The 239,513-nt window shown below is 48.0% G+C and overlaps 6 protein-coding genes across 7 annotated transcripts; 3 read left to right on the top strand and 3 right to left on the bottom strand.

Moving 5' to 3' along the window:
- Positions 1 to 7,188: 7,188 nt before the first annotated feature.
- On the bottom strand, positions 7,189 to 11,865 carry NPPC (natriuretic peptide C). The gene is made up of 3 exons (XM_085069271.1): positions 11,506 to 11,865; positions 9,798 to 10,104; positions 7,189 to 8,410 (listed from the first exon to the last, which is right to left on the bottom strand). The coding sequence occupies exons 1-2, from the start codon at positions 11,596 to 11,598 to the stop codon at positions 9,811 to 9,813; spliced, it is 387 nt and encodes a 128-aa protein (XP_084925397.1). The 5' UTR covers positions 11,599 to 11,865; the 3' UTR covers positions 7,189 to 8,410; positions 9,798 to 9,810.
- A 10,312-nt stretch (positions 11,866 to 22,177) lies between these two features.
- Positions 22,178 to 203,009, top strand: DIS3L2 (DIS3 like 3'-5' exoribonuclease 2). The gene is made up of 22 exons (XM_085069257.1): positions 22,178 to 22,447; positions 24,804 to 25,566; positions 40,716 to 40,874; positions 41,167 to 41,309; positions 46,531 to 46,584; positions 50,698 to 50,799; positions 79,255 to 79,489; positions 91,779 to 91,885; positions 93,086 to 93,333; positions 99,939 to 100,112; positions 115,593 to 115,672; positions 131,045 to 131,157; positions 137,601 to 137,708; positions 141,899 to 142,132; positions 166,921 to 167,000; positions 192,514 to 192,697; positions 193,878 to 193,964; positions 198,213 to 198,360; positions 198,469 to 198,599; positions 198,834 to 198,938; positions 199,638 to 199,739; positions 202,471 to 203,009. The coding sequence occupies exons 2-22, from the start codon at positions 24,870 to 24,872 to the stop codon at positions 202,567 to 202,569; spliced, it is 3,390 nt and encodes a 1,129-aa protein (XP_084925383.1). The 5' UTR covers positions 22,178 to 22,447; positions 24,804 to 24,869; the 3' UTR covers positions 202,570 to 203,009.
- Positions 202,875 to 207,552, top strand: LOC146433206 (intestinal-type alkaline phosphatase-like). Its single transcript, XM_085068780.1, has 12 exons — positions 202,875 to 202,915; positions 203,140 to 203,228; positions 204,468 to 204,584; positions 204,748 to 204,863; positions 204,939 to 205,113; positions 205,214 to 205,386; positions 205,459 to 205,593; positions 205,673 to 205,742; positions 205,857 to 205,989; positions 206,104 to 206,297; positions 206,439 to 206,555; positions 206,779 to 207,552. Exons 1-12 carry the CDS (start codon positions 202,875 to 202,877, stop codon positions 207,063 to 207,065), a joined length of 1,647 nt encoding a protein of 548 aa, XP_084924906.1. The 3' UTR covers positions 207,066 to 207,552.
- A 139-nt stretch (positions 207,553 to 207,691) lies between these two features.
- LOC146433205 (intestinal-type alkaline phosphatase-like) lies at positions 207,692 to 210,926 on the top strand. 2 transcript variants are annotated; one of them, XM_085069261.1, is made up of 11 exons: positions 207,692 to 207,843; positions 208,380 to 208,496; positions 208,612 to 208,727; positions 208,949 to 209,123; positions 209,266 to 209,438; positions 209,528 to 209,662; positions 209,749 to 209,821; positions 209,905 to 210,039; positions 210,148 to 210,339; positions 210,454 to 210,564; positions 210,651 to 210,926. In XM_085069261.1, exons 1-11 carry the CDS (start codon positions 207,780 to 207,782, stop codon positions 210,911 to 210,913), a joined length of 1,554 nt encoding a protein of 517 aa, XP_084925387.1. In that variant the 5' UTR covers positions 207,692 to 207,779; the 3' UTR covers positions 210,914 to 210,926. The 2 variants fall into 2 exon arrangements, with proteins under 2 accessions (XP_084925387.1, XP_084925388.1); XM_085069262.1 differs by having other exon boundaries at positions 210,656 to 210,745.
- Positions 210,927 to 211,314: 388 nt separating this feature from the next.
- ECEL1 (endothelin converting enzyme like 1) lies at positions 211,315 to 222,027 on the bottom strand. The gene is made up of 18 exons (XM_085069256.1): positions 221,488 to 222,027; positions 219,122 to 220,011; positions 217,306 to 217,374; positions 217,041 to 217,151; positions 216,377 to 216,469; positions 216,050 to 216,174; positions 215,420 to 215,642; positions 215,180 to 215,278; positions 215,010 to 215,084; positions 214,449 to 214,552; positions 214,188 to 214,246; positions 213,984 to 214,035; positions 213,802 to 213,869; positions 213,568 to 213,692; positions 213,244 to 213,309; positions 212,949 to 213,044; positions 212,345 to 212,421; positions 211,315 to 212,096 (listed from the first exon to the last, which is right to left on the bottom strand). Exons 2-18 carry the CDS (start codon positions 219,863 to 219,865, stop codon positions 211,997 to 211,999), a joined length of 2,286 nt encoding a protein of 761 aa, XP_084925382.1. The 5' UTR covers positions 219,866 to 220,011; positions 221,488 to 222,027; the 3' UTR covers positions 211,315 to 211,996.
- A 3,905-nt stretch (positions 222,028 to 225,932) lies between these two features.
- On the bottom strand, positions 225,933 to 236,174 carry SLC12A9 (solute carrier family 12 member 9). The gene is made up of 13 exons (XM_085069254.1): positions 235,915 to 236,174; positions 233,687 to 233,821; positions 233,377 to 233,514; positions 232,850 to 233,149; positions 232,540 to 232,647; positions 232,316 to 232,427; positions 232,063 to 232,220; positions 231,716 to 231,798; positions 231,259 to 231,383; positions 229,717 to 229,909; positions 229,378 to 229,552; positions 228,565 to 228,711; positions 225,933 to 228,116 (listed from the first exon to the last, which is right to left on the bottom strand). Exons 1-13 carry the CDS (start codon positions 236,093 to 236,095, stop codon positions 227,281 to 227,283), a joined length of 2,691 nt encoding a protein of 896 aa, XP_084925380.1. The 5' UTR covers positions 236,096 to 236,174; the 3' UTR covers positions 225,933 to 227,280.
- Positions 236,175 to 239,513: the final 3,339 nt, after the last annotated feature.

The following is a 239,513-nucleotide window of genomic DNA, read 5'->3' as shown; positions in this document are numbered from 1 at the left end:
GTGAGTGTAAATCCCTCTCCTTTTCTTCTGCAGTGCAAGCACACCAGCTTCTAATCTGGGGAGGAAGATCTAAATACCCTCCCTCCAGCTTCCTTTGGGTTAAGTCCCAGAAACTTCTGATTCTGGTCAGGCTTCTGATTCTTTACCAGCTCTTTCTCCCCCTAGAAATGCAACAAGGATGTTAAGTGAATAAGCCTAGAGCACGAAGCTTTCACCAGTAACTCAAGGGAACTATTTCCTAAGCAGTGGCAGTATTAACTCCTGTTTCAGCTTTTTCCAGTATTTAGCCGACAGCTTCTCAGGAGGTGACGGTGGACCTTGTGTCCCCAAGTCTGTGTGATGGAGGTGGAGTGGGTCTGTTTCTGGCTTGCTGTGTGGACAGCTATAGCATACTGGTCATGCAGTTCCTCACTGGATTTGACTAGTGAGGAGAGGCTCTGGGGTCCTCTCTCCTTTCCTTTTTTAATCAGTCCTGAAAGAGGTAGGAGGAATACAAATGCCTTTGAGAATCGATTTTGCTCCTTGTCAAGCTGCAGTCTGCTGGGGAAATAGATGTGAGTTTGGCACCCTTGGTGTTTATCCCCTGCCAGTTACAGGAGTCACATTAGTTTGCTGAAGCTTCTTTCGTGTGTTGGAAGTTTTTGAGTTGGTTCTTACGTTCTTGCTGTTCTCAAAAGCCTGGCTGGGGGTGAGGATCTTATTTATGCTTTGGTATGCATTGCCTTTGATCAGCAAAGAAGCAAGGGAGGAAATAGCACTTTGAATAAAGAGCTGTCCCATGTCTGATGGCAACAGAGGACGGAGAGGGGGTATTAGAGGAGATGGAGCTGTTTGTGTGTTTGGCTTCCCTGGTGTGCCAGTGAAGGGCTTGGTGCCGCAAAAGGAGGGGGACGTCTGCAATGAGCCTGGGCTGAGATGAGTCATTAACAAATGACATACACAGAGTACCTGGGGGAGGCAAACAGCTCTGCAGCAGCTGGTTAATGAATCTGGCTTGAAGGAAAGAGTTAGAAGCTATTCCAGGAATGAAGCAGAAGGCAGAGTTGTTAACAGGCAAGGATGCAGGAGGTGCTGTGCTGTTTGAGAAGGACAGCATATAAAGATTGCATTGACTTCTTGTGACTGCAGGAAGGGCAGCAACTCAGAGCAGAACTGTGTGAATTAGGGGTGGTGGGGGCTGAATTTTGGGCAGTTTCAAGTGGGGAATGCCCAGGGATTTGAACTGCTGTGGGGACGAGAGGGAGGTGGAAGCAGAGGCAGGTTTGATGCAAACTCCCATGGATTGCCTGTGCCTGCTGGAGGCAGCTAACACAGCTTGTCTGAGCACTGCTGGACGCTGCTCCCTGGTGCAGGGCGAGCATCCTGCCCTGCTTTGGTTTATGGCAGCGATGGGATGCTCCAGCTGCAGCTCGCTCCAAGATTGCAGCAGGACAGACTTTGAGCTATTGAACTTCTGTTTGCCTTTTCCACCCAGAGGGAGAGAAAGTGGATGGAGCTGCCTTCCCTCTGCTCTTCTGGGCTTTATTGTCTAGCTTTGTGTTCTGCAGTTCCACTTGTACTAGTGCTTGTTTAATATGGGATTGAGCACTGAGCTGGAAAATGGAAGAGAGGATCTCAGCTGATTGCAGTGCTGGTAGGCTGCCCTAGCCCTAAAGCTGTGCCTCATGCTAACAAATGTCCCTGGCACTCCTGCCGTGACTTGGTTGATACCAACTAACATCAGGCAATTCTGGAACATGCTAAAGCAGTGCTGATGTCAGTCGTTTACAGAAAAAAAAAAAAAAGTTTAGGATTGAAACCTCTTTTACTTCCCTCCTCACCTTCTTAGCTAAGTTGAATGCTAACTTACTCTTGTGTTGAAAGCAGGAGGGAAAATGAGTGATGCTGACAGACCCTTCTGTGTTCAGATCTGAGACCTGTCCTGCAATCAGTCTTGTGCAGACCTAGGAAATCCCACGGGTGCTTGTGGAGCTGCTCTCAGGCTTGCAGGTCTCTCTCTGTGGATCATGTACAGGAGTAGGACCTGCAGAGCTGCTCTCCAGAATGAAGCTGGGAAAAGTGAAGACAGTGGTGGAAAGAAATGGCCATTTTCCCACTAGCCCTGCAAAGGGAATTTTGCTGAACATCTTTCAGTTCCTGAAAGAATGGAAAAGGATGTGCCCTTATCTTTGATAGCTGTATTAGAACATAACAGATCATGTGGGTAAACCAGACTTTTCCTAGACTTTCAGTCCTGTACAGGTTTGTACAAGTGCAGCTAAGCTGGAAACCACACAAAGCCCATCCCTGCACAGTAAAATAGCCCAAGTTCCTGCATTTGTAGGGCTGTTGGTGCTGGTGTTTGTTCTGTGTCTGAACCTGCTGCAAACTGCAATGCAGGAAAGCAACATTGCTCTTTGTTATTCTAGATAATGGGCAAATGGAGAAATCTGAGAGCCTGCCCCAGAAATTCATAGACCCAGCTAGTCAGATCTTGGACACCTGGTCACAAACAGTTTCCTGTTGTTTTTTTTCCACCCCACTAAGTCCTCTATAGCACCTGACCTAATGCAAGGGAACCAAAACCTGAGTCTGCATAGCATATTTTTGTGCAATCTGAGAGAGAGTAACCCAGGTAAAAAAGGTAAATTAAAGTTTAGAGAGATCTCAGTTCCTTCTTGTAACCTCAACCTTGTATTCTTAATATGGAATTTTAGCCTGACAGTCTGATTGAATTTCTCAGCAGAGTTTTTAGAAATATGTCATTGTTTCACTCTTCTCCGTGACGAAGGTCCATGTCTCTCAGGGACTGTTGACATTTTGCTGATATTTCATCAATTTTGGCCCTACCACAGAGCTCCCAGAGGTAAGTGATTGTACTCTCTAGAAAGAGAGTGTTTTTACCCCCTAGCCTGGGCTGACCCTGCCCCTCAGTGTCCCCGTGGTGCTACTCCTCTCTCTGATTAGTCAGCCAGGCAAAGGAATGGGGAGAGCAGCACTTTGCTCCCTGTCTCTGAATCCACAGGCACGGATGCTTCTTTTTCTTGCAGTGTGCACATCTCATCACATGCCACACTGCAAATTACCTGAGTGTTGTAGCTGTGACCACAGTTTTCTCTTGTTGATAAGAAAAGATTTCCCTGCTCTAGTGAATATACATACGTACACACTGGAAATTCCAGGCAGTAATGGGATGCCAGAAGGTCATTTAATGGTCCTGAAATATGTGTTTCCCCACAGAACACAAAAGAAATTGTGCCAGTAGTCCTTGCTTGCTGTAATTCTAGTAGAAGGTGGGACATGCTTCCACATCTCTAGATCTCCAAAGAGCCTGTGGAGTATCTGTATCATTAGGATGTTTTTAAATGCCCTAATCACACATGATACCTGTGTTTCCAGAAAAGCTGATTGTAGTAGGTAAGCGAAGCCTCTCTCCATTCAGGGATCAGCCTCTTTGTGAGTATTTGGAGCTTGTCTGGCCATAGGCTGTATTTTCATGGGTATGAGGTTTGAAAGTAGTGCTCTCTCACCCTCCGGACTCTTCCCAAAGATGCTGTTTATCTCACCAGCCCTCATGTTTCACTCACTGTCTCGTGATTAGCACAGTCCTAAGGCTGCTCTGTGCTGATGCAGTAAGTAACGTCTTGGTGTTTCATTGTCACCTTTGCAGCTGTTAGAGAGCACCAGTTTCTTCAGGATCACCTGCCAGCTGTGATGCTGTACCTTTTACATCATGATTCTGAGATGACACCTCTCCTTGCTGGCAGACAAGCCAGGTGGGTAGGCATTGCTCCTCTGAGCTGTTCTGCATCTCAGGAGGCACAGGCTGTAAGCCTGGTTTAGTGTAAAGGAAGTCAAGGGCAAGGACAGTGTTGTAAATAAGGGCAAAGCACAGAACTGTGTCCTCTTCCAGCTCTGCTGCAGCTGCAGAGAGCAACCTTGAGCAGATCAGTTCCTCTGCAGCTGCACTTCCCAGCACAGCCTTGCTCCTGCCTGCTCATTGTGTCAGGGGTTTGGTCTCCTGGCTGGGCAGAGGTTGGTTGCTGATGGGAGTTGAAGAAGATGTGTGTGCGCAGTAGGGGGGAAATCTTAAACCTTTTAAGCTTTTTGAGAAGTCGTCTTCCTTTTAAGTAGCATACCTTTATTTCCCTCTGATGCAGATAAGGTGGCCCATTGTGGGAATATCAGCCTGGAATATTATGGGTAATATACCAGGTTAATTATGGAGGGGGCAGGAAAAATAGCCTGTGCAGTTTTCAGCAATATCAAAGGGATCCTACGTAATGATTTTCCTATTAGCTCTTTTCCCAGCCTTCCAGAGTCACTGCAGAAGTGTCATTTACAAAGGCAGTTTGCAACTCATTACCGTGGATTTTCACTGTAGTTCTGCTCCAGAGAGCGTGGGCTTTTGCTGCATGCCCCAACCTAATGAATTGCCTGATTCAGTTAGTGCTGCCATCCCTCCTGACAAGGTTAGTTGCTGACTGACAGGAAGGGGCCCAAATTCAATTCCCTTCTTGTTTTTGACTCACACTTGTGTCAAGTGCAGGCTTCCTCTGGAAGTTGCCCTGTAATCCCTTCCCTTTGTTTTTCTGCATTCTGAGGGAAGCAGCCCATGCTTGGAGAAGTCCTGGGGCAAGTGGCAGGGGCATGTGTGCTGTTGCCCCTGGCAGTCCCTGCTCCATGCCTCAAGTCCCTTTCCAGACGGAAAATTTCTTTGCTCTCCTGCTCTGGGAGTCTGGATTTCTATTATTCTTCATTGTTTTGGGATTTGCTGTCACCTGAGCTGGGCTTTGTAACCCTTCAGCAATAAATACCTGGGAAAAGTTGCATGAATGGTACCAGGGAAAAACATGCAATATGGGCTGGGGGAACAGAACTGATTTCCCACATGTTAAAAGGCAACTGTGTCCCTGTTGAGATCTCCAAGGTCTGCTCCAGCCTGTTTGGGCTTTGCCAGGTACTTGTACTACAGTGCTGGAGGAAGCTCTTTGTCCTTTTTCACTAGAGAGCTGTGTGCTTTTTCACACTGGGGACCCATGGCTCAACCCCTGCTAGGAATTGCTCCTGGAAAGGAAAAATCAATGCTGTTCCTATGTCATGTCACAAGTGTTCCCATTTGGAAGCTGAATTGGCTGCTGCTCATTCACTCATGTGTGCAGGAAACATATAGGTCCCATGAGTGCTAGTTTGACCTGAGTATGAACAGGGAAGCCTGGGACTCCTGCCCCCATCATGTCCAGGTGTGTGTACATCTCTGCTAAAGACCACTCTCTGAGCCTGTGGTTGAGATATCAGATGCCACTTCCTGAGGCTGCACCTTGCATCTAGAACAACTCTTGTTGTTACACTGTCTGGGCTGGGATGTGGCTGGCCATGGATCCTTTCATGGGATGTTGTGAGGATCTGACCTAGCTGGCCCACAGAGGAGGCGGTGATGCGAGATGAATTTGTTTTTGCATGTGATGCGTCCTTGCTTCTTAATTAGATTCCTGTGGCCCCTCTTTCTTGCAGTCCTTGTATTCTACTGAGCTTTCATCTGCCGGGGGACCCAGTTGTGGCCATTTCATATGATTGCTGTGCTCTAATGAGCCACTTCTGATTCCCATCCTGGCTTGCCCAGTGAACCAGGAAAGTGCTCATCAGTGCTCTGAGAACTGCCACTCTGCTGCCAGTGCCACTCTCTGCCCATCAGACCCACTGGTCTGGCTGTGTCACAGAGGGGCTGAGGTTGAGTGGATCTGAGCTTTCCCAAGTGCTCTTTCACCCCCAAGTGTTGCCTTCTGTCTTGCACATCAGCTCACACCCCCACATGGGCACAATGTTCCCATCCTGCTGTTGGGAATCCACATGCTGAGGGACAGGGTGGCTTATCCCTGGTCAGACCAGAAGCAGCAAAGCGAGGAGCCAAGCTGTTATCCTTGCCTCTGCACTGGGAGCTCTCTTCTTCTGCCAAGCTAATGTCTTTTTGCCATACAGCTATGACCTTTTCCTTTGGCCTGCCCTTTTCCAGGAAGCCCAGTGGATGGAAGGAGCCTGTGCTGTGGACTGTGCTTTTTCTCTTGGACTATGCTGCAGAGGAGAGGAGGGAATCCAGACTGCACATGACCCCAGGCTGTGAGCTCTGATCTACCCAGCCTTATCTCAGGTTCTGCCTCACTTAGGTAGTCAAATTATGTAGATTGAATTCCTGAGACTGAGTCCCTGCTGCTGTGTTGAGGACAACCTCTCTGTCACCAGACAGGTGGTTTTATTTCTTTTCTGGCTTGCAGCAAAAAGCTAAAACTGGAAGAGGAATTGTTCCCACCTTGGTCCCAGCCTGACACTCTGTCATAATTACTACTCTGGCTTCATTCTCAAGGACCAGGACCCTGAATGGGACCTGCAGCACCACCTTCTTTCACCTCTGTTCAGACCTGTTCAGACCCAGAGAGAGCAAGCAATTCCTTATCGTCCCTTAGGTTTGCTGGGTGACAGTGGACAGTCCCCTTTAATGTGCATCTCTTTAGTAGCTCCTGATATAGCCCCTCCTTCCCCCTAAGGATGTGTGGAGCCACTAAGGTGACTTTCACAGGTGTATTTGCCTTACAGAGCCCAGACAGTGGGTTGCTTTTCCCTATGGGAGCTTCTGCCCGCCTGTCATGCCTCTCTCCCTGCCAGGGTCTTGATTTTGTTCCCCATAGGCAACATCTTACGTGGTCCATCAGCTGCTGCTCCCCGTCCAGCTGGACTCTGTGGGCATCATGAGGTGGGTACCTGTCTCTGATGGAGGCCATACTCATGCCAGGTCAGAAATGTCACCCACGTGCTCCTAACCTGATGGTTGAGCTGTCAGTTGTCTGGATGAATCTTCTTGTTCTGTAAACCCAGAGTTCTCTCAGAGCTGGGGTGAGTCTGGCTGGAGGTTTCTATGGTTTCTTGGTGGTTGCTAAGGAAAAGGATTGCTTTGCCTCTGGGTCTTGGTGACTTTCTTTTTGCCCTGTCCTAGGCACCGGAGCCCAACAGAACATAATGCTCGTTGTTTCCCAGCCCACTACAATGGCCAGGGCATAATTTGTGACTCCTGTCACGGCTGGGCTGGGCGCCTGCCACTCTTCCTTTTCTAAGGCCTCTTTGAAGAATGAGACCAAAGAGCCTTCAAGCAGGAGTTTGGGTGTTTACTGCACTCCCTGCCCCCTCACTTGCTGTTTCCTTTAGAGCTCCGAGTCGTTTTAACGATTTATTTCATGCACTTTACATAGCAAGAAGCTGTAGCAACAGCTGTGTCCATGAATCCTTACCAGGCAGCTCTCGGTATATTTTGGTCTGTCTATGTATTGTCCCCGGCTCAGTTAAATAAATCTCTGCTGGAGAAAAGGACTTTACAGCTTAGTGGCAAAGGGCTGGTGAATGGGAATATCAACAAGACACTGAGTGGGCTGCTGGCTCCCAGAATAGCAGTGCCTCCAGCATAAAGCTCTGCTCCCACCAGCGCAGCCGGGGGCCAGATCCAGCGCGGGCTCTTTGTTGCTGTCAGCAGGGACGGCGTCTCCATCCTGTGCCTGCTGGTAGAACTGTAGTTATGGGCTGAAATTTGGACTGGAAGTGGTTAAAGCATGTCTAGGCCAGATGCTGCCCTTGTCACACTGCTGTCGATCCAGGGCTCGGCTGTTAATCGTGGTGGGCTCATTTTCACTGGTGCCATTTGGGATCTGGGCATGGATGTGCTGCCCGAGGCTTTGTGCTCTCGCAGGGAGCTCAGCTGGGGTCTGCAGAGTCTTGCAGTGCCTGGCAGGATTCGGTCCATCAGAGCATCACAGGATTGGGCACAAGTTTACTTTTGCATATGGGATCAAAGCTTAAAATATCAGCTGGCCTTTCTCTCACTCCTGACTTTTCTAAAACATCTGAACAATTTCTTCTTTAGCTCTGTTAAAGTCAATCAATCCAACATTTAAATTGTACGTGAATTTGATAAATAAAGACAGGTTACAAAATGCCACACGGAATGATTTTTTTTTTTAAAGTTTTTCAACTACTTAGGACAAAAATGTTACAATGCTTGACTTTTCATTTAGTTACATAAATAATTTTTTTATAAATATCTCTTTATAAACAATATATAAATAGCTTTACAACATAAATACATTTATGCATGACATGAATTTACAAACAGCAATGTTATACAGCTGGCTTCATCAGTCTCTTGGAAAAGCACTGTCCCTTGTCTCAGTGAGTGTTTGTATATATAATATATATAAGATAGAGAGCACTTGTTAAAAAAATAACAAAACCAAAACAGTTGGTGCCATGACTCCTCGTACCAAAAAGAAAAACACAGCCACATATTTTGTCCATTCCAGGGGGGGTCTCTGCTCTTCTAGGTGTTGCCTAGGGTCTGGCCGTGCCTGGCCGCGCATGGTAGGAGAAAGTGGACTATGGATTCAAAGCCCTGTGAGGAACAAGAACAAAGTGCCTGTTAGTACTTGCCACACAGCACCCTTTACCCATCCCCAACCAAAACCCCTACCACAGTAACCCTGGCCTGGGGCTGGGGGATGCTGAACTCAGCAGAAACCCTCCCTGAGCTTTTTCATTTGTGCTAAAGCAAGGAAGAAGTACACCCTTTGATTTCTGGCTGTTTGGTATTTAGGGGAGAGGCTGAGGGAAGCTGGTGCTCCTCCTGCCCATGTCTATTGGAGTTTTTTCTTGTCCTGATGGGTTTAGTGAGAGGGAATGGGTGTGAGCTCCCTACGTGGGGTGCGTGTGCTCCTTGGAGCCCTGAGCTGGCAATACTGGGGAGCCGCTACACGAGGGAGCAGAGAAACAGCACCCCTCTCTCCAGGACAGGCTGTGGGCCAGCACTAGCATCCTGTGGGCACATTTGGGCCGTGTTATTCCCATCACTCTGCAGTGCAGCAGGATGCTGGATCCAGACCCTTCTGTGCCCAGTTATGTTACTGCAGGGCCAGGCCCCTGTGAGTGGGGCTGTGCTGTGCCATGGGAAGAAGACCGAGTGGCCTGCGCTGCAGTGTGAGTTCACCTCTGTGTGTCCTGCTAGCAGGACCAGGCCAGAATGGTGCCTCACTGCCCCCAGCACCCTCAGGGAGACCTGGCAGGGGAGGCACTGCCATGTTGTTCCCAAGCCCATCACTTTGGGGAATTGACACTCCTTTGCCCATTGGTTCCTAAGCAGTGGCTGCGGAGCACCGTGGGAAGAACTTCTCCCAGCTTCCCATAACTTGCTTGGATGCAAGGCTGCAGTTAGGAAGGTGCTACTCTTGGCTGTCACCACACCTAGAAGACACCTGGGGAACTTGGGTACTGTTTTTCCCTGAACAAAAAGCACTAGAGCGTGGCTGAGACAGGTGCCTCACTAACCCTCCCACTGCAGGTATGCAGGGGGTACCCTGCCCTCCTAACACCTATCCATAAGTAACCTATGTGTGTCAAGCACAGAGGGCAACTGGGAACCTGTGGCTGCACCAGAGCTCCTCCTGCATCCTCTCCGGAGCCTAGGCATCTAGCTCAAATTAGGGGGAATCCTAAGTTTGAGCTGCTGCGGGAGCAGCTGGGGTCTCATCCTTCTGCAGGGCAAGGCAGCAGGAGAGCCGTTGGGTTTCGGATGGGAATGCAATTAGGGCCAACTATGGGGTTCTCCTCTTTGCCCGCCAGCAACGCCGGGGGTTGCCAAGCTCCACGGGACGAACACCTGCAGTCCCGCCCGCTGGCATCTCGCGTTCGCAGGGCAGGGCATCCTCCGCATCCGCCGCGGTGCCGGAGCGCAGCCCCCTGCCCCATGCCGGCCCCGGCCCGGCCCGGCCGGGCAGCGCACTCACCGCCAGGGGTCGCTCAGCATCCGAGGCCGCTCATGGTGCCGATGCGATCCAGCTTGAGCCCGAAGCAGCCCTTGCCCAGGCCCTTCTTGTGGAGGCCCTTGTGGCGGCGGCCCGGCGGGTCCTGCAGCAGCCTCGCCCAGCCCGCCCGCGGCCGCGCCTCGGCCCGCGCCTCCCGCGCCTCCCGCGGGCCCGAGCCGCCGCCGCCGCCGCTCCGCTCCTTCTCCCGCTCCTTCTCTCGCTCCGCCGCCTCGGGCGGACTCGCTGCCGCCGCCGCCGCCGCCGCCGCCGCTGCCGCCCCGCGAGAGGCCTGTGGGGAGGAGAGGGTCAGAGCGCCGCTGTCCCCAGCAATCCCCATCAGTGTTGGGGACACCCGTACGGGCCGCGCAGCGGGGTCGGTGTATCCCCTCTGCCATGCAAACTCGGGATTGGGTCGGTGCCCGGCAGTGCAGTCCATCGCCCCGCGGCTGTGCCCAGGGCATCTTCTCCCCTCTCTAAATCTATGCTCCCTTCCCTGGGATCAGAGCATCCCAGTGACCCACACCATTTTCCTGCCCTGGTCACTGCATAGCCCCCACAGCCCCTCCAAAGGGCTGATGATTCTGCACCCCTCAGCTGTGCTGCTGTCACTATCCTGTCGTCCCATCCCGTCCCGTCCTCACCCCCCGCCCATAATCTGAAAGGGCCTGAAAGCTGGAAGGTTCTTTCCTTTCTGACCCCTTTGGTCACTGCACCCCAGTTTACAGACCCCTTCAGATTATATGGAGTGATCCTGCCGCACAGCTCCCCCTGCACCCCTGCCTTGCAGAGTGTCCCCAGCAGTGGTGGGGAGATCAGGGTTCCCTTTCCCTGCCGCCCCCTCCCCTAGTTAATGCTCTCTGTGTCCTTCCAATCCTCCGTTTCTGACCCTCAATTAGGGGGGCAAACCTCCTTCCCTACTGTCCCCCCCATCTCCCAGGCCTCCTATCTCTCTCCCTGCTCGGAGCTGCTGCCCACCAAGCCCTGGAAATGTTCATCCTCATTCATCTTCCCTACACCCCCCTGTATCACCTCTTTTTCTGCAGCCTGCACCCCAGTTCCTTACAGGGACACCACCACTCCCATCCCACTGCTGTCCTGGGACACCCCTCAGACCGTGCCCCCATCTCTCCGTCCAGACCTCGGGGCAGTGCCACCCAGTGTCGGTGGCCTCGGGGACATCCCCCCTGCTCAGCGTCTCGAGACAACCAGGTCCCTGGGACACTCTCATTTGGGGCACCCCTTCCCCGCGGGACGCCCCGGCTGCCCTGCCTGGCCTGTTCGCTCAGGACTGCCCGGAGGGCTCTGGTCTCGCACCCCGTCCCACCGTGCACCTGCTGCCCGCCCCGCTCCGCCTCTGCTTCCCCTTCCCCCGTGCCCGGCACAGAGGGGTCCCCAGGGTGACTCCGGGGAGCAGACTGCCACCCTTCCCTGCCCCGATCCCGCGGGGTGCGGGGCACACAGTGTCCCACTCCAGCCTCTGTTTTGGGGCTGATGTCCCCGGACACGCAAGTTCGGGACAGCCTAGAGAAGCAGGGAGTCCCCCTTGCAGTCAAACAGCCCATGGGGAGAGAAGGATCCCTCTTTGCACTGATTCTGGCACCCCACAGTCACCCCACGTCTCCCTCTGTGCCGTTAGGACTCTGAGCGGGACCGGGAGAAGAGGAAGAGCCGCAGAAAGCTCCAGCCGTACCTTCTGTGGGAGCTGAGACGCCGGCTTCGCCTCCAGCCTGACGGAGAGCAGCGCGAGTAAAAGTCCACCAGCCAGCAAGGGTGAGATCTGCATCCTGCGGGGCCGAGCGGGAGGGGGGTCGGGGGGGCAGCGGGGAGCCGCGGGCAGCCCCGGGGAGAGGACGGGACCGACGGGAGTCAAAGTTCAGAGCGGAGCCCCGAGGTCCCTCCTGCCGCCTGCGAAGTGCCGAGCTAAGTGAACTTGGGCTGCTTTCTGCTTCATTCATTTTATAACCCAACCTGCTCGGTGATGTCATCTAAACACCCAGGTCCAACCCGGTCTCAACGCCACAATAGCAGGAATTTAAAGGGGGGTAGTGGTGTCCCCTCTCCCCTGGCAGGAACAAATGACACAAGGCAGCCAGCTCTGGGAGCCGGGGAGCCGAAAGGGAAAGCGGGGGGCATTTGGCTTGATGCCCCTGCCCACCCCCAAACGCCCCCGGGCCCCCCTGCAAGCTGTCTGCCCCCCCCTTGCCGGCTGCCCCACGGCCCCTCCTCTCCCCCCACTGCCCTGCTGACCTCCCGCGGAAGAACACGGGCCAGGCGGGGAAAGGGGGGGTGGTCCCGGTGCGGGATTAACCCCAAAAGACAGGAACGGGTGCAAAAAGCACCTTTTCTTTTCACATCCAGGATTAAATCAGAAACTGTGTCTCCCAGGTCCCTGCCTGGCAGGAGCAGGGCCACTGCCCTCCATGGAGGGACGCTGGGGACACAGAGGGATGGGGGGGCAGTGATGCTTCTTGAGGACACCTAAGTGGATCTCTCAGCTTGGGACCCACCTCAGGAGGGTGGCCTGCTCCTTCTGCTTTTGTGAGGATGTGGATGGTGCCCCTGGCCCTGGCGATGAGGCTTTTCAAGCACCCTGGGGATGTCCTCTGTAAGGCACAGTCAGTGTCACAGGGTGCTTTCTGGGGACAGGACTGGTTGACCCACCACTGGGCTGTGCAGCCTGGCCTCCTCTGACCTGCTCCCAGAGCTGGAGGGTGCAGGAGAAAGATGTGATCCCGGGATTAACTCCAGTGGATTGCAGGGGCTCTGAGGACATGATGGGGGCTCCCTCCTGCCCTAAGCCTTCCTCTTCAGTGGCTGGGAGGGCAGGATTTGTGCCTCTGCTGATGCTGGGGCTGGCACGGGGCAGCTCTGGAGCTCTGCTGGCTTTTTGCTGATGGAACTGAGCACCATTCCAGGCACTCTGGGGGAATGCTCTTACTGGCATCAGGCCCGAGGAAAGACACCCCTCTCTTTGCAGAGGGGTGGATTGCATTAGGCCAGATTTGCACCCCAAATCCCTTCCCTGAGACCAGGGAAACAATCTCTGCTCTTCCCCTTGTCCCTGGGGTCCATTCCAGTCTGGTCCTCTTCTCCTGCTCTGTATCCTGGTCTTTCTGGGTTCTGCTGCTTCACAAATCTCTAGGAAGCTGCTCCTGCTGGGGGACTGTGGCTCTTTTGGGGTCTGTAGTATCCCTGCTCAGGAGCAGGGAGATGTTTCCTCCTCCACAGCCCGGGCTACTGGGCACGGGACACTTCAAAGGAGATTGGCTTTTCAGCTCCATGTGAACAGGAGCTGGAAGGAGAAGGTCTCGGTGTTTTTTCCATTGTGCCTGCCAGGTGGAGACAACTTGGACTTTTTTTGAGTGTGAAGCTGTGCTTGGGCATTTATCTGTGTGCAGGCAGAGCAAAGTGGTGGAATCGGGATTAGAGCCGACCCCAGGTGCCAGAGAGCTGTGGGTGCAGGCAAGGAGCAGAGAGAGGCTCCTTCTCTTGGGGTTCAGTCCTTGTCCTGCATGAAGTGTAGCTGGAATGTGACATTCAGCCTCACCAGGATGGAAGGAAAGGGGGCTCTGCACCACTCCCCCCATCATCAAGGTTTCTGCAGGGGAAAGGGGAGCAGAAGGCAGTTAAGCCCTGAGCCTCCCCAGCCTGGGGATGTCAGGGTGTCTAAGGCCACTAGCAGCTCAGCAGCCCCCACAGAATCCTGCCATCACCATCCTGGTTGTGCTGGCTCCTGCCCTGATGCTGTGGGCAGCCTGCCCTGAGGCTTCTCCTGGGGGACCCAGGATGGGGAAGGAGACGAGGCAGATGGCTGGGGGGAATTGTCACAGTGTGGGCAGGAAGGGCCACCTTTCTTGCCTCAGGGCTCCCCCCCATGCTGCAGGACGTGGGGTCAGTACCGGAGCTGCTCCAGCAGCCCCTCACCCCGGAGTATTAGAGCATCACCACAAATGCCACAACGTGGTCAGGTCTCAGCCAGCGCCTGCCCGCAGGAGGCTCGTCCCTGCCCTCAGCTCTCACTAGCGTGGTTTTCATTAGTGTGTTTTCTTTGTCACACTGTGCAGAGCCTCGGGTTTGAGTGGGGGAAAGGGGGGGCTGTGCTTTATAAATCCAATTAGTCTTGTTATTCAAATTACTCTGCCGAAGTCAGAGCCGGGCGCACACAAAGCCTTAACTCAAACCAGATCGGATCCTTTGGGGTGGCAAAAGCTCAGAGTGGGGAGCAGAGGTGTGCAGAAAGGGGCTTAGAGTGTGAAACCCTTTTGCTTGGTGGGGTGGGGGCCTGAAAGCTTTTAACCCTTAAAGGGATGGGCCTTCATTAGTCCATAGCCCTATGGGGTGATCACCCAGGATGAGAACTGGCAGACTCAGAGCATGTGTGGAAAATGAGAAGTGGAGAGAGAGGGCTGGGGTCTTCCCCAGGTGCTGGAGAGCAAAGAGGATCCTGCACAGCTGCACAAAGAGAGATGGAGACCTGTGGGGTGGGCTGGAGGGGGTGACACCCCTTCTCATTGCAGCCAGGGGCCCAAAGAGAGCCAGGGGGAGAGAGGGGCTCCAGGGCTGGTCTGCCCTTGAGGAATACCAGCATTGAACTGGGTTTATGGGAAATGGGCTACTGTGGGGATAAAAATGGGGAGATGGTGCTGAATCTTGGCGAAGTGGGGTGAGCCCTGAGTATGGGGACTTTCAGTGTGTAGGGAGTGGTGAAGGGAGTGGAGAGTGTGTATGAGTGAGAGGGGCAGACATGTCCCCTGCCTGAGGATGGAGAGGGATTCATCAAAGTGTGACCAGTGCCAGCATGATTTGGAGAGTGGGAGGAGATGGGTCATGGGGATATGTGGGACAGCACAAGGAAGGGGTGAGGCTGGATCTAGCTGGGCAGCACTGGGGCCCTGGCTCTCTTGGCTAAAGTTAGGAGCCAGGTTCCAGGCACCTTCCAGAGGATGATGTTGAGAAGGTTCACAGGATAGAAATGTGGACTTGAGTCTGAAGTAAGCTGCTACTATAGCAGTGAACAGCCAGTGATCCATTCCCTTTTTCTTCAACTCACTTATCCTTAGGGAGCATGTTTCTTATTGATTTGGGGAAATCACTGCCCAGATTCATGTCTCCTCTGCAGCCTTGGGCCAGGGAGCATTTCCTGAGCACGAGATGGATACCACTCCATGAGGGTGAGGATTTTCAGCTGATGCCATGTGAAAGCTGGTCATCCCACTGCAAAAAGAGACATCAGAAGGCTGAGTGCATGTGATGGTGATGCCAGAGTGGCTGACGTTTTCCCATAACCAGTGGCCAACTCAAGGAGTTGTTGGTTAAGAACCATCCCAAGTGGTGGAATGGAAGAGGTACAAGGATGGAGCACCTAAATGAGCAGGTTAAAGGGGCTACTTGCCCTCCAGTGCAGCCACCAACTACCCGTCCCCAGGAACATGATGTGTGCTGTGCTCACCAAGAGAATGTCACCAAGGGTTTGATGTACCACAACAGGAGTTTTTACAGGTTTGGTTTTTTGTTGTTTTTTTTTTTTTTTTACAGGTTTTAAAGTACCTCTCTGGGGGTCTGACGGTAGCCAACTCAGTGAGAAGCAGTTTGGAGAGAGATTTCAATTTTGGTTATTGGGATGGATGAGCAGCCTCTGGTGCATGCAGTGGCGAGGGACCATCTGGTCCCACCTCTTTGGCAGCAGCAGGTGATGTGCCTCCTGAGGATGTTTTGAAGAAAGCTTTTTTGGGGAATAACTCTGTAGCCTCTGGGGCAGGAGCACTGTCTGGCAGCTCAGACTGGCCACTGCTAGCCCCCAGCCCTGGCAGACACCAGGCTGTCATGGGGATGAGGTAGATCCACACACTGGGGTGTGATGCTCCTGGGGTGCTCTCTGAAACACTGATAGAGATTTCGGCCTGTTTGAACATCCCTGGTGTTTATTTTGGATGCTGCTGCTGAATGAGGCATTACAGGAAACACTACATGATTTTACACTTTCCCCTGTCTCCTTTGGGTCTGGAGGAGGGCTCTGATTTAGGATACAGGCATGGCCAATATCCCCTCTTCCCAAACTGGGACTGTGATGGGGAGATGCCTCATAGAGCTGCCCTGTTGGGGAAGGGATGGATGTGGCTGTACATGTTGCAAGGGCACAGAGACATAAAAAGGGCCTTTCCATCCCCTCCCCAAACCTCCCAGGTTGGGGGCAAAGTTGAGGAGGACAAGTTCCAGGCAGAGACTCACAGGTCTTTGCTAGTGAAGCGCTGATATCCTGACAGGCACACTGTGTTTTTCCCCTAGGACTTTGCCTTTTGGGATTTGCCACTTCCTCTGGGCTTCCTAGGATGCTCCAGTCTCCTCCTGACATTCTGGGTGTTTTCCCCAGGGCTACAATGGGATATCTGTGCTCCGGAGCTGAGATGCCTCACTGCTCTGGTGGGAGCAGGAACACAATGTCTCAGGGTTTTGTTGAATGTCAATAAAATGAAGCAATTCTAACTCATGGGTGAGTCCACACCATGAGCCTCCCTCTGCATCAGTCCTCAGAGGATATTAATTGCATTGCCTCCAGCTCCCAGCAGCCTCAGCTCTGCAGCTGATGTAGGAGCAGGTTGTTGGGATTTTCCAAACTAAATGCCACAATTGTGTTTGTCCTCCTTTTTCAGAGATGCCTGTCTGGCAGTGTTTCTACCCACAGCCTGGGGGTCCCAACATCAGCCCAGGCTTGTTGGCTTTGGCACTGAGCTTCCCTTTGGGAATATCCTTTTGGGAACAGGAACTGCCCAAAGGGGTGATGGCCCAGAAAGGCCAAAGAGTGAGTTATTGACACCACGTTTGTTCCTGCAGGGAGCCATGCCTTGTGCAGATCCTGAGAAGGGATCCAACAGGACAGACCCCCAGCCTGTATCCAGGGGATCTCCAGGATGGTGGTGGAGCTGGATGCCACCACTGCCTTGGGAGGATGGATGTCTGTGCCCTCCTGTGCTACGTGCCATGTGCACACCCAGGCCTGGAGAGCAGGTCCTCACTAGCCCCACAGCTCTGGCAGCAGCGCACGTCCCGGCTTGGCAGGAGCCTCTTCCACCTGGTTTGGCTGTGTAAACCCCTGTCATCCTCGAAAAAGCCGTCAGCAGCAGCTCCCTTGAAGCCCCTCTGCCAGACACAAGCACCCTCCAGCTTCTCTGAACTGGCTTCCCAGGAACCCACTGCAGGTGGTGGGAAATCCCTTTTGGCATCAGTCCTTCAGGGCAAAATTTTTGTACTTCCTGAGTGTCTCCCTGAAGTATCCTGGATGTGGGAAACCCCAGGGGAGTGCTGGGATGCAGAGAGCCAAATACATGCTGGTCTTGGCAATGCTGGTAGTCAAGCCTTTGACTTCCTAACAGGAAGTGATACCACTGTGACCCCACTGAAGCCAAATTTGGGCTTTTTACCTCTCTTTCTTTTTGGGAGGGAGTCTGGCTATCTCCCACAGGAGAACTTGTGCAGATGACAGGTTGAGAAGCACAGTATGACCCTCCCTGGGACAAGGGGGCTGGCATGAGAAGAGGAAGATTTCAGCACCACGAATGGTGGGGCAGCCTTGTGGAGCAGATAAGGGTCTGACTGGGTTTTGGCCATGCCCAGGAACAGCTGAGGTGGCTGCTCCTGCAGCTGGAGAGTGCTGCCGGCTGCAGGGGGTCACGGTGGCCCCGCTGCCACCCCACAGCAGCCGCTGTGGACGTGCAGGGCTCCACAGCCCTAACCTTTAGCAACCAGACAGAATAACAATGCTGGCCTGCTGGGGCATAATGGCCGGTGTTTGCTTGAGATACAAAGGCACTGAGCTTTCACATGAGGTAATACTGATAAGTTACGCTCTCATTCACTGCCCCGCCTGCCAGACACAGCGGGGCCAGCAGCAGCCCCTGCCTGCCTTCACTGAGCTGCCGGGACGTGCCCACCGACCCCTCAGCCCATGGTCCCCACTGGGGCATTGGCCCCCCTTGCCATGCTGTTCCCACTTGTCACCCAGCTCCAAAGTGGTCCCCACGGGGGCTCTTCCAATCTCATCCTGCATATTTATGGAGTGGGAGATGCAGGGGTGGTGATGGGGGCTTGTGGGGTGAGTCCCTACCTCTGGGACTGCATAGCAGTGTGGTTCCTTAGTCCCTGCCTATCTGGAAAGCACCTCTTCCACCTCCCTGGGAGCATCAGAAGGGGTCTGAACTCACTGCACATCCCTTGGCCCATGTGCCCTGACTCCCTCTGTCCCCTGGCCCTGCTGCCCACAAGCTCAGTAGGTGCAGGGCAGCTCCTTGCCCAAGTTTCCTGATGTGACCTGTGGAGCTTTGGTGTCAGCCATAGCCACTTCGAGCACCTTTGGGAGGCTCAGTCCTACCACTGGCAGGGCCAGAGGGTGCAGGAAAATGGAAGGATATATTATAAAAGAGATTTGGCCATTATAACCAGGCAGAGCTACTGAGGAAGAGACTTGAAGGTATCCAAAAGACAAATCCAGGTGACCTGAATTAAATCAGTTGCTAGGGGCTAACCCTGCTCCTACCCTGGCCCCTCACTTCTTTCCTCCACTGCCTCCTTCACCTGCTTCTTGTCTGCCTGTCCCTCTTTGCTGGGGTCTAGTTGTCTCTTCCTTTACTGGACAAACACAGCCAAAACTGACCTTGTCCCTTGCCTGGGGTGAGTTGCAAATGTTCCTCTAGGCGATGGAAGAGATGGGAACCCATCAGTCCTGATCTTGGGTGGTATGTTTCCCAACCAGAGGTATGGAGGGCTCAGGAGAAGACTGGAGAAGCTGAAGGACGGGTGGGGCAAGACCACATGTGTTGTGACACAGCAGATGGTATCTTCTGTGGAGGGAGATGGTTTTTAGCTTATTTATGATAATAAATCTGTCTTGCTCCTCTTTATCCCCCCCGAGCATGGCTTGTGTCCTCCGGCCAAATGCCCAGATGACTCGCAGTGTCTGAGAAATGTTAAAGGGAGACAGACTCTGGCCAATTCTGGGTGCTGCTGCTGCAATTGAGACATTTCCAAGGGTGCTCAGAGGCTCCAGAGCAAACTCGCAGCCCTGCTTAGCCTTTAAGCACATCCTTGTGTCATGTGGATCTATCCTGCAGACAACAGCAGGGAGGCAGAGGGAGAGCACCCCCCTGCCCTCCATCCCCTGCCACAGCCTGCAACCCGAAATATTGTCAATGAGAGGTGACATTTGGGTTGGCAGGGACGGCATTTCCATGTGCAGCGTCAGTTCAGCCCGGGTGGGCTGCGGGAAGCGGATGGAGGTGTCAGAGGATATGTACTGCTTCCATCCAGGGTTCCCCTTGTTGAGTCATCCCGGGGCGGCTCCAGCCCCTTGGCCAGTCACTCCTGATGAGCACTGATGTAAACGAGCACCGGGCGGGCCCTCACTGCTCGCTGAAACCACAGGCAGAGGAGCCAAAGCCTTCGTAAGCGGGGAGCTCCCGGCCAAGGAGCCATGTGGTGCCCTCACCTCAGCCGAGGTGCCACAACACGTTCCAGCCTCCAAGTCGGGAAGCAGCTACCAGTTACTGCCCGGGGGAAGATGGTGAGATAATCCTGTGCTGTGGGAAAGCAAGCCGGGGCACCGGGCTGGGCTTGCTGCTACAGGACCCCAGGAAATGAGAGTGCAGGGGAAAAATCTGCTCAGGGACCTTTCCCTTGTAGAAAGGCCACGAGTTGCCATGGAGGGTCATGGAAGCAGCAGTGAGGCAATGGCTTCTTTCTGTTCAGCAGCCACGAGGATGGTGTGGATGGAAGATGGAGCCAAAGGTGAGACTGAAACAGTCCAGCCTTTCCTGGAGGGATTGCATTTGGTGAGATGCTGCATGAGGCACCAGCTTGCTGTGATATTTGCTCAAGACCCCTTCCAAACAGTGTGAAGGATGGACATGCAGCTGGTCCCAGCCACTCAGGATCTGCTGTGTGCCCACGGGACACTGAGAGGGAGACACAGATTTGCTGTGACTCACGTTTGTCTGGACCAGTGATGGGGTAGAGCGAAAGAAGGCAAAAACACTGGCCCTGTCCCATGGAGCAGACCAGATTTCCAGATCCCTGGCTGCTACCAGGAGAGCAGGGATAAGAGATCTGGAAATTGTGGCCCCTTGTGCAGCAGGGCCCCAGCTGAAGGCAGGAGGTGAGGGTGATGGAGGCATCCAGCCGTGCAGCCGTATCCTTCTCACCACGCCTGATATCACTGCAAACCACAGGCCCCCATGCAGTGTTAACAAACACCGAATCCTCCCCGCTTCCTCCCCCGTCTGTGGAAGGACCAGCCACTGCAGCTGGTGGCACCACCTGGTGCAGGAGGCAGCCTGGCCAAGCTCCCAGCTCAGCTTCATCCCCACTAGAGTGAAGAAGAGCAGAGATACAGCGTGACTCAGTGACACACAGACGACCTGGCTGGCACAGGGAAGGGGGATAGTGGGGATAGAGACTCCTGGATCCCTCTGCCACATCTCTGCTCTCCTCCATGCAGCAAGGGCAGCCTGAATGGATGGCGTGGGTCAGCCCTGCACAGGCTGCAGATGTGCCACCATCCTGCCTTCACAGAGCAGGTGACAACCACCTTGCTTTATCAGCAGCCAGGAGAGCAGGGAGAAGCTGGGGAGCATATATCCTCCCTCTGACAGGGTGATCCCATGTGGCCATGCTACCCCCTGGGGTCAGTTCCAGCAGAAACAGTGTCCCCCCTCTGTCTTTGGGTCCCAGGGGAGCAGCTGCTGTGTGACTGGTGGCTCTGCTCACACAGCGGAGGGCTGCTCGCTTCCCCTTGGCCAGTGTGGGGCAACTCACTGCCTCCCAGCCATGCCAGTGCAGAGCCAAGCTCTTGCTCTCCTCCTTGAGGTGGCCAGAGCTGCCAGGGTGGGGCAGCTGATGAGCTGGCAGCAGTGCCAGCAGATCGTGGGCAGAGGCAGCTGGCTCTGCATGGTTCGTGCAAAGGAGACACTGCCTTTGCTGGTGGCATCCTGGCACTGGGGCAGATGTGACTGTCCTTGTGCAGGCAGGTCTGTGCTTGCTGCCCTTGGTCCACAGCAAAAGCCTGGTACTTTCACAGGGCAGCTCCCTCGACCCACCCAAGGGCTGGAGCTGGAGTGGTCTGGGCTTGCCACGGCTTCGTGGGAATGGCTGTGGGGCCAGGATGTGTTTAGGAGCCACAGGTGGTGCTGCACCCTGAGGAAATGTGGCCTGGTGGCCTTTAGAAGTGACTGGTACCAGGCAATGTGGACACTCACCTGCAGGAAGCAGGATGAGGGATAAGAACCATGAGGCCAGTGTCTTCCCCATCCTAAGTGAAGGGGAAGCATGGATGGCCTGCTCAGATGTTCCTGCCAAAATGAAGACTGAACAGAGCCTTTCCCCATCAGAACCCTGACTGGAGACACCAGCTCAGGTTCCTATGGACCCTTCCTCCATCCGCCAAGGGTAATCTCCAGGAAAATGGCTCAAACGGGATTGGCTGGTGGTGTCATGAGGCTGGTTTATTGCTCTCCAGATTTTCTTCTGGTTGAAATTCTTTGTCAAACCTGGCCTGAGTTTGCAGGTAACACCATGGTGACCAAACCACATACTCTCAGCCAGCCACAGCCTGGGTCTGACTCTGCTATAAAGACTCATGAGAGGTCTGTGGTCACAGAAAGGGAATAAAAGTCCCAGTTTTTGACTCTGGTCTCATACTTTAGTGTCACCCTCTGATCCATAGACTCTGACTTACCCTGGAAGAGGTCAGGCCACTGCTGCTCAGCACCAAGGGCTGGTCACTCCTTGGGTGCTGTTGTGTGGGTAGGCAGGAGGATCAGCAGGTTTGCCTGCTTCCCAACTTCCAGGGCCAGGGGAGCAGGAAGAGCTCAGGGAACAGGATCCCAAAGAGCCCAGGGAACAGGATCCCAAAGAGCCCAGGGAACAGGATCCCAAAGAGCTCAGGGAACAGGATCCCAAAGAGCTCAGGGAACAGGATCCCAAAGAGCTCAGGGAACAGGATCCTGCTCTTCTCTGCGGTGCAGGTGAGGCCACGTTAGGTGTTGAAGGAGGTTTCTCCCTGAGGCTTTTGGAGATACAAGTGCCTGCAAAGCTGTGAGTTTCCTCGTGGACAACACCAGTCTCAGATTTTTACAATATTAGATCAGCTAATTTGTGTTTTTTTCACTGATCGGGCTGCAAATTTTGGCTGAAGCAGGAGAGTTGGCCTTGAGCTGGAGCAACCCATCCCAGGAGGCTCTGCTGGCTCAACAAAGCCCAGGGATCACGGTGGCTGCAAACCTGGCAGGCTGGGGACAGTCGGGGCAGGGTGACAGCACCTCCTGCCTCCCACGTCCCGGCGGCGCTCCCCTCAGCCCGCGGTGGGCTCCCATGCTCACACGCTGTGCGCGGCTCAGGGGAGCCCAAGGCTGCCTGGAGGCTCCACTTCTCCCGGGAGACCCCGGGGACCTCTCTGCAGGGCAGGGAGTGGCGCTGGGACACCCGAGCCCCTCCTGAGACGCCTCGGCCTGGCCTGTGGCGGCGGGTGCGGAGTGAGCGCTTCGCGCTTGGCCCTTGTGGCCCCCGCCGCGGCCCGTAGGCGCCGCTGCCCCGGAAGCGGACGGGGCGCTGGGACATTCAAACGGAGCGGAGCGGCCGCGGCGCCGGTGAGCGGGGCGGGGGTCGGGAGCGGGGCCGCGACAGGGACCGGGACCGGGCAGGGGAGGGGGAACGGCGGAGCCCGGCCCGGCGGCGCTCAGCCCCGGCCAGCCCCCTGGCAGTGCGGCCGCGACCGGGCCCCGCGGCTGGCTGTCCCGTCCAGCCGCTCCGGGCCCGGCAGGAGCGGCGCTGGCGGCTCGGGCCGCGCTCCCGAGGGTCGGGGGTGCCCGGCGGGGCAGGCGGCGGGCGAGGGGCAGCGCCTGGTGCCGAGGGTGCGGGGGTTCTGTGCTGCTGGAGCTGCAGCGTTGGCTGGGCAATTGACACCCCGGGGGGCTTGTGGTAAGGCCGGTGGTGCTGCTCAGAGCCAGCCGGGTGGCGATAACAGGGGCGGTTCTCATCCTGGGCCCAGCTCAGCGAGTGCCCTTCCCCTGTGCGTCTGTCCTGGCGTTTCACTCGTTCTCAGCACCGTGCCCAGGCAGGGTGGATACACCTGTATCTACCTCTGCCTTCCCTCTGGTCTGCTGCGAATGTTTCAATTCCTGGTTGCCCGCAGAAGACTAATAATGAAACTGGGATCTTTTAAGCCACTATTCTTTTTCAGTGCTGTAGTTGTTGACTGCTAACGTGCAGTGGTTAAAGCTGTAGAAATTATACTGAAGGCAAGCTGTGAATGTTTGTTCTTTACTGGTAAATAAAGATGACAAATTCCTGTCTCCCGGAACCAAACCATTGTTTGGAGAGTAGTCTCGCTGGCTTTTATAAATGTTATCTGCTTCTGTTGAATCGGCAACAGGAGAAGGTGACGTTAAAAGAAAGCTCATGTAGACCTACCCGTGTGAGGATTTTGTAACAGCTCGGTAGCAGGTCAGTCTATTAGAAGAGTTTAGCTATTGGCCAGCACCAATGGAAAATCTTAGGAACAAGAATCACAAACCACACAAAGAATTTTTCCTATTTGTTCAGGGATTTTTAATTTTTGCTTTGCATTGTGAAGCCTGCTCACATCCGTGCTCAATTACTAAAGTAAATCCCAGTGCAACGCGCATTGTTTCTCCAAAAGGGCTGGAGCAGGCATGCTTAAGAGAAACTGCCTCTGCAGCCCTTGGTCCCTGCTGGATAATGCCCTTTACCCCGACAGTGTGTACGTGGAGGAGGCTGCCTGGGTGCTTATCCTCTGTGCCACAGCAGCGAAAGGGAGAAGAGAGCTGAGTAAGGGCAAAGAAAAATTCCAAGCATGGTGGGAGTAGGGAAGCAAATATAAATTTCACTTTTGCTGACCTCTGTAATCTGTCCTGCTATCATCTAGGCATAAGCCTAGAAAAGGGAAGGGAGAGGTTTAATGGACAGTATATTTTTCTGAAACTTAGAGTACAGTACTCCACCATTCAAGCATAGAAGAGATGACAGTGAGTCCTAAAATTCTTGCTGTACCATCTGGGGTGAAATTTAGCTGTTCAGCTTCAAACTTGTCCTGAAGTAAAAAAGAGGCATTTTTATGAAAACACGCAGAAGCCAGCAGTTGCACTTGGCTCCATTATCAAGAAATTCTTATGTTCTTCTTTGATGTCACATACAGCAAAAATCATTGCTATGTCCTGTTTATACCTATAATTTACCTCATAGTAGCTGAGCACAATTTAGTAGATTGTCTTGCTCCAAAAACTTAAAAGCTAAAGCACCTGAAAAAGGATTGAAAGATGCTTCATCTGCGTAAGTTTCACACTCATGCAGCAAGGTGGACGTGTGATACCATCTACAGATGGTGCTGGATGGAGCTGCAGCCAGTGTGTCTCAGTGAGAATTAGGAGCTCCTCCAAGGTAGTTATTTTATTTCCATCACACTGGGATGGAGTTTGTGGCTAGGAAGACAAAAAGTCTTGGTGTTTGAAGCAACTGTCCTGTACAATGGAGAAGTGTCAGTCACTGTGGGAGGGAGGTGACAGGCAGTGTTTGCTTTTGTCAGCAACAGTGAATCAGTTCCATAAGGATGCAATTATTTTTGAAGACTTCAGGTTGGACATGACAAGATTTTGCTTCTGATAACCACTAAACTGATGCTTCTGGTACAGTCTGTCAGTTGCTGCTTTAATTTTCCTTTCTTATTCAAAGGCAAGAAACAGCAGATTAAAGGAATCCTGTATGTTTGGGGTGGGACAAAATCCCTGGTTTATGTGGCATATGGGCAGGTACACCTTATGGGCTGTGGTCACTCCTAGCTCACAGACAGGTATTTGATACAGGGCAAACGTTGAGTACATTGTGAAACCCTTTCCCCCACTGGAGTGATTTACCAACCCAGAATTCCTGTACCTTTTACATTTTTGTGTCTTTTCGTGTAACCAATTATTTGATGCTTTGTTTCAGGAAAATAAACCTTTTTTCCCCTGTGTCTGTTTATAACTCTCTGAAGTCTGGGCCTTTTACTGCACTATGGATCAGCTGGGGCATGTGAGAAGTCCAGCTTCTGCCCAAGGTGCCAAGGAGGGACTGAGCAAGGCGGCTGCCCCCCAGAAGAACGCGTACGCCAGGCTCTTGCAAAAGCACCACAGCGGCCGCTTCCAATCTTACCTGAATCACATTGCACAGAAGATGCAGCTGGAAGAAGGCTTCTCCAATGACCCCAGCTTGGATCTGGACCTGCCTGTGAGGAGAGGCCTGGGGAAGGATAATCCAGCCAGGAATGGCATGAACATGCACAGCTATTCACCAGTCAGAACATCTCACCTGGAACAGCCCCTTCCCGGATTTGAGAACGATAAACCCCATATGGCTCAGAACAGATGTCCTCTTAAAAAAACTGCCATTGTTAGTCCAGAGGGAGACTTGGAGGTGGAGGAAGACTATTATGTGTATCAGCGTGGAGCTGCGTCTGACTTGTTAAATATGAGTGATGCCCGTGGTGGGAGAGCATCAAACAGCCTCAGACACTGCGTGGCTCTGCAGAAGTCTTCTGGTTCTGATGAGAGGGAAGAGGAGGACACGTGGAGGAAGAAACATAAGAAACGAGGCAGATGTCCTGCCAGCACTGATACAGCAGCTGGACACTTCTTGACTGAACAGTTTGGTGAGGATGTGCTGGCAATGAATGCCAGAAAAAACAGTCACTTGTCTCCAGGTCAAGTCCAAGGTGAGTTCACTCTAATGAACTGTTTGGTCCATTTGCTACAATTACTGTGGAATTGAATGTGATGTGTTAGTCATGAGTGAATTAACATGAGCCAGTTCTACTCTGTCCAAGTTAGTCAGCACTTGGTTACCTGTGGGTGGCTTTGTCCTGGTTTACAAGTAAGCCATGTGGCATGTGCAAATGCCTTTATGTGGAGCCAACTCGGTGTTGGCAGGACCTAATTCCCTGGCCTGAACTCTGTGACTGTGGCTGTGCTGCTTCCAGGATCAGCTTGGGGCTAGAAGAGCCCAATTTCTGTGGTGTAGAGTCCAAATTAATAAGACCACTGGATCTGAGCTGACTCAGGGCAGAGTCATGCTTTTCTTTGCATTACTTCTTTGAATCTGGAGTGCTGGTTTGCCTTTGGTCCAGGTAAACCCAATACTCAGGGGCTAAGATGCCTCTATAATAGCCAATTCCTGATAGTGAGTGTTGACTCCAGGAAATTTTGCTGTTAGTAACAAAGAGACCACATTTTACAGTGCTAAAGTGAATGTGCCTCTTAAATGTGATGTTCAAGGCAGAAAGCCTACTCAGGGACATAAATAAATTTTTTTACTAAAAAAAGTCCAAACCACAGCATGAACAAGGAACTAAAGCTAGACAGTATAAATTTAATTTCTCAGTGTAATGGGTTAAAAGTTTCTCTGAATTTATGCTGAAATACTAAGACAGCCTGATCTTATGAGCTGCTACTGAAGGAAGTCATGAATGTCACCATGTTAAATTCTCCGTAACAAGTAGGAAAGAGGTTGATTTCTCAGCTAGGTGAGATCAGCCTGAGGCCTATCACAACTCTTGAATTGAAAATCAACTGTTTAGCTAAATCAGTCTTAAAAATTAAGCCCTAAGACTCAAGAAGGGCAAGTAATATGCCTTTTTCCAGGTTTGCGCTATTTTTGAGGTTGTGGCAATACATAATATGCTAAAGTTGGTAAACTTCCATGCGTTCTTGCGAGGCTGATCATAGACAGAGATTGAATGCAGATTATGCTAAAATTGGTTGATGAGCTTGATTTTTAGGAGGGTTTTTTAAAATATGTTTCATTGTTACACTATTTGTTGTGCTAGCCTGTTATAGTAGACTTCGCTGCCTTCAGCATTTGAAGTGTAGGAAGAGCAGATGACAGAGATGAAGAATCTCAAAGACATACAGTTTATATCCAGAAAAATTTTAGGTGCCTACATGGATAAAAAAATCGCCTGGCTTTCAAAAGCAAGCACCTGCAGTGGCCTCCTGCTCTGGTTAGAAGTGGGGTTGCACAATCCCTTTGAAAACTGGTTGTTTGTTTAGTGTAAAGAGCTAAAGCAGAAAATGTTGACGCTTGTCTTTGACTTCCCAGGTGGAAAACACGCTGTGGGAAAGATTATTGGAAAGTTACTTGCTCAGTGGTGATACCTTTCTTCTTCCCCCTGCATGCCTCCCCAGCCACCCTCCTGTGTAGCTGAGACTGGTTACCCTCCAGAATGCTTGCAGGGAGCTGAAAACAGTTTCTTGAGGAGGAAAGAAATAGTAAAAAAATAAATATGTCACTTGTATCAGAGAAATGTCTTTTCTGCTGTTCAGTTTGAGTATATTTTAGGACTCTTGTTTAAGTGAAATAAAGATTTTGCAGTATACAAGTGCTTAGGTATAAGAACTCACACATCACAGTATCAGATTAATATTTTCTCACTTCAAAGCTTGTATTTCTCTCTTGATGCTGATATAAGTCATATTATTTTGCATAGGCAGGTGACTGGTTTGATCAGTTTAAATCAAGGCTTGTGAAGCTGTGATGGCAAGAATTGCTTCTGTCATAGCAGCGAGGCATATCATCTTTTCAGGAGTGACATTTCCTCACAAATTACTCTCTTCAGACTGTTGTAGGCTTTCCAAAAGGCTCTTTGAGCTAATCTCAAAGCCAAGCATCTCTCTTTGTACCATTTCATTTCATTGTCCTCTTCTTAACAGCTCTTCAGCTCAGGCTTAGCCATGATTGGGTTTGCAACGACCCTAAAACTAAAACTGAAGGCAAATACAGAGATCTGTCAAAACCCTCTGAGTGGCCTGGGGCAGGCTGTAGGCATTGAGGGACTGGTCCCTGTTAATGTCCTTTCAATGGCAGAGGGATTCCTGTGACCTTAGAGGAAAGCATAGTGGTTTATGGAACCTGAAGCAGATGTCTTTGAGCCCTGGAGCTCAGTTCTGCTGATTTGTTCCTGTCTGGAGTTCCATATAGTAACTGTTTTTCCTAAGTTTTGGAGGCTTTGCAGTTGAGAGAGCTGAGTGTAACCAGGACTCCATTCTCCCTTGTGTGAAACATGGCATAGTCATGAGACTGCAGGTTAGATTCACTCTATGGCATCAGCACTCTTTATTTGGGGAGATGAAGCTGCAGATAAAGGAATTCCACAGACAGAGGAATTCCACAGATTGTTGCTCCCTTCTGTGCAGTTTAACCTGTGCAAGGTGAATTGCCATAAAACCTCCTGTCCTGAAGTTTCTTCTCAAGCAAAACCCAGTAAACCAGAAAATAATCCTAAAATGTCACTTTAAATTATGATGCTTAACATTTTTAATCTAATACAATTTTCCTTCGTATTTTCACTTAAATCTCCAATGCTCTAGTTCTTTGGGTGCTAAAATTTGGTTAAACTTCCTTAATAGAAAATTACCAAATCCCTTGGGTTGTTTTCTGGTTTTCATCAAAGACTCTAAGGGTTTTCCCATTTCAATCCAGAGTTAGTAATCAAAACCTGTTTTCAGACTGACTGAAGTTTCTGTCACAAAAGGGCTTAAAACCTCCTTTTCCTTGAGGACAGAATAGCAGACTCTTTCTGCAGCATCTGTCTGTCACATGCTAGGAGTTGAGATTTGCATGGCTGCTATGTGGAACTTCAATATCTGTGATGCTTTACTTTGTCAGTAAGTAGTTTAGACCAAGCAACGTGTTTAATTAGGAACAGCAAGATTTTAGTTGCATTTTGAGTACATGCACTTGCCAGCCTGTTTTTAGGGAGAATTGCTGTTTGATAGCATATTCCCAAGTCTGCTGGAAAGCCTAGAAATCAGACATCTGCAGAAAAGGATTGTCCTCCAAATTTGGAATACCATCTCCCAGCCACACGTGATTTCAGAGGATCTTGGGAGCTTAAGTACCTGGGAATGAGGTGGTTTTGTTGAAACTTGGGTGGAGCAGGATGCTGGTCAAGGCTGATTGTTCTGAAATAGGTTCAGATTTTGCAGGGCTGGATATACTGTCTCAGTCTGTATCTGCAGACAGCTTCCTTGGGAAGAACACTGCCAGCTTCTCTAGGTACCCTCCTGAGGCTCCTCTCACTAAAAACTTCACAGGTTTATGATTTGATGGAGGTATCTTGCCCGTCTGTCAGGGTCAGTGTGCCCCCTGAGTAGAAGCAGACAATTCCTGGGCAACAACATGCTTCATCTGAAACAGCAGAAGATTTCCACAACCCTTTCTGATTTATCATCTGTCTGACACTTGGCATTTATTTGCCCAGCCTGTGGTACTTAACCAACTTGGGCAGCTTCCATGGGGGAGTGTCGCTGGCAAGCAGGCTGGTGTTTAGCATCAGAGCTTTCAAAACAATTGTTGCTGTTGGATGGTGGTGGTGTGCTTGTGGCTGCAATCCTGACATTTTAAAGGTTCAGGATAGGTAAAGGAAATATCCTGGAATGGCTTTCCCGCGTGTTTGACAGGCACAGCTGCTCAAGAAATATCTGCCTTAATAAGATGGCAAAATCTCAGGTATTTTGTCTTCCCATGGTACACTGCAGTGTAATTGTGTGTTTGCCTTTGTTTCTCTGGGGGAACTTTGGAGGAAGAACCACAGATTCTGCTTTTCCTTTTTTATAATGCTAATTTGGGATAATGATACTTTTTTAGTCGAGTCTTCTAATTCTTGTGTGGTGAAATTCAGTTCTGAAGAATGCTGTTATCTCCCTATCTGGCACCAGTAAATATGAGCCAGCAATCTACTAAAGGCCACAGAATCAGCTCAATAAATGGAGAATGTTGGTTGCTGTGGAAATCTTTAAAATGTAGCTAATCTTGCCAGGTTCAATGTAACGTTCCTTAGATGACGTTAATCATAGTAATAAGATATGAGAGAGAAGGGAAAACTGGATTTACTGTATAGCCCCATCTGAGAAACACATGAAAAATAGAATACTCCTTTCTCTAATGGTTTAGCAACGTCATCACAAACATAAATTTCTCTTGCTTTTGAGAGAAAAAAATGTTGCATTCCTGAATCTTGTGCAACTAATGTTTTTGGCAAACATCAGCTATAGTATGTGAGTTAATATCTGATGTATCCTCTCTTGGGGAGATGAGATCTTGCCCTTGCAGGGACTGTGTTTGTTATATGTGATCTAATAACTGTCTTCCGTGCCCTTTACCAGAGCCCTGAGCACACCATGGTGGAGCAGAAGCCCTTGCATTTGACAGCAAAGCTCTCACCTCTTTGAATGAAATAGCTTCCTTCACCTATTAGCTCTCATGTCAACATGTTCCTTGGGGAAATACTTGTTGCTGTTAACCTGCTATTTTTAAAACTATTTTTTTATTCTACTCACTAGCCCCCATTATGTAGTTCAGGTAACTGCCTGTCAGTGTGGTGTTGGTCTTAGGAAAATAATAGGCTCACAGAGGAATTGAATTGATTTTTAACTAATTTTAAATATTTTCTTTCATGTGATTTGTCATCAGTTTATTTAACAGAGGTCCTGTTGAGCTCCTTCAGCGTCAGTTTCTTACGAGATTAGGGGTTTGATGCCAAAGGTGCGAGTATGGATGTTAGTGTGTGAACTTAATGAAATCACAGCGCATGTGCAATGGTTTAAAACCTGTGTAGTCAAACTAATTAAACGCAGAAGTAAATTTAGAGTTGTTACCGACAGGTGTGTCTGGCTCTTGCAGTGTCATGTCCTGACCCTGTGCTTTTTAATACTTCTGTCAATCATCACGAAGAAAATATAAAATAGGATTGAAAAGGGTTTTTTTGATGACTTAGGAGTATTGAATAATGGGGATAGTTACTGGCAGCCATCTGGATCACTTGGTGGACTGGGAAGCAGGCAAAACAAAATCCATTTATCAGATTGCCAGCATAGAGCCATGATAGCAGTGTGAGGAACCCAGTGTGGGAAGCAACAGCTTGGAAAAAAGTTTTGAGCTCTTCATGGATTAATCAGCTGAACATTCCCCTCCTGTGAAATGTGGCCAAAAGGGTAATGTATGAGCATGGGAGTTGGAAGATGGAATATGGACTGTGTGTGTCTTTGGCACGGCAGCAGCAGCTTCTGGAGTGTTGTCTCCTGTGGTGATGCCCTCAGTTAGAGGTGGATGGTGATGAATTGATGAATACTCAGAGGACGGCCACAGGGAAGATTAAAACACTGGGATCGTGAGTGAGTGATTTGAGGAACTCTGCTTTACTTATCACAGAGATGCTTGGGGGAGGGGAGTTCTCAGTAAATTGCCTACATGGGGAACAGATGTTCAGTAATAGGCTACTCAGTTGAGCAGATTATGATATAATGCATTTGAGGCTAAACAAATGCAGGCTTGAAATACAGCACAATTTAGCAGTGCGGGTGAATGACCATTGGAACAGTTTTACCAAGGCTTTTGGTATGTGGGCTGTCACCTGCATGTTTAGAAGCCCTGATAACAATTTCCACCCCTGAAAAATACTGTCATTCAAACAGGAATTAATTTATAAAAGCCTTCTGTCCTCTGCTGACCATGGGATCAGTCAGCCCACACATCCCAGTCAGGTCTGGCCTGTTCAGGTAATGTCTGAGTGTCTCACCATGGATATCCAGGTAGGTAGGATAGATACTTTGCAGCTGAATTTGGTGGCTGTTGTTGTTCCTCTCTAGGCTGTGGCTGCTGTGGCCTTTCTCTGCTGCCTTCCTCTACATCTCTGCTTCTGCCTCTCCTATCCCAAGTGCTGCTGCCCATCTTTTGCCCTCTCACCGCAACCTCCTGCTAACCAGCTCCATAAAATTCTGTGGGCTGCATGTCCTGAACTCCCTCTTGTGGGGAAAGCCAAGGTACAAGAACTGAGACTTGGCTTGGGCAGGGTGGAAAACAAAATGTTGTGATGTATTGCATAAAATAATGTCTTCTGTGACAAAAATAAAGATTTCCAGGGTGCTGAAGGAAAATGTCAACACTAGCAGCTGCAGCCCACAGATGTATGGGGCAGGTCCTGCCTTGGAGAATATTCCAGGCTCTCTGCAGATAAAAGCCAGCGGCCAGAATGTGGTTTTTTTCAGTTTGTATGTTTTTAGGAATTTTTCCCCCACAGTACATGGGATTGTGATTTATCTACCTACTGCACTGAATGGACAGCATGGGGAATGGTTCATCAGCAGATGAACAGATCCAGCAGCACCTTGGGTTACCTCAGGGTATGTAGGAATCTGAAGGCAGTTCTTTGATTTCTTCAGCTGTTAATGTCTTCTAGTATGTTAGCACCTCCTGTCAGGTATTTTGCTTTTCAAAGCTTCTTGGCTTCTTCTGATCTTTGAGCAGCTTGCTTCTCTCGAACTACTGAAACCCAGAAAAATCAAAGACAGAACTTCCACAATATTGTGTTTTTAAAGTGTTTTTCTTAAGTCTTGAAGAAGCCTTTTCACAGCATAGTTGCTGGATAAAACAAAGAGCAAAAGGTATTGTGGAAGACGTTTTGGGAAGATGGAAGGATGAGGGGGAGTGGAAGAAGCCCTGACCCACATCCCGAGGCAGGAGTGGAAGCCTGGAGGAGTGCAGTCATCAGGCGGAGTAGGTAGTGAGGAGGTCACGAGCAGGGTGGAGCAGGTTCACAGAGAGTCCTGAAAACCAAAAGAGATGTACCCCCTCCCTGACAACACCACTGTGCTGCTGCACACAGCTGGAGCACAGTAACTATTTTGATAAACTTTTAGTCTATTGCTACTAAATGAGTTTCGTCACCAGCCCTTCGTTCAGAGCCCGGAATGGTATCTTTGGCTCTTGTACTCCTGTAGTATTCCTACAACACAAACCCTGCTGAGGAATTGAATAAAACTGCAATTACTGTCTGAGTTACTGAAGTCAAAACCCTGCAAGCATGAGGATGCTTGGAAGTGTTTTGGAAGTGGAAGCATGGTGTCGTGAGCACATGATCTTGGCGGTCAGGAGCAGTTTCCACAGCATTGTTTTCCTCAGCAGAAAGAATCCATTGTGCATTTTTCTTCATTTCAGTTTTTCAAAGCCTGGGCCCTTTCCAAAAGCCAAAGTCAGCAAGAACATTTTCATTTCCCCATGTTCCATATTGAAATGTGGGGACATGCAGCACAAGAGTTTTTAATGAGTATGTGCAGCTTAAAGCAAAAGAGCAGTGGCAACATGTGCCTTCCACCATGTGCGTGCTTCCCACCTCATTTTCATGAGTCTGGAAATAAGCATCTGTCTCTACTTCTGACTTTTCTTAGTATGCATGGACATGCCACTCTTTTGCTACCTCCATTCCTAAGCAGGAATGTTTCTTCCATAATGTTTAATTCTAAGAATACTGGATGTCTGAATATTTTATGACCAGCTGCAGAGGCACAGACACCTCCAAAGGCAGCTAATGGCCTTAAGAACTTCCTCACAAACTGAGGCAGCCTGTGTTTTCCCACCCAGAGTCACTGGCTGGGGGGTAGGCTGCCTGCCTGCAGCCAACTTGTTCCCCATGTGGCAAGGATTTCCTTTGTGCTTTTTTTGTTGCATGTTCAACTTTTCTGTGCAGATTTTGGCAGACTCTCTGCCAAAATTGTTTGGAGAACCACCTTCTCCAAAGAAATGAGAAGAGCAGGGTGAGAGAGCTCTCTGGATATTTTCCCAGATGTCTACAGCGATGGCTCATAGTGTCCTGGTGCACAAACACAACCATGCCCACAGGCAACCCACTGGCTGGTGCAGGCAGAGCTGTGTTATGTTGTAAAGATTTGCTGGTAACCAGTTGGGCTTTTCCAGTCCTTTTAATCACCGCTGAACTCATATTTTAGAGCTGTGTGGACAGGCCTTCACTTAGTGTAGTGTCTTCTCTTTTTACTTTGATTTGTCTTCGGTGGAAAGTTACCTTTAGATTTATGCTGTGGCTGGACACTGGTGGCCCATCGTAATGGGTCAGTTAGTGAGGCTGGGGGCCTGGGAGCCACTTCTGACAGCTGGATTTCAAGACAGCATCCACTCAGTTCAGGATATTTGCATAGAATTTGCATTTTGGCTGAGCCCATGCATGTAAATGTAGATTTGCATTGTTTCTCTTCTTTGAATGACTGTTTAATTAACTCTAAACTTAACTGTGCAATCTGCCATCTGCCTAAATCCCTACAGTGCTGTTATATCACCATTCTTTTCTAGTTCCACCAAGGTATTCCCTTTCCCGGAAGTTTGCCCTACTTTTCAATCATTAGAATAATTTCAAATCATTCACTTCCTTGGCTGCTTTTGAGAAGGACTCACAGCAACATTGTGGGAACTCTCTTAGATTTGTGGTCTAGCTTGGACTGAGTGGAAGAATGTGCTGCAGAACCTCCAGTTTAAGATTCTTTGAATTTACATTTCATGAGAGAAGAAGGATCTTCTTTTATTTGCCTGTGATAAGGAGAATGCACTCTTTGGCTTTCTCTTAGACTCTAGATTGAGCATCTGAAATATTGCCTACCAGGTTTATCTCCTGTAGGTTTCTGTTGCAATGAAACATCACTGAACTGATAACATATCTCCAAGTCTTGCCTTTCCACTCCTACATCTCTAATGAATTCCTTCCCATGACATCCTCATTTCTCTCTATTTCTTTGTCTTTAATCTTGAGCCATCTACTTTATTTAACGTCTTGGCTTCAAGATACTGTAAAATGCATGGAGGTGGTTCTGTTCCAAGGCTGTCCAAGAACTCTGAACTCTTTTACTTCATGTTGAGAGCAATGTGGAAGCGTGGCTCTTCCTAACATAGGATGGAGCAGAGCTGTGCTTGCAGGGAGTGTGGTGGATGGGGTTTGGTACTGTATGTGTGTTATTGGGGACCTAGCACAGAGTTTTGATTGAGACAACTTCCAAGGAGTGTCTTTTTAAGTCCCGCTACAGAGCTCCTTGCCTGAGCAACTATACCAACAGCTGTCTTTGTGTTTTTCCTTTTAAAACTAAATAGAACAAAAAAGGATTTGGCTGTTACCATTAGTGGGACATTTAATCTCTTAAATCCGCAAAATATTTTGCAAAACATAAATAGCTTGTTACTTCTGGCTTGTCTGTGGCCAGTGTTTTTGTTGACATAACTCACATTTGAGATCACTTCAATGGTGTTTGTTGGTTTTGCCTGTTGTTTTTGCCTGTGTGTGGTAATTTGATCCCGGATATTGTAGTAGTCATTTAAGGGTTTGGAGATTTTTGCCTTAGTCACTTCTATAATATGGCATCTATTGGATGTCACTGGTGCATTAGAAATTCAAAACAATCTAACAAACACATTTTGGCTTTTAAAATTTGAGAGGGAATTATTCTAGAGGCTTCTTTGAGCAGCAGAAAATATCAAACAGCTTTGAAATTGCCTGTTTAAGCATAGGAAAGGGGCAGACACAGGGATCCTAGCAAAACCACCCTGATGTTAATGCAGTTTGTACTGGCAAAGCATCTTCTTCTGGGAGAGTTTATTTGACTTTGGAGAATGAAAGGGGCAGTTGCCTGGTACAACAGTGCCAACAGTAGGTCTCTGCGTGTCCAGAGCTCCCAGGCAGGACCTGCGTCCCCCCAGCTCATCAAAGCTGTGCAGAGAAAGATTCACAAAAGCACCTGAGATGAGTTGTTCAGGGGTTGTGTAGGATTGGGGATTTTTTATGGCCCAGATGTCTTTCCAAAACAAGGCAGAGTTTGTGTTGGCTGAACTTTAGTATTGAGACTATTAATACACCCTGTTACACATCAGCATCCATAGTGCCTCATAAAGTTGCAGATAGAACTTCCTGGCAGGTCTTGGAGAGTATTCATTTGCTAAAAGACCAAATTTGATGGTTTCTAAAATTTGCTTTGTCAACTCTGCCAGGAGTCAAGGGCCAACTTGAATTTACAGATTTGTGAGCTGATGCCTTGGGCTGCCACGTGGTTGGACACTAATTCATTAAGTCTCTAGTAAGGATGAGCAGGAACATGCTTTATTTAACTTTCTTGCTGTGTTTAACTTAGTCTGACTTAAGTGGGAGTGTGGGACTAACCACAGGCTGGCATCAGGGTAACTCTTATTGCCTTTGGTAGATTAATTCCTGCTTTTGGAGATAGTGCAGTGTTTGGTGACCCTTCTTTTGGTAGCTGCCATGACTTCAAGCTCATGGGTGTATCCTTATCATGCCTTACTAAGTGCACAGCTGAGTTGTCTTGAAGAATTACTTGGATGTCTTGAAGGAAATTGGTTTAAGTCATTGAAATGAGTCAGCAATGAAATGGAACATTGTAGAAATATGGACAAATATTTGGGAGCTGTATGTCAGGAGTGTCTCATTAACTGATAACAAACTGTTCTATTGCATGTTATCAGTTCTGGGGATATGCTTCTGTTTCATCTCATGCTTAAGCTAACTGGAAAACTGGGGTATTCCAAAGATTCCTTGCCATATCTAGACCATGATCTAATGCTGGGAAGCAATGGAAAATCCTCTTAGCAATAGCAGTTAGTGGAGGTGCTGCTGTCAGTCATGGACTGATAAAAATAAATAGTAGATGGAAATATTTTGTTTTGGAAAAGTTTGTAACAATATTGTTCTGTCCAATGCTTTCAACATAAATTCCTTTTTTAAAATGTGAAAGGAACCATTACATGCTGAGATAGTGTCTGGGGGGTCAGAGTCCTAAACCTGCAGAGATGTTTCCAGCACAGTTAGGATGCTCTCACAGTCCTGCCTATCCCAGGGAGCTGCCTAAGTATTGTAGGTATCTGTGTGGATAATGTAGATGGTAACAAAGCTGGAAGTTTAGAGGTAAAAATGTCTGGTGAAAATGTAGATGCCCTTTGGTAGGAAAGGGGAAAACTATACCAAGATCTCCTTATCTTGAAATTCACTTGGATCTCTTAAGTAAAAGTAGTTCTTGCTGGATCCTGGCTGGGAGTTGTCATGGATGTGCTGATGAAGATTCAGTGATACTTTCCTTCTCTGCTGGTAGTAATCAAAGAGATTGTCAGGTGTTAGAGGGCAGTTAGAATGTTTTATTTTTGGTAAATAAAATTGAGGGTCTTAGCTCTTTCTTATGTAAAGCAATATGCAAATTTTAATATAAAATTAAAGACTTTCTGGCCCTGCTAAGTTTATGTTTAGTTGAGCATTTTAGTTGATTTAGTTGACCATCTAGTTGATCAACTGACGAATAGATGTAAATTTAATTAAATGCTGTACTTTTCAAAAGCTAAACTCTAGAGTGATTTTGTATAAATTATGTCAAAATAAGCTGATTTAAAACCTCTAACCTGCTCTCTTACTGTAAGCCAGATCAATTATTTTGGGAAGCTGCCTGCATGCTTTTTTTTCCACAAATAAGAAAAGATTAATAGGTACTTAGGTTTAAAGACCAAAATGTGCCATTGTGTGGTGTCATTGTTGTGATGGAGATGAAATGAGGTGGTTTGGATTTTAGATTGAGCTCCAGCACTGTCCTTCTGGCAGAGCTCAACCAGCCCCCATGTCCTTTCAGCTCCTTTTCCTGGTGCCCATGGTGAGAATAAAAGTGAGTCACGGATTGTAAAATGCTCTGAAAGCCCACGAATGCACCCACTTTTCTTTCATGCCTCTCTTGCTCTGGAGGTGGGAGTTGTCTCTTTCTGCTTGCCACAAGTGCTTCCTCTTGGCTAGTTTCAAGGGTTTTCCTGCTCTGTGTGTGGAATTGCTGGTCCTGTTTAGGTGTCCCTCTGTCACCTTTGTAGGGAGCCTCCATGCCTCATACACATGTTGGGATTTTTTCAACCTAAATCTCCCTCCAGAGGACTTCAGGTACTGAACAGTCAACCACCTTTCCTCAAATTGTTAGTCCTTTGTTATTTCCTATTGAAAATGGCAGAATATCTAGAAATCCCAGGCAAGTGTTGGCTGCATCCACAGGGACCAGCTCTACATCATCTGTGCAGCCAGATAAACACCCAAACGTGTTGCATTTGCTGTGTGTTGTGAGTATTTTCGTGTTGTGCACTAGAATTGCTCGGTGTTTAGGCCTGAGTGGTTCTGCACAGCAGATGTGTTTGGTGCTCTGTGGTTGATTCAAGTCTCATTGGATGAGGATGGATCAGCCAACCTCAGCTCTCAGTCCCTGCTCTTCAGTCTTCCTTCCACTGAAATTTTACATTTTTTATTGTATTCATTTGCTTATTAATTTATTTAGTATTTTAATGCCTGGAATGTGTTACTACTTTGTGTGACATCCTACCTGAGAGATTTTGTTCTACCTTACAAATCATACAACTGTAACACAAAAGAAAATGTAAGACTGATACACCTGGTGTTGGAATAGGGTTTAACCAAGTTTGTGGTAGGTATTTCAGAAAGATATCATATGCTGTCTATAAAGTAGTCAAGTTACAGTTTGCTTTGTGGGATGATGTCTGTTTATGCATCAGAATATTAATGCTGGGCAGCAGGGACAGCAGGAAAGCCGATCATGAGAGGTGTTTCTAAGTTCCAATTTTAATGGACAGGTGCGTTGCAGAAGCAAATACTGACTCTAGTTGAAACAGATGGTGACCTGTAGTGAGGTCTCTTTCTTTTAGAAGAAGAAATACAAGAAATTACAGTCATGAAGAATTTGATGTGTTCCAGTTGAATGCTAATTGTGACAGTTGCCTGTGGCTTTGGAACAGGGGTGGCTTTGTTTAGCTGTAAATGTCATGGCCAACAGGGTCAAATACTACCCGAAGTGGCTGTGTGCAAACTGCCTTGCAGGCCGGCTATGTTGAAGCAGAGTTTGTTGTTCTGAGTGTATTTTGTCTTTGAGCTTGGTTTTGAGTTCGAATCTGAGCAAATGAAAAATCCCACCACAGCAAGCCCAAGGCTTAAGTGCTGAAAATGTGCAAATGCCTCTCTGCATGTCTACCTTTTATCACACAAAGACACTTCTCCACCCTTTGCTGTTGCTGTACATTATTTTTGGCTGTATGGGCCCCAAATTTTCTGAACAAATGGCCAAGCCAAGTGCCGGGACAGCTCTTTTCTGCAGTGCCCAACTCTAGCGCTCAGCTCGCTGCACAACTCATGACGTATTTTTTTGCTTCCCCCCCTCTGCATTTTAGTTTTCTGCTCTCATTTTTTTTCAGCTCCTTTCTAATTACATGTTAAGATTTAGCCTCCTTTTTATCCCAGATTCTTTAATTCATAGTAGTATTTTCTGTGACTTGCTGTCATAGAAACGAGGGCTTTAGAGTACCTTACGAGCTCATGTAATCCATTTCACTACCTCAAGGAAAAAACTACTCTTCTTAGACCAACTCTGGCAGACATCTGTCTCACCTATTTTTAAGAACCTCCAAAGAAGCAGATTGCATGACCTCTCTGGGTGATCAGCCTAAAATCCTGCCTGTCAGATTCCTTCACCAAAACGCCTCTGAAAACATATCCAAAGCAAATTTTGTTTCCAGTTCTCTACACTGTACTTTTGGTGTCTGTTTTTGTACTTAATTTGACCCTTAGGACATCTGTAAATCAGTTCATTAAGGCAGTTGCAAATCAGTTAATTTTAGTTCCATCTCAGTATGTGGTCCATACAGGTTGTGTTGCCTCAGTTGCTTCGGCTGAAACCTAAATTTGCCACTGTGCTCTCGCCATGTTACAGCTGCAACCTCCTCACACAGTCTCCGCCCTGGAAGCACCCTCGGAGTGTGAAAAGCTTGATTGTGTAGAAAGAGGCCCATCTATGTTGTGTTATTGTGACTGAAAACAGAGGCGTCCTCTTTGTTTCAGCTTCCCCTTTGGAGATGCTGCTGTGGTGTGTAATCTCTTCCTGGACTGAGCTGGCACCTTGAGTCGTCCCTCTGCCTGCCTTTTCAGGTGTCTTCCCTCCTGAATTAGGAGGATCCTTCCCTCCTGCTGATTTACCTGTTATATATATGAAAGTTGCTTTTTCTCTGGGATTAGGCAAACTAGCAGTTTTCTCTTGTTGCACCGTATTTTTAAAGATCTCTTCTTAAGTGCAGCTTTTTAAACATTTTTTTCTCGCCGCTGTGAAGCAATCTGCAATTTTGTTTAAGAAGGATACCATAGGTAAAAAATTTGCCTTGTAACTTGGATAGCACCGTAGCAAGTAAGTTGGCGTTGCACATTTTCTGACTTGCAGGTACAAGCTTGGACCCAGGGAGCGTAGCCAGGAGGGGCTGGAAGGCAAAGCTGTGATGACATGTTCAGTATCCAGGTGGAGGGCCAAGAGGGCAGCTGCGCGGCGCTGGGTTGCATTCCAATGTGCTGATCCGTGGAACAGCGTTGGCATACGCTTTGGAAGCTGCTGCTTGCTCTCCTGGCTGTAGGGAAGGGGCTGAGGTGATGGCAGGGAAGTAAGGGGTGAGTTTCTGCAGAATATTTTTATGTGATTGTGGCCTGTTCTGAGCAGGCTGGACATTTGGAGCCTTGGCACTTCTTTCTGGTGTCCCTGTGTACTGTGCTGCCTCTGGTAGCTCCGAAATTAACAACTCCAGTGTGGGTTGTTAAGAATTTTTTTTTGCCTCCTTGATTCCTGAACTGGTTAATTAAGTTGTAGGGAAGTTATATTTTCTCACTACTTGGGGGCTTAATGGGGTGGAGACTTTGGAAACAGTTTAACAATTTCACATTTTATATGCTCTAATGAATTTCCCAGGATTTTGGAAGGGTTGTATCCAACCTTAGCATCGTAATTTCCAGCGTTTTATTTATGCTAAAATAAGTTAGTGGTGTATTATGAGGCCCAAAGAGCCAACAGATTACAAATGAACTAATGAAGACATTGTTTCTCTTGGATAAAGGCTGTGACTCACGGTTGTAACTTGTACTGAAGAACTAGAGACCGTGAGCTTCACCAGGACCACAAGCTGGCACTGGGGTTCCTCTTCCCTTCCCTGTTATTTCAAACTTGTATTTGATTTCAGGTGCAGAAAAAAGAGGGTTTGCAAGGACCAGAAACAACTCTGAATGTGCAAGAACTCCCCAGAACTTCGACAGGAAGAGGCAACTCTCTGAATCGCAGACAGAAACAATGAACAATTCAGACAGCAGAATAAATCCTAGACAACTGGGAACTCCCAGAGGTATTAAAGCAGTGTGTGTACACGCTTCAGGAATAAGCTGCCTTGAAGCCTGTGCTTTAAAAGATGGCTGGGATGAATGCTATTGACTTTAAAATGGGCTGTAAAAGACTGTTGCTTATTTGTAAAATATGATTATTCCAGGCTTTTCGGTGTTCTAAATTTGGGTGCCAGTATTTCTAGGCAAACTGTTCTCAGAAGTTCAACTTTGAATATAAAACCTGTGTACAGATTCTGTTAAGTTACACGGGCATGTTTGGTGGGTAAAGTAACACATATGAGTTTTTGTTTGCAGGAGGATCCTATGCTGCTGTCCCAACATCAGGTGACAGAAAGAATCTAAATAAACCCACTCGAGGGAGGAAGAAGAGTATATTTGAAGCCTACATGTCAAAGGAAGATGTTTCAGCAGGACTGAAAAGGGGAGAGCTAATTCAGGTGCCTGAAATATACAATGTCCATGCTCTTGTGATAAGTCTGTGGAAATCACAGGCAGTTGTTGGAAATCAGCAGCAGCTGATGACAAGGAATTGATGTAACACTTGTACATGCCAGGGGAAGATATTTTCCCTTTCTCAGGATGTTCTACAAGTGGGATGGAATATTCTGCATTCCTCTGAAGTAGTTTTTTGTTTCGTTGCATGTTCTGTAAAATTCCTTGCATGCACTAGTGATAAATCGCAGATTTCTGGTTGAATAGTCTGCTGGCCATGATGGGCATTATTGGGGAGACACTTCCTTTTACAAGTGATGCTCAAAACAAAGCAGTTGCTGGCAGCTTCTGTCTGCGTCAGTGTAAGTAAAAACAAATGCCCTTAGGAAGATACCTCCTACTGAAATTTCTCACAAAAATGTTCGTGCTTCTTTTTGGAGCAGCAAAACTGCAGCCTCATTAGGCAGCAGTTCTTTTCTAAAGAATGTGGGGGTGGACCTGCCATTTGTGTGGATAAAGGAGATTTGCATGAAGGCTGGCAGGGCTGAGATGGAGAAGGGAGTGTCCTTGCACCACATTCATAGTAGTCCTCAACGTGGTGTGATGTTCTTCTGGCATCCCAGTGAGATCAGACTGACTGGAGAAAAAGAGACAGGTGGAAGTCAGTTAGGGTATGACATCCATGCTGAGGCATCGTTTGCCCAAACACACACTGGTCCATTTTCATTGAATTAGTGTTGTAGTGCTGGTGAGGTTGTGATACTTGCTCTCATCAATACTTTGGAGTTGCAAATGACATCACCTCAATTTTTGTCTGATTTTTTGGTTATAATTCTTGTCTAATAATATAAGGGTGTAATTTCTGGAGGTGTGATGAAGATCTCACATAAAAGACTGCCTGATTCCATCCTGAAGACCAATCTCATACACCCTTAGCTTTGAGAAAAATCATATCCCTGCTGATGATCAGCGTCATCCACTGGGCTACTCAGACCTTAGTATGCATTTTTAAAGACCATCACAGACCTCTGCAATGGGAAGCAAATGGTGAGGGAGGAAATGAGAGCCTTAAGCTGTGACTTCCCTCATGGCAGCACTGGCATATGGCATCAACTAAAGTTCCTGCCTTACCTTCGGGAGTGTTTTTGGCACCATTTTTGGTAACACAGCCTGATTGCGTTAAGTGCACTGTGTGTAGACTGCCGATGAGGTCAAGTGCAGCTGCAGATGAGGCACATCAGGCTATGACTACTACCTGAGAATCCCACTGAAATGCTGAGTCCCCACAGACCTGTGATTGCATGATCCCTGGCAAAAGAATCCCTAATTCTTGTAAATGTGTAGTGTCTACTCCAGGACATGTGCTGCGTAACTGGAAGAGTCATGTGTGCTTTCTTAGGAGGTATCTGTTTTACTTTCATCCAGTTCCACATCTCAGGGAAACAACTGAGACTGTAGAAGCTGGATTTACTCATTCAGAGCTGAGTGATAGATCATGGGCATCCCAGCTCTGTGTTTCTCAACTTCAGTTCATTCATCCTTATGATTTCATCAAGACCATTCATCACTGCAGCCTCAACCAGAATATGTGAGATCCTGAAAGCAACTTTAGTGAATGGATAAATATTCTGTGTTCTTCTCTATGATGGCAAGAGACAAAATGAACAAATACCTGTTGCGTTAATCCCCAAAAGCAGGGCATTGTTCTGGCATAGTAACTTGCAAAAAGGTTCCATAAGAGCCTATGGAAGGGGGGAATAAACCTACTGATCTGAATCTGATGGTCCTGAAGAAACTGGAGTGCTGCCAGGCAAAAGCATGACGCTCTGAACATGGGCTGTCCCCTAGAGCATCCTGGAAGCACTGGATCTACTTATATTTGGATGAGAATTTGAGAGCTCTGTTAGAGAGAAGAGAGCCTACCATGACACTCAGATTTTTGCTGGACTGTGGCAATGCAGCTGTGCAACAAAGTGTTCCTGAAAGCCCAACCCATGGAAACTGCTGGCAGACCTGGAGATTGCTCAGATGACACACAAGTGCCATGACGATTAAGCAGCCCTAGATCAGGAAGAGTGAAACGTTATCTTTATGGGTGCTGACGTCTGTCAGTAATATTGGTCTTAATGGCTTCTGGTACTGTATCTGACAAAACTCCTGCTTTGATAAGTAGCACGAGAAGTGTGCCCTGCGGATTCCTGGATTCATTTAGTCATGCGACGTGTGTGGAAATGTCCTTCCGCAAGAAAAGGGATCTGAGCTCAGGCGCTTACGAGTGTGTAGAATTCCCACCTCCGTGCCCTTAAAGTTGCAGGGAGCAAACACCACGTGTATGGGGTTGATTGGAATCACACCGGATGGCCTGAAGGCAAACAAGATTGAATAACTCCTGCATCGTTCTGTGAGTGCACAATGATGGTTATACACAACAGATGAAATTGGGCTGTGTATTAAAGAACATTGACCCGAAGGACTCTAATCATCCTCTGAAGCATCAGCCAGAAACTCATGTCTGCTCCACGCCTTCAGCATCTCCCAGACCCTCCCTGCAGGGCTGCTGGGGTCAGGCGGAGAGAACAGAGATCCATGCAAAGACTGCTTTGCTGTTCAGAGGGTGTTTTTCCTTGGAAAGCTGTTCTTTTGTAGATGTCAACGCTGGGGTTTCCTTGGTTTTTGTGGATTGTTTTTTCAAAGAAAGCCTTGGTAGCAATCAGATACTTGGGAACCCTGACCATTTTTTGGTGTTTCATACATACAAATAAATCTAGGCGTATGTGTTACAATAGCTGTTATAAACAGCTACTTGGTTTCGGATGCTTGAAGTTTAATCTGAGTACTGCCTGTCCTGGTTCTAGCAGAGTGGCTTGAGAAATTGTGACCCTTTTGTGTCTCACTGGGAAAGTTCAATAAGGTTAGAAACTTTATTGGCAAGAACCTGTGAAGCTGTCTTGAATCATCAGAAAGTGTTTTAGAAACCTTACTGCAGACCTTGTTCTTCCCTTTCATAACAAAGGCCCTAATGACAGAAAACCACTGATAAATATAGCAGCTATTATTTGCAAGCTATTGTAAAATAATACAACATTGGTGTGACATCATGAGACTCTGCAGCCAGATCCTCACCCCCTAATACACATATGAGAACAGTTGTTCATTGCAGATGGGGAGAGTGACTGGTTCCAGATATGATATCACAGCGTGAAATGTACAACATTGTAAATAGGATTTTCATGGGCACAAATAATAGGACCCATCTGCTTTCTAAGATAAGTTTTGTGAGTTTCTTGCTTAAAGGAAAGAGCTGAAGTATTTTAATACTACTTGACGTAAGAATTCTAATGCTGATCATAATTAGGTAGTGCATATAAAATGCAGATAAGCAGGCTGCACAATAAATGTGGTAACACCGTGCTCCTTTGTGCGTTTGCTGGAGCTGGGCATCCGTGGGCATGTTGCTGCCCTGGCAACTTCTGAGCCATGGACAGAAACCCTGATTTTTCATGTGGATGATGTGACTGATTGACAGCTGTCCCAAACTATTCTAGGGAATTGTTCAGAGGAACATAGGATATCCTCTCGTCTGCTTAGTGCTGGTGGGTAGATGCATGTATGGGAATTGTTTGACTCATTGTCAAACAAAGCAATAATCCCTTTCCATTTTTCCTTTTTCTTTGTAGCAGCTTCCTTTACTAACAGTTTCTGATGACTGATCCTGGGAAATAAGTGGAGGAGGAGGATCATTGAGAGTTTTCCGTCAGTGGCTACCAGTGCTAATAGAGACTGATGACAGCAAGTCAGCTCTCACTTTGCTTAAGCATAAAATACCCCAGGGTTGCTCCCAGTGGGTCATCTTTGTTTCTGTGCTGTTGTCCTGGGTTGTGCCTGCCATGGGGGCAAGTGTCCTTATTAGTACTAGTTATAGGAGACATAAAATGAGATAGTGCAGCAAAGTACCCAAATAGTATCTAAAGAGTATAGAGAACATGCTGCTGGTATTCTGTGTTTCTTGGTAAACATCAGATAAGTGCAATGGAAAACCTTAGTAAATCTGCAAAGCCTTCTTCAAGGCAGCAAAACTTTCACATGTAATCAGCTCTATTTTCCTATTGTCTGAGTGTTTCCCAGAATACATAAAAAAATTATTTGCCGCAGTAAATTTTTAAAGAAGCAATTCCTGTGAGATGCTTCTATGATTGCTTAACACAGAAGTGCAAACAGATGGAATCTTTTCATATAATAAATTGGCTAACGTTACTTGAAATACACAAGTGGAGAAATTTCTAAAGTTTCAGCCCAGAGCAGAAGCTTGTTAGAAGGCAGATACCTAAGCTGTATTCTCATAAGATTCAAATGCTGTCACTCTTAATTGCAGTCACCTGACTCCCAATTCTGAGGATCCTCTTGGGATGTGAATGGCACTGTTGTGTAGCCTATAAGGCTTTGGTTGGCTCTGCCTGTCTCTTGGATGGACCTGAGTGCAAGCAGCAAAACTGGTTGGTTTATTTTGGAGGGGTGATATGAATTTGTTGCAGGTGACTTGGCCCTTCAGTTGGCAGATAACAAAGCAGAAATAGATAGACCATGGAATTTTCAAATGTGTTTAAGATAGTTTGCCTTTAAGTGTGTTTAAACAGAATTTAATCCTGTAGACTTTAAATGTTTATTTTTGGAAAATCCTTTTGATTCTTTTTTGGAAAAGTACTTTATTATCACAGAGTTACTGCTGCTGTCTGTTTGCAGGAACAGCTTAAGCAGCCAGAGCCCCATAAGAATGATACCTGCTGCCATGCAAGCTCAGCTTTTCCTCTTTCCTTGCATCCTCCAAAATAAGCAAAACTAACATTCTCCTTTTCCAAGACAGAGCAAGCCAAATTGTTTCCATTATCCATTTGTTAATGAAGTTAGTGGATGCTCAGCAGAAAATGTGTGAAGGGAACAGGAGGGCTTGGATCCTCAGTTCACCCAGTAGCAGCAACAACTAATGATTCAACATCTCTTCGATGACAGACTGCAGTAGATCAGCTTAAGCCTATCATGAAACTGCCTTTTGGCTTGAAATTGCCTGGATGCTAAGTTGTCAAGACTTGAAATGTATAATGGAAATTTAGATGTATCTCTCATGTTTCACAGTAGATATATTACCCACAGCTCTCTAATTTAACTGGTGTTATATAAAATTAATAAGATTCAGGCATAATCTTTCTCCTTCTATTCTTTTTTTTTAAGGGACCCTTGAGAATAAATCCTAAGAAGTACCATGAAGCCTTCATTCCATCTCCAGTAAGTGTAATTTTATAATGCTTTGAAGTTTGTAAGTAAAGGTGCATTAAGATGGGAGTTATGCTGTGCACAGAGGTCACTCAGAGGTGAATGAGTTGGAATAAATGAACACAATCTGGATTTTCATTTATATCAAATATTCCCAAACAAATCCTGCTTTCTCATACCTCAAAGAAACTCTTTGCTTGTGCTGAAGTTGGGGATACTGCAGGGTCCCACAGAGGCCAGCTGAAGTCAGGTTTGAGGACCACCAGATAGCGTAATCAGAAACCCTCGGTTTATGGCTGCAGAGGTTTTATAGATTTTCCACTGATTTAAGTTAATCTTCCCTAAACAAATATGCTCTCCATTTTCGATCTGCTGCATGAGCTAATTTGAAAAGTCATTCCAGAAATAATATGCGTGATTCCTTTTCATGTGCCCGCTTTGGCGCGGACTGTATCTTGGTTGGCTTGGGATGTGCTTCTGTCACATGGGACTGGCTTGCACCTCTTCTGTCTTCTTTCCTTATTTTGACAGAAAAGAAGGACTCTTGCAATTTCAGGGCCTTCCAGTTGGGAAGGTGACATCACAGCTGGCACAGCCAAAGCTTTTTATCTGGAACGGACTTGGTCAAAGTGTTGCTGTTAATGAGAGAGTTTTATATTGAAATGTTTTGCTGGTGTGAGGATGAGAAGGCAGAGCCTGCCCTGAGACAGTGAAACATTGATTATGTTGTTGTCCCTGCTACTGACAGCGCTATTGTTTTGGGGCTTGGACTGAAAGCCTTGAAATTCATGGTGTTTTTCAGATTATGTTGTTGATTTGGGGCAATGTTTTGAAGCTTTGTTAGAGAAGGTTGGCATTACAGGGGTGGGGAAGGTTTGGAGCTACACAAAATATACTAACATTAATTAGAGGAAGATGTACTGAGCAGCTCTCTGGTACGTCAGTAGGATGTTGTGTAAGTAAAAGGAACTTTGATCCTTCCTTTGCCAGGTGTCCTTGTAGGTGTGGTAAGTGTAAGCTGTTAAATATACTTGATTTATAAAATGCAAGGTTAAAAGAGAAATTCAGCTACTCTCATATTTGGATGTGAAGCTTTACCCCTGATCGCCCTTCTGGTGTCCAGCTGTTGCCTTGTGCCTGTTCTGTGTGCAGGAATGAATGCATTAAGGAGGGCTAGCAGAGGTGGTTATCTCAGCTATCTTTCTACTTTTCTGCCCTTTATGGAGCTGAATACCAGAACCAGGAGAATCAACACCTGGATGAAGATGACTCTGGCTGGTGTTGGCACAGTCCTTTAAGACAGATGCTTGGGGAAGCTAATCCTTTGTATAACATTATTTGCCATAATAGAGGGGTTTGCAGCCTTGGTGTTCTGCAGCACTTCCCATCATTGCCAGATGCTGCAAGAACCGCAGCTGTGACAAATCACCACTTCTCTCCTGCTGTTGACGAGACCACTGTACCCCTTTCTCTTCAGCTATGACTTGGCCATGACTTCATGGAGTTCAATGCAACAGCTGTTCACCTTACACTAGAAGTCCCCATGTGTTTCTTGCTGCGCATGTGCTCTGTCTGCTCTTCTCATTGTTGCATGAAGAGTTGAGGGGAAGGCCCAGGGCTTTTCTCTTGAAAACTACCCAGAGAACAGACCCCAGGAATTAAAATCTCTGCCGCACATCTCATGTGTTCCCTGTGCAGGGTGGTGTGGTTTGAAGTGTCAGTGTGAAGGATGGTCCTGCTGAGCATGGGTGACAAAGTGACTGGGGCTGTGCTGTGCTTGTGGGAGACACTTCCAGAGCAGATGGGAGTACTGCAGATCTCTTTTCAGAGAGGAGTAGGGAGCACTGCTGGAGATATTCACAGAGAAAGCCCCATGTGTCTGGAGGGTGCTGCAGAAGTCTTGAAGCCATTGTTGCCAATGGAGTAGATACACCCCAGGGACAGCTGAGATTTTGCAAGTGATTGTGTTCTGTTGTCATTCAGTGCCGTTTTAATTGCATTAGTAATCTGAAGTGTCAGCTGTGCAGAGGAAGAAGTGGGATGCACAAATTTTCTTGGAAGTGAGTAAGTTCACCCAACAATTGTAAGCCTGTAACTCAGGATACAGAGATGTTTCTTTTTGGAGGGAAAACCAAAACTGATGGCAATTTTCTGATTACAGCTTTGTTGCAGATGTTGAAATTAACTGCTGTAAAATAGGTGTCCATGCACATATATAAGTGTATGTGTGTATATATGTATATTGTTTGGAATGAGAGTGTGTGGCTGCAATTAAAGACAGAATTCTTGCAGAGTGGAGAGATGCAGCATTAACTAGCTGATGTGACACATCAGGCACCTTTACAGGAAGTTGAAGAAAAGGTCTGCTTTGTATTTCCATGGACACAGGAGAGAAGGAAAAAAGGTGTAGAGCAAATTATTGTGAATGCCAGGCTGTGTCCTGCAGCACAGAGCAGCTACAGGTACAGACAAAAAAACCCCCAAACTCAAACCAGGAATTTGCCTTAAAAAGTGACTTTGAACTTTTCATTTTTATGTATGTGACAGATTTAGGTAAAAAGTTAGAGCTGAAAGGGAAGGGTGGGGAGAAATAAGGAATAAGACCATGTGTAAAAAATCTGGCTTTTTGAAAAGAACGGTTTCCAATTTGAATTATGTTGGTCCAAGAGGCTTTGCAATTTTTCTGCATTTTGTCATGGGAGGCAGCTTTCACACAGCTGTTGAGCTGCTGCTGCTGCTGCTGCTTTTCTTTCTAAGAGTAATTTGGTCTCTTGGAGGGCAGCCTTAGTTTCACATCATGGCAGGGTTCTTCCTTTCATTGTTTTGGTATCTAAGCAGAGTAGGATACTTATGTGATATTAGGGCTTCAGGTTTTCAGGTTATAAAAGAAGTTTTGCTTGGACACTGAGCATGCTGGTAGTTGTGATTTGATTTACTCACGCATGAGACTCAGGAGTGTCTGAGAAACAGCTGAAGTTGTAATTAAGACTTTAAGTCTTGTGAGGCTGTTTTTTCTTTGAAAGACAATGAAGTACTAATCTGAAGAAACTCAACCTCATTTTTTGTACCTCACAACTATGCGAACTAGAAAAACTATTTTAACTGCTCACAGTGATACTAAATGCTCACATTGTTTGACATGTTCATTGTACTGTAAACAGACACAGAATTTTTTGTATACCGAATTATGGGAAAACAAATGAAAGTAGCAAGACCACAGTTAATAATTATCAAAAAAGAAAATAAGGACAAAACTGGCAATCTTTTAAAAACTAAAAACCTTGTGTTGGCATCTTCAGGAAAATTTCTTCACCCCATGAAGGAAATCTCCCAAACTAAATCTAGAATAACTGAATTCCAAACATGTCTGGGGCGGGTAATCATAGTGTGTGCGTGTGTGCAATTAGTAGAGGCTCTTGTGCAAGGATGCTAACCCAGAGAATTCAGAGAAGGTGTCCTGACATGTCTGTTACAGTAAAAGATCTCCTGGCTTGCACTTGGCACCTGTAGTCATCATTATTTGGGATATCTTCTAACATCAGTTGTGCCAAATGCAGAATATATGGTGTTAACTCATTTGAAAAGCAAGAGAGTGCATCCCTAGCCACAATCCAGACTGCCTTCACAGAGTGACCTGTTGGTCTGAGAGCTGCATGTCTCTGCTTTCCGACCTCACCAGGAGAGCAGCAGGAGCTCTGCATGGAGCACTTTGCAGAGAATGTCTTGTAAACAGTTCTGAACACTTCTTTGTTCTGAACAGTGGCTTTGAATGTTTGAGGTGGGAAATTAATGTGTCAAGAGCTGTGATGGCAGAAAACTCTGCACCTATTCCCAAGAGTAACTGTAGAGGAACTGAGACAACACATCTTGAGGGCTTGGCTCTGTCTTGAGTAAATAGTGTGGAACTACTGTACTGGCACATCCATACAAAGGTACTCATTTGCTGAAAGATACTGTGTGTTAAAGGGCATGTGGTGAATCCATTTCATTCCTGTGCACAACTGCAGGATGTTTGCCTCACCAGGGTGTGTGTCCTTTTGATGGCAGTGTTTTAAACCTCATAACAAGCATGATTTAATATGTTTTGGTCTGGTCTGGCACTTACTTTTCTTCCTCTTTGACTAGGATGGGACTCGCGATATCTTTATTGATGGAGTGGTTGCTCGCAACAGAGCCCTGAACGGTGACATCGTGGTGGTGAAACTGCTTCCCAGGGATCAGTGGAAGGTCAGTTCAGTATATCTTTGCTGTGATTTGAGAGAAAGAGCTTATTACAATTTTCATCACTAAACTTGTAGGGCCTGAGACAGACAACAGAGAGTTGCCTACAAATCAGATTAGCTAAATTGCAGTTTATGCTGCTGTTGATTAAAACACTTTATCCATTACAATGTTTAGAAGAAGTGATACCTGAGGCGTTGAAATCTCATTCTTTGCATGGAATGGCCGTCATTATCACTCTAGGGGAAAGTCTGATGACAAGGCTGGTTCCAAGCACAGTTGTCAGAGGTGACTTTTGGTATCTGTTATTTAGCTGTCTGCATTCTGTGGTGTTGGATAGCTCTGTGTAGGTGTTAGCAATTGCTCATGTATTTGACAAGTGTTGTTCACAAAGCTTTTGTTATGATTAACTCTCTCTAATTTTTGGGTCCTCAGTCCATGAAAAGCTTATCTTGTCACAGCTCCAGATTTTGTAGTAATACCCTTCTTTACATGAATGAAGCATGTGTGAAATGACTGGAGCAATACAAATGTGGGACAATTGCTTTCATTTTCATGTCTGAGAATTTCACTAAGATCACTGTCTGGGTTTTTTTGGTTCTTTCACTGGTGAAACTTGTTTCCCTGATCAGGCTTTGTCCTTCCAAATATCTGGACAATTTTATCTTGTTTGTAGGTTTGTCTTTTAATGCCACTATGCAAGGGCAGTTCTTGCTCCTTTTGTCTAGTTGCTGGGAGATGGAAGCTACAGTCAGCGATTTTACAATGGTTTTTCACATGTAAGCATGCCAGAACCACCACAAATTGTTTTTCAAACACAGTTTTTGAATTCTTCTTGAGAGTTTAAAAACTGCTGTATATCTTTTGGAAAATAGTAATAGTATGGATGTTTCCAGCAGGGTGGGGACTGGTCTGAACTGCTTTCGCCTGGTGCTTTTTGCTCAGTCTAGCTACCTTCTCTACCTGTCTTTGTTTGAAGTTACATGTTTTTAGACTTGAAAATGCGAGGTCTTCATTCTGGTCATTTGCTGAACCTTTTACCTATTCTGTTTAAATCTAATAACAATTGAAATGATGGTTTGAAACATGTTAGAACTTCTCTTCCTTTTAAGTATGCATAAAATGAGTAAATGACTGGAGTATTTATTGTCACAAGTAAGTACAAAACTACCTAATACAAAAGGCAACCATAAGTGAGATCTAAGATATTACAGGTATATCCATTTACAAATAAATAAAATAAAAGAAAGAGGTCTGCTGCTATCTCAGTAACTTCTGAGAACCAGTTTTGAGGGTCAAGGCAAAATTCTTCGATAGCTATTCAATACTCCAAGTCGGAGTTCACTGAAACTGTGTTGATAACTGTGTGTTTTGATCACCAAATCCATGTATGTGGGTTATCCTTTGCATTAAACCATTCCATATGGATGGAAAAATGGAATAGTTTGGATGTGTAGATCCGTTACCAGGACCTGCCAGCACAAGGGCTTCTTTGTAGGCTTGATAGAGGTTGGCTGAGCTGGAAGCTTTGTCTGCAGTTTTCCATTTGTGTCTGTCTCTAAACAAAGATAGTGCCTCTCTCTCTCTCTCTCTCTCTCTTCTATCCTCACACCTTCATATGTTCAGCAGTAATGATCTTTTATGAATACAAGAGGAAGGATTCAGAATGTTATGCCTGTCCTGGGAAAATGCTGGAATAAATAGAACTGTTAGAGAAGTGGTATCTGACTGCAAGGAAGCCATTCAAAAGATTTGAGTGTTTTGTAATATGATTATGATTCTTCTGTGGTGAATTTAAGCTTGCCAAATGAAGTAGCTGGAACATGCCAGTCGTGTTTTTCAGCCACACAGGTGCTGCCCTGTGTAGTCTCATTTTTTGTTTCTTGCCATCAGCAACTCAATCAGCGATGACATCCCTTTTCCCCTGCTCCCCAAATCTCTTGCTATGTGCTCATGTTTGTATTAGTTCTTTGGGAAAGTTGCCACTAAGTTGCACTGAAAGATACTGCCTTCTGCCAAGTAATTCATACTGATTAATGATAAACTGTCGCAACCTATTTTAGGTTTTTCCATTTGTTTAGTCTCATGCTGCTGCAAAGCTGCTACTTAAGTGTATTAGGGGTTTTCTCCTTCCCATTGGGCCTTTGGAACAAGCTGAAGAGCTTCAGTTATTTCTCTGAACAATATAAATCAGATATATGGTATAACTGATGCTCTCAGAGGAGGCTTTACAGGCTCTGTACACATTGGTTTGTTAGGATTGAGATGTGTGATTGTTAGGATTGAGATGTGCTGATTATTTTCATGGTTCTCTATTCCCAGCATATTACCCTGTGCTCCACTGAGAGCTGACCTGGGCTTTTTGCTGTTGAACCAGTTTCTTGCACAAGATAAGGCTGTTGTTCCAGCACCCTGGATGGCCTCTGGATGCTCTGGGGGAAGATCTTCCCATTGCTAGTGCAGGTGGTTCCTGTCATGGACCTTGTCCTGCAGTCACAGTGTATTGCTGGGTACTGTAGTGGCAGGACTTGACTTACCTGGATCCTCAGTTCAGTTTATGTGTGTAAATGGGAGGAAAAGGGAAAACCTGTGACTGGTAGCAAATTGCAGATTTTGGATAGAGAAGCCTGTTTGTTTGCTTGAGTTGCTGAGAAAATTAGGAGCTGTCCTGTCCCTGGTGAGTCGGTCATTGAAGGTGAAGTGCCTGTGGGGGAAAAAACCACCAGCTGGAGATCAGTTTCTTCAGAGATACAGTGTGTTCCACTGAGCTGTAATGGTGATACCCTACGCACAGGTATAAATGCCACAGTGAAATGTAAGGGGATGGTGCAATACTCTGGATGTGTGGTTATACTTTATGTAATACCTTCTTGAGAGAGACAGCAATATTTTCTCTCTCCAGCCTTCTACTTCTTGGCTCAGTGGTGGGAAATTTATCAGGCTTGAATTTCTCAACATTGTGTCCTTCCCAGCATGTGCATCAATTGCTTGGATGAGCTACTGTGGTCCTCCCTGTGCTTATTCTGTCTGGTCTTAAAAGCTCTGTTTGTTCATGCATCCACTGGGAGAGCTGTGGGCTGTTCAGCGATGATCAGTTTGTCAGTTCATCATTTTCTGTTACTATTAGTTCTGATCAAGAGCCAGCAATTTTAGTGTGGCACCACAGACTTGAAGGAGAGAACTTTTGTCCCTGAAATTTGTTATCTTGCTCTCCTGAAGAAGGTGGCCATCGGCTTCCTGCCAGGCTTGAGTGGTGTACGTTATGGTGACCGCATTTGGAGGCTGTGTTTCAGAAGTTCCTCTCCTGTCCTCTTGTGTTACATCTTGGGAATATTGAGGTGCTATGGTAACTTTCAAATATTTAGCTTTTGCAAAGTAAGGTATTTGACTTAGGCTGTTTTTCCAGGTACTTAACCTACTCTTAGCGAATGAAGTCAGAGTATCGTTGCAGTTTGCAAGACTGTCTCCTGACTTCAAGCTGTAGGGCTTCCCTGAGTCTGTGCCTTTATCCTCTGGAAGAACACCATGATAAAAGATAGCCAGTGACAGGATTTACCTCAGTGCTTGTCAATTACTCTGATAAAGAAGAAAAATGGTGCTTTATTTCTTGATTGATTTTTCACTGCTTTAACTTCCACCCATGGGCTCTTATTATATTTTATGGAGTTGTGCTTACATCAATTTCAGAATCTTCAATTATACAGTGGCATAATTACTGGAAGTCAAAGAAAATGTTGGTATTATGATTACTGCAATATTTCATAGGCTCATCAAGGAGGGAAGCAGTGTGTCAGTATAGAGGATAAACTTAACCTATCTTTCCTCACAGCCTCTCTTTGCTCTTTTACCGCCTGCTTAGTTGCCAGACAGAATTTGTTTAATTTCAGGTATCTGTTTTGGTTTTTCTTGCAAGATGTAATTTCTTTGGTGGAAGGAAATAGCATAATAAGTCATTTGATATCACTTGGGGCTTGGATTCCTGGCCCAATCCCTGGTGCTTTTAGAGTAGTAGTTTATAACGTGGAATGTTTTTCATGACAACCGTCTCATGTATTGCACGCTACAGCTGAAATTTTAGTCTAAGTCTGAAAATAGTACCCAGACAAGGACTTGGTGCTGCCCAAAACTTGCAAAAAAGAATTTTGGGGTCTAACTCCCCATTGCTTGCTACAATATGCCAGTGAGATCTCCAGTTTTGCATAAATATACTCTATATGTAGATAAAATAATGCCAGAATAACCTGCCAGTTTCTCAGAAATTAGTATGAATCAATGCCTCTGTTGTTGTTGTTGTTTTATGAAAAATTTCCTTATCAACTAAAAGTGCTTCTTGGCACAATTTCCAGTTCTTTTGATCTTGACAGAAGGTCTCTAAGGCCGAGGATATAGAGCTGTTCATTATGTACAGTGTGTGTTGCTGGATAGTAAGATAATGGGTCCAACATTTTAGTCACAAAGTGCCCGATAGTGATTGAAATAATAATTCTTCATAGCTCATGAAAGCACATGTTCTGTTCAACACTGAGCTGTCAGATGCAATACAGTGCAGCAGGAGATCTTCGAGCTGTCTCCTCTGAGCCGTACATCACACATAGATATTTAAACACTTTCTGTACTGAAGACATAAAGTACAATTCACTTTTCCCAGCTGTGACTGTTGTTGGCATAATTACAAACAAATGTGAAGAAGGAACAATTTGATTTAAGCAGTCATCACAAATATCACCACGTAAAGTTTGAACACAGCTACATATCCTGGCAAGTCACTGCCTCCAACTGTTGGTGAAAACCTATGAAGCATTAGTTATCCAGAGGGGATGCTAGCTTTGGATTTGCCCTGCTGAATAATAATTCATTTCAACCAAATTCTTTTGAGAGTCAATTTCTTCTCAAAATCTCACAGCTAATGTAAGGATAACAGTAACTCAGGAGGAGATGGGGTTCTTAGAGGGTTATCACAGCAATACTGTTTGAGTCTAACAATAGAGAATGTTGTTTGGAAACATTACATTCATAATAATAAGAAAAAAGTTCTGGAGAAGTCATTATTGAAATAGTAAGTGTTCTGGCCCACTAAAAACATTCAAGTGTAATTCATGATATTCAGGAGTAAAGTGGGAAGCCTAAGAAGCCAGCTAGGAAGATGTCCAGAAAAGCAGAGCTCTAGCAAATCTGAAAGGTTGATGGATGCTGTAAGGAGGAAGGGTAGTTGTTTTGGTTTTTTAATTTGTTTTGCTGTAGGTTTACAGAGATGGCTGTTAGTTGATGGTCACACACAAGTGCGTGCATAGCCCTCCCCATCTTGGCAAATCCCCAAACCACGAATTGGTGGAATCTGGAAAAGCTTAGTTACATCCTAACTTTCTAATTGTGCCATTCTTTGGATGGCCACATGTTGTTCCATGTTGAGTCAGTGCTGGGTCTGATGGGCCTTCAGTGTGAGCTGGCATGGTTCTTCCCAGGCTTTGCTTAGCTCTAAACTGACTGGGTAGGGAGTAGCAATGCAATAGATTGATAGCAAAAAAAGCTGAGAGAATAGGAAGTGCTGCTCACCAAGACATATGTGGCATTGAATTTGCTTTCTCGCAGATGTCATTATCACATTTTGTTAATCAAATATCACTCAAAGTGAATCAACCAACATCTTAACACAGTCAGTTTTAATAGCAAGCACTGGCATGCTTTTTATGGTGTATAATGATATAATTACTCTAATGATCTGGATTCTGTGAGATTGCCATGACCCAGTGCTGCATTCAGCCCTTGCCCCCCCCTCCAGCGTGTGGAAAACAAGGAGGCAGAAATACCAGCTTTTTGGATGTTGCAAGCAGCCTTGCCTTCCTGAGAAGGGCCTTTCCTGCCTCTGTCTCTCTGATTGTAAAGCCAAAAACAGGATCCCAAATAATAAAATCACAAGAAAGGTACAGTGCAGAGTTTTTGAACAGTCTAATATTCTTTTTATTCTTCCTCCTTCTGTGCTGGGTAAGAGTGATATTAAAAGGCAAATTGTTTGGTTAGGTAGGAAGACAAACTTCTTTTTATTGACTGTCTGCATCCTGTCCTACCAGTGCAGACAGAGTCACATTGCAGCTGTGGTTTGGCTGCACAAGCACAGAATAAGATAAAAATGGTACTCTTAGGTGAACAATTAAACATTAAATAATCATTCATTACATTTGCTCAGTTGTTACATCCCCAGTGTAATAATAGCAGATGGCGATGAGTTCAGGCTGTGTGAGATACTGCTGAATTTCAGTGTGTGTTGCTCAAAGAGCTTCATCTTGCATGGAGGGAAGTGCTCTTGGGGCATCTGATCTTACTTTAGAAAAGGAGTCAAGCCAACATTTAATACCTGATGTCTGTTCCTGCTCACTACTTTTTTTCTTGGTCACATAAATATAATCTGGTACAGCAAATTGTTTCCTTTAACAACTAACTTTTCTTCAAGTGATTGTTTTAAACTCTGTTCTTCCAAGTCTTCTGTAAATATGCACACATCACAGTAGATTATTCTTAATCCAATCTCTTATATAACCACTATCATTTTGGACTTTTCTTAGTTCTTGGTTCCTGTGGAATTAGTATTTCTTAGAACTGTTTGGTTTTTGCCAGTTTGGAGACTTATTTGGTGATATCACATGAGTATTTGGAGCCTGCACCTTGTAAGAGTCAGGATACCTGTTGTTGTGATGGGATTGGTTTTTGGAATGTCATGCACATTAAACTCACTTAACTTTTTATAAACGCTTTCTTGAGAGACTGTCCAGATTTTCTGTAGTCTGGGTTTCTTTCAGATCTGCATAATTAGGAATAAGTTTAAATCAAGTGTGCTGATACTAAAAGTCCCATCTGGCCTAAACTTGGTACAGTGAATGTCATGCTCTGGTTTTCTTTAAGGAGACTTATGTTCCTAATTTAGCTTGGTAGCTGGTGAAATGAAGAGCTACTATGACATTAAAAACCTGATGATTTTTAGGTCCTGAGGTGAGGTGGTTTTGGATTGTATCCCTAATTCTGAAGAATAGGAAAAGTGCTACATATCTATTTGCATGTTTGCTCTTGTTATTGGCTGTCAGAGAAAAAGCAGTTGGCTACAGTATTTACATGTGGTCAAAGCTACTCAGGTTGGCTCATTAACTCTTTTCCCTTGTTTCCTTAACTCATGTTTGTTTTTCTTAAGGCCATAAATCAGAAGGACAAGGAATCTAAAATAGAGGTGATTTATGTAAGTGAAAAATTGCAGCAGCTGGAGGAGTGACAGGGATTTTTCTACAACAGGTTCTTTGGGGTAGGATGTGGGACCTCATTTATAACCACGTGGTTCTTGGAGATAAGAAGGATATTTGTCAGCAGGGATGGGAAGCATTAAATTTGTTGTTAGTAATTTGTAACCATCTAAGATAAAGGTGCCTGCAGTCTAATAGGTAGGTTTTGAGTCAGTTTGCTGCTGCTTCAGAGAGCTGGAATGGTTGTGCCTCCTGCCAAACACCGTTCCTGTGGCTTCCTCCAGATGAGGTGCAGCCATGTGGAGAAGATCTACTGGCTTCCTGCTCTCTCCTGTCCTGGTTTTGTGATGTTACTGGCTATGAGGGGAATCTCTCCTCACATTTCTGAAGGTTATGTCCTAACTGCTGTGCACATCACAACAGCTGGGAATGAGTCTGGTCTTGGTGCACTGTGGTGCACTGCAAGCTGGTCAATGACTGATGTGCATCAATAGCAGTTTTCTTAACACTGCTAACGTAGGAAGTCTTTCTTGCTTGCTATTTGATATTATCCTTCAGTATACAAATCGATGTCCCAGAACCTCTAACTGTGACAGTGTCTATTTCTGCAGCATTTTGAAGAATTGCAACTGATACTTTCAATCAAGTTTCTTATCTAAGAGGTGCCACTCAAAATACTGAAAGATAAAGTAAAATTCCTCCTGATAATCTTTTCCCACTGATTCCTCACAGCTTCAGGAACTGTGGGCATGACATTATGTGCTCACTGATAAGACAGCTGGTGTGGGTTTTTGAAGGTCCCAAGTTCTACCTGCACTTTCCAGTTTTTATCCCAGCCTTAACTGCTTGGAGGCACTCTAAAACATATTGGTAATGATCTAAGAAAATACTGCAGGACAGAGCTGATCTGCTAACTCTGCTGAAACAGGCAGAATTTCCTTACTTTCTCCCTATTTTTATTTCTTTCTCACTGTTGGTTTATTTTTATTTTCTGTGTTCTGTCATATCAGGCAATATCTGCATCATGAAAGTAGGTCTGTCTGTGTTGCTTATGAGTTTTTGAGGTTTCCAGTAAGCTATTGATTCATCCATCTTTCGCTGTGTCACCTCCTGGGGTTGAAGCATTTCTTTGTTTTTAGCTTTGTCTAAATTGTTTTGAAACAGAGAGCAGTGCCAAAACACATACTTTTAATTGAGCAGCTTTGGAAGTGTGAAAATGAAGACTTGGCATGATCTAATTAGTGCTTGTGTATTTTGGTCGCAAAAAGTGACTGGTGAAGAATTCCCCAGACACGTTCTCTGTTCTGTCTGAAAAAAAATCCTGCAAAAAGTTGTATATCCTGCTTAGTTCTTGTTGGTGCTTGGAAGTCCTGACTGTAATGCTTTGCTAATTAGCTGCCAGAACGTCCTTCTCAGTCTCCTTGCTTTTGGCTTGTTTGTTGGAATGAGCACTGGCTACTTTTATTGGCAAGCTCTATAGAAACTGGCATCTCTCTTCTTGTGTTCTCTTTATGTCCTTCATGGCGTAATGTTTGCCAGGTTGGTGCTGCCTGGGGAAGGTCCAAAGGGCCTGTGTGAAGTGGAAGGAATATCTCAGCTGCTTCTCTTTCTTCCTGACCTAATGACTGTTCAGGGTGTGGGGAGTTCTGGTAAAAGTCTCAAGGACAGTCGCTAGGCAACTCACCTCTGTGCCCTCCTTGAATTTTTTTCCAGTCAAGTACATTTCCTCCAGGTTTTATCACCCTTTTTGATGTCAGATTGCCTAGGTTGTTTTTTTTCTTCTGTGTAGATCAGGTTTGCAGCTGTAGGCTCTTGCAGTAACTACAACTGCTGTGACGGTCTAGCTTAGGTTTAGACTTGTGGTTCTTCTCCCTTTGGTGTAAGGATGGGAGCTTATCCCTTGACAAGCATCCTCTCTAAAGGCTCTGTGAACAACAAATCTGAGCATAGCCCAGCTGTGTCTGACAATCCTGTGGGACCAATGCCCTGCACATCCCGACTGCCTTGGGAGCAGCTCACTGCCCATTTGAACAGTTTCTTTCTTGCCCTGACCTTTAGGCTTGTGCCCTCGGCAGAGCAGTTTGGCAACTGCAGAGCTTTGCAATGCCTTGCCCTTCAGCCTTTGTCTTGCAGCTGTCCCTTAAATGTACAACTGGATTGCTGGTGATAGAGATGCAGCTTTCTTGCAGTATCTCCATATTAGGGCAGCATTCAGAGGGAGTATCCTGGTGATCCCTTGTGGTGACTGTGCCCAGTTGTGTCACCCACTTGGGAGCAGAGTTGCTGCCTCCCGTGCTACAGAGCTGCACAGCATCACCACCAGAGGAGAATAAATGGCTCGTCTGGCTCTAGTTTATTTATCCAGCTGAGCAGGGTGCTGGTGCCATGAGTGGGTGCTGTGTTGGCAAGACATCTGGTGCCTGAGCTCCTCTTCAGGTCTGTGTTGTACCATATAGACATACCCAAGGTTAATGGATAGTCATTAGTTCAATCTGGTGTAATTTCATAGCTGTGCTTCATGCATAGTCTGAGCAGTGTTTTGACAGCAGGGCATTACTTTACCTACTCTTCCTGGTTTCCCCTCCCCATATTCCTGAAGCTTTCTTTTAAATGGTTTATTCCTTTTCTTCTCTGCACAGTTGTTGAACTGTGGATGTAATATGTTTATCAGCTGAGATTCGTGTCTTGGAGACTTGATTTACCTTTTTATCTAATGCTTTATCACTAATGCATGGTAACGTTTCCTGGCAGGATGTGCATTGTTAAAATTCGTTTGTAAGAACACAAAAAAAATGCATAAAAGCGGATGGCTCCCCTTCTGTAAGGTTCAGAAGTTTTAAAGCAGCAAAGGAAAATGCTCTTTGTGGTACCTGACATCAGTCCCACCATCCTACTTTCCCATGGGGTGACTCCTATCAGTGCTGAGATATAACGGAGCCCAAAGACTAGGTGTGGTGGCAGCTGTGGCTGTCAAGTAGAGGAAAAGCTGGGAGGGGAAGGCTGGCCTTGTCAGGGCAGTGTCTCCAGCTACACAGTAATTTCCTATGAGCTGACTGAGACCTTGGGCAGACTTTTTTGCTAACAAAACCACTGCCACATGTCAGAATTGATTTTTTATTTTTCCCGCCATTGTCTTTTTGCCACTGAAAGAGTCAGCATTATCCAGTGGTCACTTATCCAGCTCTCTGCCCTCTGGACCAGCAAAGCCACTCAAGCAAGTTAATAGCATTGTGTTTTTGGGGATGAGTGGCACATCACTGCAGGAGCCAGCTTCAGTGACATGGGAATGGTCCTGGGGCCTGAGGCTTGTCTTTGAGCAATTAGTTGCTATGATCACAAATAAACGGATAGACTGTGCTTCAGAGCTCCAGTTCCCAAGCACTGATTTCTGTTAAGTGCTTTGTGAAAGAAAGGAAAAAATAATCAAAAAATAATCTGCAGTTAAAGTAATCTCCTCTAACAATGTCTAATGCGTTCTGAGGACCAGTGCTTGAGGGAAGGGCGTTGTACAAAATGACAGACAGCAAAATATACATAGCTCTTTGTGCAGGGTTTTGAGGTATTAGGAAATAGAGCTCCCAACACTGGCACATCACCCTCTGATTAAACACTGTGGTTTTACCAGCTCAGGATTGATTACTTTAGAAAGCCCTAAGTATTTGTCAAATACTCTTCCTTCGGATACTTGACATCCGGATCTTTTTGTCTTCATCGACTTGCCTCAACACCTCTGCTGCTCAGCAGTCTGGGTGTGCTCCCTCCTACCCCTCCTCCTGGCCCCAATGCCATGCCCTGCACTGTGCCTCAGCCTTAAATTCTTGCATAAAATAGCTGGTTGCACAGGTTGATCCATGTCACTTGGGTGAGGTGGGGGACCAGGATGAGAGAAAATATTTGTCTCTAATAAGCAGCTCTGTGCCCTTGAGTCTATGGTTCCTCTGTCCTGGCTAGCAAGACACCTCAGGAAAGGCTCTTTGTTTAAGGTCTGATCACCATTTCTAGTGTAAAGTGTTTTTCCAGCTGAATCCATAGCTGGATGTACTGTACATTATAGGATTATGTTGCTAAAAAACAAATGATGAAAAACATCAACATTATATTTTAAATTTGCCTCTGGTGTTTCTTTATTAGTTGCTGCCACCTTTTAAAATTTTTCAGGTCTGTTTTTCAGGGTTAGTCAGAAGAGCATTGGAATAAATATCTTCCTGCCTGTGTTGTATCCCCTCAGCTCTGAAATGTAAAGTAAAGTGGGCTTAGCAAAACCACTGCTCTTCCCCAGGATATGCCAGGGCAAGTTGCTTTATTTCTTTACCAGGAATAGATAACCTTTTCTTCACAATAAAAATATGCCTTCCCAAGCATTAAATATTTTTGATCCATGGTTGTGAAAAAAATTCTACCGCAAAATTTTCAGATTTTTCCAGACTTTTCCAGTTGGAAGTGGATACCTTTAGGATCTAGTAAATCATTCAAATGCACGTGACAGTGTTGATATGATAGATGAGTGTGTTGGGCCAGTGATGGGGAAACTTCATCCTAAGCAGTTTGTTGGCATATCAGATGGGAATGAGCCACTCCCTGTGGAGGTGAAGAGTACACTGGTATTTGTGTGGCAATTTTTGACTGTTCCAAAGAAACAAGAGTGGTTTAAATTCCTAAACAATGCATAATTACATGAACTGTAGTTGCTTTGTAAGGTTTTGAGCTAATATACTGTGCTAACTTACACTACTCAAAGTTCAGTATTTTACCATTGAAGAAAACAAAGACCACTTTTTTCATTGGGAGGGCTGTGGTATGTTTTTTTCACAGTACCTCAGCTGCAATTTCCGTATGTTTTACATGGCTTGCTGCGAATATACAGGTGAGAACAGTGTCTATAGTGAGACTAATTTGTGTATAAATTTACCTTGACTGCTAAATTCAAAGCACTATAACAGCTTTCTGTTTTTCTTTTAGGTCAGGTCTCAGTTCTTGTAGTGCTCATTGTTGAATACTCTTGGGAGTTTTGAAGCTGTTAAATGTCTGAGTTGCATCTTTCAATTACAAATTCATAGCTTTCTTCAGTGACATTTGAAGTGTAATTTGGTGGGAGCAGCTCATAAAGTCATGATGAGAGGATAAAATAAGAGGCATACAATTGAATGGTGTGAGAAGTGAAACTGGTTTTCCTCCAGTTTTTGGAGTACTGGCTTCATTTTTAACAAGCCTAGACTAAAGGTTTGATAAATTAGGGGTGTATGGACTGTGTTAGGCAAATAAAGTAATATTCTGTTAAGAAATTATGAAAACCATTCACGTTGTAGAGCTTAGGTAGAACATTTTAATTGTACTCCTAGGACTCTGCAAAGTATAGTGAAATAACTTCTGGGAGGTTTTCAGGCAACTTTACAATGTGGTCAAATTAGAAGGAAAATTACTAGTTAAGAACTGAGAACTTAGTTTTATTTTGGTGGAGTGCTGTTAATATTTTACAAGGAAGCAGGTTTGATCATGCACTTGGTGTGAAGTTTGTGTTGCCCATAGCCTTTGTTCTGCAGAAGCCTCTCTGGGAGGGTTTCAGGGTTTGAATGCTTCGGGGAAGGATGCCTTAGGTGGAGGTGCCTGGCAGTGTCTGCACACGGCTGGCAGCACAGGTGGTTGCTGTGGGGTGGCATCCGGTCCCTCCCTGGAGCTGGAAGACTTGGTGTGAACTTGTTGGTTATCGATAACCTTTTGTATGTTTAACGAGACAAATCCTTCCGTTCAATTGTTTCGCTGTGAACAAACGCTTATCACCGGATGATTTTGTGTACCTCGTGTCCCTTTTGATTTGTTTTGGATCAGGAACTGTAAAAGCTGGTGTGTGGAAGGGGGTGTTGCAGGGATGAAGTAAGTATCCCCCAGCATATTAGAGTTGCTTAAGCACAAGAAATGCAGTTGCTCCCAGTGCCTTATGTGCAACCTCCTGGTGTCATTTGACTTCACCCAGTGCTGTGTAATTGCAGTAGAGGTTATAAAGTACTTTATTCCGCAGTCTGTGGGCGAGGATGGGTAAACTGAGGTGGAAGAGGGTGTGCATATTTCAGCCCTTCACATCGCTGATCTTCATTCCTCTGTGATCTCCTTCATGTACTTTGTGTCTGCACATTCTCCATCCCTCATTGTCAGGACCCACTGTAGCCAAACTGTGGAGGTGGAAGTGGTAACTTGTGTCCCAAATGGAGCAGTGGGATTTCAATTTGGATCCTCAGCAGCCTGAGAACAAACTGCTGTGTGAAGGTTTCTTTTCCTCATAATGGTGTTATACAGGTGTAGCAGTGTACATGGTAAACCAGCAAATTAGCTTCAAGGATCAACAGGTATTTCAAAACATGGCAGGGAATTTAAGAAGGTTTTAAGCAACAAGGAAGTGGAGGATTTAATGTTTTACTTGAGAAGGCATTAACTTGCTTTTCACCTTTCCTTAACTCTTGAGACAATGTGGATGCTTTGGGTACTAATAGCCTTAGTAAGACATGGTACCTTGTCATGGATGGGTAAAATGGGAGTAGGTAGCATGAAGTTTGCCATGTTAAAGCCAACAAATAAACTGCTTTTGCTGGTCAGAAAGCAAATGAAAGGGGTTTCCTAAAGCTGTGGACTGCCTGGGTAGGATCTGAGATTTTGCCCATCTTCCTTTTCTGTTTTATCAGCTAAGATGAATGGTGAGTCAGTGTAAGCTGTATGGTGTGTTTCATTATTAGAGACCTGTCAGAAGAGTTGGTTGATAATCTGGAGCATTTGGATTCAATGTGATAAAACTAATCATAACAAAGTACTTCAGTGCCTAACTTGAAGCTGTGAAGAAAATCCTGTTATCTTAAAAGTATGTGTATATGAAAGGGCTAATTTTTTCTTTCTAAGCAAGATAAACATAAACTCATTGGTGAGTTGCAGAGCAGCAGTACTGTTTCCAGAGGCTGCTTTCCAAACTTCCCTGAGATGAAGTGAAACTGAGATTTAGTGCTGTCACTTGTGGAGTTTCAAGAATATACTTCTCAAGACCTTTAAAGTTACATGGGAGAAATTGTTATGGAATCAGCTTATTTAATTTATATCTAAATAGTTATAATGAACATAAATTTACTTTCTTCATTTTTTGGAACAGCCTGCCTTTTTGCTGGGTGCTTTTTCCTTTTGTCAAGTTGCTTAAACAATTTATCATTAGCACATTTACTGTATTACAGTTTAACTTTGTAAATATTATTGAAATAACTTCTTCTAGGTAAGGAAAATTGTTAAATGTCATCCCATACTTACTTTTACCCAGAGGGAAAGACTGAACAAGTAAAGATTGCTTTGAGTTCAGTTGCTCTGTATGAAGCAGCTTTGAATTTCCTGGGTTTGTTTAATGAATATATTAAAAGCCCAGTGTAGCTGCCTGTCTCAGATCCAATAATTGTACACAATGTACTGCAAGGGAGAGATAGTCTTTCCCTTTCTGGTTGAAAGGACTAGCAATCTGTCATTGTTGGTAATGAGTGTTTGCAGGTAGCACAGTCCAGATTTAGCATTTGAGCTGGCTTCCTTGTAAAGATTTGATTTCCTTGTTCTGTAATTTCCAGTTCTCAAGTGAGAGTTCTTGTTGGATGACTAACACATTTCGGCGGTGGTTAAGGCACTTTTGAAAACCCAATGTTTTTCATATATTACATATTTTATTAATGACATAAGCAGGTGTCAAGGCTAGTTCACAGTCACATGTTTTTGAGCCGTGCTTCTGAATTTTGCGATTCTCAGATTTATTTTGTAAGAGTGTTGAATGGGGTTAACACTTGGTGCTGTTCTTCTTCCCCACGTGGCCCATTAGCACCTTCGCTTCGTAGCTCTTTAATGTAACCAAGTGCATATTTTTTCTTGTATTTCTGCATTTTGTGTTTCAGTCTTTGCTGCATGTTTGAGAGATTTGGAAGTGTGCTCAGAATATTGAGAGGAATGTATTGCTAAAGGTGAATCCTGATGCTTTCTGTTTGAGGTATAACTCCTCTGGGCATGACACAAGCTCATCCCTGCTTTTGCATAGCCGGTGAGATGCAGTTTGCTGCAGTGTGCAGCCATCTGTTTCTTACTGGCACACAGAAGGTGTCCTGAGGCAGAGGGGAGAACTCAGGGCAAGCTGTAGGGCAGAGTTTGTCAGTGGGTCTGTATGGCTGTTTTGTGACTGAGCTGCTCATGTTTAGTGGTGGGCTTCGTCAGACTAAACCAAGACACATAATTGACAAAACTGAATATAAATCCTGTATTACTAATATCTGGCAATGGCCAGGCTGTTAAGACTTGGAAGCATGATTCAAAGATTTGCCAAGTTAGCCTGTGATGATCACTAGGAGAACAGTTTGCCTAGGAGAAGTGAGTTATAAAGTAATTCAAGACTTTCTAAAAAAAACCTCTTGCGCAATCAGAGTTTAATGACCAAGGTGGTGGCTTTATGCTGCCATCATCAGTGTTTAAATCCCCAGTATTTTTTATTTGCACCTGTTTTTACTGATCTCATAATTGGCCATTGTTACAGAATGCATGTGGAATTTGGTTGAGAGAGCAACTTTTCTTTTCTTTTTGGATGGAATGCAAACTACCTATTGCAATAAAGTTTCTGTACTTGTGATTATGGCCACTGTCAGTATTTCCATTATAAATTTCTGGATTGTTTTGAAAAGGAGCTTAAAACTTAAGTTGTAAAAATTTGTTCTTGGCAGAGAACTTGTGTACAACATCTTAGCTCAAGTAAGACTTTTTAATGAATTTTGAGAGAGGGAAGGAAAACCTGAACTGCTCTCTAAGTTGAGGTTACACAGGTGAAGTATACACTGAAATCTCTTGTTAACAAAACTCAGCTTGTAAGGAAGTAGCACAACAGAAACCCCCAGTGTTAGTGCCTTGTCCTGCATTACATTTTAAATTGAGATAGAACAATTGAGTGTACCTTTTGATTCATTATGTGGAAAAGCTTTTGATAAAACAGCATTCATTGCCGGGCAGGAAAAACAGACCAGAGGGTATCTGGTATCAAGAAGCAGGGAACTCTGTAGTCTCCAGCCCTTCCCACCATGGGGAAAGGCTTTTTTATGGTAATGGTAAATCTATTTCTGAAGCAAAGCAGTAAAAATATGCCACTCCTATTTACTCCATTTTTCAGTGCTGCAGGAGATGCTCTGAGACCATGTTTAATCAATGTATATTTTCACTGGATTAAATAAACCTGAATATTGACGTCACGAAAATAAGCTGAGAAGCCTCGTGGTGAATGCTGATGCATTTTACTCTTCTGATAAACACTGCTTCAAAATTTAATGAAGCGTGCCATGTTGCTAAAGGTAAATGCAAACAAACTGAGCTACAGACTCTTTGCTTGAGGTGCTGCTGTTTAATGAGATTCATCACCAAGTAATGGGAGCAGATCCTGGTGACGCAAATGCCAGCAGTCATTCCCTGCCCCATTTCAGGAGGAAATCTGGTGATAGTGATTGTTTTCACTAGAAGAAGAAAAAACACTGCAGCAATATAAGTCCTCAGCAAAATGTCGAGCATCACTCACCTTTACTATGCCTTGGGAGCCTAGTTTGCTTTAACTTCTGTTAGGATGGGTTCCCTTCAAATGCAATCTCTGTGTAACCTTGTGCTCATCTATTCCCCCATTAATGTGCTTTGTCTTTAATAGAAGTTTCCTAAAAGTTCCGTTGAGCATCCACAATGTTGTGTATGGTTTGGTGCAGCACTCAGCATGGTGTGTCCCTGGTTCCCACTGGGACAGCTGAGCACAACTGAAAAACAAATAACCCTGGGAAGGGTGCATTTTGTCAGATAGGGGTGTGTGGAACCTGTGCCTTCAGTGGGCATTTTTGTGCCTTCCAGCAGGAATAGATAGACTTACCAATTCCCTGGAGACAGACCAATGACCATGCTCTTGTGCTTTTCCTTCTAGAATGCCTTCTGTTGTGGCAGGTTTTGTGCTCATTTTTAAAAAGAGATCAGTTCTTTGGTACTGTTGCTGTTGAGTATCAATGAAGCTGCATAATAAAAAGTCACAGCAGAAGGGTTCTGGAGAACACCTTGAACTAGTTTTGCTGCTGGAGGCAAGTTGAGTGAAGAAGTTTTTATGAGAACTGTAAGGGTTTTTGTTATTACAATAGACAATTACCTTAACCTTTTAGAATTAGATAATTTTGTTCTAAGCTAATTGGAACTTTGGTTTTAAATGTTTTGTCCAATGTATGAACTAATTTTGGAAAGGCATGGATAACCAAATTGTCAAAAATTCTTATTAGCATGTGCCTGAAACTTAGAAAGAGATAGCTGTGCTAGTTAAAACTGTGGAATCATTCATGATATTGCTTCTGTTTTGCTGTTCTAATGATATTTCCTGGTGTGATACAACTGAATGATGTCTCAGGTCATCTTTAAATAGGAATTCAATAATTGCTCTATTTAGTGTTGAGCCTGTTATTTTTGTGTGTAGAAATAAGAATTTTTTTTAACAACAGGATAAGTGATGTTTTGTTTCTGGAGCTGTGTGACATTTGTTTCTATTCTGTCTTGATTTCAAGCAGCAGCTGTAAATAAACTAATGCTAGTGTTTGATTATGTGAGTTTCTGCTGTGAAATCTACAGTTCTGAAACCCTGAACATGGTTTGTTGTTAAGCCCTTGGTCCCTGGGTGGGAAGAAGAGGGAAAGCTTCCCACTGTTCATAGAAAACTAACTGATGTGTTATTGTCTCTGATAAGACCTCAAGAGTTAAGTAATGCTTTGAAGTATTTGGAAACATTAATCCTCACATATGCATGTAAACCAAGTATCATCCCCATTTTCTGAGTGGAGAAATACCCCCCTCACTTTCTCCTGGGACGCCTGCCTCCCACAACTGCCTTAATCTGTTTTTCTTTGGTGTGCTCTTCTTTAATACCTATTGAGCAAAGCAACCTAAAATACTTAATAAATAATATATGAAAATTGTTCAAGTATTTGTGTTTGTTGCCTTACCACATGTGCATGCTTTGGTATTTTCAGCCTTCTTTTAACACCTGGACTTTGCTTTGCCAGCTGTGTGAAATTCAGGTGTAATATCTTCAGGACAGAGTGTGCAGGTCTGCCTAGCACAGTGCCAAGTGCTGCAAACTGGGCAACTCGGTTTGCATGACTTTCCAAAAGTCATGGGCAACTGAGAGCAGATTATTTTCCTTAAGCAGAATTACTTTCCTTATGCACTTTGTTAGGAACTTGTTGAAAGTCTAAGATTGATATGGTAGCCTGGGATTTCCTGGCTGTAATAGTGATTTAATACAAAGTCAGTTCCACCTGCACTTTCTAGCTAGGCATTCAGGGACTCCTTGACCAAGTGAATGGATTTGTAGCAGCTTTAGGTCACAGGTGAGCGTTCCCAGTTTGATAACCCAGCCTGTGTATTTGCAGGAACTTTTGAGCAAAATTGTGCTGCTGTCATCTCCCTCTTCTCTTCTACAGTCACTTGGTGCTGTGTGTTGCAGTGAGATTCTGTCCAGGGGTCAGAATTTGCTGATACCAAGTCAAGTGAAGGAGTGTATTTGCCTCACAGCTTGTCTTCTCTTCAGAAAAGGCTTTAAGGGACGCAGAAAGGTCTCAATAGTTGAGGAAGCTGTTCTCTTTTACTCCCCAATGAATCATCTGTTTTTCTTTTCCTCCGCTTACCGTGCTTGCCGGGATTATCTCCTCCAGTTCCTTTCCTCTCTGGGTGGTCCTCTTCAGCCTGGCTACCCCTGTTCTGCCACAGCTTCCCCTGAGCACAAATCCTTTCCAGCCTGTCCTGAGGTGATGGGGAAGATACTGAATTCTTGGTGGTCTTGGGGTGCACAACTGGAAGTGGTAGCAGTGCTGTGTGGCAAAACACAGGTAACTCAGTAGTTATGTCTCAATCCCTTTCCCTGAGGATGGAGCTGCTCATAGTTAGAACCATTCTGTCAGATGGTACCTGCTGGCTCCTGCATGGAAAAGGTAGTGTTAAAGTGGATTTCCAGTCTTCTGTTGCTAAAAGTTTCCTGGAATGTGTCTCCATCACCTGTTATCAAATTCCCTTACATTCACACCAAACCATGACTATTTGCAAAGGAAGCACTGGGTGGTTTTGTGCAGGTGACTTTAACAGTATTGTGCTGGCATTGGGGGAAGCTGTTATTCTTGGTTGGAGCCATATTTTAATGTAACTGAAATCTGATTTAGAAATTAATGTAGATGTCAGTTTCCCTGGTGTGACATGGTAAAGACCATAGCTGCAGGAACTAATTTTGCTGAGCTGTTTTTGTGGGGTTGACAGGCATAGTGGGATGCACTCAGCCCAGAGCAGCTGCATTTTGCTTTCCATATCCTCAAAGGAGCAGGGGAACACAAAACAAATGCAAGAATGTTCCTGCAGAAAATAAAAAGAAATAAAGATGGGATAGTCCAGCAGTTGACTGAATGCAGCCATGAAGATGGATGACTGGAAAGGCCAAGGAGTGAAGAACTATTTGAAGCACTCCTGGAGTGGGAGTCTCAGTGACACTTCAGCAATGACTTATTTAGGTTCCTGATGCTCTTATCCCACTGTGTGAATAAATAAGCAGACCAGGGCTGATGGATGACACCAGTCAAAGGAAGTTCCCACTGGGGCATACATAGTCTGAAAACTTCCATAAATTGTTCTGTAATATGACAGTTTCCAATTATGGGTTTTCATAATAAGGAGCTTACTGGCAACCAGTAATGCAAGTTAACTGTGGAAATTTCTATTGCTTTTCTTGGCCCCTGTGCACTTCCTGGACAGTGTGTGTTTTGTCCCACGTGTCCCATTCTGGTTTTTGAAAGTGTGTCACAAAATGTGTGGGGCTGAGACCCTGGGAGCTGGCACTTGGAACCCAATCAAAAGGAACAAAAATTGCAAGTGAGGGGCTTAAGGTATGAGCCCCAACATGTCGATGTTGATTTGTTTGTTTCCTGCCTTGATGAGTTAAAGTGTTGATAACCAGTGAGAGATTTTTTTAGACACATGGGAAATAATTTTTATACAGTTCTGAAGAAAGCTTCAAACCCTTGGGAGGTATAGGTATGCAAATATCTTGGATAGCCCTTCCAGTACTTTTTGATTAGTTTGCATTGTCAGCCCACTTTCTTCTTACGGGCACGTGCGGGTGCAGGCTTGTTTGGTTTGTGAAATGTTGAATAATCTTCAAAGAGTATCATTGTTTCCAGGAAATATGTTTTTCATACATGCTTGTATTGTTTAAAAAAAAAAATAAAAAGAAAGACAGTAATGGATAATACTTTGGTTTGTGCAAGCCAACAGTGTGGATTTGCTTGGCATTGCAGCTTTCAAATGATACACACTCAGCAAAGTAGATTCTTTTCTGATTACATGCAGGCACTGTGTAATTATTACATCTTTTAAAATATGTATTGATTCATGGTATTGTCTTGAAGTTGCAAATGATCCAAAAGCCTGTCTGCTTCTTTAGATCAGATGCAAACTGGGTATCTTTTTGCAGTAGTTTGCTGAAAATGCAGGGATTTCGGAAAAATCATACATTTGAAGATGTAACCTTATGTTGCTCTCTTCTTCTAAGCCACCCCTCTTGACTGATTTATTCTAGGGACTGTGCATCATAGGTTTTGTCCTGGCACCCATTCCTGTAGTGTTGCAGTGCCTGTGCACATTACCAGAAAAAGATGGCTGGGAGACAGTTTAAAAAAAAAAAAAAAAAAGTTAAACCAAAAAGAAAAGAAAAGAACACACACAAAAGAAAAGAAAACCAGTTCCAGTTAGTAGAAAGGGTTTTGCTGCCGGTGTGGATGGGGCATAATTTGATTTAAATGACTTTTGAAAAACAGTTCTCAAAATTGTTCCATGCATTTTCTTCCTGGCTACTGTTGAAAATATGGAGCCGAATATTTTCTGTGATGTTTCAAACCAATATGTTCTGGCAACCTCAGAGCTGGGCCCTGTGCATTACACTCTTGTTTCCAGTTCGCTGTGGCCTGGAGTGCAACACAGAGCTCATGAGATGCACCAAAGTGGGAGGTCTTGCGAGGAGCAGGCAATACAAAGACCCAAGGTACAGGGAACATTTCGCTGGGGTCCAGCAGGGAGGCTGCCAATTTTAAGGGCCTCTTTTATGAAAAGAATTTGCTGGTAGGAGATGGAGAAGCTGTGTGTGCCTCTTTGAATTTTGTGAATTTGCAGGGCAAGGTTGATTCCTGGGTGTTGTTAAAGGCTGGGTGCTGAGCTGAATCTTTTGCACTTCCCTGGGGTCGGACTTTTCTCACTTGAGATGTTTGCTGTATAGATGGTGGGCTATGGCTAAGGATTCATCAGTGCTTTAGGTGTGACATCTAGTTGTATAGAATAGCATGTGGGTTGGGAAGCTGGGAGATGAGGTGTTTGCTGTATCACTTCTGCTCCAGGGACTTCTGTACCTTTTGGAATGTGTGTGGGAAGGTCAGTGCAATAACAGTAAGTATTCTGAAAACAGAGGCTCATTTCTCAGCACTAAATCAAATCCCGGGGGTGGCAGCAGGAGTGGAAAGTGTGGAACAAGTTTGTTGGTCTGCCTATAGAATACACAGCTCTTTGGGAGGGACTCCCAACAGCACTCTGGGTTGGCTTGCCTGCAGAGGAGATGGTACAGTGCTCCCTGCTAGGGAATCAAGGACATTGTCCTTCCCAACATCTCTGACACCGTTACCCTCAGCAGTGGTTGATCCACGACACATGGGGACCCTGTGCTCTGCAGGGACAGCTACTTATGACAACCTTTTGCTGCTTCTCAGCAGTTGTTAGAGAGTACAGAAGGCAGGAGAGTACAGATGGAGCTGTTTATCCTGTTGGAAGAACCAGATGAAAAGGACCTGAGGAAACATGGTCCTGATCCTAGGACTGTGTATCCTACAGGCAGCAGAGCAAGAGCCAGACTTGGGAAAGAGGAGTGGCAGGAAGGGGGTGAAGGCAGAAGTAGACTTGAGGGGAGACAGGGGCAGAGGTAACTGTCTCCTGGTCCGTGATAATGAGGTGTAGATAAACATGTTTGGAAGCAGACAGTAGGTGTGGGATGAGGGCCAGGGCAACGGGAATGGGGAGCTTTCAGAGGCAAATGACAGGTCAGAGACCAGATAGGGAGTGGAAATACACGGTGAGGAGACAGTTCTTGTTTTTGCTTTGGGATTTAGAAAGGTCAGTCTTGAGGATTTTCCCTGTTGATGCCTTTCCACTTGTTTTTCTGGTTATTTGTGCAAGATAGGAGGAGAAGAACTTCAGATGGACTTGGAGGGAGCACACTAACCTGGATTGCTCAGGTACAGCCTGAAGCACAGAGAGATGAGTGAACAGCTCAGGAATGAGGTTTATTGATAGAAGCAGAATGAAGTAGTGAGTTGAGGTGGCTGTTTGGAGATACAGGGTGTTTTTTTCCACAGTTAATTCTGTTTCTTGTGCAGCTGCCTGCCAAGCCTGGTTGTAGGGTTGTCTGCTCAAGTTGGACTAAATGTGGATGCTCCGTCTGATTATTTTAATTAACTCTGCAGTAAAAACTCACTTTGCAGATTAGTCTGAGCAGAGCAGTTGCAGGATTCTGGGGAGGGCAAGCAAGATGGCTTTGGGGATTTGACAGGTTTGATGGCTATAATGCAGATCTGCCTCTACATTTTGTTTTCAAAACACAGGCCTTAGATTTCATTTGTTTCTCTCCCACTTCTCACCCACTGCAGTGGGTGCAAGTCAGAGCAGATGCTGAAAAGTCACTGTTTCCAAGAAGCCTTTGTGTACTCAGATCATTTACCCTTTGAATCCACAAGCAGGATGGTATTGTAGTGGCTGCTGCATCAAAACTCTGTGTGACATCTGGGAACAACAGAGTCCATTGGGGAGGAGCAAGTAGTCTTTTCCTAATCAGGAGGGAGAGATTTTAATATGGATGTTTGTATGATTATTGCAGTCAATGTGATGTCTGAAATGTAAACCATAATGTGCTGTTAATCTAAAATAGCTATCCTGGGGGCTGTTAGCAAGTGTTTCCAGTGATTTAGAATTAAAAGATTGTAAAAGAAAAAAAAATCCAACCACAAACCACAACAAAACCCCTCAGTCTAACATTATTGTTATTTCAAAAGTACTGCCATAACTGCTCCTACTGAGACTAGTCACCTTTACTGAGTTGTTGTCTTGCCAGAGCTGTTTGGCATGTGTGGGATTATGAAAAAAAGGAAGGGTGCTTGGGACAGGTGCTTCTTTTCCTGTAAGTTCCATCCTTTCTTTATCCAAGAAGCAGCTAGAGTGAGCCAGCCTTTCATTACTCTTTTCAGAAAAGCAAAGCTCTTCCTCACAATATTTATGGTAGCTTGGCTCTAGTATGTATGTATGAGCTGTGACAGCATCCTCCATTAGCCAGGCTCTGTTCTTACTCCTTCGTGAGGGAACATTAGGAACCAGCTTTTAAGTGAAGCCTGTTTAATATGGCAAAAGCTGGGAGATGGGTAGATGCAGGTGTTCACAGCACTGGTATGAAATGTGGTGTTTGTATTAGTGTTGTGGTAGCAACGGTCCTTTTAACGAGGGGATGGTAATTTGGTCCAAAGCCCCTGTTTTCAGCTGCCCTCCTTTTGAAATAACTGCTTGCAACCTGTTTATGAGACTTGTTGCTTAACTAAGGCTCAACTGCAGAGAGGACCAACAGCTTTGACCTAAACTTTGTCTCCCTACACAGTACTGAGCATAAGGGCTTGTGTTTGGCTAAAGCAAAACTTACGTATGGCTAAAGCAGAACTTGTGTTTGATCAAAGTATTTTTCAGAAGAAAGGCATCTTACCTTGGTTTGCAAACCAGAAGGTAGGCTTGAGCTAACACTTGTTTCCCTTCTAGCTGCTCCCAAATTCAGTCCTCCCTGTTTAATGTGAGTTCTTCGTGTGCTGTGAACCTTCTTCAGCTCCCACTCGCTTGTGAATCAACTGCACCTTTCTGTACAAGCACAAGGAGCCTCTTTGTGGATCATCTGTCTGCCCCAGTGAAGAGAGTTATCACTAGTGGCTTGTCACTTCTAAAAATCTTTTGGGCAGGATACACATTCTGAGTTTGAGTACTCATGAGGAGACACTTTACTGGGTTGTGACTGACTTCTGTAGAAAAGGTGTTGAGCTTTATAATTTCTATTCTTCCTCAGTATCCTTATAGAAATACTCTTTTTAATACCAGCATTTTGAGTGAGATGAATAATTTAATTTTTATTGAATATGTGTCCAAAACAGCTGTAGTGAAAATGATTCTGCTTTCTTATCTGCCAGATGCTTTCAGTGAAGGAGGTATCTTTGCACAAGGTTTCATTGAAAGCAGTGACCTTATGTGGAAAGTTTTTGGCAGTTTTTAGCCATGCAAGGTGCATTTATCCAGCTGTGTCTAGTCCAGCAGTCATCCATGTTTCTTCTTCAGATCTGTGAGGATTCATGGATTGCTTGTAAGGATCAGAGAAGAATAAGAAAAAAAAGCAAACCTATTAGTGTCAAGCTTAAACACTTTGGGGGCTTAGTGCATTTATTGGAAAAAGCCTGGGGGTTAATAGCTCAAAGATCATTGAAAATCACTAGTCAAGTTCAGCAGTTTGAGATTACAGGCACTGAGGAGGCAGCAACAAAAACTCTATACCTGATCTGAGACTAAACAGGCTTGGGCTTTGTCATTGTGTGGAGATTTAGGTGGAGAATCTGTGCAAAGCTTGGATCTAACAGGACAGATATGAGATTGGTTCTGGCAGAGAAAGCCGTTTCTTCTGTAGCACAGGAGGTAACCCCTGTGCTTTCAGATGCACAGATTCCCAGTTCAGTTTTCGTTGGAATAAATTCCTCCTGAGTATGGACAATGGGTCATTCAAAGGCTACTTCAAGACTGGGCTGGATGCTCTGCTCTCCAGATTGTACAGGTCCATGCCAGGATGTTCTTGCCCACTTGCTATTTTTTATTATATTTATGGTTGAAATGGGATTTTCATTCAAAGATCTTATGTTCTGTCACCTATGACTTCACAAACTAAACCAGTCAATGTGGGGCAGAAACTTGATGCTTGTTCAGTGTTAGATGTCTGTTACAAGCTGGAAGAAAACTTACCTGAACACTGTCTTCAGGATCAGACATTCAAAAGAACAACTGACTTTCATAAAAATACTTACTAAAACTTAAAAAAAAAATTATTAAAGAGCATATAAAAATAACAGCTGTAAGGTTGACATTTTACTTCCCAGATCAGGAAGTTAAGATCCTTTAAGGGGCTTTAATGATGCATCCTGGAATGTTTTCATGTCAGTGGGGTTGCATATTTCATGCATATGCAGCAAGGGGGAATCCCATTTTTGTAGGTCCATGCAGGGTCAGCTGCATTGGCAGGGAATGGGACTCTGTACTGCACACATGGCTACGTGATAGACTGAGCCAATTGTGTATTTGCTTTGCTCTGTGTCTGTGATCAGAACTGATCCATTCTAGCTGTGTCCATTATGCCATGGATAAGATACAATAATGTAAGGAGAAACAGGAGAGTGCAATATCATCAGATTCTTGAGCCTGAGCTGGTACTTGTAAAAAACGCTTAATATGTCATGGCTGGATTTTCTGCTACTCATAGACAGAAGGATCCTGCTCTTTGGATTCTGTGTAATGAGCTCATGTTGGTCAGCACCTCTGATCATCTTAAATGGAGTAATTGTATCCACTGAGCGCCCAATTTTGTAGTCTTATGCAGCTTTCTAGTTTGTGATGTAGAGCTTCCCTAAATTTTTGGTGTGGTATGAGAAATTTTGGGTGAAATTCCCTTCTCTGTTATGTATGAGATCAGCCTAAATGATCTGTCTTGGCCTTAAAAAGAAAACAAATCCTATCACCCAAGCTTGCCAGCATCTGGACATTTTGCTGATTTACTCTGTGTGGAGGTCATGATTTTGTGGACTCTGGAAAACTTTACTTTAAAATCCTTTTGCAAATCCATAGGGAAATGTGTTACTAGGGATTTAGGTAGTCACAGCTGGAGTATCATGCTGCTGGTGGCAGCAGTGTGTGTCCTCTAGCTTGGGGGAAGCACAGCAATTTTAGCACAGAGCATTTAAAATGAAATCTGTATCTGCTGCCTTCTTTAATACCACATAAACTCTTCAAGCATAACCTTTCCACTGCTGCATCTTTAGAGAAGCGTTTCCTGTCGTAAGATACATTTGATATTTGCTGCTTTCCGTATAGGAAACATACTAATTTAGGACCTGAAACGCATCTCACACTCTCCAAAGAACGACTGAGAGAGAAAAAAATGCAGGCAAAACTTGAAGTGGTTGAAGAAAATGAACTCCTGCTGCAGTTGCACACTTGCACACATCTGGTGCAATTGAAATTTTAGAGCTGAATACATCCACATCTGACCATGGTAGGGTCCAAACATTACTGTTGACACTGGTTTTCTTTTTGGATAGGTACACTGGCAGAGTCACTAGCGTGTGGAGCCTTGTCAGCTCTCTAATCTAATAGACTGTTCTTGCCCAGACCATTGTGTGTCAGTATTTTATGTACCAAATGTAGCCAGGTTTAATAATCAACCATTTTCCCACCTGCTGCCAAACTTTTTCCCTTTTTTGTCACAATTTAATGTTTGAGTCAAAATCTGCTATGGTAACAAATTATATTCATGTTAAAAAATGAAAATAAAGACGGAAAGAAGAGTCACAAAAGGTAACAAGAGTTCAAAGCAATGCCATTTGAGTTTTTTATTTTTAAAGACTTGAATTCAGCCCCATTTTAAAATTGATTTTATTTTTATTATGTATTGTGAAAGCATTACAAAGAAATGGATACAGCTTGAAAGCATGACTGTAGCTCTGTGTATGTAAAGCTGTGAAAGTATTCCCTGTACAGGTCTGATTTGATCTATTTGCTTTTTAGTTACTAAAGAATAATTTGTGGAGCTTTTTGACTTACATTTTCTCATTTGAAACAGTTGCCTACAGGTAGCACCTGTTGGGGTTATTTATATTTATTTCTAGCAACTACATAGATCGTATAAAGTATGTTACCAAAAAGTTGTTTTTCTTGTTTTATTGCATTTTTTAAAGGGCCCTTCAATTGCCTTGCTGGTGGCATGAGTTGCTGCTTCATGTACTGGGTTATGATGCTGAGGACTGGGGACCTTGGAGGAGCATCTCTGGGGACTTACCTGCCTGGCAAACACCAGCACCAGCTGGAGGGGAGCTCAGTCACCGGGAGGGCATTGGAGTGGAGTCACCCAGTATCTTTGTGATTTTAATGTTTAGTAGGTTATTTCTTATTCTGTACTGATTTTCATCTCACTCTGAAGTACCATAGCTTGAGTGAAACATTAACGTTTTTGAAAAGTGAATCTAGGTTCACTGGATCTAGGTTCTCCAGCTTTGTAGGTGTTTGCAGCTCACTGTTGGTTGCATGAAGGATGCTGGTAAAGGCTTGTGTGTCCAAGGTATCAACCACTTTGGTCGTTATATCCTCAGCTGGAGCAGTTTCTGCCCCTGTCACATGCAGTGAGGGATGACACCCCAGGCCTGGTGTCTGCTTCACTAGGACTTGGGCTCTTCTTCAGTAATTCGATTTGAGGATTTGTATAAGTAATGGCAATAATTGATTACCCTTAACAAAAAAACACAGCCTAAAATAAATGTAAAGCTTGGTGCCTTACCAAGCTGCCACAGTCCAGTTGTTCCACTGGTCACAGGGCACCATGTTCTCTAATCTGTGCTTTTTCAGTCTGTTCCTAGATGTGTGGAGGAGCTTTGGCATGATCCCAGCATTCACTAGAACTGCTTAAATTTTGGGATGTCCCAGCATGATTAGTGTGTCTTGGTGAACAATGGTCTAAGCAACTCATTAAATTGCAGTGTATCCTCCTCCCTGCCAGTGTTTACTCCTAACTTCTGCAGAGCTGATTAGAGGCTTGGCAGGAACTGTATGGTTATGCTCTAGATACACTTTGGATACATTATTGTCACAGTTGAGCTATTGCAAAAGCTATGCTGTTCCAGTCTTTATCCTACTGAGGTACCTCTTTTGATTGTGCAATATCTGTGGCTAATTACATGGCAATTGCAGTGTGCCACCAGCCACCCACAATTCATTGTCAGCTCCTTGGGGATGCAAATGAAAAAGGAAAGATAATGTTTTCTTTCTTCAGTCCAGTGATTTAGCTTGCCTCTGTTTTTTTAATCCTCTGCTCCTTCAGGTAATAAAGCCAGATGGTAGTGACAAAGAAACAGAAGTCACACATGAATCAGATGTCCCTGAGGATATGTCGGGGACTTGCATTCCACAAGAGGCAGCGAAAGGCGACGCTCAAAGTCCGGATGTCATTATAGAAGCTCAATTTGATGATAATGATGCAGAGCATGGAGAAGACCACTTGCACGATATGTTAACTGATGACATTAAGAAACTTTCCCTGGATACCAGTGAAAAGGGTGAGTAGATCAGATTGCTGATTCAGACCTTTATTTGAGCAAACTATTGAAGTGTTACTTGGTTGCCTTGCTTTGCTGTGAGATATAAAATACAGGCATAAAAGCTTAATGCCTTATCACTTCTATCCCTTTCTGCTAAACTCTGTTCATGGTTTTGAATGGATATTAATGGCTGGGGTTTATATAGTTTTGATTGGTGCAAAGTAAAGCTGCGAAACAGAAGTCACACCTTTAGATTTGCAATTCTCAGGGCTGTCTGGGGACTGCTGGTTGCTGTTTAATTCAAGATGCTGCTTTAGCGGTTTCCCTCCTTGAAGCTTGGCTAGCCAATCTGTGTGTCTCAGTTTGGGGATAAGAATATATTTCCTTGGGGGCAGTTAGGTTTGTTGCTGTTTTCAAACAGTTGAGTTATGAGCAACTTAAAGATTTGGTCCGTTTAAAAAGAAAATTGCACTAAAACCTAAAGCCAATTATGCGATCTGTTTTGAAGGCAAACCTATTTTATTCTGAATCTGAATTCCTTCCAAGCCATCAAGTGTTGCTTAGGGCAAAATAAAATAGGTTCCCCTGTCCCAAAACTAATGCTTATGCAGCTCTTTGCATGTCCTTTCTAGCACTAAATCCCTTCCTGAAGAGCTGTGTGTTGAAAGGATTCTGACAATTGGCACATTGAACATGTGCCTTCAGCTGCTCATGAAAGGTTTGCTGGGACAGATTCTGGTGTGTTCCTGTGGCTTGCCCCAGTTGTCCAAAAAAGATGGCAGTAACTCAGGACCTAAGTGGTTGTTGGACTCTGACAAATCTTGGTGGGGGTTGTAAAGCTGTCCTATTTAATACCTCGTGTTTTCCTGAGATGCTGCTTTTGAAGATGCATGGACTCCTGCCTGTACTGTTGGTAGACTTCCATTTTTCACACCCATTTGTTAATGAAACAGGAAATAATATTTGAATGGAAGTGTTGCAGTATTTATGACAAATCATTGGTTTCACCTCATGAATGGAGCTGCCACCTTACCAGTTTGTGATGCTATTTCCTTCTGGGTAACTCCACTGTTGAGTTCCTGCCAAGGCACGTGAACCAACTCATATCTTGTTCCGTTCCTTTCCAGGATACAGCTTGATTTGGGAGTTACTCATCTTGTCTGTGGAGGTTTTACACAGGTGGTTTTCTAACCCCACCTGTTTTGCAGTCTATTGCAGCTGCCCACCACTGGTCTACTTTGACTCAGCGATTCTCCTGAGTCATGTGTTGTGTCTGTTGCGTCTTTGTTGTGTCTGATAGCAATGTCAAATTAAACGTTGGAGAAATGCATTCTAGTTTGATACCAGCATCTAAAATAAATACAGGCTTGAGCCAGTATTTTACTTTAGTTGTGTGACTGTGCTTTAGTTTAAAGAGTTAATGAGAGGTTTGGTTTTTTTTTTTGGTGCATCATAGTTCCTTCAGATGCTCTGGAGTGACCTATGTTGGAGGTTATCAAGTCATCTCTCAAAATCTGTGCCATCTTTGTAGGTTTTGCCATTTGATTCTGTCTTTGGAGAATATTTGTAGGACAAATGTGAGATCAGCTTATTGTCTGCACAGTTGCAATCTGACTTTTCCACTGCAGTTGCCTATGCCAACTGTTTTCTTTTGTCTTCAAGGCCTTTCAATGTTCATCCTTAATAAGCCTTATGGCTGGTGTGGATGTGCCAGTTAGATTTCTGCTGAGTTTCTATTTTGCTATCACCTCTTTTAATGCTTGCTTCAGCTTCTTTGGCCGTATAACCCATATGGAGTTTTCCCTACTTTCTTCTTTCTCTGCTTTTTAATGCCCTCCCTTTTTTATACATATAAAGTTTACGATGCTGCTTTTTCTGAAGGTGTTTTTGAGTAGTTGATGATTGCTTTGGCTTGTTTCCTGTCCTTCATACAATTTCTCATATCATCACTTATCCAGATTTTAAGTCTCGCCTGGAAAACAGCTATAGTTATTCTAGCATCACTGATAACTGTAGTGAAAAAAAAGAAAAAATCCTGCCAAATTCAGCCTTTGCAGGTGTGGCTCAAAGTGCTTTTTTAAAAGCACCAAACATACACTTTTTCAAGGCAGAACTTAATCTCAGACGGTAAAATCCTTGGGACTTCTAAGGCTATCCACTGGAACATGGTGCCAGCATCAGAGGCAGAGAGCCTTGGAGGGTTGGGCTGTGGTGAGTGGAGGTGCCTTTTCCTGAGTAACGTGGGCCTCTCCTGGGAGAGCTGCTTGGCTGGTGCTGTCAGTTGAACTTTCTGCATATGAGCCTTTTCTTTCATGTTGCATCCCTTCTGCTGGAGTCAGCTACCGCAGCAAAACAGAGAGGTGGATGGAAGTTGGGATTCACAGGGGGGGATTTCTTCCTGACCCACCAAACCCAGTGTTTTACTTGCATTTCCTGAGAGCACTGCTTTGCAGGGTTTATCATGGAGCCCCATTGCATGGCCTTATGCACAGAAGGGAGCAGGAGAAATTTTCTGTCGCCAGCACAAGTCTTAAATGAACACTTGTGATGGGCTTTCTTCCTTTTTTGGAAGGGTTTTTTGAAGGTTTCAAGCTGGCCAAAGATGCTATCAAAGATATTCTATTAATGAAATAAAATCAAGAAACAGTCTATCATGTTCCCACATGGACTTTATGTATGTATGTATCTGCATACATATATGTGTGTGCATGTGTATATTTATAAAATGATCCATATATATGTAAGACCTACCCAAAATTCAAACTAAACAAAAAACCCATGATATTTCTGGAGGTGAAAAATATCCATAACTGCTGTAATTGAATCAAAAGTAAATTTCACTTATTCCGGGGAAAAAAAAGAGAGCCAGGCTGAGACGGTGCTCAAATCTTTGTGCATGAATAGAAGCCCAGCAGTTTGCTGCTCTCAATTGCAAGATGCCTTTTGTCCTTTCTGATGTAGGAGTAGGATTGTGCAATATCTCTTCTGGCTCATTTGTTCTGCTGCTCATGGTCAGAACGAACCATGAAGAATAAAAGTAGATGTGTCATTCGAATAAGAGCACTCTGAGAGTGCAGACTGTTTTGATGCCTTTTCTACCTTGGCCTGCGTCCCATCCTTTCTCATGGCTCTGTTCTTCAGAGCACAGTCACCCTCTCGATCTCTAGTTACATGCTGGGGCAAAGAATTTTGGGGTTGGCCCTTGTTGTCAGAAGTTCTGAAGCATGAAACATTGTGTACGCTGATTATGGCCCAGATTTGAGGGACTGAATTTCCCTGAAGTCATTGTACCTTGGATTTCCTGTGCCTCTGTGGGGTTTAGGGCAAACTGGTAGAAATTGTTATTATGCACAAGTCTGCAACCTCAGACTCATATGCTGGATCTGTCTTCACTAAGTGCTGCTGCTATGAGAGCTGTGCTTCCTGCCTTTCTCTTCCTGACTTCCCAGAAGGGATGGGATAAGCAAGAGGGAAGTCCATGGAAATGAAGAGACCATTGCAATCAGCCTAATTCTCAGCCCATGTACTTTCTTGTGCTCATAGAAGTGCATCAGTCTTGCTGTGTTCGAGGATATCTAAATAGAGGTTCATAGCTGGTGTCACTCTGCCAGAAGTTGTCCTGGTCAAATGAGTTTACTCTGCTTTTCTGGACTCTTCTTGCAAAGAAGTGGAGTTAAAGATTATCTTCGAAAAGTCTTCTGTTTAGGAAGTGACAGCCATTTTACTCTCCAACACCTGGTTCTACACGAAGAGCAATATTGTCCTGTTCTGAAGTTAAATTGTCTGAATGTTAAGCTTTGGTAATTGATCTTGCAAAGTTGAAAATGTATTTTCCTCTTGCATTTTCAGCTGTATTTGTAAATATCTACATGCTGAACAAACTTCCTGGTTTTTATCCTTAAAAAGACAGTAAGAATGAGCACCCTGAAGAAAGTTTCTAAGCTCTCTTAGTAGTGTCCTTCACACCCTGTCTGGGATTTCTGTGCCCTGTTGAAATGCAGGCAGAGAACCAGGCAATAGCATCCTGACAGTAGTCTGACTACCAGCATGTACAAAGAAAAAAATAATTACCTGTAGTGCTTGGTACTGACATGCAAGTTCTCTGTGTTGTACCCTGAGACCTCAACTTCCTCTGTGTCACTACTGTGCACAGAACTTATTCACCAGTCAACATGACCTTTGCTAGGTCTGTAATTCTTTTCTTTAATCCTCCTTCGCACTGACTACTGCAACAGAGGTCACGTAACTTTTATCTTATCACTTAGCACTGACCTAGAATTCATTATTTCTGTGACTTTTCACTGCAGTAGGAAGATTTTATTTATACTCCATTTCAATATGTAATAAAATGTATCTCTCTGTATCTCTCAACCTGGGAAGAGTGGAAAATGTTCTGTTCAAAATGGTTTATGGTGCTGTATCCTACATAGACTTGTGTGTCACATGAGTTTCCTACAAATGTGAGCTGTCTCATGTTAAATATTGGAATCAGATTACTCTGACAAAGAAACATCAGCAGTTGAACAGTAGCAGCTATTTGAACTCATGAGAATGGCAGCTGTTCTCATAAAAGTGCCTCGGCCCTTCTTAGGAAAATGATATTCAAATAAAAGTTTGTAAAACTGTGTCACTATGCCAAAAGCTATCCTTGTCAAACTCGTTTGCTCGGCTTTTTTCAACTCTTCTCATGGGAGATCTTAATACACCAGATACACAGAATATCCTGCTTCCCACGGGGGTGGAAGTCATCAAGGTGGTGGACTGGCTGCCCTGGCAGCAATCAGAGAGTTGTGTTTGTTCAGGATTTCCACTTACACCTACACTGCTGCAAATCAGAGCTTGGATGTGCGAATGTCCGAAGCTTGCTCACTGCCTTGCCGTAATGAAGTTTGAACAGAAATAGCTCATTTACAGACAGAGTAGACTCATGTGAACTGAGTGAATGGATAATAGGTAGCTTAAACAGAATTTGGAAGCTGCTGAAGAACTTGCTTGTGTCTCCCTGTCTGTTCAGCATTCACCAGTTGGACAGTGGTCAATCTCTTTCAAGTCAAATGTGACTGTCAGTCTCTAGTAGTCCTGATAGGGTCAGAAATGATAACCTAAAATTGCTTGGTGTCCACACTGCTGCTGACTGGAGGCTGTATTTTGAGTATTTCTGGATTGCTTGGCTTAACTGAAATAGTGGTATTTGTAAATTCACTGTATAGTTGTGTAATAATGGTATCAAGCCTTGCTTTTCTCAATATGATACTCTAGAGTCAGTGCTTAGAAGGGTTTTTGGGTCTTTTCAACAAAACAGAAAAATGTGTTTATAATGCAGAATTTAGTCTCTGTTTTGCACTTCTGCACCTTCTCATGCCACTTCCATGTCCCCTCTTGTGCTTTTGTGTCCTGTCTCTTCTTTTAAGCTTGACAGGGTGCCTACTTGCCTTTTGTGCCTTCCTCAGGCAACTGGAGTCCTGCAGTTATCAGTGTCTTGCATTGGCCCAGGCTGTGTTCAGAGAGTTACTGCTATTCCTCTCCTTGGCCAGGTCTGGTAGGGAAGAGATGAGGGTGAAAAAAACCTGGACTACATGCTGACCTTCTGCTTAGGCTCACCCTTCTTTCAGTTTAGCTGTCATAAAGTCTGGCAAATTTGGAGTCCACCAACGTCACTGGCCGCTGGAAGGAACAAGTGTTCTTCTCCCTCTTCTTCAGAGGCTCCTGTTCACTCTGAGTGCTTTTAAGGAGCTTCACTGTTCTTTCCTAGCCTGCAGCTTTCTGGAGATGGATCGTCTCCACTGCATAGTTCTTAGCATTTCTAGGCCACAGCAGAGCGAAAGCTCACCAGGAAATCTTCTCAGTTACATGGCTTTTAATAGAAATCCTTGAGGTGGAACTGTCAAAAATCGGATCAGTTTCACTCTGCTGAAGCCTGGAAAGCCAGCAGAGAAGCTGGAGCTGTTTCAGCTGCTTGAGACAGCTCTGTATTAGTTTATCCTTAGTTCATGTTTGTGGGTCTCTGGATCTAGCTCTTCTGGTTGTTGCTAAAACTTTTCTTAAATGAGAGCATAGATTTCTAGCAGAATAAACAGTATAGCAACTGAAGGAAAGTGTTCTACTGGTATTGAACAAATTGGGCTTTATGGTTCCATTGATTAAATGCTACAGGCTGAAAAACCTCCAGTTATTCTTTTGTTGTACAGCTGAAGCCTGCAATGGAAGTTAATGTTGGGAAAGTTCCTTACACTGTTCTTCCCTAGTAAGTTATCTTGACCCCCAAATGACTTCTTAAGTACTGGAAAAAAATAAATTACTTAGGCAATTAGGTAACAGGAATTAGATTAAGTTCAGCATATTACCATATGTTCCTGAGTTCACCTGTGTTTCTCCTTCAAGTTGCAAGTTTAGGTCAAGTAAATGAGAGGGCATGATACTGAGAGTGAATGGTGGGTGTGGAGATAAACAGAGTATGGTCATTGTTAGCAGCAAGATTTCCAGGATGAAGCAGATTAGGATTCATTCAGCTGACATATTTTCCATGGAATGGTAATATTGGACACACAGACTTTAGGAACAAATGCACATGCAGGAAGGAAGAGTATTAAGTAAATAGGCAAAATATTCAATGGAATTGTTTTCGTAACATTTTAATTTTGCTTGCCATTAATATAATAAAACTGTATTTCTGTAGACTGTAGCACTACCTGATTTTTTTTAGGTTTAATTCTGTTGCCATAAGGCTTCCAACCTCTGTGCTGACTGACAGCTTCTCAAGGGCATGAGAGTACCAGGAGGTCTGAGTAGCCATGCTATGGTTGAATTAATGTTGTGTGGCTACTGAGACAGCTACGAAATGATCTGTTGGGTTAGGTGGCAGCTTCCCAAAATTGTGTTGATCTTTGCTGTGGATCTGACTTGGAGGATTCTAAGGAAAAGTGACACTCTTGTCTCATCATTCTGCCATCTCCTCCATCCCTCCTTGTGGAGGTTGCTAAATATAAGTAAATAATTACATGCTTGGCTGCCTTGCGTGTCTGAGGGAGCCAGCTGTACTCACCTCTTCACATTGCCTTTGCTCTGCCGCTGCAGATGCTTGTCTGTGCTCTACACATCTGTTATTAAGCCTTTCCTCTCCCTCTCTGAGGGTCTCTTCCTGCCTGTGCATCTTCAAAAATCTTGATACTAATCATCTGAATCTCCCAGTTCTCTCTTCAGCATGCTGTTGGGCAGGCAGGTGTGTGTGCTCAGGTGTTAAGACATGAACAGCTGTGGCAGGGTGAGTTTGCTTAAATGAGAATTCAAAAATAAACATCTCTAAGGAGGTTAGTCCTGTTCATTAGACACACAGCTCTGCAATGAGACAACTCAGGAGTGCTGCATGGTTTGGAGCTGCTTTGTTTCTTACCTGCAGAGCCCTTTTCCATTGCCCACGGGAACTGTTAGGCTGATTTTGGACTGGCTGCATGTGTTAAATTCCAAGGCTGTTGGCTTAACAGTCTTGTTGCAGTGAAATACCTCTATTTCCTCCATCAGAGGTGGAGAGCTCTGTGTGTGGAGATATAAATACAAAGTACTGCTTTTTCCATGATCTTTTCCTAGGTGACCCTATTGTATATGCTGTTTAAAATAGATTCCAGTTTTGGATAGTACTTGATACCAAGGGAAACGGCACTTTCCTTCCTCCCTATCTTTCAGTAGGTTTGTGTTCTGAACAAAAAAGGTGTTCTGTGCCAAAAAAACATCAGTTGCAGAATATGAAGAGTCCTTGTACTTTCTTCTAAACAGCAACGTTTCCTTCGTGTTATCCCTAAAAATTAAGATTGTAGCAGAATGGTGTGACCCAGAGCAAATCTGGGCATGCATGTATCACTTTCGGGTTGAAGGGAGTTTCATTTCCTAATGTCTATTGTGTGCTGATATAGACAGAATTCCAAAAACACGTCCTTTGTGAGTTTGACACAAAGTCCTGGATATATTTATAGTGAATTGGTCTGTTTTACACCACTTATGTATTTGGTACTAAAACATACTGAAAACTGCTCCCTGAAGCAGATATCAGAGAACCTAAGTGGTGTTGTTTCATCAGTAAGTGGTTGGCTTTGCCACTGAAAGGTTTACAGCTGTGCTGGTATCTGAGCACTGAGCTGAAGAACAGTATTTTCTGATGAGATTCTTAAATACTCCTATGTAGAGTAGCCCAGCTTCTTAAATACATTTTTTCCTAGCTGAAGTAGCAAACATTGAACTATTTTCTTAAAAAACTTGGCTTTTTCCATCCAGGGAGGGAGATTTTTTTTTCAATAAGTTGTGTTTGAGATCTGAAACTGTGATATATTTTCATTTGCAAGTGGATATTGCATCTTTAATTGTATTCTTTTTGGACAGAATTGCAAATTTCCACAGTGACCAATGCAAACCTAGTGAAAATAATTTTGGATCTGTCATAAGTAATCAGAATTCTAGTCTGATGATTTTTGGTCCACTTTGGCCGCCTTTTAATGTGATGGTAATTTAATTGTAAAAGGAAATTTGGGGGGCTTTAAAAAAAGTAATGTTTGACCTAGGAATGCCTGTCAGGCAAATGTGTGTATTGAAGCTGGCTGAACTGATCTCTTACAGGAGGCAAATTCCAAGTGTCCTGGATCTACTTCATTGGTAATAACATAACTAATTTGAGTTGCTTTTTGTGTCTAGTGCCTAATTTTTTTTTAAGTAAGGCTAATGCAGTTTTGGTTTGTCAGATAATCGCTGAAAGGAAAACACTGAGATTATAATGCAGTTTCACTGGATCCTGGTTGCTGAAGTGTGTTTTCACTGTAAGATAAGCTTATGAAGTACTGCCCAAGCTAACATAGTAAATCTTTCTCAGAAAACATGTCTTTGCCTAGGGTGGAAATATTGAATGGTCATTGGATAACCACTGCAGTAAAGGGGTCAGAATAATTCATTTTTAGTTTGGCATAATGCAAGGAGTTTCTTCCCACCTTCCCTGCACAAAATCCTGCTCCTCTCACAAGTTAACTCTCCTTTAGGATTGCCTCCATGCCTCTGCCCTGTTGTGGGAGCTGTTTGTATCTCCCAGCTCAGATCTTTTAGACCACCAGTCTCTAGCGATGCCGTGTTACCTCCCCTCTCTGCTCAGCTTTACAGGAGGGGAGGAGGATGTGTACTGAAGGAGAGGAACTCCCAGAGGTGTATTCAGGGAACTGGGGTATCAAACCCTCGTGGCAGGTTATTGCTGGTGTGACTCAGGTTTCTGTGCAGTAAGTTGACAATTAAGCCAGGTGGACGTTGGATCTGGGTAGTTGTCCCTTCTGAGCCGAAGGTTTTGTCACAGGGATTCCTCATGGCTGGTGCTCTGCTGCTGTAGACCCCAGAGCATTAGATATAGCCCTGGTACCAACTGAATTTTGACTTCAAAAGGAGCAGCTACAAGCTATATGGAAATCCACATCTCTTAGCTCCAGGAATACGGAGGTCCTCATATCTGCCTGGTCCTTTGTTTCAGCAGCATTCCCCCTTAGTAAATGTGTGTGATGGCATTTAAGATACTTAGGTTGGTTAAAAAAGATGAGTAAGAAGTAGTAAATGGCTGGGGTTAGCTTCCTTTTTTCTTTCTGTTGATGGAATAGTCGTAAATCCCAGACTCTGCCTGCTGGAATCTCTCATCATCTCAGGATTTTTTGGGAGGGATGCTGCAATTGGAGAGACCACTGAAGAAGATACTTTCCAGCCAGCCAAAGGCCCCTGGTTGATGTTGGCCATGAAGGGAAAGGCAAGTTGTACCATGTGCTACAATGGGAATTCAGGTGCTTTCTGATGTCTGCACTGGGTGCACATGGGGCTCATCTTCAGCAGGATGGGGGGCAGTGCCCCAGCCCTGAATGTCCTTCATCCCAGGCAAAGGAAGGCCTGGCCACCCATTTGCTGTTCTCCTTGTGACAGCTGCATCCCCGTGCTCCTGTGCTTTTGCATGTGTGTATGTGTCACATCCGCAGGACTTCGCTGCTGGTTTCTTATTGACGGAGAAAACTGCTTCAGTGAAAATTTCCAAGGGACTTTTTAGAGCAATAGGAGTTGGAAGGATAAGTGGAAAGAAGGCAGTGCTAACAAGGACATGTTCCTCACACAACTCCGGGTGCTTTTTTCATTCTTGCCTGCTGGACCTTGAGTCACTGCTGCTGTTCTGCTGTACCAGGAGAGCAGCAAATGCAGCTCTGGCTTTTTTCCCGAACATGCTTAGATCTGGTTTCCCTTCCCACCAGTATGTGCTGTTCCTTGGGGAGAGTTCAGTCCTGTAAAGCCCTGGGCCTGTGGCAGGTGTGCCTAGAAGCATGGCCTTTGGAAGGCTCCCAACTTCCCCTTGTCCTCTGCCCCATCCAGTGTTTCTTTGTTCCAGATCATCCTGTTCTTTGCCCAGGCTGTCTTTATGATTGACACATCATAAACTGTTAACTGATCACTTGAAAATTTATAAGAAAATAAAATGGCTCCTTGCTTTTATTTTTTTGCTAAATGATTGCCTGGTATGACCTTTAGCTGGCAGAAACCTTAGAGGAGGTAAGCACATGAGGTAACCTTGATATCCCCACTTTTTACACTGCTCACAATTATCCAAGCAATTTTTTCCCCAATTTGTTTGTCACCGTGAAACTCTGGGTGGTTTTATCCTTTAGTAATACTGGTTTTGGCAAGTCTGAGTTCATTTCAGTAGAAGTAAATCAGAAATGGTTTTGCTGCTTCTATTATTGGTGCTTTTCTTAGGAAAGTAGAATTTTATTTAAACCGCCGAATACCTGTTCATTCTCCTCTCAGCATTGCTAGCAGGTCAGTGAAGATAAAATAAAAGTAAAATCACTTAGAAAAAGTTCACTGGGGAGAGGAAGAGTGACTCAGAAGGCAAAGCTGAGGATAATTAGCAGCATATGAGAACCACAGTTTGTCATCAGAGCAAAGCCATCATTGTCAAGCGACTGCTGGGGTAACATTGCCTGAAGGCAGTGCAGGCCCTCCATGGGGTCACAGCCAGCTGTGAACGTGCCCTGGTGGTGGTGGGGCACAGCCAAACCCTCGGGGAAGCTGCTGCCCCACCGTCCCCCCAGCTTCCTGAGCGCCAGTCCTGACACCCGGCACTGCTCCCCTGCAGCTGCCCCTCCATCCGTCATGTCACCAGCAGCTTCATCCAGGGGCTCTGTGGGACACATGGGTGTCATCTGGGGACCAGGGTCTGCGTGTCACAGTGCTCCTGGAGGCTTTCTCACATGGGTGAGTGCTGCTGACCTCCTGGAGCACAAACCTCAGCAAAACGTTGCTTTATCTCATGTCTTCTAAGGGAAACAGTGACAGCTACGTCCCTTGAAACTTGCAGTCAGTGCCAGGGTCTCTCCTTAGGAAAGCAAGACTTCTTTTGAACACTCTAGACCTGATTTTAGCACATGTGCTCGAGATGGATGTGATTGCCATACAAATGGAAAAAGTCAGCTGTCTCCCATGAGCCCTCCAGACAAGTGCACTTGGATGCTTCCATCCCAAAAATTCTGGCAGAGCAGTAACCACAGCCTCTCAGCAGAGATGCAGCTCAAGAACAGCCCAGACCCAGTCTTCTCCATGGCAAAGATCACTTTGGATGTTTGTAAACATTAAATGCCAGCCATCTGTAGCAGAAACTCCCAAACACTCATACTTGAATACTTGAAAATTTCAAACTAGAAATCAGTTGACACCAGATTTTAATATGATCAGTATCTGGTCCAGAGACCTCAAGGGAAGGGAGCTCTTGATCATATGTGGTGATTACTTCTATAAGGCCTTTTGTAAGCCTGGTTCACAGCTGAAGAGGGTCAGCTGAGTATATATGGCTTCAGTTTAAAAGATAAACATACATTTTATAACCCTGCATAATGTTTTTAAAGGAAATTAAATAGTAAATGAATGTATGTACTTAAAAGACTGCGTATGTAATGTTAATTACTTCAACTAAGAAATGCCACAAAAATTAGCTCTTAGTATTTAATAAATAGAATGTGTTTTCTACCACTTTGCCTATGATGGTTGGTATAGTCCTGCTTACAAAGTTGGGGCTTATTTCGATTTTTGTTGTTTTTCAGCACATCTGCATGGTAAGTGAACATCTATCTGCTGTCTGTTGTAGTCTAGAGAAATAATAATTATTTCATGTTTGGCAATTCTAACACCTGATAGTTCTTTTTCCTTTCCAATAAGTCTGCTATGTGCACATTGTATTGTACTTCAGAGCAAAGGTCCCCAGGATGAATTTGTCCTGGAAATGTGCTACAGTAACTGTCCTGTGTGTTTGATGCAGGGAAGGCTGCTGGGGTTACTGGTGTGCACAGAACAAAGCAAGACAATGGACCCAAGGTCAATGATCCCAGACTCCTCCTGGATGAGTTTCTTCAAAGGACAGCCAAGGTAACTCCATGAAGAGTGACAAGTGAGCACATGTGTGCTCCCAAAGGCTGAAGGAGACCTGCCCTGGCCTCCCTGTAGCCTCCATCTGTTGATCTTTGAGTCTCATTCTCCATTTCAAAGAGAGTAATTGTCCGATCTGATAAAAATCAAGTGACTTGTTATTTTTACCAATTATCCTAGGTTAAATTCTCTTTGTTTGTCATGCAAAATTACTTAGCAAGATTCAGGAAAAAGATTGGATACTAATATGAGTGTCAGGATATCCAAAGTTGTCAGAATTAATTCTTACAGACTTTGGAAAGGCTGCTAGTACTGTTGATTCAAGATTTGAGTCAATCTCTGAATGTTAAAGAGACCAGAAAAGGGCTGCTGGGTCAGACTGGGTCAGGTCTCTTCCACATCTTGTGCTTTCACTTGCAGTCTCTGATTCTGGTCGCTGTTGTTGGCTGAGCTGCTCACTGGTCTCATCCAGTGTGGCAGTTCCAGCTCTCAGAATCGTGCAGAGGTGCAGCAGCTCCTGAAACCTTCTGGAAGGACTCTTCTGTATAAGCTTAGAAAATCAGCTATAATGTTTCTGTTATCCAGTGATTTATTATGCTCTACAAAAATATAGCCTGGATGAACACCTCTCTGGAACAATTATTTAGTGATATTGTAATTTATTATTCTTTTCAAAGCCATCTTGTATAAAGGTAAAATAACCCCTAACTTCAGAAAGCACAGAGGGAAGGAGAGAACTGCCAAATTCCCAACAGCACATCCTTTCCTGTGGTTAGCATTGGATCCGCCAGTGGCACCGTTTTTGGACTGGCTTATTCTGTGCTGACTGCTGGAATCACAGGCCGAGAATACAAATGAAAGATTTTACAGGAGTTGCTTGTGTTTTGTGGCTAATTCCCTGCATTTGGAAGCATCTGCTTCTTGTCTGGTTTTGTTCTGTAATCAAGAAAATTGCTGTAGAGAGCTAGCACTTGGAAAGCACTTAGCTCTTCTATAGCCATGAGCAAGATGGCAAGGAAAACACATTGTAAGTAGGTACTCAGTTAAAAAAATGCACACACATATACACACACAGGGAAAATAAGATACAGACCTTGTGACTTTTCCAGATACTCTGCTAAGCCTTTGTGTATCCTTATTCTGCTAAAGACAGTAAGTTTCTCTGAAGGTATTAACTGTAGAAATTTTTGCCTCTCCCAGGTGGTCTATATTTTGGAAAAGAAGCATTCTCGAGCAGCTACAGGTTTCATCAAACTTCTGGCTGACAGAAACAGTGAACTCTTCAAGAGGTGTGCCATGTTCTCACCTGTGGACCACAGAGTGCCCAGAGTCTATGTGCCCTTGGCTGATTGCCCTCCAGACTTTGTGACCAAGCCTGAGACCTATTCACAGATGCTCTTCATCTGTCGCATCGTGGACTGGAAAGAAGACAGCAACTTTGCATCAGGGTATGTGGCTGCCATCGGAAGTTGAGAGGACTGAGATTTCTAGTTGGAATTCTTGTTTTCCCTTGATTCGTTACAAACAGTAGAGACAGAAATCTGTTAACAAGCTGCTTGTCTTGTGTCCCTCTGGTGGGTGAATTATGTTGACATGAAGGACAGTTCATCGCTAGTTAATCTCAGGAATGTTAGTTTCTTCGGGTGTTTGTTTCAGTGTGCTGGTGCATCACAGCATTGATGAGTGCATGGTCTAGGGGGAACACACGTGCTCAGCCTGACCAGCACAAGCACCATGGGGTGCTGGCAGCTTTCCTGTCTTTCCTCCCTGTGTGGAAGAGCAGTACACAGTGTGCAGACATTTAGCTTCTGCCAGGGGGAAATTGGTGGCTGTGAGGCTCATCTGTAGTTTTTACACCTTTACTGGTAAGAACTAGAAAGAAGTCATAGATCGTTGTGGTTTTAAAGTTGCATTGGTTCAAGGAAGGATACTAGAAATCAAGAGAAGATTCATTCCGTCCTGAAGCATGTGAGAAGGGTGTTGCACTCTGTGTGTTTCATCAGGCACTGTAAAGTCATCACTGTCCAGAGTTCAAATTGCTGGCACTGCTGTGAAGAAGGAGATTTTAAGCCAGCGCTACACAAGTGACCTATTCTGGGCTGGATCCAGATTGCAAGTTCATTTTGCCTCTCCAAGAGGAAGACAGCAGTTTTCAACATTTTCACTCTTTTCTTTGGAACAGCTGCAGTGTGCCAAGCTCCCACCTGGAGTGGCTGCACTGTTTCTTTTGAATGGGTCTCAGTAAGAAATGGTAGATGTTTGTAAATCTATTCAGTTGTCTTGGGAATACTTAGTAATCCTGGTTTAGTTGGTAATCCAGAGTGGGTAACTCTGGCCTGTGGCAATACTGTGGTAAGATTTTACAGGTGATGGGGATCTGGATGTAATCTGGAGCATGTGCAGTAGTGGGAGTTGTTCATAAATCCCAGCTTTTCTCTTCCCCTTGCAGAGCACTTCTACTAGGGTAGCACAACTGATGTACAGTATGAGCACTGCAGGTTTGGGAATCCTCAGCTCAAACTGCTGGTAAAGCTTAAAACTTAGAGAAAACCTTTTTAAGAGTAAGTGTGTTGACACAGATCTATCAGCCCTAGAACTAAAAGTAAACTAAGCTGAAGTCCCCATTTCACAGAGTTTATCAGTTGTAGCTGTTTTGTGTGCCCAGTAATAGCAAGTTTCATGTGTACTCCTTGAGAGCCATGTGAGCTGTGAAGTCACTCAGTGTTTCCTAGATAAATGGCAGTGCATGAACTGCAGTGGCCTCCCTTTGAGCCCCACTTAACTAGGGTCTGGCTGTGCTGTGAACTTCACTGTGAATAAATTTCTTACTGGCAGAGATTTTCTTTGTCTTGTTTGACTCCAGCTGAGAAGAGACTGGAGGGTGATTGTACTGCTTGGCTTCTTGTCATGAACAACCCCCCTTTACTGCAGAAACAGGGGAAATTAAGAGGATGGGCTAATATCTTTTGAATTGGCTAATGTGTGTGTCTTTAATCTGTACTTCTGACAATATTGGATAGTCTCATCTGTCTGGTTTGATCGTTTCCAAGTTGTAAAGGGTGTTGTCAGGAAAGAAAATGTCCATGATTGTCTTCATACATAGTCGTTTCCTCTGGGAGTTGGTTGCACTTCAGTAAGTGCCTTGTGGAGATGGGAGCATAAAACCTTGGTGACCCTTTTTTTTTTTTAGCCATAAATAATGCTTGTTTAAACTCTGAAAGACAAGGAAACCTCTTGAAGGTCCCAAAAATTTCTGTTTACTTTTGAGCTCATTTATAAGTTTGTTTATAAGCCATGTTGCCTTGTTTATAACTAGCTGTGTTGCTGGTCATGGCCCCCCTGAAGGAGAGAAGAGCAGGTGATCTGCAGCTTGGTTTTCTGAACTTTTTTATGCACCCATTAGTTCTGCCCACAAAGTTCGTGATATGCCTTTGGCAGCACCACCATGGTTTTGAAGGTGTCTGGACAACAAGCTTGTTGGTCATCACCCTGCACTGTCTGCTGGAAGTGTGACAAGGGAAACTCCCTCCAGAGTTGGCAGTCATGTCCCCTGGATGCCTTGGGTGTTTCTAGGGTACTCACCGTTCCACAGCTGAACTCTCTCAGGCTGGTCATGCACCTTCCTCAGCTTTCCGTTTCCCTTGGGAAGTTCACTGCCAGGTTTCAAAGCACAGTTAATGGCACAGACTGGTCTTCACAGTGACCATGAGTGGCTGGAGCAATGGGATGCCCCCGCCAAGAGCTTGGTGGTGGCACTGGCCACCCACGGTGGTCACCTGCACAGGGGTAACCTGAGAGTTCCCGGAGGTCCCCTTGGGGCGGGGGGTGCGTTTCTGTATCGTGATTGCCACCTGGTGGTCACCAGCATGACACTGTCCCCTCCGAAGGCCACCCTGTCACCTCGATTATACTGGGAAGGAATGAGGAGGAACTCACGGCTCCATGTTGTGCTGGCTGTGCCCTGAGTTGAGCTACTGTGCTCCCTCCTGCCTGTGAAGTGATTTTGCCTTGGCAGGGAAATGACATATAACTGTACCTGCTTCAGGTAGCAGGTAAAGCAATTAGCTCCAGAGCATTCTCTTTTTCCAGATAAGTATTACAAGTGCTGCATGTGCTGTTATTTTCTGGGGACCTTTTTCAGTGTTGGAGTTCAGAGTTGTTTGGAGTATTAGTCCAGATGTCTCTGCATTTTTGGAGATCGTTAGGGTGGAATTTTTTTGTCCCCACATGTGATGATGGATGAGACTATTGAAAAAAACCAACTAATAGAAAAGCACAGAATCACTGACTCCCTCTGTGTCACATGGGGCTTGTGGCCATTCTAGCTCAGGGTCTTAGATATTGGTCTGTCAAGGTGACAAGATTTGTTCCAGCTTTTGTAATAAAATGAAATGTTGCAGGGTGTTATTTCACTTGCTGTTGTTTCCAAAGCCATCCGAATGGCTTGAATTCTTTTCATGTCTGGCATTTTCTTCTGGTTTTTGTTTTTTTTTTTTAATTCAAAAACCTATTTTGTGTGATGGGAAATAACCAGATACTTTGGGTAGTTCATTGTAAGGCTCAAGGGAAGGTCAGATCCCCTCAAAAGAGCAGTGTAGCTCTGTTGGAAAAACACCTTCTTGCAGATGGGAGTGTCCCTCAATAAAGCTTTGTTCCCTTGGTGCAATTAATCATTGTGTGGGATGGCCCTGTGGTGTTGGGAGCACCATGCTGCTCCTGTGCAGCTGAAGGGAGGCAGCTCTATGGTGTGGAGCAGGACTGTGCTCTTGGGCACTGGGGTTCCATGACACAGCTCTGTCCCATGATCTCAGCCCTGCAGCCCTCTCACCATCTCCACTGACACCTTTGGCCTTCACCAAGCCTGTGCAGCTCTGCCTGCGAGCTCTGGGCCCTGGCAGTGGGACCACCCAGGAGGGGTTTCTTTGCTGTCACCTCTTCTGTACGAGCTTTCTAAGGAATGGTGGCTTATGTGTGGCATCTTCTCCTGCTGCTGAAAGACACTGTCCGTGTGGGATGACTGTGGATGAATCTGCTCCAGGAGAAACCGAGCAAGGGTGTTAAGTTCCAAATGGAAGTTACTGACTCTCATTTGGGACCAGCCTGGCTTTGCAAAGGAAACAAGCCTTATGTAATCCTGCTTTGTCTTTTTGGAGAGTTCTTATCGTGTAAGCTTTGAATACACTGGCCAGTTTCAGCTCAGTGGGGTTGAAGTGAAGAGGAGAGAGCTCAAATGTTCCTAGAAGTGGGTGGCTGAATGGATGTGATTAGTGTCAACCATGAGAGGGAGAATGACAGCACGAGGTCAGCTTTGCCCCAGATGCACGTATATCCATGGCAGGTCAGGCTCTGGTGAGTGGGCACCTTATAGCACTTCAGTGATCTTGCCGCTGTAGCTGATTTGGAGAAATACCCTGTTCTGCCCCAACCATAGCATGTTCCAGTCAGTGCGTGCTACCACCACATCAGTCTGACATCAGTCCAAGGGTATTCAAAGAATTCAAGGTAATGCTCTCCTATCAACGTCACAGAAAAGAAATGTTTACGTCTGTAACCATTGTAACTTTTTCTTGCCTTTGACATTTAAAAAAAAAAAGATACACGCAAGCCCAGGGTGTCACAGGCACCATGACTCCCTGGGAGTGAACGTCTGAGTGCTGCTGGGCCCTGTGCCCCTGGTTGTTTATAAGCCTCTTGAACTATTCTTGCTACCCTTGGTGGCCGCGGAGCCCCAGGAGTGATTTTGCAGCCTGGCTGTTACTCCGGGGCCATTGGTGATCCTATATGCATTACCTTTGATCACATGCTGTCCTGTCAGATTTTGCTCTGATGCAAGTCATCATGCCTGCATGACTGTAACATGGCCCCAATTAAAGTCAGTTACACACTTTTTATTTCAAGGTACTTGGGAAATGTTCCCTGGAACACTGTAAATCAAATGTTAATTACTATTAAAAAATATTAGTCCTATATCAAACCTCTGGGTAAACCCCTTATGGTTTGTAATCTAATTTCAGTAAACGGATCAAGAGGAACATGGGTTTCAAGACGGAGCTGGAAAGCACTCTGGCATTCAGAGGTGCTTTCCATGGCTTGTCCTGCAGACGTCCAGCTGCCCTCCCAGTGCACTTCCCAGATCTGCCCTGCCAAGAGAAGGGGCACTTCAGACTCAAGCTCTTGACATTTCTGCTGTGTAGGGCAATGTATCCTCTCTTTTCCTGTTTTGTTTTTTCCATCCTTGGTGGTGCTGGTGGGCCTGCAGACCCACAGGCTCATACTTGCACAGTCCCAGCTCCACAGCAGACGTTGGAAATGAAGTGGTGATTTCTCTGGTTTATTGTTACTGCTGAGAGAGAGGGAGATAAAACTGATGCCTCATTTATTTACATTAAAATAAGGATTAGACTGGGACCCAGCTGCAGGAACACAGAACTCAGCCACGATGCCAAATGCGCACGTATTTCTGCCATACAGTTTGTACATAAAATTGAAACAATAGAGGGAAATATCTTTTATCCTTGTTTTCATTTTTATTTTAAAGCTAGACGATGTGAACTCTACAATTTACCACACCACGAAGCAAGCAATCCTTTCCAGCATATTACACAATGTGACAGGTTTATTACCCAGCCCTTCCCGTTGTGAAGAAAGAGCTTTGCTCCCATAAAGAAGATGGGCTCGCTTGCACTGCGAGTTTGGGGTTTGTTCTGTGGGTTTATGGCACATTTGAAGCCTTGAGACCATCTTGCTTGTCCAAATAACAAGTGCACTGTTTTGGCCCCAATTTAGGAAAGTAATTAGTGTCTGTTCTCACTCATTGGAATTAAAGCAGAAGGATCAATATAATGATTGTGTATTTTATGCAGTGGAAAAACACTTATTAGAGTGGCTGTTTTTGTGCTGTGTTATTACCCCTCTCTTTTGTGTCATATTTTGATGGATTTGCCTTAATTTCGGTTGTAATTTTCTTGGGTCAGGAGCATTATCTCTATTGACTGTAATGTGCATTGGCCTAATGGCAGTATATTAAAAAAAAATAATTTAACTCTGTGTCCTGTAGAGCAATCTAGAGGTGAGAAAGGGGACAAGGGGAGCCACCATGTGACATGGGTTCCCACAGGATATTTGTAACCAGCTGGAGGGGGGAAAAGTGTCTCACTCCTTTGGAGTCCTGGTTTGCACAGTGTCCAGGGCTGAGCCTTTTTTGACACCAGAGCTGTTGGACAGATCCATGCTGGGGTTTGCACTGATGGAAACTTTCTCCAAGCATAATAGAGCAGCAACCTCATCCACACATGCACAGAATACTTCGTCAAGCACTGTCCACATGGAAGGGACAATTTCCTCTGTCTGTGACTTGTTTCTAGATCATTGGTCCCTCTCCAGTCACCTCCTGGTTCAGAGGCTTCTCCTTAGCCAGGAGAGGAGGAACAAACTACTGGGAATGCTGAGCTCCTGGAAGGAGCCTGGAAAATGGTTGGAAAGATGATCTGTGGGCATGTCTGTGTATGTGACTCCTGTAAGGGAGGCCATGAGGGTTCTTCACACCTTGTCTTCACAGGGCATTGGTTTGCCCTGGGAGAGATGTGTATCCTTTGGGATGGTGTTCTGAGCTCCCTGGAAGCTGTCTTCTGTGGAGCTCTCTGCTCTTTGGTGCAAATCTGTTCTTCATTTTGGGCAGTAGAGGTAAGTCAATTTTTTCACTGGTGAGAAGAGGAAGGAGGGTCTCAAGGGACTCAGCCATGTGTAAAGCTAGAGCTGCCTGTCTTTATTCCTCTTGGATGTATTTTTCTCTAAAATTGTAAACTTTCTTACTTTTGCAAAAACCTAATAATTTGTCTCCTTCAAACGAGATACACGAAACAGCCCAGGTTACTGCCTGATGAGCATTTTGCATCTCCAGCAGACACAAGTCATGTTATGCTCTGAATTCCTGCTAAGTCCTCTGCCAAAACTCAGGGAGAAGTGAATGGGTTCAGCAGCCTCTCTGCAAGGACAGTAACAACATGACAGTAGTAATTATACACTTTTAAAAAGCATCCCTTTGTTTCTGCAGGCAATTGTGCAAAAGTCTTGGGCAGGCTGGGGAGATCGAGCCAGAATCAGAAGGGATCCTGACAGAGTACGGCGTGGATTTCTCTGACTTTTCCCCTGAAGTCCTGGAATGTCTTCCCCAGAACTTGCCCTGGGTTATTTCACCAGAAGAGCTGTCCAAAAGAAGAGATTTAAGGTAATAACAAAAAGCATGGTCTGACACTCCTTGGCTTGTTGCAGGGTTGTGCTGTTTTGTTTTGCTTTCATTACGTTTTGTGAAGGCACTGACTTTATTACATGTACCATGTTATACCTTCCCTGTGCTGGAAAGTATAGAAAGAAACTACTTTTGAAAGTATTGACAAACCCAGAAGATCAGTTACTTGGAGAAGTATTTTGTGAGGCAAAGAGGCTTTTTCTCAAAAGAACTATTGAAAATTTGATGTTGGGCACCTAATCTGAAATCTTTATGTTTTTGTCTGGAATCTGTTATGCATTTTTGAGGTAGTTTTATAGCAGAGCTTTTCTGAATGCCTGGCTGATCAATGATCTGGGACATTGTTACTCTGAGACTTAAGGCAGAAATTGTCCACTTACCTCACAGTAGCCAGCCCTGCAAAGTAGTGATGCTCTCAACAGCTTTTGGGAAGTCCAGAGCCTGTTGGGTGATCATTGCTGGACTACCCAAAACAAGTGGATTTTATCTACTTCTAAATGTCATATTTTAGAGACATCCTTACTAGAGAAGATTTAAAGACCAGGGAAAACTGATTTGTTTAGAACCTCACTTTGCAATAAGGGATAATGCAGGAAAACAAAACAATAGATACATTATTAAGAAGATATTGTGTGTTCCCCTCCAATCCTTGCTTATGCAGGAGCAGCATCCTGTCTCAGATGTCAGATTCATTGCTGTCTTGTGTAATGCTGAGGTGAAGTAGCCCTTTGGGGCTGATTCCTCTAGACACTGCACTGGTACCAGCACCTCTATATATGCAGTAAGCTCCTCTTCTTCTTCATTTATCTGTGTTGCTGGCATGGACATTAGCAATTCAAGCAGATAAGCTGATAAGCTGCAGCGATTTTTATCTGTACCTGTGCTCCAGGTGTTACTTTGGACCTAATCCTGCTCGGGAGCCTGCAGCCTCCTTACTGTTTCAGCTCTCTGGGTTTCCACTGCCATACAGTGGAGTAATTCAGCAGAGAATCACACTCCTGACTGACTACTGCTAACGCTCAGATACCAGATCCAGACTGCAGGCTTCAGGTAGCATAAAAAAAAAAAAAGTAGATACTGAATGCTGCCGCTCAGAAGTCACTGGAAAGTGCTTATTTTTATATTCTTGACTACAGTTCAGTAGCATTCTCTGTTTCTTCTGACCAAGTTCTTTTAAGCAAATAACGGGCTTGACTTGTCTCCAGACAGTCAGTTTTGGAAACAAATTCCAAGTGCATTTCTTGCTTTTATTGCTGAATTATTACACTGGGACTTATCAAGGTGATAACAGTTTTGCAGTTAAGCCATTTAAATCCCTCTCTGCCCCTTCCTGACCACAGTGCACACTACAAAGTAGATTTCCTTTTGATCCTCTCAAATATAAACATTTAGCAGTCAAAATTTTTAAGACAATTATTTGAGCTTAATTTACTAATCCTTTTAATGTCAACTGCCACACTGCTGACTAACTAGCCTGTGGTCTAAGCACATATGGAGATTACATGAGACTTCTAGTTATGGAAAATAAAATACAGGTGAGTCTTTCTTGTTGTTTCCTCATAGGAGGAGGTTTGTCTACAGAGAAAAAAAAAAGAGTTTTATTAGTAAATGCAGTGTGAATTGTAGGTAGGTGGAGCAGGCAGTTGGAGACCTGGCTGCCCTATCTGATGGGTGAGACCAGAAGACCTTGAGAGATTGTTTTTGACAAGTCCCGAGGTAGCTTGGCCTTAACTTGGTGTTAGATATCAGATTTCATGTTGTCAGCAACAAGTGTGCTGTGGTCTGCAGTGTCCTACAAAGAGCCAGTGCCCAGAGCCCAGGATGGCATCCAGAGGAACACACCTGAACCTGGGTGTCTGCTCTGGTTGCACAGAGGAGTTGTGCCTTGTTTTCCAGGGGATCTCTGCTTCTATGAGTGCCCATCTTTGCTGAACGTTGTGCATGGTGATCTGTCAGGCTTCCCAGATTACTGTACAGTAGTCTGAGGGTATGATATAAAATAAATTGCAGTGAAACAAAGACTCATCTTTTCTCCTAAAACAGCCATGTTAACATTTATAAATAGCTCATCCTAATTCAGTTTACACATTGCTTGCTTGACTAGAGTAAACACATTAGAGTTTAGCGTAAAGTACTTTCACCTCTGGTAAATCCTCTGCAGTTCTGCAACACAGGGCTGTAAATTTTAAATGTCATGCATAAAAGTTGTGGGATTTGGAGCTGAAACCCAAGAAAAGTCTTGTATATTCATGTGTTTCCTCTTCCTGAGATAACTTTTTCTTGATTCCTTTCATCTTGGGAAATGACCTTTTCCTCCTCAAAAAGCGATTTGTGTGTTTTGCTGACCAGTGTCCTGAGTGTGGTCTGGGAGTCAGAGTGTGGAGCGTGGAGAGAGGGTCTCTGCACCAGAGGTGTTTGTGAGTGTGGTTATGGATCACAGTGAGACAATGTGTTTCAGCAAGCTGCTGAGGCTGGGCAAGAAAGATATTTTATCCATGCCATCTTGTAAATACGTTCCTTGATCTTCCTGCAAGTCTTTCAGTTTTACAGGAAGCCTGTTCTTGCCATGCATATTCTGTTTGGATAGCAACTGTGATCTCACCTACACCGCCTGTGTAGAATTGCTTCCAAGAGATCTTTTTTTCCCCTCATTTCTCCAGTAATAGCTCACAAAGAAAGGTTTACATAATATTTCAATATTACTTATGGCAGAAAAGATCCAAACCTCGTGGATGGCTTTGAAATGATTTAGCTGGCTTAACACTCTGCTCTGCCACTTTTGCACTGTTTTGCCATGGACATCTGTTTTTCACCTGCATGAGTTTATTTGTAAAATTAGACAACTATTTCACAGGCATTCCCAGCTTATTTGTTTCTTAAGAGCACCCAAAACTTTTAATGAAAAGCACTAAGCAAGTATTAGGTGTTGGCATTGCATCCTGCAGTTGCATTTTACAGAGAGCGTGGAGATTCCTGAAGTATCAGAATGTGTGGTTGAGGAAACTTCTCTTCCAGAGACTTCAAATGCGATAATACAGACAGGACTGGAGCTCTCATTTTATTATTCAGGTTGACTGGAATTGGTATTTGTTTCATTAGAAGTTTGAAAAGTGTTTGGTTTCTGCTTTTAGGGAAACATTGGAGGATTAATGTCATAGAGACAAATGTTGATGGGTGCAAAGTTTCAACCATTTTCCGGTCTTTTCCAGTGTTACAACATGTAATTTTCATTTCCTTGTTTGCTTTGGGACAAAATGTAGCCCCTGAACCAAAGAGGGGTGAGGGCAAAGAAGGAAATACAAATTTCAGAGGTGAGTGCAGGAGCTGGGGGCAGGGGGAAGAAGAGGCCATTTGAAGAGGTGTAGCCAGGAATCTAAGAAACCCAAAAGCTATTTCTAAGACTCATTCCAAATGTTTCTAATTTCATTCATATCTTTTTGTTTCCTTTACTGCTTAACTGGGACAAGAAACTAAAGCCAGGAAAGTCCAATCATAGTGGGAAACAAAAACCTAAATATTGGAGAGAGAAAAAAGGCCGTTCTTTGCAAAGCAGTTCTGCCTTTTGCTTGTCTCCCATTGTTGGTGTTACTGTGGAAAATATATAACATCATTTTTTTGGAAAGTGTTAGAACCTGTTCAAGTAGAGATGGTTTATATAGTCTAACATGGAAGAACTAGAGGATATCTATTTCTTTACCATTTGCCTAATAATAAGTGAGCCTGTTGACCTCTGCTGGACTATTACAAATGTGAAACTTGGCACTCAAAATTGCTTGCTCTAAATTTTCCAGTTGCTTTCTCTTTTTCCATTTGATGTCATCCTGCCAACTAGTGATTTTATTATTATAAACAGGACATTGTATTCACTTTTAAGAAGAAATATGAAGCTGAAGGTAAAATTACAAACTGCAGTTTCTCAGCTGGCAAAATACAAAACAATGAGCTAAAAATACTGAGCAGAGAAAGGGTGCTGTGGCAGGGAACTCTGAAATATCTACAAGATGGATGTGTTCTGAGGAGCAGAAACTGACTGACTTCAGCTGAGCAAGGCTAAAGTCCTGAGAATCATCAAATGGTTCAGCTTGGAAGGCACCTCTAGAGATCATCTACTCCAACCCCATTGTTCAAAAGAGGGTTAGCTAGAGCAGGCTGCTCAGGTCCTAGCCCATTTGGGGTTTGGATAGCTCCAAAGATGAAGATTCCACAACCCTTCAGAGGAACATGTTCTGGGGTTCAGAAAAACGTGTGGTTTTTGCTTTCACATAGATTCTCCTGTGTTTTTTGCCCATTGTTTCTTGTCCTGTTGGATACCAGTGGAAATTGTCAGGCTGTCTTCTTTACTCCCTGCATCAGGTGTATTTTCACATTGAAAAGATCCCTCTGCCTGAGCCTTCTCTTCTCAGAGCTGAACAGTCACAGCTCTCTCAGCCTCTCCTTGTAGGTTGGATGATCCAATTCCTTACCCACCATCAAGGCCCTTCAGCAAACTTGCACCAGTGTGCTGATATCTTCCTGGTACTGGGGAGTGCAGAACTGGGCACAGCACTCCAGTTGGGGTCTCACCAGTGCCAAGCAGAGGGGAAGGATTGAAGGAATGCATCCTTTGGGCTTCTGGCAACACTGTTCCTAATGCAGCCCAGGAGGCTCTTGGCTGCCTTTGCTACAGTGACATATCGTTGGTTCATGTTTAACTTGTGCATCAGGACATCCTTTTCTGCCAAGCTGCTTTCCAGCTGGTTCTTCCCCAGTCTGTACTGGTGCACGGGGTTATTCCTCCCCGTGTGCAGGACTCTGTTTTTCTCTTTGAGCTTCATGAGATTCCTTTCAGACTGCTTCCCTGCCGAGGTCCCTCTGAATGGCAGTGTGGCCAGCTGTTCTACTCACAAGGCTAAAAGGGCAGCAGACCGGGGGACAGCCAGGATCCGCTGCACTGGCAGGAGATAATTCGTGCTCACTTGCTTCCCTTGCAGGGCAGAGTTACTGAACTTTGTTTGCCCTTGCAAGCAAATGAATGCAGTGGAGCTTTCAGTTAAAATTTGCATCTTGGTATTTCAGCATGTGACCTCAATTGCAACTGATCCAAGTTGTTGAAGGCCAAATTTGTAATTTTGGCTGCTACTTCAGAACTGTGGCATCCTTCCTTTGGCTGATAAGAGAACAAGAGCAGAGCTGCTCTGCTGTGTCCCTCTGCCCACTGGTGAGGGAAGCTCTGCAGCACCACTGGTACCTGTACTGCAGCTCTACTTTCTATTTATTTCTTTCTTGAGGAGTGTTACAGCTGGTAACAGGGATTAGCAGAGTGTATAGTAAGGGTTTGACAGCATGGTTTTTGCTGTAGATGCCCAAGGAGATTATTGGCTGATAAAATTAGAAGTGTTGGTAAAAATGGCAGCCTTGAGCTGTGCAAATAGTGTTGGAGGAAAGCAGTCAGTCTCTGAAACAGATGTCTTTCCAAGGCAGGTGGACAACTTTAGTTAGAAATGAGTGCAGGGCAGATAAAACATTGTTAAACAGCTTGTTTCCTGGAGATTTTCCACTACAAAAAGCTAGTGCTAAGTAGAGCAAGTCTTACTCAGCTATAATAGGATATGTAAAAATGCTCTGGTTTCTGATGGAAACTGAGAAATGACTTGTTTAGCAAATGTATAAGCAACATTGCTACAGAACTGACTGTTATCTTGGGGTGGAGTGGAGACACGAAGAGGGCTAGATTATGATCTCTGCCCTCTCACTGAGCTGCTCTGTGACTGATTAAATGTTCTCCATAGAGAGATACGTGGGATTAGATGCATAGGTGGCATACAAAGGATTACTCAGTGGTGTCTAAGCATATCAGATCCAGTCCCTCTATAACAGATTGTTTCCAGAACTTGGTGGTGGTTACTGTACCTGCTCTGGGTACTTCTGCTGTCCAGGCAGTCTCAGCAACTGTACCCTTCTTGGACTGATAAGGAGAGCTCACTTTAGCTCCATTCTCTGCTGTTAGCTGAGTAAGTAAAACTCTTGAGTAAATATGCTCAAGGTGCTGTTGCCGGTGATGTGATTCAGCTCCTCGCTTCTGGTTGGAGTCTTTTGGTCCTCCTCTCTGTTTTCATAACATTTTCTACTACAGTATAACTATAGCAGTTGTGGTGACCCTGTTTTGTACAAAATGATGTGTGGTCTGTGCTCTCAGGTGCTGTTACCAGTATCTGGTGTATATAGACAAAGGGCAACTTCACCTGTGTTTTTCCTTATAGGAATCTGCACGTGGTCATTGGAAGTACAGCTTCAAGCAGAATTGGTGGTGTGTGGTTGGATAGGATTATTGCTTTCTGATCTTGTGGGCCATCACACCTAACCTTGCTTTGCTAGAAATCTCTTTAGCTGTGGAAAACAGTAATAACTTTTGCACCTAGGTTGTTACACAGTCTTGTTCCTGCCTGGATACCTATTTTATGGAGAAAAATGGAGAGAATGACAGAGGGAGATGAGGATAAAATCTTAAATAAGTGTGACAGTGCCTCTCTTTTTAGATTCCACTGGATCACCAGGTGGGGTTTTGATGAGCAGAGGAAAGTGCCATATCCTCTTGTGTTTATATATGTTAAATGGTGCAGTTCAGGTGTGCCAAGTGATGCGTCTTCCCTTGATATCACAGTGCTTTGCTGCTGCCCTGCTCTCACTACAGGTCAGATAGCACAGGGTGGACAAGAGATGAAGTGTCCAAGTCCTGGTGTCAACCCAGGTATCTGTCTCTGGTGCTGCAGGTGAAGAAACCTGGAACTACTCCAGCAGGTGAGGTGTTGTATCCCTGCTGTGGTATTTCAGAGCTGGTCACTAAGACAGGCTGGTTCTTACATGGAAAAGTGTTTTCCTTGTGGTTCCACTCTGATGGATTGATCTGAAACATACTTTGGCCTGTCCATCTGTCCCACTTTCGGGTGATTGGATCTTTGTTACCAGGTTATTCTCAGATCACTCCATGAAAAACCCAACAACCCATAAATCATAATATACATGGCCCAAATGCAAGTGTATGAGGCAGAGCTGTCCTGGAGATATCACAGCATGGATTAGAAGTGGGACAGTCTGGAAAAGGCTAGCAAAAATATTCTGGGAGATAAAGGACTGATTTACAAGGAAGGATTAACTGTTCAATGGGTATCTGCCAACACTGAAGCTAGAAGTTTGTGAAAGATATAGTAGTTGATAGTTAAAAATATGTGGACCAAAATGAAAAAATGAGAATCATTTACGATGGTGGGACAATAGAAAAGGGTGTTATGAGGACAAGTAAGGTAAAACAAAGAGGAAACCTTTCCTGTGCAGCCCAAAATAGACTGCAGTGTAGACTGCTAAAGAAAGGGCTGGAAACTCCATCGCTAAAGATGCTTAACACCATACTGGAGAAAGTCCTTGCAAAAGCATTGTCATGAGCAGCCCAGCTCTCACCTATGGGGGCTGGATGACCTAATGTCTCTTCCATTTCTAGCCCTGTGCATCTATGATTAAAGTAGTTTATATAATGCAAGTGCATTTTCAATTACACTCTGCCTTCTTGCGTGGGATAGTGGTGCTGCAGAGAACTCATCATATTTGTGGCACAATTACAGCATGACTTGTAGGAAATACTGCTGGTACTTGGCCTCCCAGAGACTCTGATCTTGTTCATAAATATATGTTGGCTTTTCAAGCCATATAGGTATGTTATAAGACTGCAGTGCTCTTTTCTTCTGTCTTCCCCTTGCTTGGAGGCCATAAATATGGAGGAAGTAATAGAAAGATAAATAGAAGGAATAATTGATTCTGGTTCGGCAATCCAGTGAGCAGGCGCTGGTGAAAATGTAAAAGTTTATTGTTGTAGATGTGTAATACACCAGGAGTCATTGTCAGCTGCTCTCTTGGACCAAGGTCTGTTTTCTGAACCAGAACAGGACATTAGCTAGAGCATAAACACAGAGAAATTAAAAAGAACAGTGCTGGTTTGAATTTGGGCTTTCAATGCATTTTGTGCTCTGCTGGATTTTTGTGGGGCTTATAACACTTAATGTTTGGAGGGATTCGTTTTCACTTCCAATTATTTTATAATTTTGGTTCATTTTGAAATTTATGCACCATGCCAAAAGAGTTTGTGATGTGTTGAGTATCTTTGTCAGTGTGTTACAGGGCATTCAGAGTGCCATCAGAGATTTGTCAGGGTACTTCTCTTGCAGGCATATTTTTAAAATATATTCCTTTTAAGAGGCTGTCTTGGAAGCAGCCACTCTTGGGTTTAAACTAAAATCTGCCAGTATCAAGTGTGACAAATGTGGTAGACACTACAAGTAATAAATGTCTCGAGAAGTGGGATGTTGAAGTCTCTAAAATGCTTAGGTACTGATTGGTCTCTGAAATTTATCTTGGAGAAAGGGTACTTCATCCCCATTTGAATGATGAATATTGGTGGAATTGGTCCCATGCTTGTTGGCACTTTGTAACAAACCTGCACTGACACCATGGTCGAGCTGGGCTTACTTGTGATTGAAGAACGAGATTGATTTTTGTGGTTGCCATAACAATTGGATTGTTGTGTGAAAAAATGTTAGTGGCATTCACTGGAGTGAGTTGACAGCTCTAGGATGCCTGTTCCCAAATTAAAACAACTGTTTCCAGCTCTGAGAAATGGTGTCTGTTTAGCTTTTGCAAGATGGAGCTCAGCAGGGTCTTAGAAATGACCTGAAGAGCTTAAAGATTCTAAAAGTGCCTTTGCTATGCTTAATTTTAAAATGCCAGCTGTGAGGTGGAGTTAATAAGGGTAAACCAGGAGGCTGAGCTTCCACTCCCACCAGGCTATTGTATGTATTCACAAAGTGGAGAGAACAGGACAATCTAAGGAGTCCCTAGAAGAATGTAAATGCACTGCAAGTGTCTAGACATGCAGTCACTTGTACTGGAAATGTCTTAGCACTGACATACTCAAGTTTAAAGAAGGCTTGCGCTGCCGAAACTTTAATAAACAAAACGATGGTCATTGCTGTCTCACCTCCAGCTGAAGCAGTCTGGGCTTTGGAAATGAGCTGATGCTTCTGCAAAAGATTCAGCTTGGTGCTTCAGGAGCCTTTGGATGACTGGAGGGACTATGGGCCATGACAGCTGAGCCTAGGGCAAGGCTGGATGTCAGTGTGTAGCCACTGAGCTGCTTGAGTCTTGAATGCGGTAATTCACAGGCAGCAGCTTTCAGCCACCTTTTCCAGGTGGCTTCTGGTGTGTTCTTTGTTCCCTTTTGTAGTTGTTTTGGATGTGTTGATCTCTGTGAATGTCCAGTGAACACCTTAGGTCTGAAAGTTGCCTGTGGGAGGGAAGTCAGAATGGGAGGTAAATAAGGTAATTAAGTTCAGGTACCTTGATTCTATCAGCTTCCTGAGAGAGGGAATTGGAGAGGGAGGTGCTGATCTCTTCTCCCTGGTGACAAGACATGTGGGAATGGTTGAAAGCTGCACCAGGGGAAGTTTAGACTGGATATTAGGAAGCATTTTTTTAGTAGATGGTAGAGGTCAAACACTGTAACAGGTCTTCTAGAGAGAGGTAGTCAATGCCCCAACACTGTCAGTGTTTAAGAGGCATCTGGACAATGCCCTTAAGTACAGCATTCTTTAATTTGGTCAGCCCTAAATTGGTAAGGAAGTTGGACCAGATGATTGCTGTTGGTCCCGTCCAACTGAAATAGTTCTATTTTTTTCTGTTTCATCCCCTTCCCTTCCATTTCCTATTTCATCCCCTGTGTCTGGGTTTTCTGTTAGAAGACTTTCAGTCTTTCCCTGCTCAGACGCTTCCTTAGGTGTTCTGATTTTCTTGCAGAGAATCTCTGTCTTTTTCTCTCATGAGACTTGGCAGTGTAAATTCTGCCCACAGCCTCATTCCTGAGCAGTCTGAGTTCAAACAAATGCAAAAGCTGGGGCTTCAGCCCAAGTGACTTGAGACAGTGGTGGCTGCAGCCAGGACCAGGAGGAGTGGTGATCTGCATCACACAGGAGCATGGACATGGTTTGGCTGCCAGCTGACACGTGCTTGTGGTGCCTGGGGTGAAATTCCTCCATCCTCTGTTATGCCTGGTTCCTGAACAGCTGGGTCATACTTGCTTCTTTTGGACTCTGCTTCCCATGAAAGGTTGCATCAGCTGGTAAGGACAATGTTTTGCTTCATGAAGGGTTTTCTGATCCTCTCATGGGTACATGCAGTTCTCTGGACTGGTATTTCATGGCTGTTGGCATTTATTAGTGGTGAAAATCTGGGCTCCATGTCTCCACTGGTGAGTTGACTCATCTGTGTGCTGCTGCTTGGGAAGATCATTGAGTTACACAAGAGGATCTGTGGGGTGCTGCTTTGTCTACTGTGTACAAACTGGCACTTTTCTCCAAGCTGCAAGAAGTTTGCACTGGCAGCACCCAAGCTTTGCCCAGCAACTGGTCATGCCAGAAACCTTGCCTCTAATACAGCCTGAGCCTATGGCTTACCACTGCAGTGCTTCATCCTGATCCAGGTAGCCTCCCCCTGGAGCAAAGAGTGAGTCCTGACCACTGGCATTTGTAATCTCCTAGTATCGTAGGTTCTCATATTTTATGATTAAACTAACTGATATGTTTAATTCTGAAGAGTTTAACTGGCAAAAATGAATATATTGTACCAATCTTTGAGGCACCAAGTGTACAGTGTTTTCTCTGCTGATTATTGTGAATACCTTAGCATAGATGTATACATAGATGTATGTATTTGCACAAAGTAAAACAAACAGTTGTTGCAGTCCTGTGATCTGTGAGCATTTTAATTGCCATGACGGTAATTCCAGCTCACCAACAAACTACTGATCTTACCTCTACTGCTGCACTAGCCATTTATTTTAGGTCCTGTTAAATGTAAAAAGACTAACTGCTCTGCAGACATGCTTGTCTGCTTTAATTAGTCTTCCTGAAGCTGTGCAAAGAGCAACTGCACTTAATTAGCTTTCTTTAAATTAGGATTGATATACCAGCCTGTATAGGTTGACACTGTCGTTACTGTCTAATAAACTAAGTGCTCTGTTCTGTAATTTTTTTCCCCCAGGTGGTTGATTTGCAAGATGCAGACAGAGCCAGCTTTAGCAGTGCCCTTGTCACTGCCTCTGGGCTAAAGGTGGCTTGGCCAGTGCTGATGGAGGCTGGCAGGGTCTGGGCAGTCTGGGTGGCTCCTGCTTTCCTGACTCTTGCTCGCAGGTCCACCATGGTCAGTGTGAGTTGCTCTCCTGATCCTCCCAAAGTCTTGGAGGCATTGCCTTGCCTTGGTGCTTGAAACCTCTGAAATAAGGAGAAAGGGGGAAAGAGTTTGTTCTTCTATTGGCAGAAACTCCATGCCAGAACAGTTTTACCTCTGCAAACCTGCATTAAACATCTGCTTGGCATGAAGAGGGTCCTGTAAAAAGTGGAAATTTCTACACTGAAATGGTTTTTTCTTTGACCAGTGCTGGGCAGTTATTAAAGGCACATATTTATCTCCAGTCCCTTCCAGCATGAAGACCAGAAAATCTCTTGTGTCTCTATGTCTTAAACCATTTTCTTTTTACCAAATTGTGTGTATGTTGTAACAAGTGGACTTAGATCATCTCATTACTTTTACAAAGTATGTATTGACAATTTGACATGAATAAACCAGGTTTTCATTAAAAAAAATATGTGATGACAGTGAGAGATGCTTCCTTTGAGGCCTCAAAAGATGGGAGAGAGGGGAATGATCTAGCTCCTTAACCTCCAAGGTCACCTTGGTGGCCCTTCTGACGCTGGAGACACTGCCAGTTTGTATATACCTGTAGTCAATGCAAACGTGTGTGCATATAGCTGTGGATTTTAAATAACATCTTTGTCAGCAGGTGCATGAAACATTCTGTCCCTTGTGGTTTAATCAAACAACTTGCTGCAGGCTGGATGTTGTTACTGGTTACAGTCAGAAATGTGGTCTGATCTCTTTGAGATCCCTTGTGCCACAGCCTTTGGGGTATTGCACAGCCAGACAGGATGGTTAGGGCAGGAATTTGAATGGCTCCTTCCTCTTCACAGGGCAGGCTTGCCACATAGCTGAGAGCAATGTTGTTTCTTCACCCAGATGGTTTTTGTCAGTTGCCTCCAGGGTGTGTGCCTGGAGGTGTGTGCAGGGGTGGCTGGTGTAGGTGCCAAGGGAGGGGACAATTTGCAGAGCAGTGGGCAGGCTGTGCTGCCCACACCCAACCTTTGCTCCCCTTGCTTCCACTGCATTGCCTGAATCTACAGGATGAGAGATGGCTCTCTGTGGCATCCTGGAGATAAAAGTGATACCACTAGGCCTGGAAGAAGAGCAGGAGGAGATAGCTGAGAGCATGAGGCTGTGCCCTAGAGGAGCAGGTGTGCAGGGTGCTGCCCTTGGGCTCAGAGCACCATGGATCCCACATGCCAGCCTTGGCTCCTATGGCCACCTGAAACTTATGCAGTAATAAAACCCGAAAACCAGAAATATATTTAGTCACACTTAATAATGTTGTTACTGGTGAGCTGAATTCACTCAGAAAATTTCATCTAGGTGTAGGCCTGTGTGCCAGGATTATCTCACTGCTAAGAATTTGGAGCTCTGCTTTCAGGTTGGCTTTTCTTGTCCCATTGACTACCTGGCCATTGGCTCTGCAACACTTCTGCAGCATCCTTTTGCCAAGGAGTATCATTCCTTGTTTTCTTTGCTTAGTGACTTTCTTACCTCACCTTGCAGTCTGTGCCCAGAATAAACTGCCTGTGACAAGCTAAAAGTCCAAGTCCCTTGAATAGTTCTACAGGAGAAACAGATCTGAGCCTGGTGGTTAAACATATCCAAGCTGGTGAGAAATGCTAAATCAGAATTTGGGCCCCACTTCAGCTTTGCATCTGTGAGTTTATGGCTCTCAGATGGCTGTGAGCTGTGTCTGTGCCAGCCACTCCTGTGCTGAGAGACTGCTCAGAGCCACCCAGCACATCCTCAAGGGCAGCAGGCTGAGCACAAAGGGAGGCTGTGGCTGCCCCAGCAGCCTCACAGGTTTGGACTCTCTGAACTGGGACCACCACTGGCCTCTGCAGTAGACTTGACTGGCCAAATACATCTCAGCAAAGCAGCCCATTAGTTGCCACCATTGTATAAATGTGGCAAAATGTTTGGCACCCCTGTATTTCTGCTCACCCCTGTATTTCTGTTTAGGGCAGGCTGCAAATAATGCACTTTGTTGAAACCAATCTGCTAATTTTTTAAGTCCCTGGAGCTAAAATTCACAATGGGTGGCCTGCTTGTGGTAGCAGGCCCTGAACATCTGGGACAAGCTCTGTACTTCCCTAACACAGGAGTCCTCATTCTCTTTGAAGAGGCTCTTAACCTTTTTTCTTGCTCACTTGCTAGATAAAGCAAGCCATTCGTGTCCCTTCAGTTGAGTCTTTTAAATGAAGTAACTTAAAGATTTCCTGGATGTGGCTGGGGGGGACAGTTTATACCCTGTGCATTAGTGGAACCTGGCATAAGTACATGCAGGCTGGCACACGTGCATGTCTCCATCCTGTTTGTTACATAGGAGTGTCTATCTGCATATGCACAGCTCCCTAAAGAGAAGGAGGTGCCTTGGAGTGGTGGTATCCTGAAATTCCATCCTTAGGTAGAATGTTACGGAATCTGTATTTATGGAATTAGGGTTGTTTGCAAACTTTTAAAAATTGGTTGATTTCTAGTGGTGGCACCAACAGATCAAAGTCCTGGTTGAAAGATTTTATATCTTTGTGTCACAGTCTCTTAATTTGTTTAGATGCATGCAAAGGATCAGAAACTAATGTGCATCTGGGGATTAAGGCAGCTTTGCTATCCAATCTGAAAGCCAGCATATTCTGAAAGATTTTCAAACTCTCAGAAGGCAGTGAAGTGCTTTACTGATTTTTACGTCTTTGAAAATCTCTGTTTAGTGTGCCTAGTGGAATTACATAAATATGTGTTGCCAGCTGTCTGACAGCAGCAGATACCACCCAGAGCATTTCAGTATGGAAGTGGTAGGTCTGCAAAGTTGGGGACATTGCTCTCACTGAGAGAGTACCATACAAAAAGACACTTGCTCCTTTAAAAATTTGCTGTAATTTTTCCCCTCCCACCTCTCTTACCCCAGGAGTAATACCATTGTTTATGCTGTAAGAAAAATAGTGTGTGTTTGCATTACATGTCTCTAGAAGAGAGTTGCTATCATGATATGAGTATTTCTGTGGCAAAGAGAAAAGAAGAAAAGCAGTGGTCTGATCTCTTCCATGGCAGTCTCAGCCTATACCATTGTGCTAGGGGATCTTTTAACTAGGGAGGGGCTGAACTTACTCTGAAAGTTAAGATAAAAGCAAAATAAAATAGCAAACCCATTACTTTACTGACTTCACTGCTCTTTAGCTTTGGTCCCACATTTCTCAGTGCTTGGGTGAACTTTGCTGTAGCCCAGAGGTCTGGGAAAGAAGTTGCTATAGGACAGCCTAGGATGAAGGGAGGCCCTGAAGCAGTTTAGGGAGTTTTATTTGTTGGTGCTTCAGGTTTTGTGTCTCACTGGTGCCAGGCTCTGCTCTATTAAACATGATGGTTCCTGAGTCAGATGCTTTATTTGTCCCATCTTTGTGGCCCTGGACCATATCTGTGGTCCAGCTTGGTGTGTTCCCTGTGTTCCTGCCACCCACTGCTACAGGACATACATATGTGAGCCTTCCAGGGCAGGGCTGGGTATTCCAGGTGCCACCTGGTGCAGCACATGCAAAAGGATGTTCAGCTTCTCCTGAGCACCAAGTTGATTTGTAAGATCTAAAGAGCTGCTTTGGAGCTCGCCCTTTCTATAATTTGCATGGTTTTTCTTACTGAATCTGCTTTTCCCTTTGGTGCATAATGGGCAGTGTAGGTTTTATAAAGTCCTGCAGCTCCTGGGTGTCATTGCTGGGACCAAAACTCTCACTCAGTTTTGTTACATGCAGCTTGGTTTGTATGTGTTTCAGTGTCTCTGCTCGATGCTAGCTGTGCTCATGGAGTGTCAGATGGTGTGACATCTACTCTTTGGCATGGTCATGAGGGTTATTTGTGTTCCATTTAGCTTTGCAATTAGGAACAATCTATTTTTACTCTAGCTTCAAGGCATTGGGACTTTTTCCTGCTTGTTTCTTTGGAGTGAACTTGATGGGCTAACTTGTTTAGTTTTTGTGGAGGAATATGTGTAATGAAATGAAAGCTACTAAGAGCAAGCAGTTAAACCAAAAAGAAAAATGAAAACATACCCAAGGAGATTCACTTGTCTAAACCATTTTTTAAAAAATAGATCAGGTTTAGAATTCAGGTTAGATTGGAAGATGTTTCAACAGAGTCTTCTGAAAACATGGTTGTTGTTGTCTGGATGTCTCTGATGGGCTCTGTGTTTTGATACCTTCTCCATGACTGGGAGATAAATTTTCCTTTTCTTCTTTTTTCTTTGGATAGGAAAGAATGCATTTTCACCATCGACCCATCAACTGCCAGAGATCTTGATGATGCTTTGTCCTGTAAACAACTCCCTGACGGTATGAAATATATTTTACAAAATACTTTTAGTGTTTGTATTCAGCTGTTGACACACTTGTATCTATAATTTGTCCTGAAGTATTCTTTGCCAAATATAAGTCGGGTAATAAACTAGTTCTTCTCGTGTTTTAATTGCTTGTTTTTAGAAATCTTAGAGCAGACGTCTTCAAGCTGCACTCAGTCTTGGTGTTAGAAAATGCAGAGCCACAGTGTTTTGCATAATCAGAGCTGTAATTTGATTTGAGCAGATCTCAGCTGTCTCCTGTCATTATGGGAGTTACAGCTGAATAGCTAATACACCACTCCTGCAGGCTAGAGTCAAGTGGAACTTTGACCTTGTGTACGCAGTCCATGGGTAAAGGAATCCAGTTTTTTGAAGGTCACTGTCTGAATTGTTTTTTGGTGTTTATGGGATGCTGGGAATTGTCAGATGAGCACAGTGTGCCTTATAAGTTGTGTTTTTCTTCTCATTGCCTTTTGAGCTTTCTCTTCTGCCTTATTTGTACTTTTACTATGCCGTAAGCCAACAGAACAGAAAGTAAAGCTCCAGAAGCCAAGTCTTGATGATTATGACCAAAGGAACTTCTCTCTTGTAAGCTTACTTTGCCATCCAAGCTCTGCTCATTTCATTTGATAAGATCCAGTAACAGGCTTGGTTAGAAATATTGCGTGACTAGATTAGCCTATCCACTCGTAATAATGAAGATAAAGTGATTTTTTTTTTTTTTTTGGTGTGGGTTTAGTTTTTCTTGCTCTTGCTTATCATCGCAATATGATGACATCCAAGATGTAATTTCCATGTTTTGGAGTTGATTTCATCCTGCACAATATGGCCAATGAATTGTAATTTTATTTAGACCCAAGTACAGAGTACTACAACAGTGCTGAAAAATGGATAAAAAATGCAGAGGTGAAAGAAAATTGGAGGCCAATAAAATTAATTGTACTTTTCAATAGCAGTTTTGAGGCAAGATTGAGGAAAAATTGCTATTCTGTTTCACAGAACATTGAAACAGTCTTCTTGAGAGATCCTAAACTGAGCTCTCTTCTCCCTCTTTACACTTTGTCATCTGAATTACTGTAGGTTTATGACAGTGTTGTGATCCCACTGGTCCTCAGATCTAAAGTGTTCAAGTTCTGGCTTCTGAGCATTTGCTGCTCACATCCACGTGGGTTTTAGATGCTGCAGGAATCGTTCACTGAGCTGGTTTGTGGTGCAAACCTCTGCATTGTTCTCTTATCCATCAGCCATTTGGAGAAAGTGTTCAAGGAAAATATCAGTGTGAACAAGAATTCTTCACTGCCAGAAAGCCTGCAAAGCCATTGCAGGGCTGTCACTCATGCTTGGGGCTTGTGGCTGTATGTGGTGACGAGGATGTGGCCACCCTTGAAGTCTGCCTTGTCTTTCCAACTCCAGCAGAGGAGAAAAGAGGCAGACAAGTGAATGCACCCACCAGTAGCTGTCTCATCCCAAAAGCCTTTGGTGACCCCTGTGGATCGTTTTCCATGAGCCATTATTTGGGAGCCTGCTTGCAGCAGCCCTTTGTGTGCCAGATCTGCCTTTTGGCTGGAGCTGTGCAGCCTCCCACAGGCTCATTTCACCCTGTTTTCCCCACAATGAGAAGATGCTCTGAGCTGGAGCCTTTTTAAAAAGTGATCTTATCTGTGCCTGTCCTGGCACAGATAAGGTCACTTTATTTCAGTCGTTAGTTTGCATCCTGATGGGGAATTCAGAGATAGTTCCATCAACCTGTATCTGGATGGCACTGGGCACTGTCTAGCTGGGGACATGCTTCTCTTCAGCTTCTGGCATAGGGGACTTCACCCCTCAGACCTGCAGCTGGCAGAGGACAGCCAACACCCATCTTGTATCACAAGTTTCTGGGACATTTTCTTGCATGCAAATTGACTCTCTGTGGACTTGTTACTTTTTGGCCCAATATGAGCTGCCCACCCTGCTTCATGATTTTCAGTTTGTGGTCCACTGTGGCACTATGTAGGGTACTGTTAGGAGCCCATGAAATGTGGCTGGTGAAAGCAGGGGTATAAATCCATCATCATATGTAAAGTTTTCTAAGATATCTGTACTTTGACTTAATTTTTTTTTCAGGAATTTGCAAAATTAGACAGGTCCAAAATGGAGTCCTTTGGGGTCACTTCTTTGTGTTCATTTGCTTGCAAAGCTATGGCTGTTCCCAGCACTTTGGTGTTTAGGAGAGCCCCTATGGGAACCTCAATCTTGTGCTTAATAGGGCCTTTTGACATGTTTTGGAGGTACCCTGTGAACTTTTGGCTCTAAAAGTTGCTATGATAGCTGCAATTATTATGACAAAGAGTTGTTTTAGAAGTTAAGAGCGTGTCCAGGTCTGGCAAGGCTGAATCTCTCATGAGGGCAAAGTTGTGTTAAGAGTTAACACAGCTTTTATTCCAAGTGTAAGTGTGGTTACAAGAAATTGTTATTTTTTCCATCTCTTTTGCCCATATGTAAAACACTTAAAAAAACTCCACCAAAAAATCCCAACATGAGCAAACCACATATCTTGGCATCCTCATGATGTCAGGAGATCTCCAAAAATCAACAGAGAATGCAGAACCCAATTCAGAATTCTCTGATGGTGTATAGCACACTGTATTTCTACAAAAGTCTGCACTCATTGCCCACACTTCTATCAGACAGCTAAATCAGGGCATTTCAGAAGATTTTGGAGAATGAAATTGTCTTTGTCTTCAAGCAGTCATTGCTAATTTATTGAGGATTGTGACAGTTCCCTTGCCTTGAAGGATGTTAGGCAACAAGCAGAGAAATAAGGAGCTGTCTTTGCACCTCTGTGGAGTTTCAAGCGTTCTCAGTGTGATCCTTATCAGATCTGGTCAATGGATGCAGGACTCACCCGTGCTACATCCTCAGTAAAAGATGGAAAGGAATTTTTTTTCCGAAGTAGTTCACAAATCTATCATGAAGAACTACCCAGTAGCAGTGTCACTAGCAGAGGAAGCATGGGATGGCTGTGGGAAGAGCTGTATTTTTAATGGAGCTCGCAGTAGGCTATTGCAGCAGTTGGAAACTTTTCCAGGGATATATGTCTTAAGTGGGCCAGTCTGGTTTTGAGAGGATTTTATATTGGAGTCTGTTTCTGATTAACAGCCGTGCTCCTCGTTATTGTTTAATGATAGCAGTAGGGAGGTGAGCTTGCTGTTCACATTTGTGAGTGTATATTTTAAAAGAGATCAGCTCCAATAAAGAAGGAAAATAGGGTTATTTATGTAACAGCTGCAGAAATATGAACAAACTGTACTCCATTTAGATGATTCAGCATAACCTTGGAGTAAAAGATGGCTCTGGCCTGCACCTAGTTTCTACAGCCTTTGTAGAGCTGTTTCAGGGTTGCTTGAGGTTTTAAACAAGTTCATTTCAGTCAATGCTCTTTTGTGATCCTTTCTGCACGTCTTCTAGCAAATTACTGGAGCCAGGAAGGCACAGCAGAACTGTTCTCAGGTTGTATGGATGTCGCAGAAAGTAGCTGTACCATTTTCAAGCCTGAATGTTTTCACCCAGAGTGCAGAGATTTAAAGATTTATTCTGATCTCAGCATGGCAAGTGACCTGCATGTCCCAGTGATACCAGGCAAGTTTCTCACACATGCCAAACCTCTTCTGGGAATTACCTGCCAGTGCAGGTAATTGTATTTCTGGTAATGTACACTGCTGATGCAGTCACATATGAAGGCTGCTTACTGGTAGGAACAGATAGGGAATTTGGCACATTTCAAGGCAGACAATTCCTTCTAGTGAAAGGTCAGGCCATGATGGAAAAAGATGCAGGAGAAGTAATGGGGATGTGTTTCTGATGGGTTCTCTTTTGATGCCAATCTCAAAGCAGTGGTTTGGGCCACACTGACAGAGCTTCTGTACATCTTTTTGTGTGTTTATTAATAACTAACATGGTTCTCACTTGTGTTTTTCTTTCATTCCTGTATTCCTACAGTTTGTTACAAATTAATTCAAGTTCAAGTAATTTACATATTTTTCTGGGAGGAGCTGTTGTACTGCAGAATAGAAATATGTTCTACAGACTGTTTGTCCTGGTTTCCATGTCCTTAGTGACACTGGTTGTCTACATTCTGGAGTGGGGCCATAAATAGATACAATCATTGACTCTCCCCAGTGTTTGCCCAATGACCTAAACAAATGAGGCTTCTGCAGTGTGCAGCCCCCTGTTTTTTCCATTTCCCTTAAATCCATTCAACCTGTTGGTGAATTTTAATCAAATGTACCTAAGGGAAATGGGATAAAAACTTCAAACACATTGTGTTTCTATAAGTGTCATGAAAATGGGATATAAGCAAAGAAGAGAGCTTTTCTTAGTGACCCAAATCTGAGGAGAGTGCAGCATGTATGACCTTTGTGGTTGGCACTAAGTTCTTTGCGGGCTGCAGTTTTTGGAAACAGATCTGCAGAGTTAGACTTAGATCTCTCTTCATGGAGCCTATTTCACACATTTTGGTAAAGCCAACTAACGTTTTGCCAAATGTTAATAAAATTCTCCCTTATCCATTGCAGGCCTCCAGGCTCTGGGGCTGCTTTTCTTAGACCTGGACAGCTTAGTAGACATCCTCTGGGGTGTGAACTTTATAATCTTGTGCTTGAAAAACCCCTGTAGAGCCCTGGTAGCCCCAGGATGTTCTCTGCCATCTCAGGTGACCATCTGGTCGTCTTCTTCTTTGACCCTCATTCTTTCCTGATGTAGGTTGCAAACACTTGGGATGTTTTAATTTCACAAAATTCTGTTCACATATATTTTTCTTTTAAAGATGTAAATATTCTGTCTTCTATTCAATTTTGTCCCCCATGCCACTTAAGGACTGCAGGGTGAAATTTGCTCTAACAAAATGTAGTACAGGACCCCTCAGCTAATCCCTCTGGTCCCTGCAGGACAGTATCAGGAGAGTTTGTAATTGGAGTCTTGCTGTGCAGAGTTGCTTAAGATAAACATGGAAGAACGAACTAGAGTTAAATCAAAAGTTTCATCAAAACATTTATGAAATTACTATGCTTCCTTCTTTGCAAGCTCTTTAAGATGAACAGACACTGGACCTGGAGAGGAAATGATAGAAACACATTGACATATGAGTCAAATGTCAAATGATCAGAAACTGCAATTTGCTTAGATTAACTGCAGGAATCAAATATGGGAAAAGGTAAAGAAGGAGTGGGATTGTGTGTAACATTTCGTCAATTTTCACTTTAGTATCAGACATAATTAGCTAGTCTCTCCTGTTACCTGCTGGTTAATCTGGGGATGTTTTTTTGTGTCACTGGGAGAGTGAAAAAGACATATTGCAGTGATTAAAAAGAGGTACATATTCTTTCTTCCTATTGAGGGCTTGTGGTTGCAGATTCTTTGAAATATGCAAAATGCTCTCAGATCTCTGCCAAATCCTGATCCCTGCTGTGCCCCACAGTGGGCTCCTGTGTAATACTGGGAACTGCAGTGTGTACAGTATATTTTGCCTCTTCCTTTAAGGTAATGTGGGGTTGTGTGCGGAAACACACATCACTTCCAATTTCCAAGTGCAGGGTTGAATGGAATCAGAGGGCTGGATTGAGTCAGCTTTTCTCCACCAAATATCTGTCTTGAAATTGGTGGGGGCAAGTTGATGACGTGGGGCTCCCCTCAGTTCCAGTGGGAATAGGGCAGGTTGCTCCAAACTGCTGGTGGCTGAAAGGGAAATAGACTGAGCCAAATCCCCAGACAAGTGCATTAGAATGGTTGATAAGGTACTGAGGTGATTAAAGAAGTTTGGATTTGATTAGAGCATTAATTTCTAGAACATAATTTGTTAAAATATTTTTTGCATATATTTGAAAGCTGCTTGTGAGAAGCTTGATTAGAAGCTTGGTTAAGCAAAATTGGGCAGGATTTGTGATTTTTAATCCATATTTATTGTGCTGAATTTTTGTGTCAGATACAAATATTTTATAAATATTTCATCCTTATCCCGAAAGCTTTTTTTTTTTTATTTAATGGTATGCAAAGAAAGCCATGTGGCATAGAAACATGGGATTAAAACAAAATAAAAGGTATATTGTGTGTGAAGGACTAAGGTAGCTAAGACTGTGGCTGCAGAACATGCAAACAGATGTGCGAATACCACTAGAATTACTCATAAAAGTGAGTTTACTTTTCTGCAGGGAGGAGAGATGCTCTGGGCAAAGTCGCCTTCCGGATCGTTTCAGTTCATAAATTCAGGACCTGGGACAATTCCCCAAAGATTTAGAGGCGCGGGATTTTGTGTCCTGGCGGATCTCACTAATATTTGTGCATGCAAACTTATAAAAAGTTAAAAATTCAGAGAGCATCTGATTGTGTATTGAAGAAAAAAGAAAAAGAAAATGTCTGTAAGTGGCTGGATAATGGAAAGAAGATCCAGAAATTCTTTTACAAACAGATCTAAAAGCATTTGCCTAGGATTTCTGTTCATAAAAAAGGACCTTGGGGACCAGGAGAGTCTTTGGTGAAGAGCCACAAATGACAGAAGATGACCAGACAGACCTAGAGAGAAGAGCACTTTCCAGTGAATGTAGCAAATCAGAGTCAGAGGATATGTGAGGAAGATCAACTTTAAAAGGGTATAAATAGCTGGGAATACATTCCTACATGGTTAACTTCAGTTGTATGTTCTGTTACATGTAGGCAGCAAAAGAGTTACTGCTGTATATAGTCTTTGTGATCAACTTCACAAAATGACAGGATCCCTCAAAATCACTGCATTATTGTTTTAACTTGTTATTTATTGCAATGCAGGGTTTCAGAGCCCAGATGAACAGGAAAAACATCTTACACTGTAATTCACTGCAGTATTTCTTGATAGTTGACTGTTATGCTAGCTGCGCAGAAAGAGTAAAACCAGGTGCAGATGGGAATGTTTTGGAAATCTTTCCAAAAATAAACAAAAGAGTTGGATGGCCAGAAGTAAAATCTCAGCAGCTTCCTTCTGTTCCCAAAGAAGTTGAAATGTCAAGGCTGTTCTGTGGAAGTGCATTGTATGTGTTTGGCCTAGCCCTACCTCCCAAGGTCTCTCTGAATGCTGGGGAATGCTCACTCAGCCTTGGGTTACTGTGGACAGCAGAGATATCACAAAAGGGACTGACATAGCAGTAGGCAGAGGCTGGTCCCTCCCCACTCTAAACCTTCATTTCAGGAACAGGATGACATCCTACACCCAAAAATACTGTAATTCATTATGAAAACTGCTGGGTGTCACTTCCCATCTCTTTAAATTTGAAGACTGCTGATTTCCTGATAGAGCCTCTTGAATCAGTCTTGGAGTACAAACAATTGATGACATAAATACCAGAAATTGTCCTTTTACCTTCATCATGTTGGCTGCAAACCTCACTGCTGAGAGGCTGCTGAGAGAGCTCAGGACAGTCTGTCTTGGTAACTCTTCCCCACCAGCAGGGAGGACTTTCTGAGCCAGGAATCCACATCACAGCAGCACAGCCATTGCCTCTGTGTCCTGCTTGACATCTTGTCTTGGTGAAGGGTGGAAGATACATCAACAAACTGTTGAACTGGAGTCTGCATGGCGAAGACTCATGTTGGGTCTAAGTTCTAAGTAGTCATCTAGATATTCTCCCAGACGTGACCATATAATAAGTAATGGCATTCAGTGGATAAATCAGATGTGTTCAACAACTCTTAAGTTGCACATTACACTGAGTCTTGCAAAGAAATCGATACAGTTTACAATACCTCCATGTAAAACTCACTGTTTTGGCACTTCACAAGGTGAAGGCACAGGGGAAACCAGCTCTGCTGTGTACCTCTGCAGTGTAAGCAGGTACCCAGCAGAGGAATGGGGACAAAACCTGCATGGGCAGGTGGGAGACACAGGCATTGTTGCATAAGGAACCATTGTGTCTGGTCACAATCTTCCAATGGACAACTTCGATATATCAAAGAAACTTCATGTTCCCTTTATTTTCCATCATTATACTGTCTGTCCCCAAGCGTTCTGTGGTCTGGCCTGATTTTTACTATTAAAATACTTGTGCCCCACTTTTATCTGTATTTTTCTGCTTGTATCTTGCCCAGCAGTGTGAAAAAATCCTTATTCAGTGTGTTTCTGCTGTTGCATATCATTGCCTGTGTCCTTCAGTCTGCAATTAAATGTTTTATCTTGTACATGCTGTGTGAATTCTGTCCTGAGTATTTAGTGTTTTTCCCTCAGGAGAGTATCTTCCTTTTGTAAGTATCCAACTTAATGGTGCAGTGGTATCACTTGCACAGAAGAGCTCTTTCATTCTTCTCTAGAGTGACTGCATCAGGTTTTAAGGTAGCTTTCAGGACAGATGTAGGTAGTAGGTGCCTTCTGGGTGGCAGCATCTTCTGTCACAAGGTGTTGGAGAGTTGACAGGTGTTTGCTCAGGACAGGAAACTCATTCTGTTTCTCTTCCTCAGTGATGTGATATGATCTGTGAGGTCTGGAGACCTGATTCATGTCTCCATCGTTGTCTCCAGCTCATGGGAGTTTGGAAGTTGGGAGAACACCAACAGCACAAAGATCTACTCTGTGTTCTCACAGGAGGACTGACCTTCCTGCTCTCCTGAGAGCCTGAGAATGCCTTGTGCTGAGCAAGAGCCACCTCTGAGCATCCGCTTCAGATGTGGGGGTTCACCTTTCCTGCAGGGACTTGTGCTAATTTGTGTGTAAAACTCAGGGTTCTATAATGCAGAGCTCATGAAGTGCTGTCTTATGAAGGTGTCCTGGCTTTGTTTTGAGGTATAAAAGTGGTTTTTAAATTCTATTAAGTGGTTTTAGGACATTGCTGAATTTATTAGCTGCTGGAGACAAAAATTTTATGCAATTTACATGAAAGACCTGCTTCCAGAATTTAATTTAGTAATAGATATAGTCTCCTCATAATTCTGAAACTATTTTAAGAATTGCTGATGGCTCATGGAAAGCTCTAGAAAATATTTCTGGTTTTCATCTTCACTTGTCCTTCACTGCAATTAATGAACAGCTGAGTTTTGTTTTGGACCTCACCTAGAGCCAATCCCAAACTGGTTTGTAAAATTGTAGTTGACTCTGTAACACTCAGTTGATGCAAAAGACAAAATGGCCAAAGGTCAGGGTAGCTGACCAGAGTAAAACAGTGCTTTAAAAGTCATGTTATTCTGGATTTTAAACACATTGATGTCCAACACTGACCTTTTAACTTAAAGAAGAAAACAAGAAAGTAACAAAAACCCTATTCTCCTTTATTTTTCTGTAAAAGTCTGAATATTTCCTAATTCTCTTAGAACCGCTAAAAGCATCACTTCGCAATGTCACCATTCCTGTCCGTGGTTTCTCAGATACTTCTGGAAGATGAGGAAGTGCCAAGGCTTCCAGTGTGGCAAGAGTTAACATGTAATGATGTTTTTATTTTTATTTTTCTCCCTTCTCCTGTGATCTCATGCTGTTGCTCAGTTTGGAGTAACTGGGGCCAATCTTGGTTCTGCTAATGTTGAGGATTTGGTCCAGCTCCTGAGATGAGCAGTTAAATGAGAAAGGTCATAGCTTTTATTATCTTTACATCAGCCCAGCTCCTCAAGGAAAGCATGAAGGTTGAAGGTTTTAATTGTGATTTAAGGAGGAAAGCAAAAGCCCAGACCCAGCCAGCACTTTTGCAGTCTGATGCTGATGCACTGCAGGTGCCCACACCCTCTCTTTGCCACATGAATGTTGAGGGCTTGACTGTGGCCACCTCTCCAGGTGCTACAGGTCCCCAGAAAGGTGACTAAGCATAGTTCAAAGAAGAGTTGAAATTTCTTGAAACCTTGGCCAGCCTGTTTCTGATGGTCTCAAAGTCTCTCTGTGGAAGTGTGGGACATTTTTCGTGCAAATCAGTGGCAGGGAGGCTTGGTAGTACATAGCATTTTTTGGGTTGTTACCCTTTAGAGGTGCTTGCTGTTTGCTCAGACAGTTTTTCCTTTTTGAAGTTGTTGCGAGATTTACTAAATGGATGGAAATGTTTGGGTGGAAAAGTTGCTGCTCTGTGCCCTGGGGACTTGTCCTGCTCTTGAGATACATGTTCTGATCCTTTTGCCAGAGTCTTCTTCTTGTGAAGTTATGTCAAGGAAGAGACCTTTAGAGAAGGAAAAAGCTATTGCTTGCTTAAGAAAAAGGGTGCGATTAGTTGCATTTCAGTTGGCTAAAGGGCCATCATGTGATAGTTTAAAAATTTGGTTTCTTGGTAAACAAGTTAATGGATTTATGCTCAGTTGCACTGAATCTTCAAAAAGCAAAATGGCCCTAGGGCACACAAGTAAAATTAAGGCATTTTCCTTGTTATTTTAAAATAAGTAAAGCACACTGTCTGATTTTTCGAACAGCAGCTTGGCTTTCTGTGGTGGAAAAGTAACCTCAGCTGACAATTAAAGCCACCCATCTTTGCCTTTAGGCTCCAGAGCAGACAAATAACTTGCTCTTTCCGTGGTTCCACTTTTATTTTTTATTAAATGCTTCTCCTCTGGTGCACTCTTTGCTTTCCCACTTGCTCTTTTCTCCTAATCAGTCATTCTCTTTTCTCTCTCTCTTCTCTCTCTATTCCAAGATGGTAATTTCTGTAACCCTTGAGCTGTAGATGTACATACACATGCCAAAAAGAGGCAGAAATACTTGGGTCAGGTCCTTCATTTAAAGATGTGTGTTAAAGGTCTGTGATGGTACCTGGTTGCAGCAGCTCCCCCAGGTCTTTGTGCCAATTTCTGCTTCAGTGCAACTTACATTAGTTTTATGTCCACCCCTTTATGATCTGCAGACCCCCTGGCTGCCCTTTCTGTAGCAACAAAACGTGCATGTGGGTTAAAGGCTTCATTTCTCTCACTTTATGCAAGTTTTTCATACTTTTGCAAGGTGCTAAATATTGTTTAGCAGGTAAGAGCAGCAGCATGATACCCCCAAGGCAGTGGAATGGGAAAGCTGTAATTACTTGCTGCAAGAGTTTGGTCTAACCAGGGAACAGCCTGGGACTACCTTGCACTTCTGGCAGCACATGGGTAATTGGCTGTTTTCTGGACAGAGCAAACACTTTGCAATCTGCTTTTGACTCTTCTGTATCTCACTGAAGGGTGAAGACAGTGTGGGAAACGGGTTAATACAAAAACCTTATTAACACATTTGCTCGTGTTTGACTTCCCTCCTGAGAATGATGATTCTTGAAGGTGAGGTGGAAATATAGGGGAGTGTGTCTGCATGGTGGAGAATTACCTTCTGATGTTTTACCATGTCTTACCTCGAAGAGCTGCATTTTGCCCCGAACTTCACATATGCTGGGGTATGAAGTGAACTTTCTTGGTCTGTGTCTCTAGATTCGTGCTATTACTGAGTAGGGTTGCTGAAGACAGGGAAGAGGGATTTGTCTTCAGTGTGTTCTCTCACATAGTGTTCAAATGCATTCAACTCTGCTTTCTAATTCCAGGGCAAATGCTTGATGTGACCTCCTGGGTTGTCAGTTCTTATGAAGCATTTACAGTGTGAAAATGCCTTTTCCTTGTCTTCCAGCTCCTTCTTACCAATCCTTTTTTGTTTATAATTTTTTCAATAAAGAACTTCTCTGAGCCGTTTTGTCATAGAAAATGAGATCATCAGTGAAAAAATAGGGAAAAAAAAAGGAACAGCTCGTTCTTTGTTCTTCTGCAAGGTGCCAACGCTCTCCTTTGATTTTAGCATCATGTCAACACAAGGTTTTGGCATGGGTTCAAACAAGCCAGGTCCTCAGCTCGAGGAGCCAAACCTTCTCCAAAACAACTATGTGCCCATCGTGCTGGGGGAGACCTGCCTCTCATGGTTCTGTCACTTGGTGAGCTCTGAGAGGGGATCCAGAAAGCTGACGAGAAACAGGTCTGTTTGTTCTGCCATTCTCGCTGCCACATGATGGGAAATAAAAAGGGAAATTGTCCTCTCTGCATGTGGCATCACAACTGTGTTGTTTGCAGTAAGGTGGCAACAAATCCTGTCCCACTGGCCCAGAGCATTGGCCCAAGGAGAGCTTGGATGGCTGAGTGCCCAGCCCTTTCCCTATTTCTACTTGCAGAGCTCAGGAGAGCTCCTCATTGCAAAGGGCCTCATTACTGGGTTTTGCAATGCAGTGGTGTATTTTCAGACAATGCTCCTGTCTCCCATTCATCTCTGTCACCACATCCCTGTAGTTGCAGTGAGGAGCTAATAGGGTTCAGCTGGTTAATAAAACACGCCTTGCTCGATTCTAAACTGCAGTCCCTGTTGCTAAAACATCCCCCAAGAGCAGCTTTGCAGCAGTAGAGTTTGAATGGCGTGACAGTTTTGCACCCACTTTCAGATGAAATGATTTTAAATGAAAGAGTCCCAGAGATCCTGAGTGAAAGAAGCCATCCAAGTGCCTTCAGCATTTTTCATTGCAATAGATGCTCCCTGCAGTTCTTGCTCCTGCTCAGTAGCATCATATGAAGTGTCTGATCTAATCTCCTGAACATTTTAATGTAAATTCCTCTTTAAAAACCCTAACCTTAAGCTGGTAGTGTATCCCTCGCTTAAGGGGTTGTTGTGTAGCTTTAACTTCCCTGTAAGAGAATTGGGAATGAAACAAATCTGTAGTTTGTAGAGTGCTTGTTTCTGTAAGAAATTTCGGGTGTAAAAAGTCTATCACAATGGAGGGCTACATGGCAAGGTCTGAAGCCTCTCTTTGCTGGAAAAGATTTTTTCATCAAAATGGAGGTCAAGTAGACCATGTGTAGTAGCCTATGGTGTATGGTCTGTGTGATGTCCACCTTTTACCCCTGTCCTCTGATCTCTTTGAGAAGACTTTTTCACTCTGTGACTGCTGGTCAAATTCTCTTTTCCTTTCAGGCCACTTATTATTTTTTTTCCTCGGGAAATAACGTGAGACTTACAATGTGAAGTGTTCCTTTTGTGACTTTGTCATAAAAATTAATGAGACTAGAAAAACAGTTTGTGGACCTGGAAGAGAATTCTAGTGAATAGTATTTCTCTATCTTGAATGCTCTTTCACTTTAATTAGCAAATAAACCAGAAGAGAGCAGCAGGCAGGTATTTCTGTGCAGGCTTAGGCTGGCATTTTGTCTAGCGCATTCAAAAGCAATGATTTGAGAGAAATCAGATTGGTTGATCACTGTGCTGTATCTTCAAGTTCTCTTGGTCTGAATATTTTGGGGGTGAGGGAGATAGGGTGATTCATACATGAGCAAGACAAATCCAAGAGCTGCCAGTTTGCATTATGTCAATGTATGTAAGAAAATATTTAGATAGAATTTCCATTAAAAGTTCAAAAGCAAGGGGCTCACGCTGACCCCGGCTTTTAGAAGCTCTGGTGGGAAACCTGAATGAAATTTAACTCTGCTCAGCGTGTTTTCGTTGGCTGACTCCATGTTTTATTATCTCATGCAATGAGATCTTTCTTGGTTTGTCGATTTTCTATCGAGGACAAAAAGTTCATGTATGTAACAGTGCACATATTGAATTAAAGTGCGATTAAAGGCATGATGTAATGACCCCCCTCTCCTTTTCCTTTAGTCAATATTTGCCTGAAGGGTCAATACATTACAATATTGACTTCAAAGTATTCAGTATTTTTTTACCTTCTGAGTGTGTTGGCTTCGAGTGTGTGTAATATTAAACCTGTTGGTTGAACTGTTGGTCTAAGACTTACTGTCTAAGTAGTTTCAGGCTTGGATGCCTAATCCATGTAGAGCAGCTTTCAAGGCATGTGATAATATCACAACACAGCTGTAGGCAGCTTTCTGAGGTGAACCATTTAATCTGCAGCCTTTGCTCCCAGCTTCCTGACGAGTGGTGGGATTTGTCCCTTGGTGTGCAATGGGATTATTGCCCTCTCTCCCTGCTGCCATCATATTTAATCTCTGCAGGACCTTCCAGTGGCTGGAGGTTATGTGGGCACATCTAAACCCCAGCCCTCCCACCTTCCATGTGCGTTTCTGCTGCCTTTCCATCTGTGCTCTGTTGAGTGCATAAAAGCTGCTCAAGAAGCAAGATTACATTTTACGTACTCACAGTGCTGTGCAAACATGGCTTAATAAAGTTAAAATCATTATGAAGTCAGGCAGATGTGCAGGGTGTGCTGGTGCTCATTTCCCTGAGTACCCAGGTGGGGCACAGTGGGCTGGGTGGCTCTCCCTAATATGAACTTGAACCTCCTCACACTTCCTCTTCATCTGTTTCCATTCCCACTCTGCTGAAATCCTGTGCTGGTATCCATCAGAAGGGCACACAGGCACATGTGCTGCTTAATAACAGCTACTTACCATTTATCCTTCAAAAACGTGACACTCGAGAGAAGGGCTTTGATAATGTTCTTTGCAAGGTGTATAAATAAACAGGATTGTCACCAGTGTGGGATCTTATTACTTTGTCTCTTTAAAAAAATTAAGGAAAGAAAAAATATTTATAGATACCCAGAGGTTAGTGAATTCCTCTAAAGAACCAAGTGTTATAATTAGGAACTCACTGCACTTAGAACTATTCTACAAATAAGCACCTCAAATCCAGCCTAGTCCTTCCAGAGAAAACAAAGGTCAATAGGCTGCTTTGAGGATTAGCAAACCAGAATTTCTTGGACCAAGGTACTAATTACTTCCAAAGATGAGGATGATCACTACTTCCAAATCCGAATTACTGCCAAAACCTCATGATAAACCTCAGTAGGGCTCCTCTCTAGCCTGACTTTTGACTTAAGATGCTTTAAAACTGGATAAAAAGGCGAATGTGGAGGAAAAGCAGGATAACGGTGGAAATATTCTTATAGTGGAAAGCTGCATTTCTGCATAGATTGATGCAAAGTCATTGAAGACTTCCCACGTCCCCAGCAGCAATTTGAGCTCAACCAGGGTGAAGGAGAAGCAAGTACAGCTCAGAGAACCCAAAAACATGTGTGACTTACTGCTCCATAACGGGGAAATGGAATCCTGCATTGCCTGTGTACTTGTAAGGTGGGGTCCCATCTTTCTTTCACGCTGTTGTCTGACAGCAAAGGGATGAGGACTGGGCTCACTATTACAAGCTTCTAATTGGAAAGACTTATCCACATGATTCTGAAGGGTTTTCACATTTCCACGACTGTGCTTGAGGATTCGCTTCTATGTGTGTTCACTCGTATGTTGTAGTGGTTGTGAATTTGGGAGTGTCCTGGGAGACCACAGTTTTCATCCCAGGTGGCAGAAGTGGAAAGAAGTATCAGTTTTGTGAGATTTTGGCATAAGGCAAAAGGGTCGTGGTAGAATTGGGGGAGAGGGAGAGGAGTCAGGATTAAATATGTCAGCAGTTCATTTCTGCTCGCAGCCTACTGACTTCCTTGTGCAATTGCAGGGAACTTGGAAGTGGGAGTTCACATCGCGGACGTGAGCTACTTTGTACTGGAAGAAACTGCACTGGATAAAGTAGCGAGTGAAAGGGCCACCAGTGTCTATCTGGTGCAGAAGGTAAGGACAGCTTTTCCTTTGATGACTCTGTCTTCCATTTACCATAAACTCATTTTCAAGGTTCATTTTCAGATGCTCGCAATCAAAATCTGGCTATTATTGCATGTCACCTGCAAAAATGAGTAAATCGCTGCAAACGCAGAAGCTGACATAGCTGCTCACTGCCTTGGGGCTTATTGAGAGAGCAGGGGGTGCAGCAGCAGCTCATGACCCTGTGTCTGTGGTCAGGGAGTGCCACACATGGGCCAGGGCTCACCAGCTCAGTGCTGACCTGAGGTGAGCCTGACACACCCCAACTGGCTCCTCTACTTTGCTCTTGGGGGCTTCAGATTGGCAGGTATGGAGGGTTTTGTCTTTGCCTTTGAGATAGGACATCTTTTCTATAATAAATAAACATATCCTGCTTACTACTTAGGATTAGGAGTGATTCTTCCCATCCCTTTCCCTCCTGGATATTTTCAGGGTTGTTATCCAGGGAGATTGTTGTAATGGTGCTGGTTCTTGTAATGTAGCTTCCTGTGTCCTCTCCACACTTTCTGGATGATAAAATGATATATGTTACACTAGTGAAATCAAATTAATGGTTTGATATCGACTGTTAACCTTTAGTAGCTGTTTTGTAGCTTTTTTTGGGTAGAATCTGCAAGGCACAGCCTTAGGAGGTGTCAGGGAGTCTGGTGGATTTCAGCTCCCTGTAGAAGAGCAGTGACAGCGATGCCTAAGTGTCCCTGCTAGGTTGGTGTAGTGACACCAACAGCACACAGCTGCTGTGTGCTGGGAGACTCCAGTTACCTGTCCCTTGCTGTTCTCCTGGAATGGGAAGCAATGTGTATCTCATGGAAACAGCAGTTCTGGCACCAGTCTTCCCAATCCTACAGTCTCTCCAGTGATAAAGCCTTGGCTTCTGCATTGCCCTGCTTCCCCCTCTGATGGATGGCTTGATGATGGGGGACATGGGCTGGCCAAAGGGGCTGCAAAGCTGTGCTCCAGGAGGATGTTGTATCAGTATTTCCAAGTCAAAATACTGTGGTTTGAGGGCATGTGATTCTTTCATTCAAGGGAGAAGGAAGATTTTTTAAAGAAAAGAGACATTTTTCATGAAAATCTAGTTGAATGCAAAAGTTGATTGGATTTTGTTTCTAAGTGTTTCTTTTGTTTCTTTTGCCCCCGGCACTGCCAGTCAGTCCTGTGTGATGCCAACATAAGTTACCTGCTGCCCCTAATCTTCAATTCTTCTTCAACTACCTTGGTCCAGCAGCCAGGATTGGTGTTTTACCCACACTTCTGCCCTGCAAAAAATACATTTTAAAACAACAAACTAGGTTAGATGCTGAAATTTTCAATATTTTAATTGCAATAGGTGAAAAGGAGCAAGGGGATGGGCAAAGGAAAGCAGCCTGGCTGACTGAAGCAAGATGGTAGCATGACTCTTGTAGAAAATATGCTTTCCTTTGATGAAACTGTTTCCTAAGACAGCTGTGATTCTGCAAGAGGTTAGCAACACGCTAATCCTCCCAAAGAAGTTAAATAAAGCCACATATTTAATTTTCCTGAACCAGAAGGGGAGTTATTGTGTAATTGCTAGTGGTCTATTTAATAAAAGTCAAAAGTTTTTGAAATAAGAATGTATCAGGTTTTAAGAAGCAAGAAAACCTAAACAGTTTCCTCCTTTTTGGCACATCTTACAGTGTTATTTTAGGTGTGAAGCAGCTCAAGTGAGAGTTCAGCCATAAATCCCTATAATATTTTACTGGTCCTATTTTACACTGGAGATCAAAGATCGGAACTGTAAGCCTGTCTTCATGTTGAGTCCAAGGACTTCAAGACATTCACTTTTGACACCAGCAGGTTGTCAGGGTGTTGATATTTTGATAATCTTAGGCTGAGTAACAAAGAGTTGCTCAAAATCTGAATTCATGGAAGTGTTGATACAACTCCCGAGCAGAAATCTTGGCTCATAACAAATTGCCTATTTCCTTTGAGTGTCTTGTAGTGTATAAGCGAGAGATTTGCTGAGCCCACTCCATTGTTGGACTTCAGCATCCTCCTACCAACTCTAGTGGAAACTCTTGGTTAATACAATCCCTCCCCATTGGATTGACTGGGAGAAGAATCACTTTGTGAGTCAACCTGAACCAAGAATTAAGGGGAAACCAAAGCAGGATGCCAGCAGAATGAAATTGTTTAAAGGGAGCAAAACTGTTCATGTAACTTTGTGAAGATAAGAGGTTATGCTTGACCAGGGTTTTTTCTCTTTTCTCTTTGGTTGACTGATCAGTTTTCCCCTTCTGTTCCTTGAAAAGCTGCTACAGCAAGTCCATTGATGCAAGCCACTCTGGCCAACCTGCTTTGAACCTGGCCAGTGAGTCGGTCCTGGCTGCAGCAGATGTTTCTGATTTTATAGGGAACAAGAATTTTTATCATCCCAGCATGCATGTACTCCCTCCTACTTCCCAGCTCCCTAGGAATGAATCTGAGACTGGAAACTTGCATTTGGTTTCTAGAAGCACTTTATTAGTTGAAGAGGCAAAACAAAACAAACCCAAGGGCTCTGACAAGCAGGGGTTTAGATCTTCCCGTGCAGAGGAGCCAGCTGCTCAGCAGTGTGACCAACCATGGTCACAGATCCATCTGTTTTATAATGCCAGGATGACAGTGATGCCCCCTGCCCCAGCAGTGCCCTCTCTCACTTTGGTTTGCCAGTAGTGCCATTGCTTTGGCTTTCTGGGATGTGTGGATGCCTGTAGGGAGAATCAATAGCTCAGAGCAGGCTGTTGGGCAGTGCTGGACAACTGAGTCTTGAGCATAGTACTGAAGATTTTGCATTTAGGACTTGGAAATAGGGAGAGAGAAATCCTCTGTCTGTGGTTTGATATGAAATGCAGACCCACAGCTGCCAGCATTGTGGATATCAGCCTTTCACTCAAAGAAGTGCCCTTTCCAGTATCTCATGGGCACTGCTAGGCTTGTGGAGAGAGATGATGTCTTTTATTAGCCTGACTGATAGAGGGGGATGAAAACCAGACAAGCTCTCACCACCCAAGCCCTGGTTTCTATGACCCATTCATTAGAAAGGATTTCCTGCGGGGTGTAGCTCCTTTTTACATTGTAAAATTTTTTTGCCTAGCCCTGCTGGGCCTCTCCAACTACATTTCTAGATTCAGCTACATTTATAAACCCCTTATTCCAGGTTTGTGATCCCTGTATTATAAGCTCAGGTGACTTTATTTCCATGTGCAGTAAAATCAAGCTGAATGATGTGATCCCCAACATAGGCACATCCGTAGCAATTTGCCAAGGAAACCACTTCCCACTGGAGGTGCTATCCCTCGGCAGCATTTCAGCTCGCTGGATTCCTGTGTGCCCTGGCACTCTGCAGGACAGCTGGCAGACACTGCTGGCTGTTGGCAGACAGTCACTGGAAGGGCAAAGCATATAAAAGGTGCTGGGCAACCTCTGAGTTATTTGAGGCAATTCTACACAACTCTGATATTTTGCAAATCAGGACATTAAAGACGTGCTTAGGGAAATCTCCTTTCATCCCGTGTCTCTGTCAGAAAGAGATGGAGATAATCCTGTTGCCAAAGTTCCTCTGGGCAGCGCCTGGGATCACTCCTGGAACATCTTGCTCTCTGAGTGTGACACAATTGTGACATCTTTGTATGTTAAATGCTGGGCTTGCAATTACTAGGAATCCTTTCAGGCTGTGACCAGAACGTGTTAAGGAAAAAGGAAATGTGTATTTATAACTTAAACTTCTGTGCCTTGTGACAGTTGTTTTATTCTCCATATAGAGAGTGAAGAGGAATCATGATGTTAAAGCACAAGGAGGCAGTCAGCTAAGACTGTTGTGGTGTTGGAAACAGGTTTCTTTTAATTCAGTAAGGAAGAATAAATTGAAATACCTTCAGTGCAAGGTCACATTATGTTACGTATGTGTTTTCTGAGCCCAGGAAAAGGTTGATTGCATTCTTATTCTCCCGTGAGACTTCCTCCATGGCTTAGGTTAAGTTACTTTGCCTGAAGTTTCTCTCCTGTAAAACAAAGGTAACACAGGCTGATGCTTCCCTAACAGTAGATTTGTTACAGCTAATTGCTTGTTGAGTGCTTAGTGCTGTAATTATGATCTGAGTTAAAGCTTTGCTTGTGTTTCACATCATTGAAAACCCTTCCATTGAATTATAGCCTCTTGAATTGGATATTAATCCTGCTCAAGTACACTTAAAACAAGCATGGGCTTTCGTGTTCCATGTAGGCATTTTTCTAGCAAACTGGTATTGCTGCAGGAGACATGAAGGGAAAGAGGGTGTGCTAAGGCACAGAAATATTCAGTAAGTACAGACCATTATCAGATGATCAATCAGAGTTGGAGAGAGAGAGAAAAGCAGCTTTTAATTTGGGTGCGAAAGGGCATGGGAGCTTTTATTAAATTACTGGCACTTTGTTCACTGTGACCTGAACTTTGGGGTCTCACGGTGGTCATGGGTGATCTTAGGCAGGCAGGGATTTCCGAGAGTCTATAAAGCTATTTTCTCTCCTTTCTGGTATGGGTTGGCATCACTTACACTAAATTTATACCCTCGTGGTGCAGATCCTTCCAGACAGCATGGCCAAGCTCACGTACTGGGTCAGTGAGTTATGAATGTAGCAGTATTGTTAACATTCTGTTCACAACTGGAATAACAGAGCTGTTGCCTTCGTGTTGCGGGAAACAGCTTATCATAAGCTGTGCCCCTGTGACCTTCCAGGCAAACCAGGGCTGCTGATTCATGGTGTGACTCCCTGACAGCCCCAGACCATACAGTTAACCTTTTGGCACTAGCGTGCACTGCAGTTAGAAGGGATTTATAGCCATTGTCTGGTGCCAAACCACAAATGTGATTAAATATTTTGAGAGTCTTTCCTTCAAAGCAAAAGGTAAGTGTAAAATGTGTGCATTTGAGGACTAAATGGGCACCTGAGACTGTTTTTTCGTACTGTTTTGAAGAACAGTTTTTCTACTACTTCCAGGTAGAAAAAGTTATCTCTGAAGTCACTGAATAGGTGTCAGAGTTTGGAAAAGCTGGGATTTGTATGCCAGTCGGCTTCCTTCTGGTCCTATATTTACAGGCTGGCACACAGAGCAGTCAAAACGGAAACTAAATTAAATAGCTAAATTACTTTATGGCAAACAAGTAGAGCATTCCTCTCTGTGTTTTTCTGGAATGCACCATCCCATGTTGCCACTCAAAATAAACAAGAGGAATAACGTGGTGGTTCTTTGAGGGCAGTTATTGCTTCTTCACAAAGGTAAATAATGAGAATGGAAGTCAGAAGTGAAACTCAAATAATGAGTTTTGCTTCATTAAACAGCTGCTAAAGATTATCTTTACTGCAGACTTCACTTAGGAAATAACTCAGGGATGGTGGAAACACTTGGAGCTACTCAGGTTTGCTCTAGCATGAATATGCTCAAAAGCTTTAGCTTTGTTGGTGTAGTCAGGTGAGTAATTTGTGGTTTGGTAATTCAATGTTCAGCAGCAGAAATATTGATTAGTTGTAAGGAATTAGGATGTGGGTTAAAAAATCCTGCCAGAAATTTATGATGGCTGACATTTTGTTCAAATTTTGAGTATAATAAAGTAATAGTTCTCCATTTGCAAAAATCATGGTCAGTAGTCCTAAAACAGGCACTTTTGTTTGTCTCACCTGCATCTACACATTCCTATTTGTGCTGTAAAGCATGGTTCAGTCTTTATTGAAGCCAAGCATGGCTCCTGTGATGCATGGGAGAAATTTAATTTGTGCTTTGCAGAGTGGCAGACTTGCATTTACTTCTTGGTTACATGGTATTCAGTGGCAAAGCAAGAAACACAGTTCCCAAATCCAAGCTCTTCAGCTCTTGACTGCCAGGACCATGTTTCTTCAACATTAAGTTTCCTGATGTGCCCAGCCTTCCTCATTGTTCCCAGTGCCAAAGCGGCAGTGGGAAAGAAGCGGAAAACAGAGCAAACTTGGTGACCTTAAAAGTTGCAGAGTAAGTGTTTGCATAACCAGGGATAAAGATTGCTCTAGGATGCTTACTGCATTCTTCAGAGAGGAGCACTGGGAATGATTCTCAGGTTGGAGACTGACAACTGCCTCTGGTTTCACTGAGGGATAGGGCTGATGTGAGTGTTGGTGGCCTTAGCCATGAAATCCTCTCATTTGAAGAAATCATCAAAGAAGATTTGGTTTGCTTCCTCATTCCATGCCAGCATGCTGTCTGCCATGTGATAACAGCTCTGGCATGGGTGATGCATCCCAGAGCTGTGATGTAGCCACTCCTGCCACAGCAAACGTGATCCTCACAGCTTAATACATTTTCTCCTTTTGTGCATTGTTGATCTGCCCTTTACCAACTGGTCAGGGAATCTTGGCCACACTAAAAGCTTATGTCTCACCAAGGCTCTCTTCTCTTCCAGGTGATCCCAATGCTTCCCAGGCTGCTCTGTGAGGAGCTCTGCAGTCTCAATCCCATGCGAGACAGACTGACGTTCTCTGTGATTTGGAAGTTGACTCCGGAAGGCAAGGTACCTCAGGCAGCAGGCAGTCATCCTGCTAATCAGTCCTCCCTTGGAGGCCAGCTCCTACCCTTGTAGTGGTAAAAATGCCATCCTTTAATACCCAGGTGGATAGCAAAAGTGAACAGTACTGGAGGATGTAGGATTGTCCTTTGTCTTGTCTTGCTGATGATATACTGTGGAATTTCCAACCGGAATAATCTCTCAACACAGTTGGGAAAAGAGGAATATTTGTATGAATCTCAGAAATTGAGAATGTCCTGCCCCCTTGCCAGGTCACCCAACCATTTAATGTCTTACCTCCAGCTGCAATTTAGAGCTAATGCCTTGGGTGGGACGAGATGTGTCCCTCGTGCTCCCAGGCAGTTGTGCATTGCGGCGGATGCGGCAGTGTCCCTCTGTGGACTCTCTGGTAAACAGACTATTTAATTCCTCTTCAGAGTTGCAAATTACATCAATCCAAATAAAGCATGATAGCCCTTCAGCAAAGGCATGGCTCCATGCTCTGCATGTGTTATTTCCTGGGAGCAGTTGTGGAGGCTGGCTGTTGATGCAGTGAGCTGCCTTCATCTGCCTGCCTGCGCTGCCCAGGTTTTCATTTCTCTCCTACTCCTCTCCCACACTTTTGTAACCCTAAAATCTTATCTCTGGTGATCACAGGGTCCCCTCAGTAATCAAGAAGGGGTAAAGACTGGCAGCACCAGAGTACTCTCTGGTCTATACAAAATACACTTTTTGTACTCAGATTTTTTTTTAACCACTGTTGTGCTCATATACAACTCTTTCTGTAGACAGTATTTCTTGTGCCAGTTTGGTAATTTTTCCACAGAGATTCACTTTACTTCCATGTTATTATCCCAGCTGCTCTAAAGGATGCTGGATCTATCTATCTTTGTGCAGTAGTAAAATACAGTTGCAGTCCTGATTTTGTATTTCTGCAGTGAGTCCCTGCTCTTGCACTGAGTTGGGTTGTGTTTGTCTGCTGTGAAAAGCACTCCCCTTCCTGTAGCAGCAGCATGATTACTCATGAGGCTTTCTAAGAGTAGCTATTTGGTGAACCTTTTATTGGCTCTGAGTTGTCGTTGAGCAGCTAATACTCAAGTCTTAATTAAAATAAGCCTTTAATTACATCTTGTCATGTCTTGTCCCATGCAATATATCCGCTGTGTTTCAAACAGTGCTCAGTCCAACCCTGTCTGACCAGTGAGAAAACAGAGGAACTGTGGCATTCCACAGGCAGATCTCTGGAGTGGTCTAGGTCATGGCCATGCTGCCCCTGGGAGAGCAGACTGCCTGTGGCCATCTCAGCAAACTGGTTTCTCCTACAAGGCCTTTCAGAGTTACAGTCTTGATATGAATGTCAGGTGAAGGCTGGGGAAGAATTTACTCTTTCCAAGAGAAAAAGGGGTTGTAGGGCTTTTGCCCAGAAGGGCATTCTTCCAAAAGCTGGTATTTCTAGGTGTTACTATACCCATATCTCAGTGTAAAAAGGATCACATGCTCCCCCATGCTCTGCTGGGTGAAAGGGAGGTGAGTCAAAGGCCCCAACACAACCCTTGAACCTCAGCTGTTGGTGGAGAGCCGTGAGAGCACTGACAGTGAGGACAGGATGTTACTCAGAGACCAAAGAGCACTTCACTGCACCCCAAGTGCAAGGCAGTACTGTAACCTTGGGCTCTGCAAAGCAGAGGGGAGAGGTGCTCTGAGCTCCAACTGTTCCTCTTCCCAAGCAAATAGGTCTAGAACTAATGCATCTCCCAGGGAAAAGCCATGCAGATTCCACACTTGAATGTGACTATTGATAAGCTGTTGGGGTTTTTAAACCTTGTTTCTTTTAGAAAAATAATGCCAGGTTTAGCCCAGCTGGGAGATAGACACATTCTTGTTTCTGTTGCTCTCGGGTTCTGAAGTTCTCCTCTTCTAATTTACATTGACTGTAACAAAATGCTGCCTGAGCAGCACTCCACATAGCTCCAATGAGATAGTGGGACATGGTGTATCTGAAATGACTTTCCAAGGACAGAAGTGTGAAGTGTATTATTTCATCTGTGCTGTTCTTCTGAAGCAGAGCTGGGTGTTTATAGAGCAACGTAGAACGTTCTTGTTCTGATACAGTCAACAGAAAGATGTTTGAAAACAAATGATGCAGCTCTTCTTTTTAAGCTATTGCCTGTTGATGTTTGGAGCACAGCCCTGCCAGTTCCTTCTTCCTTCCAGTGAGGATGAAAACTTACTTCAGTCTGAAACAACCTATACAAACACTCTGTCTTCCAGGCTCAAAACTGTTGTTATCAGCCAGTTCGGGATACAGACACTGCTGGGTGTGGAGAAAGACCTCAGCCTCCTGCACAGCTTTGTCACACCCTCAAAGAGAGCTGTAACCCCAGAGATTGTGCTGTTGGGAGGATTTCAGCTGAGCCACACTGACTGCCATCACATTCTTTGCTTGTGGGTTTTTCTCAAAAGCAGCCAGAACTGCGGAATCCTTATCATAACTTTAGAAATGCTTTAGAAATCCTTTAGATGCTGGTACTCTGGGTGTACTCTGGGTGCACCAGGTTTGCTGTGATGGAGGAGACCTTGCAGACTGCTCCTGTGTGCTACTCACTGTAATCTCCAAGTCCCAGCTCACAAGCCCCAAATGTAATGCTCCTACACGGTGCCATGCCCATCCCTCAGCTATGGTGCATGGACCAGCCTGTGGGAGCTTTCCCATTCCTCTGGGGGGGTTTCCAAAGCAGGGGCTACTGACCTGCCAGACGTGCATCCCCCATCACCATGAGAAGCTGAACCACATTGAATGGATGCAGCAGAGCACAGAGCAGGTGCTGCCAGCACTGTCCAGCTTTGTGGCTTTCTCTTCCTTTCTTTCTCCTCAGCACAGAGGAAGAGACACACACAGAATAACCATGAGCTAATGGTCAGAGCACTTTACATTACAAGATGGTATGTGCTGCATCTCTGCTATTAAAGCACTTTCGAATTAGAAATGAGCTTAAATGCCCTGTGACTTTCAGAGCTCTGAGCTGCTGAGTTATATAGCAATATATTCTGTGGTGCATTAGGGAGGGAGGCAGCAAAGGTATTTTGGGGATCAGTCCCTTCCTATTAAGAAGAAGGTTTGTCTCTGAAGCAGTGTCCTTGATGAGGCTGTCATAGAGAGCTTGCTCTTCTCCCTGGACACTGTCACTTGCAGAATTTACCTTGTCCTGTTGGGCTGATGAAGGGGTAAGGTGGCACTTGAAGCTAAGGCAGAATTACAATTGTCCAATCATTCTCTCAGAGCACTTGTGCTCTGAATGGTTTATCACAAACTCTGTCTGTCTCCAGAGCCCTCATGCCAATGCTCTTGTCTTTTGTGAAGAGCCTTCTGCCCATGTCCCTCAGCTCTCTGTCACTGACTTGATGAGCTGTTGCATTCTCTTATATATCTCAGCTGAAAATAGATTTTCCTCGTTGCTTTAGGAAATAATTCTGAATTGCTACTTCTACACTGGTATTCTGTTAGGGACTTTAAAATGGGAGTGAATTCAGGTTTAAAATAAAATAATTTTATAAGCAATTTATGGAATATTTTCCTCTCAAGTCCGAAGTAGTTTGGAAGCCCAAAAAGGTTCCTGGCTTGAGTTTGGACCTAGGACCATAGACATGATCAGAGAAGGAAGGAGTCAGTGACTGTCCATCTCTTCTCCAGACCCACCAAAGTCCTACTCAGGCACTTTCACAAGTGCTAGTCAGACATTGGGGTTCCTGCAGTACTCCTGAAAACAGAGTATTTTAAGTCCAGCCCCTTGTGCCCTGGTGGCCACACTTTAAGTCATTCTGCCATGTTTTAGGGAGGAGATTCTGTCTGGCATGTGTGTATCTGCCTGTTGTCACTCCTGCATGTGGTACCCTGAAATCAATAAAGTGATTTCAACTCCCAAATGGGCTGTAGTTCTTTGAGCTCTATGAAGGAGGGCAGTCAGGTAGAGGAGGGAGATCCAAGCAATCCCCTGTGTATTACATGCATGTACACGTTACTAGATGCTAGAGACTCTGTATGGGCAAAAGGCTTGAAGGTCTCAGTAGGACACAATCTGCACTTGAAGATAACAGGTAGTGGTGAAGTCTGGTGTCATTCCTCCCAGTGTTTGTACAACTTCCCAAGCACTGGCAGAATGAGTCCTCAGATCAATTTGCACTTTACAATTTTGCAGATCCTTGATGAGTGGTTTGGGCGGACGGTCATCTGCTCCTGCGTGAAGCTCAGCTACGACCATGCACAGAGCATGATTGACAGCCCTGGGAAGGTGCTGTCACCTGAAGAGCTCCCCCCTGTCTCACCTCAGCACTCGATAGCTGAGATCCAGGAGGCTGTGCTGAACCTGCATCGAGTGGCACAGCACCTGCGCAAGCAGCGCTTCACCGAGGGTGCCCTGCACTTAGACCAGGTGAGTCCAGCCCCTTCAGGCTTCACCACAGCAATTTCACCTTGAACTACCTAAGAATTTCCTGGCCAGTCTTGAAACACTAATGGGTAAAATCAAGGCTGGAATAAAAAGGCAGGTTTGAGTGCCAATGTCTTCTTAAGAGCAGCATGAAATTATGTACCAAAAGCACTAAGTAGGATGAAAAGAAAAAAATTCTTAAGGAGTGATCCATTTTCCAACATTTTTCAAAATCCTAAAGCCCTGTTGGACTGGGTGAGTAATTTATACAGTGAAACAAATCATGAGAGTGTCGTTCATTATCATGCAGTTCAGATATTAGTGCACATTTCACTGGGAAAGGCTCATCCTCCACATTTCTTTCTGTGCTTACAATATTCTTGTTTTCCACAGCTTTCCACAGTTCTCTATGCTGGGAAAATGGCTAAATGTTATCTAAACTAATACTTGCAAGTGTTGGGTGTGTTTCAGAGGAAAAAATGCTGGTGAGGAGGTTTTCTGTCTGGGGTGATTTAAATAATCTTGTATCAGTAGTGGTATGTGTAATTTCTATTTTACAAGGAGATCCAGATATTTTAGGCTATCATAGCAAAAAATACTTTTGCATATGATGTTCAGCTGCTCTGAGGTGGCTTCTGATAGTTTTTGTGGATAGGAGGTTGCAGTAATTTTTGGAACCCCATGGTCTTCCTGAGCAGGAGATAAAATAATCTCTTAGCATAAGGAAGCTCTATTGTTTCATTCTGCAAAATGAGTGTGTGTCAACATAAGGGTATTTCTGAGAAAGAAGCTATGTATGGAGTGGTGTAAACAGTACTATTGTATGTAAGACATAAGTCATAACCCTTCCATTTTACTCAGCATTGCAGTGTTGTCCCCAGTTGCAGGGAAGTCTAATTTTAGAGAAATCATTGCAGAGCAACAGGAGCAAGAAGTGTCTATAATCTGTGACCTTCCCTGACAGAGCACGTGGCTTACTCTGGTGAAGCTGCTGTGGAGAGGAGCCAGTCTGCTTTCCCCCATGTCTAAGATGGACAGAACAATAAATCTGCATCTTGAGTTTCAGCAGAGGAGTTTTTATTTAAGGATAAACGTTCTGCTGTAGGCAGTGTGGAGTCTGAGGCTGTCTTGCCTACATCTGTTTTAGGAGGTCTTGGAGGACTTGTTCAGCACACATAAGTGAGCCTGGAGCAAGGACATTTGCTTAAGGTCCCCCTAAAGTAATTTTAAAATTATATTAAAATAATTTTGGAAATCAAACTTGCACTTTGAAGTTTTCTTAAACCTCTTTTGGAACAGAGACTTCCTTCCCACTTTGAGGATTAGCACACAATGGCTAATAAGGTGGGCCTTTGTTCCCAAGCACACCCTGGATGCTAGAGAAACATAAAAATCCCAGTTTTTGCATGGGATCAGCTGACTGGGAAGCCGTGGAAGTATCTGGATTGGAAAAAGTGTCCATGGTGACTGGGAGCTGTGGCCCAGAAAGGTCATCAGTTGCCTTCCACAAGTCACTGTTAAATTGTAGTGCTGAGTGCTTGCTGTGTGCCCCTGAGTTGAGTTACCTGTTATCAAGCTAACCTCAGGGGAAATATGTTTTAAACGAGCTGTGACATTTTGAATGGGAGGATTTGGCCAGGGAAGCATCCTGTTCCAGTGATAGCCCATAAAAGATTAGCTGTGTTTTGTTTTGCTCTGTGGTCCTACAGAGGAGCCATTAAAGAGAACATATTGGAGCATCATTTGTGAGGTTGGGATTAAAAGCCACAGCTGAGGGCACCAGAGATAGTTGATTCCTGCTCAGCCTACTTCCCAACCATCATGATAAACTGAGTTATATCTCACAAGTGGCACTTTACACTGTCCAGAATCTCTCTCCCCTGGCTAGAATGTCAAGGTAATGGTCTTTGAGGAGGAAACATATTTTAGATCAAGGGACACTTTCACCACACTTACTCAAGTACTGCCCTGATAGCTTTATTTTGATGAACTACACCCTCTCCAGCCCATGGAGAAAGTGGTTTCTGAAAGGCCTGAGTATGACCAGTGTGTGGGGGATGGCTTTGTGGACATGGCCAGTGGCATATGGCTGGACAAAGCAATCTGTGTCTTTTAATAGAAGGGGGTGAATCCCTCTACTTTTGCTTCCCCAATTCCCTGAGTTCCCAAGGGCAGAGTTGTGTGCAATGTCACACTTCCAGCCCCAAATGATCAAGCAAGGGTGGGTCCAAATGGGAAACACACCTTTCTAATCACTGGACCTCTCACTGATTTCCTGTTGAGTAATGTAAATCCTGAACAATGGAAGAGAAACTCCAGCAGGAAGCTTGGGGCAATGAATTATCGGATTCCAAATAAATATGTGAGTGAAGGAAATGATCATCTCACAGTCTTTAGGGAGGGGGTGGCTGGGCATGGATGACTCCTGTGCTTTTTTTTCCAAGGGATGTGAGCCCTTTTCCTATACATTGTGTTATGTTTGAGAGTTCTACCATGGGATAACTCCTGATTGAACAGTGACGACTTTTTTTGCTTACTTCCACCCTGCCATTTTTCAATATGAAGTATTCCTATGCTTTCTGTTGGTATTAAGAAAATCCTGCAGGCAAGAATCTCCCATTGTCTGCCACTGGCTGTGGTGGCCTTCGGGTGGTGCTCTCCCTGTCTGCTTCACTTTTCTCTTTGGAATGATACTGATCTCGCCCATAGTATCCATATATTGTAGGATCTATTCTCCAAAACTAAGAACATCTCTCAGATTAAGCCATTCATGGGCATCTTTTTATTACAGCAGTTATAAACAATACTGGTTGGCCAGGGAGCTCCTTGGACCTGACACAGGATGACTCCAGGAGGATGCAGCAGTGTCAGGCTGGCCCTGCTGTAGTGAGGAGAATGTTTCCTGTTTGAATGTCACTGCTGAATTTTCATGGCCTAATATGAGAGTGGCATCTGTTTGCCCATAGTTTTATCTTTTAGCCGCAGTTTTAGAAGCAGGAATATGCACAGCTCAACGGATGAAGAATATACATACATATATATATATATATATTTTAATAACTTAGGAATTGCATATCTAGGTCACACAGAAGACCTTGAAACATTACAGAGATAGCACATGGTCTGGAAAGCTTAGGCTGTGTGGGTTCAGTGTCAGTACAAGTGTGTCTATTGGGGCTGTGTAATTTTTAATTCCTGCTTCAGTTGAATCTTGGCCTTGACAACCTACATACCTGTGACCCACTCTTTCCCCCCACTCCCCACTTCCTTTCATGCCTCTGCAGAGGTCTGGGAATCCTGCTGGAATTGCAGGGAATCCTGCTGCATTGGACTTTGGGTCTGAGACTGTGTTTGCAACCAGAGTCACACATCTGTCATTCCCTGGGGATCCAGCTGTCTCCATAGGTCCCTTCTGGGGCATTTCCCCTAGAATATGGTTTCCTGTGCTGCCTGCCAGCTTCCTAGTTCCAAAAAGCAGCTGAGCTGACTTTTAAAGGTTTAAAGACTTTTCACCTTCAACAGCTAAGGAGCTTATGAAACTTTGTCCCCACAGACAGAGATTAATGTATTTCTTTTCCTTCTCATTCAAAGCTGCAGCTCTCAGGTGTAAAGGCAAGAAGTCTTATATGTGACTTTAAGAAAAAATGTTGAGGTATTTACAATATTGTCTTCCCCCCAACACCTCTTTCCTGTACAGGACCATGAAATGCCACCCCTGTGCTGTCCTCTCAGCTCCTGGTGTACCCACTCTATAAACTGGAGCAGAGATCTGACCTGGTTTAAAAAGCAAAGTGAGCACAACCTACAGCTTTCCATTTTTTTTTCCTGGCCAGGTTACTTTGAAGCTGGATCACTTCCCCAACCCACAGCTTTTAGAAACACTAGCCAGAGAATCAGATAGAAACTTGCTTTCAACAAAAAACATCAAGTTTGCAGAAAAGCTCCTTAGCTCCAGCCTGCCTAGAGGAGACGTGCTGATAAATGGTTCTCTTTTTGGCCTCAGCAGTTTAGAAATGAATCACGAGGACAGATGCCTACGGGAAGACAGGTTAAAAAGGATTTCTGTCCCTATTTAAAATGAGAATACCCCAGGATGCTGATCTGTCTCTATGACAACTGTCTGTGAGCTGAGCAGTGCCTTTTGTTGTGTCGGTGATTCTACCTTTGCCAGCACACTTACACCTGGGTGCTCAAAACACCGGCAGTGACCAAAGTTCTTTGTGAGAACAACCCAAAGTGCCTTTGCATTGTACCAGTTAATGGCAGTGAATTGTTTGCTAGAATAGCTTCTCTCTTTGTTTTCTGCAAAACAGACATTCAGCTTTGCAGGTGTGTGTGAAAAGGGAAGGCAAAAAAATGACAAAAATGACAGCTGAGAATGTTACACAAATTTAAGGGTTGAATTGGTAGTGAAATGGTCTTACTTCTTCTTGCTCCCAGCCTGTGTATCATGCCATTGTTGTGTCATCTGAGCAAGGGTTGCTGTTCCCTGTGGGTCTGTATTGTTTTGAATAACTTCAAGGTAGTAAAAATTGTATTGTTGTAGGTCTGTAGCACATTGGAGACCTATGGTCTTGTCCCATGGCTGCTGCGGATAAGGAAATCAGTGATCTTTGAGAACAGCTTTGTTTATTTAAGACTGGTGGTTCTCCTAAAGCAAGAGAGCATTCAAGAGAGCTTCAGAAAACTTAGGGAAACAAGCACAAAGATCCCAAACACCAGGATATGTGCAGAATGCCAGCTCCAAACTATCCAGGTACATGACATATGGGATGCAGTAACCAGCTCTGTATAGTTTTTGAAGCCATCAGAACCAAGTCTGCCTACCTGATGCAAACAGCTTTGAGAAGTTGACTCAAGCCACTCACACATAGAAAACAAGGAGGAGGAAGAACACTGCACGTGCACAATGTGACACTACATGTTGGGAAATTTCATATTTGGTTGTGGCTAATGGGATAGGACAGAAACATGTATTTTTAGACAGTTGTCCTTGCTAATACTGTTTAACTGTAAGTCTGAAGAACCACAAATTAATTACTCTCATTATTAAAATTTTCCAATATGAGCAACTGCTGGAAATAATTATGGGAAATTGTTTTGTCATATTTCCTACCTGATATCTGCATAGTAAGCATTTAGGTCTTTTATTCTTGCTATGTGAGAGTAATAAATATTTCTACCCTAGTTAAACAGTCATTGTGTGCAAAATACAGTTAATTAGTAAATGAATGGAAGACTTAGGGTTGGAAGAACTGTTTAGATGGGACAGCAAAGGGCTATAATATTGCACAGACCTCAGCCTGAGGTGTTTCATAGCAATATCTGAATGTGTGTCTGAAAGTGCTGTTGGGACAGAAAGGTTGTCCTGGCTTGAGTACTCTCAGGAGTGATGCTTAGGTTTTCTGTCCATGGCTGCTGTATGTGCTACCTCTGCACCCTGAGTGCATGGACCTTTCAAGGGAGGAGTAAATGGCTTTGCTCCATGCCCTGACTGGGGCAGGGCTGCATCTCTTGGCCAGTCTTAAAAAGAAAGTTGTGGTGCTCATTGCGTGGCATTTTACACTGGTATCAAATTTGTCTCAGATTTGGTTCCGCCAGGGTAGGTTGAGGTGTGTACCTGGCTGGGCACTTGGCTTTGGCCCTAGAGGAAATCCAAAAGACCCATCTATAAAAGCCTGAAAACTGCTATGATGCCTCCCTAAAGAGGCTGTTACAGCAACAGTGCATGAACATGACAGCAGAGGCAGGGTGGGCTGTATGTACAGGGCTGTGAGATAAATGGAAGCTCAGACTGACAAGGAGCTTTCACTATTCACTTCCTATCACAATTCCACCATTGTCTGCTCCATCTCTTTGATGTCTGGTTAAAGAGACATCACTGAAATCCAGAATGGGGACAGCAGGTGCTATACGATCATTATGGACAGTTGCTTATACTGTGTGATACATAAGGCAGCTGGGGGAATGTTGGATGTACTTGGAGATTAATTTCCTTTGGGGATTTGATGTCTTTTGCATAGCCCCGGTTAATACATCAAAACGAGCATCTGAGGCCTCAGCTTACTACTGGGGAATGCTGCTCTTCCCTTCAGGAGTACCCAAAATATGTGTGCAAAGGTGTGTCAGCAAAGTAGGGAGGATTTTCAGCATGTCTTTCCTGCGATACCACAGAGGAACATGGTGCTTGGCAGGAAAATATGGGATGTCACTATTGTGGTCAGGAGCAGCTAAGGCTCAGGTCAGGAAGTTTGCACACACACCAAGGATCCACATGGGATGGAGGTGTTGTGGGATGGAAGGGATGTTTGTTAGCTGAGCATCTCTCTGCTTGCATGGAGATGTTTGCATTGCCAGGAGGTTTTAAAATATTTTGATTAAATTAGGATTTTGAGTGGAAAGCTCTCTGAATCTAGTCTTTTGCCCTGGGATTTTAATGAAGTCTTCCCAGGGGTGTGAGTAGGATTGATGTCTTCACACATGTCCTGCCGTTCCCCAATCGTTCTTTTAGAGCTGAGCAGCTGTGTCCCAGCAGGAGCAGGTGGTGAAGTGGTCGAGCTGGCTCCATCAGGAAGGGAGAATCGGACACTGGAGCACAGGGCTCGGCTGTGGAGCATTGTGCTGGGAGCCACTGCAGCCAGATGTCTGGGCAAACACAGCCAGGAAGGAGCTCCCCACACCGTGGTGCTCTGGCATTAATTTACCATCAGTAATGCAAGAGTGGGTTATGACTTTATTCTTCCTGGAGTAAGTATTCCTAGCTCAGATATTCAAGTCCTCCAGTGATGTTCGAGTGGTTTTCTTCTAAACAAACACAGCGTAACCCTTGAGTTTTATTAAATCTACCACGGATGTGCAGGCTGAGAAATTTCTCTGTAAAAAACAAGTCTTATTGCTTTAATTTTGAGATGCTGTTTGACACAGCAGAAGTGTCAGTTGTTCTTTCACCTGCTAGGCTCAGAGCAAGTGTCAGAGGGGAGGCCAGCTCCATCCTTCCACATGATGGGAATGGTTTGAAGAGGTGAGTTGCCTGAGCTCACAGTGTGTTGATGGCAGAGCTGGCAGGACTATTTCTGATTCCCAGGCCAAATCCACTGCCCTGGGCCAACGCTGACCATTCTTTTCATCTCACATTTATTACTGACAGCTGTTGAGTAAGAACTGGTGGGGTTTTGTGTGTTTCTGCTGTGTATTGCTGGCCCAGTTAAGAATAGAGTTTTTTATTCTGGCTCCCCAGCAGATAGATCTCACAATTCAGAGCAGAGAAGCAGGAAGGGCTGAACTGTGGCCAGCACATCTCTGCAGTGCAGAAGCAGCAGTGTGTTTCACAAGTAGCCTTTCTGCCCAGTCTCTTCAGTACTTGGTCTTTGCCTGTGTTTGCCAGGACCAAGCCAGTGGGCTGCTGTCCCATGGAAGTCTCTCTTGCTTGCCTGGGACAGAGTTGCAGTGAGCAGTACATCATTAGACCTTCCAAATTTGCTTGTCTTTTTCTGTTGATTGAATCTAGTTAGTGATCAGCCATTGTAGAAGGGTGGTGAGCTGGCAGTCATCACATGCTGACCTGCAAGCAAGGTTGAAGGCGTTTGCAAGCACTCCACATTCACACATGAAGTGCACATCTCTTGGTTCCCCGGATTAGCTGGTGTCACCTGCTCATGAGGACCTCATACAGTGCCAAATAGCATGTCTAGGGGAACGAGTGGGCATCTGTAGCAGGTGTTGGCTTAGTGTGGTGGAATTTGTCCCAAATGTGACGCTGATAGCTCAGGTGAACAGAGGATTCAGTGCTTGATCCAGCTGAGCAAGCTGCTCACTGGTATTTTTGAGGTTGGTAGGGAGAGTAGTGGCTTCTGCTGGCTATATTGAAAAAGGTTCAGGATGGAAAAACTGGTTCTTAATGAAGCAGAAACAAACTGGTTCTTCAGTGTCTCTGATAGCAAGACAGATAAAACCCAGGAAAACTTGCGTTTTTGTAGAGGTGCATGTGGGGTGAGTGCTGGGAGGAAATTCTTATTTTACATTTTCTGCTGAGGAAACAGTCCTTGCTCTGAGAGTCTTGCCCTCCACTTGATGGTGTTTTTCTTCCCTGGTGATGAACAGACGTCATCAGAAAGTCTCTTGTTGTTCCAGATTCTGTTTATCACGTATTTGAACAAAGACTTGACAAGGGGTTTTTTTCAGGTATTAATTATAGTTGACTGCATGGCTAATCCATCATCCTCTTTAGATGGAGTCACTGGGTGTTGACTGATGTAACTGCAAATGTGATCAATCTGCCATAGGTGAAGATGTAGCAGCTCTTTGTCAGAGCCATTTCAGATTCACCCAACAGTATATGGAAGAAAGGCTAATTGTATAATGACAAAAGACAACGTTTGGAAGGAGATGAAAGATTCTGACATTACAGTTCTGTGATTTCTTATTTCAATTCCAAAGTGAGAAGGGAAAGAATTCATGGGTACAACTCATTTTATCAGGTGTTTCTGGGCATGATCAGTCATTCTGAGTCCTGGGATATTTTATCTTTTGTCATCCATAGCATACGGATACTGAAGTACAAAGAAGCTCGAAAAGCACCTGTGGTTTTCATAGCCCTCTGAAATGAGACTACAAGAGCCTTAGCCAAGATCCCAGCAGCTGAGCTGAGGACAGAGCTGGTCTTGCCCCATCTGAGGAAGCCATTGCCTGCTGAAGTCCGCTTTGGGGTTTATCTTTAAACATTCTAAATCCAAGCTCACATATTCTGAAATTATATGCCCTGTTAAAATTTGCAGTGATTCATTTGGAGTACATTTTGTTGTGCAACCTCTTGGTTTTGTTTTGAAAGCAAGTGGCTTTGAATCTGTCTTGAGTAGTCCGGATCATTTATCTTACCCTTTTCTGCATCTTTATGTGGCAACAGGGAAGTTGTTTAAGCAAACAAACAGAATTCAGAGTATGGATTTCCCCTGAATATGTAGTTGCGTAAAATGGGAGCATGAAGCATGACATCTCAGATAAGGTTGTTGGTCCACGTTGCACTTGTTTCTGAGATTTGCCCATAGTTGGGATTTGAGGAAAACCTCCTCCCTGAGTGTGCTCCTTCTTTGTGCAGCTCTATGTTCACTTGTGGGAGACACATTCCCTGTTGCTTCCTGCTTCCATCTTGGGGCACAAACACCCTTCTCTCCCCAAAGATGTGTATTCTCAAGTTGTTGCATTGTCAACACCTTAAACCTGCCAGCACTACTAAACTTTGCCCTCTGAAGGAAGCACATTTCTATTTTGGTTCTCATATGATAGCTGATATTTTGCATTTGTGCTTATTAGTTACCAACCAAGCTGGCCACAACCCATTGCCCATCTGTGATGGGCTGCCATTAAATTGGTGGTCACTTGTAAACTAAGCAAGAGGCAGTGAGAAAGTAGCCTCAAGAGTTTGTTGGACTCAAGTGGTGTGAGGGACTTGAGACACCTGAAAGAAACCAAACATGCAAAATCACTGTGAAGGGGGTTTGTGGGTAATTCCTTTCACTGGGCTTGAAAAACTTGTTTCTGTCACAGAAATACAAACTAACCAAGCAGTCATTCTTGCTTGTTTTTTCCGTAAAAAAAAACCAAGCCTGAATATAACAAAATTTAATTTGTGCTGTCCTTGACAGTTGAAGTAAACCTGCCCTATCATGGGTTTGATCTGATCCTGCAGAACTGGGGAGCTGCAGAGCTGTCGCTTATTGGGTGTCTCATAGCAATACTGAAAAATTCACAGTCCCATGAGTCAGCAGGAGGTTTTGTATTAACTCTAGGGTTGTGGTTTCACCTCAATTTCAAGGTCTCTGTTTTAATCTCAAGACTATCCTTGCTTTTCTGAGGAAAAAGCCCCTTGATTCAGCTAGCACTTTACTTCTGATTAGCATGTTTGAGTAGAACCTGATCCACAATATAGGAAATAGAATGCTTAAATAGCTAAAATGGGATTTAACAAAATGCAATTTATTGAATGATTTCTCGGTCATTGATGTGTTTAGCAGGTATAGAAGGCAAAATGAACTAAAACAGGCTTTGGTATTTCAGAAAGTGAGTCATTTTTTCTGTTGCATCATGTACAAACTTTTCCCTTCTCATGTATGTATGGTTGAAATTACTTTGAGGTTTTGAATTCTCACTTCAGGTCTCTGTTTTTTATTATTTTCAAACATTACTGAAAGTGATGGTTGATAGTCTTTAATGCTGTGCTTGCATTGCCTTGCTGTTTAGTTGTTGTTTTTTTTTTTTAAATAAGACAGTGGGCAACATATAGGTGGTTAGATGAGCTGGGGAATTACTGGTTTCTTTTGTTTAGGTAGGAGTAAAAGATAGGTATATTGATGGATCCATAACATTGTTCCAGGGGGAGCTGCTAAAAAATATCCTTTACCCAGGAGGCCAACCTTGAAATCCTTTTGCATTGTGGTTATCCCTTTTCAAATTCTTGAGCATTTATAGATGTTCCTTGAAATGAGTTTAAAGACCATGAACATGGTGCTGTTGCAGCCAGGTGAGATAGCAAACGTGTGTGTCTTTCCTTAAAAGAGTGCAAGAGAGTATTGAACTCTCTGAGGTTCTCCATGGAGGAATGTTATTGCTCAGGAGTTTTAAGATAAAGACTAGAGCAGACAATGAGCACTGGGAGATGCTCATGCTGGGAGATAGAAACACGGTATCTAAATGGAGTTTCCACAGGCCAGGCCCAGCACAGAAGCCAGTTGGTCTCCATATGCCAGGACCAGTGAGATGTTACACATTCTTCTTGGGATGAAGAAATCCAGCAGACAGAGGTGTGTCAAACCTGCCCTTGTGTGTCCACCTTGTAGGGAGAAGTGGATACCCCTCAGGAGTGAACTGGATGACCTTTCTTCAGAGTTCACAGCTGCCATCCCCAGCTGAGCTCTGCAGGGGACAGGGGACTTGCCCCAACCCCAAGCAATTGGGTAAAGTAACATCACCTGGGTGTCATCCCTTCAGGAAAATTGTCTGTAGCTTGCTTTAGTCCCAGCACTGAGGATCGGTGGTTTTGCCACAAGTAGCCTTTGTCATAGTGGTAGCACAGTGATGGATACAAAACATAGTTCAGAGGAGGAAGATTTGCTGAAAAGAGCTTGAATGGCCAAGAAATGGGTGCCACCACAGGCTTTTCTCCCAACCCTCATTAATTTTCATAGTGAAAGAGGGAAGGGTTTGAGGAAGAGTTTTTTTGTTTGTCAAAAAAAACCCAAATCTTCTTTCATGGAGCTGCTGCCCCAAATATTTTTAGAACTAGTGTGCAGCTGCACAGTCTGCCTTGCTCATTAGAAACTGGATTGATCTTCAGTCTTGACAGATTCCATGAGAGATCTATTACAAGGATCCAAGGTGACTCTGTGGTATGAGAGGGTAGGAATCTCCCAGCTTACTGAATGTCAGCTGTGACAGTGCAATGCCTGAGGTGTGCTGTGTCAAGGCTTGAGCTGCACTTATGGCATGCTGGCAATGTGAAACTGGACAGGGCTTTAGGAGGTGATCCTTTTCTTTTCCTGGCAGTAGCAGGAGCTCAGCTGGTAGCAGTCCTGTGCTGTGTTTGTTGCTGCTTTATCACTGAGCCTCTGTAGCTGCTGGAACCTATGTAGCTAGAGCAAGTTCCTCCTGGGGTTGTCTCCATGACTTTCACCTCACAGCCACACAGATTCAAAGTGTGTGAAAGAAGTTGCCTTTGGGCCTGTCCCTCAAGTGTCCCCAGTTAGTAATTGCCTGGAATCTGAAATGTTAAATGCCTGCGGAAACCTTGCGGGGAGCTCAGCTGAGTGTGCCAAGGTCCTCTGGGGTAGAGTTCAGCAGTCTGAAGGGCTCACCTGATTACAGCAAGGTCGTCATGCAGAGTGACTCAGACGAGATTATCTTTGATGTCATGGAGTGTTTCTTCCCATTGCAGTTGACAGGACAGTTGGTCAGAGCATGGTGCTAATAATGCCAAGGTTGTGGGTTCAATCCTGCTATGGGCCATTCATTTAAGAGTTTGATTCAGTGATCCTTGTTGGTCCCTTCCAACTCAGAATATTCTGTGATTCTGTGACAACTTCCTGGCTGCAGTTGTGAGGGGGTTTTACTTGCTGGGGCTGCAGAGCAATGCCAGGGGGTGAGATTCCTCTTGTGCAGTCTGGGCAGCCCAGCTGGATGCTCTCATGGCTGGTGACATCTTCATGGGTGAGTAGCACGGCTGAGCCCACCAGTGTGGGCAAAGCCTAGCAGGGACATTTGCTCCACAGTTTTAAGAGGGGATTTCAGCCTTAGTTTGGGTTTATGGAAAGCAGTGTGAGGTTTGGTTTACAGAAGAAAAAAAAAATAGTCTTTTCAAAAAGCAATTTGTTTCTGCTTTCTGTGAGCAAGGCTTCCAAACAGACTCGGTCAGTTCTGCAGTACGATCAACAGAACTGGAAAAAAATATCAAGTGAAGTAACACAGTGGCTGTGGTAAACATGAACTGGGGCCTTGGAAGTAGCTAATGGCATACCACAAAAGAGTCTCCTTTCACCCACCACGGATGGTGCCAGCAGAAAGCACTGCCAGCGCTGGCGTCTAGCAGAGGAAAGCATCATTTGGCTCCCTTTTGGATTTCATTACTCTTCCTGCACTCCCTCCTGCTCACAGCAAAAGCCTTTCCAGTTGTAAAGAAGTGAATTAACTGCCTTCGTGTCAGTGATGGATGAGGCGCTTTCTCCCCCTTCAAAGAGAGGAGCTGTGCCGGTGAATGCGGGACGGCGGAGTTGAAAAGTCCAAGCGGAACAGGAGAGCCCGTGTGGTGACCCAGCTGTCAGGCAGGACACCCTGGGGACAGCTCCCACCGGTGCCCTGGGAGTGGGGAACAAAAACCACTCTCGGCACACTCACTCGGCCCCAAGGCTCTTTTTTTTGTGTGTGTCCTGCTTTCAATGGACTTGGGCACATCCCTGAGCACACAGCAGCCGTTTGTGAGGGTTCAGGGAGCCTCAAAGGCTTTCACAGGGAGCTCCTCCAGACTGCACAAAGCAGGGTTACCACGCTGGTACTTGGGAGATCTCCTTTCAGGCGTCCATGGCTAATCATATTAAAGGTGACCTCGTGGGCAGCGCTCTCCATTGTTGCCATATGTTTTGTCCAGTGCTTGAGTGATGTTGTGCATTGGAATGTATTCATGCGGCGCCTAATTTAATCACCAGGCTTAATCCCCTCTCCTGTTCTACACCCTTAGAATTTACTGGCTCCTTTCTAGCCTCCCATGCATTGTCTGGGTCTCCTTCACAAGCTGATACCGATGCCTGGAGATATTTTTATTTACTTATTTACTTTCAGAAAGTATTTTAGAAATATCATCTCAAACACAAGCCCAGAAACCTCTCCAAAGGGAGGGTGAGCACAGCGGATGCTCTAGCAGGCTGATCCTTGTTCCCTGTGATCTTTTTCTTCCAGCTTTTCCATAGAGAAATTAGGGATTAGGCTCATGGGTTTAAAAAAAAATAAACCAAAATACTACGAATGGAAAAATCACTGAGAAAGCAGTGTGTCTCCTTTTAATATTGTTGGAATAAATAATTTTAAGAACTTGACTGTCTCTATAAAATATGGTGTTGGTTTCTGCCTTTAAAACTTACTGCTTTGGTATGGACAACTTCTGTTCCAGGGCTGACTGGACAAAATTAACCCAACAAAAACCCAAGTCCATCAAGCTGGGAAATTGGAAAGCCTGATTTATGCAAGACTTCTGCAAAACCCGAAGAGCTCTGCAAGAGCTGCTGTGCTCCACAGCAGATAGGCATTTCTAGGGAGCAGGGCTTTACATAATGTCTTTTAAGGATAATTTCTAAAGATTTTGGTAAGATTTCCCTGCTCCAGCTGATGCTGCCTTGTGGAGGGGTATGTTTAAAATGGGAATTTGAGACTTAGTTGTGTTGTGACTTGCTTTAGGAGTGGATGGGAGCAGTCCTGGCAAGGGAAGGCTGTGATGAGATTTTAGGATGATACATAATCAGGTTGCTAGTATGCTGAACTCCCAGGGGCAGAAACCTTATATTTGCTGAGGCAGTTTATTAAATAAACAGCCTCATGCTTTGGTTCAGCTCTTAGATTCTCCTGCTCCACATACAGTGTGCTGGTACACACAGCTCTAAATAGTGCAATACATCCTGGATATCTTTGAAACATTAAACCCAGATTGTACCTGAATTACAGCTTTGGGTTTCCCTCTGTGTGTGGGTGTGCATGTGCACACATGGGATCCCTGCAGCCAAGTTCTCTCACATGAGCTCACTGATCTTCTCTGACTGCATGCTGTGTTTTGAGTTTGATGGGAGGAAGGAGGCATGATGTAAAAGATTGCAGATTTGTGGCTGGTTTTAAAAATAGTTTTAAAATATTATGTATCTTCATTTTAAAGAAATGCAATACTGCTTGGAAACCACAGCTACTGAACATAAACCATGTCGAGCCCTTTACATATGTTTAGTAACAGTGCAGAACAGAGGGTTGTAACAGCCTGCTGTGCATAGCGCTGGAAGAAGATTCCCTGATCCAACCTTTCCCCCCATCTTAACACAGGGATCCACAGACATGTCACAGGCTCTGACATCAATTTGGCCCCACAAAAATGCTATAGAATTTACACTTTTTCTATGTGAATTTTGCTAGAGCCCTTTCTGAGGTGCCTTCATGCAGGAATTGCTTTTCTGCTGAAGCGCAGCCGTGTTGCAGCCAGAGGACAGCTGGCCATGGGTTAGTTGGAGGGCAGGAGGCCTGTCCCACTGCCAGGGGGTCTGGGCTCACTGGACAAGTCTCCTGGCCCCTGTCCACTCCTGCTTCCTTCTTTTCCTGTGACAGAGGAGCCTGGAGCCTCTAGGAAAATGTGAGTGTGAGCAGGTTGCTGCCAGAAGAATTCAACCGCACCACAACCAGTCCCTTCCCAGGGGAATCCAACAGTTGTGCTAACAGCAGCAGCTCTTGCTGTCCGTAGGAATGGACAGGAATGTCTTTGGAAAGCTTTGGATCTCCCACTCATGCACTGAGCAACTGTGCTTAGTTATGTCATGGGATTTTGGTGAAGCCAGGGAAAGGAGGGCATGGCACACAGCCCACCTGTGCCAGGGAGGAAGGAGCCAGCACTGCCATGGTGGGATGTGGAGTAGTGTTTTATGGCATGCAGTGTTCGGAGAAGATGCTCTGCAGCAGGCAGTGGGCTGAGTGTGTATGGCAGGAGATGTCTTCCCATCCCCATGCTGTAACAGTGTCAGGGGGAAAAGGTTTGGCCAAGGATGTAACAGCAGGTTGTAACGTACTGCAAGGAAGTCCAGATTGTCCCTAGAAACTGAGCAAAGCTGGAGTTAGCAGTGCTAGGTCTGGACTTCAGGACTGCCGTGTATTTCACAGCAGCACCCCAAGGGATGGAGGAGAATGGTGTGTCTGTCAAACTGAGATCAGCATGGTGTGATCAGGGTATTCTGCTCTTCATAGTCCCAGTTTAATGGGTTGCAGATATAACTAAACCTAGAAATACTGTTGTGATCTCTCTTGTTACCTGGCAGAGCTCTTATCGTGTCAGCACAGGGGCTGTTCATATTTTAATGGGTTTATCTCTTGTATGGAGGGTATTACAAGCTTTCGTCTGTCTTCCAGTGAGACTCTACGGAAATCCCTCCAGGCATGAGGCAGTACCTGGGCACTGAATTAATCTGTGCTCCTGGATTCTCACAGCTCCATTAGTGGCTTAGCAGGGGAAGCAATTTGCATTAACAAACTTAAGAAAATAGGATTTGCTGCGTATGATCTGCCCTCAGTTCCTTGTATCCTCCCAATAGCAATGACAAAGACTGGGCACATTATGGGAAGGCACAAAATAGGCTGATTTGTAAAATGTGTATCAGCATCCTCCAGGGCTCGTGGGGTCAGCAAAAGTTATGCTATAGTCAGGTGCACTAAAAGACACCAAACCTTTTTTCCTCCTGCCACATCCCCAGACATATCTACACCCACAGCTCTTACCTTGCCTTTCCCTATGACTTGAGCCATTTGAAGACAGCACTGTCTGTCCTCCTCAAGGTAACCACTGCCGTCTTCTCTGTTGCTAGCATGAGGCTGGGGCAGCTCTCAGAGACCATGTGGTGCTTTGGGAAGGGCTGTTTGTCCCCTCACTTTTCATCCGATGCTGCTGGTGTTCCTAATCTGTTTTCCATTAAAGAAACTGCCTGTGGGACACTGCCATGTTTCCCTTGCAGTGCTGTGCATCCATCAGGGGCTGGATCTGACCTCTCTTTGGGGGCTGCTGACTTCTGCAATGCTGTTCTCAGCTGACCATGGGCTCTCACACAATAGCAGGGCCAGGCATGAAGTTACACTTCAGGCTGCTTAAACCTGGGGTCAGTAAATTAAGACCTGTTTTCAGGCATGGCTGTCAGGTGTCTGAAATAATAGCAGTTGGGGATAATAACCTGTTATCTGTAGTACCCCCTAATAACAACATACCAAGCAGCAAGTTTAGAGAGGGTTTCTACTTGGTTGCATCACTTTTCATCTAAAGCAAATGTGGAACACACCAGTTGCTTCCCTTTCAAGCTCTCCCATACCATTTTGGGACAGAAATGCCTTAGGGATCCGTTTCTGATAAGGCTTTGTTTTTCTCTGTCAGATCAGGATGGCATACATATGGACTTCCATAGCACCTAACCTATGACAAAGCTGGTGTTGGTCCCACAGACCCTTCAGGTCCTGCTGACTGACCAGTGGGCTACAGGTGCCATGGCTGCACAGAAATGCCCTTTCTTTGGCTGCTGGCACTGGTCAGCTTAGGGGAAGTTTTACATCAGCTATACCCCTAAAGTTCCTCTCCTTGTTAATGGTGAGAAATACTTCCTTTTTTTAATGTGGTTACTTTGACTCACTTGGTTGGTCTGTTTGCTCCAGGATTTTCAGAGCAGTGGATGTATTTGCTGCTCTGCCAGCCCCTTGTGGATGAGCCAGGGGTTCTGAGGCCCAGGATCTGTGTCAGTCCTGGGTGTCAATGGGTGCTGCTGGTGTCATTCTCTCCTTCTCCACACTCTGCACCAACTGCAGATGCCTGTGGGCCTTAGAATTGTGGTGTCAGTAGCTCCATTTCCCATCTCTCTTCTCATGCAGCAGACCCTGGTCTTCCCTGTTCCTGTTCACAACAGCTCCAGGTTCCTGTCCTGCTCCCTGGCCTCTGGCTGTTGGTCTCTGATCTCTCCTAGGGAGTTCTAACCCTCTGATAAGTACATGAGAACTGAGTGCTGCCCTTCAGCCATCAACTTCTTCATGGACAGAGAAACTTCACTTGCCATCAACTCTTAATTGCTTTGAGAAGGGTCAGTCTTACCTCCCCAGGAGTCTCTGTGGTTGTTTCAAATTCCTGATGGCAATCTATCTTCTTACTGGAGTCTTGGTTATCCTCCTCTACCAAATTCCTGCTTTCCCAAGTGAATTTCCATATATCTCAGGTGAGAAGAGACCATTGGGGCTGGGCAGGATGAAACTTCTCCTCTGTTAACTGTCCCGCTAAGCCTGTAGTCATCATCAGTCTTCAAAATGCAAGAATTTTCTGCAGCCCAAAATCTCATGTCTCCATTGAGGCTGGCAAAGCCCAGCTTGTGAGGGTTTTGTTGCTGCACAAGGTGAAGTCAGTGAAACTGTCTTTTGTCAGAACACGTGTGGGACTGGGAGACACACAAGTGCTGGGAATGCTTTAAACGGAGGCTGGGAGACGAGCTCTGAGTAACAGAAAATGAAACAGCCAAGCAGTGAAACTTGGCATGTGTCTTGTTAGTGTCACAATTTTTTATGTGGCATTTCCTAGGGATGTTTTGCTTCTATTTTCAAGTTGGTGTAAGTGTAGAAAATACTTTTAACTTCATTGACAGTTCCCTAGTGGTCTAGGGCATGCGGTGCAGTGTCACAATTTGTTAGCTTCTGAAGAAAGTATTTTTAATCCACAAATTTAAACTCTTTGCAATTGTATAATCTGTATTTTAGTTCTGTGGTTTCCTAATCGTGCATCTAGAGAATGAGCTCATCCAGTTTATAAAATGAACGGAAGTACTCAGCTCTTCTTTCTAAATAAATCTGGATCCATTTCTTTGTGGATTGCGTCCGAAACCTCCAATGCAGGCAAGTGCGAATGCTTAAAAATAAACTCATTTGCAGTTTATATTTTTGCCAGGTGGTGAAAGTTGTCTCGTGCCCTGTCTTTCCAGAAAGGCTCTTCAGCTTTGACTTGCAGCTGTGAAATAAAAGCCAAAGGTGTGATGCCAGCTTGCCATTTTGGTGACAGTATCTGCCTGTCTTTGCAAAGGGTCCAGACACACTTCTTCCTGGTTTTGCTGTGCTGCCTGACCACCCATAGCAGAGATTTTGGGGGCCATTAGCCATCAGTAGGGTCGCCCTTTTATGTGCCAGGGAATGTGTGCTGGTGACTTCACTTTTGTGGTGGGAGACCACCTCACTGCATCCCAGGGCTGATGTTTGGAGAGCAAGACCTACTGCAGCCTATGGGGATAATTTAGTAATAGCTTATTGGAGCTCTGGGTCCCAGGCTGTAAACTTTTGGGCTTCCCAATTAATTTAGGGGGGAAGAGCTATCTTCTCTCTCCCATCTTCCATGTCAGGAATTCTCTGGCTTTGCCTGTGCTGTATGTAGCTGTATAATGCAGGCAGCAGCAAAGTAAATTATAGGATTATAAATTAGAAGTAAGCAGTGGGATACAGACCAGAATAATACCCCAAATGAGTTCCATCCCCTTTTCCTAGGCTGGATTGGGGTTTGGTTTGACATAGTCCTTAGCCACATGCATAGATCTTGTAGCCTGTTAACAGAGGCAGTTTGCTGGCTAATGTGCTGAGGGCATGGGGCAGCGGGGATGACTTCAGGAGCCTCCTAGAGAATTTAAATCTTTACCTGGAAATTGTGCTTTTAGGGGTGGGGAGAAGGAGTCTCACTGAAGAGGCAGTAGGTATGATTGTACCAGTTTAGGACCAATTCATGACTTCCAACCAGTAGCAACAGCAGTCGCATAATCAGATGCTGAGATTGGCCAAACATTTGCTGTCTGCAAAGCCAGAAGGAAAGGACTGCTCCAATCCAGTGTGAGAGGTAACTCGTTGAGCTGGTAGCAATTTTCCTTGTCTTTCCTCTTTTTTCCACTGTAGGACTTTTGGTTTGTCCTTTATTACCCCCGTCCTGTCCTTACCACATGTTCTTCATCCATTACCCAGGGTCTTTCTCCAGCAATTTAGGGCTGCAGCACAAATAGAAAAGCTCATGGAAGAAGTGCTTTGGTCTCCAGAGCAGCTTCTTTAAGTGAAAACACAGCTGTGAGGTTTGCAGCCTGAGCTTCTGTAAGGGCTCATCCAGCCAGCACAGCCAGCACTGCTGCAGTCCTTCCAGCACGCAGGAATTGGGAAATCCATTGTGAACAAGATTGAGTTTGATGGCCTGCGTGGAGGCAGATGGATGTATTTTTAAGGGACTAGGTGCCAGAAAACTCTGTGATTACGTTACTGGAGCATGGCTCTTTTTTTGTGGTTTTAAAAGTGAGTGTCAGGACTTCAGGACTATTTCTTTTTCGGGTCAAAACCGAAGTTTGGGCGGGGCATAGAAACCTGCTTGATGACTAAGTTTATTCTTAAAAAGCGTTCTAGAGCTTGCTGGAGAGGGGAGCCTTTATTCCAACAGGGAGCAGATACCAGTCTCTTTAGACTTCCACACAAACGGGGTTAAAAGTGATTAAGTGTCTAGGGTGAAAACAAAGCCCTGCCTTTCAGGAGACAGTTTTCAGTGTAATCTTTAGATCCAGTTCCCTGCTTTTTGTCTTGGAGGCTTGTGTTCTGCCTTGCCTCCTGCCCTGGGTGAACTCTTTCTGCTTGAATACCCCCACATCAGTGGAATTACCTTGACCGGTTCCAACCAAGGCTGCCCTTACATCGCCCCACAACTGGGACAGCTCAAATCTGTGACCTGGTTCCTCGGCTGAACCGATAATACCTCTCTGACACAGTGCATGTGTAGAGAACACTTTTCATCTCATGACGAAGGTTTGCTGCTCAGAGCCAAGGCTGGGAGCGGGGGATCCAAGCCAAGCCATTTACTCAAGGGGCATGCAGAATTTGCCCAGTCAGGTCAATATAGGGGCTGGCAGCGTTTCAGCAGCCAGAAGAGTGCTCCTCATGCTCTCTCCTTTTTGGAGCTACAGGCTTTATCACATGACCGAGCCCCTAACTGCTGCAGGTCGTTCTTTAAACTGAGGATGGCTGCTGGCTGCACTGAAGCCCAGGAAAGTCTGGAGGTCCATGACAATGTGAGACACTGTTCCCTCTTTCTGAAAACCTGAGTTTTAGCCTTGGTGGAAAAAGCCCCAAGATACAGAGAGGTTCCCCAGCAGCCCCGCCAAGGCCTGTCTGCCTGAGTGGGGCATGGGGTTCCCATAGGGCTCAGACAGCACGGAGCTGTCTGTGCACTGAGGGGCAGCTGCTTCTTCTGCTTCACTGGTGTCTCATGCCTGTGCCCTGGTTTAGTGTCTACTCACCTCTGCTGAGGGTGGGGTGGGAGCTTTGGGTGCAGATGAAGCACGTCAGTGTCTGACAGATGGGGGCACAAGGAGCATCCCACTGTCAGCCAGCTGCATCCTCTGCTGAATGTAATGATGTAGGAGTAGAGAGCAGGAGTATGTTACTAATCCAAAGAGTGGGGTAATTGTACAAACAAGTGATATGTGCACACAGCCCTCAGTGCTGTGGGCTTAGGAGATGACTTTCCTTGTGGTGCCTTTCCTCAGGGAGGTGGTGTTACCTTCACCTTTAGCTCGCAGTATGTGCCACCAAACCTCCCCAAGGATCTGTGAGCAATTCTGTGTGCTGTGAGTACATTCTCTTGCTCCATTGACCAGTCACAGAATAGTGTGCTCACACCTGCTTGGTGCCTTAAATGAGGTACTCCCATCCATGGAGTCAACAGTATGCCATCAAACAACCTGCCCCAGCCCCTTTGAATTTCAGTTCCCTGCTCCTCTGCTGTTTGGGTGTATAGCAGTTGTGTCTGGTGATGAGCAAGCCTATCCATCACTGTATCCAAAGAGATCCAAATTACTCCTTTTGACAGCTCTTATTCACACACCTCCCTGTGCCTCTGACGTCTCAATTATTGATGGAGCTCTCCTGGTAGGCAGCACTCTGTTCTCATCATGGCTGCGTTCCAGCTCCCTTTCCCATTGAGTTCATGCACACACCATGCCGAACGGTTCCTTATGTGCAAAGCCATTGAAGTGGAAAGGGATCTTTATTAGCATGTGAGCTCCGGGGCTACACAACCGAAGGGGGCAGTGCAAGCCAAATCACGCCGCACTTTGGCGCTGGGAAATTTCCTCTCCCCCTCCTCTCCCAGGGAAGCCCAGCAGTGTCTTGTAAAATGAAATTATTTAATACGTTTATTGGCGAAGATCCTTTGATCTGATGAACCTCCCTTGTGATGGGGGTCACCTTGCACTTGCATTTCACTAAGAAACTTCGGTTCCCCATTGCCCCTGCAGGCATAAAATGCAGTATTTTGGGGTGCAGTGCCTTTTCCTGTGCTGTGGTATCAGTTTGTTTGCTGGCTTTAAAGCAAACTCCTGACAAGGAAAACTGACACACACAAAAAGGAGCTTTAAAGCAGCAATGTGGTGTTGGAGCAATGGTGTCAAATTGGTTGAGAGTTAAACCTGTGCCAGGGGGGTGATTGCAAAAGGCTGCTTGTTTTGTAGGGCTTTGTGTATGCAGGAGGCTCTGGATGTCTCGTGACATTGCTGCAGCAGAAGTCAGATAGAAGAATGATGAAGCAGTGGATCAGCTCCTGACATCTCCCGCCCCAGCCTTGCCCTGCAGCCTTCTGTAATTCAGAAGTAACCAGAGGTTTTGTACGTAGTGAATGAAGGCAAAAGGAAAGGGCATGTGCTGGAGAAGATGGGACCAGAGAGAAGCAGCAGTGTAGGGCTGCAGAGAGCTGAAAAAGGACACTTGAGTTCCATTCTTGGAAGTCTGTGGCAGCAGGCACTTCATAGATTAGCTTTAGCATGAGAGGGAAAATCTGCACTGACCTCCCAAAGCACTGAGGTGTTGGGAAGCATAAGTGCCCTTGCAGTGAGCAGGGCTGTGCAGGAGTGACTGACTCTGGTCAGTGGAGCTCCCCTGTGGCTCCAGCGGCAGAGAGGACCCAACTGCAAGATGTTGAGTGGGTTTGGACAACCTTGTTAAGCTTAGTAAGGCAGGTTACAGTCTCTGTGTTCCCAGTGTGGTGCCTGCACAGCTAGTCCTTCCCTAGCTGCCTTACCTGCTCTCTTTCCACCCAATGATGAGTTTTGCCTGAGGGCTTTGTGCTCCCTGCAGGGCCCAAATGCCACCAAATGAGTAAAGGCAGCCAGAGCATTGCCAGTGGCTGCACAGTCAGAGCTTGACTGTTCATTCAGAGTCTGTGAGGACTCCTGGTGACAAACACAGGTCCCCTCTTCCCCCTCCTGGCTGACCATGACAGTGCATCAGCAGGGCAGATCTGCAGAAGAGCGTGGGTTGAGAATCAGGGGGGACAGCACAGCTGCCTGGAGCTTTGGTTGCTGGGACAGACCTTTAGTTACAAATCTCTCTGTGTGACAGCCTGACCCTGACCTTTCTCTGAGTGTGGTCCTCTTGTCACTGTGGGTGATTGCAACATCCTCTTGCCTGACAGCATTGACCCAGATGGTCATGCCATGTGTAGTCCCTATTAACCAGGCCTCACTGGCACTGGTGGGTAGCAGAGATGGCTGAGCCTGCCAAGCAGGGTGTGTTTTATTTGTCTGGAATACCATGAGCAGACAAAGAAGGATTAAAATAACAGAAAGTTGAAAACCCGTTATCTTTGGGAACTGTGATCTTTCCTTTTTGGGTCGGCAGGTTCCATGGGACTCCATCCCTTCAGATAGTGGAAAGGTCACCTTCCCAGACCTGATTGCCCCAAGGCTTTCCCTGGCAGCCTGTCCAAACAAGGCTGTTTTCCTTCCCAGCCTTTTTCCTTCCTTCCCTCCTTTTTCCCCCTGGACTTGTGTCCTTGCACAGAGGTGGCTCCACCCTCGAGCTGTGCTGGGGACCCAGAGCCCAGATGAGTTACGGCCAGAGATGCTCAGTCATTGCAACCCCAAAGCCCACTTAGCTGAGAGCTGCAAACAAGAGTTTCAGGCACTCCTGAGTTTATCCTAATCAAAATTATTGTTAAAAGTCACCAAAGCCACACTTTTGCCATGGACACTTGTGTTACATGGTGTTGCATGAGCTTGTTTTTCAGAAAGGCTACTGGTGGGGGTCTAGAAGTCAAGGGAGCTCAGCTGAATTTGGCCTCAGCCTGGTACTTGGTTCTTAACTCAATATTCAAGGTGGTATATTTTTCAATTATTTCATGGCATGCAGTTTTATTTGTGTCAGTGAGAGCACAGTGTATGACTTCGCTACTCTTCAGGGAAGTGAAAATCAGTGCATCATCTAGTGATTCAGCACACAGGGTTTCTTAACAGCCTACAGGAGAAAGATGTTTTAATTCTGTGCTCATTCTTGAATAAGCTATTAATTTGAGCTAGCAATTTTCTTGGAGCCCAGAGGAGAGGAGTCTGTGATCAAATGCAGTGGCTCAACACTGCTCTCTCCTCGTTCCCTTCTTTCAAAAAGTTGGGCTCATCATAGCAAACCTCCTTTGACTTTTAGGCCTTGCGGTGGCCTTCCCAGACCATTTCAAGAGTCCTGCACAATTCAGCACTAGCAACAGCCCTGCTGATAGTAATCTCTGTGACCCCTAAAAGGTGCATGAAGTGTGGCAGCTACCTTCTCCAAAGGATGCTGCCTCTCTTATCCAGCCTGCTGGCTCCTGATCAGGGTCTGCAGCTCTGTTGCTGAGTCCAGGAGCTGCACCTCATGGCTGTGAGAGCTGGTGGGACACTGGCCTGTGGGTCAGCAGCCTTCCCCAGGGTAATGAGCGGCTGCTTGGATGTGCAGGACTGTTGCAGAACTCAGTTCTGTGCTGTTTTCTAGGTAGTTCTGTGTATAAAATCACTGAAGACATTTTAAGCAAAAAAGTCTCCCCACAGAACCATTCTGTTGCTTGTTGAAAGAGGATTAATTTTTCCCCCTTAAATAAAATGAGCCGTGTTTGAAATCCGAAAACTCTCGCTGAATGCCTTCTTGGAGCTGCAACAAAAGCAGCTTCCAGGTCCCATCATAGCCTGCTGCCGGAGGCGGATCCAAACTGCAAACCCTTCTAACAGCTCTTTAATAACTCTGCACAGAAGGAAAAATCTGTCACCTTTCCCTCTGTGGTTTCTCCTCTGTTCTAATGCACTGGAGGAACGAGATGGAGCCGGGAAAGTTTTCAGAGAAAGACTCGTGGGAACTACAGCTGCCGATGGAGAAACTCATTTCTTTAGTGTCTGAGGGGAACCGCAATCGCTTTGGTGAAGGGTGGTGTGTGTGGGTGGGTTTGGAGGGGTGAGCTGTTACGACCCGTGCATTTCAGAGGAACCACGAACACTTTATAGTAACAAAGGGTGGAAAAAGCAAGAGGTTTCTGCAACGCATGTGACTTTTCCCTGAGGTTTGGAACCCCACAGTATGTTCCACGCCATGGTGTTTGCGTGTCAGCCTTGGTGAGTTAAGCTTTCTCCCACAAGCCTCGCTTGAAGTTGCTGTAATGACTGAGAGCCTAAAATGTTGCTTTTTTTTCTTTTTCTCTCTCTCTTTTCATTGTCCCACACCCCTTCTCCTCAATGCAGATGAAGCTCTCGTTTACCTTGGACCAGGAGAGTGGGATGCCTCAGGGCTGTTATATCTATCAGTACCGGGACAGCAACAAGTAAGTCCTGTGGAAGATTACATACAGCAAACAGGGGAAGGTGCAGTAAAAGGAGACTGCCCTGCCTTCTGGCAGAGAGATCACAACTGCTTGTACCACTTAAAAGTAGATTAAAGAAGGCCTCAGGCTTGACCTGAAACTGGGAACAGCTCCTGTAAAGGCCAGATTCTTTAAAATGCACGAGGCCCTGCAGCCCCCTTTTTTTTCTCTAGCTTTTAAAAGCTGATTTGATTTGTCTAAAAGGCCTGCTCTTGGGTACCTCAGGCTCTGACAAAGCTCATCCAGGCTTTGCCCAGGGGTGTTTGCAACTCACAGCCTGAGCTATTGGTGCTGGGGTGACTCTGAAAGCATGGCCTGGGGGAAAGCACCCAAAGGCTGTAGAGCACTGGAAAGGAGAGCCCTCACCTGTGCTTAGCTAGACCCACACAGCACCCTGTTCTCTCTTCTAAAGCTCCTGCATGGGTTCAGTGAGTGGCCTTTATGGTACTGTAGCCCCAGTGCAGCCACGTGCTCTGTTTTTGTAAGATACTATATGATATTCAAGCTTTGGATGTGTTTGGAGCACAGAGTCCTCTATTTCTAGGTATTCTGCCTATTTTTACTAGCTGCTGTAGTGAATTGGCACCCAAGATGTTTTTATTTCAAATCACATTCTCATTATCAAATTGACATCAGCAGCAGAGTTCAGGATATTTCTGTATTCACCCTGAATACCAGCATGTCATAAATCCATGGCCTGTTACTCCACCCATGTAGTTCTGCTTCTTGCCAGTTATTCAAGTTAACCTAAAAAAGGAGAGTATATGAAATTGTCAATGAATAGAACAGTCTGTAATTAGATCTGCTTAGAAACACTAATAAGAGCAGTCCAAGCAAGGAAGAGGGACATCTGCAAACACACAGACCACTGTCTTAACTGAGAAATCTTAATGTCTAAGTAAGAGGGGACATCATTTGTGGCAGACTCATGCCTGTGTGTGGGTGATTAGCCTGTGGTGCTTGGTCCCATCCCAAATATCCTGGCCCCAGAGCTTTCTCTGAGCAGAGTTGGTACCTCCAGCACCAGCAAGCTCACAGGGCAACATGCAATTCAGTGCCAAAGCATAAAATCAACAAGGGAAGAACATTTGTTTTTGACAGTTTTAAGGGCAGTGGCACACAGTGGACAGCAAGGAAAAGAAACCCCCCAGACTTGCTGGGCTTTGTTAAGGATGTTTATAGACCAGTGTTTGTAATTGTGTGGTGTATATCTCAAAAATCAGCAGCCGTGGTTTTTCTGCCACAGACCCTTCCCTCCCCAGGCTCCAGTGGGTGTTTTCTGCCATTGTTTGAGGAAACTCCAGGGACACGGGTGGAACTATTTTGTTTAAGTGCTAAGGCCAGTAGCAATTCTGCTTGAAAACGTTGCTTTTAGCTGTGAGAGGCCCAGTGTGTGACAAAGCAGCTGTGTCATGTCAGCAGCTGTTGATTGACAGATGTGTGGCTGTGTCCTGTGTTTCTGGCAAGCATGGGAGCTGAGCCACCCTGGGCCATGCCAGCCGGGATCATGACTTGGAAAAATACAGCGTGGGTAGAATGAGTATAACTGCAAATAAACTCATTTGCGTGTGCCTGACAGATCCAAACTGCAATTACACTTCTATGCAGGCGCCCATACTTTGTATTTTATAGCTTGCTTCACCAGCCTGGGGAGAGCAGGATCCTTTTTCCCAGGGAGAGCCTTGCTAAGTTTGTGCACATGCTTATCCCCCTAAACCCTGCATGTGCAGCCCAGCGCTTCCACAGTCCTTGGCTGGTGAACTGAAGCGTGAAGGTCTGTGCTACAGCTGACGCATTCTTGCAGGTAAAATGCCCTTCAGCCAAATGTGTGCTTGGTTCTGGTTGTACCCTAGGTTATTTTGGAGGAGCTCATATGTGCTGCAGCTTTGCTGGCAACAAGAACTTTGCATTTGAATAGAGTTGGGAAGCACTGGACATGGCTCCTGCTCAACCAAGCAGAGACTTTTCCTCAAGCACTGAGGCTGTCACAGGGTTAATCTGATGTCCACACAGTAACATGGCACTTGTCACGATAGCTTTTCCTTATAGTAATTTTCTAGGGTAGCTTGTAGGGCTTGTGTTCTCCCAAGTGTAGTCAGGCTTTGACAGGACCCATCAGGACTCAGTGGGTAACAGCTCTTCTGCCTCCTAAAGATGTAGCCAGATGTTAAAGCAGTGTAACCTTGGTGTCTGCACTGTATTTTGGAGGCATTTATAGCCCAGGGAAGAAATACTGGTGACACACTGCAAGCTTATATGTGGGAAAGACTGGAAATGTGCATCCCAGAGCCCAGTGCCCTCAGCAAAGTATCAGACTTGGGGCATTATGTCAGGAGCACAGGTGTGTGAAGCTCTTGAGCAGCAGCTTTAACAGGAGGAAGCTGAGGTGATTCTGACCGGCAGAAACCCATCCTGATCTCGAGAGTGTGCCAGATGCCCCAGAGATCAGTGTGAGCCAGACTGTGTGTGTCAAGGCTTGCTGTCACCCTGGTCACTGAAGGAATGTCCCTTCCCCTCCAAGTGGCAAATGCTGTTCCAAGCTGCAGCCAGACGGGGCCACCGGAGAACAGCGGATATTGGTCTCCCACCTGGAGAACAAAGGACTGCAGCATTGCTGAAAGTGTAATTACCACAGCAATTAAAATTTCTATTGCTTAGGCTAGAAGTGCAAGTACCATGCAGGCTCTTACAAGGGCAATCAATTGGAATTTGTTCCCTTTAAGATGATAAAACCCTTCCAAGGAAATGTTGCTGCTTCTGCAAGTTTTTTGTTGCCTGCCTGCCTGCAGGAACATTCGTGGGTACAGCACTCACCCACTCCACTCTTGCACCCTGGATGCCAAGCACTTTGGGTGGACTAGACTCGGTGAAGCCTTGGAAGTCTTGGAAGCTTTGTATTGAAAGCAAAAGAAGTGCTGAGCAGCCAGCTGCTTGCCCTGCCCTTCCAACCCCTGCTATAATAGATAGGTATCTGATAGCACTTGATAGTCCCAGTGGCAACTTGGAACTGTATGGAGCAGCGGGGCTGTCACTGCCTCTGCAGTCACAGGGGTGAGATCAGAGGACACCACTTCTCCTCTTCCTCCTGCTCATTTAGGCATTTTCATCCCCTGGGCTGCCAGTCCTTCCCAGCCTGTTGATCCTTCCTGGCCCCAGAGGAAGTGGCTTGACCTGACACAGAAACAAGCAGTCTGCTTTCTCATTTTCAAGCCATGTTGCTTAAATTCTCCTTAATGGAGATCAGTCAGTGTAATGGACAGAGCTTCAGGCTGGTGCTCTGAGCTCTGTAGGACAGTATCCTGCGAGGGGAGCACTGTGCTGTGACACTGAGACGGATGGTGACAGGTGGTGGGTGACACTTGGAACAGGAGCATACTGTCAACCTTCAGATGGCCCTAGAGCAGTGACATCCAGGAGGGGACAGCCCTGCCAGACGTCCTGTCAGGTGTTGACACAGCACACATCAGGTGTTGACAGCGGGACTGGCTTTCCGTCACTGCCTCTTGACACGGGCTGGATTTCTCTGGTCCTGCACAGGATCCAATTGCAAAAGCCAGCCAGGCAGTAGAATACCATCAAGTTCATTCACATCCACCATGGCTCATGAATCCTGTCCTACAACATGCACTCACCAGTCCCTGCTCCAGGAATGTGATTTGGGCTGTGCTGAGGAAGCGCCGTCTGCCCAGTCTGAAGCCAGCCTGCCCAGCATGACTGGTCCTGCTCCTGTGGGCTACCAGGCAGCAGCAAGGATGAGATCCATAAAGGTTACGGATCATCATGAAAGTCTTCTTCCAGCCTGTGTGCAGGGAGAGCCAAAGCCAATTCAAGATCCCCCTGGAAGAAATTAATTGTGAGAAGTCCAGTGTCTTTTGGCTGTATCCAAGAAATAGAAAATGCAATCTGTTCTCTACATTCATCATCATAATCCAGACACTTCTCTGGAGACCTGCTAGGCTCTGCCCACCTACCCACAGCAAGAATGACCCTTTAAATGCCTTTGTCTTCCCTCTCAAGACTCTCTGATTACTGCCACCTTTCTCAGATGATGCAGTATTCAGGGTCTCTGCCATTCCAGACCTGCCAGGGAGGTGTAAATCCCTGTCAAGCATGACACTTCCTTGTCCCCAGCTGGTACTTGTCTAACATGGTTTTCCTGCTCCCTCAGTGTCCAGGTTTTGGTCTGTTTTTGAGGTCCCTTCCCCACATCCCAGATTCCGCCTTTGCCGATAGACCAGCTTGTAGCTCGCCAATGTATTTCATTTTAATTCCGTGCTGCAGCTGCAGTTTGTGTCAGGATTATGAATTTGCAGTGGGGGCTTTCTTGTTCTCTTCAGAGTAATTTTGAAACCCAGAGAAGCAGCATCTTGTGTGGAAGCACTTAGAGACCTCTTACAAAAGCAGCGTTGGAGTATTGATCACTTTTTCTCTCTGGGGACCCAGAATGCTGCAGATTGAGCTGCTGTGCAGTGTAGCCACTTGCGGGCAGCACCACACAACTCTTCAGAATGAGAAGTGAAAAATAGCTCCAGTTGAAAGGAAAAGTGGTGCCCCCTTTTATATAGAGATCAATGATGTCTGGTACATTGGATTATCACTTAAAACACCAGGACTTCAAATGCCAGGGTGCATGCACTCCTGATGCTGACAGGCTCATGATACATAATGCTGTTTGGGTTACCAACCGAGCTCCTCTGCAATCTTTTCATAAGGTGAATGTAATATCTGCAGTGATGTACCCAATGTTACATCAAGAGAGCCAACCTATAATTATGCTGGAATTGTTTGAACGGGTTATTTGTCACTAACACATTAGCTCACTCCATTTATTGCTTCCATTCAGGACTGCAGCAGGTTTGGTGTAAACAGAGTTTGGGTGGAGGTTTGGGAGGGTTTGTTTTTTTGAAAAACAGCAAAGCAGAATTGTTTGGAGTTTATTCTTTTTTGCTAGAAGAGTGGCAGTGCTCGGAAGAAAATATGTAAAGCAGCTGACACAGCTGCTGATTTGTTTTCAGAGATACTTCCCAGGTGTACAGCTCATGTGTTGGACTTTAGCATGGACCTGGTTGTTCTGCAATGAGCTGGCAGGTTAACCGTAAGGTGTTTTGTTACTTTTGAGAAATTGAGGCTTGCAAAGTGGTTTGTTTACTCAAGGAGCTGCTGCACAGCTCACACAGTCCCTGAGTGCCTGACCTGCCTTATTACATTGTTGTTTCATGGCACACATCCCAGCAGAGCAGCACTGCTTGTGTTGGTGTAAAGGAGCTCCCCTAATGGCATCTGATTTCCCAGTTAGTGATCATGCTCTGCCTCGCTCTGATCTGCAAGGCCAGGGAAGTCTCTGAAAGTGGTATCTTGTTTTGTTTGTCTTGTCTGGTAGACTGGAATGTCATGGGGGAAATCCATGTGCATGTCCCTTGACATCACAGGCTTGGACAGCTGCTTTCTTGAGGCGGTTATTCACCTGAAACTTGTGAAATGCTTTGCTTAGATTTCAAAACAGAATAAAATTAATGCTATTACCAGGAAAAAAAGAAAAAAAGAAGGTAGCACATTGGAATTTTTCTTTTCATACCATGTCTTGGTTTTTGTTTCACTGTTAGCACTGAACTTTACCCAAGTACACCTTTCACCTGCCAAAGGGTAAGCGTTGGAGTTGACCAGGCGAGGCTGGTGAATTATTCTGTCACTGTACATGGAGATAAACCAGTCCTCCTGGTTCTGGCATTGGTTCAGTGAAGGGTAAATTGTCCAGGAGAATAAGTCTGGAAGTTGACCTTTAAAACTTCAAAAGATATGTAATCCTTCCTGCCTAAGGCATGAGCTCGGTTTTCTGTCTACCACCTCCAAAGGCTGTTGGGACACAAGCTGCAAAATAGCATTTGTCACTTGAGACTTTGAGGAGCAGAGAGTTGTTCTTTCCTTCCACAGGCCTCTATGGCCATTCCTAGGTGGGGAAAAATAGCTCTTGCAAAAGGCTCTGCCCAGGTACTGTGTAGCTGCTTTTCTTCACACAGGCCTGTCTCCTTCTGCCACCCTGCAGCTTAATAACAGGTTTCCAGTCCATCAGAGCTGTAGAAATAGTAACTGCCAAATCCTTGGAGTTTCAGTGCAATGAGGGGGGTGCAAATGGAAATAGCAATCAAGGAAACCCACCTTCTCCTTGAGCAGGCAGATGGGATTTGAACAGAACCCTATCTCTTCCAAACAAATGTTTGAAGCTTTCTTAGGTGGCCTGCACAGGATCCCCCAGTGACCACTAGCTCTCTTTAAATCCTCAGCAGGGTTCCAGAGCAGTCAGTGTGTGCTCCCACCCTCAAGAGGCAGGAAGGACTGGGCTCTTAAATCCCAGTGAGTCCAGGACCTCTCTTCTCTCCCTAGACTGAATCAAAGGAGTTTGTCATCTTATTTGTTTCAGTGTTTGCTTGGGAAGGAGCTGTAAAACCTCCTTGTATCAGTGTTAGGTGTCTGAGATTTTGGTGGCAGTCAGGCAGGTGAGAAAATCAGCTGTGGTTGTAATTGAGTCAGAGATGCTGTCTCCATGTGTCATCCTGAAGATCTGTTTACGTATCCATTTGTTTAACAAAATGTTTGAAAGCTCTCAGCATCATTTCAGCACCATTTCCCTGGCCTATATGTGTCTGACTAATGCCCAAGGCAGTGAGCTATATCTGGACTAGAATTGCTAACCTGTGGATGTGGGTTTCTTAGCAGCCCTGAATTAGATGAGTCTGTGATTAGCCCTTATGAACATGGAAGAGGACAGATCTGACGTGAGAAAGAATGAATAATCATCCCTCCACAAGAAGCACCTCTCCATTTCATCATGAACCCAAGTTGCTGAATTGATTTTGTGTCAAGGAAGGCCCTCTCCTGGGCTGGGATCTGGCTAGAAAAATCACCAGACCCCCTAGCTATCCCCTCTCCCAGCAGGATTTCCAGGCATGCATTTTTCTTAAGAAATAGGGAAGTGGAATAGGGAAAAGTCCTTGGTTTGGCTTAGTTTCTGTGTCCTTCAATGTACAGGCATAGTGCAGAGTGACTTCTCTGCTGGTAGTAGGTTTTGCTGGCCACCCTGGGATGTTCCAAGCAGGGAGTGCAGGGACAATGGGTGAGAGGATGTGCTGCTTTCTTTTGCTTTGTCAGGGGGTGCTTTGGATACAAGCTAAGGGTGGAGAGATGCTTGCAGGGACTGGCAGTGGGGTAAGACCAAAGCTGATTAAGGGAATCCTGATTACATGGAGCTGGCCGTGATGAGGGATGCTCTGCCTGGGGATAAACCTGCCATTCCTGCTCGACATCCTGCTGTTGGATCTGTGCTGTCTGCCCAGAGGGAGGGAAGGTTTCAGTTGCCATGGGCAGGACCTCTACAGTCTGTTCAGCACTAAGTACCTTGGTTCCCCAGGGCATCAACAGTGCGAGCTGGAGTAACTGGGTGGACTGTCAGCCAGCTGGGATTGCTCTCATAGAGAGCTACTGGCTGAAAGCTGAAGCGTTCAGATTAGAAATAAAGCATGCATTTGAAAGGCAAGAGAGATTAACTGGGAAATTGTGCCAAGAGAAGAACAGGGAATTCTCTTTCAAGGACAAAGGCACTTCTGGAATGTTTTAGACCCTACAAGTCTTTTTTAATGGAGTAGTAGCTACCTGAAGGCCTCCAGGCACAGGGCATCAGCTGTTGGAATAATTGTCCCAGTCTTAAATTCCTGGCACATTGCTTTGCATTAATGTAAAGGACTAGTTTTGCACTGACACCACTCCTCTCTCCATGTGCTCTGCTGAATTGGGCATTCCATGGACCTTATTGAAATTATGTCCCCACAAATTAGAGGGTCAGAGTGTAACTATCTCTTCTTACCCTCTCCTGAGCAACTAAGGTGACAGTTCTACTTGTCTGGCTACAGCTGTGCATTGTTATTGGTCCTGCTGCTTTTTCAGGGTTTTTTCCCACAGTTCAGAGCAGCTAAATCAGTCTGGCAATGGACTCCACTCCCTCCACACCTCCCTACTTTTCCATCAAAAAAGGAACTCCAAGTCACACACATGTTTTGTGTGCTCAACTCCTCACTCAAGGTCACCCCAAGTGGGGTTCCTCTTACAGCTTAGCACTTTCACCTCTTTCAATTTGCCATGCATTAGTCAATCTGGAGCCTAATGGATTTGTGAGACTTTGCCTGTCTCAGACGTTCCCAGCAATGTAAGAGGATTTGGGCACAATTTCCTTTCAAGTTAATGGAAAGATCTTGCTTGGAAAGAACCTGCTTGAGGATCTGAGTGTACTTTGCATTAATGTTTCCATTAATTTTAATGGAATATGGTTCGAAATTCCTCAGATCAGCTTTGAACATCTTAAATTTTGTGTCCTTCACTTGTCTCATCTGAAATGCAGCACTCTTAAATGAGCAGCCTCATTATTGGCCAAGATGTTCTGCAAGCTTTTTCTGCCTCTGGGAATGTCCTCTGGTGATCCCAGTGGACCCCTCACCAGCTCACCACACATGGGGTAGGAGCTCCATGGTCAGCTCCCAGCTCAGAAGCTGTTCCTTTCATGGGCTCTGGCAAGTCACGTAATCTTGTCTCTGCTCCACCACCATCTCTGGAGCAAAAATGAGCAAGAGTCCTCAGGGATTTTTTTATTAGCATTTATAAAGCACTTTGCCATCATCAAACAGAAGGGGATAGAGAAGAGTGAACTTTTATTGTTGCCACTCAGCTCTCAGTTAGTGCAAAGGTCTGCTGCTGTGGGCATGATTACCTGCACACAGCATTTGGCTGGTACAGGCAGGTGCACAGCCCAGCCTGGGTTTTAGCCTGGCTCAGGTCTTGTCTGGCTTTCCTGCTTCTGCAGGGCCACACTAGTCTGGGCACTGGCCTGGTGAGCTGAGCAATGTGGGATCTGCTGCTTTCCCTCCTTCTCTCCTTGCTCTCTGTCCTCCTGCTCCTCTTTGACACTTGAACACAGCAGTGATTAACTGTTCCTGAGCATCTCTTGCTGATCAGATCAATACTCACTCCTGCCTTGTACAGCAGAGCTCTTGCCTTTCTCTGAGCTGCCCATAGATATTGCTTCCCATCTCCCCTGAGCTGAGCAGAGGCCAACATCTCGACTGCTCATCTCACCATCCCTGTGGTGAAAACCAGCCCTGGCAGGGCTCTTGTACATGTTACATCTCTGGCATAATCTCATTTTGCTAAAACAGTCCAGGTTAAACAGTCTGATGTAGTAAAAGAGTTGATGCAAACCCTGCTCATCTCAACATAATCAGTTTAGTGATCAGCTACATGTGCAGTTATCCTGACTTTCAAGAAAGACCAAACTGGCTTAGCCCCTCTGGAAGTACCCCAGGAAGGACTTTGTGGTCAAACAAGGCCTGAAGTGAGGTGAGGAGACAGCTCTGCAGCAGTAAAACAGGGCACCTGTTGGAGAAGTCATCTTATCATGAATAAGTTTTTCATGCTGTATTGAAGCTCAGTGCTCATCTTGCTGCCAGACTGGCACCGTCTGGTGCAGTGGCACTCACCTGGTGATGTGGGGCTGGGCACAAGTGTCTAGGTAGCAGGGGAGCAGACAGGGTCCACCATGCACAAAGAGGTCTGGTGTGACTTGTTTGCAGCATAAAGCAGGAGAAGCTGGGAGCAGGCTGCCTGTGCTTACATGCTCACTCCCAGTTGGGCCAGCCCCAGGTCAGTTCCAGCCTCCAACAATTAGGGAGACAGATTGAATCTAGATTGATCTGTCTACTTTCACAGAGTGAGCCAATTCCAGCAAGAAATTCTCCTCTCCCTGTGTTTCCATGTTTAAAGGAAGTAGACATTGTCAGATTTCTGAATAAATGGGAAGCACAGGGCAAGGTAGAAATAAATGTTGTGCTAATGCATAGGAAGAGTCATTAGGACAGAAAGACATCATTGATGTGGCTGGACTGGGGCTGATCCACATCGCTGTGTTGAAACTCTGCCTCTGGTAAGGCTGCTGCAAAAGGCAGAATTCAAAAGGGCTCTGCTATTTATTGCATATTTGCAGCATTTTGCAGGGAGTCAGAATCTGGTTCAGAGTGAGAGTTTTCAGTACCAGCAACAGTGTGGACCAGTGCAGTGATGCTTGGTGCAGAGAGCTCATAGGAATTACCTTTTGGAGGTGTTCTTTGACAGATGCACTCAGGTCACTCAGACACTCAGTCATTGAGGGAAAACTGAGGTTGTGGGAAAGCAGAGGAGAAGGGACGTTGCTTCAGTCAATGTACAGGTGCCCAGCTAAGCTGGGGTTTATGGGGGTCTCTTTGGAGATGAGGTTTTGGGAGGGCAAATAGAAAGTGTGGAGCAGGGGATTAGTCCCTGGTCAAAACCAGTGGAGGAAGATCAAACATCTGCTTAATGCTGTGCTCACACCCAGCTATTCAGGGCTCCACAGCCAAACTGTGATGACACTAACAGGGACACTTAACTGAGCTGGTACTGGTCTGCCCTCTCACTCAGCCACATCTTCTTGCTGCACTGTGATCACCAAGGACAGCAAAGAAGCTAGAAAACTGGGCAGGGCATTTTCAAGGAGTGTGGTTAACCCTGAAGGGTGCAGTGCTCTGATCACAGCATTGGGTCCACGAGCTGTTCTGCCCACGCAGCCAAGGCAGGACCTTTGCCACAAAGGGATCTCTCTGTTGCACCCAGTGTGCTCAGTTTTTAGAGACACCATAGAAAGCAGTCAGAGGAGTACAACAGAGCACCACAGCCAAACCAGTTTGGCTTTGCACCACTGCAGAGAGCAGCAGGCAGGCCTGGAAAAAACAGCTTGCAAGCTGACTGACCAGAGAGCAGAGCGAGACAAAGGATGCTTGTCCTGAGATCCATCATGGGTATAGCCATTCCCAAGCTCCCTAAAGTGCAATGGGGTGCTCTCCTAGCTGGCAGAGCAGTGAGGCTTTGTGCATGTTTATCCAGGGCTTTTGCCTGCATGGTGCCAGTGCAAGAGCCGAGAGGCGCTGCTTGTCGTTGACAGCTCAGCTATTGTTGCAAAGTATGATTTAATAGCAAGACTTGATTACAACATGCAAATGTAGCTGCTGGGGGACTATCTCAGAGGTTTGTGGAGATTAGCTGTTAAATTGGCCAGTGCAAAAACATTATTAAGCAGAGAACATAATTACTCATCTTGTGCTTCTGGAGTGTATAGAAGAGACAGATTTGTTTAAAAGCCAGCAAGTCCTATATGGAGAAGAGACTTGTGTAAATGCCACGTCATGTACTGCTGTATGTTGCAGCATATTTTATTAGGGAAGCAACACTTAATAACAACATTTGGGAACTCGTGGAAGGAATCCATTATATTATTCTGCATCATAAAAGCAAACCTAATGCCTAGTGTGTGAAGGCTGTGCAGATATTGAAACATCTCCTTTTGGTGGTGGATGATTGCTTTTATGGAGATTGTATCATATGGATATAAACAAATCCAGCACTTGATATGAAATCTGGGAGCCAGGTTTTAGACTCATGCATCTGTCTTCTATCTGTGCATGTTCCCTCTGAAATGCATCAAGGTTCCCATTAACACCTTAAATGTGGAAAGTAGAGTCAAAACGAGACTGTCAGCACATACAAAATTAACAACTGGGCGTGTGCTTGCTGTTATGTAATTCCCTTTCAGTCCTCGAGTAGCCTATAGGGTTGCTAGAATAAAAAGCTCATTTGTGTTTGAGGATGCAGGGAGAATGATTGAAGTGTGGGGAGCTCGTTAGTGCTGCAGACCTGATTGGGAGCAGACTGTGATTCGAGCATTTCCTCCTGCTTTGTGACTCTCAGTAGCCCAGGCTGGGCTTGCAGGGTGTGATGCACTGGCAGCTAGAGGGCTGAAGTCAGATGTCAAAGTGCATTTGGCTAGTCAGAGCCCTACACAGTTTCAGGAAAATCTTCTAACAGAGGAGTCAGGAAGACTGAATTAGGGGAACAGCTTGTTCCTAATGGAGTGTAGTTCCTGCAGTCACAAGTGCTGGCACGGGAACGGGGTGATGCTGTCAGGGCTGTCATTGCTGCTGTGCTGCAGTGGCTGCTGCTCCCCCCGATTCACGTCACTGGACACTTCCTCTCCAGCATTGCAGATGCTGTGTTGAGGCTTCACTTGTCTAAGCAGAAGGAAGTATCCTCCCAAGCCTAAGTGGGCAAGATACAGATTTCAAGGGGTTTTGATGAGAAACTCCTCGCCATTCTTTTGTTGCAGCTCAAGAGCATTTGTACACCAGTAATTGCTCCCCAGGCTGGTTCCTGTGTGACTCAGAGCTGAATGTGGAGCTGCTGTGTGAACCTCAGCATCCCGGCACAGCATGTCCCAATCACTCTAAATTTGAATTCAGTCAGTCCTCCTTCCTCCTTTTGGATGTGTCCATGCAGACACAGGCACACTGCCTTGCTCCTCACCTGCTCCAGACTGGTAAATTTGTCACAACTGGAGCCATCAGCTGTTTCAGGTGGTGCAGGCAGGGAAACAGTGCTTGTGGCTAGGCTTGTTTTCCATTCAGAGCCATGAAGCACCTGAATCCCAAGAGAGCTCATCAGCATCTGCTGTGGTGACTGTGGGGTCCCTGGGAAGCAGGTCTGGCTGCATTCAGCAGCAGCAGCATCTCCCTCCTTACATTACTCAGTGTCAAAAATACCTGTGAGTGGTTTGCAAGCCATGAGTCTCAGAAGAGGCAGCTCTGGAAAGCTCTGGTATCAACTGGGGAAGGAAGCAGTGACTGGGTCTGGGTCTCAGCAGGGAAGACCAGCTGAGGGTGGATCAGCCCTGTTGGCAGAGGACCAGGAAGGGACATGGGGCAGCTTGGGCTGAAATGCTGAGCTAGGGCATCTTAGTCCCAGCACAGGCGCATCTCAGTTACAGCTGTTTTTTAATAATATTCATTGATAGTTTGTAATGAAGCCAAAAAGTGGGAGAAACCACATAGTAATATTTCATAATAGTTTTGCCCCAGTTGTGTGAGGGCTTTGTTTGAACTGTCTGCATCTCCCTAAACACCATATGCACACTTTGAAGCTGCACATCCAGTGATCAGTACTGATAAATGCAATAAACTTCACATGGTGGTAGAGTTACAACAGGTCTCTCTGGTAGCTGGGGAGGAGTCAGAAGTGATGTACTCCTCTGTTAATCCCCTTTTTTTCTGTGTGTACAGCTTGGGTGTGCAAGAGATCCACCTGTTAAATGGCTGTTAACCTGTTCTCAGAGTTTGGAGTTCCAGAAGTTGTTTGTGTGATCCTCTTCTCTGACAGAACTGGTGCTGCCTGCAGGAGATGCCCTTAGCTGCAAACTGAGGTACTCTAGGAAGAGTTGCAGTAGCTCTTGGTTCCATGAATTACAGAGTTTCACTGCACTAAGCAGTGTAGCACAATTTGAGGCAGGACCTGCTCATAACAGGTCCTAATAGTTTGCCACTATTGCTTTGAAACTCTGGGCTGGAATAAGGCTGTGATAATTAATGGAAGTTAAAGTACTCCTGCCTGTGAGCTGGTTGGAAATGGAAAAGAAGAACCTGTCACAATTGTGACTGGCTCTAAACTACTGTCAGGCTTTCCTCCTTCCCTTCTCCTGCCCCAAGTGGAAAATTGTATTGGAAAGCAGCAGTTAGAGCACTTAAATCTTTCCACAGTTCATTTCAAGCTCCCTTTCTTCTTCCCAGCCATACCCAGGCCAGTTTGGGGCGCGGATGGGAGTCTCTGGCTGAAACCTGCAGGATGTTAAATAACAATGGGAGAGTGAGTTTCAAAGAGGGTATAATGTGCCTGGATTGCACGTACCCTAAGCTGCATTTTCACATGCTTTGACATTCAGCCCATCCATGCATCACTCCCAAGCTGTTTCCTTTCTTTATGGGATCTGTCTTGGCGTGATATGGAGCAAGCCCAGGCTGAAGTGGGGTTGGTGCCTCTCTTGCTGTGGAGGGACAACAGAAGCTGCTGTTGTGAGCACAGGAAATGTGGGCAGTAACAGATGCTTTTGTATCCCCTGTGGTGGGTTACCAGGTTCTTGTAATCCCTGCCCTTTTCCAGGTACTTGGGTTGTCTGTTTTAACTAGTGTATGTCCCTTTTCTCTTAAATTCCCGGAGCACGGTCACGTTGCTGCTGCAGGCACTGGTTCTGAGTGGGTTCGTCCCCTGCTGAAACTGGTCAGTGAAGGGCATCTGATGGAGCTTCACTGTCCTTCTCAGCTGTCCAGATTTAACAGGTTGATCAGCTGGAGGAAGCTCCCGAAGCTTTTACTACGATGTTATTGAGTAACCTTTGGTAGAGAGCTGAAGGCCCAACACATAGATCAGACCCACTCCTTGGAGAAGTCTGCTGCCTTCCTGGGGCCAGGTGAAAAAAGTGAAAACTTCCCACCCTGGTATGGCCCTCAGATATTATCCATTATGTATTTTTCAGATAGGCAGCAATGATGTTGAAACAAGAGGTCCAGGAGCTTTCAAGAGATACTTCAGTGCTTTGGGATGACTGACTAAGGGATCCGGAGAGCAGGCAATGTTCTGCCTATCCTTCCAGTTAGAGGAAATGATGAGGGGAGAAACAGGGAGAACCAGCAGATCAGTACCTGGCTCCAGGCCTGGGGTCACTGAAGAATTTGGGGTTTTTTATCATAGATTGCTTTACACAGCACCAGGCCTGCTGGTGACAGACAGGGTACACCTGTCTCAAAGGAGAAAAAGGATTTTGCCCAAGAGTTAGTAAGGCTCATTGAAAGAGCTTTAAGCTAGATTTGAAGGGGGAAAGGGATAAAACCAGACTTCTTCTAAATGTACATTTCCCCTATTTATTCAAGGGTAAGCAGTCTGAGAGATGCAGCAGTCAGAGCCAGGTATCTGTCAGGCCTGAGTTGGAGGCTCCCCAAAGCATGAGGATATATGGTTTTATTTCTGTTTTGTCATTTGGAGATTACTACTCAATGTCTGTAGGACAAGAAAGCTCCAGGGCATCTTAGGATATGCCTTGTGCTCCAAGAGAGGTTGTTGTTTTGGCTTTGCAACATTCAAATGCAAAGTCAAGAACTGATGCCTGAAGTGCTCCTTTTCCAAGGATTAAAAGGCACTGCCAAGGCTTTGCAAGATGACAGTGTTGCAAATCTTACCACAATCCAGTGCTGAGATCTGTCAGTTTCAGCAGCACAAACGTGCTGACAGATCTGTGTGTCTGTTTTCTGGCGATGGTAGGTTTTATCAGGAGGTTGATCTGTGCTGCTGAACTCTAGAAGAGTTGGAAGGTAACAATGCACGAGTTCTTCATCACACCTGGGTCTTCATTTTAACCAAGCTTTCCTTCATCTAGTAAAACCCTGGCCCAAAGGAGCAGTTTCAAGATATCGTCATGGATTTAGCTTTGGTTTCTCTGCTCTTAGATGCAGCTGAGGCATCCATAAAAGTCAGTGGAGGAACTAGCAGGAGTAACTAGGTTATGACTGGCAGTCAGGGACAGAGATATTTGCTAAATTCACCCAGCAGCATGTGAGATTTTGCAGACCTCGGTGTCAAGAGAGCTTGTTCTCACTTCCAGACAATTTCAGTAGAGGAACTAAGATATGAAACTAATCCAGCTCTAGAGAGTCATTGTATCCATCTCTGGACATGAAGGATACAATTCTCCTTGCTTACAGTGATAGGTCCCATGCCACTCATCCTCACCTGTTATGGTCTCACTGAAACTGCCTCATCTATCCTCATCTGCCATCTGGCTGGAAGTAGCTCCATCTGGAGACAAACAGCTCTCAGTCACCCACAGCCACACACCCTCCAAGGTGCTGTTCAGGACCTGCTCCCATGCCACTCAGCTTTTCTCTGTGGGGTGCCCTGCTCCAGTGGGATGTTTATCGGTTTTTCCTCAATCCCATTGCGTAAATGAGGCTAATTTCAGCCTGCCCTGATGTGTGGGCTTGCTGGAACGTGACTATAAATCCAGATCTGAACATTTTCCTGTAATGGACGGGTTGGTGAAATTGCATTGCTGCCTTTAACCTCAGGCTGTCCTTAGACCAAACCAGACTCTTCACAGCCCCTGCATCAGTAAATCAAACAGCTTTTGAATCGATGCACATAAAAGTCAAGGGAGAGAAGTTACAGATGGAAAAGACCCATTGTACCTTGAGCCTGTCCTGCTGCAGAGCGGGTAAGGCTCTCTCAGGAATTCAAGGCGAAGCTCCAAGCCTGCGGCTGAGGCCAGGCAGGGTGAGAGTCCTGCCTGGGGAATATGTAGGATGGGGGGAGACTGCCTAAATTTCCTGCAGCTTTTCCATTCTGCTCATCTCTGCATTTTATTCCCTTGGCTTTATTTTTTGGGCAAGAAAATTGATGTTGGTTGTATATTCACCAAACCCAATACGTCCATTCTCCTGATCATTGTTTTTCACTCAGGGCTATGTTTGACTTTTCCTTAGAAGCATGTTTTTCTCACCTAATATTTAGTTTAAGATTGTAGGAGCTGGATATAAAACCTTCTGGGACATTTTAATCTGCCAAGAGGCTGCTTGAAAACAGAAGTTATCCAGACTATTTCAGTAGTGTATTTAGGAAACATCACCCCCAAATTCTGTGTTACCCATTTCCATTTCATCTCCCTGCCAACATTTATTGGTTATTTTAACCCCGATCTGCTGTCGGTGTCCCCCATACCTTGCTCCCCTCCCCCTTGGGTTTCCATGTCTTTGAAAGTCCTGGTAACCAGAAGGTTCATGTGTTGTGCTTTGCAATCATTTCAGACCAAGAATAATACAGTCAGAGCCAGCTGGATCCCTCGCTCTGTATTGATACAACTGTTCCCCTTAACCTGCCCACACTCAGTGCTACAACTGCAAATCTGAGGTTGAACCAGAGCAGTTCTGGGCAATGCTGAGCCCTGATCCATGGCCCTGCCTGGAAAGCAGCACCCCCAGCAGAGCATCCCATGGCCAGGGAGCAGCTGCCTTTAAGTGTTTTCTGCCAGGGACCTTGGGACCTTGCTAATTTGAAAGTGTTTTTCTGACACAGATCTTCTCAAAACCAGTGCTCCCAGTGGTCATTCTAATTCCCTGGATCTGCAGCCAGTTTCTCCTGAGCTGTCCTCCTCTGGCAAGGCTGTTGCCGAAGGCTGACCAGTCCAGGTGATTGCTTCTCCTGGAGGTCTCTTCCTATGAGCCCAAACAACAATTGTGAGCTTGGTTAAGAAGTGGAACAGGCACCCAGAGGGGCTGTGAGAAAGTTGAACTTGGAGATTGCTAGAACTCAGCTGGCAAAGGCCAACCTGATCTGGTTTTGAAGTTATCCTGCATTGCTTGGACCAGAGATTTTCAGCAGAAGAGGTCATTACTTAGCAGGTCACTGCCTGACTTTCACTTCATGAACATTGGGGGGTATATGTTGTCATGCCACTGCTGCATGTGGCTGCTAGATTATTTAGATGGTTTTCCATGGTTTGGGGATTTTAAACTTTTTTGTTATCTTTTGTTGTTCATCTCTTCATGAGTTTCTGCAGGCTCCTTTTTGTTTGTCCCTGGGTCACATCCTGGTTGGTAGATGGATGCTTTCCCAGTTGTTGACCATCTCAGAGTATGCTTCTAGTCTGAAATGTTCGTCCAGTATTCTTTATTTCCCCCTTGTCCATCAGATTTGCTTTGGAAGTAATCAACTCTTTAATGCCAGGTAAACTGGGAAAAACAAGTCCAAAGGCTGAAGGGTGTGAATGTCTCCTCAGCAGTAATGTCTGGGAGAACTTAGCTGATAGGGAATGCGGAACAGGAAGGCTGGTTCTAGCAGTCTGTGACTCCCTATGACGCTATCAGTTTTCTGGGTGATTAACTGTTTGTTTCTCTCTTAATGAAAACTTGTCTGAGATAAAACCACCATAATAGAAAGCTGATGTTCTGGAGCAGACCCACGTGTAGGTTAATATTTACAAGCTATCAGGTTCAGGTTTTATCTCCATCCCTTGCTAGCACAGAGAAAAAAATCCTTTTAAAAATCGCTTTTGATCTTTCTGGTTCACGGCATGGCTTTAGGAAGACACTTTCCATATGGAACGGGCAAATGTCTTAATGGAAATGTAAGTTTTTCTCATCCTTTCAGGGACTAGTAAGAGATGAGGGGCCCCCCAAATACCAAGGGTCATGGCTTATAATGGAGCATAAGTGATGGACAGTATCTCTGCAGGATACTTGTGCTAGGAAATGTCAGAATATTATTTCTGCCTTGATGGCTTAAGATCATGTTTACCTAATGGACTTACATTTGCATTTTACAGGTGTTGTGTTAATATTAATGTGTTGTCTGAATTGTTAATATTTCTTCACTTCAACATTACATTAATGAAGGCTGCAGGGGATGGAGAAAAGACCTGGCTAATTAATTAAATCGGCAAAAAGCATCTTTAACTTTCCATTGTGCTGCCCTTTGCTTCCACCTAATGGGTCTTGGCATTTCTGGTCAGCACCCACGTAACACATGCTGCTGTATGGAGCACTCAGTGACGGGCTTGCTAATTTTTCTGACCCATAAATCACTTGCATAAACTTTTAATGGTGAGGAAAAGTGCCTTTCATTCCTGCTTCCTCCTTCCAGTGGGAAAGGCAGTCTGATAACAGGCGGTGCTGGCCTCATGTGTGGGGCTGGAGACTTTCCCGTCAGTAGAGGGGCTGTCTGCATTCATTCAGGAATTCTTTCCATTCTCCTCTTAGCCAGACTCTGGATGACATTAATATTATGTGTCTTGTCATAAGCTGTGCTTTCGGAGCCAGTTGTGTATCAGACTGCACGTCTCAGGAATGTGGACTGCCAGTCTGGCTGTGGGTGCTGGCTGTGAGGTATCTTCCCTCTCCTGTGCCCCATCCCAGCCCCAGCCTGGCTCTGAGCTCATTCACCCACCAGGAATTCCCATGGGATGGAGAAAACTCAAGTCTCAGGTCCCTGTTCTGTCCCATGGCTGAGCAGCAGCCTTGCTTGGGAGCATCATAATGTATTCTCAAATAGAAGGCTTGCTGGCCCAGGTGGTCATCGCTCTCATGAGACCTGTTAGTTGAGCACAGCACTGTGCATTAGTGATCTATACTTATCCCTTCCTTGTGGCTCTGTGGAGCAGAGGCAGGACCCTTGCCATCATAGCTGCCTCTGAGAGACGAGATCTTGGTGAGCTGGTGTCTCCCTGGAAGGACAAACTGGATCTGACACAGATCTGTGGGAAGCAGGGCTGGGATTCGTAACTGTACAGCTTCTGAAGAAAAACTCAAGGATTGCAAACTCTTTCCTTCCCATTGTCTTCCTCACAAAGGTGAAGGGTTTGTGCATTCAAGGAGGGTTTTCAACACTGCTGTCACGCAGCACGAGTGGGAGGTCAGTGTGGCAGTGTCAGGCAGCCCTGGGGGCCGGAGGCATTCCTAGAATGGGATATATTTGAGGCTGTGTGCCTGTGCTGAGTGAGCAGCATTCCATGGGCTTCTTTGGGGCGTATGAAAAATGGGATTTCTTGAACTAGGAAGGCCATTTCTGGATGGAGATCTTCCTGTATATGTGATGCTGAGGGTAAAGTCCTCTGCCCTGGAGTAAAAAATGTGATAGTCCTGAGAAAATTGTGGAGAGCACTGGAGCTGGGACTGAGGGAGCCTGCTGAAGTTGTGCCTCTACATCCTGTGCAGGTCTAAGCTTTCATCCCTGCCCCACAGCAGCTGAAAACTCTGTTTTGGCACAGAGGGACACTTCAGCACCGTGCCAGGAGTCTGAAGGTTGTCACAAATTTGCATGAAAAGGAGCAGACTGCAGTCATATTAACGTTTAATGAAGAGGGGCAGCCCACAGTGGCTGCGTCCTCTGCAACACCAGCACTTCAGTCCAACAATGCCATTTGAATCCAGATGGGATGGAGCATGGTAGGATGGGCAGGTGTTCTCTTTATCCCTTCCATATGAACCACAGGTGAGGGTGAGGATCTCCAGGCCAGGCAGGGTACATTTTCCATCCACACAACCGAGATCTTGTGCCATCCAGCACCACGACATGTGGCCTTACGTTGTGCTGCCAGATGAAGCCAGCAATTTCATGTAACGGGGCTGCAAGGTGGCATTGATAATTTCAAAGGCACTCAGGCAAATGGCTGAGGTTTTTCTAGCGGTCTAAATCCCTGTGTGCAAACCAGAGGATCAGGCTTTAAGCAATTAATTCCTAATCATGCCAAAAGCCTTCAGGAGCCCAGCGTAAGTATTGAGGGCTTAAAATGGTTTTCCATCGTACCACAGATAATTTGGATAAAGCAAAGAGAGTAGTCTTGTGGCATTTCCAGCCTCAAGGTGTGAGAGTGGTCTGTAAGTGACATTTGTATTCAGAGAACCCTCCCATGCATTTGTGTTGTAGGCATCTATTACTGGGAAGGCACCATAGCTAATATAAAGGGCATTTTTTTATACCCTGGAAAGGGAGTTCATTAGAGGGAAAAGCCATTCTAGCTTAGTAAGAAATGTATCTAAAACTGCCTCAGAGCTGCTATTCTCATCAAGTTTCAATGTTAGCAGTTTTAACCAAGAGCTAATTGAGCAATCTCAGAAAGTGGAGTAATTCCATAATTCAGCTATGCTTTGTGCAAGGCTACTGCTAGCTGTGAGAGGAGCAGAAATGGCTTTCATCAAGCCAGAAACCGCCAGCATTCTTGTGTTTTACTACTTTTTCTTTCAAAAAAAAAGTAGGTCTTTTGGTCTTTTGGCAACTATCCTTGGCAACAGTAGCTCCACACCAACATGGCAAGGCTCATATGTAACACTGCAATCCAATTTTTTTGGATAACAGGGAATTTGATTTTCATGGCTCTTCAGGCAGCAGTACTGTTCCACAGTGGATGGCTAAAGATGACCCTGTTTGTTGGATAGGCAGAGTGTCACCAAGAAAACAGCACACTGTTCTTGTAGAATTTTGCATGGAAAAGAGCCATTGCAAGTGCCGGCCCAGCTACTCGCCAAAGAGCATGATTCTGTCATTGGCTGCACTCTTGGGAGATGCAGGATTAGCTAATGTTGGTTTTAGTAGAGCTTTTATAGAAACCTCTCAAGTTCCTCTGCTTCATGGAAGAGCTGTAATCAAAAATAAACTAACAGGGTTTAAAGAAAAGAAGAAAAAGTTGTTCCACATCCAGCGTCTTTGGACTTAACACCTTGGAGAGGATTTGTTGGTTGAGCCATGGTGCTGTTACTTTGCTGTTTGCCTCCAGCTGATGCTGCTCCTGTTGGATGTGAGCTATTTGCAGCCTTTTGTGGAAGGTGACTTTGTGGGTGAATGCAGTAGGATTTAAAGTCCCATTCTGAAGAGCTGGCTGTAGATCTCCTGTTTGTTATGAGATTGTGCTGTAACAATAAGTCACCCCAAGTCAGCAGAGAGCAAGGGCTCTCAGCAATGTACTGCCCTTAGCAATGGGACATAAATCCATCAGTGTCTTTAGAGCCCTCAGACACACACAAGAACATCAGGGCTTCCTTTCCCAGCACCAGCCTCTGGTGGCACTGTTTGGTTCAAGTGTGATGCTTTCAAAGCTATACTGTCCTAACCCTGCTTGGACTCAGCATGGAGCTGGACACACCTGAGGCAGGCACACAGATAGGGGTTGAGAAACCAGAGGCATTGACTGTAGGTTGAAGCCCAAACCCATGCTGAGCTGGGATGGTAGATCCATCCCTAGGTGGGAAGAAATTCTGATAGCAAAAGTCTTGTTCCTTTTGTGGGAGGGTGTAAATGTTATGAGGGAGAGAGAAGATGGAGAGGAGCAGATGGGATTTTCTAAAGGGTTAGGAAAAAGAAGTTTGGTAACCTTTGCAGAAGTGGTTGGTCACATTTGGCTCTAGTCTGAGCTGCTGGAAAGATCCTGGGGATTTACCTGTTGGAAGCTCACCCAGCCAGAGGGACCACCAGAGTGTTTATCTCTCACACCTCAACTTGATAACTCTTCCAGTACCTCCATGTACCCATCAGTTAAATCTTGCAGGAGTGGATGGAGGTGAAGAAGGCAGCATGGGGGAAGAGCTCTTCTCATGTGTCCAGCCCCACCTCATTGCCCTTTGCTCTCAAGGTCTTTGCCCCTGGGTCTGTTACCCTGGTGGAACAGCAGGTGTTTTAGTGTCCTTTTGCTTTAAGGAAGCTGCCTGCCTCCTTTCTGCACTTACTGGATTGCACACAAAGTACTCCTTGTCTCTTCCTTTCAGGGAACCCTGCTTAGCTAATGTCATTTGTCAAGTTAATCAGGGAGAGTGGGCACTTCGATGGCTGCTGTACAGCCAGGCTGCATTGCCATGGAGACAAGCAGCCAAACAGGCATTTTACTTGCCCTGCCTCTCTTTGCAGAGATTTGTCACGAGAAACCAGTATTTTATTTGCCATCAACCAGCCAGCTTGCTGAGGGTGTCAGTAATTTCTCAGGGTTGTTATCCAGAGATTGGGAAGGGTCTACCTAACCTTTAATGGAGCAAATAGTAATGCTGATACTAAAGCAGGTCAGGGATCTGAATGTGTAGCTCCTCTTCCCGTATTCCATAGGTGTTTGTCTCTGGAAGGAGCTGTCTGAGAGGAGTTACAGTCCAGTAGCTTGAGTTTGGGGCTGTAGTTGAGATGTCATCAGTCCTCTTCAGCTGGATGGTTTCATAGGTGCCTATTTGCCTGTAGAAGCTGTGACTATCATTTGAGATACTTTGAAAAGCATCAAGACTTGCATTTAAGAGCATCTCAGGAGCTTGAAATCTCCCCAGAAGTCGGGGAAATTTAGACAGTGGAAAGCCTTGGTCACATTTCAAGCTCAGAGGTGAATGTAAACCATACACTCCAGCTGACCTCTTGCATAAGGCAGGCTGTAGAGTTTCATCCACATAACTCATAAGCAAAATCTGGGTATTGAAAGAGCTGACAGGAGATGTACGTTACAGAGCTCAAAAGCCATCCCATCACTCCCTCTCCTTCCCCTCACATGCACAAGTTAAATGATGCATGGAACAGGTTTGATAGTGCTCTCTCCTGCAGCATGGTTAGCAGGACAGCTGGGATCTGCAGGCACCTACAGGAGGGACAGCCACCTGCTAATCCCTAGCCTTGTCTGTGGGACAGCAGAGGAAACCTCACATCAGCACAGAAAGGGCAAAAGTTCAGATCAGATTGTTTATGGGATTTTATGGAGCCAGGAGCCAAGGATAGCTCAGCTAATCCAGAGGAAACTGTAGCGATGGCGTTAGAATGCATTTCACATGGGATTCATTCAGCGCGCGTTCAGATGGACCAGTCTTTCTGTCTCCGTTTTTTTAGCCATGAAATATTTTTCTTTGTACTCCTGTCTGCCAGCTGCACTGAGCCAGACTCCAAGCTAGGCTGTTTTAAGAAAGAAACCCACAGAAACCCCAAAACCTCTTGTCGTTTGACCTGCTGACAATTTAGCAGGGCTTCAGCACAGCTCCCAGCAGCATCAGCACCAGGCACTGGGCTGGGTCCATGCTCTGCAAGCCAACCTCTGCTCCCACCAGCCTCAGCATCCATTGCTTTTCTCCAAGCCACAGTGTAGTACTCACTCAGTTGAAGCCCTAGTGAGAATGTGAGCCTAAAGTGCAACTGAAAGGCCACGTGGCTCCAGCTCCTCAGCACCTGAAGCCTTGCTGGCTTCATGGGCAGTCCTAGCCCTGGCTCATCCTCCTGAGTCACCAACATCCCACGCAGTCTCAGCGTGAGCTGCTCTTGGGAACAAGGTTTTCCTTTCAGGTGCAGTGAGACCGCCACATTAATCTGCACAGCCTCACACCTGTCCTCAGGCCACTGATCCCCACGTTCTTCTGGTGTGAGAGTGGTGTGTGACCGACTCTCGGGAGATGGGGATGGCCATGCTGTAACTCGATGGCTGCCGCTGGCTGTCCCACAGCCGGGGTGCCCAGTGCCCCCGGGCCACACTGCCCCGCACCCCCTGGAGCCGGTGGCCATAGAGGGACCGAGGTTGCCATCTGCCGGTTCAGCTGCACAGGAGCAGCAAGAGCCTGGCTCAGCCCTCTTGGAAGTGGCCCCTCAGGAGTGTGTCCTGATCCTGCTCGGGTCACAGGGCACTACCCAGCCCCGACCCAGACCTTGGCCGCTGGTAGCATGTCCCCATGGGCAGGTGTTCCAGGGGACAGGGCAGGCAGCCCATTCTCATTTAGGCTGTGCTGCTCCTGCCCCACCCACACTGCCCCTGGGCCAGGATGTCCCTCCTGCCCTCCCTGTGGGGCCTGAAGCGTTGGCCTCTGGCACAAAACGCTCTGTGAGAATCCACAAGGTCCTTAATAAGGGAGCTCCTTCCCATTAAAGACTAATATTTCTACTGCTGATTATCACTGTCAGGTGCTTATTCCTCCTCCAGGCTTGTCTTTATTTCCTTTCAAGTTCTTGGCAAGTATTCCCAGGCTGGGAATGTATCGCTGCACAGCTCACCTGGCCAGTCTTCCCAGCAGTGGCCAGGGCCAGGAGCTGCAGGAACACAAGCTCTAGCCCTGGTCCCCCAGCCAGCCCTGCACAATCACTGCTTTGCCTGCTGGAGTGATGAGGCTGAGCTGGTATAATCAACGACAGCTCACTCAGGCATTGCTGGGAGGATGAGGTTACTTCTGTAAATCTATTATCTTTTTTGGCAATTAGCACCAGCTAGGAGCCCTGGGAATACATGCAGGAAATAGCAGGAAGCCCAGTTAAGCACATCTCTTGCTTATCAGCCCAGTTAAACAAGTCCCCCGTGGCACAGCCCTACTGCTGGTAGCAAAACCCATACATGCACCAAAGATGATCCCTAGCGCTGGGATTGCTTTCCTTGGCACTGTGTAGTCTTGGAGGTTTCCATTCAATGCATGTACATTCAGAGATGGAAAGTGAGGGGCTCAGCCCAGCCTGGAATACCCCAGCAGTCTGCAGGTTGTGTGGAGGAGCTTGTGGAGTCCCTGCATCTCCTGGATGCCGAAGGCAGCCCTGCTGGAGCAGCACTGGTGGCTTGTCCTGCCCAGGGACAGTGCTGTGTTGTGTTGTGGGTGGGAGCCTGGCTTGGGGCAGGATTGGTGGGTGGGCCTGACCACACATGTCGAGCTCGGAATGGGGGAGCAAGCGAGACGCTGTTTTCTCTGGCCCAGGAAGACAGAGATGTGTGTTTGTTTTCCGTGCTATCTTTCGCATGGCGTTTGTTTTGCTTGTCAAGCGTTTCAGGAGATAAAATGACCTAAAGGGAGATTATTTTATCCTAATTTAAGATGTCAATTTATCACTGACTTCTGCTTGTCTGTGCCAGCAGGACAGCTTACTCTGAATCCCTGGGGAAAACTCAGCTAGAAAGTGAGAATTTGGGGGGGATTTGCTGCAGTCTCACAGCTAATCTGTGCTTAGACAGCAACTGCAACCTGCTCCCCTGTCCCCCTGTGTCGTATTAGTTCCCATCACTGTGGACTGGCTTGGCTTCCCAGCGGGCTCCCCTGTCTAACCAGGGCCTGGGGTTGTTTTTCTTGTGCTGCAGGCTGGTGGAAGAGTTTATGCTGCTGGCGAACATGGCTGTGGCCCATCAGATCTACTGCTCCTTCCCCGAGCAGGCCTTCCTCCGCCGCCACCCCCCACCCCAAAGCAAGCTGCTGAAAGACCTCATGGAGTTTTGCAACCAAGTTGGCCTTGACATCGACTTCAGCAGTGCAGGGACCCTGCATGTGAGTGCACTGGCCTGGCAGGGCCATGGGGGCCAAGGGTAGGCAGCTACATGATGGCATGTTTGTGCCAGTGTGTGCTTTATTCCCTGTCCTTCTCTGCCCAAGCAAAGCTGACAGCTCTGTCAGGCCAAAACAAAGCACCTTCCTCACTCACTGTTGATCGCACAGGCTGGGCAGGGGTGGCCCAGCCTGTCGTGGTCAGCTGTGTTGGGCACAGAAGTTAGAGCAGGGTGGGAAGGACCTTGCAAGTGACCCCAGCACTGTCCTTCTTGCAATGGGAAGGATGTTTCAGTGCAGGAGCACTCACTGGGTCACTGGGACACCCAGATTTCCTTTTCGGGGCAGAGAATTTACTCCATACCACAAGGAAAGTAGCTCTGCAAGGGGCTGTTTCTGTCTGGGCTGCTGCAGGTCTCAGGGAGGGTGAGGAGTGGAGTGACTGGGAGGGCCTGGAAAGCAGTGCTGGGAAAGGTCAGATACAGCCAGCTCAAGCAGTATCCAACTGCTCCTCTGCTGAGCATGTCCTGAGGCTGAACTCCAGCTGAACAGCACAGCGCAGGTTCCGGGATTTTCTTTACTCACCGCAACTGGACTGCAGATAATCCTCTGTTAATCCCATCCCTGCCGGCCTCCTGCACGCCCCTCCATCAGCTGGGACTGCTTTCCCTGCTTGCTGGCTGTGCCCAGCCTATGTCAGCAGATGCAGGGCTGCTCACTCAGCTCCTCTTCTGCCCTTTGAACCCTCCAGCCCTTCCTCACTGCTAGCCCCAGGCAGTGACCTCCCATATCCATGTCTCCCCAGAGTGCCATTAGTCCGTGTGCTGAAGCTCTCAGGAGCTGGATGGGAGCCAGGCACAGGTTGGGAGAGGGTTTACAGGCTCTCTCTCACACTGCACAACTGGGGACAGAACCAGCAGTCCCAGTGCCCTGGGTGCTCCCTGCCATTACCCCAGGAGGTGGGCCAGTGCTCAGAACTGTGTATGCAGTCCTGCTGAGGTTGCTGGGACCAAAGCTAATTTTGTGGTCCCAATTTCATGTGCACCTTTTGGCTTACAAGGGTATTTGCAGGAAAAAGGGGAATTTGGCTTGGACAAGCTGGTGTTAGCACCAGTAAGGTCTGCCTGGGTCGCTTTACCACCATAACATGCCAACACTGAATGTTCTCTCTTTTCTCTTCCAGAAAAGCTTAACTGAAATATTTGGTATTGACAAATATTCCAGAGCAAGGAAAGAAGTGCTGACCTACATGTTCTCCAGGCCCATGCAGGTGAGAACAGCGCTGTGCTGTCAGACATGTCTGCTTGTATCTTTCTGCTGTGGCTCTGTCTTCAGTCATCACCCCTTCTGCACTACCAAGCTGGTTGTTGCACATAGAGGGAGTGAATGAACACTGAACGTGATGTTCCAGGGCTGCCAGCATCTTCCTCCATGCCTGCAGCCCTGTGCAGCTGGCAGGCCTGTGCAGAGCAGAGCTTCACTGGATGGCAAGGTCAGGCTGAGTCTTTCCTCACTGCCCACAGTGTCCCTATTATTACTGGTTGGGATATTTCACCCTTGAAGTTGCATGAGGGCTGTTAGCAGACTCACAAGCACCCAGCCCTGTGGGAAGAGCTTGTGGTGAGCTCCATGCTTCATGTTTGTGCCATTTCTTCACATCGTGGTAACCCAACTGATCTAGAGAAGGAATTAAGAGTAGGGGTGTACAACTGGCCATAAACACAGTCTGGTACCTGCTCTTGGAAGCAGGAAAGTTCTGGAAAGCCTTCTGTGTCCCTCCACATAAACTCCACATAAAAGGTGGCTTTATGTGACAGTCTCTGCAATGGAGGCTTGTGCTGCTCACACCAGTTGTCATGTTTGGTGCATCTGTATCTCGGAAGTCTTATTTGGGTGTTTATCGCCATCAAAAAAAGTTTTTCTGAGGCATCAGCTGCATTTGCAGATGGTCACAGCAGAACCTTTTCTGAGGGAAGTCCTACCCCACGGAGAGAAGGGGCATGTGCCTGAAATGATCTCTCTGCTGTGGCCTGCTTATCACTGCAGGAATGAATCATCTTCCCAATGTCACTCATTTCACTGTCACTCTTCTAATTAGCTTATTTGCTTCATTTACTCATTAGCAGTTGCCTGAAGTCTTGCTGTGCTTCTGGGACTTAATGCTTGTTTGCAACTGGGACTGGGGTATGAGGCCGTTTAGTAAATCACCCCCTCATGTGTGTCCAGCTCAGGAGGGCTGCTTTGTAAAGAGCAGGGAGTGTCCTCTGGAGTTGGCTGCATTGTCCCAGATCCCATGGCCTGCTTTGGGTTAATCCTGGTCCCTCCTGTCACATGCTCCTTTTCTGGTGAAAGGTGCATTGGTGACGTGAATGCCTTGGAGTCCCTCCCTGCTCCTGCTGACTATGGCACAATCCTGGGCATTGCCAGTAGCAGCACATGGAGCAAGCCTGGCTGCTGGCCAGGATGGATGAGCAAGGACTAAGTAATTGGGTTCTGCAGTGGCATCAAGGAGGAGATGGGCTTTTGGGGACCCACTGACTTGCTGAAATCTTGCCTCTGTGGTCTGCTGAGACTGTTGTCAGAGAAGTGGTGGGAGTGCTTTGAGATACCTCACAGTGGCTCTCATTAAGATTTAGCCCTGTGTTAGATGTTTCCAGCTGGGCCTGTTGGCCTTGCAGGGCACCTGTGTCTGGATGGTGAGCAGCATTCCCCCTTGCTGGCACTCCCCAGCAGGAAGGTACTGCTACTTGTGATGGGCTGCTCTCATTACTGGAAGTGGTGCAGGAGCCAGAAGAAGCAGAAATCAGGCTTGATCCTGAGATGAGCGTACGTAGTTTAGGTTGTAAATGGAGTTTCAGACTTGCCCAAAACCATTGGTCAGGTGAGCAGATGCTTCTCTCATATCTTCAGGGCAGCTTTCCAGTCTGACCCAGCCTGTGCTCCAGCAGTGGGTCCATATGATCTCCAGTCCATATGGAAGGACTGTGACACTGCAGTGGTCTCTGGCCTCAGACCACACTCATCGTGGGGCGGAGTCACAGCTCCCCAAAATCCTGAGCAGTTCAGATTCCCACCACTGTTAAACCACCATGGATAGTTTAAAGCCCTGTCAGTGCTGCTCAGAAAGGGCAAACATCTTCCTGGATGAAGGAGCTTTCCCTGCGAGGAGTATTTTTTTTGCTGTCTGCCACCAGTATTAGAACAGATGGAAGAATTAGCCCCGTCCTGCTGGATGTCACGGTCCCTCATGGGGGAGAGGACAGATTTGGGTGTTGGCAGCTGCAGAGCACAGCCACAGAGGGGCCAGGCCGGTGTTGAGGGCTGGGCCATTGCTCTGACAGATGGTGCAGCGAGACCGTCTGGTCGGGGCACTGAGAAGTCACCTGTACCTCTGCACACATCATAGCTCCCAGTGATAAAGCTGATGTTTCAGGGACAAGGCTGCAGCTAAATCAGCCTAAACAACCTGTCCACAGGTTTAGCCCCTGATCGTGTGTCTTGCCTCTTCGCTGCATGCTGGTGGTCAAGACATCAGGCTCTTGGAGGAGAAGGGAGGTGGGAAGTAACTGGTAATGCCTATGCCTGAGGGAATGCCTGGATTGCCATGCCAGGAGCCTTGTAACAGATGAAGGAGCAGTGACACACCATTTTTCAGGGGCTCAGTCACTCGGGGATTCAATCTGTCCATGAGTGCATAGCTGCCCCTGGTTGGCTGGGGCTGATTTATTTCCAAGCTCCTCGCAGTTCTCTGGGGATTGCAGCAAACCCTGGGGATTTGAGACCACTTGTGAGTCAAATCTGTTAATGAGAAAACATCTGCTTTATGCCAGGCTGATGTCACTGGGCCGTGCTGTCAGGGTGGTGGGGACAGGTGTCAGATACATGTCAGACTGGGCTCCCTGCAGTGCATAACCCTACCATGGCCCAGAGGAATATTTTTGTTGTGATACCCGAGCTGATGCCAGCATCAGTGAGAGTCATGAGCTGCCAAGAGTGTCCAAAATGGTGCTGGACCCTGCAGTGGCCAGCAAATCCATCAAGACAAAGTGCCCCATACAATAGCAAGCAGCACAGGACCTTCAGCACTTTTTCTAATTTGCAACAAGGTGGGGCATAATTTGAAACGCTGCTGGGCATAGGGCAGAGATGGGCCTTTCCCATTGTCTTTCTCAGAGCAGGGATTTCTCAGAGCAGGTGCTCTGCTTTCTGCCTGCCTGGCATTGTAGGGACTTTCCTGCCTTCTGCCCAGAAGCCTGGCACAGGTGCCTGGAAGCTCCCTGTGATTTCTGTCTGTCAGCACAAGGGCACTCATCCCCTCCTGCAGCAGCCTCTGGAGATCATCCTGTCTCCCTGCCCAGCCTCATTCGGTGGGAGCCGAGCTAATTGAGTGGAGATCGTACTTTGTGGAGTCCATCAGAAACAATTTAGTTCTGGGTTGTGGAAATTGGCAGCCACCACAGCTCCTATCCCAGCTCTTGGGTCTCATAATAAGTCTGGGACTGATGCTGCTTTTTTTAACCTGCTCTATTTACTTGCCCGGATCAGTGCGTTGCTGCTCAGCAGGAGCTGGCTGAGCCACTGGCCTGGAGAGCTGAGGATACAGCTGCCCAAACCAAGGATCCCAGGACGGCTCTGTAATCAGAGCTGGCTACTCCTGTTTTTTCAAAATCACTTGCTCTTATTTTTAAATGGGTTCATTCAATCGCCACTGTGCCATGACCCTGCCGCCACCCCCCTGACCTGCACAGCCTCCCCTCCCTGCCTGGGCTCGGCCCCCAGTGTTTTCCCAGCTCTGAGAGCTATGTGTTTCACAGATGTAAAAATAAAAGCTGTAACCTGTGGGATAACAGGGGCAACAGGGGAGAGGTTCCTGCTGAAGAGGCTGCTGAGCAGTTGTGCTGCTGTTGCCCTGGTGTTGGTTTAGATGGGCAGTTCAGCCGCTCGGCTCCCCAGCTGTCATCGTGGGATCGAGCAGCAGGGATCACAGCAGGGCTGTCTCTCCTTCTTAGAAGCCACTCATCCCAGCCCCCAGTGCTCTCCAAGCATTCACAGTGGGTGTGTAAAGCTTGCAGCCAGACCCAGAACCAAAGGGCCTGTCTGGGGAGCCACTCTAAGAGGCCCCTTGTTGGAAGAGCATCTGAGGTGGGCAGGAAACAAGCAGGGCTCTCCCCAGAAAGATGGGAGGGTGGCAAATGAGGCCCAGGGCCTGAGCAGAAGCAGGAAACTGCTTAGGTCCGTGTGTGATGTGAAAGGTGATGCAGTCCTTGGGACCAGGCAGGGACAGCTGGCAGCCAGCAGCTCACTGCAGTGGCTTTGTCCTGTTTGCTCTGTGCTCAGTTTCTGCAGCTCTCACCTCATCCCTGCACAGCCCAAACTGAGCAATAAGTGAAAGACCCATCAGCAGACAGGACATCACCATTGGCTGCTGGCACTGTGTCTCACAGAGCCACAGACCTCTCCAGCCTCATGGCACCACCCTTGCTCACACCCTTCCCTCGTTTCTGCCCCCTCCTTTCAGATGGCTCTCTACTTCTGCACCGGTGTCCTGGAGGACGAGACCCTCTTTCGCCACTACGCCCTGAATGTGCCATTCTACACTCACTTCACCTCTCCCATCCGCCGCTACGCCGATATCATCGTGCACCGCCTGCTCTCCGCCTCACTCGGTGGGTGCCACCCCCAGGATGGGCTGGGCACTGGGGCACAGAGGCCATGGCATGGCTCTGTAGCAGGAGGGAGCGTGGGCATGTCGTTGTCACTTGTCCCTTTTGCAGGTGCCAGGCCCCCCATCAAGATGGAGAAAGAGGCCATCCAGAAACAGGCAGATCACTGCAATGACCGAAAGATGGCTTCCAAGAGGGTGCAGGAGCTCAGTGCTGACCTCTTCTTCTCCATCTTTGTCAGGGTAAGACCCAAGGCTATCTTCCCCCAAGGTGTCTCTGGATTTCCTTGTGAAGGCTCCGCTTAGATGCCACTGGGCAGGGGACTGTGGCTGCTCACTTGGCCTCAGGAAAGGCATACAGTGAGAGGACACACTCAGCAACCACCACTGCTGGATTCCAGGACCAGGAGACACTGTTTCTCCTTGGGGATTGCTGAATGAGAGCTGGTGTGTAGTGACAGCCCTGTCTCTTGACAGGAATGTGGTCCTCTGGAGTCAGAAGCCATGGTGATGGGTGTCCTGAGCAAGGCCTTTGATGTCCTGGTGCTGAAGTTTGGAGTCCAGAAGCGCATCTACTGCAATGTAAGCACCTCACCGGTGTGAGACAATGCCAACACTTGTCTCACCATTGAGGGCTGCAGCAGCCTGGCATCACTGCAGGCAGCTGCTGTCCTGGTGCCCTTTTGTGCCAGCCCTGCAACCGGTGGAGCTGTGCCTGAGCTGGGCCAGCCAGAGGGGAGGGAATCTTCCTGGAGTTTCCCTTCCATCCCTCAGCCCAGGGAGGCACAAAGGAGTGGAGGGTCTGGATCAGCCCAGTCTCTGAGGACCAGCTCCTCCCTGTGACATGCTGGAGTTGATGTAGCCTAGGTAAAAGGGAATAAAGCCAAATTCAGGGGAGCAGAGATGAGCATGGGTCTGAAGCAAGGAAAGGGAGCGGGGCTGGTTTTCATTTCATTTAATCAGACAATTTATCTGGGGCTATGACAGCAGCACTGTGGGCCAGCACCTGCAGTTGGTGACAGCATCCTCTCTTAATAACCTGGTTATATGGCTGGCAATGACATCTTTAAACAGGACATAGAGCGTGATATATGGGCTGGTGGTGTATCACAGCAGCCCCTGATTTACGTGCTAGGCTCAGGCTCATGGGCTGCTGCATCCCAGTTGTTAAAGAGCTGCAGAGGCAGCATGCTGGGCAAAAGCAGCATCAGCCCCGTCCCTGGGCAAGGTGGAGGAGGAGAGCTGGGGGAGGCATGTTCCCAACACTCTCCCTGCCTGCAGGCGCTGCCCTTGGTGGACTTCCACTTCCAGAAAGCTGGGAAGAAGCCGGAGCTGACACTCCTGTGGGAACCAGAGGAGCTGGAGGAGGAATCTGTGCCCCAGGTAAGACCCTCACAGCATAGGACAGGCTCACAACACCATGGGGCTGGAGTGGAGACTGTGTGCAACATGTGGATCCTATGATGTCTGCAAGGTCTGGGAGGCAGGACTTGCCTCACAGAGTGTCAGGTCCTGCTGTCCCTCTGTGTCCCTTTCTTAATGAGCCCAACTTCAGCCTCAACCTCTTCCTCTATCCAGCCCAGCCCCATCCCATTGCTGCCCTCACAATCTGACCCCTCCACAGCCTTCAGTCTCTGCCCTGCCTGCTGTGTGCCCTGCCTCCCAATTCAGTTTCCTCCAGGAATTCAATTAACATTCTGTTTACTTCCTCCTTCCAGATCATCAATTAAGATGTTAAGTAAGATGAGGCCTAAGGCAGCTCCTGTCTAGACCCTTCCCCCCATCCTGGCGTTCTTTGCCCCTGACATGGCCTTTTCTTGGGGTTTCCATCGCTGTGACAGGGTTGAGCCTCAATTAGGAGATTTTTTTAAAATCAGACTTCCCGAGATGCAGTGTCAAATGGTTTAACAGCATCTAGAAATCTCTCTCTTGTGTCCCTGTCATCTATTAACTCGGTAACTCAATCAAAGCGAGCAATCGCATTTGTCTGGCTTGATTAAGTGGTGCTTCTTTGCCAGCTTTTGTCTGGCATGGCTGTAAAACCCCAGCTGTGTTGACTGCTGTGATCCCTGCCTGAAGGGCTGAATCAGCCTCTCCCTGCACCACTCCAGGGACTCTGCACTTGAGCCTCAGTTCCATCCAAGCCCAGCACATCCCATTTTTTGCCCACCTAGGGATCCTAATATAGAGTGGACTGACCCTCCCAGCTGGTGTGATGCGTGTCCTGGAGAGTCCTTCCCTTCCCAGGGTGGATGTTGGGATCAGAGCTGGATCTGGCTCTGCAAACATTTCTGCAGGCCTCCCTCCCTTTGAAGCTGAGCTTTCCTCTCTCAGCTTGGCTCAGAGAAGCCCCATGGATGCAGCCCGGAGTGGCCTCAGTTCCTCCTTTCCTACAGGAGCAGGGATCACTTACACTCTAGGAGGCAGCTGATGAAAAATGATGCCCCAGCATGAGCAGGGCCCATTTTGGTTAAGCAAACAGTTGGAAGAGGAAACTCCTCCACGAACCCTCCACACCTCCTAAGAAAACACTGGAGCTCTCCTGTGGGAGCAGGCTCTGAGCTTATCCTCTGAGCCTATAAATCTCCAGCCCTGGGATGGGGCAGATCCTGTGAGCCGTGCTGAGCTCTGGTAGATGTCACCTGGGCACCCCACAGCACCAAGCATCCCAGCTCCCCACCTGGCCCTGCCACTTGGCCTCTGCTTCCTGGTTTATCTGAGCCTGGCCAGGCAGTGGGAACATCAGGGAAGGCTGTTAGTGAGAAGCTGTGCCAGGATCTGGACTGTTTGACCCTACTGCAGAGGGAAGGTGTTGCCTTAATTTCTCTGTAATCTTCAGGAGATGACCTCAGTAGGCATCCCTCAGGGCTGGAGCAAGAAGTGAATCTAAGACTCAGGGGATTTGATGTGAAACTGTGCTCTTTCACAGCAGTTCAGCAAAGGGATGAGGCAGGGTTGCAAGGGGGAATCCTGATAATCCCCTTTGACTCACCCAGATGTGGGGGGCTGCCCCATGATCACCACCCCTGGCACTGCAGCCAGCTGGGCCAGGCAGGGTTTGGTGCTCAGTAGCCCACAGCTTTTTGGGCAGCAAATTGCAATGGGATTTTCCTGCAGGTTGCTCCTCACTGGCCACTTTGGTACGTTTAAGTCTCAATGAGATTTTCCTGTTCTGAATGATTAATCTGGAGCAGCCAGTGCAGGATGAGGTGGGAAGGGTTGGACAAGGTTATGCCAGCAGCTCTATGCTGCTTCTCCTGGGGCCAGCGCTGAGCAGATGGCCTCAATGAGCTCTGCTACTGCACAGGGCTTGGGGACAGGCTCCAGAAAGCAAAGTCCCCAAATGCCTGGCCTTGGCCCCAGGACAGCCCTTCCCAATGTCCCAGGCAACCCTTAACTGTGCCTCAAGGACAGACCAGATCAATGCTTTCCATTTCTAATCCATACAGTCGCAGGAAGGGCTGGGGTCAGAGGAGTGGGGAGGCGGCAGCAGCTGTGCTGTTCCTGAACAACAGGAGGGATTGATTTTCTGGGGTCTTCATTCCCTTGCATCTCTCTGATCCATTGTGCTCCCTTCCTGGCTCTCCTTTCACTGTGGAAGCACAGGCAGATTGTTCCCTCCTTGTGGGTTGCTGATGAAATGCTCAACGTCATGTGGAAAACCCTTCTCACTGCAGCTCGACGTTGGCTCTTGGCCAAGCTCCATTAAGGAGTGATGTGGTTCTCCAGCTGGAGAGGGAAGGCATGGGTGGCTTTGAGGGGAGGTTGGGACCCAAAGCCAAGGGCACAAATGCCCACAATCCTTCCCAGACTGTGTGGAGAGCAAGAGTGGGGCCTGATCAAGCTGGGATAAGTGAGGATGTTTTGGGAGTCTCATTTAGGTTGCTTTGGGTTCCCTGGCTGGTGTCAGAGCACATGTTGTTACCCTTGAGGATGCTGCCTGCAGCCCCAGGAGCACCATTGACCCCAGCAGAGCTAGCTGAATCCTCATTCCTTGCTTCCTCAAGGGTGCACTGGTGGAGGCAGCAAAAGCCAGCACAGCTCTAAGCAAATCTTGGTGTGATGCCAAACCACCTGAAAACCCTCTTTTCTCTCTTTCTCTCCCTTGCTGAAGGTGATCACCATTTTCACGCTGGTGGAGGTAGTGCTGACGGCGGATGGTGGCCCTCTCAAGTACAGTGCCCTGCTCAAGAGGCCAAGCTCAGACAAGTGAGAGCCCTGCCTCCAAGGGTTCCTGCTGCCGATGCTCCCTCACCTCCCAGGCCCTGCACTGGCACCCGCTGGAGACAGAAGGGACCCACAAGGACTTTGGGGATTTGACTTTTAAAACCATTGTGGTTTTATTTCTGGTTTGGATTTTAACTCCAGCTGGGAGCGGGGCTCAGGGCTTGAGCCTGCCCCAGGCAGAACATTTCTACTCTCGAGTATTTTTAGCTTGATGCTTTCTTAATGTTTTTTTAAGGCATTGGTGTCCATCCCCAGCTTCAGGTGTCTGTGGTGAGGACTGAGTGGGGATACATGTCCCCAGGAGGGGAGAGAGGCTGGCTCCACCGTCCCAGGTGGGATGTGGATGCAGTGGGATGCAGCTGTGGGGCTGTGCAGGAGGGTTTCTTGTAGGGATGTGTGTCATGTAATAAAAGCCAGGTCAGCAGCCATGTGTGAAGCTTGTGCAGGTTTTATTTTGTGCCCTCCATGTTCCCCCAGCTGGAGAATCCCAGCAGTAACTCATCTTCCAGACAGCCCCCTGCCTTCCCCTGCCTGCCACTTCCCAGGCATTATGAAGTCCAAGTGGCCTCACTGCCTGTCCCAGCCTCAGATATGCTTGGCCAGAAGGTCTGAGATCAGGACATGTGTTCCCAGCTGATCCAGCAGGTATTCCCAGTCTGAGCCTTCACCAGAAGTCCTCATGTGTCTGCTTCAGTCCCTCACACCTTGGCCTCCAGCCTAACCCTTCTCAGGGACTCTATGGCACCATGTCCTTGCATGCAGCACCTCACTGACCAACTGACCTCTACCATCTCCAGCCACCTATGCCTGCTGTCCATCCCCATGTCCCCCACCACACTGTGCAGGTGTGCTGGCATGGGCTGCCACAGAGCACCCAGCATGTCAGGTACCAGCTGTCCCAGGAGCTGACAGGCAGTGTGACTGTCTGCTGGGAGAGGGGATCGGAAGGCACTGACACCAAAGCCAGGGTGTCCACCCCCTACCCCTCAGCCCAGTGTCCCCCTCCTTGGGTTTGTTTCAAGGGAAAACCAGGCAAATCCAGCCTGGCCCAGCTCAGCCTGTCTGCAATAACAGCCCTTTGCCCTGCTGCTCCCCGGGGTCCTGCAGGCAGCCGCCCCCATGGGAGCTGGGGCCCAGAGGTGCCCTGGTCCCCAGGGAGAGGCTGGAGGTCCTGCCTTTCGGGTGGGGGGCAGGGATGGCCCCAGGGGGGCCGAGGGCTTTGGGAGGGCCCTGAAAGGGCTGCGAGATAGTCCATGAATGTTATCAGCCCATCGTCTCACGGGACAGGGAAGAGCCATAAAGGGCTGTCCCCTCGCCCTGGACACAGGCAGCATTCCAGGAGGGAGCTGGGGTGGGCAGCATGGGGCGACCGCTTTCCCCTGGAACCTACCTTCTCCTCTGCTTCCTTGCCAAGATCGCTGCTGCAGCCTCTGGGGACAGGGGACGTGTGGGACAGTGGGGTAAGAACCTTTGTGGGGGGATGCTGGGGCTGGTGTCACTTCCCTGGGGATCTCCAGGGATCACGTCACCTCCCCAAAGATACCAGCAAAGGGGAACCCTCACAGCTGCCTCAGGGTGGTCTGAGATCAGAACCTTTGAATGGGGTGGTCTCAGCCCCCCTGCCAAAGCAGGCCCTGCCCGCCCATCCCTGCTGCTCTTCACCCCCATCCCTGACTTCACATCAAGTGGCCAATAGCCACAGCCAGCCCCTCTGCAGGTGGTTTCTGAGTAATGCTGGGGTGCCGAAGACCATGCTGATCTCCAGGGGATTCCTAGTCCCCCATGGAGGAGGTTTATAGCAGCTTAATTCACACCGGGTGGAGATACCCACCCTGGACCCCTGGGGGTAACCCTGGAGGCCTCCAGCTCTGCTCTCACCTGCAGATGCTGAAAAGACTCCAGGCTACTGGAATAAGGGGGCCAGGAGGAGGCTGGAGTTGGCCCTGGCATTGCAGCCAGCAGCACAGCGGGCCAAAAACATCATCCTCTTCATGGGTGACGGTGAGTGGTGCCCTGGGTCCCTGGCAGGGCCTGCAGCTCCCCAACAGGGGATGTGGCTGGTGAGAAGATGGGGCTGGTGCAAATCTCCAGGGAGTGCCTGCGGAGGGCAGGGCTGTCCCTGGTCCCAGCCCCCTGCCACCCTGTGACTCGGACATGCCCACAGGCATGGGGCTGTCCACCATGTCAGCAGCTCGGATCTACCAGGGGCAGCTGTCCGGCGGCTCGGGCGAGGAGAACGTCTTGGCCATGGAGACCTTTCCCCACGTGGCCCTGGCCAAGGTGAGTGGGGCAGTGCTGGGGGGGACAGTCCTGCTGCCTCTGCTTGAAATCCCACTGGACCCATCTTGCTTCCAGACCTACACCATTGACCGTCAGGTGCCCGACAGCGCTGGCACGGGCACTGCCTACCTCTGCGGGGTGAAGGCCAATGCCAAGACTCTGGGGCTGAGCGGGGCAGCCGTCTATGGAAAATGCCGCACCACCTTTGGCAACGAGGTGGACTCCATCCTGCACCGGGCCAGGCTGGCGGGTATGGGGCAGCAGGAAACCCTGTTGGAGAGCCTGGCATGGCCATCCCATACCAAGCAGGGCTGGATGAACTCCCTGTAAAATGCTTGCCCGTGCCGCAGGCAAGTCAGTGGGCATCGTGACGACCACGCGGGTGCAGCACGCGTCCCCCGGGGCAGCCTACGCGCACTCGGCCAGCCGGAGCTGGTATGCCGATGCCAACATGCCCAAGGAGGCCCTGCGGGATGGCTGCAAGGACATCGCCGACCAGCTGGTGCACAACACCGACATCAACGTGAGCTGGGGAGCGGGAGTGGGAGGGAGGGGCACCAGGAGCACTGGGAGGGTCTGCTGAGCTCCCCGGCAGGTGATCCTGGGCGGCGGGAGGATGTACATGACCCCCACACGGACTCCGGACCCTGAGTACCCGGAAGACCCAGATCAGAATGGCATCAGGAAGGATGGCCGGGACTTGATTGCTGAATGGCTGAGTGCCAAGAAGGTAGTGTGCCAGGGAAGAGGGGATGTGAACTGGGGCACGGGGTGTGTGCTGTTGGCACTGGCTCTGCTCTCACTGGCAGGGTGCCCGCTATGTCTGGGACAAGAAGGGCCTGGATGCAGTGGAAGATGACTCTGTGAGCCACCTTATGGGTAGGAGCATCACTGCCTTCACCACTGGCCATGCTGCCTCCTCCCCTCTCCAGAGGTGTGAGCAGGGGCACAAAGCAGCCCCAGCATGGACTCCCCCTCACCCTGCTCCCCCAGGCCTCTTCGAGCCCAAGGACATGAGGTACGAGCTGAACCGCAACACATCCACGGACCCCTCCATCGTGGAGATGACAGAAAAGGCCATCCGCATCCTGCGCAGGAACCCCAATGGCTTCTTCCTCTTTGTGGAAGATGAGTAGCTCCAGGCGGGCAGTGTGGCTGGGGCTGGGGTGGGATGTGAGTCCTGGGAGCAGGTGGCCATCTGAGGGCACCAGGGAGAGGGTCATGGCCATGTTCCCCGTGCAGGTGGCAGGATCGACCATGGCCACCACAGTGGCCGGGCCAAGCAGGCACTGATGGAGGCCGTGATGCTGGACCGGGCGGTGGCGCGGGCAGGCGAGCTCACCTCCCCCGCTGACACCCTGACCGTGGTGACAGCTGATCACTCCCACGTCTTCACCTTTGGGGGCAGCACACCCCGTGGCAACTCCATCTTCGGTGGGTCTTGGGGAGGGGCAGTGAGTATCCCTCTTCCCACCTCACCGTTTTGCTCCATGGAAGGTTGAGGTGGCCCAGGCAGGGAGCTGGGGAGAGTTACCTAGCTGGGACAGGAGGTGACAATGCCTTTTTCTGTGCCAGGGCTGGCCCCCAAGAAAGCCAAGGACAAGCGAGCCTACACCAGCATCCTCTATGGCAATGGTCCTGGCTACAGCATCCGTGACGGGGTCCGTCCAGCCGCCAGCCTCCCTGCTGCGGGTAGGAGTCTGCTGGGAATGTGGCAGACCCACGGGGTGGCTGGGGACAGCATCCCAGTGGCATGACCACAGGGGCCACACAGGGTTCTGGTGCCACTGCAAGGCTGAGGAGTCACTTGGGCAGGAATTGCACAGATGCAGGAGTGATGGAAGCTGTTTCCCCACCCCTGTGAGGTGTCAGGGAGCCATACCCCCAGCCCCATTTCTCCTCTTCCCTCTTGCAGAGGACAAAGACTACAGGCAGCAGGCAGCAGTGCCCCTGGAGACAGAGACTCACAGCGGGGAGGACGTGGTGGTGCTGGCCCAGGGCCCCATGGCCCACCTCTTCCACGGGGTGCAGGAGCAGCACTACATTGCCCATGCCATGGCCTACGCCGCCTGCCTCGAGCCCTACGCCGCAGAGCCCGGGTGCAGGGCAGCCCGCAGGGCTTCCCATGGCACACAGTGCTCCCCACAGCCCCTGCTCGCCCTCCTGGCCCTCTGCATGGCTGCTCTCGTGGTGGGGGGCTGAGAGGCTCTGGTTGAGTCCCACTGTGGCCAGAACCAAGGGATGCAATAAAACGCAGGTTGTTTGTCACCATCTGCCATGCAAAGGTTCACAGTGGTGGTCACCTCTGAGGTGCTGCCCTATGCCTGCTTCTCAGCTGGTTGTGGCTCCTGGGACCAGCACTGGAGGCACTGGGATGAAGGAGATGACAAAATGCAGGTGAGGGGAGGCCATGTCCTCCCCAGCCTTGCCTGGTTGAGGCACAGTACACAAGGGTTGGTATGTTCCTGGAAAGGGCTGAGCAAGGAGCAGAGTTTTAGTTCACATCTATTGATTTATTGCTAAGAAAGCCTGGGCAGAGAGCAGGGTGTTTGGTGCATGAGTGATCCCAGGTGCTCCCTGTACCACCATTGTCCCAGTGCTCAGTGCTGCCTGTGCTGCCCCAGGACAGGGCATTCCCCCTCAGCACTGTGACTGGGGCAGGATTTCCTGCCAGCACTCCACATCCTCTTATCCCTGCATCTGTCTGTGCCCCAAGCCATCAGTGCCCAGCAGGCACAGGGTGTTGTGCCGAGGAGGTGTCCCCAGCCCAGCCCCGTGGCCTTTGTGCGAGCTGCCCAGCCGAGATGTGCTGAACTCCTCCACACACCCTGCTAGGGCTGATCCCTGTCCAAAGTCCCTCCCTGGATCTGCTGAGTTACAGACACTGCCAGCAGCGTTGGGCTGTCAGATCTCACCATGCTGCTGCTGGCATCCTTCACGCTCTGCCTCTGCACAGGGCTCGGCACTGCTGTCATCCCAGGTGGGGACAAGGATGGGGATGGGTGCCCGGCTGGCTGCAGTGGGTGCCTGGGGAAGCAGGGTGTCAGCCTGGCTGGCCACAAGGAGGGATTGGGATAGGGAGCTGGGCCTGCCCAGCTGTGTAAGGACAAATAGGGGTTACCCCTGCTCTTCTGGGGTCCTTGAACCAGTTTTCCCCCAGGTTATTGCTTGCTTCTGAGATGGGGGCTGGTCTGGGGGAAGTGCCTGTATCCTCTATCACCACCCCCTACCATGGATTTGGCCCCATCCCACTCACCAGATAACACCCCATCATGTCCAGCTTTGCTGCCCCCCTTGTTCCCTGCCCAAGGACCCTAGTGTCAGGCAGTGGGTGCAAGCCTGCATGGTCTCCCCCCACCCCGAATAGCCCCCTGCACCACTTGGTCCACGTGAGAGGAGGCCCCAGCACAAGAGTGCCCAGGGAACTAGTATCCCTGGGATGTGGCTACCCTGCAGGGGTCCCCAGGGATGCAGGTGCTGGTGAGCTGGAAATGATGGGTGTTTGCGCTGTCCCAGAGGAGGAGGAGAATCCATCCTTCTGGAACAGGCAGGCAGCTGCAGCCATTGAAGCCTCCTTCAAAATCCAGCCCAGGATACGCGAAGCCAAAAACCTCATCCTTTTCCTTGGGGATGGTGAGTCTCACTGGCATCCCCAGCAAGCAGGCTGACATGGTCAGTGCTCTGCTGAGTGCCATGCGTGGAGGGCACCTGGTCCAGAGGGTGACCAGGACCATCTGTCTCTGTCCAGGATTCGGGATCCCCAGCATCACAGCCGCCCGCATCCTTAAGGGGCAGCAGAAGGGAAAGCTGGGCCCTGAGACCCCTCTTGCCCTGGATGCTTTCCCCTATGTGGCTCTCTCCAAGGTAAATTCCAGCATGCTGGACAGGGGCTGTGGTGATCCTGGGCATGGGGCCATGGTTATCCCAGGCATGGGGCTGCTGGCACCCCAGGGATGCAGGTATGCTGTGCGTGGGTTCCCTCCCCATCCCACATGTGCCCATGGGTGAGTGAATGAGTGTAGCAGGGAGTGCTGGGGGGACACCCCACTGTGGCCCCCTGCCCTGAGCCCCTCTGTCCTCGGCAGACCTACAACGTGGACAGGCAGGTCCCTGACAGCGCAGGGACAGCCACAGCCTATCTCTGCGGGGTGAAGGGCAACTATGAGACCATCGGGGTGAGCGCAGCCGCCCGCCACTCACAGTGCAACACCACAACTGGCAACGAGGTGATCTCAGTGCTGGAGCGAGCCCGCAAAGCTGGTAATGGGGGATGTGGGTCTGGGGCGATCCTGTGGGGACATGCGGTGTCGCACTGGGGGCTTTCCCCCCCCAAGCATCCCATAGCTTGGTGGTGGGGACCCGGTGTCACCCTCGGCGGGGCCTGATGTGCAGGGGTTGGCAGGGAAGGCTGTGGGCGTTGTGACATCGACTCGGGTGCAGCACGCGTCGCCCGCGGGGAACTACGCGCACGTGGTGAACAGGAATTGGTACGCGGATGCCAGCATGCCCCAGGAGGCACGGCAGGAGGGCTGCAAGGACATTGCCTGGCAGCTGGTCCACAACGTTGACATCAACGTGAGCTCTCGTACACGGGACGAGGGGAGCAGGGACAGACCCTGCTCAAGGTGCCCTCACTAACACTTCATCCACCTCATCCCCTCCAGGTGATCCTGGGTGGTGGTCGGAAATACATGACCCCCGTGGGGACCCCTGATCCTGAGTATCCCACCTACAGCGGGCAGAATGGGATACGCGAGGATGGGAAAAACCTCATCGACATGTGGCTGGAGGCACGGCCGGTGGGTGACGCAGCAGGGACAGTCCTCTGCCCACTGCCCCTGGCACAGGGCCAGGCACCTACTCACCCCAAGGGATTCACCTGCAGGGTGCCCGCTATGTCTGGAACAGGACAGAGATGCTGGCTGCTGCGGCCGACCCCAGCGTGAATTATTTGATGGGTAACAAATGACCCCTGTGCCAGGACCCAACAGGCACTGGGACACTCAGGCACTGAGGTTGTCCCCAACACATCCCCTCACAGGTCTCTTTGAACCCGGAGACATGAAGTACAGCCTGGTGCGTAACACCACCCTGGACCCGTCGCTCACCGAGATGATGGAGGCGGCCATCACCATCCTGAGCAGGAACCCCAAAGGCTTCTACCTCTTTGTGGAAGATAAGCTGGGGCTCGTTCCCCTGGGGCCAGTGAGGGGGGTGTAGAGTGGGGGTAGGAGTTGGGGGTGCTGCCGTCAGTCCCCAGCCCACTGTGGGCATCCTTCTGCAGGTGGCAGAATCGACCACGGCCACCACGATGGTGCAGCCCATAAGGCACTGACGGAGGCGGTGGAGTTCGACCTGGCCATCGAGCGGGCGGGTGCCCTGACAGACGAGGTTGAGACCCTCACCGTTGTCACTGCTGACCACTCGCATGTCTTCTCCTTCGGTGGCTACACCCTGCGCGGCTCCTCCATCTTTGGTGGGACTTTGCACTGTGCTGGGCACTGCCGGCCCTGTGGCACCCTGACTGCGGCCAGAGGGGTGATACAGGTGTTCCTTGGCTGAACCTCCCCCTCCATTACCCCCTCCCTAGGTCTGGCCCCCAAAACAGCCTTTGATGGGAAGAACTACACATCCATCCTCTACGGGAATGGGCCGGGATACCCAGGCTCTGTCCGGCCCGACGTGGACCATGACGAAGCCAGTGAGAGCACAGAGACCACAGCTAGGTGGTGGGGTGGGGCTGGGGGCCATCACTGCTCCCCTCACCCTCTCCTCTCCACTCCCCAGTGCAGTATGAGTACCACCCACAGGCGGCCGTGCCCCTCGACTCGGAGACCCATGGCGGTGAAGATGTGGCCATCCTGGCCAAGGGCCCCATGGCCCACCTGTTCCACGGAGTGCAGGAGCAGACCTGCGTGGCCCATGTCATGGCTTATGCCGCCTGCCTCGAGCCCTACACCAACTGCCGCCAGCGGAACTCTGCCCCTGTTATCTGTGCCACCCCCCTGGCCCTGCTCCTGCCCGCCCTCCTCCTGCCCCTCTTCCACTGATCCCACGGGACAGGCTCACATTCCCCCCCTCCCCATGGTGTGGCGACTGCAGGCAGATGGCAACTTTCTGAAGGATCCGTGTGTGGCTAGCAGGGGTTTTTTTCGTGAGAACATGGATGTTTTTCAGAGTGTCTCGAGATTTGGAGAGTTCAGGCCTGGCCAATCAGGCCTAGGGGGAGGTTTCTGACTGACCAATCTGGGCGACCTCTAAAAAGTCTATATATATATTGAAATCAAAATAATAAACTCTCTTTCTTGCCACACTGAGAACTTGGGTCCTTCTCTCTGCTAGCGGCTCAACAGCGACATCCCTTCTCTGGATGCAGCAGCCATGGGGACACCGAATCTCAGGCACTGGGGTGTTAAATATAGTGTTAAATAAACACAGGATGTGACACTGGTGAGACTGGAGTGTTCGTGGAGTGGGGGTGCCTGTGCCATGTGGGCAGGGCTGGGGGTGCTCTCCACTGCTCCCATGCCCTGGTCACGGCCCCTGGCAACCACCCAGCATATCCAGTGCTTTATTGACCAGAAACAGCAGCGAAAAATACAGCAGTGTCCATGTGCCCACGCTCCAGCCGGGCTGGCATCGCCCAGCTCTGGCTCTGCTGCTGTGCCCCCCGGCAGGGCTGGTGTGGGGACAGGATGGGGTTGGCATGGGGTATGCTGGGGAGGGCACTGTACAGGGGAGGCTTTTGGCATGGGGCAGCCCCATGGTGACTCTGGATTGCTCCCCCTGCCTTGACCAGCACTGGGCTGGTTGTGGTAGCGCTGGATGAAGGTTTTGGGGTGGGTGGACAGAAAAGGGGGTACAGGGGTGTCTGGGTGTGCCCTCGTTCCTCCATGGGGACTGAGGCCCACCCAGTGCCCAGGGCAGTGGCAAGGAGGGGGATGAGTAGGAGGCAGCTGCCCAACCCAAGTGTTTCTCTGCTGCCTCCACCCCTACGACAGGTGCCTGCCTTTGGGGTGCCCCCTTTGCCTGGAGAATAGGAAGGGGAGATGGGAATGTGAGGAATGGGCACAGGGTGTCACTCAGGCAGGGGTGGGGATGTAGGGTCCCAGCCTGCCAGAGGGGGATCAGCCTCACCACACAGAGCACTTGTGCACTGGGTTCATGGGTGAGTTCTTGGGGCAGTGGAAAACCCGTCCAAACTCCTCAAACTGTGAGACACTGCCCAGGACCCTGCCAGGAGAGGAGGGAGCCTCAGAGCTGAGCACCTGCTGCTCCCCCCACTGCTGCCTTGCACCCCTCTCAGGGCACATGCTCACCCCAGCAGCACCCTTTCCCCCGCCCCAGTGATATCACCCAAAATCTGCTGGCACCAGCACTTCAAAGGGTGCTCACCACACTTTGTACAGCCCTGACACCTGTGGGGAAGGCTGGCACCCACTATGCCCCCAGCCCCAGCCGATTCTGGGAGCACCCAGTACCTGTAGTGCTCCGGGGCGTGCTTGTCTGTCAGCACCTGCAGGTAGATGGACTGGGATCGCCGCTTGATGCACCAGTTCTGCAGGGGAGAAAGGCTCCATGGACAAGCCACATGGGGCACCCTGGGTCCTGGCAACCACCAGGGCACGATGGCCCTTCTGGCTGCTAGGGGTTGAGGGCAGTGTTGCCCTGGTTGTATTTATTATTGTAGGGTTTCCCAGGGGCCTGTGTGTATGGTATAAGTAGGTTGGGAGAGCATGGAGGCGTGTTTGTTATTGTAGGGCCTCCTGGGTTGTAAGCTGCCTGGCTGCAGGGTTTCCTAGAAGTTTGGGATTGTGTGCATTTGTTACTGTGGAGCCTCTGGAGGTCATGTGGGACACACATTTATTATTATAGGGTCCACAGGAGCGATGGGACAGTGTGGGGTGCTCATGCAGGGCTGCGCTGTGTACCCTGAGACCAGAACTCACTGATGCAAATGAGCCTGGCTCCTGGCCATGGGCCCTGGATCCCCCATGGCTCTCTCCGTTTCCCTTTGGGCATCTGGCCCCACACTGGGGCCTCCTGCCCTGGTACCTGTTACATGTGAGGAGGACAGGGGCTCACCTGGGCAAAGGCGATGAAGAAGAGCTGGTCGTGTGTGTATTTCATGTGGTGCAGGGGGTGCTCGGGGCCGTGCTCCCTCACCCACTTCTGGTAGGCCTGGAGAACAAGGGGTGCCCTCAGCATGGCTTGGGCACTCCCCCAAGCCCATCCTGAGCCCCAAGTCCCCAGCATCAAGGATCATGCCCACTCTCTGCTGCAGGCAGCAAGGAGGGGCTGGGGGATCTCCTCTCCATTCAATGGGATGACCTAAACAGCTGTCCCATGGCTGTGACACCTGGGGTGGGGTGACACTTACGTAGTAGGCAAGTTTGAGTCCCCCCATGTCAGCGATATTCTCCCCCAGTGTGTGTTTGCCATTCACCTGAAAAGAGAGAAGAAATTATGGAGTGAACAGAGGTGTCCCCCCAGCCAGGTATCTCCCCATCCCCACCCTGGCAAAGAGGCTGCACCCAGCGCCCCAAGGAATTTCCAAGATGAGGTGTGATGAGTTGTTGAATCGCAGGGCTGGGCATGGCAGAGTCATGCAGGCATCCAGCCCCAGCGATGGAGCAGCAGGGATCCCACCATGGGACAGTGTGTGTCCTGCTGGGCATTGCCTGGTGGTTAAGGGGGGTCTCACCCTCTGGTTGTAGACGGTGAAGTTGTCGTAGAGGTTGACAATGCACTGTGCCTTCTTCAGGAACTTGCTGTACGACCGCTCCGTCCACCAGTGCACCAGGTTCCCATGCCGGTCATACTGTCCCCCTGCCAAGGACACCGCCACCACCAATAGTCCCAAGGGACCCAGGAGTCCTGCCTGGATGCCCCAGCTCATCCACCTCCCGTCCTGGCAGGATATGGGAGGAACACTCACCCCAGTCATCGTAGCCGTGGGTCAGCTCGTGACCAATGATGGTGCCAATCCCACCATAGTTCAGTGACCTGTTTGGTGGGGAGCAGAGGTGAGAGGATGGAGAAAGCACAGTGCTGGCAGGGATTTAGGGGGGTGACCCCAGGACATGGCAACCCCTGGCCACCCCCCAGCCCCACACTCACTGCGGGAACTCAGGGTCGTAGAGGGTGGGCTGCAGGATGCCAGCAGGGAACACTGAGGACACAGGACAACACTGTAGTTGGGGGTTACCCTGTCCTGTACCCACCCACAGCATCATTCAGTGCCAGAGGACCCCGGCCCATGTCCCCATCCCAGATCCTCCTTGCTCCTGCCCCAGGGGCAGATTTGGGGCAGGCATTGCTCACCCATCTGGTTCTTGTTGGGCAGGTAGTAGGCGTTCAGTGCCTGGGGAGGCAGCAGCCACCTGCAAGGAGAGACAGCGGTGCTGGACTGTGGACACAGAGGGACATGGAAGTGCCATCCCTTTGCAAAGCTGGGTGGCACTCCTGGCATCCCTGTGCCCTTCTGCCTACACCTTGTGGGGTGCATCCAGGCATGGGGACAGGGGGCATTGGTGGGGCCATGCTGTGCCCCTCCATGTCCCCCCAGGGCAAGGGGATACCCACGCTGACTTGTCCACCTCCTGACGGATCTTCTTCACCGAGAGCCTGATGCTGAAGGCGATGCTGTTGAGGATGTTCTTGAAGTAGGTCTTCTCATCCACTTCAAACTGGTGGGGACACAGCCACATCAGGGGAGATGCCAGTCCCAAGAGTGTGGAGTGTAGGGCTGTGGTGTCCTCCCACCCCTGTGAGCCTTGGTGACACAGGGTGTGGGACTGTGTGGATGTGTCACAAGTGTGTTCTCATGTCCCATGCTGTGTGCCCACAGGGGCAGCTGCTTCTTTGTCAGCTCTGTGGGGTCCCTGCGCCATGCTGGCACACCCAGCCCTTGCTGAGGATGGGGCTGAGCTCTCGGGGCTGTGATGTGGAGAAGGAGACACCATCCCAGAGCCCAGGGACTGTATGGCATTGCCCATGTGGGGCACCCTGCCAGCGGTGAGCACAGAGAACACCAGGCGGGGGCTTGTTTTGGGATGGCTTGTCCACAGACCCTGATGCAGATGTGGGGACCGTCTTCCCCCATCATGTGCCCAGGCCCTCACAAGCTCCTGGGCTACCCCTTGCCTCATACTCCTTGTCAATGGCCTCTGGCTTCAGGAGGAAATCAGGGTACCCAATCATCACCATCATATACCGGAGCTGTGGGCAAAAGGAGTGGTGGGTTAGACCCCCATCCCCTGTGCCCCAAGCTGGTGATGGGGGCAAGGAGAGGAGTGCATGCTAGGGGCCACTACCTTGGCCCTGGCTGCTCTCCGTGTCTCCTCATCCATCCAGTCCAGCTCATCCAGGCGCTGGTCAAGGATGTATTTGATGTCCTCCACCAGCTGCTGCACCTATAATGGGTCACCATGGTGCTGGTACAGCATCCTCACTACCCATCACTGGCCAGACAGCCCTTAGTGGGGGCAGCAGGCACTTTGGCAAAAGTGATGGGAGATCATGGTATCTTCATGCCCACAAGCAGCATCACCTACCTTGGCTTTGCTGGCAGAGGAGAAGTGCTCCTCAACGAAGAGAGCGCCCAGGGCCATGCCGAAGTGCTTGTTGGCCTGGCTCAGGCAGATCTTACCCCGCTCCAGCTGCTTCTCATTGCCCTCCATCTCCTTGGAGAGCTCGTGGATGGCGTCGCGGAAGGGGGTGGAGAGGTGCTCGCTCAGCACCACCACGATGCGCCACAGCATGTAGTTGTGAAGGATCCTGTGACAGTGGCAGGATCAGCCTCCAGCATGTCCCCAGGCACAGGAGAGGGTGGGAGCATGCGGCAGGATGGGGACACCCCTGCTCGGGAACACCCCTGCTCTGGGACACAGCGGGGCCATGGCTGGGGGCACAGGGCCTGTCTGGCACCGTGTCCCTCCCTGATGTGTGATGAGTCTGGTGACCTCTAACACAGGTGGCTCACCACGTGTGCAGGCACAATCAGGATGCTGTGGGGCTCACAACAGTGCCTTCTCCCATGAGCTTCCTCGTGTTTCCTGTGCCCAGCCCGGCCTTCCCTCCTCCAGGAGGAGGTTGATGGAGTGGTGTACCAGCCACAGCTATACTGTGCCCCCTGCCAGGCTGGGGAAGGTGCTGGGGGCACAGGGGGTTCCAGCCCCCCTCACCTGCTGGGTGTCACACGGATGAGGTCGGACACCTTGTGCATGTAGTCGGTGGCCAGCAGCACCACCTCCTCCTCCTCTGAGAAGTTGTCATTGAAGATACGGTCCAGCAAGCGCTTCCATTTGAGCTGCCAGGGTGGGCATAGTCAGGGGACTCCCTCCAGGCTTTCCAGGCTCCCACCACCCCTTCCCACACCGAAAAGTGCAGAGTGGATTCTTCATCCTCAAGTGGACTTTCCTGGGGTGGGGTGGGGTGGGTGTGGAGGGCATGTGGCAGGGGGCACAGGCAGATGGTGGCAGGGGTGACAGGCTGTCACCAGGAGTACTCACCGTGGGAGTGATGCGCTGCAGCTCTGCCAGGGTCACTTTGTGGTACATGCTGCCAACGTCCCTCCGCACGTCATCGTACTCAGACACTGTGATCTGCACAGGGTGGGCATAGCTGTCACCACTGCAATGCCCACCTTGAGGGTGACACAGGGATGGGGCACTGGGATGGGGCACTGGGATGGGGCACAGCTCTGGGGCAAGAGGGGCTACTGACCCACATCCTTCCCACTCCCTGCTGCCAGTGAGACCCTGAGAGCTGGCAGAATTGGGGTATCTGTGGGATGGATACAGGGGCTCCCCAAGGTCCCGACTGAAGTCTCCAAGACCTGTGTATGGAGTCCACAAGGGCCTGCAGTGGGTTCACAAGGAGTGAACTGGGGCTGGAGTGGTTGTCCCAAGGGCTTGGACTGGGGGTTCTCAGGATGTTCTAGGGGTACTCTGGGTCCCTGAGGCTCTGCCGTGAGGACTGCAAGAGGCTGAGATCCCCAAGTTCCAGGTATGAAGGTCCCAAGGGCTGGGAGTGGAGGGAGGAGGGAGGGATTCCAAGGAGGGATTGGAATGGGATTGCTTAGGAGCAGACATGGAGGTCCCCAAAAATCTGTGACTGGGATGTCGAAGGGCTGGACTCGAGCACCAAAAAGTTCATTGCACACATCCCCCTCACATTGGCTAGATGCTGCTCCAGCTGCAGGATCTCCTGGGCTTTCTGCTCCACTTGCTCAGCCCCCAGGAGGGTGAGCAGTCGCTCCATGAACACTCGGTATGCAGCCAGGATCTGTGCAGAGGGAACGATGTTCAGTGCCACCCGCACTGCCCTGTGGTACCCCAGTCTCCAGCACTGCTGGCAGTGGGGTGCCCTCTATCTGCCACCCATGTGGGGTGCCAGTCCCTCTCGTGGTGTCCCCATGGCATCAGTGTGCACCCCTCACCTTCTCACTCTCTTCATCCTGCCCCAGGTAGAGGGTCCTTTCGGGCAGGGTCAGCCCATCCTGGTCGATCTGGGGACAAGAGATAGGGGCAGGGGGTGAGCAGAGGGAGGGGTGCTGTGCTGAACCAGGCACCCCTCACCTTCCACATATCGCAGAGTACCCCTGGTGCCGCCAGAGCCAAAGGGTGGCAGTGTGGTGGAACAGCCCCAGGCACGGGCGTCTCAGTGCCTCAGTTTCCCTCCTGTTAGAGCTGCCATAGGCAGCATGCATCAGTCTGGGAGCGGTGGGCAGGGGGGAGGCCCCTGCTCCATGGCCTGACTGGCACCTCGGCTGCCTCACAGCCTGTCCTATGCCGCCGCCACACTCTGCCCCATCCCTGCCCCCTGGTGTCCTCACACCTGCCACATGGCCGGCCCCACTCCTATGCTGCAGCCTGCATGGGGAGCTGCATGGACACCCTCGCTGTTCACAAACGCCCTCGCTATCCTGTAGCCACAGGCACAGCCTCTAACCCATGTCCACACCTGGGCACCCTTGCACATCTGTGTACACTCACACACATGCACATAGGTACGCCCCCTCCACACACAGAAACACGCAGCCTCCCCTTCTGTCTCCCTGTCTCAGCCTCCCGTGTCCCACTTCACCAGCCCCCCTCCACTCATACAGCCACAGAGCTGCCCGCACACCCACGGGCACCCCCAGCCTTCCTCCCCCATCTCCCTCATCACCCCTGCCCTCTTTGCTTTCCCAGACGGATGCTGAAACCTGCAGTCCTCCCGCACATCCCCAGTCCCCTCACACACCCTGTCCACTCACACCCATCGCACACCCATCCCCAGTCACACCCCCCGACACCCCAAGCCCTGACCCCCAGCCCTGGCTGTCACGTACATCTTCCCCCGACGCCCACCGCGTCCCACCCCGCGCACTCCCTGTCCCCGCTCAGCCCGCCCACCCTTTCCCTGTGACAGACGCTCCCTCTAGTGTTACACACGCGCGGACCGGAGCCGGCACCGCGCCGCCCTGGCCCCGCACACCCACTCACGCTCACAGCCCTCAGCCACACCACCTCACAGGGAACGGGGCGGCTCGTCCCCACCACTGTGTCCCCTCAGTGACCTCACTATCACCACTACCTTGTCTCCACCATGCCATCATCATGCGCCCCCGTGCTCACCCTGTCCCTACTATGCCCACCTACATACCATGACATCCCTGCTGTGCTCCCACCATGCCCGCCATTGAACCCCCACAGCCGCCAAGAGGCTTGGCCACCCAGATAAAGTCCACCTGTACGCTGGTGGCACCAAAAGGCCAAGGGAGATGGGCTGGCAGGGGTGGGAAAGGCTGAGAAAGCCACGGGCAAATGCCCTGACACAGTGCTGTGGGAATTGATGGGCATCTCCCTGCCCCTGCCTGGGGCTTGCCCCCTGCATACAGATGGCAGCCACAATGCCAAGGTGAGGGGCTTGACTGCCAGCACTCTGGAGACCCTGGTGTCCTGCTGGCCTGTCCTCCACACCCAAGCAGGCAGCACTACCTGGCTCTGAACATCCTCCTGCCCATGTCCCCAGCCCTGTCCTGGAGGTGCCACCCTCACCCCAGGGTAGCCTGACACAGGCATCCCATGATGGGAAGAGAGGAATGTCCCCAAGGACATGAGGGGTCCCCAGCCCAGCCGTCTGCTACAGCCAAGCCTACGCACTGGACAGTCACCAGCGGCACTGCAACAAGGACAGTGACATCAGGCAGGTGTCAGCGGCTCTGGTGGATGGCTGGGTCGGGGGCAGCCGCAGCGGCACGGTGCCCTCACCCGGATGACGTAGCGGGAAGTGTTCCTCTCGTCCAGGCTGACAGTGAGGGAGAAGAGCACGGCAGCGCTGTACACCCCCTGTGTCTTGTAGAGCAGCTCGTTGATGTCCCTGCGGTCTGGAGGGGCGTCCCAGCCACCGCACTCCCCGATGACCTCCAGCATGGGCCGGGGACCAAGCCGATCAATCTCAGCTCGGTCCAGGCAGGAGCGAAAAAATTCCTTGACCTTCCTCTCTGCCGAGGCGCGGGCTCGGCGCCGCACGGGGCGGCTCAGCAGCGCCCGCAGCTTGGCCTCGTTCTGTTCGGCGATGGCCCCGATGGTGCCGTACACCAGCTTGTCCTCGGGAATGCCGTGCCGCCGGAGCCAGCCGCCACAGGCGAAGGAGTAGAAGTCCTGGCAAGGGTCGATGGTAGCATCCATGTTGGCGCTTAGGAAGCGGGATGCCCGCAGGAAGGCCTTCTTCTCCTGGCACCCCTCCAGGCAGTAGCTGTCCCCTTCGGCCGCCAGGTACTTGAGGACCAACATGCACGTCAAGATGACGCAGAGCCCCGCAGCAAAGACCAGCCCTGAGAGCAAACAGACCTCCCGGCGGCTCCAGCGCGGCAGCCCCCCGCGGCGCTTCTTGGCCCCCGCGCCCAGCTGGAGGGCGAAGCCGTTGGGCAAGGTCCCGCTCTGGTACTTGCTCACGTACTTCACCTCCTGAAACTCATCATAGTGCGCTGTCAACGAGTAGGTCTTCTCCATGGCCGGGGATGGGGCTCCCCGCCGGCAGCACAGGCGCGGGGGGCTCAGGGCAGGTGGAGGGTAGGCTCAGGCATCCCACAGTTCATGCTGGAGCCGTGCCTGTCACGGGGAGGTGGTGGAGGATGTCCGGGCGAGTCAGGAAGCTCCTAGAAAAGGCAGAGGAGATGGATGGGGGGTGGTTTGGGAGGAGCAAGGGCGGGGGGGTTGCTTCTTGTCGTCATTGCTGCCTGTATATCCATCCCCATGTATGCCCCACTGTTGGCACTGGGACTGTCCAGAGTGCCAGGAGCTTGGTGGTACATCTACCCCAAGGCTGTCCCTTCTGTCAGTTCCTTTGGTGCCAGGGCAGGGTCCTGCCTGCATGATGCCAGGCAGGTTTCAGCCCCTGGCACACCTAATTTCACATCCAGCCCCCCCAAACCCACACAGCACTCTAGCCAGAGCACCCACGCTGGGTGGACATCTGGGGTGGTCATCTGGGGTGGTCCGGTGAACCCATCCTCAGACAGCACCATGAGAACCATTCCCAGCGAGGGGGTGCACAGGGCTGCCAGTCCCTCTGGGTGGGGTACGGATGAGATGAGCAGCTTGGGGAAGAGAGACTTTGGGGAGATTTTTGAGGGGAGGTGTTGGGTTGGGGTGCTGTGGGCTGGATCAGGTTGTGCGGCCCCACGTTGGCTTGCTTGGTGCTGCACCATGGCGGGTGGTGTTTCATTGTGCTGTGTGGGGTGGTGGTGTGCCGTGTTGCATTGCGTTGTGTCAAATTGTGGTGCGGTGTGTGATGTGTGAGCAAAGTTAATTCCAGTCTGGGGGGAGCCCTGGATCCCGTGGACACCTCACAGCACTTCCCCATGATCACCACCACCATCCACCCAACCCATCTCCACTGGCTGCTGCCCGATGGGCAGGGGTGTCTGTCGGGGGTGACATGCTGGGGAGGACGGGGTCTGCCCATGGGGAAAGGAGGGTGGGGACATAGATGGGTTGGGCGGGGGGGCTTCAAAAGAAGACCCCGCGTCTTGCTTGGTGCAGAATGGTATCCGGATTTGCAGGTGGGGCAGGGCGGGCTGGGGACAAAGAGCTGCTCGGGAGCTGAGCAGTATCCCCCCAGCGGGCTCCCCCCAACCCCGTTTCTTCCACAACTTGGGCAAAGTTGTACCCCGGCGCAGCAGCCCGGCAGTGCCCATGCTAGGGAGCTGCTGCCGTCGGAAAGTTAGCGGGGACGGTAGCAGGCACGTCAGTGTGCGGGGGGGCCAGGGGTTTGCCCAGGAAGCTCGGGGGATGCTGCTCAGTACGCTGCCCAAGATGCTTAGGGGATGCTCAGGGGTGCCCGGGGGATGTTGCCCACGATTCACGGGGAATGCTGCCCGCGATGCTCGGAGGATTCTGTCCAGGATGTTCGGGAAGGTGCTTGCCGGGATGGTAGGGAAATGCTCGGGAAGTGCTAGGGAGATGCTCGCCGGGATGATGCCTGTGGTGCTCGGGGGCATGCTCGAAGGTTGCTCGAGGGATGCTCGGGAAGTGCTCCCCGGGATGATGCCCAGGATATTCGGGGGATGCTCGCGGAGCGCTCGCCGGCAGGCTCGGGGACTGCTCCCCGGGGCTGCTCGCGGGGTGCTCACCGAGGTACTCGGGGAATGCTGAGGGGATGTCCTTCGTTCTGCTTCGGGAAGTCCGCGGGTACTCGGGGGTCGCTCGTCGTTTGCTCACCGAGATACTTGCGGGATGCTCCCGGGATGCTGGAGGCACGCCGCCTGGGATGCTCGGGGACGCTGTATGGGATGCTCGGGGGGCCCTGGGGGTGCTCACCGGCTGTCTCGGGGGGTGTAAGGAGGCTGCCGGGCGCTGGCCGGCTCCGCAGCCCCCGTCCGGCTGCGCGCCCCGCGCTCCGCTCCGCGCCCCGCGCCGCGGCTGGCGGAGCGGCGGGGCCGGAGGGAGGCGGCGGGGCGGGGAGGGGGTGGTGTCTCCAGCCCGGCTCTCCCGCAGGCCAGGCTCCATTAACGAGATTATTATGCAAATGGAGCAGCCCTGTGCCACCCGCCAGCCTTACCTCATCCCCGCCGGCGGGGAGGTAGGGCAGGGGGGTCCCTGGGCCAGTCCGCCCGGGGGGGCTGGCACAGGGTTGGCAGTGCCAGTCCGCCTGGCATTCCCCGTCCGGGGACCCTGCCGCCACGCCCCCGGCAGATGGACACCTAGGAGGGGCACGGGTGGGCACAGCCGACGGCCTGTGCCAGGAGCATCCTGGCGGCGCTGCACCCCCTCCCTGGCCGGGCACCCCGGGGGACCCGTCCCGTCCCGGTCCCGTTCTGCCAGGGTGGGTGCAAGGGGACAGGACTGTGCGAGGGCAGGTGACAGAGCCTGGAAGGCTCCGGGTGAGAGGGTGGGCACGGGGGTCGCACTGGGTGGCACGGGGAGGGGGCCGTGCACTCAAACACACGAAGGTCCGGGAATATTAAACTGCATTGCAGATAAATCCCCAACATAAATATCGTGAGCTGCTCTGCCACGGGGGGGCCCAGCACGGAGATTTATAGCCCAGCAATTCCCATGGTGGCCCCCTGCAGTGGCTGTGTACTCTCACCCCCCGCGGCCGTCCTACCTGTCATGCTCCGCGGTGCCCTGCTACCCTCGCCCCCCCAATGCCAGCACATCCCTGGGTGCTCAGAGGGGACTCTGGGTCTCCTGGGGAGGGACAGTGCATCCCTGGGTGCAATACACGTGACAAGGGCCCCTGTTTGCCATGGCACGGGTGGGTCAGTGATGTGGGACATAGTGTCTTGTCCTGTGGGCACTGTGGGCTGGCCCCAGGCACAGCCTCACTGCCTGGGGCTGCTGAGGCTGTGCTCTCCTGTGCTGGGATGCTGGGCAGGGCCTGGGCATGCTGCCTTCTGCAGCAGTGGGACACAGCATCACCCGCACAGCCAGTGACACACATGTACATCACTACAGACATGGTCCACTACAGACACACGTGCTGTGCTGCCACACATGTCCTCACACTCAAACATTTGCTGCCATCCGCATATACCCTGGCACACTAAATGCAAGCTCAGGTGTTGCAGCACAGTTTTCATGGGGCACATGCCAAAGCTGAGGAAATCATTAAGCCCACCACAGAGATGCCCCAGGCTTGGGCATCCCGACCAGCCAGGCATCAGCAACCCCAGTGGGGTGGAAGGGCACCCAGTCAGGCTGTTTCGCAGGTGGGCACAGGGAGTCCAACCCAGCTGCTCACGAGGGAGCTGGCTAGAGTATGGGGAGCACCAGCCTCCCCATGCCTGCACTTACCCAGCCCCGAGACACACTTGGCACCTTGGTTGGACATGATGGATGCACATGGGGGGCGGGGGAGGGCCTGGCGTTATTAACAGCCCTGGGTATTGCTCCAACAGGGCTGTAAAAATTAAAGGCGTGTGGATATAAAATAATGGATAAATCTGAGCCGGCCGCAGAGCGCTGCAGCGTCCCGCAGGTGTTGGCATCCCAAAAAGCCAGGGTTCATCAGGTATGTGATGGGCACCTGTGTGCAGATATGGGGCATCAGGCAGTGCCTGCACCCACTTCCAAGTGCTGACTTTCCCCCAGAAACTCCACTGAGTGCCCTGAGACAATGCACAGGCAGTGCCAACCTGTGGAGGGGGTACTGTGAGGCAAGCAGCTGCTGGTGAAGCTGGGATGGAAGAGTTTATCCCTTTGCACACTGGGCTGGGGGACAGGGCACCTCCTTCTGGATGCCCAAAAGCACTGCTCATCCCATGCACACCCAACAGCAGGATCCGTGCCATGGGGCTAACACACCCAGGGATCACCAGGCGGGTGTGACCTCCCCCTGGCCCAGCGCTCTGATCCTGAGCAGGCCCCGGGCAGCACCCAGCTCACCAGCCCCACTCCGCCCTGCCCATCCCGTGGGCCACCCCGCCGGCATCCTCATTTTCCCCAAGATTAGCCGCAGCGCGGGAGCCTCCGCGCATCGCCAGCAGGTGACAAATAAGATTTTTCCACTCTCCCGAGCACCCGGCATGGGTCTGTCATTGAAAATGCAAAGCAGCACGATGCCAACCTCCGCCGCCCGCCCTCACCTCTGTCAGTCCCTCGGTGCTGAGCACCCAGCCAGATGCACCCCACTCCACCCACTGCTCTCCCTCGGCAGTGCCGGGGTGCTGGGCATGGTGCCTTCACACCCAGCAGGGCAGGTTCCCAGGGGCTTTCTTAGGGGGGTGCTAGTTTGGGAGTGTCAGCCTGGGTGGGCAGCATGGCCTCACAGTGTCCTTTGGGTGCACCCACATGCCTGATGGAGGTTGGCACCAGTGAAGGGTTGTCCCTAACAGGAAACACTTGGCCCACGACTTGCTTGTTTGGGGTGAGCATCACCCCACAAGTCCCACCCCAAAGGAGCCCCATCCCAAGCACCCAAGGAGTAGTACAAGAGTCATCCACCCCACAGCTGGGCACAGCCACCCATTACCCACAACCCTCACCCATGGACTCAACTCTCTCAAAACCCTCAGTCACCCCCAAAACCCCTCAGTTTTCCCCCAGTTCCAAGCCTGGCATTCCATTACCGCCATGCCCCCAGCCCAGAGCAAAGCACTCCCCCAGCAGCCCCCAGCCCCACTCCCCCTGCTGCCGCCGCGTCTCCCCTTCGCTATTGTCAGAGGGTTGCCTCTGCCTCTGTCTGCGAAATTAATTCGGAGGTGGAGAGGGAGAATTATGTAAAGTGTGGTTATTCTGGAGCGGCGGGGGAAGCGCGGCTGATGGCAAAGTGCCTTTTTGTGTGTTTAATATGCATTTTTTTCCAGCGGTGCATTTTCAGGCGGGTAATTTGCTGTCTTTTCAGACCCCGATCAGTATCATTTCTCCGGCAATGACAGCTTTTATTTGCACTGAAATGAATGCTGCAAAATTTCCAAGAAATAGCCGAGGCCCTGTTGGCTGCCCACCCCCGCAGGGCCGGGACATGGGCACCCACCCCCGCAGCCCCCTGCCCATGGTCCCGCTTGGCAGTGGTGCCCTGGGGTTCTGGGCAGATGAGTGTGCCAGTTTGCACACCCTGGCTCCCCCTTCCCGGACCCCTGTGTGCACACCAGCGAGTCACACCTGGGGTGGGTACATACACCCACACCAACATGTGTGCACATACAGACACCCTTTGTGCACTTGCACAGCTCCCAGCAGAGCACCCCCCTCCCGTGTGCACACGGACACACACTCTCTCCTAGTTTATGCATATCCCTGCTTGAACATGTGTACACACACACACACACACACACACACACACACACACGCACGCACGCACACACATGTCCCTCCTTGTGTGTTAGGGAGGCCCCCACAACACTTTATATTTCCCCCAGACTGTGGCATAGCACCTCTGACCTAGAGCACTCGGCTGGCAGGAGGGTTTGGCGGTCCCCAGTTCACCTCTCTGCCCCAGCACAGCCCAGCCCTCGGGGAAATCAAGGCACAGAGGGTGCAGGCACAGATGGGTGCTCTCCGCCCAGCCCATCCCCTCTGGGCACGGACAGCAATGGGTGGGAGTCTGGAGGAGATGCAGGGCTGTGAGTGTGTCTGTTTGTCTGCACCTCTGGATGTGGGAAAGAGGAAAAATGCTGTTTGTGTAGGTGTGTGCCGCGTGGGCGTTGCGTGCCAGCGCTGGTTTGCCGGAGCTGCGATGCTGCCTTTGCAGTGGCCGTGATGCTGCATGTACACACTTGGGGGGTGTGTGCGTGCCCATGTGAGCCCCCTGCCCATGTGAACCCCCTGCCCGTGCCATGGGGTGTGTGACAGTGTGTTTGCAGTGTGTGTGACAGTGTGTTTGCCATGGGCACACATGTCCATGTCTGTGTGTGGGCATCTCTGACTGGAACAGCATTTCTGGCAGATGTAGCCCGGGGTTGCACCCCCCTACAATGCTGTAGGGGGCTGCACGCTCCCAAGCCTGGCATCCCATCCACCCCCAGCCTTGGGACCCCAGCTACAGAGGTGCTGGTGCCTGGCACGGCCAAGGTTAACTCTGCTGGAGCCCCTGGGCACAGTGAGGGGAAGCTTTAATTTAATGAAGTGTGAGGCTTTTTATGGGCTTTTAATTACGTGGTGATAATTAACATTATAGGCCTCCGGGTCCCGCTGGTGCCCGGCTGCCCTGCGCCAGCTTCCGACTGTTTGTAAATAAATCCCGCAGGACATGTGGTGCCCACCCCAGGGCACCCAGCTCCTGCAGCAGGGAGCAAAGCCAGCCCCAGCCCCCTCCTCCCTTGCCAGGGCACAAGCCACCTCAAAATGTGGGTCTCCACCCTTTGTTCCCCCCAGCTGCACCCAACCACCTGGGTTTTTTAGCCCTCTGTCTGAACAGAGCTGGCAGCCAGCAGTGCCAACCTTGGTGAGAGCAGGCACAGGCAGCAGTGCCACACTTGTCACCCCCACTGGAGCCCAGCCTGGCCAGGACCAGCCCCCAGTGCTGGGGCTAATAGGAAGCAATCCATCAGGCAGCACTGGGCACGCTGCCCACCCGCCAGGCACCCAATGGATTTATCGTCCAGCACCCAGGCAATTTCCTGCCCTCCTCGAATCAATAAGGGAGGGCAGGGGGCAAGGCCAGCTTCCCTCTGCCGGTCATGATGGGTGTGGGGAAATAACAATGCCCTAGGAAACAGGTCAGGAGACCCAGGTGTGTGGGTAAGGACCCCACCACAAATAATTTCCCCATTTCCTGCCAGAACCTGGGGATCAGCACCCATGGAGGTGGGGGGACTACAGATTAAAGCATCTGGGTGTCCCCCATCCAACAGCACTGCGGGGTGCTGAGCAAGATCCAGGTGCCAGACCCTGCAGCAATCAGGGCAAGCACCCAGCTGCTTCCCCCACCCACCCAACCTCACACAGGGAGCCCAGGCCTCCGGGCTCCCCTCCCCCACCCCTTCCCATTTAATTTTTCCTAATGAAAGGCAGGAGGATGGCGGGGAGCTGGGGCACCAAGGTCGAGGCTGCCTTTAATCAATCCCTGCTGCTGGCTGGGTGCCCGGAGGAGCTGGCGGAGGAGAGGATGGGGGCTGCGGCAGGGGAGGAAGTACAGAGGGGGTTGCAGGGTGCAACTAAGGGGCTCCCAGCAGACAACTGAGGCACCCTGTGCTTGGTCCCCCTCAGGACCCTGCTATGCCCCACCCCAAAGAAAAGGCACTGTGAATGCACCGTGCTGCCCATCCGGCACCAGAGCTGTGCCCGGATCCTGCCAGGGCAGCTTTAATCCTCTGCAGGAGACATCCCCGAAAATCAAACCCTCTCCCTGCACCCACCTCCCACTGTGGGCTACCCTCTTTGCCCACCAGGGTGGGGACACCGGGGCCATCCTCAGGCTCAGGCTGCTAAAGGCACTGGGCAAAGGAGTGTGCAGGGAGCCAGGGGGACCCGGGGGTGACCTAGAGCTGGGTGCTGGTGACGGCACTCACCCCGTGCACCAGCACGGTGGGGCCCAGCCCGCGGGTGAGCAGCTCCAGCTGGTGCAGGTAGAGCGGGTAGAGGCTGGTGTCGGCCGGCGGCCGTGGCAGGTACAGGAAGCGCACAGCCGGCGCGGGGCTCTGCTCCAGGACCAGTTTGTTGGCGGCACACACATACTCATCTGACACTTGGGTGGTGTTGCTTGGGAAGTTCACCACCCCTTCCTCCTCTTCCTCTTCCTCCGCTGGCCCTCCTGGGGGTCCCCGGCAGGTTTGCCAGTGCAGGCGGGTGATGGCGTCCCAGGGCACTAGCTGGATCTGGGCCTGGATGCGCAAGTCCTTGAGGAGCTGGCGCAGCTTCTCCTCCTGGGCATGGGGCATGGTGCCTGCCTCCACGCAGAGGAAGAGGCGCAGGCGGGCCCGGCGCCAGGCCCGCGCCATGTTGAGGACACAGGCCATCTGCAGCAGGAACAGGCTGCAGGTGTCGGCGTAGCGGGCGCTGTCGGGCCGCAGCAGGTTGACGGGCCAGACGTGGATGGTGGGCGGGGGGCTGGCGGCCCGCCGCAGCTCCCAGGCCTTGTCCAGGCTCTCCAGCTGCCGGGCCAGCAGGACGTTGCGAAGCATCTTCAGGGCATCAGCCACAATGCCCACATACTCCCGGGCTGACAGCAGCTTGGGGCTGGTGGGCTCCCGGAGCGGGGGGAAGCTCAGGGGGACCTCCTCGCGGGTGCTGGTGAAGGCAGGGTGCCGGGCTAGACTATCCTGTGGTGCCTCGTCATCATAGAAGCCCAGCACCAGGGTGTTGGGGCGCATCCCACCTGCCAGAGAGACCACACCAGCCCAGCTGAGCAGAGGCAGAGGGCTCCACCAGCCCTCCTGGCACTGCAGGTGCCAACAAGGCACAGCTTGACCTTGGCATTGCTCACCCTGCTGATTCCAGACCCCTCAGGATCACACATCCAGATGTCTCCAAGACTGACTTGATTTTGGCATTGCCCACCCAATACTTGTCCAACTTGGCTTTGGGACTGCCCACACTGAGTGCTTCCAAACCCCTTGGCACATCTCATCCAGGTGTCTTTGAGCCCCTCAATGCTGCCAACAGTGATGCCTCCAAACCCCAACTTGGCTACAATACCACTCACCCCAGATGCCTCCAAGAGCAAATTTTGCTCTGGCATCATCCACCCAAATTCCTTGGCACTTCTCAGCCCACAGGGACAGCAGGATGGACCTTGACCCATGTCCAGCCCAGGAACCACTTACCAAGGCCAGAGGTGAAGAGGAGCTGCCGGACACCGTGCCGCACTGAGGGCGCAAGGGTGAGGCTGACGAAGGCCTTGACATTCAGTTTGTCCACCAAGCTCAGCCACGAGTCCTGCTGGGGCTGCAACGGGTCTGAGGGCAGCATGTCTGGGTAGGAAGCAAAACCACAATCAGCAGGACAGATATTCAATACTGGGGCTAACCCTGGTGTCCAGCCCCACTACAAAACCAGTGCCAACCCCTGTGCCCACCCCAGCACCCATGAGACGGAGTGGGGGATGCAGGTGCTTACAGAGAGAAATACAAAATTATACCTAAATGTATAGAAATATATCCAGGCAGCCCCATCCCCACTCCCCAATTTCAGGCCATTAGTCACCACAGCAACAGCAGGGAAGCGGGGAACAGAGCCTGTGCATCAGCCATGACGAGTGCCAGGGAGAGCACACGTGTGCAAACCAACATACACCAGGGTGCAAACACACCTGAGGCACCTAGACACACAGCAGCAGGCATGAGGTGAGGATGCACACAGGCACACTTTTACACGTATGTGCACAAGTGTCCATCCCTACACGTGCACATGGGTCTCCTGCACATGTCAGTGCTGGTGTGCACACATGGCATGTGCCAGACACAAGCCACTGACATCCCCCACACCAGCCAAGCCCAAGCTCCTGCACATGCACCCAAAATGCTGACATTCCCCAGCCAGCAGCTGGGCAGCAGTGTCAACCCAAGAATTTTGGGAGCCCCTTGGCACCACAGCAAGGTATAGAAGCCATGAGCACAGGAGGCAGTGCAGATCCTCACCCAAGTCCTGCAGCTCAACATGGCCCAGGACATAGAGGCCGCTCTTCTTGAGGTCATTGACAAAGTCAATGAGGCGGGAGCTGCCTCGTGGGTTCTGCACCATCAGCAGCATCTGTGGGCGCCAGAACTTGACATGGTCCTTCCGCACATCCAGCATCAGCAAGTACTTCCGCACCTGGAGGAGGGAGGGAGGAAAACAGGTGAGGAACCCTTCTTGTTTCAACAATCCACCCCCTGGGGATGCCAGTCCTAAGGACATGCTGCCCAGGACAGAGCTGAGCTGCCACAGGGACACCAGCTTTCCACTCCATGAGGGGACAGCAGGAGGACAGGGCTCACCTGATGAAAGATGAGGGCCTGGCTGATGTAGCCCCAGGTGCTGCTGGGTGAGAGGTAGTGGAGGGCAAGGAGGAGGATGAGGAGGAAGCCCAGGCTTGCCGAGGCTGACACGGGGCTGATGAGGAACATCATGACGCAGCAGCCTGCGATGCCCAGCAGGCACGTGTGCCAGGTGAAATACCGGAAAGTGGGCCTGGAGGAGTGAGGAGGGGACACTGCTCTTGTGTGATGCCCATGCTGGCTGCAGGGAGGGCACAGCAAGGGGAGCTGTGCCAAGGGGCCACACCAGCCACCCCCAGTGATTCCTCTGGGCCAGCCCAGAGTATGTAGGACCCCCCCCACCTGCCTGAAGGAGAAGTTATGGAGGGAAGATGGTAACTCCCAGGGTACTGGGCAGCCTGTTGCTGCCAGCCCCGGGCACACAGGGCAATGATGGCAATGGGGCTGGCACTGTCCTGGCACACCCAGATAGTGTTGGGCAGCGTGTGGCAGCACTAGCAGCCATGGTGCCTGCTCAGTCTGGCGCAGGGAGGCGGAGGCGGGGAGGCGAGAAGCTGTTATTTTCTCTAATTGCTGTTTTTCCTGAAAGGTAATTAAAATCCTTTTCCGCTGTGCTTGATGGAGACCTCAGTGAGGGGGGGGCACCAGATGTGGGGTGGGCGAGGGGCCTGTTGCTAACCACCCCTGCAGGCTACCCTCAGGCACTGATCCTGCCCCATCTGTGCCCAGTCAAGGGAGCAGCTGGGCAGGGTGGATGGGGGCCAAGTCGCAGCCTGGCACAGACACCACCTCTCCCTTGGGAATGGGGCTTTTGGGGGACTCCCGGGCAGTGCCACCCAGGCCTACTTGGGCAACACCTCTGCCCACCTGGCGGACTCTCCCTGCTGTGGAGTCACAGCATCCTGCACAAGGGCAGTGAGCATCACCCAGGAGGGAGACCAGGCTCCCCCGGCCACCCTGCCATGCCCCTCACACCCCAGATTTGGGCAGCCCTATCTGCCCAGCATCACACTAGAGTACCCACACCCTGCGCCCCAGGCTGGGGCTGCCTGCCATACATACTCCTTCTTCCTGGAAGATCTTTTTCTCCTCTTCCCACCCAGGATCCCCCTTCCTCCCTCCCCCTATTCCGTTAGTTTAATTAGCACTAATGGAAAGTGGGCTCCATCACTGCTTGGCAAACTGCCCGGGGGATGCCGGCCGGGCACAGGCTATAAATTACCTCTGGAAAGCCTAAGGGGAGGGGGTGGGTGGTACCCAGTGGTGCTGGATTTATCTGCACTCACTCAGCAAAGTGGTGCCAGCACACAAGAATCATGCCAAGCCAGTGCCATTTCAGGACCAGTCCATTTCTCCCTCCCCAAGGATGAGGGTGTCCCTGCCCCACGAATGCCCAGGAGAGGGATGTTCAGCATCTCTGCCCACCATCTCATCATTAATCCCAGGCATAGGGATGACAGGGGAATCACAGATAGAAGAATGGAGGGATGGGTGCCTGCCAAGCATCTCAGCTCAACCTCTCTCCCCTGTGCCAGTGGGTACCTGAAGTTGGGGGCTGAGGCCCATTCCAGTGCCAGGCAGGCCAGGTTGACAGTGGCATAAACCAGGAGGAAGAAGGTGGTCACGACACCTGCGATGGTGTTGAGTTTCCCAGAAAAGAGCACAACCTGCAGAGAGCACAGGGTGAATGCATACCCTGGGGTGGCACCTCTGGCATGTGCTCAAGCCATCCCTGTCCACTTCGGGTGTATCCCAAGGGTATGACAGGTAAGGGTACAGACAGGAATACCTGTCCCTTTTTATGATTTATCCTTAATTTATGGGATATCTCTCATCTCAGGGAGGGAAGGGCACAACTGCAACAGGACACCAGTGCAGGGGGCCTGAGGGAGGAATCCCCAGGGACAGCAGGACATGCCAGGCTCTACAACACCCAGCTCAGGTGCCAACCCCGCTTTGCCTAGCAAGGCCAGGAAAGGAGCATTGCTTACAAACTCACCTGCACCACCAGCCAGGAGAGGATCACCGCCATCACTGGGTTCCCACTGGCAGATGTCTTCTTGGCCAGCGCCAGTGCTCGGCCTGCAAGGCAGAGTGGGGAGGTTGGGCTGGAACACCCCAGCAGGCACCCACAGGTTCGGCCACCAGCCAGGAGTCCTGTCCTCACCCCGGGTGCTGGGGTGGGGGAAATTCCAGGGCATGCAGGTGACCCAGATGGGCACATACCAACCCACGAACCATCACCCTCTCACAAAGAAGGAAGTTCCTTGGCACCAGGGCAGGTCCCCAGCAGTGACAACCTGCTGAGTGGGCTCCAAAGAGTGCCAGTGCACTCTGGGCACTTACCAAAGAGATCATCCCGGGCCAGGGCATACAGAATGCGGGATGCCCCAATGAGGTTGCTCATGGCTGCAGAAAGGGTGGCAGCATAGATGCCCACAGTGACCAGTGGCGGGAAAATACTGATGTCACGCAAGAAGCCATAGTCTTTCTGCAGGAGGATCCTGAAGAGTGACACAGACACACTGGCATCTGTCTCAGCCCAGACCAGCATGCCCTGGCACCAGGCACACCCTGGCATGGGGACAGGTGGCTGTACCTGTTGCAGGTGGCACACATGAGGAAAGCGAGCAGGTTGTAGACGAGGTAGGTGAAAAGCACAGCAGAGATGGTGCCCCGTGGGATGGAGTAGCTTGGGCGCTTCAGGTCTCCTGTGGGCAGGAGCAGGCAGCACTAGTGCCCACAGGCACAGGACATCCCTGATATCCCCCAGCCTCAGCTCCTGTTCCCAGTGCCACCCTGCCAGGCACCTCCTATCCATACCTGACATGTTGGAGCCTGCCATAATGCCAGTGCAGCCATTGAACATCACTGCAAAGACGGAGCTGAAGCTCATCATCTGCCCGGTGGTGTAGTCCACATCGTAGCCACCTGCAGGACACACGGGCAGGGGCTGTGACAGGCTGTCCAGGGCAGCAAAGGCCCTCTCCTCGATGTCCCCATACATGAACCACAGGAGAAACCACCCCACAGCGCCTGCTTTGTGCCCACAAGCTGCCCCCATCCTCCAGCAAGCCCCATCTGATGTGGCGGTGCTAGTGGGCACAGCAGACAGGGGGAAGCCTCTCCTCACCGCCCAGGTTGTCTCGCAGGGTGTTGAGGGAGAAGCCGGTGAAGGAGCCATTATCAGTCTCAGAGCCATTTAAGTGGGGCAGGCGGATGGGCACCCTCAGGGGCCGTGTGGCGAAGAAGCTGATGAGGATGGTGCCCAGGACAGCCGCGACGATGAGGAAGATGAGGAAGGTGGCCTTGGCGTAGATGGAGGCACCCACGAGGCACACGAGGAGGCAGAGTGCCAGCAGCACTGTGCCGTAGAGCAGCTCGTACCAGTAGCTCTGGGGCAGGACATGGACACCTGAGCCTGCTTTTTGCCCTGGGCAGAGACAAGTCAGGATCAGCAGAGCTTGGAAGAGGCATCACTGGGAGCTGAGAGCTACCAGCGCTGTGTCAGACATGATGGGCACCAACTCACTGGCCAGAGGGCTGGGTGAGCCATGCTGGCTGTGCCGGGAATGGTGCTTGGTGTGCCTGCTATGGTACTAGGGCTGCTTGGGTAGAGGACACCTGCTGTCCCCTGCCACCACACAGAGGGGTACTCACCAGGTGGGATCCCAAAGCTGTCCACCACTGCCTCCACCAGCCCCAGCACGTAGAGGGCACTGCCACACACATTGGCCAGGAAAAACATGATCCCAATGCTGCCCCCGAACTCTGGGCCCAGGGCACGGCTGATCATATCTTGCTCAAGTCAAGGGAAGATGTCAGCAGTCCAAAACACCATCAGATGTCCCCACCCCTCTCTCCCAGGCCAAGGAGGTCTCAGCCTTAGCACAGCACTTCAAGACCACTGGGTAGTCACCCAACTTTGTCCCACATGTCGTGCCCCAGCAGTACCCAGAGCAAAGGATACAGTAGGCTCCTCCGGCATCCAGTGCCCCGTTGGTGGCAATGGCACACACAGACAGCACCGTCATACCAATGATGAAATATGCCACTGCGAACATGGCCAGGGCCTGGTACAACCCAGCATGACCCACCACGAACCCTGCCGGGGATGGGAGAGGTCAGTATGCCCATTAGCTGGACACGGACCACCCAGAACAAAGTCCCTGGGCATTGCCACCACACAGACCTCACCCCACTGAGGCACGCAGCCACTCCCACCCCTGTGCCCATAGCTCCCCCCAGGGCCTGCAAGCACCTTCCCTTCCAGGGTGGGGATGTTCCCACCTGCCGTTCACAGCAACACCCACCAGCGTCCCCCACATCAGGGTATCTCCATCCTCCTCCCGTGCCTGGCCCAGGCGTGCCCAAAAAACAGAGAAGGGACTCTGCTGCTGGGACTCCCATGCCCTGCTGCCATCCTTGTTAGTCAGTGTGGGGAGTCAGGAGCTCCCCGCAGGGATCCCGTTGCTGCCCTGCTTGCCTACAACACAACAGGAAGCAGAAGCAATCCGGGTGTCCCTGCTAGACAGGACACCACTCCCCAGTGGGTGTTTCCGGGGAGAGGGGGCCCAGAGCCCCCCCGGCCCTGCCAGGGGTGACGGGAGCAATCCCGGCTGGCAACACTGCGGGCAGGAAGGAGATGCCCGAGGCTATCTGTGGGCGATGCCCTATCTCAGCCACAAGCCAGGCCGCGGATGTGCCCGCGGGGGAGGCAAGGGGGGTGACCGGGGCACCGGCACCGCAAGGAGCCCTTGGGGCGCCAGGCTGGGTTTGGGGGCACCCGCTGTGGTCTCCAGAGAGCCGGAGGGTGCCCGAGTGCCAAACCCAAGTGTGAGGGCGGGTGTTGGTGGAAATAATGGGGTGCCTCAAAAGCACTGTGGGCGTAAGTAGGAGGGGCTGCTCACCCTGGAGATCTGGGGAGTGTGTGAGGTGTGGGGGAAGCGGGGAGCTGACGGGGAGAGCCTTGGCCACCCACAGTGGGAAAGTTCCTCTTCCTGGTAGCTTTCTTTCCCCTCCACCCCACACTTCCTCTACAACCCCGCAGCCCCCGGGGGTAACACAGTCCCGGGTGGGGTGGGCCAGGTCAGGCAGGGGGACCCCAGTGCCCGCTGTGAGGTTGAGGGGGTCAGAGCCTGTATGAGGACCCCAAGCAGGGGAGTGGGAAGGGGGTGAGTGATGGCGGGGAGCTCCGTGTCCGCAGCTTGGGGGGCACCCCAGGCAGAGGAAGGGTCTCAAGGCCCCTTCCATGGCCCAGCGGGGCCTCCCGGGCACGCAGCCAACACCCGCCCTGGGCTGTCCGTGGGCGGAAAGTGAAAGAGGAAAAGCTTTTCCCGTTCCCGGACCAGGGCAAACATTGCCCGCCCCTGCCTGCCCCGGGCCATGCTGGGGCACCTACCCCCTTCAGGGCCCCCAAAAGGCTGCCAGCTGCCCCAGGCCATGCCCATCCTGTCCCCCTACTTGTCCCAGGGGTCACAGGAACAGACTCATAACCCAAACTGGGGGCAGACTGGGAAACAATGTGTGCCCTTTGCACACACAGAGAGGGGCAGCTGAGTGTCTGCTGGGGGACACCAGGGTTCTGTCCCAGGGTTCTGCCCTTGGGACACTGGGTAGGATGTGGAAGAGAACTGGGGTGATGGAGCCTGGCACTGGAGGATGCCTGGGAAGCAGTGGGGTCCCAGCACTGGGGGACAGGTGGACATAAGGGCACTGGAATCCTGTTTAGAGAAGGCAGTGGAAAGACACAGGAGTCCTACCCAAGGGATACCAGGGTTTTAAACAAGGGTCCCTCACGGGGGTCCCTAAGGTCCTAACTGGGTTCCTGTCCTGCCGGTTCCTCTCCTTGGGTCCCGAGGCCCGAACCCCCAGCCCAGTGGGGTCAGGTGGGGACACACAGCACTGGGACCCCAGCCCAGGGGGGAACTGGGCAGGCAGGGGGAGGGCACGGGCACCCCAGACTGTGCACTGGGTAAGCACTGGAAGGGAGCCCTGGGACTGCAGCACAGAGGGAGGCTCAGGAGAGGGCACCGGGAGGGCACTGGCGATCCAGACTGGGGATCTCGGCGCTCCAGAGGCAGGAGCCCCAGGATTAGACGGGGGCCGGGCTGGGGGTACCAGGCAGGGCTGGTGACGCTCGGGGGGCCCCGGGCCGCGGTCGGGAGCGGGGGGCGCACCGGGGGCGGCGGCACTCACCGAGGCGGAGGAAGAGGACGACGCTGAACATGGAGAGCAGCGTGGGCACCACAACGCCCAGGAATGTGGGCAGCTTGCGGGGGGCGGCGGCGGCCCGGCCGCGCTCCCGGCCCCGCTCCTCCTCGGCCGAGCCGCCGCACAGGCGGTACGTGAGCAGCGCACTCCGCTCCGAGCTCGCCATGGCCCGGCCCGGCTCGGGCCCCGCCGGCCCCGAAAAGCGCCCGATCCCGGACCCGGTCCCAGCCCCGCCCGCCGACCCGGTCCCGACCCGCCAGGCCCCGCCCCACACATGGCCCCGCCCACACACAGGCACCGCCCACGGCCCTCCGGGCAGGCCACGCCTCCTGACCGCGCCCCTGATAGGCCCCGCCCCGATGGAGCCCACCATCGAGGCCCCGCCCCACGGCCCCCATTCCCCGCCCCTTTATTGGCCCCGCCCACAGCCCCCCGCCCTTGTCATGGCCCCTGTCCCAAAATGCTTCCCCATAGCGATCACCTCCGCCGCCCCCCCCAAGCCCCACCCCGACACCCCCACAGTGACTCCACCCCAGCCCGGGTCACCCCACACCCCCAACCCTCGGTCCTTCCGGGGTCCCCCTACTCGCGTCCTCCGAACTCGCCCCACTGCACCCTGCACCCCAAAACTCGCCCCGGCATCGCCACACGCCCCCCATCCCCGACCCCTCAGCCGCCAACACCCTGATGCCAACCCTGGCAGCCCCGCACCCCGGGCACCTCCGGGAACCCCGGTGCAGCCCCCGCCGGTGCCCGCTCCCCCGCCCCGCGGCGCTGCCGGCCGGGCTCGGCTGCCCGCGCCAATTACCGGACAATCGGGGCCCCGGGGGCACCGTGCCCCCCTGCCCGCCGGCGGGGCTGGGATCTGCCCGAGCCCCGGGGTCCCACTGCCGCCGCCGCCCGGGGCGGCCGAGCGCCTCGCCAATTAGGTTAATGGGGTTGGCACCGGCACCGGGGCCGGAGCGGGGGGCACGGTACGGCCGGGGGCGAACACTACTCCGGCCTCAAGTACCCGCGTGGGCGCCGGTTGCGGTCAGCAGAGCGGCTGGACCCCCACGTGTCACGGGTGGGGGGATCCGTGTGGGGACACCAGGACGGGGCGCGGGACCGCTCCGGTGTGCCGTAGTGCTGTGTCTCCCCACTCATCCCCACCGTCCCCCGTGGGGCGGAGGCACAGCGTGCCCCCGCGGCCGAGGTGGGAGCCCGCGGGGCCGGGGCTTTCATCTGCGGCGGGCCTGTCGCCGTGCCAGCCGCGGGCAGGCCGCGCCTTTGATGTGCCACTGAAGCGGCATTGTCCGCGCCCCGCTGGCACCATCGCGGCCGGGAGGACCGGGGGGGAGCGCAGGAACGGAGCCGCTCCCGCCCATAATGGGGACGAGCACCCCCGGGATTCGAAACGGAGTTGGGGACACGGGTACCTCCTGCAGTTAATGGGGACAGAGAGCGAGGCGTGGGTACCCCCTAAGGAGTACAAAGATTTGAGCACGGGCACCCCTGGTTCCCCGGTTGACGTGGGGACACGGGCACCCCTGCCCCTAGCAAGGACAGAGGTCTGTACATGGGCACCCGTCTCTTCCCCCTAACAACGATGGGCACCCCACAAATGGGCATGGGACCCAGCAACCCCAGTCCCTTTTACAGGGACAGAAGTGGGGACACGGGCATCTCGTGCACCTCGAAGAGGTGATAGAGATACAGCTGCACTCTATTTCACCCAAAGGAGCTGAGGCTGGCTGAGCTTTGCCACAGGAGGGTGGCAAAGGGGGCAGGATGGTGGCATCCCAAAATGTGGTGCCAATGACCAGCCGAGCGGCAGGCACGGAGCAGACTGTCCAGCTGGACTGGTGAGTGTAGCCAACCCCCCCCCTCCTCCCCCCACCCATCCCTGGGGACAGAGCTGCCCCCAACCCGGGCCCGCTGCTGAAGAAGACAAGAACATGCAAGGACAGCCGGCCAACCGCTCCCACCTGCCCCTCCCCGGGGCACGTCCGCCCTCCTGCATCCCAGGCAGTACACGGGGTCCTGGGGCGGGAGGTACCGGAGGGGGATCTCTTGGAGCAGCCGGTGCTCATCACACGGGTGCAGTGCCCTTGCAGTTGTGATGGCACAGAGAGCGGGGACCCCCCGCCCCGGACACCCTCCCTTTCTCCCCCTCGTCCGCCCGGCCGCTCCCGGCCCGCTGCCCGCCTTTGAAACCGCCGGCGGGGCTCCCACGCCCAGCCCGGGCCCCCCGCGCCCGCAGCCGCCGGTGCGTTCCCACCCGCCCGGGGCCCGCAGGAGGGAGGGTGGCGCGGCCGGGGCTTGGCGTGAAAATGATCAAGGGCCGCGGGCAGCGCCGGAGCGCAGCGCCCGTCTGATGCTGCCCGCCCGGAGGCCCCGTCGAACAAAGGCGGCATTGAGGCCCCGGCTGCGCCCCCCCCCGCGCCCCCCGCCCCGAGCTGGCATCTTGGCGCGACATTAATGAACTCGCCTGTTTGTGCTCCCCCGGCCCCTCTCTCCTCCCACCGCCCGGGGGGCACCGTATATATCCACCCCTCCTTGCCTGCCGCGGGCATTTCGGGGGCTCCCCCCACCTGCCCCCCTTTGCCCGCCCGGGGATGGAGCGAGGAGGGAAGAGGACACGGGGCGCTCTTCTCGGGATCTGCCTGGTCCCCCCTGTGCTTTTGCTGCCGCTGCTGCAGCTGGTGGGGGGGGCCCCCCTGGGCCAGGGGCTGTACCCCATGCCGGCCAGCATCCTGCAAGGTCAGTGGGGCACAGGGATGGGGGCATCTTTGTGGGAGAGTTTAGCTGCAGACGGGGTGGCTGTAGGAGATGGGACCCTGGATTCACTCAGGTAGGGAGACAGCACAAGCAGCATGGCCAGGTCCCTGGCAAAGTCCCCTAGAACCCGGGGCATGCCTGTGCTGCCTGGGCTGGCTGTCAATTGCTGCCAGTGGCACTAGGGGACACAGGGGATGCAGGGAGTGCTGTGGCTCATGACCTGAGGCCACCAGCACTCCCTCTTGCCCTAGTACCTGTGCCAGTCCCAGGGGACACTCTGCCAGGACAGGGCCAGCATAAGGTGGCTGTGCTTGGGTACAGGTGGTCACAGGTAGGAGCACACAGGGGCCCATACACATAGGGCAGGCACAGGACTGCACACATGTGGGCACATGCAGGGACATGCAGACATGGGCACGTGGACCCCGGGGCACACAAGTGTGCACTCACAGGTGTGCACTCACAGGTGTGCACTCACAGGTGTGCACTGAGGTCCACAAGTGGGCACACCTGCCCGGGGTCATATCCTGTCTCCATGTACAACGGGCACAGAGAGACCTGGGCAAACACCCAGGTGCCCATGTGCCAGCCCCAGCAGGGAGGTGACACTTGTGCCTGTCACTCTAGGCAATGCCAGTGGGTGACAGGCCATGTCCAGCCTGACACCCACCATGGAGATATCAGGGCTGAGGCAGCAGGTGGGCTGGGGGCATCCCATGGCTGTGGTTGGAGGCAGTGGTGGGGGCTCTGGGGGTCTGAGCACCCTCCATGTATCCATCAGCACTGTCAAGCCGGGGGACCCTGGTGCTGGAGGCGGCACTGAG

Source organism: Lichenostomus cassidix, chromosome 9 (genome assembly GCF_008360975.1).
Source record: "Lichenostomus cassidix isolate B80296 chromosome 9, HeHo_3.0, whole genome shotgun sequence".
Lineage (NCBI taxonomy): Eukaryota > Metazoa > Chordata > Aves > Passeriformes > Meliphagidae > Lichenostomus > Lichenostomus cassidix.
This window is presented reverse-complemented; position numbering and strand designations above follow the sequence as displayed.

Bases quoted from the DNA above. Each gene is read 5' to 3' on its own strand.
- NPPC (XM_085069271.1), bottom strand. From the start codon at position 11,598: ATGCAGATCTCACCCTTGCTGGCTGGTGGACTTTTACTCGCGCTGCTC. The intron at 10,105-11,505 runs GTACGGCTGGAG...TCCTCCCCACAG, and splicing joins CGTCTCAGCTCCCACAGAAG to GCCTCTCGCGGGGCGGCAGC.
- DIS3L2 (XM_085069257.1), top strand. From the start codon at position 24,870: ATGGATCAGCTGGGGCATGTGAGAAGTCCAGCTTCTGCCCAAGGTGCC. The intron at 46,585-50,697 runs GTAAGTGTAATT...CTCTTTGACTAG, and splicing joins AAGCCTTCATTCCATCTCCA to GATGGGACTCGCGATATCTT. The intron at 192,698-193,877 runs GTGAGTGCACTG...TTTCTCTTCCAG, and splicing joins GCAGTGCAGGGACCCTGCAT to AAAAGCTTAACTGAAATATT.
- LOC146433206 (XM_085068780.1), top strand. From the start codon at position 202,875: ATGTCCCCAGGAGGGGAGAGAGGCTGGCTCCACCGTCCCAG. The intron at 202,916-203,139 runs GTGGGATGTGGA...GGCATTATGAAG, and splicing joins GGCTGGCTCCACCGTCCCAG to TCCAAGTGGCCTCACTGCCT. The intron at 206,556-206,778 runs GTAGGAGTCTGC...TCCCTCTTGCAG, and splicing joins CGCCAGCCTCCCTGCTGCGG to AGGACAAAGACTACAGGCAG.
- LOC146433205 (XM_085069261.1), top strand. From the start codon at position 207,780: ATGCTGCTGCTGGCATCCTTCACGCTCTGCCTCTGCACAGGGCTCGGC. The intron at 209,663-209,748 runs GTGGGTGACGCA...ATTCACCTGCAG, and splicing joins TGTGGCTGGAGGCACGGCCG to GGTGCCCGCTATGTCTGGAA. The intron at 210,340-210,453 runs GTGGGACTTTGC...CCCCCTCCCTAG, and splicing joins GCGCGGCTCCTCCATCTTTG to GTCTGGCCCCCAAAACAGCC.
- ECEL1 (XM_085069256.1), bottom strand. From the start codon at position 219,865: ATGGAGAAGACCTACTCGTTGACAGCGCACTATGATGAGTTTCAGGAG. The intron at 214,553-215,009 runs GCAAGGGGTAGC...TGTCCCCACCAG, and splicing joins CCATTGACAAGGAGTATGAG to TTTGAAGTGGATGAGAAGAC. The intron at 213,045-213,243 runs GTAAGTGTCACC...CTTGTTCTCCAG, and splicing joins GACTCAAACTTGCCTACTAC to GCCTACCAGAAGTGGGTGAG.
- SLC12A9 (XM_085069254.1), bottom strand. From the start codon at position 236,095: ATGGCGAGCTCGGAGCGGAGTGCGCTGCTCACGTACCGCCTGTGCGGC. The intron at 231,799-232,062 runs GTAAGTGCCCAG...TCTGCCTTGCAG, and splicing joins GGCCCGGGATGATCTCTTTG to GCCGAGCACTGGCGCTGGCC. The intron at 229,910-231,258 runs GTACCCACTGGC...TCACTCCTCCAG, and splicing joins GCCTCAGCCCCCAACTTCAG to GCCCACTTTCCGGTATTTCA.